Here is a 288,358-nt window from a genome sequence, read left to right on the forward strand (position 1 = left end):
ACTACACTGTAAAATCCGCGTGCACACGTTTATACTTCGCCATCAAGCCAGTTGTTAGCACAGCTAGCTGAGTTTCCCCTCCCTTACTGCCCACCAACCCAAATAACTACTTATCACTTGAAAAAAATAATTTTCCTCTTTGTCAGAGTCGAGAAATCGGTTCCACAATACCAATATCTCTGCCTGAGATACCATGGCACCAGTTTTATGGGTCATGTGCTCCCATGGGATTCTGTTGCTTTTTTTATGAGGCACTTGTCTGGGGTCGATATTTTAAGTGGCAGGATAGTTCCTCTGCATGCAATGCCGCTGACACTGTTTGCTTCTTCGCAAAGCTGATTATTGCCTTCGTATTCACTAGTCTTCTTTTGGGTTTCCCTTGTGCCCACAAACAGTTCGCAAGGTATTTTGTTATACCCATGGCTTTATTGGTTGATTGCGCTGGTCTTTTACATTGAGTTTCTGTATCTGGGTATTGGGCATTAAGTGTTTTTTGTTTGTGTTTTCAATCCTGCTTATTGGGTTTTCAAGTAATTAATCAGTCTTAAGGATTGAATTTCCTGCGAGCAGGATACAGACCTTATATTTTCCAATTCGTTCCTGCACTCGCATGGTTGTTTCAGAGCTTTTGTGGTATGCAGTTACATTGCACTGAGTATCAGTGGTATTGACCCAGAACATGGGTAGTGTCATTGTATTGAGTAATGCTTGAGGCTTTTGAAGATGAAGGCTTAGCCTTCAATCTTGCAGCTTCTGGTTCAACGTATTTAGACCGGAGCCCTTCACAATGGAGCCAAACCTATTTGTTGAATTCATAATGTAGCTTCAACTGGTTCCTCGTGCCTGCTTCAAATGACTTTATTCTTCAAAACTGCATTAATATTTTGGTTTGGGAAGTTGAGAAGACTCAAGACTGAAACTTGAGCTGTGAATTCAAACCAGTTATCTGCAGTCCTTCTGTAATCATGGGCTGTGTTAGAAATTTTCTCTAATGCCTGAAACAGTCCCATGCATTTACTCTTCAATTCAAAACACGCACTTTGGCATGCCGCCTGGTCATATAATTCCGCAAGCATAGAAATTCCTTCTGGTTGGACCTACTGTGGTCCTTTGCTTGCTTCAACACTCATGTTGTGTTTTTGGAATGTTCAAATATTGGTTTGGAGCATGAACTATCTTCATACTGTGCATTTGCACTCCCAAAAACACAGTTAAGGAATGCTTGTGTAATGAATATCCAATTCATAGGAATTTGTAAGAACCCTTGCTTGCTTAAAAGCTTATTTTGTTTTTCATTAGTCTGTTCCAAATTTAAGCCTCAGACATTTCTTCTGCATGGCCATAAAGTGATATACACATTGAATGTAACAGTTCAATTTCAATCCAGAATAGGCAGTCAACCTTATTTGTTTTTATAATGGTAGAAACACAGAATGTGAATCTCACAGGAGCTTCTGATATCCATATTATGGTATACACATTGAATATACACTTAATAGGGCCTTGTTAGGCTATTTTGCTTGCAATTAAAACTGAAGTTACAGTGGTCATTGTGTTCAGGAAAGACCAGAGGCAGAATTCGGTTTCATTCAAAGAAACAACAGTTGGGTATGGAAACTGGTACAGGCAATGGAACATCTCCCTTTGCAACAGATAGAATGAAGTTTGAGGCAGTGACCAAGTTCGAAACAGGTATCGCGGGGGACTTTTTTGACCAATTTGATGACCTGCTGGACTTTTCCAATGAAGAAATTGGAGCACCCATTGGAGAAAGCAGTATCAACTGTCCCAAGGATGGCATTTTAGGAGGCAACTCTGTGACAGAAGCTGTGAGTTCCAATTTCAGAGTAGACGAGAGCGACTCTGGAAAACTGTGTATTCCTGTGAGTGATTCTCCCGCCCCTCTGTTTTGTTTATACATGATGAAATAGTTTGGTTTTTAAGATGTTCTTGAAATTTTTGAGAGGGGTGCTAAGGTTTTTAGGGCTGAACGAATTTTTGAGATGGGGCTTCCTTTTTTTTAACAAAGATGGGGGAAATTCTTGAATGGGTTTATGTATTATCAAACTATACCTTTGCCTATTGTGTCCTTGGTCAAATGGAATTCGGGGTAGCTTTGCTTAGGAATTAGGGTAATTTAGTTGATTGAAATTCTATTTTCTAAAATGGGTTTGTGTTTTTTTGTTTGCCAGAGCGATGATTTGGCAGAGCTAGAATGGCTTTCAAGCTTTGACCCATTCCTAGAACCTGTACCGACATATCCTTATGAGCCTGATTTTGGAGTTGAAGTCAAGGAAAAATATGAAGAAGGGCAGAATTCTGATAAGTTCAGAAGCGCGAGTCCTACATCGGTACTGGGGCAGAATTCTGATAAGTTCAGAAGCCTGAGTCCTACATCGGTTCTAGAAAGCAGCTCTGGGAAAATTTCAACTTTTAGTCCAGAAATCACTGTACCAGGAAAAGCAAGAAGCAAGAGGTCTAGAGCCCCAGTTTGCAAATGGGCTTCTAGGATTATTTCCCCTGCCTCCTCAGATGGGTTATTGGAGAATGGCCCAAACTCTTTCAGCAGTGATTCAGGACACTTCGTTACCAAGCCAGTGGAACCTGAACCCCTGAAGAAAATCATCAAGACAAACCACTGGGATAAGAAGAAGGGGCAGGATTCAATTCAGGTCAGGAAATGCTTGCACTGTGGAGTACAGAAAACCCCGCAGTGGAGGGCTGGGCCCAAGGGTCCTAAGACACTGTGTAATGCCTGCGGTGTAAGATACAAATCTGGTAGGCTTCTGCCCGAATACAGACCTGCTGCAAGTCCTACATTTTCAGTTATGAAACACTCGAACTCCCACAAGAAAGTCCTTGAAATGAGGCGTCAAAGGGAGCTGATGATGCAGGAACAGACCTCCCAAGCAAAACAAGCATATCTGGGATCCGGAGATGATTGCTTGGTGAACATTGGTGAAGATTATAGTGGTTCTGATTTTTTACCATGACAGAAGAGGGGTAAAAGTGCATTTTGTATATTGCAGAGGCTCAAATCCTATTAGAGGCATATCCACAGATTGGTCCCATGTCCTTTAATGAAAAACATTCTGCATTTCGATTTCACAGTCTAGAGTTCATGATTCCAGTGGATGAGTTACAATACATTGCCTCTGTTCTATATACAAAATGCATGGAAGGGTATGGAAGGGACATCATGGTTGTTTATTGTAGACAGCGAGCATGTCATTTTTATTGAGGGGAGGGATTGAGTTCCGAAGTTATATTCATTGAATGAATTCTTTTTGTAGGGTTAGTTTATTTGTTGCATCTGTGAAGTTGGGAGGGGGGTACTTGAGGAAAAGGTCCAATTTCCCAATTGAGAAAACAAGATTACTTCTTATCCCAAAAGGCAAGTTATAATGAGGATGTTCAGGAGTTCTGTTGAGGTGGTTAGGCTCTGGCAAATCTTGCAGGAAGAAATAGCATAGCTACTGTGTAGGAAGAACCATTATTTGGCATTGCTAATTCTACATTTTTTTTTGCTTTTGTTCTAGAAGTCATAGAGCGATGTTTCACACAGTTCTTGTTCTTGTCAGTTCAGATGGTAATTATTTTAGTGTCTTTTTGAGTTTTGAATAGACTGCAGCATTTGGTAGTTGAACTCAAATAGACTGCAGCACTTGGTAATTGAGGAAATAATAAAAATCAGAATGTGGTTGATTGGTTTCTTGCAAGTTTTGCAACATCTCTATGGCATGGCTTTGGCTTCCATTGAATTAGATGGTGACAATGATCATAATGTGGAAGTTATAATGTTCTGGTTGATGGCTATTTAATAATGTGGAAGTTATGATGTTGTGGTTGATGATTATTTAATTAATTTTAAGTGCATGGAATGCTTTGTGCTACATTAGATATGAGCATCTTTTATCCATTATTATCTGTGAATTTCTTGTCATTATGTAACTCTTTGCTTTGTTGCAATTTGCTTTTATCTGTGAATTTCTTATCATTAAATGTGATGTAACCTATTGCTTTGTTACAATTTGCTTATCTGTGAATTTCTTGTCATTAAATGTAATGTAACCTATTGCTTTGTTACAATTTTATTATCTGTGAATTTCTTGTCATTGCTGCTTGCTTTGTTACAATTTGCTTTCAAGTGCGGTATGTTTTGGAATCCAATGACAGTTTTATCCACCATTTTTTAACTTTGGTATCCAATGATAATGATGAAAGGAGGAGAATGCTACATGAACTGAAACCACACAAACTGGAATATTGTTTTTATTTTTGATTTAAAATAAAAACCTAAACTAAAGTTTATAAACAATTTTAACATTATAGTTTTAAAATTAATTTTATCATTATTCTGTGATACTACCAGATATCATATCATTATTAAAAACCCGTGTTTTTTTTCATTATCATTATATAAAATTATTAGATATTTATATTTAAAAATAAATATAACACTTAAAAATAATTAATAATATTTTTTTGTTTTAGCTAAGGGGTTCTACAATCCTAATAGGATAGGATAGCGATGTTAACAGGTATTGTACGATCTTAATAGGATAGAATAGGGATGTTGTAAAATGTTATGTAATTCATTACTTAATGTTATGTTGACTAGGTGAATATTAAAATAAAAAATTTAAAAATCATAATTAAGAATTATATAAGTTTGAAATAGGGCTTGGAGTATGCATTAAAATTGCTTTTGTTTGGCTAAGAGCTTGTCTTTTTGGGTAAGGAAATAAATTAATGGCCAAGATGCAGAGTCATTATTTCTTGGTAAGGATTGTTTGGCTAAGAGCTTGTCTTTTTGGGTAAGGAAATAAATTAATGGCCAAGATGCAGAGTCATTATTTCTTGGTAAGGAAATAAATTAATGGCCCAAGACCCATAGACATTTGGCATGAGTGAAAGTTTGCCCCTTAAGGACCACCAATGTGTAATTCTACATATGGACCACCAATAGGTAATTCCAAGTGGTGTGGTTTCTCCACTAATATAAAAAAAGTGTTACGATCAGTTTTCTCTCTCTCTATATATATTTGAATTAGGCACTTGATGGGTTTAATAATTGCGGTTTACAAGTCCATAATATTTGTCCATAATAAATGTTATGATTATTTAAAGATTTGATCTGGTTAATCCTCTCAATGGTTGGTAGGTCCCAATTTATGATAAATCTAAAAAATTTAATTCCAAAAGATATAATATATACATTTTTATAAATTTTAATAAACGAATCACTTTAGTATCTAATTAAATTCTAATATTAATAAAAAAAAATATTGTTAAGATTATTATTATTTATTTATTTTACAATTGTGTCACATATTTAAATTAATTTATTTTTTATTTTCACTTAATTATCTAATCTAATTCTAATCTTAAAAATAAAGTATTATTATTATTTATAGTTATATATTATATTTAAAGTAATTTATTTTTCTTTCGCACTTAGTAAGTTGCTAAATAAATTTTGCTTTTTACTCTGCAATAATACTAAAAGTTTACTCTGTTACTGATAACTCATTTAAATTAAATGTTATTTTCCAAATATATCAAATGAAAAACATTATTTCCACTTATGTCAAATGAAAAATGTTATTGAATTTCAAACATTTCTTATTTTAATAAAAACTAACATTGGATTTCTATCCCAATAAAATATTTGAAAGTAATATGATTAAATTTCTGCATTTTAATGAATTTTATTTTTTACTATACAATAATACTAAAAGTTTACTCTGCTTTACTGCGAACTTATTTGAATTGAACTTATATATGATTAAATTTCTGCATTTTAATGAATTTTATTTTTTACTATACAATAATACTAAAAGTTTACTATGCTTTACTGCTAACTTATTTGAATTGAACATATGTTATTTTCCAAATATATCAGATGAAAACCATTATTCCAAAGCGTTATTGAATTTCAAACATTTCTTATTTTAATAGAAACAACATTGGATTTCTATTCCAATGGAATATTTGAAAATGGTGTAATTAAATTTCTGCATTTTAAATTGACTGAGGAGATAAATTTTGCTTTACTAATACAACAATATTAGGAAACTAATGAAATATTGTATTTGAAAATATTTCAAACATTTCTTATTTTAATAAAAACAATATTGTATTTCTATCATGAAATATTTGAAAGTGGTGTAATTAAATTTCTGCATTTTAATAAATTTTACTTTTTATCATAGAATAATATTAAAAATTTACTCTTCTAATTAATTTGAATTGAACCTATATTATTTTCCAAATATATCAAATGAAAAACATTATTTCCAAGTATATCAAATCAAAAGCATTATTGAATTTCAAACGTTTTGTATTTTAATAGAAACAACATTGAATTTCTATCCTAATGAAATATTTGAAAGTGGTGTAATTAAATTTCTGCATTTTAAATTGACTTGGAGAAATAAATTTTGCTTTACTAGGACAACAATATTAGGAAACTAAAATTTTAAATTTTGCATGTGTTATGGTTTAAATATATAAAAATTAAACCATTATTAAAGTTTCAATATTTTTTTAATGGAAATAAAGAAAAGATGGTGGCAGATTTTAAAGTGAGGCATTGTCTATATGTAAGATTTTTTGAAAAGTTTATCTGTTTATTTTTAGATGTAATTTGTCTAGAATCTGGTAGGGATTCATTGAAATCACAAGTTTGACAGGTGAATTGTGCACAATCAAAGTGCTTCAATTTCACAGTGTTGAATCCATATATGAAGTCAAAACTAGTTTAGACAACACAAATTAAGATTTGACCACAATTTTTTTTGCCAGATTGCGGCAAATCTATCCAAAACTCCAAAAAGTTTCTCTTAAAGACAACTCCTTAAAATGGCTTAATGAAAGGAAGATATTTCAAAGCATTATTTTAAATTATTATTAATTATATTGATAAGTGTGTTTATCTTGGAATAAAGGTTTATAGTTTTAATTTAGTTATCAATAATTATTAAGTGGATGATATTCTTGGTAGTAGTCAAATGAAAGGTTGAGATTTATCTTAAAAATATGCCCTTTTGTCCTTTTAGTTAAATTGATTAATTAAAAATATTGTTATCTAAACATATGTCATATGACATGAGTTATGGATTTTTTGGACATGTAGTATTAGTAAATCACATATTAGCCCACTAATAATAATAATTGGGTCAAGAGGCACTCTACAACCCAATATGGGTACATGTCAATGGTAAATATTTAACATTCAACATTATATGTGGGCTAAATTAAAAATAAAATAAAACCTTAAAGTAATAAATAAAAAGTTAAAGTAATAAATAAAAAGTTAAAAGTAATATAAAGCACGTCGCATGTAAACATTTAAATGTTGTCTCAAATAATAATAAAAAGTCAAAGTCAAAGTCAATTTGTTATATTTTGATTTTGTTATTAATTTCTGAATAGATTTTATTACCATACAACAGGCCAATACCATGGCTTATCAATACCACATACCCAAAAACCATAACTTATTTCACAATCAAAATATTTTATAACAATAGGACACAATTCTTAACCATGGCCATGGAGATTATTAACATGTAAATAGGCTTTGTTACAATACCATGGGTCAATACCATGGTTTATTAATACCGCATGTCCATAAAACATAACTTATTTCACAATCAAAATATTTTATAAATATATATATTTTTTTTCATTTAATTTTATAACTTTTTTTAATTAAATCTAAAAGGAAAAATGTTATCATTACTTTTGAGATATATCTAAACCCTCTATCCTCACGACTACTAAAAAAATTCTCATATAAATTAAATCAAGGTTTCAATCAAATATATATATATATATATATATATATATATATATATATATATATATATATAACTAAAAACCAACATAGAGCGAACAAATTGAGTAATAATAATAGATGAAAGGTAGTGCATGCTTGCTTTAATTTTTTCATTATTGTATTTTCTTTGACATGATTGAAATATAGTCTTAATATTTTACAACCAATTGAGTTTTCCTAATGTAGATACTTTTTTAAACACAATGTCATGGAATCAAATTTAAGAGTGAGAGGGGGGAGAGAGAGGGAGGAAGAAAATAGGAGGGGAGAGAGAGATGGAGAGATGGGGAGAGATAGATGGAGTTGGATGGGGAGAGAGAGGGAGGAAAGAAAAAATACATAGAGAGATAGAGGTGGAGAAAGAGAGGGAGTGACAAGGGAGAGATGGGGAGAAAGTGAGGGAGAGAGGAGGAAGAGAGGAGGAAGAGAGAGAAGATGAGAGGAGAGAGATAAGGAGAGAAGGGGGAGGGAGAGGGAGACACAAAGATGGAAGGGACAAAGAAAAGGAGAGGGGGAGGGAGATAGTGACAGAGAGAGAGAGAGAGAGAGAGAGAGAAGGAGGGAAGAAGAAAGGCATTGATGGAGAAATGTGGAGAGAGAGAGGGAGTGATAAGGAAGAGATGGAGAGAGAGTGAAGGAGAGAGGAGAGTGGGGGGGAAGAGGGAGAGGAGAAGGAGAGGGAGAGGAGGGCGAGAGAGAGAGAGAGATATGGAGAGAGTGTGTATGTTTGGGGGTGAGATAGAGAGAGTGAATAAGAAAGAGACACATATATACAAATATAGATATTATATAGTATTGTATAACCAGCCTAGATCCATCTTAACCCCGGATCTATCAAGCATCGAGAGCGATAAAATCTCTCTAGGTGTAAACCTTTCCTCAAAATTTGCACCAAAAAAAAAATGTTTTCACTGTGAGATTTGATCCCTCTCGGTGCTTGATAGATTTGGGGTTAAGATGGATATAGGTTGGTAATAATAATAACTGCAAGAAATGTTCCCAATATAGGAGAGATCTGTAGGTATAATGTAAGAAAGTATGTAAAAATAAGACGTAAAAGATTTGTAAACATTTAATTAAATAATAATAAAAGGTTAAAAGTATTTTTTTTCTTCTAAGTAAGGTTAATCTATTGATATGATACAAAAAGTAGTTACAGAGTTTCCTGGCCATAAAGGGACCCGACCTTAATCAGCACACAGCCATGAAAGTTGTCTGAGACTGCCCCAACAAAGGGGAAACCAGTCCAAAAGAAAATATGTCCAAAATACAACCAAATTTAACCCACAGTTTTCCTGACGAGACCAACCGATCAAAACCAACATCAAAAACCACCCAAAAAACAACAGTTTATCCTGACTGGACCAACCAACCAACAGATTACCCTGAGGACACATAAGATTGGACAAAACTAGACCAAGAACTAAAAGAAATGCCACCTGGCAGACGTGACACGCGTCGCAAAGTCTTCCGGAGCAGGTTCCTCCACAATTGGACAAGCCCAGTCATCCGGGTTGTCTGACTCGCCACGTCCCACTGCTTGATGTCCTTCCTCCCTGCTTCCGGCCTCAACCTGCGGGCTCGACGTGTCATCCAGACGACTCTCCACGGCCTGCGTGTCACTTTGAATGCCCAACTCAACATGCAAGCTGCCAACAATGGCTTTACCATGCCTTCTGTTCCAACCTCCATTACCTTCCTGCTCGTCATTGTTGCCCCTGTTCCTGCTTGGGCCAGCTCTGTGCGTCTCCTCCATGGAAATGGTCATGGGAATGTGCTGCTCAGTCTCTTCTGTAATGGAGATGGAGACAGTGGCTACAATAACCAGGCAATTCAAAGAGCTACGGAACCGAAACTGCATCGTGTGAGGAACCTGATGTGGAGGCAGAGGAAAGGTTGCAGTGTGAACAACCGCCTCTTCGCGTCTTGAGCTGTGGAGGCCGGCTCTGCCTCTGCCACTCCTGGTATTCAGATACTGACCTGCAAGACTATACTGGTGGGGATTTTCAGCAGAGGAGTCAGGGGAAGCTGAGTTATGGCTATGCAAAGCAGGGGAGCGAGAACTTCTGCCTCGCGTGCCACTGTGTCAGCTACGCATTCGGTGGTAGACCATGGTGGAAATAGGAGCAGTTAAAGGGTCAGGAGGAGCAGAAGAGGAATTGACAGAAGAGCTTTGCGCGGAGGTTACTGAGTGCTGGAGGACGTGAGCTGAATTGCAGAGGTTTGTATGGGAATGGTGGAAGCCATTACCCAAATCAAGACAACACACAATCCAACATCTGCGCCCAGTGTTGGTTCGTTCAGTCAGCTCTCCTGCTTGCGGAGGGCATGCATAATGAAATAGGGGCAGAATGACAGGAATGTTCTCCGGCTCCATGGTTATGCAGGTAATGGCCTTGCCTCGACTAGAGCAGGCATTAAATGCCACCTGCGAGGTGCCATGAATATCATTCATGGTGGTCTTGGGATGGTTGCGGAGGGCCATGTGGCCACCCCGCCTGTCGTTGCCCCGTCTCATCATCATAATAGCCATAATTAACACTCGCATCCGGGGAGGTTAAAAGTATTATAGAGGGAGATGTTGTAATATTAAAAAGTTAAAAGTAATAAAAATATTGAAATTCAATATGTTATTTTACTATATAAATTAAAATAATGATATTGTAACCATATTTAATTTTTTTTTTTTTTTTTTTTGAGAAAAAAGACCTATACTTCCATTCATATATAGAAATAAAATACATTTTGTATATAAGTGTGCATTCACTGGAACTGCCCATATCTATATGGCGAGCATATGCAAAGCATTCAGGAAAAGAACATATATAGTCGTAAGCAAATAGTCACAAAATAAAATATAGTACATAGTGGAAAATCAAGAGTTATAACACTCATTTGACTTCCCCTTCTTTCCTTTTTTCTTATGAACCTGTTGCCACCCCAGGGCAAACACCAATTGGGACAAGATTCAAGGCATATACTGATGTCTTAGGAGGTTGATCTTTTTCCGAATCTAAGCTTTCAGAAACATGTACATGTTTGGATCTTGCCAAACTGTCCTCCATGAATGTCCCTTTTGTCTGATGATCTAGACCCATAGGGGATTCTGTAGCTACCCTGTTCTGTATTGGAGTGGCAACAGTATCATCCACCCCTACAATGTGTACCTCGTGACCACATTCAATTTTGTAACTAATTATTCTTGTTGTATGTCAATGGTTTCTTCCTCTTCATCATTAGTGGGGATAGGCTCAATAAAATGCCATCCTTTTGGCCTACTAAACTACCCTATTTTATTTTTTGGGGCCTTGTTTGCCAAAGGACATATATTTTGCAAGTGACCTGTTTGAAAACATACTTGACATCAAAATGTCATGTTCTCATAATCTAAAACTTGTGTCCACTGAAAGTCTTCATGTTTCAGCGATATGTTATCTCGTAGTCCCTTACTTAAGCCTATCTCCACACAGATTCTGGCAAAAGTAAAGATGATGTTTTTTGTTCTCTCCATATCCATTTTTTTAAAAATGACCAATGTATTTCCTATGTATTCAAGAACTTTGTGATGCCAAAAAGGAAGTGGAAGGTTTGGTAACCTTACCCACACTAGCATGGTTTTGACCACCATAGTTGAAGCATCAAAATCTGGGAACCATGGAGAGACAAATAACCTGACTCACCCCTAAAACCATGGCCCAATGTTTTGGAAAAAATCCAAATCCTTTTGAGATTGAAATTGTAAAATAAAAAATACTTTAGAACATAAGAATATATCACATTTTGTCATCCATGAGGTGAAGACCCATTGAAATAGTGCCTCACGTTTTGGATAAAATCCATTAAATCTACAAATGATAGCCTTAGATTACAAATCTAAAAATACAAAAGTTACCTCTAGATTTTTTATCTCCATTGTTGGGGTCTGCTCCAATTTATCCACAATGTAGGGGCATGGAGTCAATTGTCTCAGATATGTGGGTATATTAATCTTCCCTTGAGCAGTAGAAATTGGGGCCTTTACTTTTGATGCATCCTTGTAGGAGACTGGTCCATTTTGAGTCTTAGCTCCGAGAGCTCCTCCTTGTAACCTCAAGTGCAAAAAAATGGTAGAGTTCCTAGAAATTGTTGAGTTTTTAGTAGCTTGGGAGGTCCTCTAAGTCTTAGGATTTAGGGTTTGGAGGTTGGAGCACCACAAAGTCATTTGCGGGCTTGGAACCCAAGGTTGGGGTTTTTCACCCATCGATGTTTGAGACAAAACCATGAGACATTTTCTGCATGTGACGAATGGAGATGATAGAGGATGTTGAGGAGAATCCAATGCAACAAGAATCATCGAAATCCAAGTTGTAGAAGATGAGATATGATTTTTTGAAGTTGACAATCATTTTTTGGACAATCAAATCATGTAGGCTTGAGTCAAATTGGTCCAAAAGACATGTATCTTCAAAAATTCATGGAGCCCTATTGTTTGGTATAAATAAGAGGTGATATGAAGTCATTTGATCATCCAATGTGCATCAAATCATAAAGCATAGATCTCTGAGGCAGCCAAGTTAGAGAGGAGGCTAATTGAACTTGGTTGAGGCTAGTTGTGTGGGCATATTTGTCTCTTACAGGGATGAGATTCTACAAGAGGAGGACGTAGGCTTGAGAGAATGTTTTATGATGTGTTAGGGTCTATTTTGGGTGGGTGTCTCTCCTAAAAGGAGGTCACAACTATATCTGTTACTTTTAGGGAGGTTGTATTCCTATTATCTCTTGGGAAGGAGGGTTGTAAGGATGGTAGAGGGTACAAGACGAGCTGCAAACCATAACAGAGACTTGGGAGTAGTGTGGAGGCATTTTTGTAACCCAAAATTGTTCCAAAGAAGTCTTGGAGGGAGGTCTCAAAAAAACAGAGGTCAGATGGATGGAAAGAGGGTTGTAGTAGCATTTTGAACAAGCCCTAACCAGTGACGAGATTGCAGAAAATACATCAGCCTTTAGGGATTGAAGAGGTATGTATATGTTGATATATTTGTGTTGATTTGATGCTAGGGAGGTTTTCCTACTGTTTGGATAGTTTATGTAGCATGTGGGAGCCATGTGTTGGGGTTGTCTTTAGTGAGTAAGAAACCCTACTAGGAGAATATTTCATAGTGGTTTTGTGACAATTGGATTGGGTGTCATTGGTCTGGTGGAGGGAAGCGTGTTAGCAACCCAAAGTATCCCTTAATAAGCAACCACAAAGGGATTTTGACAACTAAAGGTTGGGTGAAGTTGTGGAGCCTAATGTGTAGTACATTGATGGACTAGCGGACTGCTAGAAGGCAAATTGGATAGGTCAGGTATTGGCCAACCTAGAAGAGCAGATTGGATTAGCCCATGTTTATTTTAGCAGGAGCGACTTGTAGCAGTGATAGGTGGAAACCCTCCTAGAGACTCTATGTGTTGTCTCTTTATGGACTAAGGGGCAGCTAGAGAGAAGAATGAGAGTGAAGGACCGACATGACGAGATACGACATAGAGGTTGCAATAAGATTTCCATTGTATCTTGTATTCTTGTACTTGTGGATAATTGAGGGTCATTATCCCTTGTATGGGAAGACCTAGACTGATGTATTATTCAGTTGGTTTAATATAATGAAGATTGGGTTGTTGTACATATTTGTACAATATTTTGTAAAAAGTTGTCTATACTTGTGCATGTTTGATTTATTGCTATTTATATTCCACTATGAAAAGTAGCTTTGCTGAGATTCTTGGTTTGGTAGTGTTAGAGATTTTAAGATTCTATCCTAGACCCAAGGTTGTGGAAATTCAACATGGTATCAGAGCGTGTCTAAGCTACTTTAGAGACAGTGAATCATAGTGTGTACAATTAAGTACAACTTAAAGAGGGAGTTGGTCACATTGTAGGTGAAGGGCTCACTACAATGTTGAAGTTTCATGCTGGTCTCCGGTATGAGGACAGGTTGGAGGGGTTTCCCAACTATAGTCCATGTAAGGAAAGGATCAAGTTGGTATTGCAGGTCAACAGGATCTGGGAGTTTGCCGAGAAAGCCATCAAGAAGCCAACTAACCCAAAGGAGATGGAAATGTATGAGGATTTGGATACGAGTGCGAGATTGATCATTCTTGATAGTGTGAAGGATCCCCTAATACCTCATTTGTTTGGGAAGAACACTACGCATGAGATGTGTGTTAGAGTCCTATATTTCATGGGAGGAGTTGTTTTTACGTGATGATTTCATCGTAGAAAAATGTAAATAATCTTCATGTTTGAAAGTTATTTCCAAAAGATATATATATATATATATATATATATATATATATATATAATAATAAATTGTAGGGGATAGAAAAAATAGAATAAAGAAAGAAATGAAAAGAAAAGACAAAAAATATGCGTGAAAATGTCCCCCTAGGTGAGAAAATGTAAATGCCACCAAGAAAAATCAGTGTTGCATCAATTTAGATTTAAAATTTTTGAATAAAGTTGTGTAGCTTGTTTAAATGCCACTTGGTAAATAGGAAAATTAGAAATAATTTGGGTTGATCACAGTGTTTAATCATGACTAGGCTAGGAATAGATAGGTTAGGTTAGTGAATTAATCACTTGGTTTATTCGTGATTAATCGATAGGAAAAAATCATTAAAAATGTGCTCTGCTAGTTCAATTGTAGCATTCAATTATTGTTTCTAAATATTTTTTAGGAAAAAATTTAGTTTTTGATTAACTTTACCTTAAGTAAATGTTAATCGCACTTTAATGTGGCTGTAATAATGTTTACAATGTTTTATTTTAGCCTAAGTTTTCACTTTAGAATAAAATCGATGGCTTAGATCGCCCCCTGCCCAAATCAACGACGGGGGAATGTTTTTGGGCCCCCCGGAGCTCAACTCCGCTTTTTCCATGGGGGGGGGTCCAAAACTCCTGTTACGTGATGCCCTCTCAGGATTACGTACCCCCCTCTCACTTTCCTCTCATCGCGCACGCCCCCCTCCGAAAAGTCTCCTGCTATTGATTTTTGCCGCTTCCACTTCCACTCATCACCCGTCGCGTAGACCTCTTGTCCCCACCTCCCATCAGCCCTACATACCATGTCATGTCTCTGTCCCCACCATACTTACCACTTCAACACACCTTCCCTCCAGGCACTCTTTTCCACCTCACCCTTGTGGATCCCTCTTGCGCGACTTCTCCTGACTGTTAAAATCATCCCAATGACACCCTTCCCCCTAATCCTATGCTGCCATCTGGCACCCCTCTCACCATGTCAGTAAGCCGTTACTGCATTAACTCCCTTCCGTTCCCTGTGCAATGTACCCACTCCTCATTAATGGTAACAAGTTAACCGTTAATTAGGAAATCATTCTATATAAATGATATGAAACCATAAAATTTATTTCCTTCACTTTGTTGTATGATCAATAGCCTGTTACAGATTATTAAGCCACACAATGACCAGTTAAATTGCCTAGCCATTACTATTTCAAACTATCATGAGGGACCAATGTTGACATTCCTTTTTCGTTTTCCAACTCCAGGTGTTGGCTTGTTGGGGCTTGACCCAACTTCAAAGTTAATTAGCTAAACAAATCCCTGTACTACTGGCCCTTTCGGTAACATTTCGCGGAGCACGGACTAAGGTCTCACTCGAAGTAGTATGGGGGGATGTTGGAACCAGGTTCCAGCACCCTTGAGATGTCTGAAGGGTTGATTTAGTCCAATTGTGAATACTTTCGTGCAGGTTACTTCGCGCACTTGTGTTGGTTGTACGAGCTTGCAACATTTGCTCGGCTATGCCTGTTCCTACTATGAGGTTGGTTGAGAGAGTACCAACTTGAGGAGTGCGTACCTACAACTTCTGAATCTGTGCTCGAAGGGTCTCCAACACAATCTGATTCTCCTTCGCAAAGTTCTAGAGGGCCTCTGTGGTGACGTCGTGCACTGTCACGCCTATATCATGCAGATCCCTCTCGGTAAGGGTGATTGGGTCGATAGACATCTTCGAGGTTTTTACCTTCTTGCGTGACCCCATCTACTCTCTCGGGCGCTGGTGCTTCAATAGTGTCGATGTTGTCTGTGGATTCGCGCCGCCCTTCTCTACCTCTGTTTCCATCCCTTGCTCCTGCTTAGGTGAAGGTGACTTCTGGCCCGTGCATTCTGTTTCTGCTGCCTTCTACTGTTTTGCTACTGTCTGTGTAGTGTCCCATGCTTCTTGTGCCTTTGCTATTGCTGCTTCTTTCCTTCTCTTTTCCGCCAACTGTGCCATGCGTAGTTTTTATTCTTCTTTTTCTGCAAAACCAACTTTTCCACTACGGAGATGTCTGGGGCGCACTATTTCGGAGGCCACGTCTCAAGTATGTCGAAGATCACATCATCTATGGCTCTGTAGGGTAGTTCGTTCCACTTCTTTGCAGGGCCCTTGTGCGCCTTGAGGTAGATGTGATGAAAGTCCGCTTTAAACTTTGTGAAACTTTGCATGCTGTTTTAGATAGTGGGTGATAACCGCGGCTTGCGGTTAATCCCCATTTTGATGTTCATCTCCATGAACACCAAGAATATTTTACTGTCGCGGTTTTGGTTCATGTCTTTAGTGGCCCACAGCGAAGCGTACTTCGCGGCCTTCGGGAGATCCCTTGCAATTGTGGGGAACTAGATGTCCTCAGGAAATTCCCCACCCACCAGCACTATGGATAGCAGAATCCATGCATAGTGGAAGGTTTTCACTTGTTCCTATGCCTCGTGGAAATTCTCTAGGAACTCCTTGCACAAACTGGAACCCCTTTGTGCACTATTCAACAAGTGCGACCACCGGCGCAAGCACCTCATTCGCGCGATACTTCCGCATGAGCTTACCTGCCAGTATCTGAGTCACAACTTTGACTGCCTTGTTGTTGATACTGGAGATTGCGTAGCCCCTCTTTTTCTTCTCCAGCTTGTATTTCTTTTTCATGGCCTCTGTGATGGCCAAATCACTACTTTTACCCTCTGAAATGTCTGCGGGGTCTTCTCCTTTACACGAGAGTTGGGTAATTCGATGGATTAGGTGGTCCGTGATGGGGATGGGCTCCTCCAGCCATAAACACCCACCATGAAACAGACATAGTAGTTTCCTAATGACGAAGATAGTCACTGGGGTGCGATGGTAATGCGACACCTAGAGCAAGTTCTATTAGAAAAATATTATATATGACAGAGAAATGCAAGACATATAATATGTGGAAAAAAACAAACACATAAAACCAGAGAGACACAGATATACGTGGTTCACCCAGTTTGGGCTATGTCCACCCCGAACAGCCAGTCCTTCCTTTCTATTATCCAGCAAAATGAAGAGACACAACCTACAACAGATTTGTTGTAATATCCTCTGTTTTCTCTCACAGTCTCGCCTCTCTATTTCTCGCTTTGAGAATACACATCTATTGCAAAGCCTCAATACAATACCCTCATACAAAGAGAGGGGTTGCCTTCTAGGGAAAAAAACCCTAAACTAAACATAAGTTCTACCGTCAGATCATCCACCTAATGAACGGCCCAGATTGACTAGAAATTACTATACTTTTACAAGGCAATTTTACATCTGTTTTTAGCTTCAGGGGCGCTGCCCTCGAAACCCCCGTGGGGGACCGATGGCCCCCAGACCCCCCAGCCGAGGGGGATGGGCCCCCCCGAACCCCCGCAGGGGCCACAAGTCCCCCCTGCACCCTCCTGCATGGAAGGGTGTACAATCTTGCTGGGGTATACATCCAGCTAAAACAAAGACATCTAAATAATCATGCTCCACACCCAAAAATCTCCCACTTGGAGAATGATTGTAGCAAGTCCACCATTGCTTCATTTGCTGGACAATGAATCCTCTTTGGACCTGGCTGTTTCTCATCTTCATCGTCATCCTTGAAGACCAATTGAAATTGAGAATATTCCTAGTTTCTCCTTGGTTACAACTTTTGTTAGCATATCTGCAAGATTCTGGCTAGTGTGTATCTTTTCCAGCTTCAACTCTCCATCTTCCAACACTGATCGTATGAAATGGTACTTGAGTTGTATGTGTTTAGTCCTGGAATGAAATGCTAAGTTATTTGCAAGATGAATGGAACTTTGGCTATCACTGTATAACATGCCCATATCATGATTCTTATCCAATTCATCCATAAACCTTTGTAACCAAATCATTTCTTTATTAGCCTCTGTAGCAGCAACATACTCTGGTTCTGTTGTTGAAAGTGAAACAACACTTTGGATTTTTGAAACCCAACTGATAGCTATTCCACCTACAGTAAATACATATCCTGTAGTGCTCCTCCTGTTATCTCTGTCACCTGCCATATCTACATCAACATATCCCTGTAGAGAAATGTTTGAACCACCAAAGCATAATGCTTGATTTGTGGTACCTCTCAAATATCTGAGAATCCATTTCACTGCCATCTAATGTTCTTTTCCTGGATTGTTCATGTACTTGCTTACAAATCCCACTGCATGTCAATATCAGGCCTTGTGCAGACCATTGCATACATTAAGCTTCCAACTGCTGATGCATATGGAACTTTAGACATATAATCCATGTCTTCATGGGTCTTTGGGCACATCTCCTTACTAAGTTTGAAATGGTTAGCAAAAGGTGCACTAACTGGTTTTGCATTGTGCATATTAAATCTTTTCAACACCTTTTGTATGTACTCATTCTGAGACAATGTTAATTTGTGATTTTTCCTGTCTCTAGTTATTCTCATACCAAGGATTTGTTTTGCAACTCCCAAATCCTTCATTGCAAATGAATTTGCCAATTTTCTTTTGAGCACATTTATTTCTTGCATGTTAGACCCTGCAACAAGCATTTCATCTACATACAATAACAATATAATATAGCTACCATCATTTTTATTTTTCAGATAAACACAATGATCATAGTGACATCTAGTATAAACTTGTTCAGACATAAACTTGTCAAATTTTAGATACCACTGCCTTGGAGCCTGTTTTAAGCCATACAAGCTCTTCTTCAACCTGCACACTAGTTTCTCCTTCCCTTTTACCTCATATCCTTGTGGCTGCTGCATATATATCTCTTCCTCAAAATCCCCATGGAGAAATGCTATCTTTACATCTACCTGCTCAAGATGCAAATCTTCAACTGCTACTAGACTTAAAATAGTTCTGATCGAAGTCATTTTAAAAACAGGAGAAAATATTTCATCAAATCAATACCTTTCTTTTTTGCAAACCCCTTCACCACAAGTCTAGCTTTGTACCTCTATTTTCCTCCATCTTCTTCCTTCAGCCTGTAAGCCCATTTATTCTGCAATGTAGTTTTACCTGCAGGCAATCTGACTAAGTCCCAATTCTGGTTATGCATTAAGGAGTCCATCTCTTCTTCCATGGCTAGCTCCCACTTCTTCCTGCTTTCAACCTGCATTGCTTCTTCATAACATTCGAGTTCACCAGAATTAGTCAACAATAAATAATATAATGAAGGAGAGTATCATTCAAGGGGTATACTTATCCTGGTAGATCTTCTAACACCACTTTCAAGTGGTTGGGGTGCCTGTTGCTGTTGTGGTGGTTGCTGTTGTTGTGGTTGTTGTTGTTGTGATTGTTGATTATTGTTATTTTCAGGCACCTTTACTTTTTCAGTGATCCCATCAAGAACTGTGTATTCCTTGTTTTCTTTTTCCTGTTTCTTTTCCTGCCACTGATTCTTATACAAGACCTTTTCATTGAATATTACATCTTTTCTCCTAATGATTTTGTGATTTTCATAATCATATAAGCGATAACCAAAATCATTAACACCATATCCAATAAAGGTACATTTCTTTGATTTTGCCTCAAGCTTTGTTCTATTTTCTTTATTAATATGGACAAAGGCCTCACAACTAAAAGGCTTTAAAAAGGAGTAGTTTACCTTTTTACCTGTCCATGCTTCCTCTGGGATACCACCATCCAAGGAACTTGAAGGCCCTCTGTTTATTAGATAAACAATAGTATCTATAGCATCTGCTCAAAATTGTAAAGGCAATCTTGCATGCAATCTCATCCACCTTACATGCTCCATGATTTTTCTGTTCATCCTTTCCGACACACCATTTTCTTGTGGTGTTCTTGGAACTGTCTTCTCTCTGCAAATTCCATGCTCTGAACAATAACTATCAAACTCTTTGCTACAATATTTACTTCCATTGTCTGATCTGAGACACTTCAATTTATTTCCTGTCTCAATCTCAACCAAAGCTTTCCATTCCTTGAAAGTATCAAATACATCAGATTTATTCTGAATACAATAAATCCAAGTTTTTCTAGTTGCATCAACAATAAAAGTAACATAATAACGAGAGTCACCGAGAGACGATACCTGAGCAGGTCCCCATACATCTGTATGCACAAGCTCTAATTTTTTTTCTCTTCTTTTCTTTCTCAACTCTGAGAAATCTGACTCTCTTCTGTTTTCCATAAATGGAATTCTCATAGAAGTCCAAATCAACATCCTTCAAACCCGGCAACAAATTTCTTGAGTGAAGAATCTTCATCCCCTTCTCACTCATGTGTTCGAGCCTATGATGCCATAACGCTGCATCTGCTCCTATCGAAGTTAAAGCATTAACAGAGTTAGAAATACCATTGCATAAATACAATGTACCAACCTTTGCACCTTTTGCTATTACCAGGGCTCCTTTGGTGACCTTCCAAGCTTTATCTGTGAAATTTGTCACACAACCTTCAACGCCTAATTTCCCTATTGAAATCAGATTTTTCTTCAGATCTAGAACATGCCTTACCTTCTTTAGTAGCCATTGGTTTCCATTCTACTATTTTACAAGAACCTTACCCATTCCAACAATTTTACAGGGTTTATCATCACCCAACTGGACTTGTCCAAAATCTCATTGAACATAGTCATGAAAATATTTATTATCAGGTGTGGCATGGAATGAGGCCCCTGAATCTACCACCCAAGAATCAATAATATTTTTGAAAGAAAGAATCAAAGCATCTTGTAACACCTCACCTATCACATTTGCTTCATGATTGTTTTCTTGCTGTGAATCTCCTTCTTTTCCCTTCCGAGATCTATAGTCTTTCTTTAGGTGTCCTTTCTTTCCGCATTTCCAGCACACTATCCCCGATCTGGACTTGGATTTTCCTTTCCTTGATTTACTGCGATATCCTGAGCTCTTTCCTCTTTCCATTTTTCTTCCCCTAGACTTTGCACTTAAATCATTACCTGATGTCTCATCGGAGCTTTTCTGTCGCATTTCCTCACTAAGGATAGCACCGACAACATCATCAAACTTTAAAGTACTAGATCCAGAAACATAGTTACTAATGGCCATTACTAAACCATTCCAACTTTCTGGTAATGAGCACAAGAATAACAGAGCTCTAACTTCATCATCAAAGTTTACCCCTATAGAACTTAACTGACTTGTAACTATATTAAAATCATTTAAATGGTCTGCAACAGATCCACCTTCCGACATCTTCATATTAAATAACCTTTTCATAAAAAAATACCTTGTTTGAAGCCGAGGGTTTTTCATATAGTTTCACCAATGCCTTAATCAAACCCTCTGTCGTTGTTTCCTTCGAAATGTTGAAGGTGACCGACATTGCGAGGCACAACCATATTGTTCCGAGTGCCTTTCTATCGAGAAGGTTCCATGCTTCATCTGTCATACCCGTTAGCATCTTTGATTTTCCGCTCAATGGTAGGTACAAATCTTTCTGATACATATAATCTTCCATCTATATCTTCCACAGATGGAAGTTTTGGCCGTTAAATTTTTCGACCCGAAACTTACCATCTTCCACCATTGCTCCCACTCTAACGAGAAACCCTTCTTTCCTACGAGTTTTTCAACCAAATAGACCTTTGGCTCTAATACCAGTTGTTAGAAAAATATTATATATGACAGAGAAATGCAAGACATATAATATGTGGAAAACACAAACACATAAAACTAGAGAGAGACAGATGTATGTGGTTCACCTAGTTTGGGCTATTTCCACCCCGAACAGCCAGTCCTTCCTTTCTATTATCCAGCAAAATGAAGAGACACATCCTACAACAGATCCGCTGTAATATCCTCTGTTTTCTCTCATAGTCTTGCCTCTCTATTTCTCACTCTGAGAATACACATCTATTGCACAGCCTCAATACAATACCCTCATACAAAGAGAGGGGTTACCTTCTAGGGAAAAAAACCCTAAACTAAACATAAGTTCTACCGTCAGATCATCTGCCTAATGAACGGCCCAGATTGACTAGAAATTACTATACTTTTAAAAGGCAATTTTACATATGTTTTTAGCTTCAGGGGCGTTGCCCCCAAAACCCCTGCCGGGGGATCGCTGGCCCCCGGGCCCCCTAGCCGGGGGGAATGGGCCCCCCCCGAACCCCCACAGGGGGCACAAGTCCCCCCTGCACCCCCCCGCATGGAGGGGTGTACAGTCTGCCTAGGGTATACATCCAGCTGAAACAAAGACCTCTAAATAATCATGCTCCACACCCAACAAGTTCAACAACCCTCCCTTTTTGACTTTGCGTAACCACTTGCGGGACTCCAACTCTATAACTCCCACCGCGGTGTGTTTCTTTGGCTTCATGAGGTGTGCAGTTTACAAGTGAGGGAATTTCTCGTGGTCAGCGAAATCCCAGTCTTCAAATTTTAAGCTTGAAACCCTTCACAAGTGCATTCCTTCAAAGATGATATCATCTCGGAGGAGCGGAGTCTACAAAGAGCTCTTGCTCTCATCGAGGTCATTGGGCACCTTCGCCTTCCCCTTCCGCAGAGGGACATACGCGAGCAACTTGGTTAGAGGGATCACACCCTTGGTTTCTTCCTCCATGCCCTCATCCTCGTCCTCTTCAATTATGATATCCTCAAGGTTTTCTTCCTCCTCATCAGTTTCCAGGTTAATCGCTTTCCCTTTTTCCTCCATCGTTAATATATTTTGCAACAGGTTTCAAGGGGACACACGCACTAGAACCATTGGTTGTTTATCTTTCTTCGGTCTTTGGCATGCGCGGTGATTTAGGGATTTCCGCAACAATCTTGACGCTATCAGGGGAATCTTCTATGGTCATGGCCTGCACGGCTTCTTCGGAAGTCATCTCTGCGATTTCCCTGGCTTCTTCAAACGTTGCCATCTTGTTCGTCCAGAAATATCTCAACCATTCAATCAATTTCTCAACCAATGATCTCTGTAGGACAAATAGGTCTCGGTTCATAATACTCGGGGCACATGATAGAACAATTTGCAAATGACCAAGTGTTGTTTGATGGGCAGCCCTTTGTAATTTATAGAGCCTTTTGAATTTAAATTCGATCGTTCCCCCCAAATCTGGTCCATTAATGCTCCCTTGGAGACAGATTTTCCAAAATCTTGCCCATAAAGCTTGTCTTAGATGCCTGCCACCCGCTCCATTTGGTCTCAAGTCAAGCATCACATCGTGAATAGTGACTACAATGGTCACCTTCCAGCTAACCCGCGCGACAGCACAACCCCCCTTGCGCGGTCACGGACCTTGTGACACTTTGCTCCTGCGTGCAGCTCCGACATCGCGCAACTCTCGGGCAAAGTAATTTATAGTCCTGTGCCTCCTTTCAACTGCCTGGAGCGCTAAGACTGTACTTCCCATAGCTAGTCAGGTGGCCACGCCATCTATATAGGGTTTGAACCGGTCATCCATCACTTTTCCTAGAAAAAACCAGACTTTTATTTTTACTGTCTACGTTGTGCACTTTACCATCTGCATCGCACCACCATGGGTGATATCTTTAGTAATATACGATCCAATCCAAGGAATCAAGCTGATCAACTCTCAATGGTAGTCCTCAAATTCGTCACCGTAGTCGTGTGCACCTTGTTTTATCACCTCGATTTTCTCATCAAGAAAATCCTTCTTTATTTCTTCCTCAAGCTTCTTGACTTCCGCTTCCACTAGAGCGCTTTTCTCCCTTAACCGCACCCTTTCTTTCATGAGTTCTTGGAGCCTAAGATCACCTTGTCAGATTTCTTGCTCAGGTCCCAAGCATTCTTCTTCATTCAGCTGCGCTATTCCTTCTTCCAAGGCTTCACAAACCGTCATATCTACCGGCGCTGCTATGCGCGGACTAGGCATACTGTACTTTATTGGGACTACAGTGTTTTCTCCCTAGGCCAACCTAGAAGACATCTGCCCCATTAGTTTCTTGCACGTTGTCCTATATGCCCATAGAACTGATGGTACGCGCAGGTCCCAATCACTCCACTGCACATTATATACTCTGTTCAGTGCTTCGTACACTTCGTTAAAGGCTTCTGCATGGGTAACCTTTTGCACACTCGTTCTTTCCACACTTTGTCATCCAAACTGGAGGGACCATTCGCTCAATTTCCTTGCGCACCTGCTTATTGACCGTGTTCCCAAACACGAAGTCCATGTGCATCCGCATAGGTTGTTTACCATATGCCTATACCCACATGGAAAGATGCATGTGTGTATCATCTTGTCCATCATTCTTGTCTGTTAGTCACATATGAGGATTCACAAAACTCATGCGCGTCATTCTCCTACATTCACGCCAGTCCTCAAATATTCCTTGGTGTGTACCCCACCACCTCGCAGGCGTAGCCCATAGTACCCATTTCAAAGCCTCAAAACGTTGCTATTCCGACACCTCTCTTTCAAATCTATTCAGGAAAGTATCTACCTCACTTAACCCATCATAAGTAGGCAGATCCCTCACTTTTGTCGATATGCAATGATCTTGTCATCATATTACAATTCAACATGGTCACCTCGTGCAATCAGTTCTACCATCGCTCTATTTCCTCATCAAAATACGATGTATAGGAGCTTTCGTGCTCCCATGAGACTCGTCCATCTGCAGTGGGATTTACCCAATCTTGCTCTTGTGCGATTATCTTGTAGATGTAGTCTAAGTCGTCGACACTTTCATAGTTGCGCAGTGGTTCCATGTAGCACGATCCTTTTTCAGGGTCCAAAGGTATGACTATGTGCAGGAACTTTTTCTCAAAAATCATCTTGCGCTTCTTCAGATTTATCACCCCGTTCATGTCAGTGGCCCAATCTATTCCTAATAGCGTGAGGTTAGGGTTTCTGTCATCAACAATCTCTATAACTTCAAAGTCTGCTAGTGCGCTTTCTCCTTCAATATCCACGGTGATTCCTTGCAATCTCCCCATGGGTATTATCTTTTTCCGGTTCGCCATTCACAGCTGGATAGGAGACCATTGTAGCGTAGGCCTTCGAATGCACTCCCATGTCTGCTTCAGTAGAACGTTCGCGTCTAACACTAGGTCCAGAATCACTTGGTCCATCTCGTATTCTCCAATCTGCATGGTCAACCTCATTTCTATTCCCATCCTCATCGCATGCTTTCCAATCTTCCGGACTACACGCGGTTCTCTTGGCGTGGTCCCAGTGCATCTGTTAATGAGTTCCTGCAATCCCTTTACAACCTTATTGTCGCGCAGTAGCTTCATGCATGTTTCTAGGAATGTCGTGAGCATCGATGGGTCCATTTCTGGCTCTGGTCTGTCTTTGCTTCCTGAAGTGGAGGCATTAACAAAGCTCTTCCTAGCTTCCATGAAGGTTTCCTTAGCGTGCTCCAAATCAAACTCTCCTTCTTTCGTCGGAGCCTTGTGAACCCAAGTACTATCTTTAGGCTGCTTGCCTTTATCATCTCCTGTCGTAATTCTAGTTTGGAGCACAATGTTCACGTTAGGGTCTTCCTCACATGGCTCAAACCTCATCATCTGCAAGTTCTAAGTCGGGGGAGGTTGGAGCAATCACTTGTTGTTAAATTGGCAACTAGGGCCAAACTCCATGTGGGTCGGCTTATTTATGGCAGCTGATATTTTTATTGGATCGCTCTCGTAGAGAGGTGTAGGATTGATCCAAAGATCATCCGATTCTGATAAGTATTTATGGAGATATGAATTTATTTTGTTTATGTAATTATTATCAAGCCGACGAGCTCTTATGTAGGCTCTAGAAGCCCAACCGTCATGTCTATTCAATCATCCACCTTTAGTATAAATAAGAGAGGATTTGGAGTCATTAGCATAACACATTCTTGAGTAGTCTCCTCCTCTCCACGTCTAGGTTTTTGGTGAAGGAGAGAAACATCATGAATGATACACTGGTCACTCAAGTATTGCCCTCGCTGCTGTACGTTGCCCCAACCGTAGATATCTAGCCGCAGTAGAAGGTGCCCTAGCTACAGGTCAAAGAGGAGCCTTAATCCGCTCTTAAGGAAGGCTCTAATCCGTTGAAAGAAGAGCTTTAATCCACACTTAATGGAGGCCCTTATCTGCTGTCCAAGAGGCTCTTATGCACAGTCAAGGAGGAGCCTTAATATGCTAACTGAAGAAGCCTTAGAAGCTGTAATGGAGAAGTCTATACGCAGCAAGAAGAAGGCTCATCATTCGGTCTACAATTGATGCAAAGGAGACTGTGCTTGGGGGCAAAGAAAAGGAGACAAAGGTAGCTGCCGAGAAGTCTGTCCATAACCGCAGTGATGCCTTAGTCACATTGATGCCCTAGCCGCAGTAAGCCACAGGCTTATGGGGATGCAAACAGTAATCTTTTTGGAACGCTGTCTCATATGCACCCACAGTTATATCTAGTAACTATACGCAGCTCATACACACAGTTCAGGAAGCATGATATGTTGTTCATACACACAGTTCAAGAAGCATGATACGCTGTTCAATACGCTGTTCATGCAACCCTATACGCTGTTAATAGAGACACATATACAGTAGCAAACAATGATGATATTACGCTGTCCAGGAAGCAGTTTATACGTAGGTCATGAAGGTCCCTATCCGCTGTAAGTGGAGACACCTTATCCACCGTAAATGAAGACACCATATACACAGACAAATGGAGATGTATGAGGTGCAGTCATCTACGAATTGGGCCAAGGTAACAAAGCCACAGTCATGATAACCTAGCCGCAGTAAGCAGCAGGAAGATGATCTACATACGCTGTAATGGGAGTCAATCATACGCTGTAATAAAGAATCTATACACACAGCGTGGACAGTCTATACGTTGCCATTACTGCAGTGAGAAAGAGGAATCACTGTAAAGGCATGAAGCCGCAGAGAGCCGCAGTCAGGCAAAGTCATAGTCAAATGGAATTACAATCAAGGTCATGGAGCCGTAGTGAGTTCAGTCTCCTTGGATGGATTAAGTAACTAAAGCCTATCCATTCTCGGCATGGAAATCTTGATATGAGAAGGAGCAGTTCTGATTTTGGTGGCAGTCGTATAGCAGACTTATTATAGTCTTCCTATAAGAATTCAATGAGAAGATCCTTGGCATACGTATCTTCACTGCGATCAGATCTAGCTCAACATGTTTCGAAGAAGTGGCAAGGACAACATGATGAGGAATGAGATCATGATGTATGGGCAACATAATCATGGGCAGCATGATGTATAGTGATGCATGAGATCAAGAGCAGCATGATGGTGCATGATGCAGCATGATGCATATGCAGTGGTGCAGCTTGAGAACCTGATGTAGGATGATGATAGGTGAAGGAGTCACCTTGGAGGATCAGTTGAAGCAGAATGTCTTCAACTGATCTCATCGTTATAGGAGATGATCTATGCTCAGATCTAGACAAGTCAAAGTGTTGACTTCTGTTGTAAATGTACTCTCTCTCTCTTTCTCTGCTGAACTTTAAAGATAAAAGAAGAATTGATCAAGGGTTTCCCCACACATTGTGGGGTTTGTCCCTGGCTTGTGCCATATCTTGTGTCCTCTTGTCTTGGCTTGTCTTCTGCATATTATATTTATGTTCTATATGCAGTTTATCGTAATGCTGATGTGATTGCTAACTGTGAAAATTTAAATAAATTGCTCTAGCATAGAACATACCTAAACTTAACATGGTATCAGAGCTAAGGTGAAGACAATGCCCAAGCAAGAGTGAAAGAGCTATCACCGAAGACAGTTGGGACAAGACAGAAAGATCAATGGGTTTCTCATAATTCACCTAAGGGTGAAGTCAAAGCAGAGAATGTTATCAGAATTGTGCAGCGGAAGATTCTGATGGTCCATCTTAAGATCACTTCATTGGGAAGTTCAGATCTAAGGGTGGAAGGAAAGGTGGATGCCTTGTTGAAATAAGTTTGGCCGTTATGCGAAGGAATGTCCGAATGGCAGAGACATTAGGTAATGCAGGTCATCAAGGAAATGGTCGACTCTTCCACGAAACCAAGGAAGCCCAAAATCTCTTTTATGTACCTGATCACAAGAAGAACCTGATGTCCATCTCAGAAATGGAAGTCAAAGGTTACAAGGTGGCACTTATCGATGGAAAGGTACGTGTTTGAAAATAGATCTTTTAAAGATGTTTTTGAGTTCAGGGTTGTATCAAGTTGCAGGAAGTCCACTGGGGACCATGTCCATTGACTCAACACAGAAGGTCTGTGAGACAGATGGTGACTAGGATGCCTGAATTCAAAAAGAAGCATGAAAGTACATGTCTGAAATGTACCGAAGGAAAATATTATAAGGGGACCATTCCCCTCATGCAGCAGGTTCACAGGTTTGGAACAACCCAAGGAGTTTGAGAATCATGATCAAGGAATCTCATGTATATAGGTGGAAGAAAGCCCTCTATGGCTTGAAGAAAAACACCTCGGGCATAGTATGAGAGGATTGATAGCTGTCTAATGCAGCTGAGATTCACTAGGAGTGAAACCAATCCAAACCATTTCTCGAAGGTTGTGGATGATAAACCTCTCGTACCGGCACCTATGTCTGACAGGTGCAGACCCTCTCATTTATAGGAGACAGAGGGAGTTGGATTCTAAATGTGGGAAGATAAGTTGCAAGCTTGTGACTGCCTCGAGGATCTTAACTTTCAGAAGTTATATGGTAATGATGTCGGACCAGATTTGGGAAATGCCTCTGAGTTTCATAAACTCATTCCCGTTGATGTTCTTGGAGAACCTCCGTCCGGACATCTGTGTTGCAGTTAGCATGGTGAGCTCATATTTGGTTGAGCATCACTAGATTGGTGCCAAGAATCTTCTAAGATATCTTCAGGGCACAATCTCTCATGAATTGAGACACACTGCCAGAAATATGAAACCACATGATTATTCGAATGATGAGTGGGCAGGCAGTATGGAGGATCACTAGAGCACTTGTCAGTGCTATTTCTCTTTGGAATCTGCCTCGATAGCCTGGATGAGCAAGAAGCAGAAGTCGGTCACTATAAGCACCGCCAAGACCGAATACATGGCTACGAGTATGATCTCGTATGAAGCTGCATGGTTGCGGAATTTCTTATGTTAGCTGTTTTTCTCTGTGACAACCAGAGGTGTGATTCGATAATTGAGGAATCCTGTATTCGACAATTTCTCCAGCAGACAGACATCAGATACTGCCTTATCTGGGATATGGAAAGTCGATGAGCAAGGAGGCTCCGTCGCACTGAGATGATGTACAGGACAAAGCCCCGGGGGAAAGATCAAATTTGTGATTTTCCCGAATGACTTGGAGTCATCGAGAGACCTTTGTAAAAGGGTCCTGCATGTTGCATACATTGAGCTCTGGGAGCTCTAGGGGGCTTGCAATTCTATTGGAGAAACATACGACCACAGGGTGACTCACCCTCCCCTGGTGGTGCATACTGGAACAAGATGATTCGCTCTCTTGTGGGACAAGATGATACGCTCTCTTGTGTAGCAGGATGATTAGTTCTCCTGTGAGGCCTAGATTGATGTGTTCTCCATGGCGATTGTAGTAGGATTGATGTGTTCTCCTGTGAGGCCTGGATTGATGTGTTATCCATGGCGATTGTAGTAGGATTGATGTGTTCTCCTGTGAGGCCTAGATTGATGTGTTCTCCATGGTGATTGTAGCAGGATTGATGTGTTCTCCTGTGAGGACAGGATTGATTAAGTTCTCCTGTCGAGGCATCCTACCCATGCAGTCTGGGACTCATGGGAAGTACCTCTCATCTGATCAATGAGCAGGGAAATGAAGTTAGGGACCATAGTAGTACCGATGGACGCATCGTTGTATCTACCGTACTCCCTAAGCTAGGATGTCCTCCATTAATCTGGGATCAATGATACTGGTCTGGGACCAGTGGTAGGAGTTGTACATACTATGACGCTGACTTCGGGTCGGTTGAGACTGGTCTGGGAACAATGGTACATACTCCGAGACTGACTTCGTGTCAGTGCAGGACTGGTCTGGGACCAGTGAGAGTCGTACATACTATGACGCTGACTTCGGGTCGGTTGAGACTGGTCTGGGACCAGTAGTACACTCTCTGAGCGTGCGATACTGGTTTGGGACCAGTGGTAGGAGTGGCACCTACTATGACGCTGACTTTGGGTCAGTTGAGACTGGTCTGGGACCAGTGGTACGCACTCTGAGTCTGACTTCGGGTCAGTGGAGAATGGTATGAGACATTCTTGATCAATTCTTCTTCTTCATAGTTCAGCAGAGATGAGCAGAGCAGAGCAGAGCTAGCAGAGCCAGCAGAGCTAAGCAAAGCCAGCAGAGCTGAGCAGAGTAGAGCAGAGCCAGCAGAGCTGAGCAAAGATGGTCAGAGCAGTGCAGGGCACTGATGGCAGAGATAACACTGTTGGACATATGGATCACCGAATGGAGTTCTCCCTAGTTGAGAGGGAGTGTTAAATTGGAAACTAGGGCCAAACTCCATGTGGGTCAGCTTATTTATGGCAGCTGATATTTTTATTGGATCGCTCTCGTCGAGAGGTGTAGGATTGATCCAAAGATCATCCGATTCTGATAAGTATTCATGGATATATGAATTTATTTTGTTTATGTAATTATAATCAAGCCGACCAGCTCTTATGTAGGCTCTAGAAGCCCAACCGTCATGTCTATTCAATCATCCACCTTTAGTATAAATAAGAGAGGATTTGGAGTCATTAGCATAACACATTCTTGAGTAGTCTCCTCCTCTCCACGTCTGGGTTTTTGGTGAAGGAGAGAGACATCATGAATGATACGTTGGTCACTCAAGTATTGCCCTCGCTGCTTTACGTTGCCCCAGCCGTAGATATCTAGCCGCAGTAGAAGGTGCCCTAGCTACAGGTCAAAGAGGAGCCTTAATCCGCTCTTAAGGAAGGCTCTAATCCGTTGAAAGAAGAGCTTTAATCCACACTTAATGGAGGCCCTTATCTGCTGTCCAAGAGGCTCTTATGCGCAGTCAAGGAGGAGCCTTAATACGCTAACTGAAGAAGCCCTAGAAGCTGTAATGGAGAAGTCTATACGCAGCAAGAAGAAGGCTCATCATTCGGTCTACAATTGATGCAAAGGAGACTGTGCTTGGGGGCAAATAAAAGGAGACAAAGGTAGCTGCCGAGAAGTCTGTCCATAACCGCAGTGATGCCATAACCGCAGTGATGCCTTAGTCGCAGTGATGCCCTAGCCGCAGTAAGCCACAGGCTTATGGGGATGCAAACAGTAATCTTTTTGGAACGCTGTCTCATATGCACCCACAGTTATATCTAGTAACTATACGCAGCTCATACACACAGTTCAGGAAGCATGATATGTTGTTCATACACACAGTTCAAGAAGCATGATACGCTGTTCATGCAACCCTATACGCTGTTAATAGAGACACATATACAGTAGCAAACAATGATGATATTACGTTGTCCAGGAAACAGTTTATACGCAGGTCATGAAGGTCCCTATCCGCTGTAAGTGGAGACACCTTATCCACTGTAAATGAAGACACCATATACGCAGACAAATGGAGATGTATGAGGTGCAGTCATATACGAATTGGGCCAAGGTAACAAAGCCACAGTCATGATAACCTAGCCGCAGTAAGCAGCAGGAAGATGATCTACATACGCTGTAATGGGAGTCAATCATACGCTATAATAAAGAATCTATACACACAGCGTGGACAGTCTATATGTTGCCATTACTGCAGTGAGAAAGAGGAATCACTGTAAAGGCATGAAGCCGCAGAGAGCCGCAGTCAGGCAAAGTCATAGTCAAATGGAGTTACAATCAAGGTCATGGAGCCGTAGTGAGTTCAGTCTCCTCGGATGGATTAAGGAACTAAAGCCTATCCATTCTCGGCATGGCAATCTTGATATGAGAAGGAGCAGTTCTGATTTTGGTGTTAGTCGTATAGCAGACTTATTACAATCTTCCTATAAGAATTCAATGAGAAGATCCTTGGCATACGTATCATCACTGCGATCAGATCTAGCTCAACATGTTTCGAAGAAGTGGCAAGGACAACATGATGAGGAATGAGATCATGATGTATGGGCAACATAATCATGGGCAGCATGATGTATAGTGATGCATGAGATCAAGAGCAGCATGATGGTGCATGATGCAGCATGATGCATATGCAGTGGTGCAGCTTGAGAACATGATGTAGGATGATGATAGGTGAAGGAGTCACCTTGGAGGATCAGTTGAAGCAGAATGTCTTCAACTGATCTCATCGTTATAGGAGATGATCTATGCTCAGACCTAGACAAGTCAAAGTGTTGACTTCTGTTGTAAATGTACTCTCTCTCTTTCTCTGCTGAACTTTGAAGATAAAAGAAGAATTGATCAAGGGTTTCCCCACACATTGTGGGGTTTGTCCCTAGCTTGCGCCATATCTTGTGTCCTCTTGTCTTGGCTTGTCTTCTGCATATTATATTTATGTTCTATCTACAGTTTATCGTAATGCTGATGTGATTGCTAAATGTGAAAATTTAAATAAATTGCTCTAGCATAGAACATACCTAAACTTAACACTTGTCGTGCAGCCTCGCTATCAGTGTGGGACAATCCTCCATCTCATGATCAAACAGGGTACAATACAGATATGATGGACTCGTTGGATTCGTACAATCATGGGCATAATGTCTTCGCCCCCCGTAATTGTAACATATCAACTGTCCGTGACCTCTTCCAGGTCCTCCTCCAACTTGGCCTCGTCCGTGCCCCTGAAATTCTGTTCGCGCCACTCCTGCGTTCTGGTCAAGGGGCCACGTTTAAGCTTGAACTCTATAGGTGGGATTCCTATCCATCATCAGCTCATAGCTTCTATAGGTGCGCTCATCATGTCCCACTGATCTACAGAAATTACAGAACAACTATTGCGAATTCTGCGTGTATTTCTGCAACAAATGGCAGTTGCATGTAGCATGCTTTCCTTCTATTCGACAAATCGTGCACCACAAAGCAGGCGCCACACTAGGTCCTACTTGTGATTTTGGTCTTAATGGCATCGGTCCTCCTCCCGTGAGGTAATTCATGAATACTGGGCAGTGGTCCTTGTCATGACCCTGACCCTTACATTTAACACACCATACCTCTTCGCGCACTTCTGGGCGAGTTGTCTTGTCCTGTTTCAGACTCTGCATCTCAAGGCATAAGTTTTTCAACTGCGCGTGGATTTGCTGAACTCCCAGGTTAGGATCCTATATGGGGTCTCATGCAGCCTCATCGCGATCTCCAAGGCCTCTTCCTGAGTTGTTAACCTTTTTTGTGATAGTGCGTTCCTTAAATGCGGCGTTAGCGATGCTACAAACCATTCGCGGTGCTGTCCATCCATCAAAGTCATATTAGCTTCATGAATTGTGCACTTCAGTCTCTGATCCAACTCCCAAGGAGTCTCGCCAGGTAGCATTGTGATCTCCTTGAACCCAATGATCAACTGCACCTCTGACTTTGGCTTGCTAAATTCTCTGTTCAACGCAATTTGGATATCCGTTATCCTCGCATTTGGATTGTCATTAGAATGATTAATATACCAGGTCAGTGCATGATCATGCAGAGCGCTAACCAGTGTCACCTTCTTTATATTGTCATCTGTAACTCCCTGCACTTCCCATACAAATTTTATCATGAACCAAAACTGGTCCGGATCTTCATTTCCTACTCCCTTGAACACCGAAAACTTTATCATGCTTGCCATATTGACTCGCAGTGGTGGCGGAGGTGGTACAGGTGAAGATGGGGGTGAAGGCGGTGAAGCTGGTGGTGGTGGTATGTGTACGATCCTCTGCCTTATCAAATTGATCGCACTTCTTGGAGAGACCTTCACGAGTTCTTCCTCGTCCCCTTGCGGAGGTGAAATCAAGGGGCTAGTTTCTAGTTCTGCACTACCTTCGTTTATGTAAATTCTCCCACTTTGTGTAGCCCCGAATATCAATGTATTCGCATTATCCACTTTTCACACAGTAAAATTTTAATCCAAGTATTCATATACTTATCGTACTTACCTCATGGTCCTTTGAGAAAGCGTCGCTCTGCCTCGCTATAGCTGACTGAAGTATCTACTACGAACTTAGTAATGGATCCTCCTATAATCTGATTGAGCTAGTGATCAACAACACAACGATCTTATCCTTCGATGCTTCCAATCTGTGCACCAACTTTGGGGTCCACACACTAGGACTATCGAGCTTGCACCTTCCTTAGCTATCTTCTAGCTTCGCGATCCACTCATACAACTCAGTAGGGAAATATGCGAAGAAAATTTCGTGGATATCTGTGCACAGGTAGCAGTCTAACCACTCTTCTTTTGATAGTCACAGATTCTTTTTCTCATGTGCCACGAACTCATGAATTCTTCCGTCCAGCCAACCTTCAATATCTTTCTTAGTTGGATTCCAATGATATGACATCAGACATCTCTAGGCAAATTCCGGTCCCAGCAACAGAACCATTTGTTGGCTTGTTGGGGCCTGACCCAGGTTCAAAGTTAATTAGCCAAACAAATCCTTGTACTATTGGCCCTTTTAGCAACATTCTGCAGAGCGTGGACTGAGGTATCACTTGAAGCAGTATGGGGGGATGCTGGAACCAGGTTTCCGCACCCTTGAGATGTCTGAGGGGTTGATTTAGTTAAACTGTGAATACTTTCGTGCAGGTTACTTCGCACACTTCCCTAGCCTGCAAGGCCTTCGCGCCTTGTTATATTCGCCTTTGCACAACCCTAACTAGGGGCTGAGGAGCTTTCGCACTGCTAGAGCAACAATCTGCACTATTTCCTTGAGTCACCCCATTGGATCTTACTTATCTTCTTATAACAGTTAGTTATCTTCGCATAAACAAATACCTTATATTATCTTCACTTATTCAACACATTCATATAAGTTTGCATAGTAAATAAACAGTAAACTTGCAATTCATACCCAATATAATTTAATGCATAAAACATGAAAAGATACACAAAAATATGGTAAAACCTATCTTTATTAATGCTTCCAACGGTTACAGACTCAACCTACCTTGCGCACTCAGCTGCAGGGGTCCGCGCACTCAACTGTAGACTACTAGGCCTTTGCCCACTCAGCTGCAGGGGTCCGTGCACTCAATTGCAGACTACTAGGCCTTTGCGCACTCAACTGCAGGGGTCCGTGCACTCAACTGCAGACTACTAGGCCTCTGCGCACTCAGCTGCAGAGCCTTCTCCTACTCTATGACCCAAAGACACGATTCTACTCTTCGACTCAATGCTTCCTCCTTAGATCTTCTATCTTCAATTCCTTAGATGTCTCTTTATACTTAGAGCCTTGCTTTATTTATACAATCCCATGGTCCGTGGACCATGCATAGATCTCTCAAACCGACATTATATTACAAAAGTAAGGGTGGACAACCCTATGACTCCATTACAACTTTGCGCTCCGTGCCCATAAATCACGGAGTCTTTACATTAGACTTAGTCAAAACTTGGGCTTTAAGCCCCAAAACTTGCCTTGGGGGGATCCCACGCCCAACACCAGTTAATCTGTCACCTTTCCTCATATTAGAAAATTCATCATGCTGCCTAAATTGAAACTCCCCAATGAAAAGGGAAAGAAGCCAGAAGAGAACCCCATGTTGCCCCCACCTGTAGACTTAGATCACGTACCCTTATTAGACCTGCATTATAAAATTGCTGAAACCAATTGTGAATTTGACTTGTTCGAACTTCACAGTTGGTTTGAACAAAAATTCCTTGACCAAAGTTTCTTGGTGCCAATTGAGTTATGTCCCCTCTCAGAGAGCTATCGCAAGTCACAATGGTGAAGTTTCAATAACTATCACAGCTGAAGCCATTGCCCAAATGCCACTGTCAGTAGACTCTCTCATAGGGCTTTACAAGAATTTAACTTTTCCCCAGAGAGCTAAGATATTTGAAGTTTTTCTGCCTGAAGATGCCCAATTACCAAAAACCAATCCTCCATATTCATCTTCCATGTTCCGTGAGGGAACCAAACAGATTATCTCCATCATCTCTTAAATTATTAGCTATCATTCTGACAAGTGGGTTGATGAGGCCATTGTTGGCTTCCTGTCAATTTTCACCACTAGTGAGCAACCAATCATCTTTAATTACAGTGAGTTTATTGTAGAGGCTATGCATGATTAGTTTGTCAAATTTTCTACAGAGGGAGCTTTCAAATACTCCTATATTTTAGTGTACATGTTTATTTATCAACAAGTAGATAGATTCCCTTTCACCTTGCAGAACATGGATGAGCAAGGTAATGCTCATTCAGTCATACAAGGAACATCCTTGGTGAGAAGGAATTCCACAGAATTCTCTTTTACAGACTTTGTGGACCAGTTCTTATACACAGTGGTATGTCTCCTACATAGTGATGTGGAGCCCAGGATAGGTGAAGACATTCAGAAGATTCTACATTTCAGTGATCAAGTAAAGACAGGGGACTGGTATCTTTACCAGACTTACACAAAATTCAGATATATGGGCGTGAAATGCCACCTTAAAAACTTCCCAAATTTGTGCCTATAATACTTTTCTCATTAGAGTACATTCGGAAGATAATTCACATGGATGATCTACATTTCGTGGTAGCTAAGAAGAAGGCCTAGTTCAAGATTAAAGCCAAAGTAGGACCTTTTGTCTGCAATACCAGATCAACTAGTAGGGAAGCTGATTTGCTGCGGAAGAAAATGAAATTTAAATTGAGTTTCACTTGGTCTTATGAACCTTTTGGCTTGATCTCAAAGCTAAGGGTGGAGAAAAATACCACACCTTATTCACATACTCCTCGACCAGAAATTGAGTAGTATATGAATCAAACTCAATGGGTGGAAAACACATTGCAAGAGGTAGAGGAGCATGTTATCTCTACTAAAACCACTCAAAAACCCATAGCTAAAGAGAAACATGAGAAAATATTAAGAGAAGAATAATCTTCCCTAGTGATGGAAATAGGAGCAACGAATTTCCTAGTTTATACAAAGAAGCAAAAAACCAACTCTGCAAATGTTTTTCAACAGGACATAGAAGAACATCAAACTATTGTAAAGATAGGCCCTCATGTGTCTATCAAAGCAGAGGATATCTTCATAGGATCACCGTCTTCATCTACTTCAAGAGATCCTCTAGATACACCAAAGATAATTGATTTGGCTCAAGACACTGTTGAGCCCACCAATTTTTTTTCCAAATATAAAATAATTCAGAAAAGGAATGAAATGCTAAAAGCCTCCACTTATATGAAGTTATGGAAACAAACAACTGTATCTCAAGACATATTACTATCAACATTCAACTCATAGAAGGGCAAAATGTAAATATCATTTCTCGAAGCTAAAGTACCGGCTCCTAGGTCACTTGTAGATTACAAGGAATCTGTTTTCACTTTTGATGCACAACATATTCATCCCATAGACCAAATGGACCTGCAAAAAAAAACAAGTGAGATGATGTATTCCACACTCACTAACACTTCCATGTTTGCCTCTAAATTGCAGGTATCACTAAATAATGTACAGTCCTAGCTCAAGTTAGAAAGGATTTCATCCTTAGCCAAGGATACTAGAATCAAGTCACTAGAGAACTTGGTGATCAAGTTGGGATATAATCCCAAAGACATCAAGGCAGCTGAAGAACTTCTAAAAAGGGATGTTGACATAGCAGCCTTGAGAAAAAAATTAAAGCTGCCTACTACAGAGGATCCATAGGCCAAGGAGCTAGGAGAGAGTGAGAAGCAGAAAGAGGATATGTTCAGGATAATCATCGAACTAAATAGTCAAATGAAAGACATGGAGATAGAGTTAGAGAAACTGCTCAAAGAAAAAGAGTAGGCACAACAGTTGGCCATAGTTCCTCTTACTGCAGTTCCAATTGCAGTGGCCACAGCTACAGGGTCATCTGCATCTACATCAACAACTAAAATAGATTCAACAAGTGAATTGGTCAAAGCTATGGACAATCTAACTGTCCAGGAGCAGGAAATTGCTAAGTTAAAAGCTCAAATTAAGACACTATCAGAACAAAAAGTTAAAAATTCATAATTTTTATGTGGCAGAGTTGCAGAAAACACATCTGTTAAATCTAAAAATTGAGCAGTTGCATAGTGAATCAGTTATGGCTCATAGTTTGGCCCAAGCCAGAGAACATATATGGACAGAAATTGGTGAAGCCATCACAAAAATATGGCCTTCTATACAAATCATTTTTGAACAGCAGGAGTTAGTGCAGAAATCCAAAGATGTGATGAGGCAGACTAAAATAGACTTCGGGCAGAAACTTGGGGAAGCTACAATCATCATAAAATTTCTGAATTCCAAGAACAGACAAGAACTACAAGAGCTAGGAATTCAAGACAGAAAAAAAACCATCCTGGAGGTGAAAAGGATGTAGACCAAAAGGACTCTTATGAATCAGCTGGATAAAAAATGCCAGAACTTAGAAATCAACATAGATAGATTCCATAAGAAGCTGCAGGTGCTAAACAGGAAAAACCTACCAAAGTTGACTAATACAGAGAATGAGCTCATGAGCCTAACAAAGTACCATGATAGATTAATCAAGATTTCCCAAGACAAATCAAAGTTTGCAGGGATCAAAGGGCATATCACAGGGAAGGCATTCATGGAGGCCTTATATTTTGATTTATTTATCAGTCATGAGGTCAGGCACCTATTTTTCATCAAGCCAACCTTTTAGAAATACATAGATGTGGATGAAAGCTATAGGAAATTGATTAAGTTTTCAATCCCAAGTGAAGATAGGTGGGAGAAATTGTGTGAATTACTGGAGTAATTCGTAATGGGACAACAAGGAAAAACAACACAACAATTTTTGAGGCCCAGTCACCAATAGTATACCTAAAAAATAGGGCCAACATTTAGCAGTTTCAAAATTCCTATTATTTTGTTCTAATTTTGTAATCAGTTTAGACATTAATAGGATTCTATCTTGATCTTTTGAATCAATATATTTTGTAAATATTTTTGTATAAATACTTCAAAAATCGAAGTATTAGTGTTGGGATTAGTTTTGAAGAAATGACTTATGTTGTAAAGAAGCTCACAGAGCTATCATTGATCATATTTCAGTAATACATCTCAAGCATTACAAGATTCTTGTATCCATTTCATGGTGAAGTGCATCTTTCTCTGTTAAATGTTTTCATCATTTTTTCATATAAAATTATTCTAAGAAGAGTACAAACATAATTTGTTTAAAAGTACACTCTGTATCTGACTTATGAATAATTTCTATGTTTTTTACTGAAAATTAAAAACAGAATTCTTAATTGCTTTGTTTATTAATTGGATTGCTTAATCTTTTTCTTCTCCTCCACACCATAGATTTTAAAGGATCCAATGAACTTGCCTACCTTGCCCTGTAATTTTAGCCTATAAACTTTGTGTTGGATCAATCAAAACCTATGAATCCATTTCCCAATGGCCTAATTCCACTATCTCAACCCAACAACACAAAAAATCCAAACTTGAACATGATAACTAGCCTAATATCATCAGTAAAACAAAGCTAAATCATAAAGAGAGATCCCTCTTTGAAACTGGAAGGGCTAGATTCCTAGTTTCCAAAGTGGTTCTAATGTTATCTTTGTGATTTACTCTGGAAGCTCAAAAATTACCTAGTGATAACATCCTAGCGACTCCATTGGGGAAGAACATATCTTTGTTTGAAATTTCATTTCCCTGGTTCAAAAACTTTATTTCAGCACATTTAAGATTTATTTTTCAGAAATAAATGTTTTTGCGGTTGTAATTTTTGTACATACTGCAATTATGTGTTAAATGCTATATAGGTTTGGCTCCTAAAAAAATTCATAGCAGTGCTCATCCAGATCCGAATCCTCCCAATATCCTAGATAATCTTGAGAAATTGATAAGGAAGAAAATCTTGACCAAAGGTCAAGGGAGTGACAGTCCTCTGCCAAGAGCCAATTTTTTTCCAGAGAGTTTTGTTACCATAGAATACATTAAATTTGATCTACCCTTTAAACTCGGTCTGTTTAGAACAAAGTCTAAAAGGTTTGCAGTTGAAACTGTGATTGATGAGTTAGTATTAAGACCATACATATCTGAACATCAGTCTGTAGACCAGGTTCTAGACAAACAAGCTCTCCAATAGTTTGAAAAATTAGAAGACCTAGTGAGAGACCTAGATCAAGCTATCCACAAAACCTACATCCCAAAATCAGTTGAAATTTCATCCCTATCATTCTCTGTTTCTTCTCCCATCACACAATCTTTGCATCCTGTTTCCACTACTTCCACCTCCTCAACAATTTCCATACCTCTCCATTAATATCACAAAGTGTAATACAAACTATTTTAATCCCTTCCACATCTACACCTCACACAATTTCACCTGTTGTTCATCCCCATATACTAGTCATGGCAACTGATATGCTCCCCTAATTTTACCTGCCCAATTACATTACATGCCTCAAGACTATCAAAGTAGGATTCCTCAGTTTGATGGCATTGGGGCCCTCATTGCACAACAACATGTAGACAAAATGAATGACTACTTTGACCTTTAGGAGGTTGATGAAGATGATGTGAAGATGAGCTTGTTTTCCCAAAGCCTTAATGGAGAGGTAAGAAAATGGTTTAAATCTTTACCAGTAGCTACCATTAATGATCTTGCTGCCTTTCATCAGTCTTTCCTCAACAGATGGGAAACTAAAAAGAATCCCCTCCAGGTTTTAAATGAATATAAAAATCTAAAAAGAGGGCCTAATGAAATTGTTGAAGAATACTGTGATAGGTTTAATTGAGTTTATAATGCCATTCCAACTGCTATAAATCCCCCACTAGGGTTAGCCCTTATTCATTTCCCTGAAGGATTTGATGTTGACATGGCCTACCAATTAAGAGAAAGAGACCCTACCACACTTGAAGAAATGCAAAGTAATGCTGTCAAAGTAGAGGCTAATTTATTAGCCAAAAAATCCAAGCTTAAAACTGAAAGAAGGGTTACCATCAAGGAGGAACCTTCCTCCTCTTCATCAGACTTAAAAATAGACAATCTAGTCAAAACCATGGAAAGAATGATGGAGAGGATGACAGTGGCTGATAGAACCCCTCCTAGGGATAACCAAATAAATTCTCAAAACAGAAATCAGAATCTCAGAAGAAATCCACCTCTGATAAAACAAAGGGAACAAAGGAGCCCTAATGATTAGCAACTTAGGCCTTCTTTTCAGGAAAACTATGTTAAAGAAGAGGTGGAAATAGAATAAATTTTTAGAGGAAAACCAAATCAATTTGTTTGGGGAGACAAAAATTGATCATATCTTTTTGACTAAAGAAGAGCAAGATCAATTTTTGCTTTCACAACCAGAAACAATTCCTTTAGAATTTGAAGAATACAAACAAGGATATCAAAATGCCATAATGGAAGTGCATAGGCAATATAACCTCAGGAGTAGAAGAACTGTTGATGCTCCTCCTAAGAAAATATTTGAAACTCCTTTCGAAAAGATTGCTAATAATCAACTAAAGAAAAATTTGACTGATATCCCTTCTTCTAGTCAAACCAAAGAAGTTCCTTCCTCTAGTCAATCCAAAGAAGATACTCAAAGATAAAACCTTAAAGAACAAGATCAAAATATCAAGGAAATAGATAAGCCACAAACATATTTCAACATTGAAAATGAATTGGCTAAAGTTCAAATTTCAATCCCCCTCACTGAACTGATGAATAAGAATGCGTATAGGACACAAGTAATGAAAGCCTTAAAAGTAGGAGAAGGAACAGATATTGTAAACCTCACTGATGACAAGCCTAAACTACTATTTGGTCTAGAGGTAGAAGGTAAAACCCAAGATAGAAATGTTCCCCCTTTCTATGTCAGTCTCAATATCCTTGATAAAATTCTTCACAATGCCATGCTCAACTCTGGTGCCTCACACAATTTAATACCCTGAACCATAATGGAGAAATTGAATCTAGACATTACTAGGCCATATAAAGACTTGTATTCTTTTGATTCCAAAAAGGTAAGGTTCCTTGGTCTCATTAAAGACCTCTGTGTCACCCTAGCTCAAATTCTTGCCAAAAGCATAGTCATGGATATTGTAGTGGCATACATACCCCCAAAGCATGAAATGCTACTTTCTAGATCACGTGGGGATGGGGGGAAAATGCAAGGCACCCTACAAATGGATATGAGTTATGCTACCATACATGTTTTTGGTAAGCCTAGGAGACTTTACGGAGAAACCCTAATGAAATACATGGTTAGCAGTCAGGATAGACCAAACAACCATTCATTGTATTCAATCCATTCATACCTAGACTCTTTTATCTTGTATAATGATGGAGGTATAGAAGGAAAACTCCCTAACCTAGAAATTGATTTGTGTGAGATGGAAGAAAACAAAACAGACATTGTAAAACTGGATGAAGAAAATGAGCCTTTATGGAATATGGATTTTGATGGGGCTGTAAAAAGGGAAGGACCAGGAGCAGGTGTGTGGGTTTTCAATTTGGAAACTAGAAAAGCCAAAGGACATTCATATAAACTGAACTTTCAATGTAGAAATAATATAGTTCAGTATGAAGCCTTAATCCTAGGATTTCAACTTTTGAAAAAAATAGGTGCTAAAATAATTTTAGTTCATGGAGATTCTGAACTCATAATTAAACAAATCAAAGGGGAATATTCAGCTAAACATCCAAGGTTAAGGGCGTATAGGAATGTTGTGCTATATTTCCTTGAACGTTTTGTTGTGAATGAGTTATCTGTAGTTCCAAGGGGTTAAAGCATCATAGCTGATGGTCTGGCTACTTAAGCTAGTACTTGCAAAATGCCTTATCGCCAAAGTTGAAGTAAAAAAAAGACCAACTGTCTCGGATAATATCAGGTATTGGCAAGTTTTTGGTAACGATGAACATATTGAAATTTTTTTGTAGTCAAAGGATGAATTCGAGTTTGCCAATATAAACATAGATTGTGATGTAGATAACAATGTTCATAAAGAAGAGTCAGAAATTTTGCAGTTGGAGGATAATGTTTTTCCTAGAGGTTTAGTTCCTTTGGAAGAATTATTTGGTTTTGATGATTTGGATAAAAAACCTAAAATAGAACCTATTGGAGCCGATGTGGAAGAATGTAACATAGGAACCAAAGAAAAGCCTAAAATAGTTAAACTATCAAAATCTTTGCCTTCAGCGGAAAAGCAGAAGTATATAGACATTTTCAAAGTATTCATAGACGTACTTCCCTAGAGTTATGAGGATTTAAAGTCCTATGACACCAAAATTATACAACATAAAATTCCTATAAAGGAGGACCACAAACCTTTTAAATAGAAACTCAAAAGGATCAACCCAATGCATTTTCCGCTAGTTGAGAAAGCAGTTAAGAAACTGTATCATGACAAAATCATTGTACCCCTGCGGTTTTCAAAATGGGTATCAAACTTAGTTCCTACTAGGAAAAATACTAGGGAGATTAGACTATGTGTTGATTTTAGGAATCTCAATAAAGCTTCTCTGAAAGATAACTATCCTTTGCCCAAAATGGATCACATCCCAGTAGAAGGTAGTTGGATCAGCAAGAATTTCTTTATTAGATGTATTTTCTAGTTATAACCAGGTTCTAGTACATCCCGATGACCAAGAAAAAATATATTTACAACACCCTAGGACACTTTCATGTATGTGAAAATGCATTTTGGTCTAATGAATGCTGGCGCTACAATCCAGAGAGCAATGGATTTTGACTTTGCAAATGAATTAGGTAGGTTTATAGTCATTTATTTAGATGATATCATTGTCTTCTCAAAGAAAAATGAGGAACATTTGCTCCATTTAAAGAGAGTTTTTGAAAAATATATAAAATTTGGTATATCTCTTAACACTAAGAAAACATTATTTGGCTTAGAAGAGGGAAAACCGCTAGGAAATCATCTCAAAGGATGGCATAAAAATTGACCCTAGAATATTGAAGAAATATTGAAGATAGATCCCCCTAGGAACAAGAAAGAGGTCCAATCCTTTATTGGAAAAATAAACTTCCTTCGGAAGTTTATACCAAATTTGGCTGAAATCCTAAAAGCAATAACATACATGTTAAAGAAGGATACTAAATTAAATGGCATAATTATGCAAAGGATTCTTTCACTAAGGTCAAGAAAGCTCTAACTACTGCACCCATTTCAATAAGTTCTGATTTTACAAAAGATTTCATGATATTCTCTTTTGCATTTGATCATACAATAACAACTGTGTTGTTGTAGAAGAATATTGAAGGACGTGAAAACCAATTTCCCTTTTCAACAAAGCATTGAGGGATGCATCGCTGAAATACAACATCATGGAAAAACATGCATTTGAAATGGTAAAGGAAATTAAATATTTCAGGGTTTATATTTTGCACTCACATATTATTTCTTTTGTCCCTAGTGTAGTTGTCAAGGACATACTCACTCAAATAGATCTAGATGGCAGAAGGGGCAAAAGGATTTCCACCATTCTGGAATATGATATTGAAATTTGATCAACAAAGCTTATCAAGGGTCAAGGGTTAGCGAAAATTATGGTAGAGTCCAATGGAAGAATTAGAAGAACAGGAAGAGTAGGCGACTCCACCGATCTCAGAAGTGTTCAGCACATCACCATGGTATGCTGACATAATTTGTGTTTTACAAAACTTATATGCTCCCCCTAGTTTAGGTAAAACCAAGGCAAGGTTCCTTAAAATAAAATCTTTGAAATTCTGCATTATTAATGAGAATTTATATTGGAAATATGCTGGAGGAATATTACTAAAGTGTTTGTTGAAAGATGAATCGGAGAGGGTCTTGGAGGAATTTCATCAGGGAGACTGTGGTGGCCATCTATACTAGAAAACTACAACCAATAAAATCCTTAGAGATGGTTTTTATTGGCTAACCCTGTTCTTTGATGTATATAAAAAGGTTACCTCCTGTCATCAATGCCAAATATTTGAAGGTAAAAGAAAGTTGCTACCTTTACCCTTGAAACCAATTTCAGTAGAATTCCCTTTTGAACAATAGCATTTAGATTTCATTGGTGAAATCCACCCCAGTTCTTCAGGCCAACACAAGTGGATTTTGATAGCAACATACTACTTTACTAAATGGATAGAAGCCATTCCCATTGGACAAGCCACTAACGATGTTATCATCCAATTTCTAGAAGGAAATATACTATCTAGGTTTGGCTTCCCTCATAAAATCATAACTAACAATGCTGCAGCTGCTTTCAAGTCCAAAAAGATGATATATTTTTGTAACAAATATCAGATTAAGTTAGGACACTATACTGCTTATTATCCTCAGGGGAATGGGTTAAGTGAGTCCTCAAACAAGAGTTTGGTTAACATTATCAAGAAATTATTGCTGGAGAACAAAATGTCATGGCACAAAAAATTAATCAATGCACTATGGGAGGACAAAGTTACTTCCAAGAAATCCATTAGAACGGGACATATGCTGTTTTCCCAACTTCTTTGGGAATTTCAGTGTTAAAACTTATGCAAGAAGCTTAGGTGGAGACTAATGACATGAAAAGAAGGATAAAACAGAATATTCAGTTACAACAGTAAAGGGAAGAAGTATATCATAAAACCCAAGTCACCCAAGAAAATATCAAAAGGATTTATGATAGAAGGACTAAGGCAGATGATTTTCAACTCAATGATCTTGTTTTGAAATGGGATTCCAGAAATGAGGATAAAGGAAAACATGGAAAATTTGACAACTTATGGAAAGGGCCTTTTAAGATTGAAGCTTTTAGGGGCAACAATGCATTTCTGTTAATCAATTTGAATGGAGAAGAGCTTCTAGGTGGACCAGTGAATGGCATGCATCTTAAGCATTATTTCCCATAAGAGTAAGTCATTTCATTCATCACCATTGTGAAATACCATTTTACTTTTATATTGGAAGAGTGCATGTGACTATCAATAGAAGTTGAAGCCCGCAATGAAGGACCTAAGCTTTTGTTTAATGTGTTACCATAGATATGAATAAGAGACAAGTGAGATAGTTCAGTTGGAATATCTTTGCAGTAGGCCTAATGGATCAAGGCTACTGAATCTACGGTGTTCTTGGTTCCTCACAAGGAGGATTCCATTCCTATTGGAGCCAATGTTAGGGTTTTACCTGATGATTTCATATTTAAAAAATGTAAATAATATTCTATATGTATATAAAGAAAATAAATTGTAGGGCACAAAAAAAATAGAATAAAGAAAGAAATGAAAAGAAAAGAAAAGAAAAATGTGTGAAAATATCCCCCTAGATGAGAAAATCTAAATGTAACCAAGAAACATCAGTATCACATCAGTTTACATTTATAAATTTTGAATAAAGTGTGCAACTTGTTTAAATGCCACTTGGTAAATAGGAAAATTAGAAATAATTTGGGCTGATCACACTATTTAATCGTGATTAGGCTAGGAATACAATAGGTTAGGTTAATGAATAAATTAATAACTTGGTTTAATTGTGATTAATTGATAGGATAAAATAATTAAAAATGTGTTATGCTAGTTCAAATGCAGCATTCAATTGTTTCTAAATAATTTTTAGGATAAAAAAAGAAGTTTTTGATTAAGTTTACCTTAAGTAAAGGTTCATTGCACTTTAATGCGCATGTAATAATGTTTACAATGTTTTATTTTAGTCTACGTTTTCAATTTAGAATAAAATCGATGGCTCAGATCACCCGTCGCCAAAATCAACGACGGGGGAATGTTTTCGGCCCCCCCTGAGCTCAACTCCGCTTTTTCCTTTTGGGGGGGGGGGATTCCGAAACTCTTGCTACATGGCACCCTCTCGACATTTCGCACCCCCACCCCCACTTTTCTCTCATCACACCCCCCCACCCCCCTACTCCTAAAAGTCTCCCACTGTTGACATTTGTCACTTCCACTTCCACTCATCGCCCGCCATGTGGACCTCCTGTCCCCACCTCCCATCAACCCTACATACCATGACATATCTCCGATCCCACCATACTTACCACCTCAGCACACCTTGCCTCCACGCACTCTTTGCCACCTCACCCTCATGGACCACATTCCCACAACTGCTCCCGATCGTTAAACTCATCCTGATGACACACTTTCCCCCAATCCTATACTGCCATCTAGCTCCGCTCTTGCCATGTCAGCAAGCCGTTGTTTCATTAACTCCCTTCTGCTCCTTGTTCAATGAACCCGCTCCCTGTTAATGGTAACATATTAACCGTTAATTGGGAAATCATTCTATATAAACGATATGAAACCATAAAATTTCTTTCCTTCTCTGTGTTATATGATCAACAACCTGTTATAGATTCTTAAGCCACACAGCCATAGTTAAATTACCCATCCATTACTGTTTCAAACTATCATTAGGGACCCAATTCGACATTCCTCTGTCATTTTTTGACTCTAGGTATTCCATCACCTTTCCTCATCTTAGCAAATTCATCATGCTGCCTAAAATGAAACTCTCCAAAGAAAAGGGAAAGAAGCCAGAAGAGAACCCCATACTGATCCCACCTGTAGACTTAGATCATGTACCCTTACTAGAATTGCATTATAAAATTGCTCAAATCAACTGTGAATTCAACTTGTTTGAACTTCATAGTTGGTAAAAACAGAAATTCCTTGACCAAAGTGATGAAATTAATTTGTGGGAGTCTACCCTACCTCAGTTCATGTTCCCACTGAGCCATTTTTTCCCTGAGTTAGTTTCTGTTATGCTCTTAACTTGTGAGAAGATGCAAGAATACAAAATATGCGAAGAAATATACCCAGAACATAGAACAATTAAGAAATAACAAGAAGTATTTTATTATTCAGAAAGTAATGTTCACTTGCCTCTTTGAGGGGGCAACCTCCAATAGAGCTGGGCTTAATTACAAAATAAGACACGATGCTCCTCGAGGGAAGTTTCTATCCTTTATATAGAATCCATACATGCAATACCATGGGTCAATACCATGGTTCTTATTAATACCATCTATCTAATACCATGGTCCATTTACAACTAACTATGGTCCCATCTTTAAATGCAGGTCAACCACTTACAATTATTAATATGGGCTTTATTGACTCTTTACTTAACTATAACTATGACTCGATCCTATTACATAAATAAGGGGGTTAGGGTTGGACCCTAACATGCCCTCCCCCATAAGAATAGCCTTGTCCTCAAGGCTGAAGTTGCGGAAATTGCTGAAGGATAGTGGCTGGTTCCCAGGTTGCATCTTCCGGAGAGGTGTCTTTCCACTTGATGAGGACTTCCTTGATCGTGCGGCCGCGCAGGTGCCATTCTCGTGTGCCAAGAACCTGTTCAGGTTGGAGCCAGATTGACCCTTCTTCATCTAATTCAAGTAGACTAGTTTGAATTCAACAATGGTTCCCAAGCACTTTCTTGAGGCATGAGACATGGAAGATTGGATGGATTTTTGTAGTGGGTGGCAAAGCTAGCTTGTAGGCGACTTCTCCAATGCGTTGAAGTACTTGATACGGTCCGTAGAATTTTGGAGATAATTTCTAACAACCCTTGTCTTTGAGTGATGTTTGCTTGTATGGTTGCAGCCTAAAAAATACCTGATCCCCTTCTTGAAATTGACATTATGAATGATGTTGATTTGCCTGTTGCTTCATGCGGTTTTGGGCTTGATGAAGATTCTCTCTAAGGTGGGCTAGCATGGTTGTGTGGTTCTGTAGGATTTGATCCACTACTTGTACCTTCGAGCATCCCTTGATATAAGGAGTAGGTGAAGGAGGGAGTTGACCATAAATTGCTTCATATGGAGTCATTTTGGTGGTGGCATGATATTTGGTGTTATACCACCATTCTGCTAGAGGTAACCACTCTACCCTTAGATGTTTCTTTTTGAAGTGAAGCACCTAAGGTAGGTCTCCAGACATTTGTTGACTGCTTCAGTTTGACCATCAGTTTGTGGATGATAGGAAGTACTGAGTTGTAGTTGGGTACCTTGTAGCCTGAAGAGTTCCTATCAAAAGTTACTGGTGAATATCGGGTCACGATCAGACACAATGGAAGTGGGCATACCATGCAATTTGAAGATCTGGTCCATGAAAGATTGGGCGACCAAAGTCGGTGTAAAAGGGTGGGGTAGGGTGCAAAAATGAGCATACTTAGAAAGTCTGTCCACAACCACCATGATGACTGACTTGTTTCCTGACTTCGGAAGACCCGTAATGAAATCCATAGAAACCTTCGTCTAGATTGAGGCCGAGATGGGCAATGGCTGTAATGTGCTTGGGGATTTGACTGTTTCTCCTTTGTGGCATTGACATATGTCGCACTCAGCTACAAAAGTAAGAATGTCCTTTTTCATGCCTATCCAAAAGAATGATCATCGAGTGCAAGCATAAGTCTTCTGAAAGCCTAAATGTCCTGCAGTGGGAGATGAGTGCAACTCCGCCAAAATGCGGCTTTTGAGGGTGGATGTTGGTGATATCACAACTTTGTCCTTGTAGCGAAGAATCTCATCTTGCCAAGAGTAGCCCACTGTGGAATTTGGATCCGCCTGCAATTGATTAATGAGTTGGGAGAGCCAGGGATGTGAAAACCATTCCTTGCGAGCCTCTTCAATCCATTCTGGAATGGGAAGGGAGATTGTGAGCAGGGTGCTTTCCTCCTCAAATTGGTGTGCTAACGCATCTGCTACAATATTTTCATGCCCTTTCTTGTAAATGATCTCATAATCATATCCCAGCATTTTGGCAAGCCATTTATTTTGTTGTGGCGAGGATAGGCATTGCTCCAAAAAATATTTAAGGATTTGATGTTTTGTGCGGATTTGGAAACACCGCCCCAATAAGTATGGTCGCCAGGTATCTACTGCATGTAAGATGGCCATCATCTCCTTTTCATAGGTAGATTGTCCTAGATTTTTCCCACTTAGTTGTTGGCTAGTGAAGGCCAAGGGTTGACCTTCCTGCATTAAGACCGCCCTAGTACTCGTACCTAAAGCATCACATTCAATCACAAAATATTTGGTGAAGTCGGGTAGTGCTAATACGGGAGTGGAACACATGCCATGTTTGAGAGCTATAAAGGCCTGTTGTGCTTCATCATTCCAGAGAAATGAATTTTTCTTGAGGAGGTGAGTGAGGGATCTAGCAATGCAACCATAATTGCAGACAAATTTGTGAGAGTAGCCTGTGAGACCCAAAAATCCTCTCAAGCTCTTCAAGGTCTTTGGTTGAGGCCAATCCTGCATTGCCTGGATCTTTCAGGGTCCACCGTGACATCTTCATGCCCCACAATGTAGCCCAAATACTCAACTTCTTCCATGCCAAAAGAGAACTTGGACTTCTTGACAAATAATTTATGCTTCCGGAGCAGTTGCAAGAGTAGATCTACATGCTAAAGATGTGTGGCCCAGGTGCGGCTGTAGATGAGGATGTCATCAAAGAAAACAAGGACAAATTTTATGAGATATGGTTTGAGCAGGTGGTTCATAAGGCTCTGAAAAGTGGATGGGTCATTACAAAGACCAAATGGCCTGACCAGGAACTCATAATGGCCTTCATGAGTTTGGAAAGAAGTCTTTGGAATGTCTACTTCTTTCATGCAAATTTGGTGATAGCCCGAGCAAAGGTCGAGCTTAGTAAAGAATTGAGCCCCATTTAGTTCATCCAACAAATCATCAACAACTAGGATGGGAAATTATCTTTGACCGTCAATGTGTTGAGGGCCCTGAAGTCTGGACACATACACCACTCCCCATATTTCTTGAGCACCATGACCACGGGCGATGAATAAGGACTAATGCTGGGACGAATGACGCCTACTTCCAAGAGTTCCTTGATGATTTTTTCAATTTCATTATTTTGGGCAAACATATATCTATATGGGCGCACATTTGGTGGTTGGGCCCCTAGGACCAAAGTAATGCTATGATCATGTTCCCCCCTCGAGGGTGGAAGCTCATGAGGCTTTTCAATGACTGGCAGATGGTTGTTTAGGATCTATTGCATCTCAGGATGAATATGAAGAGAAGTGGGTTCGAAGGCCTGGATGGCATTAAATTGGGCTATAACTCTATGGTGGCCCTTTTTTAACAATTTTCCCATCCGATGTGAGTTGATGATAGAGGGATCACCTGCCTGGAGTCCGCAAAGGGTATGTGTGTGGTTGTTTTGCTTAAAGCTCATATATAACTCCTGGAAATCCATTGTGATTGGGCCAAGTGTGCAAAGCCATTCAACACCTAGGACAATGTCGCACCCTCCCATGTGTATGGAAAACATGTGGGTCTTTAACTGATAATCCCCCATTTGAAGTTTGACATTTTCATAGCGGCCTTCACATTTCATTGTCCCCCCATCAGCAATTTGGACCTGGAAGTTTGAAACTACTCTGAAAAAACAATGCACTCCTTCCGCGATTCTTTAATGGATAAAGTTATGTGTACTACCACTATCAATCAAGACTACTACTGGGTGATGCTTAATAAAACCTCTAATTTTGAGAGTTTAGGGAGAAGAAATCCTGCCAAAGCATGCAGCAAGATAACTGGTTCTTCAGGTACATTGTCCGGTTGGTTGTCCTCATCTTCCTCCTCTGGTTCCTCAAGTGGTGGGGCTTCCTCCGATGAACTGTGATCAGTAGCATCAATTTGAAAGAATTTGGGCTCCTTGCATTTATGCTTGGGGGAGTATTTTTCATCACACTAGCAACACAATCCTTGCTTTCTTCTTTCCACCATTTTCGCTGGTGACACCTTTTGAACCTTGAGTGTTTGGGTAGTGCTTTAAGCCTGGGTGGGGCGACCCTTGGCTATGAAATTTGGGTGATTGGACTGGGCCACTAACGCACGTTCTACTTCACGAGCTATCCTGCAGGCATGAAGCCATGAGATAGGGTGTTGCAGTTGGACATGGGCTTGTATGGCTTCTTTGAGACCACTGACAAAACATTCCAAGTAGAACTCATCTTGTAGACCTCCTGTGTGGAAAGCTAAGGCTTCAAAGGCTATAATATATTCATTCACTGTTCCTGTCTATCGGAGCTTAGTGAGATGACCCAAAAAGTTAGATTCATGGTCAAAGTGATCCGTAAGAGCTTTTGTGAATGTCTTCCAAGTCACGGGCCTTCCATAGCAATGTTGATGCCACTGCCACCATTGCCATCTTTCATTGTCCAAGTACATGCTACCCACACTAAGTTGAGTCGCATCATCTCTGATGTGATTCAGTGTGAAATATTGCTCCATTTGTGCTATCCATGTGGCCGGATGAGAGCCATCAAATTTATACATGTCCAGCTTGGGTGGTCGTGTCTGGGATTGTTGGTGGTTGCCAAAGAGGTGAAGAGAATGGCTAGACTCGCCCTCAATGTTTTCATTGAAAATATATGCCTCCGCGCGTTCCTCCATCTTTCCCTTTGCGAGTGTGTCAGTTAAGGTCTTCAACGACGACAATACTTCATTCAATTTTGATTCAAGGTTGTCGATCTTCTCATTGGCCATAGCTTGAGCTCTAGTTTGTACCATGCACCGATCCGATGCACTTAAAATTTGGGACTGCCCGAAATTTTTTTGACGCTAACAATTGAATGGTACCACCTTGCTCAGCTCATCAACCTGATTCTTATGGGCTAGGTCTCCTATAAGCATCTCGGGGGTCTCCCATAAAATTCAATGTTGCCCAAAGTACTGTGAGAATCACGCCTAGGTATAGTAACCCACACAAATAGTCAGATCTGTGGGCGAACCCTCAACTGCAGAGTATGAGTAGGAATGTTGCAGTGATCAAACCCCCGCTGCTAGATCTGAATGGCGGATCTGATTGTTGCGACTGCTACAGAACCCAAACTACTATATCTGGATGGCGGATCTGTTAGATCTGATTAGCGGATCTAATGGATCTGAATGGCGGATCTGATAGATCTGAATGGCGGAACTAATTGTTGTGGCTGCGACAGAACCCCACCTGCTAGATCTGATTTTGCAAAGATGATGCATGATCCAAAGAGAGAAACAAGAGCTATGGTCTCAAGGAGTGTCAAGTGCTACAGATCGCAATATACATAAGGGTCTGACAGTAGTACTCGACCCAATCTTTTAGGGCACTAACCAAGGAGGATCAACCGTACCCTTAGTTGTACAACTCGACTACCCTATCGTACGCGCGAGTAATCTCCCTGAGTTCCGTTCTCGGTGTACTGCAGCAGCAAGTCGACCGACAGTTTATCTATGGCAAGGTTTCAAGAGAGCCTGGGGGGCTTCCGATATACCCAGAGGGTACTTGGAAGATAGTCTGTGTGCGGTTCTGTCTAATGTGCTACTTCTCAAAGGGGTACCCACAGGGTTACAAGGGAGTCCACAAGCGTGACCACCTCTTGTATTTCCTACGTGCATGCCTCCCCAAATCCGTAGGTTTATGCGCTCAATGAAAGATTCCATGGTTTAAAGACGCCAGAACATGTATCTAGCCAATTTTTTTTTTGCTAAAAATTGGAGATCCCACCGACCCTGGAAAGTGCTCTGATACCACTTGTTATGCTCTTGACCTGCGAGAAGATGCAAGAATACAAAATATGCAAATAAATATACCCAAAACACAGAACAATTAAGAAATAACAACAATTATTTTATTATTCAGAAAGCAATGTTTACTTGCCTCTTCGAGGGGGAAACCTCCAATAGAGCTGGGCTCAATTACAAAATAAGACATGATGCTCCTCGAGGGGAGTTTCTATCCTTTATATAGGATTCATACATGCAATACCATGGGTCAATACCATGGTTCTTATTAATATCATCTATCTAATACCATGGTCCATTTACAACTAACTTTGGTCCCATCTTTAAATGCAGGTCAACCACTTACAATTATTAATATGGGCTTTATTGACTCTTTACTTAACTATAACTATGAATCGATCCTATTACATAAATAAGGGGGTTAGGGTTGGACCATAACAGTTTCTTGGTGCCAATTGAGTTATGTCCCCTCTTAGAGAGCTATCGTAAATCACAATGGTGAAGTTTTGATAACTTTCACACCTGAAGCCATTGCGCAAATGCTCCTAGTGATAATCCTAGAGTCAGCTAAGCCATTGTCAATAGACTCTCTCACAGAGCTCTACAAGAATTTAACTTTTCCCTAGAGAGCCAAGATCTTTGAAGTTCTTTTTCCTGAAGATGCCCAATTACCAAAAACCAATCCTCCATATTCATCTTCCATGTTCCCTAAGGGAACCAAGCATATTATTTCCATCATCTCTTACATTCTTAGTTATCATTCTGACAAGTGGGTTGATGAGGCCATTGTTGGCTTCCTGTCAATTTTCACCACTGGTGAGCAACTAATCATCTTTAATTATAGTTATTTTATTACAGAGGCTATACATGATCATTTTGTCAAATTTTCTACAGAGAGAGCTTTCAAATACTCCTCTATTTTAGTGTACATACTTATTTATCAACAAGCAAATAGAATCCCTTTCACCTTGTAGAAGATGGATGAGCAGGGAAATGCTCTGTCAATCATACAATGAACATCCTTGGTGAGAAGGAATTCCACATAATTCTCTTTTACAAACTTTGTGGACCAGTTATTATACATAGTGGTATGTATCCTACATAGTGATGTGGAGCCCAGGATAGGTGAAGACATTCAAAAGGTTTTACATTTCAGTGATCAAGTAAAGACAGGGGACTGGTATCTTTATCAGACCTACACAGAAATTTAGAGATGTGGGTGAGTGCTTCCACCCTACAAACTGCACAAATTTGTGCGTATGAGAGTTTTCTCATTAGAGTACATTAAAAAGATGATTCACATGGATGATATACATTTCATGGAAACCAAGAAGAAGGCCCAGTTCAAGATTAAATCCAAAGTAGGGCCTTTTGTCTGCAATACCAGATCAGCTGGTAAGGAAGCCAATTTGTTGTTGAAGAAAATGAACTTTAAATTGAGTTTTACCTAGTCTTGTAACCCTTTCGGCTTAATCTCGAAGCGAAGGGTGGAGAAAAAGACCACACCTTATTCACATACTCCTCGACTAGAAATTGAGCAATATATGAACTAATCTCAATGGGTAGAAAACCACTGTAGGAGGTAGAGGAGCATATTCTCTCTACTACAACCACTCAAACACCCCTACCTAAAGAGAAATAGGAGAAAAAACCAAGAGAAGAAGAATCTTCCCCAGTGATGGAAATAGGAGCAAAGGATTTCCTAGTTTATACAAAGAAGCAAAAAACCAACTCTGCAAATGTTTTTCAGTAAGACACAAAAGAACAACAGACTATTGTAAAGATAGGTCCTCATGTGTCTAGTAGAGAGGAGGATACCTTCATAGGATCATCATCTTCATCTACTTCTAGAGATCCTTTAGAGACACCAAAGGTAATCGATTTGGCTGAAGACACTGCTGAGCCCAACATTTTTGCCAAATAAAAGGCAATTAAGCAAAGGAATGAAATGCTAAAAGCCTCCACTTATATGCAGTTTTGGAAACAAACAACTGTATATCAGGACAAATTACTATCGACATTCAACTCAGAGAAGGGAAAAATACAGATAACATTTCTATAAGCTAAAGTACTAGCTCCCAGGTCACCTGCAGATTACAAGGAATCTGTTTTCACTTTTGAATCACAACATATTCATCCCATAGACCAGATGGACCTACAAAAACAAAAAAATTGAGGTGATGTATTTTACACTCACTAGCATTGGCATGTCTGCCTCTAAATTGCATGTATCACTAAATAATCTATAGTCCCCACTCAGGTTAGAAAGGATTTCATCCTTAGCCAAGGATACTAGAATCAAGACACTGGAGAACTTGGTGATCAAGTTGGGATATACTCCCAAAGACATCAAGGTAGTTGAAGAACTTCTGAAAAAAAGGATGCTGACATAGCAACCTTGAGAAAACAATTAAAGTTGCATACTATAGAGGATCCACGGGCCAAGGAGCTATGAGAGAGTGAGAAGCAAAAAGAGGATATTTTCAAGATAGTCATCAGACTAAATAGCCAAATCAGAGACATGGAGATAGAGTTAGAGAAACTGCTTAAAGAAAAAGAGCAGACACAGTAGTTGGCCATAGTTCCTCTTACTGCAATTCCAATTCCAGTGGCCACAACTACAGGGGCATCTGCATCTACATCAACAACTACAATAGATTCAACAAGTGAATTGGTTAGAGCCATGGGCATTCTAACTATCTAGGAGTAGGAAATTGCTAAGCTAAAATCTCAAATTAAGACACTATTAGAACAAAAGTTAAAAATTGATAATTTTTATGTGGCAGAGTTGCAAAAAACCCATCAATTAAATCTAAACATTGAGCAGTTACACAGTGAATCAGTTATGGGTCATAGTCTGGCCCAAGCGAGAGAACATATATGGAAAAAAATTGGTGAAGCCATCACAGAAATATGGCCTTCTATACAGATCATTTTTGAACAGTAGGAGTTAGTGCAGAAATCCAAAGAGGTGATCAGGCAAACTAAAATAATCTAGGGGAAGAAACTTGGGGAAGATACAACCATCATCAAATTTATGAATTCCAAGAACAAACAAGAACTACAGGAGCTGGGAATTCAGGATAGAACAGAGACCATCCTGGAGGTGAAAAGGATGCAGACCAAAAGGACTCTTATGAATCAGCTGGATAAAAAATGCTACAACTTAGAAATCAACATAGACATATTCCATAAGAAGTTGCAGGTGCTAAACAGGAAAAGTCTGCCAAAGTTGACTAATACAGAGAATGAGCTCATGAGCCTAACAGAGTACCAAGATAGATTAATCAAGATTGCCCAAGACAAATCAAAGTTTGTAGGGATCAAAGGGAATATCACAGGGAAGGCATTCATGGAGGCCTTAGATTTTGATTTATTTATTAGTCATGAGGTCAGACACCTATTTGTCATCAAGCCAACCTTTCAGAAATACACAGATGTGGATGAAAGCTACAAGAAATTGATTAAGTTTTCAATCCCAAGTGAAGATAGGTAGGATAGATTGTGCGAATTATTGGAGTAATCCGTAATGGGACAGCAAGGCAAAACATTGCAACAGTTTTTGAGGTCCTGTTACCAATAGTCTACCTAAAATATAGGGCCAACATTCAACATTTTGAAAATTCCTATTAGTTTGTTCTAATTTTGTAATTAGTTTAGACATTAATAGGATTCCATCTTGATATTTTGAATCAAGATATTTTGTTAATATTTTTGTATAAATACTTCAAAAATTGAAGTATTGGTGTTGGGATTAGTTTTGAAGAAAGGACTTATGTTGTAAAGAAGCTCACAGAGCTATCATTGATCATATTTCAGTAACACAACTCAAGCATTACATGATTCTTGTGTCAATTACATTGGTGAAGTGCATCTTTCTTTGTTAAATGTTTTCATCATTTTTTCATATATATTTCTGAAATCTAAATTATTCTAAGAAGAGTACGAACAAAATTTGTTTAAAAGTACACTATCTGACTTATGAATAATTTCTATGTTTTCTACTGAAAATTAAAAGCATAATTATTAATTGATCTGTTTATTAATTGGATTGCTTAATCTTTTTTTTCTCCTCCACACCATAGACTTTAAAAGATCCAATGAACTTGCCTACCCTGCCCTGTAATTTTAGCCTGTAAAATCTGTGTTTAATCAATCAAAACCTACGAATCCATTGCCCAATGGGCTAATTCCACTATCTCAACCCAAAAACACAAAAAAGCCAAACATGAACATGATAACTAGCCTAAAATCATCAGTAAAACAAAGTTAAATCATGAGGAGAGACTATGAGCCCCTGAGCCAACACCACTCATCTTTTGATATATTTATACCCCCAACCATCAAGATACCGTAGCATTGGGTCAGAATAGACCACGCCCAAAGAAAGCAGACCAATCCATGGGTAAGGGCATCGATTGAAAACCCATAGCCTTTCAGATACCTGAGCCTGAAACTGACCCTACGTCTGCAGACAACTAACTCCATCCCGTCGAACAGGGACCGCAATGCCCCTCCATCGAGACCATCTCGAATGTGTAACACATTGTTCGTGTTGTGCAACCCATCCATGGAGACTAGGACCAAACAAGGCTGAGATATGATGATTGAAGAAGAAATCTATGAAGAAAAAACCCTAACACTTAGTGTGCAGTGCATTTTTTCTCCTCCGACCTAGTTCAAAAAATAAAACCATATTTAGATTTAATTAATAAGCAAATAAAAACTTTAATTCTTATAATAGACTTACAATATAGCAATATTTTTAACCATGGATATTTACGCCACTTTACCTTAAATATTATTAACTTGTAAATAGGTTTTGTTACAATACCATGGGCCAGTACCATGGTTCATAACTAAAACCATATTTAAATTTAATTAATAAGAAAATAAAAACTTTAATACTTATAATAAACTTACAATATAACAATAATTTTAACCATAGATATTTACGCCCACTTTACCTTAATTATTATTAACTTGTAAATATGTTTTACTACAATACCATGGGCCAATACCATGGTTCATCAATAGGACAAGCCACAACCATGGTTCATCAATACCACATGCCCAAAAACCATTTCTCATTTTAAAATCAAAATATTTTATTTGAATTTAATTTTATAACATTTTTATAATAAAATCTAAAAATGAAAAGATTATAATTACTTTTGAGATATATATAAATCCTTTATCACATTAAAATATATAAAATATAAATAGTAGCTATAAATTAATATTCATTTTACCATATAATTTAAAATAATAATTTTGTAACTATATCTTATTTCATTCATAAGCACATAAGAACTTAATACTTACAATACTATATCTTATTTCATTCATAAGCACATAAGAACTTAATACTTACAATATAACAAAATTTTTAACTATGGATATTCACCCCACTTTATCATGGATATTATTTAAAAGGCTTTGTTACAATACCATGCATTAATACTATGGCTCATCAATACCACATGCCCAAAAACCATCTTTCATTTCATAATCATAATATTTTATAAATATTTTTATTTAATTCATTTTTGGGCAGACGAAGTATGGAAGAGTTGTCATGTTATGTTATCTAAATATGTTGAATTGGTCAAATTACATAAAAATAAAATTAATTAATCATTATAATTATTAATTAAAACAATTTTTCACTCACTGAAATTACATAAAAAATAAGTTATAAAATAAAATAAATAAAACTATTAATTATAATTATTAAAAATTAATAAATAATAAATAATTTTGTCAAAGGAACTTACTTAAGTGGAATCACAATTTGTGTCCCAACTAGTGTGGGTTTAAGTCTTAGGAGACATGTTGGCCCTTGTGGCATTAATGAAATATTGGTTCTACCAAGTGGAATAGTGACCGTGGTTTCTACAAAGTAACTGATTTTGATGAAGGATAATTTGATGATCGGTTAATTGAATAAAAAAATCTATTTAACATATTAAAATAATGAATTTTTTTATGATAATGATTTTGAAATTCATTTTACTAGATGACGAAGATGATGATGAACATTCACTAAAAGAAGGTAAGAGATAATTGGAATTCTTTAGCATTTTATTTCTATGCTAAAAAAGAAGTGACAATCTGCCAAATCCTTGGAAATAATGTTAATGTTGATTTTGATAATATGTCATTGCTCCCTTAAATGTGGTGACATGAGAAAGAGTTAAAAGAGGATTTTATCATAAAAACGTGATTCTTTTTCTTTTGTATGCAAACGTATTTACATTATATTAACAGGAAAAAATGTACATAGTTTACATCCACGAGTGCATTCTTCGCCTCTGTACGAGGAAACCTAAGACAAGAACTAGAAATATCTGCCCCAAGAAGGGGAAACTAGAGCTCAAGAAGTTTACAAATGAACTAACAATTATCAAAATGAGGATCCTAAGATCTAACATCTTTGTATTGGGCATTTGTAAACCAAAGATGACTAGGAAGGAAAAATGCATGAGTGAGCCTCGTGGTTTTGTTCTTCTTACTTGTAGACCAAACCAAAATAGATTGTGTGTGGTGGTTACCACTGAGCCAAACTAGACTAAAGATTACCAACCTGAGGGACGTCATGGAGCTAAGAGATAAGAGTTTTCCACATTGGTGCAGGTATCAGGAGCCATAAAGCTTTGTAAACAACATTTTTTCCACATTGAGCTAATACAAAGGCCCAAGCCATGGAAGCTGGACCAAGGAGATGTAGCCTAGGAGGGGTGAGCTCCTTCATCAAAACACTATGTTAATGTGTCCCTTTGATGTTTTGCTACACTGTACATGATTTCAGTTCAATATTTCTTTTTGAAACTATTTTGCTCATGAATGTCTTTTAAACCTTAAGGAAATTTAACTGATTGTATGCACAAATAGCTAATGAAACCTCAGCATAAGGAGCAATAAGGAAGCACATATTTATAAATCTGTAATTGTTATTAGCACAACAAAACTAATCATACAAAAAAAGATCAAGTTGGTATTAGAGCAAAGGTTGAATTGCTTGATTGCTTGAAATTGTGCAATTAAGGTTTTAATGGTTGCAAAATTGTGATGCTTACAAGGTTAAAGTTGCAGAAAGGAAAATGGAAGCTATTGGTTGCAACTCCTATGGTAATGCCCAGAAGAAGAAGAGCCACAAGGCCAAAATATCCACCACCCAAAGTTCCAATTCCAGCTGCACTTAAAACTCTTCAAGTTTTTTCTTCAATTGAGATTGAAGAGGTACAATCAGTACAAATTTTTGAGCCTGAATCCATAACCATTATGTCTAGAGAAAGAGAGCCTGAAGGTCCCTCTTTAGAAGAGGAAGAATTCAAGAAAGCTTTCTATACTTTGACTGAGATGGTTAAAGTCCTCTATGAAGAGAGGAACACTAGAATGGTTGGAGAGAGTTCTAAACCTCCACATGGAGAAGGAAGCTCAGAGGACAAAAAAGATGAGAAGAAGAATTCCAAAGGGAATGGTGAAAAGCCACCTCCATCTCCACCATCCTCATCATCTTCCTCATCATCTCCATCATCTCACACAACATCATCTTCCACTACCACCACTGAAACTGCCCATACTCATTCCAAAACCCCAAAAGGAAAGACTCCATTATTGAAATTGGACATAAAATTCAAACTTCCCATGTACAATGGAGAGGTGAATGCAGAAAAGTTGGAAAATTGGATTTGACAGTTGGAGGTATACTGTAGAATTCAGAACCTTCAAGAAGACGACATAAAGATCTAGTTGGCTTCATTGAGGCTAGAAGGAGTTGCACTAGTTTGGTGGGAAGCAAAGACTCAAGAAGAAATGAAAATCCATGGTAAGATATCCATCACTTGGGTTGAATTTGTTTATGCAATTATAAAATAGTTTTATCCTTTAGCTTATATGCAAAAATCCATCATGAGTTGGCAGAATTTTAGGCAGCTTAAAGGCCAAACAGTCCAAGTGTTATGAATATAATTCATAACAATTAATTAAATAAATAAATATAAATATTAAACAATTAAATATTAATTAGGTGAAATAGTAATGAAGTTAAGTGAAAGGGCATGTCTAAAAGACATGCCCATTCACGAAAGGACACCTGCTTGGGTATATAAATGTGGGTCCTCATTGTAAACAATCATCACTTATACATTTTATATATATTAATAAATTATTATTATTAAATACCTGTGTGTATTTTTACATTCAAGCCTACAAGCTATCAGTTTTCTTGCTTTAGCCATAGTTTTTATGCTTAAGTGGTATCAGAGCCATGGCACACGATATAATCATGCGAGTCTTTGAATGTTGTTCACCGCACAATGTGCCATTATGTTCACGTCTTGATTACATCGAGCAGTCTTGTGTTCAAGAAGCAATTCAGTGATTAGAAAAATCAATTGCAGAAGTAAAAAAATGTCGAAAGGAAATCAATAGTAAGACAGATGATAGCAACGGTGAAACAAAACTAAATGAAGCATTATATGATTATAATGTTGAAAATGAAAATGTTGTAGAAAATTATCAAAATGATGATTCTGATGTAGCTGATATAGATCAAGAAGAAGATGATCAAGTTACCTTGTTGGAAGAAGAGGAGCTTGCTAGATCAGAGGGTAATGATACAACCAGAGAGATTGAGTTTGAATTTGGGATGGACCTAGAATTTCAAGCACTATCTATATCTTCTAACCAAGGCAATACAAAATATAATGGAACAATTCAAAATCTCAGCAACTTAAGTCTGTGATCAATCCCTGCATCAATGGCCACACGCACCAAAACCATCGAAATCATCCATCCTCTGCGAGACAATCGAAATATCGTGGATAATACTGCACAGTTCATTGCTCACAATGGCCCAGAGTTCAAGAAGAGGATAATATTATTTTTGCCACAGAATGTAAATACAGATGGCAATATATATTTAGGGGAGGGATTCAACAAAATGGCAGAAAATGGAGATAATAATTTGGAATGACTGAGGGGACAAGCGTTATTGTTAGATAATGTCTTCAATATCATAGCAGCTAAAGATTTCGAAGAAACAGCTGTGGTTGAGTACACGAAAGGTTACAGAATGTCCATCATGGAGTTTGTGGCGGTGGAACTTTCCAGCGCCCTCTTTGCCAACCTACCATTGCCTTCCAGGACCTTGAACTTCGATAAAATGTCGAACAGGTTGCCATTGTATTTTGAGATTGAACAACGAGTTCCACTTAGGAGTCCTAAGCAGACCACTCTTTTAGAGAACTTTATCAGAGATGTCCCATCGACAATTACGTTCTTTCTAAGTTCGGTCTTCTAAATTATGTTGTTATAGTTTCAGATGGCATGGGCAACGGTATTAATGAATGTAGTTTGTGCTACATGAAAGTTGAAGGTAATGGAATCTACATAGCGAAGGTGGAGTTGAATGAGGGGAGGACCAGAGTCGTGGAAAAGCGGGAATGGGGTGAATTTGTGGCGTATTGGATTAATGAGATGCGTACGCAAGGGGCCTACGAAATGCCCAACAAATGGTATGCCCATTCTCGAGAAAGAAGCGCGATCAAAGTCTTTAAGTGGCCACAACCATGTCTTATAAAACACGAAGTAAAACTTCTAGGTAAAGCAATGGGTGAGGTTGTGGATGAGCACTCCCTCAAGGCGGTGGCTGCGCGGTGCCGGAAACCCATCACGCCGACTGTCCACGCTGCCTTTGACCATGTTGTCATGCACACAATTCTCAACTGACACCCTTTCCTGTGCTTCCGTCTGTTTATTCTTAGCGTTTCCACCACTTCCCGCTGCCTTATTACCCGCCAAATGTCATAACCTTCCGCAATCGTATGGTTTGTATATATATATATATATATATATATATATATATATATATTAAAGTTATACATATAATTTTAATATATTAAATTTAATAAGACTATATATATTTAAAAAAAAAAAAGAAAAAAAATCAATATTCACATTAACGAGGAGAGGAGATCCATCCAACATTTACAATTTAAAGTTCGTGTCTGCTTTGAAGTAGGTATTTTGGCAACAATGTGTCGAAATTTGCATAATTGAGAGAGATACTCGGTCCTTAGCGTTATGAGATTTGTGGAGCGGTGCGTATCACTGCCAACGAATATACACACATCTACGTTAATATATATATAATCATAGAGATTTGCGTTAATATTCAGGGCATAGGTATATCACTATAGAAGTAGCCATCACAGAAACATATTATAAAATAAAATTAAAAAAAGAAAAAGAGTATTTAAAATTAAAATAATAAAAAAATAAAAAGTGTTAAAAAAAGTATTTAAAAAAAAAATTAGAATGTAAAAATAATATATTAGAGTTAAAAAAAAATTAGAGTTAGAAAAAATAAAATAAAATTTGGAGTTACAAAAAAAATAAATACAAAAAAAAATAAAAATCCAAGGGAGTATTATTGATAAGCTACATGACGAAACGATGCCCAGATTACATCGAGACGACAAACACTAAGTGAAGTAAATCCACAACATTAAAGCTTTGAGGATAAAGTTTCTGAAGGAAGGGGCTATGTTATGAATATAAATCATAACAATTAATTAAATAAAATAAATATAAATGTTAAATAATTAAATATTAATTAGATTAAATAGTCATTAAGTTAAGTGAAAAGGCATGTCTAAAAGACATGCCCATTCACGAAAGGACACCTGCTTGGGTATATAAATGCGGGTTCTCATTGTAAACAATCATCACTTATACATTATATATATATATTAATAAATTTTTATTATTAAATACTGTTATGTATTTTTACATTCAAGCCTACAAGCTATCAGTTTTCTTGCTTCAGCCATAGTTTTTATGCTTCACCAAGATTATACACAAGGGTTTAGAAAAAGGGCTTTGTTGTTAGGAGTGAATTTGAATTCCCAAGATACACTACTGAAATATATTGGGGGTTTACATTCCTATCTTAAACACACTATTCTTATGTTCAATCCAATTAATTTGGATGAAGTATGTGTGCAAGCCACGCATCTTGAATCTAGAGGAAAGAACACTTATGAAGAGAGTAATAATAAAAATCCACCTAAGGGTGAGAAGAAATAGAAGGGTGAAAAATAGAAAGGGAAGAAAAATGGAAGTGTGAAGAAAGAAGGGGAGAAAGTTATCTGTAAACATTGTTCAAAAGAGGGACATAATGAGGACCATTGCTGGAAACTCCATCCAGAAATGAGACCAAATAAGTTCAAAAATAAAGGGAAATAGAAAACCACTGCTATCACTCAAGAAGATTTAGGTTCTGAATCAGGTGATGAAAACAAAATCACTGTCATGGGAATCAAAGGAAAACAAGATATTGCAAGCACTAGTTTACAAAACTCTAATACTACTATTAATCCGGATGAAAAGAGACAAATTGAGTTATTTTATGTTAGGGTCATATATAAACACACCAAGATTGACACACTCTTCGATAGTGGGTCACAAGCGAATCTAATCTCTGAAGACTTAGTCAACAGATTGAATCTTGAAACTATACCTCCCCATAAACCATACCCTTTGGGATGGATAACAAGAGACACCAGTTTTCAAGTTACAAAAAAATGTTTGTTTAAGTTTGCAATCACTGCAAATTTTGTTGACAAATTAGAGTTAGATGTGGTACCGCTTGGTATTTCAGGTGTGGTGTTGGGTAGTCCATATTTGTACGTTCGGAAAGCATTCTTTTACTACAATGAAAACTAGTATCACTTGTTCAAGGATGGTGTGGAGTATATAGTGAGAGCCCATGGCAAAATGTTAAACATATCAGTTGTTCATGCAGGGCAGGAAAAAAAACTAGTGAATTCAAGTAAAAATTTAGTACTTCTCATGTTCAAGCCAAATGATGATATTTTTTATGGAAATGTTGTTGCATGTAATGCAAGTTTCAATTCTAATTTGGTTAGTTCAGTTCATCAAAGTGATGAAGTATTTCAAGTTGTGAAAGAATCGTCCTTCAAGGAGAAAGAAACTTCACATGAAATATCTTTGCAGCAAGAGGTTTCGCTTTGTGATGTTAGCATGCAAGGGTTGACAAAATTGCAAAGTGTAGAGACATGAATGCAATTCAAAATTTTGTTGAACAATGGGCTCATTCAATAATTACTTACACCATGTTGTGCATCGATGGTTATGGTGCCAAAAAGGAATGGTAAGTATTTCAAGAAAGAGGACAAAAGGAATAGTTTTCGCCAAAGAAAAGTTGTAAAAAGAGGTCAGTGCAATAATATACATAACACCAAACAAGAATGGTTTGTATGGATTTTAATGCTGTATGTTATTTATAGCACTTCTATTACATACATGTATTTGAATTATGGCAAAAATGAGTACTTTATTGAAGAAATTGTCCAGTTGGGTGACATAAACATGTTTAGAAAGTTTTCTTATACACATGTCATCTATGGAGGAAAATTGTTTGATGTTTTGAATATATCAAAGTACAAGTTGGGTTTCACTTCTTTGATGCATTTGGGCCATGATATTGGAGGAGGTAAGTTGAAGGAAAGCCTCTCCAAGTTGGATACCATTGTTCATTGGTCAACGACCAAGATCGTCATTTTGATAAGAGGTTTGTTGGGAGCAGCCCAATGTTGGAGGAGAGATGTTGTTGACATTTCTTCTTTCAAAGCTCCTTGGCATATTGTCATGTGTGTGCAAAGTCTTCCAGTGGGGAGGCAAACAACAAGAGACATGTGTTGCTTCAAACCAAAAGATCAGTTCAATTCTTTTTTATTCTCTTTCAAACTTGAAAGGTTCATTTGAGTTTCAAATTTTTGCAAGCAACTTCACCATCTTATTTCATTCAAAAGATTTCCATGGTGTAAAGATTAAGTTGCAACGATCCATGCACTTTCATTGGATGGATACTTGTAAAAAATTTCACTTGGTTCGAAGGTACAAAAGAGGTATAAGCAACAAGTTCATTGTTATATCTTTTAGGCATATTGGTTATGTAACTGTTGTATTCAGGCATCATTATGTTTTACATGAAAGTTATGTTCAAAAAATTTCATACTTTCAAGATGTACAATCGAGCTTGAGTCATGTAAACCAAGTAGTGAAATTTGTCATCCATTTGCATTATATTTTGTTATGTCATCTTGGTAAGAAGGATGTTGCTTTTGATGGCGACATGGACAAAACCATGAGTTTCTATGAACGATTGAAAATGGTGCAACAAACAATGCAAGATCAACTTGAAAAGGGTAAAGAAAAGTACATGTATTATGTCAATCGCATGTTTCAAGACAATGGGGCAAGCTGGTGCAGTTTTGCAAAAAGAGGCTTCAAGTTGTTGAATAAGGAGAGAATGTTCAGATTTCACATTCTGAATGCATTCTTACAGAATTTCTGAATCGGTTTCAACAAGAAGCCATCCGTGACAGAAGAATGAGGTCCTCAAAGCAAGTGAATGTTGATTTCCTTAGTGAGGAGCTCAAGGAAACAAATTTGTCAAAAGGCAATTGGATCGAGGTTGGAAAGTTGAGGGGGTTGTACCCTCATCTACTTGTTAGATAATAGTACCTCTTGGGGTCCAAAAGTCTTCTAGTGGGGAGGAATGATTAGGTGCTCAATATTTAGCTCAAAATTCAAAGTTCTCATATTGGCTCGAAAACTATATGAATGCGTCTGTGTCGTCAAGACGACCACAATGCAATTTGTTTCACTGAATACTGAGTCTGGATGAAGGAGAAAAGGCCTGCTGTTCGTTTTCCTAAACAACGAAAAAAATTGCAGAACATGACAAAATGATGACATGGAATTACTGTCAGCGTGATGGGAATCTTCTTTAGTTTTTTCCCAATGAGGATGTAACAAGTGTCACTTTAGGATTCGCGAGTTTGGTTGTGTGAAGGTGAAATTTCGCAATGTCCTCCAAGGTGGAATTATTGGTTCATGATTAATATTATGTGGAAATTGTATTTTAAAATATATATATATATATTATTTTATATGATTTTAAATTCAAATATTATATTATAATTATTATATGTTATATATAAATATTATATAAACATTACATAAATCCAAACTATAATCAAAATCCGCATATATATTTATATAATGGCGCATATATCAAAGGTTCCGAAATATATAAAGGCACAATGTTAGTCCAAAGGCAATGTTTTATATCGGTTGGCAAAAAATATTATGGGATAGGTGGGTCGAACCCGTGACCTCCCCCTCCCAACTCCGTTGTCTTACCACTGAACCAAGTGTGGGTCTTGTAAATGGTGGCCCACGATATCTCATTTAAAGCTACAGTGGAGCCGACGATAGGAGAGGAGGGAGCCAGCCCCCTCTCCATACAACCACGCTTTAAAAACCAAGGGCCAGCGCAAACGATTAAGCGCGATTAGCACCCCTAATCATGCTTAAATTTAATTAATTCATAGTTTATGTTAGTAGTAGTTTTGGAAGCGCATCAAATTTGGTGGGACTGCCAGTTTTGGCAGTGCTAATTGGAGTCTTCTACAGTTTTAGCGGGGTTTCCTAGGGAAAAATTGAATGAAGCATATCTTGAGCAATTTTCGACCAAATTGAGCTCAGAAACAGGTGTTATTGGCTAATTTGGACCTTCTAAACTCATTGGTATAAGTTTCAAAGGAAACAAAAGACTTCTAAATTTGATTTTTCCACAGGGACGTTCCTGGAAGCCTAGGGCCACCAGGGAAGGAGGTCATGCCCAGATTAACCAAAGTTAGTTTTTAGAGATCTAATAGTCATTTTTGCTAATTTGGATATTGTGAACACATTAGTGTAGGTATAAGGAGCCATAGAGCTTTGTAAACAACATTTTTTCCACATTGAGCTAATACATAGACCCAAGCCATGGAAGCTGGACCAAGGAGATGTAGCCCAGGAGGGGTGAACTCCTTCATTAAAACACTGTGTTAATGTGTATCTTTGATGGTTTTCTGCACTATACATGTTTGTTGTTCAATATTTATTTATGAAGCTATTTTTCTCATGAATGTCTTTTAAAACTTAAGTAAATTTAACTGATTGTATGCACAAATAGCTAATGAAACCTCAACACAAGTAAAAATAAGGAAGCACATATTTATAAATATGTAATTTTTATTAGCACAACAAAACTAATCATACAAAAATAGATCATTGGAAATGTATAGTCACCATGCTAGAGCCACATTGAACCTGAGAATTTTCGTAAGTTTGCATGTTGCCAGAGTCTGCAGGGAGTTTCCTCCAAGACGTAACAGTTGTAGGGGCTAAGGTGGGGAGGAGAATGGAGGGGAGCGTCAACTACTGGAGGGGTGGGAGTGTGAGTGGGTGAGGGAAAAGCTACATGAGCACTAGTGACAAGCGGCAATGAGGAGGTAACTGGAGGGGAGAACGATGGAGAGGGAGCAAGGGAGGAGGGGGACATACATTGGGAGGAAATTCAAGTTTGAGATCTTTGGTCAAGTGATTGAGAGAGGAGAAGGAGTGGATTTGTTGGGCAGTGGGCTCAACAATACATCTAGAGGCTTTGATCTTCTCATGAGCTCTCTCCTTGAGCTGGCGAGCGAGGAGGTTCTGGAGAGCCCACAGCGTTGAACAACCTCTACGAGTCTCTTCCTCCTCCAGAGTGAGGACCTCTCTCCTGATGGAATCAAGAATTCCATAGTCAAACAAGGTTGTGACAAAGGATTCATCGAAGGTGGTGTGGGGACATCCACGACCCTTACCTCTACTAGGGCAATGACCCCTTCCTCTGTCATGGTTCATTATTAAGTGGTAGATGGGAAACGTCGTAGAGCCAAAGCTAGGGGAGATGGAGGGAACCTTGTAGAGAATGACCAGGAGAAAAATATGCTTGGAGGCCATTGTGCTTGTATTTTTATTTCCAAAGCGAGTGAGCATGAAATACAAGTATGGGGACTGCAGGTTCTAGCAGGATAATTTATGAACCATAGATGGCACTCGTTGAGAAAGTTTCACCAGGTGGTATCTATCATCGATGAATCTCGGGAGTCGCACCGATCCTCCCACAAGAATCTAAATCCGAGGGCATATAAACATCATTCAAATAAGAAATGAATCACCAATAATTGTAAAATTGTAACCCCTTGTCCCTGAGAAAAATAAAGAATATATTTGCATGACATTACTTAGGAAAAGTTGATTGATCCTTTCCTAAATCTCATGCAAACATGGGAGGAGTGTTAACATGAGATGTTTAAGATGAACCCAATGCCACTTTGGACACCCGAGGCATCAACAACCGCATTAAAATAAGTCCATGGAAAACCTTGATCTATATTTTATGCACAATAATTCGAACTTTGCGCACATCTTTTCCTTGTGGAAAATGATGAAGAATATCCGTGGATTCCATTGCTACAAACAATGGAGCGATTATGGGATATCCAAATCCCCCAATAGATGATTAGAGGCAATGCTTTAAAAGCATGAGAAGAAGGGAAATATAACCATTGTTTCCAGGCATGTTCCACAGGTAACCCAACCCAAGCACTAATATGATCCTTTGGTGGTTCCTATATTGTTTCAATGGCTAAGAGAAATTTGAGAACACATTCATTGAGAATATGAATCCTCCTGCTTTAATTTAAAATAGCTAGCCTCCCTTCACCTCAGGGGGTATTCCCTGTGTCTAATGTTAACTAAATAATTTTTTTTCATAGAAAATGGAAAGGCCATATTATAAATGAAAGAGTGATTTAAATATAAATAAAAAATAAAATAAAGGTGGTTAGGATCATAATAACTAAAACCTATTATAATAAAGATACCATTTATTGAGGTTTAAAATAACTATCATAATCCATACATAACATTAGGGTTAGTGGGCATACTAATCTATAGAAACAATTGTATTCCTGATCAAGTGTATAAAGTGGTTATGCTAATCAATAATCACTTCATTTAGCCTAGTCTAGCAGGAGGTGAGAATTCAAGTGTCAAAGTCTAAGATTTGAAATTGTAGAAATAAAGTGGCAAGAAGTAAAGGAAATAAAGTTGCAGTGATGGAAATGAAATAAAGAAAAAATTTAGGGATTCAAGTTATACTAGTTGTAATCAAATAACTACATTATGTTGAATGATTGAAATAAGTTTATTGGATTTCATGTTGTTGGGCTAGGAGGAAGCGAACGTTTGATCGTATGGCTACCACAGGGGTTAGGATAGTTTTTTTTGAGGTCATGTTTTAATTTCATTTCTTCAAATGGGGAAGAAACTGACGGGTGCATTTTGGTAGACGTGACCGATCTGTTAAACTTGTCTGGAGTTCATGCCAAGGCGTTAGGTGTTAAACTTAAGCGGTGTAGGTGCCTTTTGTTGTCTCGTGGCAGTTTATTGCAATTGTTATCGAGCAAGGTTTGCTAAGATGGATGACGAACTGGTGGATTATTCTTCAGACCCATTAGAATTTGTGCTTATCTGGACTGGATATCTAGCTAAGAAATTAGAAATGGAGCAACCAGCGCTAGATGGATCACCGGAATTGAGGGTTTTATCCCTAATGTCATCCACAATAGAGGTCTTTGGAGATCCCTCCTCTCAAGATTTAGTATCAATTTTTTTTTTTATATATATATATATATATATATATATATCATTTTTTTTTCGTCTGAAGTGCAATCCTCACTAGGGTTTCAAGGGTATGATGGTTTGGAGAATTAGATTTGGGATTTTGTGTTGCCGCTCATGGATGGAAATACGGTGATTTCCCTAGTGACACATATGTTTATTGAACAATGTTTAAACCTTAGCTCTTCTTCTGGTTTGGTTTCTAAGGACCCTAATAGGGCTATAGTGGTTGGGGAAAATGAACAGTTTATCTGTTAGGATTCATCTACAAAACAAATATAGGTAAACAATGAACAAACATCAAGGGGCAGTGCAGAACAAGTCAACAGAGTCTCATCTGGATCTAGTAAAAACAACAGTGGTAAACAGTCCCACCCTCTGGTTATTTTGATAGAAGATTTGCAGGTGATTTTTCGACCTATCGGGAGGACATCAAGGTTAGAAAATTTGAAGTATACTGATCTCCTCCCCTTGAGACCTTGGAAGAATGTGTACAAAGTAAAAAGGGGAAGAAATCAAAGAATACCAAAGTTAAAGAGAGGGGACGCTTTTTGGTACTCAAATAAGGTATTAAATTAGATGAAGTAATGAATATGATAGATCGAGTTCTTGTGGGTAGAGTCCATGGGTGGAATTATACACTGACTCGTCTAAATAAATGGGTTATGGAAGTTTGGGGCTAGGTGTTAGATGTTTTGTTGTTGGTGGTTATGATGACCGGGTTTTTTCACACTTTGTTTCAATAGGGATGAGCACACATCATGGGTTCTCTCCAAATATTGGCACGTAGAATTAGCTCCCATTGTGTTGAAAAGATGGTCTCCCCTTTCCGACCTTGAGTAGGAGAAATTAGGGGTAGGACTGATATGGGTTATATTTCCCCTTCATTTCTATTCGAAAGATGCCTTCAGGAAGATTGGGGATGATTTAGGGATTTTTCTAGACTATGATAAGTCCTACTAGGAGATTGGAAAAATGAATTTTGCTCAAATTTTGGTACATATTGATACCAGGGAAGGTTTGGTGGAAATTTTGATGCTTTAATGGAGGGGTCATTCCAGATTGCAGAAATTGGATTATGAGGGAGTGTCGTTCCAGTGCAGGTCGTGTCATGAAGTGGGTCATATTTTCAAGGAATTCCCTCTGTTATCCAAGGTCAATCCTGGTGGAGACGAGCTGGTCGGAGATTTCGAAGTGTAGGGGGACAAAGCATATATTTGAGCTTCGACGCCCTCTCCTCAACATTGCTCGGCTCGATAGTCAAAATTAGAAGGCAAGGTTGGAGGTCGACGTGCTACTGAGAAAAATCCATCTGCTACAATGATCACTCGTGTAAGGGTGTCCCCATAAATTCCCCTCCTAGGTATCACTCTCTCTTTCTCATCTATTGATCCTATGTATACTTTGAATCCATCTCTTTTCTTTGCATTATTTTTTTTGAATCTCAGTCATGGGGTGATTGTATCATTGTGTAATTTGAATGATATTACTTGCCCTATTTCCTCTATTTATGTATGTTGTTCAACACCTTTCCTTGTCATCCCCTCCGCTCCCCCTGATTTGGGTGCCCTGTCAATGGATGCCTCAACGGAATATCATATGAGTCATAGATATTACCTGAGGTCACTATCCAAGATAAATGTTGTGTTGGGAGGGGGTATAGGTCAATCATCTCCTTCAAAATGTCCTAAAACGCCTAAAGGCAGACAATCCAATATTTCGAAAGCCATTCAAAAAGCCAGTATGGATATCACAGAGGGTAGACAATTATTCTTAGATGGGGTCCTTCTAGAAAGATTCACCCCCGCGTTTGTTTCATGATGAAGTGGATGTGCTTTAAGTGACGTGGGTTGACTAGACCTATTAAAAAGCTAGCTCGTAGGTGACTTTTAGAGTCATAAAAGTTGGATGTAATTTTATTATAGGAAACATTGGGGAATAGTTTGGAAGTGGTTTCATTTTTGGAGTCTGTTATGAAGGGTTGGTCATTTTATGCGTTAGAAGCTAGAGGTAGATCTAGGGGAATTGCTATAGGGATCAACTGCAGAATGATAAAACTAATAAATATGTGGGGAAGAGAAGGACTACTTGCGGCTAATGTGGTCTCTGAAGAGATAGGTTTGGAAATTAGGATGGTAAATGTTTATGGACCCTGTCAAAATTTAGTAGCATTTTAGGAAGATATCACGAGGATTTCTTTCATGCAAGTCGATAACATAATTATGGGTGGAGATCTAAATTTCTCCATGGGTAATGCAGAGTCTTGGGGGTGTCATCCCTAGGTGGACATGCTCACTAGGTTTTTTGAGCATTTGTTGGAAGCCAACAAATTTATTGATATTGAAGTGGTGCACCTTAAGCCCACTTGGAGGAATCAGAGGATAGGCGATGCTATGTTAGCCAAATGACTAAACAGATTTTTGATTAGAGAATCGTTTTTGGACAAAATCTCTTCGATCAGACAATGGGTGGGATCAAGTGGCATATTTGATCACTCTCCAAATTTCATAGAAAGAGTTGGTCATTCCTGGAAACCCCAGGCACCTTTTAAATTTAATGCTACGTGGTTGAAAGATGTGGATTTCCATGGAATTGTAAAGGAAGCTTGGCATCCATGCTCATTCAATGAAGATCGATTGATAGTTGAAAATTTGGCAAATAATATTATAAGGTTGAAGCATAAGACTATAGAGTGGGTTAATAATAAAAGAAAAAAATATGAGGAATCCCTTCAAATAGTTGAGGAAGAGTTGGCTCGATTAGAGGATCCCGACGGTGGTGGATATGACACTCTGGAATAAAAAAATCATATTACTCAATTGGAGGCAAAGAAACACAAGTTGTTGGAGGAAAAGGAGGAAACATGGCGACTAAGGAGTCAGGCTATCTGGTTACAGGAAAGAGATGAAAATACAAAATTATTTTAACAATTTGTGAAGGGCCAGAAATCAATTAATACACTTTGGTCTCTGGAATATGCGACAGGTTTGACAGTTCATACTTTCAGGAATTTGGCAAATTTTGATTCTCAACACTTTAGATCCCTGTTTAGAGCTCCAAGGGAAGCTTCCTTGGCTAAAATCATCAGGGTTTCCAGACTCTTTCCTCGATTTTTAGATGATGAAGTAAATGAAGATTTAAACAGGCTGGTTTTGATGGGAGAGCTTGAGGTAGTTCTGAAGTGGTTTAAAAAGGACAAGAGCCCTGGTTTAGATGGGTGGTCAGTTGAATTTTTTCTAGAATTTTTTGATCTCATTGGTCGGGACATCCTAAAAGTGGTTGAAGAATGTATAGTGACCAGAAGAATGTATGAGGATTTCAATGCTACTTTTATTGCACTAATCCCAAAATCGGATAATCCTAGGAGTTTTAATGATTTCCGACCCATTTCTTTGTGTAATTTCATTTATAAAATCATTGCAAAAATTATCGCAAATCGTATTAAGCCTATATTATCTTAGCATATATCCAAAGAACAATTTTCCTTTCTAGAGAATTATCAAATCCATGATGCCATAAGAATTTATCAGGAAGGCCTCCACTCCTTAAAAGTAAAAAAATTGAAAGGCATGATTCTTAAGATTGATTTATCAAAGGCCTATGACAGGACTAGTTGGTTGTATATTCAGATGTTGCTGACACACCTAGGATTTCAAAATGCTTTCATTAATTGGATTATGTGTTGTATAACATCTGTTTCTTTCAGTATAATCATAAATAGTTCTACAACAAATTTCTTTCATGTTGAACGTGGTCTTTGGAAAGGATGTCTGTTATCCCCACTCTTATTTTTGTTAGTAATGGAAGGTCTAAGCAGACTGATATCTACTGAAAGGAACCAAGGGAGATTAAAAGGAGTAAATATTGTTGATAACATTATACTCATCTACTATTTGTAGATGATGTCATCATTTTTATGAACGAAGCTATCAGTGACTATTCTTCCTTTAATAACATCCTACAAATATTTTGTAAATCCACAAAAAATAAATCAGGAGAAATCAATGTTGTTTGCTATAGGTTGTTCTCATTTTGAATTGATATATGAACATAATAATTTTCCCTCGGCTGCTAGATATTGAGGAAGGATTGGAATATTTGGGATTTAGGCTTAAACCAAATGATTACAAATCTGTTGACTGGATGTGGCTTGTGGAAAAAATTGAGAGTCAGATAAATGCATGGTATCATAGATGGTTGTCAAGAGTGGGATGATTGGTGCTTGTCAAATGGCTGTTAGAGGCCATCCCTATTTATTGGATGTCCTTATCTTGGATCCCTAAGCGCATTCTTCACAAAATTCAACAAATTTTTTGCAGGTTCCTTTGGAGAGGCAAGAAGGAAGGTAAACTCTTTGCATGGGTCAAATGGGATCACATTGCACTCCCCAAAAAATGGGGGGGATGGGGAATGAAAAACCTTTATTGTTTCTCTCTACCGTTGGCAACAAAATTGGGTTGGTAGATGTTTGCATCAGACAGTCTGTGGATTAGTGGTAATTAGGAAGTATATTAGCCCACTCCCAATTAAGGAATGGACTCAATTAAGATCCTTGAACAAATCAATAGTTTCGTCGATATGGAAGGTGGTCCTAAATTCTTTTGGATATATTAGAGGAGATTGGCCTAGAGAGTTGGATATGGAGTGGGGGTTTGTATTAGAACATATGCATGGTCTGGCAGTGGCAACACACATATTCGCCCCCAAGAACTGATTCAATTCCTTGCTAACTCAGGTAAATAGACCCTAGATCAGATTGTTGATAGGGACAACTCTACTATTTTTGGGAAAAATGACTATCCGCACAAGAGCTTTAGATTCCTAATCACTAGCATCAGGTATGGCTACAATTTACCAATGCTCTTTCTGCATCGCACATCAAAATCCAGGATCGTGAAGATGAGGTCATATGGTCCATGTCCCCCCATGGTAAATATTCCCCAAAAGAAGGCTATCCTTTTTTTTTGTAGATCATGAACCTGAGGTTTCTTCTTGGTGGTGGCATCCATTATGGAAGCTTAAAAGTCCGGCAAAAACAAGGCTTTTCATGTGGTGTATATTGAAAAATAAAGTCCCGAAGGGGGACAATTTGAAGTGCATAGATTTCAAGGACCATCATGGTGTGTGATGTGCCAGGATAGTGAAGAATCGGTAAACCACTTATTTCTTCAATGTTCTTTCTTTGCTCAAATTTGGAACCTGTTATATCAATCTTTGGAAATTAATATAAGATGGAATGGAGACTCTTTTAATGTAGCTTGGGAAGCATGGTGGGACTTGGCTCACCCTACAAAGCTCAAGAACCTCCCTCTTTTGGTTTTGCTGGGGAGTATGATTAGAAAGGAACCAAAAACAATTTGGGAAACAAACAAGCCCTGGGCCATTATTGGTTCACAATCAGTGGCTATCTATAATATGATTACTGAGGAGGAACAAAATTAGAGGAATCGTATCATTCATGCTGAATCTGTAGAAAATTATCTTCCCTGGGATTATTTTGATGGGTCAGCACAACAAGATGGCTATGGAGGTGGTGTAGTTTTGTTCTTAAATGAAGAAACCTCCTTCAAAATGAAAATGGGACTAGGTAGGGGCACAAACAATTATGCAGAGTTAAACAGTCTTAGGCTACTTCTCCTCTTTTCCCTTGAGAAAGGTTTTCAACAACTTCAGATCTTTGGTGATTCTAAAATCATCATTAACTGGTTCAATCAACAATATAATTGTCACATGCACACACTTAGGAATCTACTGGAAGAAGTTTTATCATTAAAATCCCAATTTGAATTTGTGGTTTGTTGTCATATTTACAGGGAAAGAAATCAAATTTCCGATGGCTTATCCAAAGAAGTAGCAAAACAAGTATTTGGTTCTTGGATGATCTTTGAACATAGAGGACATGATTTCTATCAATATTATCATCGACCTTTTAACGAGAATCAACCACAGGATGCAGCTTCTACATGATCCATTACATGCATATTCTAGACATTTTTTTTTATTTTGATTATACAAATGTTACTATTATGCGGATAGTTTTATGTATATTTTTGTATGTTTCCATATATGGACTGATACTGGTTCCATCATATCTAATTAGTATGTGTTACAGTGGAGTGATCAATCATGTTCACCCTTTTTGAGATATGCTCCTTTGAAGCATCTACAACATGTAATTTTCAATATTTTATATAATGAAAGTTACGATTTTTCCTTGGGGGAAAAACATTAGGCTTAGTAATAAAATTAAATTTAAAAACAATGAAAAAATGAAAAAGCTAAATTAAAACATGTTGGCTTAGTTGTATCTAATGAGAAGTTCGCTTAAAATAAGTCAATTAGAATATTGACTTAATTATTCTAAATAATATATATTTTAGAAATACTCAATCAATATTTTGTGTGAAATATTAAAAATGTGATCAAGTCATATCATTCTTAATCAATCACATATGCTAGTAAAAGAAAGTACAGTGAAAAACAACACAATAAAATAAATAAAGAAAATAAAATAAAACTAGTATGTATTGATATTCAAATTAAAGGTGCAAGTGAAGCATAGATGACATCTATTGTTATGACTTCAACTTGCAACATATCCTTCAAATCTAATTCAAACCTTTTAAATAACATGTATTTAAAAGCATTAAATCAACTTATGTATGCAAGATTCACTGTATGATCAATTTAAATCAACAATCTTGCATATTTTACGAGTAAATATAAACCCTAATAAACAAGAACAAATAGAAAGAAAAATAAAATGAATTATAATAACATAAATAAATTTTCACATTCACAATGTAAAAAGTCACTGCAACAAGTACATTATGGCTTCAAAATAAGTTCCATATCCCAAACCTAACATCCTCTAATCTCTAAAAATACACCGGGTTCAAATGAGTAATGAGGATTTATATACAAAAATATGCAATAACTAAAAACATAACTTCCCATGTAATTAAAAAGAAAAATACAAATTATTTCTAAAAATAGTTTCGTAATTATTTCCTCCTTAGTATTAATTTTATATATAATCCTTTTATTTAATTGGTTTCACTCAAATATTCCACTTAATAAACATTTAAAAAGTTCTTGCATTATTAAAGAAAAAACAAAAAATAGTTTAAATATAGAACGTATAATAATAGTTTAAGATATAAATAAATAGAAATTTACCCTTTGTAAATCTCTCCCTAGAAAATAAAATTAGGGAAATGAGACCCAAAATAATCTAATGGTTTAAAGTGTTCACGATAGATGGCTTTAGTTATCATCGGGTTAAAACATGGTAGTTGGTTAACCCTCTTGGTGGGCCCGATAACATTTATACGAGGCGTTAACTAAATTCATGGTGAATAGTGACTCATAGTATGCACATTAATATATGTTTCATGCAAACACTATCAAGTTTAGGCAAGCACTCTAACACCTCAAAGTCATATAGGCAATATGTTACGAAAATGGTAGTATAAGTGCGTTGAGAGGCACTCTACAATTTAATATGAGGTAAAAGTAAAGTGTAAATGTTTAACATTTAATATTTATATATTGGATAAATTTAAAAATAAAATTTAAAAGTAATTAAAAAAATTAAAGTAATAAATAAAAAGTTAAAATTAATATAAATTTATATATTGGATAAATTTAAAAATAAAATTTTAAAAGTAATAAAAAAAGGTTAAAGTAATAAATAAAAAGTTAAAATTAATATAAAATTCGATGCATTTAAACATTTAAATGTTGGCTCAAATAATAATTAAAGTTAAAGTTAAAGTTAAATACCATGTCTTATCAATACTACATGCCCAAAAACCATAACTTATTTGATAATCAAAATATTGTATAACAATATGACATGATTCTTAACCATGGATATTTACCCCCACTTTACCATGGATATTAATACTGCATGTCTACAAAACATAACTTATTTCACAATCAATATATATATATATATATATATATAAATTTAATTTTATAACATTTTTTAATTAAATCTAAAAGGAAAAAGGTTATCATCAATTTTGAGATATATCTATACCGTTTATCCTCACGACTACTAAAAAAATTCTCATATAAATTAAATTAAGGTTTCAATCAATTTTAAAATGAGAATATTTGTATATATAAAGATGTGAAATATATATAATATGAATAATATTACTAAGAACCAACATATATCCATCTTAACTAAGGATCCAAGCAATGAGAGCAAACAAATTGACTAACAATAATAGAGGAAAGATAATGCATGATTGTTTGAAGTTTTTCATTATTGTATTTTCTTTGACATGATTGATCCAAAATATAGGCTTAATATTTTACAACCAATTGAGTTTTTATAATTTAGATACTTTATTAAACACAATATAATGGAATCAAATTGAAGAGTGAGAGAGGGGGAGAGGGGGGGGGGAGAGAGAGGGAGGGAGATAATTATAAATCTAGAGAGAGAGAGAGAGAGAGAGAGATGGGGAGAGAGAGGAGAGGAAAGAAAAAAGACACAGAGAGATAGAGGTGGGGAAAGGGGAGTGGCAAGGGAGATATGGGGAGAGAGAGGGAGAGAGGAAGAGAAAGAGAGAAGATGATAGGGGAGAGATAAGGAGAGAAGGGGAAGAGAGAGAGAGAGGGAGACACATAGATGCATGGGACATAGAGAAGGAGATAGGGATGGAGATAGTGACAAATTTAGAGGAGAGAGAGAGAGAGAGAGAGAGAGAGAGAGAGAGAATGATGGGGGGGTAAGATAGAGGGAGGTGGGAGAGAATGGAAGAGAGAGGAAGGAAGAAAGTGAGAGGACTCAATAGAGAGAGGGGGGAGAGAGAGATAGGAAGAGAGATGGTGTTGGAAGGGGGGAGAGAGGTAGGGAAGAAGAAAGACACAGGGGGAGAAACAGGGAGAGGGAGAGGGAGCGATAAGGAAGAGATGGAGAGTGAGTGAGGGAGAGAGGAGAGTGGGGGGGAATAGAGAGAGAGAGAGAGAGAGAGAGAGAGAGAGAGAGAGAGAGAGAGAGAGAGAAAGAGTATGTTTGGGAGGTGATATAGAGAGAGGTAATAAGAAAGAGATTATACAAATATAGATATTATATAACCAACTTAGATCCAACTTAACCATGGATCTATCAAGCGCCAAGAGCGATTAAAACTTATAATTATAACGTTTTTTAAAATTGCTTATTTATGATTAAAACTTGTAGTTCCTTATTTTATATAATAATGATTATAAATTATAATGATTATTATAATAATAATCCTAATGTTGGGCATACATGAATATTTGAGTGTGCAATTTGATCTAGTCAAAGTGTGCATATGGCATCATGAAAGTATGAAAAGAAGTCATATGATGGAAAACATCCATATAGAATAAGGGAATAAGGTAAAGTAAAAGCCACAGAGGTAGCCTAGTTCTAAAGGGGGCGAATTTAGTGACAACATTCGGCTCCTACTGGGGATGGTGCCTCTCTGTGAGGCATCAAGAAGTGCAGACTTGGCGCTTTATCCATTAGGCATGGAGTCAATTCATATTAAGAACAAACCATTCATTTGTTAATAAGAGGAGGAAATGAGACTTTAAATACAAAAATATAAATCCTAATCTATCCTAGGAAAGAGAATGAAAATCTTTGCATCTTAAAGTTTTAACTGATCAACAACAAGAATGAAACCAAGATTAATCATATGAGATCCCAGTCTATAAAGGATTATGAGTTAAGTGGTTATTCACATATAATACATTCGTTCATATTTTTCAATCTATTAGTGTGATTACAATAATGATTCAAGACATAATGACCATCATTTAATATACATCTCAACCTTCATAAAAGAATTTTAAAACCATATAAAAATAATTGCATTCTTAAAGTTATTGATTAAAAGATTGTAGAAGTTATGGTACTAGTTTAATATCACAAAGATGTCATTCATTTCAAACTAAAGTTCAATTGAAACTATGAAACTAGTTATCTAAAATTTATTTCCCTTTTTTTTTCCACATGATGAGTTTCCAAAATCAGATGTTGCTCCACTGCCAGTGAACGCCCATAGCCCCGACAAAGTTATCCACTATCATAACTAAGAGATTTCATCACTTTTTCATTCACATATAAGCATGAAATACAAAAGCTTCAGTGTTATAACATTGATTAACTATGGGATGATCACACACTAGGGTTTGAACCAATACCATTGACCTTGATCTTCTGTCGTCGAGTGTCTACAGCCTCGGTGGAGATGTTAACATTCCCCATTTTAAAGAAATTAATGGGATGATTACACATTGGGTTGACCTAGTACCACAGATATCATTCCGCTTCCAACAAGCGTCCATAGCCCCAAAGGAGTTATTTACTTCTCCCATTCTGAAAAAGGATTAGTTTCAAGTAGTCACAAATAGTACGGTGATTAGGGAAGGTCTCCTGTATGGAGTATGATTATAACTAAATAGTACAACAATATTTTCAGTACCATTTGATATTTTGAAAGACAAACCTTGTGTTTATAAGTTTAATATTCATAATATAATGCAATTCCTCATGATATTTATGTGTAAGCAGTGCAATAAGGATGTGGTCAAAGAAAATGCTTCAACATGAGTTTGAAAGCATTAAAAAGATAAGGTTTTAACCTTTTGAAAAGTAATTATCCTTCAACCTCCTGATATGAATAAAGTTTTTAGAAATATGTCCCAAACTCATCAATATAAAATATACTAAGGAATCATTAATCTATATCATTATGGCTATGATCACTAAAGATTCTTTAAGATGAAAAGGTTTCATGTTTATTTGTTCTAAATCTAACAACTATAAATTATGTGTAATAAAATGTTTTATTTATGTACAACAATTTACATGCATTGTGTTTTCAATAACAAAATGTATCAAATAAATAAAAAATCTAATGTAACCAAGTTAAAATTTTATCAATGACATACTTTCTGACTCGTGGCTTCTCGCTTATCCAGAACAAAAATATTGGAAGTAAATTTAAAAAGGAGTCTACATCCTAGAAGTAAGTATGAGTTTAGGTAACAAGATTTTGATATTCTTTGAAATACCTTATCCATCCAACTTTCCAAGAAGTCATAGTATTATGTATACAAATTAAATTGATTAATCCTTTCAATCATAAAATTTTCTGCAATCATTTCATAGGAGGGCCTTTCATAGATTCCCTTCTTGTTGCTTCTGAAATTTCAATAGGGTTAGTCCCATGGAAATCTGATTTTCTAGGGTATTTTAGATATTTCCTTATTAGAAACCTTAAAAAATATTCCACATTCTGATTTCCATATTTCAAATTAAAACCTACTATATCATAATCCAATTCCTTGATGTGCAATGAAAAAGATGAAAAATTAAGTCTTGGAAGATGAAGAGCATTCTTAACGTTATATAATTCAACAATCTCATAATTTTAAAATATGGAATCATTATTAAATTAAGGGGAAACTAGATTTATTCTCTACAAGATTTATGATCTATAAATTCCAAATCAAAACCATGATCATCTTGTGAACTATTAAATTGATTATAGTTGTGATAACTAAAAAAAAAAAAAAAAAAAAATCATGTTAATTTCATTTTTGTCATCAAATTCACTTTCCTCATAACTATCATAAATAGGTTGTTTTGAAGTATATTGCAAAGATAATTGAATTATGTTGTTATAGTCCTCATTTTGATAAATATTAGAAGTATTTAGAATGTGTTCAAAACAAGAATTAAAATCCAGACACGGTTCATGATTCAATTCTTCTCCATAAACGTCATAAATAGGTGGTTGAGAATAACCAACTTTAAAACTAGATGAAATAGAATCAAAATAGTAAAAATTAAGTTTACATACTAGTTTCACTGTTGCATCACAAAATGGCTGAAAAATTGGATCATTTGATTGAAGAGTATATTTATCGATTAGTTGTTGTTGAGCACCTTCAGGTATATGTAACATAATTTCTAATTGGTGAGTAATAGAATCAAATACTTCAAATGTAACTTCTCTGCTATAAATATTATTATTATTATCTTCTAAACATGGAACAAAAGATGAATTAAAATTAGAAGGAGTTATAGAATCTTGGGATTTCTTAAAACATAAATGCATTCTATGATCTTCTGTTAGAGAAGGAGAAGTGTCATTTTCACGACTTTCTGGATTTGATGGAAACATATGTTCTTTGTCAACATTTAAGTTATAAGATTATCTTTGAAGATTTTCAGAGTTATATTCATAAAAATCACTTTCTACTTCATATTCATAATCTATTTCGGGTTCTTTATTATTATCATCATATTGGCTTTCTAAATTATTATCATTATAATATTCACAGTAATTAAAAAAGCAACCTTGTAGGATACATACATTTATAATACTCAAAAAATGTTATATGGAAATCTTTCAATGAATTGATTCCACCAGACAGAAGCCTTTTGTACCATTTTCAGGCATCACCTACCATTGACATCATGATCAACTTCATGAGTACATCCTCATGCTGAACCCCCATCTTGGTAATGCAATCATGGAATTTGATAATATTTTGTTCCAGACCATAATCTTCACTTTCTTGAAAGCGAGGTAGGTAGGTATCCCATACCTCTATTTTTAGCATTTCACATGGAAAATTTTAATTCCAAAAACTATTAATAGAGCAAAGTGTAAGGAAGTCCATGAAAAATCCATTGAGACTAAAATGAACAGTCAATTTAAGGAGTCTCCAAGTGAATAGATAAATAACAAACATAAACTTGAAACCCTTAAGGTGTGTGTTGTTGTGACCTCGTTCACTAGTAGGTCTTAGACTTTATCATTAATTTAATTATCAGGAAAATGAAATCTTGACACTTCGCTCCCTAGCAACAGTGCCAGAAGAATGTTGGTTCCTAGATTTGTCCAACGACTAAGAGAAATCTGAGAACACATTCACTGAGAATAGGAATCCTCCTGCTTCAATTTAAAAGGGTTGGTCTCCCTTCACCTCATGGGTTATTCCCTGTGTCTAATGTTAACTAGATATTTTTAATTTATTAGTAAATAGAAAGGCCATATTATAAATGAAAGAGTGACTTAAATATAAAAAAAGTTAAAGAAAATTAGGTGGTTAGGCTCATAGTAAACACAACTTATTAAAATAAAGATATCATCTATGACTAAAACCGAGGTTTAAAATATGTATCATTATCCATACACAACATTAGGGTTAGTAATATAATTGAACTTAAAAGCAATGACAAAAGGAAAAAGCTAAATTAAAACATGTTGACTTATTTGTATCTAATGAAAAGTGTGGTTAAAATTATATGATATCAAGTACCTATATAACTTTAACCAGCAACAAGTTAATTAAAATATTGACTTAATTATTTCTAAATAATATATATTCGAGAAATATTAAATAAATATTACTTGTGAAAGATTAAAAATGTGACAAGGTCATATCGTTCTTAATCAATCACATATGTCAGTAAAAGAAAGTACAATGAAAAACAACATGGTAAAATAAATAAAATAAAAAGAATTGGCATGTATTGATATTGAAATTAAATGTGCAAGTGAAGCATAGATAACATATATCATTATGACTTCAACTTGTAATGTATTCTTCAAATTTGATTCAAAGCCTTTAAATAACATGTATTTAAAAGTATTAAATCAACTTATGTATGCAAGATTCACTATATGATCAAGTCAAATCAACAATCTTGCATATTTTACCAGTAAATATAAACTCTAAATAAACAAGAATAGATAATGAGAAAAACAAAATGAATTATGGTAACATAAATAAATTCTCACATTCACAATGTAAAAGGCCATTGCAACAAGTAAGTTATGACTTCAAAATAAGTTTCATCTCCCCAGCCTACCAGCCTCTAATCTCTAAAAAAACTCCCCCCTTAAATCAGTAATGAAAGTTTGTATACAAAAATATCCAATAACTAAAGCATAATTTCTCATATAATTAAAAGAAAAAGAAAATTTATTTTTGAAGATAGTTTCATAACAGTTTCCTCCTAGTATTAACTTTTATGCATAATCCTTTCATATAATTGGGTTTTCCCAAATATTTCACTTAATAAGATTTTAAATTATTCCTATAGTTTTAAGGAAAAAAAAAATAGTTTAAATATAGAACATATAATAACAAATGAAGCTATAAATAAATAGAAACTTGCCCTTTGTAAATCTCTCCCAAGACAATAATTTTCACATACCTATACATAAAATGGGTTTTCGTTTTTATCTTTGTAACTTTGAGTAAAATCTTCTAGCTATACAAAAACCTTTAAATAATAAAATGAATTTGATGCTAGCAGAACTCATTTTCCAGCAACTCAAATGTTGCACTAATTATGAAATTTATTTTTCCCTTTAAATGTTGAATTCATGTTTTCCTAATAAGATTACAACGAAAAAAGTGAACAATTAAATTTTGAATCTGCAAAATTGGTTCATATATAATGTGAGAAGCAAAAATCAAGGTTATTAATGTGTTGGAATTTATTTCAGATCTCAATACCATGTGCATTTTAATCACCCAAGCTTAAATTTCCTTTAGCATTCTTCCCTCTCATAAACAAATTTTCCACTTGAGAAAAAACATGTCAATCCAACCATTGATAATAAAATTCCTCCACTTAAGATTCAGTCAAAGAACTTTCATTATATTATCGGAAGAAAATAATTTACATTTTGATGGCCTACAACTCTCCTCACTTCACTCTGACTAGATTTGTCAGCAAGGAGAGCTAGACAAAAGCATAAGAGATGTGCTCATTCATTGCCTATGACCCATGGAAAAAGTGGCCAATTATTCCAAAATACATACAAAACTAACAAGCAACCCACAATTTTTATATCAAGAAGGGGGATGTAAAAATTGACCACCCGGTACTGCTAGAGGATTGTGACCTTCATGGACATGAAATTATATGCGAGCCAACTGTGTCTCAATTTCATCTACTCTCTCATTTGTGTATCACTAGCTACATCTCACCATAACCAACTGCTCCAAGATTTCATTCTGGATATAGTACAAGTCGTTGATGTAGGCCACGTTTTGGTCTTCATACATGTGTTCACAGAGGATGTCTAGGTTAGCCTCTATATCTCATAGTTTATCAAAAATTGTGCCAAGGGAGGGCGATTGTACTAGGTAGCCCAGAGAGGGGGCTTGCTCATGTGCTACATCTCCTTCAATATCCACACCTCCCATTTCTTCCTCATTCATCATCCCCACCTTATCAACTCGAGCAATCACCACCTTGACGGGCACAACCACACTAGTGAATCATCTCAGTTACTTGCACCTGATGAAGCTTCACTAAAACCTCACCCCAAGGAAATTTCCATGCCCGCTAACCTCCCTTCACAGAGACATGCTAAAATTTCTAGGACTTGGCCAAGACACAAATAAAGACTCAATCCAAGGTCTTAGGCAATCCCATAACTCACTGAATAGGCGAAATTGATAGCAATGGTCGCTCAAAGGAGTAAAAATACCAAGGTTGAAAGTACCTTGAAGCCGGGGCCCAAAACTTACTTTGTTCTTTGCACCCCACTCTTTTCTTAGACAACCACTACACCTATGAAATGTTGTTGAAAATTCAATAGGGAAATGAATGTGTTAATTCTCTTCAACTTGATAACTGTTTGTGTTACCTTTTCCCTTATTAGCTTTGATCCTTATTATTATAATGTGAAATACATCAAACAACTACCAAAACAATAATAACAGTGACATAGTATATAGGCTGCAAGCCAGGGCCAAAGCTCCTCCTCTTGAGGGGAAAACCCTTAAGTCTCTTCTCTTCTTATAGATCCTTCATTTGAAGAATACCATGATCTAGTGACTCAGATAAATACCCTCTAAGATCAAGATCAACTTGGCCTCCTACTGCAAGAACTTCGACCTCCTACTACAGATTTGAAATTTTATCTCTCAATAACTGCTTTTGCGCCTCTTGAAGATTTTTATCTTCTTGGTAGAACATCTTCTTCCCTTTGCTTTCCTTTCTTTGAGACTTAGTGCTAGATATATACCTTAAGTGATGACCTACCAAGATCGAACCAGAGATGACCCTTGTGCAGAAAAACCCTATCTTTGACTTGCTTATGAGAGAGAGAATTATCCCAAGCACTTCGACTTCCTTCGAATTCAAGTTAATCCTTTTTTTTGACCTCTTCTTGTCCTATTCTTTGCATAGAATGAGAGATGAGTGATTGGTGACAATGGAGGAAGAGTTACTCTCTATATATAGTCCTCTTCAAGGGTAGACATGACTCTTCATGTAGTCCGACTTGACAATTTCTAGGCCGACTTGATCTTGGAGGGCATTTTGACACTTTAAAGACAAAAACAATTTTTCTTTACAAGATACAATGTACCCATAGGGTCTTCAATATATGACAATGGCTCTTTGACCTAGGACAAACCCTTGAAGCACTCAATGGATGCTTGATCTATAAAATAAAAAAACTTGAGCATGAAATCCATGCTTCCAATAATAATAATTTCTTTTCATTTTATAATTTACAAGAATACATTTCATACTTATGAAGAACAAACCTAGTTACACATTTTTCAACACTCCCTCTTAACTAGGGAGGTATTCATAAGAGGTACATGGTCATTCTCAATCTGAAGAGATCTCATAAAAAGAGTCTGATTAGTAACCCATCTTTCTAGCATCATATTTAACTAACATTGTCACATAGAAAGGCCTTGACTAACATCTCGATCCACAAGATCAGAGCATAATGCTAGTGAGACCAATGATTTAGAGACACCATAATCATTGTCTCTCAAGGTACATACTCCACCCGGGTGTTCACTGGGTATGACCTTCTTTGGACTATTCTTTATCTTGGATATCTAGTCCTCAAAGAATATTGGTCCATGACTACCCTTGTATTGAATACCCTACCACATTCTCAAAGAGTATTGAATTCCAGATGGTTACCCAATCCTCTATTATTTCTTCCCAAGTGAATACAAGAATGTTGTGTCTATCTCTCCCTCTCAATTAGGAAGGACACATCAAGCAAACCAAGTTTTTCTCTCACGTACACAAGCTTCTTGTTCGTAAGTGACTTTTTCAATATGTCAACTACTTTCTCATCAACGGATATATACTATAGCTATAGCACTCCATTTTGCACTAGCTCTCAAATATAGTGATACTTGTTGTTTATATGCTTTGTATTTCCATGAAACACTGCATCTTCAGACAAATGTATACAACTGGTGTTATCAAAAAGTATCACTGTAGGGTTCATCGGTCCTTCAAACAGGTCAGATAGCAGCTTCCTCAACCATACTGATTCTTTGTTTACTTCATAAGCTACAACATATTCAACCTCGACACTACTCAAAGCATCTGTGTCTTGCTTTCTGCTCATCCATGAGACCATGGAGGATCCCAAACTGAAACATCCTCTTTTAGTGCTTCTTCCATCTTTCTCACTGCCTCCCCAGTCAGAATATATATATCTAATCAGTTGGACATCATTCCTTCTATCATACATTAGACATTAGTGGATGGTTCCTTGCAGATATCTTATAATATGTTTTGCTTCTACCCAATGATTATTCTTCGACTCCACTTAGAATTGACTGAGAACATTTACTGCAAAGCATATTTCTGGTCAAGTATTCACCAAGTACATCAATGCGCCAATAATTTTCCTATACTTGGAAGGATCCATAGGGCTTGATTCCAAACTCCTTAGTATCTTTAAGTTTGTGATCATTATAGTGATCATAGGTTTGCAATACATCACATCAAACCTCTTGAACATCTTGATTATGTATTTTCCTTGACCCAATTAAACTTCATCACGTCCTTACCAGAATTCTAGTCCCAAATAGTAATGCATCAGCCCAAGATCCTTCATGTCAAATTTTTTTGCTAGTTGCTTCTTACATTTTATTTGACCTTATACACCTGTTAAGAGAATATCATCTACATATAGACGAATGATTATAGGTTCTCCATCTACAACCTTAATGTACAAGTTTGAATCAACATATATTCTTGTGAAGCCTTTTATTTTTAGGTATGCATCCATTCTAACATACCATGCCTTTGGTGCTTGCTTGAGGCCATATAATGCTTTCTTCAATTTTCAAAAATATGCCTTCTTATCTTTAACTTTGAATCCCAAGGTTTGTTCTATATAGAATTCTTCATCTATTGTGCCATTCAGAAACACAATCTTGACATCCATTTGGTGGATGTTCCATCCCATCGACGCTGCCAGAGAGACTAATGATCAAATCATTGTATATCTTATTGTTGGAGCAAATGTCTCTTCATTGTCGATGCCTTCAAGTTGGGATAAGATCCTAGCCACAAATCTTGTTTTATATTTATCTATACTTCTGTTTTCGGCATGTTTGATCTTATAGATCCACTTGGAAGTAACCACAGATTTGTCTTCGGGCCTAGGGATGATCCCCCAGACTCCATTCTTCTTATATATTGATATTATTCATTCATGGAATATTTCCATTCTTGATTATTTACAACCTCTTCAAAAGTGGATGTTTCTTCTTCTATTAGTTTTGTCATGTATGCAACATATCCAGAATATCCCTTTAGTTTCTTGCTTTCTTTAAATGATACTTTTGTTGCCTCATGACCTTCTACATCAAGTAGAGTAGATTTCAACCAATTAGGTCTTTTCCTTGTTTCAGGGATGACCATAGGTTGAACAGGCTCACTCATACCTTCTTCTCCATGGTGTGATTCTTCTTCCCCCTTGTCAACTTCCTCCACAAATACCGGAAGTTCTTCATCATCAAAGTCTATGGAAAGTTCCTTTGATTTCTCGAATGCTATGCTTTCATCAAATATGACATCATGACTAACTTATATGTGATGTCCATCTTTCATGTAGATCCTATAAGCTTTTGATGAGTTGTTGTACTCGGCAAATGTTCCCTTCATTCGTGAAGGATCCAATCTCTTTCTTTTGTCCTTTGGTATATGTTGGGACAAGGTCCCCTAGGGTCGATTTTGGGGTTAAAAGCCCAAGTTTTGGGGTAGAAAGCCCAAGTTTTTATATGTAAAGTGTAAAGTCTCTGTAATTTGTGGTCGCGGAGCGTGTAGATGTAAAGTGTCATAAAGGGTTTCTGCCCTTCTTTTATGAAAGTTGTGCCAGCTTTAGAAGATCCACCCATGGTTCGCGACCATGGGATTGTATAAAAAGGAGAGTATTAGGAGAGTCTAAGGCAGGTTTTTAAGAAGTGAAGTCATTGATGGGTCAGTAAGAGCTAAGAGAGAAGCGTCTTAGAATAGAAGAAAGGCCCTGCAGTTGTGTGCGCAGAGGCCTAGGGTAGAAGTCCACAGATGAGTGCACAGGGTAGTTAGAGTCTGTAAGAAGATCTGAAGTACTAATAAAGAAGAGTACTCTGGAAATATCTGTGTTTGATCTATTTACTTCTATTATGAATAAATGCAGTTATGATATATAATGGTTTCATGATTTAATGTTGTATTGATACACGAATCTATATGTTTTACATTCTTATCTGTATGCAAGTAATAATATCTGTTTACATGAAGAACATATTAATGCATGTTAAAGTTATCAGATACTTAAGCCGATCTGGCTAAACATGGAAGTAAGAGTAATTACAGAAGCATGTAAGTGGTTGATTCACCTAGTTAAGGTCCGCGAACGACAGTCGTAGACCTTCGTGAAGGTCTAGAGGTCGATTAAGAGAAGTATATTGATAAGCCTAAAAGGCTTATCGATTTGTGTGAAGGCAGAGTTAGGGCATAAAACAACATCACTACCATCTCTGGGTGCATAAAATTGGTTTCAGCATCCCCCCATACTGCTTTGGCTGAGACTTCAGTCCGCGCTCTGCGGATTGATGCCGAAAGGGCCAGTAGTGTAGGGATTTGTTCGACTAAATTAACGTTGAACCTAGGTTAGGGCCCACTAAGCCAACAAATGGTTCCATTGCCAGGACTAGGATCTGCATAAAGAGATGTGTGATGTCACATCATTGGAATCCAAATAAGAAGGAAATTGAAGACTGGTTGGATAGGAAGATCCACGAATTCGCGGTGCAAGAAAACAAAAATCTATGATTGAGAAAAGAACAGTGGTTGGACAGATATTTTTACACAAAGATACAAAAAGTATTCTTCTGTTCCTTCCTGGTTGAATTATATGAGTGGATCGCTAAATTGGAAGACACCCAAGGAAGGTGGAGGCTTGATGATTTGGTAGTGTGGACCCTGGAGTTAGTGTGGAGATTGGAAGCCTCGAAAGATAAGATCACACACGCTATCAATCATTGGCTCAATCATATCATAGGAGGATTCGTGACAGAGTTCGCGGTCAATACTTCGGTCAGTTACAACGAAGCAGAGCACCGCTTCTTCAAGGGACCGCGATGTAAGTATTTAAGGTCTTTAAATACTTGGATTAAGATTCTCTTGCGTGAAAAGCAGGTTATGCAGTTACATTGATGTTTGGAGCTACACGAAGTGGAAACATCTTCAGGGACAGAGGGAGAACAAACCCTAAATATAGCCTGTTGATCGAACCTCCTCTAAGAGACGATGAGGAAACACCATAGGCTTCACCACAGAGTAATAACATGAGGGTTCCCGTGAATACCCCATCCACCCACCCCACCTCTGCATTCACCTCCATAGCATACACCTTTGCCCACACCACCACCACCTTCGCCACCGTTCAATATGGTGAATGCAGTAAAGTTCCCATTTTCAGGGGTTTAGGAAATGAGGACCCAAACCAGTTTTGGTTCATCGCGAAGGCCGTATAGGAGGCTCAGGGTATAACGGATGACGAGATGAAGAAAGCAACGTTGTTCATTGCTTTACAAGAACGTGTGCTGACATGGTACATTAAGTACTACACTGGTAACCCGATGGCTTAATTAGCAGATATTCAAACCGCGTTGAAAAAGGAGTTCAGTAGGCCTAAGTCTAAATCACAATCGATTGTAGGATTCAAGGAGATCATCATGAACCATGGCGAGACACCCTGGGATAGGGATCAGAGATTGAAGTGCACGATCTATGAATCTAACATGAATCTTACGAATGGGCAGCACCGTGAATGGTTTGTGGCTTTGCTCTTGCCTCATCTGAGGGTTTCTTTATCACAACAAAAGATTGGGACCCAAGTGGAAGCCCTGGAGATTGTGATGAGATTGCATGAGACACCGATGCAAGATGCTAATTTGGGAGTTCAACAGATTCATGCGCAGTTGTAGAAGCTTTTCCTAGAGTTTCAAATTCTAAAGAAGGATAGAGTAGTTCGGCTAGAGGTGCGCGAAGAAGTTTGGTGCCTGAAATGCAAAATTCAGGGGCATGAAAAAGATCACTGCCCAGTCTTCGTGAATTATGTTGCAGCAAGAGGGTCGATGCCTCTGAGGTCGGAAGCTCAAGCAGGGCCAAGTACAGGGTCTGCGCTATGGTGTGCTATCTGTCAGGTAGCTGGAAAACATGTGACAGACAATTGTCACCTGTTGCAAAAAATTTTGCAGACATCGCAACAACTCTTATGCATCTTTTGTCAATCAGTGGGTCATGATGAGTGTAACTACCATAACTATGAGCTAATGATGGATAAGACTCCCACCTATAAAGTGTAGGCAGAAACTCAGCCTCCGAATCAAGGCGCTGGGGGAGCGCAAGGAGGATTTTAGGGGCGCGGGCAAGGCCGAGGTGGAGGAGGACATGGTAGAGGACGAGGACAGGTGATTTGCTACGATTGTGGGGGACCAGGACACTACACATGAGAATGCATGAACCCAACGTGCCTGTTGTGCAGATATTGCACTTAGTTTGACCACACAACAGAACACTGCCCTATATTACTAGCTAAGATACACGAAAAAGAGGCGCAACCTCAGCAGCCTACCCAGAATCTGTAGATGATAAGAGCTAAACCCTGCGAAGAGGATCCTAATGTGAACATCATGCTGCGAAGTGGAATGATGACTATCAAATACAAGGGAAAGTAGCTTGAAGAAGGTGAATGGGTTTGCAAAGCTCTAGAAAAGGAGGTCGGGTTTGATCTGAGCGCGTGAAGTAAACATTTATGGAAGCAAAGAAAAGCTTCACTAAGGCTTCTACCTCAGGAAGCCAGGATAATCAGTCTGAAGAAATGGACCCATCCATTCTTACTACATTTTTGGAGACCTATATGAAGCTGCTTCGAGATAGCAAGGTTGTAATAGGATTACAGGAATTGATAAAAAAATTGTGCTAGTAATACTCCTGACGGACCGTGCGTGGTCAGGAAAATTGGTAAGCATAAGGCAAGAACAAGTCGGGAGATGAGACTCACCGTGCAAATAGGAGAATATGAAATGGACCAAGTTATTCTGGATCTAGGGCCTGACGCAAATGTTTTTCTTAAACAAACATGGGAGAGAATGGGGAGACCTATGCTACAGTGGTCTCCTATTTAATTGAGAGTGGCGAAGTAGCAAAATATTATCCCATGTGAAGAATACAGGGAGTGACAGTCGATATCGAAGCCACGAGCGCATTGGACGATTTTGAAGTGATAGAGATTGTGGATGACAACAATCCCTATCCCGTGCTCCTTGGGATTGACTAGCATATTGACATGAATGGGGTGATCAATTTGAAGAAGTGGACAATGTCATTTGAAAGAAAATCGCTCCATGTAGTATTACCGTTGGACCCTACAGAAGGATTGCGCTACAGTGAACCAGTCTGTGATTACGTAAGTGACGATGGTTTGGACTAGATTTATAAGATAACAGTGCGAGATCAAGATTGGGTGAATCTAACAGCTGATGGATGTCTTGCATGGACTGCGACAACTCTTGCACATCAGATTCAGACAAATAATTGGAACACTGGTAGAATAGATTGCACGAAGTGTCTATAGTACGATGTAACATGATGACTGAATTGATGTGCTGCGTATCATTGGAGGTAAGAAGTCTACCTTACTATTATGGTTTAATTGATGTTGATAAATTTATGGATGCATTTGAAAGGGAAGTGTTGGAGAAGCATTGCTTCCAAGCCTTGGACTTGGCGCTCTGTGCTATGCCTGCAAGATGGTGGGGTATGCATAAGGACAACTTTGATGGATGGCACAAACATAGAAGAGTGATGAGGGTGCAGTTTGGTCGCCCAAAAGTATGATTGACAGAAAAATACAATGGAAGGAGTGACCCGCATGATCACTTATCCAAATGGACCAATGCTTACGGAAGAAAACGACAACTGGAGTGGGTGCATCTGTTCTATCACACCTTGGATGTAATACCTATGAATTGATACTTGGAGATAGAGCTCCACCATGACACGGACAAATGGGATATTTTGAGATAGGGATTCTTGATGAAATTCATCTTTGAAGATGGATTTGAGTGCATTGGTTGAGTGATGCAGGAGGTCAAAGCAACGATCTTCAGAATATCGCAAGATCCCTTGGATTTGATTCAACCGGATTGGACCACCTAGCTACGCCATGTGCTAGAGTGCTACAATGTGACTGGTGAAGAGGAAGACGAGGATCCGAGGAACATTAATATATTAGAAACAGAAGGACACTGCAAAGTTGAGGGGTCGCAGATAGAAAATCTAGATATCACCATGCCACTGAAAACGAGACAGGTGAACATTGGGACAAAGGCAGAGCCAAAGTTTGTGAAGATAGGGGACTATTGGGATGATGCTACGGTGGATAAGGTTTCTGAGTTGCTCCGCGAATACCAGGACTTGTTCCCTACGAATTTCTCAGACTTAAAAGGGACAATAGGGGACCTGAGAGTTATGAAAATTAGGTTGAAACCAGATGCAAAGTCAATCAAACAAAGGCCTTACCGCTTCAATCCAAAGTATAAAGAAAGGGTTCGCTTAGAGTTGGATAAAATGCTTGCAGTAGGTATTATAGAACCAGTGGAAGAATCTGATTGGGTGAGCCCAATAGTAGTTCAGGAAAAGAAGCAAAAGGATGAAATAAGGATATGCGTAGATCTCAAGAAGTTGAATGACACTTGCGTGCATGATCCTTTTTCGACTTTGTTCTCCAATGAAGTGTTGGATAATGTAGGAGGACAGGAAGCATATTCGTTCACTGATGGGTTCTCGAGGTACCATCAAATCAAGATCGCACCGGAGGATACAAGTAGGAGGACCTCCGCAACCGAGTGGGGATGATTTTAGTATACTATAATGTCTTTTGGGTTAAAGAACGTGCCGGCAATATTTTCGTGCATAGTCATCGCGGCGTTCAAGGACTTCATTCGCAAGTTTTTGGAGGTGTATTTTGACGGTTGGATGGTGTTTGAGCTAGTGAAGCGCCATGTAGCTAGCCTGCATTTGATGTTGGATACATGCTGGAGGTATCAGACCACTCTTAATTTGAATAAATGTTTGTTATGTGTTCCTTTCATAATCTTGTTGAGCCATGTGGTGTGATGACAAGGATTAATGGTGGACCCAACTAAGATAGCAATTATAATTAATTTGGATGCACCAAGAAGTGTGAATAGTTGCGCGCAACGTTGGGGCATACAGGATACTATAGAAAGTTCATCAAGAGTTATACTCAGATTACCACGCCGATGGAGAAGCTGCTAAAGAAGGATGCTACATTTTGTTGGAATGAGGAATTTCAGGGGAACCTGGATGGGTTAAAGGAAAAGATGGTCACCGCGCCAATCCTAGTCTTTCTGGATTGGAAGAAGGAATTTCATGTGCATATGGACGCACCATGTATTGTGCTCAGAGCAGTACTGACATAGGTCGGTGAGGGAGAGTTGGATCGCCCTATAGCATTTGCAATTAGGAAGTTGTCTAAAGCTAAGAAGAACTATTCAACGACAAAGCGTGAAGGTTTGGCTATGGTGTACGTGCTCCAAAAGTTTAGAAACTACTTTCTAGGCGGACACTTTAATATTTATACAGACCATTCTTCATTGAAGTATCTGGTTAACAAGCCTGTGTTGGGGGAGATGATATGAATATTGTTGCTGCTGTTTCAGGAATATTATTTCAAAGTCATTATGAAGCTAGGATGATTGAATGTAGGACCAGATCATCTATCGCACATTGAAACAGGAGAGGAGCTTAATAATTTGGAGGAAGGATTGCCTGATGCACATCTCTTTGCGGTGTGCGTAGCTAACAATCACTTTGCAGATATCATACACTTCCTGATGACGGGAATGGATCCAGAAGGGTATACTAGTCAACAAAAGGAGTTGGTGGTGCACGCGATAGACTTTTCTATCATTGCAAGACATTTACATAAAATGGGCTCGAATGAAATTCTGTGACGTTATGTATCTAAGTTTGAATGGAACAACATCCTCGTTGAAGCTCATGGAGGAGTTGCGAGAGGAAATTATGCAGGAAAAGTCACATCGTAGAAGATATTATGCGCTGGGTTATGGTGGCTGACACTGCATAAGGATTCCAAGGCTTATTGTAAGGCATGCGATGCATGTCAAAGGATGAGTAGGCCATCATGAAGGGATGAGTTGCCCCTGAATCCGCAAGTGTCATTACATCCATTCAAGAAATGGGCAATTGATTTTGTAGGCCCAATTCAACCTCTAAGAAAGAAGATGGGTGCGTGGTATATCATCACTGCGACAGAATATTTGACCAGATGGGAAAAGATGCAACCTGTAAAGGATTGTATAGGGGAAACATCAACGAAGTTCCTCTTTGAATATCTACTGACTAGGTTTGGTTGCCTAAATATTTTGATGAGCGATCGCGGTACACATTTCCTTAATGAAACGATTAGCACGCCGATGGAGGAATTCCAAGTTTATCATCAAAAGAGCACGCCATATCACCCATAGGCTAATGGGATGGTTGAAGCATTTAATAAGATATTGGAGAACATGCTGATGAAGGTTTGCAATGCACAAAGGAATGATTGGGATGTGCACGTACCTGCAGTGTTATGGGCTTACCAAACTACTTGTAAGAAGTTGACTGGACAGACACCCTTCCTGCTGGTCTATGGCATAGAAGTTGTGATGCCAATGGAGTATATTGCACCTAGTTTACGCATAGCGGCATTCACATGAATGGTGGATCAGAGAGCCCTGGAAGAGAGGCTCACACAACTGACAAAGCTTGAAGAAGATAGGTTTTTTGCTGGATTCCATCAACAAGTTCAGAAGGAGCACGAAAAGGCATGGCATGATCGGCACATCAAATTGCGCACCTTCAAGGTAAACGATTTGGTTTTATTATATGACAACAAGTTTGATAAATTTCCAGGAAAATTTCAGATGCATTGGCTAGGGCCATATGTCATCAAAGAGATTATCGATGGTGGAGTAGTTCAACTGGTGAAATTGAATGGAGATCCATTTTCCGGAAAGGTAAATGGAAGCCGATTGAAGCCATACACCGAGGATCCAGCCAAATGACTATACGATGGAAGCCTAGTCTTAGCACTCCAGGCAACTGAAAGGAGGCACGAGACTATAAACTACATTGCCTGGGTTGTAGAGTTGTGACTGGGGGACTGCGCAGGATGGAAGAATGTCACACCATCAATAAAAGCACGGTGGGAGCTACGCTATAGAAGGAGAGACCGCATAGGGTAGCCAGAAAGTGATCGTTATGGTCACTATTCATGATTTGACAGTGAGAAAATGGCTAAGAGGAGGGGGGGTGGCATTTAAGGCTGCAATTAAGAGTGAGATCTTTTAAAATCTACCGCCAATCTAGCATTTATGAGTGGATTTTGGGGGGAACGGTCAGATTTGAATTCAAATTTGCCTATAAATTACAGATGGCCACCCAACAAAAAACACTTTGCATGTTGAGAGCTTTTGTGTCGTGCTATCGGTTATGCATGAATACGGTGGTTTTTGCGGATTTAGTGGCTAGTTCAGTGTTTGACAAGTTACCTAAGGAAACCCAAGAGCTCCTAAATAGCCTCATGTCGGTGCCCATGGAAACTGTAATTGTTGGAGGATCTATGGCCTCTCAGGGATCTACCCTGAGGTTGTAAGTGTGGAGGTGCCCGCCGCGATGCTAAAATCATCGAGGTCACCTAGGCCGAAGCCTACGCTAGCATGAGAGGCTTCCAAGACAAGAAGGACAAATAGAAAGTGACACAGCTGATGCGCAAGTCGCCAAGGAAGAACTCAGAGAAAGAGAAGCCCAACACACAAGAGAAAGGTAAGGTGGTAAACCTAAATCCGATGAGGGCACAGAGGAAACTAGTATGAGCACAGAGGACATTGATATCGAGGGAGTAGACCCTATCTCAAAGCTACCAGAATACATCCCTCCACGCCGAGGTAAGGTGAAGGTCCCAAAGGACCCAGACGAGGGAAAGTTTCTGCTTAATACACCCCTGCTGCCAAAGAATATCACGTTTGAAGGACTACGCTTGGCACGCATTCCCCATCTAAAGCTTGAAGATTGGGACTTGGCCGACACAGAGCGGTTCCCCCACCTAGATACTGATAATTTAATGTAGAGGGTATTCTACAAGGATTCAAGTGCCATCACGCTGGAGCCAGTGAAGTGGATTCGTGGGGTGGAGAAGGCATGATTGCTAAACCTGCTATGGGTGCCGCATTACAACTGCGCGCCCATAAATTTGATAGTTATCAAATAGTTTTTGTGCCTGGTGCACGACAGGTGCCTTTTGCTGGAAGAGCTGATCCATATAACCAATATTCTGATCCATAGGATCACCCTACTACCCCATTCAGAGCTGAATCTGGCAAAGGCATTTGGCAGAAAGATGGGCAAGCGCGACCTCGCCAAAAGAATGAAGGACAAGTTTAAGCCTGTCAAGAAGTCATGTGGATACTCAATTTCGAGTATTACGGACCCTGCAGTGAAGGTGCCACCCAAATATTGGCTAGGAAGGTAATGCAGAAGTGTCGCAGATGAGGTATCGACTGTAGTTGTTTCATTAGCAGCCCATTGCATTGATGGCATACAATTCAATCGGGTGTGCTACCTGTGCAGTGAGTTCCTTGCGAACTGTAGGGAGGCACAAGACCACAACAAAAAATTCCACTACTCATGGCTTTGTTGTCGATTGTGTTGGTCACGTGGCAGTTGCTGAAGGACAGTTAGTTTCCTCTGATTGCAACAGATTTGCCATATGCAGCGAATTTTGCTTCGTTATGGGCGACGAAGGACGTTGAACGGGTGCGCAAGAGCAAGGTATTATGGGTATTAATGGAGATGAGTATCAATATGGCCATCAACCAAAAGCCAAGGTTGTCATCAACTGTCTTTGAGTAGTTGTTGGGATACGTGGAGTTCAAAGTAGACTTCCAATTTATCTCCATTCAGGTGCGGAAGGACCTAGAACATAAGTGGTATGATCTCCCATACCTTGCAACTAACGATGCCATAACAGTAGTCCTCAATCGTTAGCCAATCGAGTGGCGCACGAACTTAGATTTTACCTCTGGGTCTAGTAAGTCAACGGGAAAGCAGAATAAGGAAGAGGCCTGGTAGAAAATGAAACAGTTGGCTGAAAATGGAAAAAGGAGGCTACAGAGAAGGCACGCGTAGAAGCAGAATGCACTGCCAAGTAATAGGAGGAAGAACGTGATTCTGACAGAAGTCAGAAATCCCCTTCATCACAGACAGAAGAAAAAGAATGGTCAGAGCAGGGTGGTGCAGATCTGGAGAGCACCCCCTTCTAGGTGAAGCAGAACAGGGAGCAGGAGAAGGAAGGGCCGCGCAAAAATTCCAAGGCCACCAAGTCATCATTAAACCCGATCACTTTGACAAAGGGCGAATTGGATGACATCGAGGATAAAGTAAGGGACAAAAGGTGGAACTGATGTAACAGTTTGAGCAACATCAGAAGAAAGCCTTGGTTGTCATTTAGACAGGTCTGTATGAGTTGTAGATCCAAACTACCCAATAGCAGGCAAGTGTAGGGCAGAGTAGTGTGACGTCGACTAGTTTAGCGTCGGGGACCACTGGAGCAATGGAGATGGTTTGCTCTTTGGATCCTCGGGCCATCGCGCTACCTGATGGAGCCCTAAGCATGGAGATAAATGCTGACAAGGTTGCTTTAAGGAACATTGGTCTCAACTTGGCCATGCTCCCAAGCGAATTCCTTCACACGCTGCAAGCAGGTGTGATCGCGGAGCTTAGGGCTTGAGAGTAACACATGCTGAGTGTGATTAGTGAGAAGAATGTTAATAATGAACAATTTTTCATTGAGAAAACAATAACAATAGACACTTGGAAGAAGTTCTAGGAGAAGAATGAGCACACCGAAGCAGTGGTAGCAAAAGAGTGTAAAATCGTTCCAGAACTGCACATCCCCGAAGAGGCGCATGTGGAGGCCAAGATTCAGAAGTTGGTTGCAGGTGTGTGCGATGCTCGGACCGAGATGGATAAGGTTCAGTTTGAACTGAACCTTAATATTACAGAGCTCGAGTTGCGGGCACAGCCTTCAACTCCACCATAGGTCAGAGAACAACGCGAGGCAGCTATCAAGATGCAGTCACTGCCATAGATGCCACAGTGGAAGATTGAACTGCGCTCTTAAAGCAATCGATGGAGGTCCTCACAATTCTGAAGGAATATCCCACCCTGCAAAGGTTGAATACTGAGGCAAGGGAGTTACAGTAGCAGTATGATGAAGCCAAAGTGACGCCGCGAACCGTCACCATCACACAAATATTGGCGAAGATCCAAGAGGCAAAGGAACTAAAAGAACAGGCGGAAGGAGCGTAGCGAAAAGAGGCAGTCCTCCAGGCCATATTGGCACCTTGGTTGGATGAGGCCTATGCGCTCTTCGCCACCATTGGGAAAATTTTTGTCAGCCTGTAGACGACACAACAGAAGATCCAGGCGGATAGCACAGGACCAACAAAGAAGCAGCTGGTGGAGCAGGTCAAGTAGGCAGCTATGCAGTGTACAACAGAAGTTACAGTGGTACAAGTGGAGTTGGGAGGTATTTGCAGCAAGATATCCATGCCAATAGAGTGACTCGAGGGTGAGTCACCATATTTGTGTAGGAGGCTTGTTGGGACAAGGTCTCCTAGGGTCAATTTTGGGGTTAAAAGCCCAAGTTTTGGGGCAGAAAGACCAAGTTTTTATATGTAAAGTGTAAAGTCTCTGTAATTTGTGGTCGTGGAGCACGTAGATGTAAAGTGTCATAAAGGGTTTCCGCCCTTCTTTTATGAAAGTTGTGTCGGCTTTAGAAGATCCAAAGAGTCTAAGGCATATTTTTAAGAAGTGAAGTCAATGGGTTAGTAAGAGCTAAGAGCAAAGCATCTTAGAATAGAAGAAAGGCTCTGTAGATGTGTGCGTAGAAGCCTAGGGTAGAAGTCCACAACTGAGTGCGTGGACCCCTGCAGCTGAGTGCACAGGGTAGTTAGAGTATGTAAGAAGATCTGAAGTACTAGTAAAGAAGATTACTTTGGAAATATCTGTGTTTGATCTATTTACTTCTATTATGAATAAATGCGGTTATGTTATATAATGGTTTCATGATTTAATGTTGTATTGATGCAAGAATCTATATGTTTCACATTGTTATTTGTACACAAGTAATAATATATGTTTACACGAAGAACATATTAATGCATGTTAAATTTATCAGATACTTAAGTCGATTTGGGTAAACACGAAAGTAAGAGTAATTAGAGAAGCACGTAAGTGGTTGATTCACCCGGTTAAGGTCCACGAATGATAGTCATAGACCTTCGTGAAGGTCTAGAGGCTGATTAAGAGAAGTATATTGATAAGCCCTAAAAGTCTAATCAATCTGCGCAAAGGTGGAGTTAGGGCATAAAACGACATCACTACCACTCTGGGTGTGGAAACTTGGTTCTAGCATCCCCCCATACTGCTTTGGATGAGACTTTAGTCCGTGCTTCGCAATTGATGACAAAAGGGCCAGTAGTGTAGGAATTTGTTTCACTAAATTAATGTTGAACATGGGTCAGGGCCCATTAAGCCAAAAATATACGGATATATACAGGATACCCAAAGATTCGAAGATGATCTAAAGATGGATTCTTTCCACTGAACACTTCTTCCAAATTTTTATGTCTAGAGATCTATGGGGACTTCGATTCTCAATGTAGAGAGCTATCTTCATGGCTTCTCCCCATATAAACTTGGGTAGATCATGATCATGCAACATTTCTTTTACACTTTCTTCAATAGATCTATTCTTTCGTTCTGCAAATCCATTTTTCTTAGGATTATATGGGATTATCAACTCCCTCTTAATCCTAGATTCCTTACAGGATTCTATAATCTCTTTGGATGTATATTCTCCTCCATTGTCTGATCTTAGTATATTGATTCTTCTTTCTATAAGGTTCTCTACTTTAGCTTTGAATTATTGAAAATTTGTAAATACTTCATCCTTGGTTTTCATTAAGTGAACCCAGGTTTTTCTTAAATGATCATCTATAAATGTGACATAATATAGATGACCTCCAAGTGATTTAGGAGTCATAGGGCCACATACATCGGAGTGAATGAGATCCAAGATTTCTTTTGACCGTGAAGCACTGCTTCCAAATGGTCTCTTGGTATTCTTACACAATGCACATCCTTTACATACTCATTCATGATATTACTTCAGATTAGGAATTTCATATACTATTGAACTTAGATTTGAAAGGATTTTGAAATGTAGGTGAGCAAATATTTTATGCTAGAGTCCACACGGACTAATTTCAATGTGAACTAGGGCTTGGGCCACAGGAGATATTAGTATGTAGAGTCTTCCTTCTCGAATTCCAACGACTTTATCTTGATCTATACTTTATTCTTTACTCAATACAACGACATTTCCATCAATGAAGGCTACTCTATCACCCTTATCTTCTAAACTTGAAATAGAAAGTAAGTTCTCGTGCAAACCTAGAAAAAATAGAATGTTGTTGAGGTGAATGTTGCTTCAATCTTCTATCTTTATAGAGGTTGATCTAATACCTTTCAAGGTACAGTTCTTGTTATATCCAAGTTCTACTGAATATGTGGATTTTCCTTTTGATAAGGTATTCAATCATTTGGAGTGGCTAGTCATGTGCCTTGATGCAACAATATAAATTAACTAAATGTCTTCATCTTTGAATGTACCAGAGAGGGATGAGAAGAGACCTTCATCCTTTTCTTTGATTTATACATTTTTTTAGGAAACTAAGAGACTCCATGATTCTTGATACCTTTCTTGAGATGGATTTCAATCTTCTTGATGAACTTCTTCATTGTAGAGGAGATCTTCATGATGCCCTTAGATAACCTTAGCACTGATAACATTTTGAGAATTCAATAGGGAAAATAATGTGTGAATTATATTTAACTTGATAACTGTTTGTGTTACCTTTTTCCTTATTAGCTTTGGTCCTTATTATTATAATGTGAAATACATCAAATAGATACCAAAACAATAATAACAATGACATAGTATATAGGCTGCGAGCTAGGGCCAAAACCCCTCCTCTTGAGGGGAAAACCCTTAAATCTATTCTCTTATTATAGATACTTAAATTAATGAATACCATGACCTAGTGACTTAGATAAATACCCTCCAAGATCAAGATCAAATCGGCCTCCTACTATAGGAAATTCAACCTCCTACTGCAGATTCAAAATTTCGTCTCTCAGCAACTACTGTTGCTTCTCCTACAGACTTCGATGTTCTTCGTATGGCCTCTTCTTCCCTTCAATTTCCTTTCATTGAGACTAGATGCTAGAGATATACCCTAAGTTACCTTTACTTTTCTTCTTTATTCTTCTTTTTCCAAGATCGAACTAGAGATGACCCTTACGCAGAAAAACCCTAGGTTCGACTTGCTATTGAGAGAGAGAACTAGCCCAAGAAATTCGACTTCCTTCGACTTCAACTTCGTCCTTCTTTTTTGAACTCTTCTTGTCCTCTTGTTTGCATAGAATGAGAGATGAGTGATTGATGACAATGGAGAATGAGTTCCTCTTTATATATAGTCCTCTTCAAGAGTAGACGTTGCTCTTCATGTAGGATGACTTGACAAATTCTAGGCTGACATGATCCTGGAGGGAATTTTGACACTTTAAAGACAAAAACAAATTTTTCTTTACAAGATACAATTTACCCATAGGGTTTTCAATATATGAAAATGAATCTTTAACCTAGGACAAATCCTAGAAGCACTCAATGGGTGCTTGACCTATAAAATAAAAGAACTTGAGCATGAAACCCATGCTTCCAATAATAATAATTTCTTTTTATTTTATAATATACAAGAATAAATTTCATACTTATGAAGACCGAACCTAGTTACACATTTTTCAACAAAGAGGGCCTCAGAAATTCGACCATGCTAGGTCGAGAGCTATTACCCCTACAAATCTGGCTTCTTTCCACTATCTAAAGATCGCTCTTACACTCGGACGGCCCACCCGTAGGCCACAATGTCAAAACCCACTATATATTTTGATTTGAGCATAAGACAAGAAGAACAATAACATGAAACCTAAACAGAGCCAAAGAAGACATAATTACCTGCACAATTCTCTTCACATTGCAGAGATGAGGCCACAATATTAAACACTTACTAGCTGAGACAAGTGAAGCTATAGGTCTACCAAACTCACCAATATCCTTGTTTATACCGACCCAAGATCCCAAATAAACACTAGATCAACTCATGGTTGCAATGATTCCCTCTTTTACAAGTCTACACCAACTTCTAAACCCCGCTTGGCTCTCTAAAGGAGCCCTACGAGTGAACCGAGAAGGTGAAACCTTCCAAATTGCAAATTTTCATCTCCCAAATGGTGATTTTTCTCACCACATCCAACATCAAGGGGATAAAAACTAACACGATCTTCATAACCTTCATCAGTAGGCCACCCGAACCGATGTACTTACCATATGTTGTATTCATTGTCGCCATGTGGGAGGGCTTGAATTTCCCCAAGATGGCATGCTAACCAAGTCAGTCACCCCAAAAAGGGAATATTTGCCCTCATCCACCAATCATACAATAATTTCTATATCTTCAAGGTCTAAATCGGAGGAGCTCATGACTGTATGCCTGTAAGAGGCAAATTCTTGGTGGCCTTCAAGGATATCCTAGTTTGCCAGCCAATCCGCAACCTTGTTCCCTGAGCATCTAATATGAGTTGTGATTACGTACAGGAAGAGATGAATGAGATACTTGATCCTTGAAGTCTGGGATTCCAAGCACCATCTTGTGACTAATTCTGAGAGATGAGAGAGATATTGATGATCTTTTTAGCTAGATGTACGATAAGACTCGAATCTCTTGAGAGTTGGCTCTTGGAAATTTCCAACTCTGAGGCCAGCTAAAGCCCTTTTTCAAGAGTTGTTAGTTCTGCAATGTTATTGGTCATGGAGCCAAAAGATCCCGTAAATATGCCCAAAGGATTTCCTCCTGAATCCCTAAGGATTACACCATATCCCCCAGGTCTTGGGTTCCCATTAAAGGCCCCATCAAAACTAATTTTTACAAAGCCCTCTGAAGGAGGGATGAAAATAGTTGGGGAGTCAATATGGGATCTCCTATAAGATTGGGGTTGTTGGAACATCATTGCTAGAGAAAGGTCCAACTTCGAGAGAATCGCAACTTCCTCCCTGTAGGCTTTCCAATCATCATCTGTCCACCTATTTTATAGAATAGTTTCTAGGATATTTTCTTTCGTGGTGTTCTAGATCACCTGAGTTGAAGGTTCTTGATATTTAAAAATTATTCTATTGCGGCCTTTCCAAATGTTCCAAAGGAGGAATCCCAAAACTAACACCCACTTTTTGTTGACAATTGGGTCTTTGAATAGGGATATCCTCCATTGTGCAATGGTGTTGACTTGGTTGTCTCACGAATGATTGAAACATCCAAAGGTGCTTAATTGGTTTATTTTTATGTTTACACCTCTTCTATTGTAGTATTTTGATCCATAGCGATCCATTAATCTTTGTCCACCAATATATCCTCCATTTTGAGCTTACATGGTTAAAAACTCATCCCATTGAATTTCTCAATCTCCATCTTTGAACATTTGCCATTTCCTTTCACCACAAGAATTGATTCCTTAGATATCCCACTGTAACAAGGTCTACCACATACCGTTTAACCAAAAAAGCATCCTTTTGGAGATAAAATTTCTATGATACCAGATGTAGGTTTCAACCCTGTATAATAAATTATGCAAATAGACTCTTAGTAAGATGAAAAGATTCAATTGCGCACACACACACATTGACATTGAGATTTTACACTAGAAAAATATTCCTTGGAGATTTGTTATACTTTTGGAGATATTACTTGTGGAATTTAGTGTTTCTGAATGATACTGAAATTAGTTTTAAACAAGTCATCTTGGAATTTTAAGGGTGGAGCAAAAATGTGATTTGGAGAGTAAACGAGTCATCCTGACATTTTTCACTATAAAATTTCCACTAGGATTTTTCAAGCCGTGAATTTTTGAGGAGATGGAGACAATATCTTTTGTACATGTGGTAAAAATTTAAGGCATCTGTACTTTCTGAGATATTCTCCATGGAATTTTGGGTTTGTGATTGATCCAAAAATCTACTTCAAATGAGTCATGTTGGGATTTTCACTATAACTTAATTTTCGAGAAGTTTTAGACTGTGAACTTTTTAGAGACATATGGAAACATATTGTTGCACCTCAATTAAAGATTCTAAACTTATTTTATCCATACTTTTTTGGATATACCTTATGGAAGTTAGTGTTTAAGAATGATCCCAAAATCAGTTTCAAATAGGTCATCTTGGAATTTATGTTGTAACTTCTTTTCTAAGGTTTTTCATACTTTAAAATTTTAAGAGATCCAAGAAGACATACATAAGTGCCTCAAGTAAAAATTTAATAATCATATTTTTAAAATGGATACATGACATGATGTACAAGTTTTTTCTTGGGAAGATGCCAAAAATATCAAGTTCGGGAGACGTAGACCTAGTGAAGGTATAAGCAACAAGCAAACTCAGTGAAGGGAAAAACAACAAGTAGATGTAGTAAAGAAAAAAATTAGCAAGTAGACTTAGTGAGGTAGGTTAATGCCTATGAATATTTGTAGTAATTGGGATTTGTGTGCCCAATATGTTGGTGCCTAGGAATATTTTCAAAAATGAGAACTGGTGTCTCCAATAGGTTGTTGGCTACAAATATTTCTAATAATAGGTTGGTGCCTACAAAGAATTATAAAAATATTTTTTGTGGTTTTCTTTTGACAATATTTCCATGTAAATATTTTGTTCCATGTTTTCTCGTTGATAGATCTCATATGTGATTTTTTTTTAGAGATCATGAATGTTTAAATAGGTAAAAATGATCTTATATTGATTCACCCCCCTCTCAGTATAAGTGTGTGTTGAACAAATGCTATGAGAGAGTTCCTTCAAACAATTTAACCACTGGAAGGTAGATTCCATGAGCACAAATGACAAGTCATGAAGGTTTATCCACACAAAAAACCCCATTTATTAATGGAATAAATTATGTATTATGGAGTGTAAGGATGCATATGTTTCTAATGGTTCTTGGGTTTGATATTTGGCAATTAGTTGTGACTAGTTATATAACCCCAAAAACTCATACAATAGATATGATTGGGAAGAAGGCTAGTTGGGAATGGGTCCCCTGGGTCAGTTGTGGGGCTAAAGGCCCAAGTTTTGTATAAATAATGTAAAGTCTCCACATTTTGTGGTTGTACAGCGTGAAGATGTAAACTTCCAAAAATGGTTTCATCCCCTAGTTTAGATAGCTTGTGTCGGCTTGATGAGACCCACCCTTGGTCCGCGGGCCATGGGAATGTATGAAAAGGGATTCTTAGAAGAGTCTAAGTTTTTTAGTAGAGTTATAAGTAAGTTTTTGGGTCTATGAGAGCTAAGAGAGAAGAGTCTTAGCGTAGGAAGAGGCTATTCAGTTGAGTGTGCAAAGGCCTAGGGTAGAAGTACGCAACTGAGTGCATGGACCCCTGTAGTTGTGTGCGCAGGGAAGTTAGAGTATGTATTGGAGATTTGAACCATCAATAAAGAGAATTATTCTAGAGATATCTTTGTATGAGTTATTTTACTTCTATTATGAATGTTGCGATTATGTTATGTTGAATATTGGGTTTATGATTTAATGTTATATTGATGTGCGAATATATGTATTTTACTTTGCCATATGAATGCAAGTAAGAATATCTATTTACGCGAAGATAATCATAATGCATGTTGAATTTAACCAATAATTAAGATAATCGTGGTAGACAGAGAAGTAAGGATAATTACAGAGGCGCGTAAGTGTCTGAATTGGCTATTTAGGGTCCGTGAAGGACGATCAGAGACTTTCGTGGAGGCTTCAAGGATGAATAAGGGAAGTACATTGATAAGCCCTAAAGGGCTTATAGGCCTGCATGAATGAATAGTTAGGGTATAAAAACAACATCACAACCATCTCAGGGTGCAGAAACTTGGTTCTTGCATCCCCCCTTACTGCTTCGGGTGAGACTTCAGTCCATGCTCTACGGATTGATGCCGAAAGGGCCAGTAGTGTAGGGATTTGCTCGGCTACTTAATGCTAAACCTCGGTTAGGGCCCATCAAGCCAATAAATTGTTCCATTGCCGGGACCAGGATCTACATAACGAGATGTGTGATGTCGCATCATTGGAACCCAACTAAGAAAGAGATCGAAGACTGGTTCGATAAAAACATCCATGAATTGGCGCAATAGAACGGGAATCTACGATTGACGAAAGAACGATGATTAGATAGATACCTGTACATATAAATACACGAGATCTTCTTTTGTTCCTTCCCTGTCGAATTGTACGAGTGGATCACAAATTGGTAGATGGCCAAGGAAGATGGAGGCTTGATGGTCCAATAGTTTGGACCCTGGAGTTAGTGCAGAGACTAGAAGCCTTTGAAGATAAGATCACGCGCTCTGTTGATCATTGGCTCAATTTTATCATAGGAGGGTTCATGATAGAGTTCGTTGTCAATACCTCAGTCAGTTACAACGAAGCAGGGCACCACTTCTTCAAGGGGTCGCGAGGTAAGTATTTAAAATTGTTAAATACTTGGATTAAGATGCTCTTGTGTGAAAAGCAAGTTATGCAACTACCTTGATGTTTGGGGCTACATGAAGTGGAAGGACAATTAGGAACAAGGGAAGAAAAAGCCCTGAATATAGCCCGCTAATTGAACCCCCTCTGAGTGATGATGAGGAAGTAGTGCAGGCATCTCCGTAGAGCGCTATTCAGTTGATAAAACAAGGGTTCCCGCGAATACCCCATCCACCCACACCACCTCCATCTTCACCTCCTCTACATATGCCTTTGCCTACACCATAGCCACCTCTGCCACCATTCAATATGGCAAACTCAGTAAAGCTACCTGTGTTTAAGGGCATGGGAAATGAAGATCCAGACTAGTTTTGGTTCATCACGAAGGCTGTATGGGAAGCTCAGGGTATCATGGATGATCAAATGAAGAAAGCAACATTGGTCAGTGCTTTGCAGGATCGCATGCTAGCGTGGTACATTAAGTACTGCAATGATAACCTGATGTCCGCGTTGGTAGATATCTAGATTGCATTGAATAAGGAATTTAGTAGACCTAAGTCTGAAGCGTAAACAATTGTGGGATTCAAAGAGATCATGATGAAGCCTGGTGAGATACCTTGGGATCTGGATCAGAGATTGAAGTGTACGATCCGTGAGGCTAACATGAATCTGACTAATGGGCAGCACCACAAATGGTTTGTGGCTTCGCTCCTGCCTCATCTAAGGGTTGCGCTATCACAACAAAATATTGGGACCCAAGCGAAAGTTCTAGAAATCGCGATGAGATTACATGAGACACCGATGCAAGATGCTAATTTGGGGGTTCAACATATTCATGCGCAGTTGCAGAACCTTTGCTAGAAATGAAGATTCTAAAGAAATAATGACTCGACCCGAGACGCACGAGGAAGTTTGGTGCCTGAAGTTTAAGAGCCAGGGGCATGACAAAGATCACTGTCCAGTTTTCAAAAATTATGTTGCAGCAGGGGGACCAATGCCTCTGAGGCCGAAAGTTCTAGTAGGGCCAAGTACAGGGCTCACTCTATGGTGTGTTATCTATCAGGTAGATGGAAAACATTTGACAAACAATTTCCATTTGCTGCAAAAATTCGTACAGACACCGCAACATCTCTTCTACAAATTCTGTCAATCAGTGGGTCATGATGAGCGCAACTTCTGTAGTTACGAATTAATGATGGATAAAATACCTACATACAGGGTGCAGGAAAAAACCCAGCCTCCAGATCAAGGCATTAGAGGAATGCAAGGTGAGTATCAGGGGTGTGGACGAGGCTAAAGTGGAGGAGGACTCGGTAGAGGTCGAGGGTAGGTCATTTGTTACAACTGTGGGGGACTAGAACACTATGCGTGAGACTAATCAGATCTGATGCGTCTGTCATGTTGCTATTATACTCAGTTTGACCATGCGATGGAGGATTGTCCTATATTGTTAGCTAAGATATGTGAGAAGGGGGCGCAACCTCAATAGCTGACTCAAAACCTGCAGATGATGAGGGTTGAGGCTCGCAAGGTAAATATTATGCTGTGGAGTGGAGCGACAACTAGTGAAGATAAGGGGAAGTAGTCCGAAGAAGGTGAGTGGGTCCTGTTAGCGCTTGAAATTTCACCTCAGGCTGAGAAAGGTAAACCTCAAGGCAACATCAAACCATTTAGCCTCGTAGCTAGCCCTACGGGGCAGGAGAAGGCTCTCTCCGGTCTATCTCGGTAAAATCTTCAATAGATGAGATGACCAATAAGGTAACATTGATATTAGGCTAGTAAACTGATCAAAGAGTTTGATTTGGGGTTTTTTGGGTTTTTGGTGGCAAATTGAGGAGAGGGCAATTTTGGGTGCGGGGATTGGACACAGCTTCTGCAGGGGGTTCCTTGGGGCGAGGTAGGAGACAATGTTGATGCCTTTAACTGAGGTGGATGGTCAGGAATGAAAGATGAAGAGCTAAAGAGAGCAAACAATAACTTTGAATTCTCTTTAGACAGTAGAAAACATTGAAATTAAACAAACTTAAAAGCAGAGCATGGCAGGCATGAATTCTTACTTTAACACTTCATTTGTTTAATGTGCAGAAGTAAAAGAAAGGAAATGAATCACATAACAAGCTTACAAGTACATTGAGAAGCACACCATCAACACATGAGTCCACAAGAATCCCAAAGAGGACTGCAAAACCCTGGTCTTCCTTAGCCAAAAATTGCAGAGATACAGTGAATAATACAATGATAGCTTCTCCCTCAAGAGTCCAACCTTCCAACCTCTGAAAATGACTAAGAAAATACATAATATAGGCAAGCTAACACCTTTCCTTTCCTCTAGGGGTCGAGCTCATCCTTCTAGGAGCTGTTTCAACCAATTCTAAACTGAGCACTAAAATCTAGGCAGTCAAAACAACTTGCCTCTATAAGCTAGGAAACCAATTCATTCATTTAATTTTCACCTTTTTCATGAATGAATCTTCTAGAAGAGGTACATAAGTGTAAAAGTGTCATAAAAGTACATTAATTACATCAAAAAGCATAATAATCCACCCCAAAAAGTCAAACAAGGTCAAACTGCGTTTTTCTGAGCTGTACAGTGCATTTCTGGACAAATCTGCCTGACGGGTCGCGCCCCCCTGCCTGACGGGTCGCGCCCCTTTGGAGCTCTGTTTGGGGTACTTGCAGGTGGCCAAATTGAGCAAAAGTGGGCTTGTTGGAAAGGTCTGTGAGTCTACTTTCCAACCCAACTGGAATTTTTGAATTTGGAGTTCATTTTCCTTGTCAAAAACCAATTCTCCCAAGACAGCTTTCTGCAGTTCAAAAAAGTGGCAGAAAGTCAAATTTTGCATGTATTTTGACCTTCTGGAGGCCCAAAACTCCATAAAAACTCAAGTCCATCCATGGGCATATGTAACTTTTCATGACAAATCAGGAAATTCTGAGTTTTTGTGAAAAGGAGTTGCCCTGATGAAGGGTCGCACGGGGGGTGAGACCCGTTAAAGAGCCAAAACCTGTAAATTACCAAAAAATGCCAAAATTACCCAAAATTACCCAAAATTCTCAAAAAAATTTGGGATTTGAGCTTTGGCTAGGCTATTGAGTGCCATGATCTTTGAGTGAAGCCTCAGCCAAGATACGGAGGGGATTTGGCCTCTTTCTCCGTTTTAGAGCCTCGGTCAACCGCCTTTGAAACATCTTCATTTTGGCCTTGCACACATGCATTCTTGCCCAGTAATGATTTTTCATGTTCCTCAGCAATATCTTCTCTTGGTTGGCCTTAGCCAACAGCCTCTCCAAGTGTGCGTTCTCCTGGATGAGCATAGACTCTCGGTCAGCAGGCAATGGGTCACCGGGTCTTCTACGGTTCAAGGTTCGGTCACTACGAATCCTCCATAGCTCATCAAGTGCTTTCTCCTCCTCCAACTATTTGTTGCGCTGCTCCAGGTAGATGATGGTCCATTGGGCACCCTCAAATCTCCTCTGCAAAGCATCATTTTCAGCTCTGAGATGTTGAATGATCTCCTTTGCCTCTCGGCTAGGAGAACTGGCCTCAAGATCAATCACCTCAGTGTCTGGAACTCCTGATGGACCCTCATGAATCATGGGCTGTTTGCCCCTCTGTGCTGCCTGTGCTGGTGAAGGAAGCGAGGCCCCTTCCACCTGATGTGGAGATAACACTCGCTGAGCTGAAGATGAAGGTGAGACCCCTTCCACCTGCTGTGGAGATAGTACTCGCATGGCTGCTGCAAATAAGGCCCTTGGGCCTTTCTGATAGGTGACCAGAGGTGAGGAGCTGACATGTCTAGTGACAGGGATGTGATGCCAGCGTGATGGTCCTCTCTCCTCGTGAACAACCTCAGGATGTGGCTGCGATGGCGCTGTGAAAAACTCACGAGAGATGAACTCCTCCCATGAGATGCCCTGCTGAGTCAACTGATGCAATACTACTAGCTGAATCAAACCATAATGGTGAAGGCTCCTGTACTGCTGTGCCGGGGTCTTCCTCTGCAACATGGGCACCATCCTCTGAATGTTCTGAAAGAAAAAAACCGGGATGTTCATCATCCTCACTCGGGTGAAGTGCATCAAAAGGAGAATGTGATATGAGTACACCTGTGAAAATCTGCCCCCACAGGTAAAATAGTGCATAATAAGCCTCATGATGGGAGCATACTCGCTCCGGAGAAACCTGAATGGAAAAACACCCGCCAAATGTCTCATGAATGGTGGCCGGACATAAGGCTCAAAGTGAACAGTATCTAGCATCTTGCGCTTATTCCACACCTCACCAACATTAGGTATCCCTGTAGCATGTGAGATCACCTCGGGTGTCAATGTAAAGTTCACCCCTGCAAGATTGACATGTCCATCATGGAGGTGTAAAACAAAAAGGCGGGCCAACTCTCTGTGGTGCTGAATCCGAGAAATCCTCTCACAGAACTCATAACAAGACATGTACTGAAAACAAGTGACTGCCATAGGACAGGCCTGTAACTCTGCTAAAGAAGTGGGCTCCTCTCGCTTATGATGTCCACCCTTACCACCCTTACGAGGCCTCCTCTGTACCTCAACCTCTGCAGATGATGAATGGTCATCACTTTGCTCGTAAGTTTCGGTTTCTGACATAGTTTAGGAGCAAAGTGGACAAACTGTACTGCTGTCTCTGCCTGTAAAAAGTGCTGAATTCTATGATGTTTCAAGGGGAAAAAGACATGAGGGAAATGTTAGGGGAGGGACCTTTTTACAAGGATTTGGGAATATATAAATATAACAGGGAATTTTTAAGGAAAATGTTGCAAACCATTATGCATATAGGAGTACATATTTAAAATCAGGGATATTGGGAAATCATTTGCAAAAATCACTGCATATGGGAAAAACATGTATGAAAGTGAACATATGGGGATATGAAAACATGCAACATTAATAGGGGAAGATAGGGAAACATATGCACAAAACTACTGACATATTCACCAACATTTTCTATTGTTTACACATGCATATGGTAGAGGGAGATTAGGGTTTTGAATGCTTTGGGAGAGGGGTAGGTTTTACACTTTTAGTTATTAGGGAGAAGGGAGGGTTTGCATTTGATTTATAAAATAGCATGGGAGAAAAATAGGCATACATACAAGTGTGAGTGGAAAGGGGAAGGAGGGAAACAATTACAAAGGGAAAACACCTTGAAACAACACAAACCCTAGCACATTTTACCCATTAACATTGCAGTCATATGAAGAGGTTTCACTTGCACAATTTCGATCATTAAAACATGTTTCATGATATCCACCAATCATAACCAGCAACCATTTCAAGTTTAGAACACCTACCTCAAACGAATTTATGGCTTGGAGAGCATTTGAGCAAGTTTAAAATCGATTTGCAGGGAGACAGCTCGACGGGTCGCGCACCACGCCCAACGGGTCGCGCACCTCTGACAGGTCGCGCCCGTTGTATTTTTACACTGTGGAAGACCCTCTGACGGGTCGCGCACCTGGCCTGACGGGTCGCGCACCTGGCCTGACGGGTCGCGCACCAGTCCAATGCCCGAACTCGCTCTGTATTCGCTCCTTTCTCTCAATCACTCTCTCAAACCTCTCTTGCAAGCGTCTAGGATGCACAATGAGAGTGATAGGAGGGAATTTGGGGTTTTTATAAGTTTCATTTGAAAAAAATTCATTCACAAACCCACTTTCTAATGTTTTCTCTTTGACACTTTATAACACTGACTTTTTGGTTTCTTTTGTCCTGAATTTGACTCATTGAGTGCTTTGACTTGATTCTTTTTGCAGGTAGATCATCTGAGGGATCTTGGCAAGGGGACCAGGGTTGCATTTTGTTCGCTGAAGACTTTTGAAATTTCATCACTTATTTACAAAAACTTGGAAAATGACCTTGGCTTTAAAAACAAAGTTTTTAAATCCAAGGTGAAGATTAGCTGTACCAGATAAGAAATCTTGAAGAAACACTTTTACAATCATCCCTCTGACTTGCTGAATACTCATTGACTTTTCAGATACATGACCCTGTAAACATATTTGACCAAAACCCTAGACCTAGGAAATTGACCTCAAGACAAGATAAGACAAGCTTGAAAGAGCTTAATGACTGAAATGACCTGAACCAGCAATGCCAAGAGGGGTACAACACACCAGCTCCTCCATCAGGGTTATGGCATGCCTAACGGGATGCAAAAATTGACACTGATGAGACACTTACATATGCAAATGCAAAGAGTTTTGATCGCTGATGGAGGGCTTAAGACCGACTCTAACAGGTCCACAAAGCACTAGAAAAAGAGGTCGGGTTTGATCTGGAACATGCGAAAGAAATATTTATGGAAGCGAAGAAAATCTTCATCGAGGCCTCTACCTCAGGGAGTCAGGAGAAGCCAACTGAAGAAATGGACCCGTCCATGATTACCACGTTCTTGGAGACCTGCATGAAACTGCTGCGCGATAGCAAGGCTATGAAAGGATTGTAGGAGTTGATCAATAGGTGTGTTGGAAAGGAAAACGCTACTGACGGACGCGCATAGTTAGGAATATTGGTAGGCATAAGACGAGAACGGGGCATGAAATGAGGCTTACTACACTGATAGGAGAATATGAGATGGATCAAGTTATTTTAGGTTTGGGGTCAGACGTGAATGTTTTGCTGAAACAGACATGGGAGAGAATTGGGAGACCTATCATACAAAGGTCTCTGATTTAATTAAGGATGGTGAATCAGTAGAAAATCATCCCAATGGGGAGGTTGCAGGGGGTAACGGTTGATATTGAAGGTGCAAGTGCACTAGCTGATTTTGAAGTGATAGAGATTGTGGATGACAACAATCCCTACCTCGCACTCCTTGGGATCAATTGGGCCACTGACATGAATGGGGTAATCAATTTGAAGAATCAAAAGATGATATTTGAGAAGAAATCGCTCTGCATAGTAGTGCCCCTAGACCCTAGAGAAGTACCGCGCTATACTGAATCGGTCCGCGATTATGAAAGTGATGACAATTTGGGCTAGATTTACAAGATAACAGTGTGAGATCAGGATTGGGTGAATCCGACAGTAGATGGACGCATTACATGGGACCACGAAAGTTCTTGCACATTAGATTCAGATGAAGAACTGGAGTACTAGCAGAATTGACTGCATGAAGTATCTACGTTGCAGTGTAATATGATGACCAAAGCATTATGCTGTGTATCATCAGAGGTAAGAAATCTACCTTACTATGATGATTTAATTGATGTTGATCACTTTTTGGATGCATTTGAAAAATAAGTGCCAAAGAAGCATCACTTCTAGGCCCTGGACTAGGCACTACTTACTATGCCTGCGTGATGGTGGGGCACACACAAGGACAATTTTGATGATTGGCGTGTGTACAAAAAAATGATGAGAATGCAGTTTGGTCACCCACAAGTGCGGTTGACAGAAAAGTATGATGGAAGGAATGACCCGCGCAACCACTTGGCCAAATGGACTGAAGCGTATGGAGTGAAGCCTCAGCCAGAGTGGGTACATCTATTTTGTCATACTTTGGAAGTTATACCAATGAATTGGTACTTGGAGATGGAACTCCGCCATGGCACTAAAGAGTGGAATGTTTTGCGCCAAGGATTTTTGATGACGTTCATCTTTGAGGATGGGTTTGAATGTATTGATGAAGCATTGCAGGAGGTTAAGGTAGTGATCTTCAGGATATCACAGGATCCTCTAGATTCGATTCAACCTGATTGGACTACCCAAATGAGCCACGCACTGGAGTGCTACAATGTAACAGTGGAAGAAGAAGATGAAGACCCAAGGAAGATTATATTCCAGACACTGAAAGTCACTGTGAAGTTGAGGGACCACAACTAGAGAACCCATACATAACTGAGCCACTCAAAACTAGACATGTGAACATTGGCACAGAGACAGAGCTGAAGCTTGCAAAGATTGGGGACTACTGGGACAATGCGACCGTAGATAAGGTCACCGAATTACTCCACAAATATCAGGATCTGTTCCCCATGAATTTTCCGGATTTGAAAGGGATAATAGGGGACTTGGGTGTCATGAAGATCACTCTAAAACTAGATGCGAATCTAGTTAAGAAAAACCTTACCGCCTCAATTCGAAGTATAAAGAAAGGGTCCGTTTGGAGTTGGATAAAATATTTACAGCAAGTATCATTAACCCAGTCAAGGAGTCTAATTGAGTAAATGCCAGTGGTAGTTCAGGACAAGAAACAGAAGGATGAGATACTAATATGCATAGATCTCAGGAAGTTGAATGACGCTTGTGTGCATGATCCCTTCCCAACTCCATTCACCGATGAGATGTTGAATAATGTTGGTGGCCAAGAAGCATATTCGTTTACTTATGTTTTCTAAGGGTACCATTAGAGCAAGATCACGCCGAAGGATAGGACTAAGACGACCTTCACAACTAAATGGGCATGCTTCTAGTATATTGTGATGCCTTTTGGGCTAAAGAATGTGCCGGCAATCTTCTCGCACGTTGTCATCGCAACATTCTAAGATTTCATTAACAAATTTCTGGAGGTATACTTTGACGATTGGATAGTGTTTGGACTGGTAAAGTACCAAGTAGCAAGTCTACGCTTGATGCTAGATACATGCTGGAGGTACTAGATCGCACTCAATCTGAAGAAATGTTTGTTCTACGTCCCTTTTGGGATCTTGTTGTGTTACGTGGTATGCAAACAAGGCTTGATGGTAGACCCTGTGAAGATCATGGTTATAATCAATTTGGAGGCACCAAGAAGTGTGAAACAGTTGCGTGCAATGTTGGGGCATACAAGGTACTATATAAAGTTCATCAAAAGATATGCCCAGATCACCGCGTCAATGGAGAAACTGTTAAAAAGGATGCTACATTCTGTTGGAATGAGAAATGTTAGAAGATCTTGGATCTGCTCAATGAGAAAATGGTCATTGGGTCAATCCTAGTCTTCCCAGCATAATCATAGACACTATCGGGGGCTACATAGTCGCAGACAGTACGTTGTGTGTGCAGGATCCCTGAGTCCTCGATTCAGCTCTGAAATTCTTGAAGGGATCCCCAATACACAGAATACCCAAAGGAGTTGTAAGCGAAGGTGGGCTACCTTCACTTACAATCCGATGTTGTCTCGTATTTATCTCCACTTTGACTGGAGTGGTCCCGGTAGTATGAGTGCAGAAGGAATTTTCTCTCTTTTAATGACACTAGTTTTGGTTTTTGATCTTAGGCAGTTTACTCACACTGCCTATCCCAAGATCCTAGCCTAAACTAATGTTTGTTTTCTCTATAAAGAGTTACTTCGTTTTAGGTAGATTTTATGTGTACTTTTTTAGTGTCTTCGGTAGGGGTGTTGACGTATGATATTTGGTGGGACTCTGACTCAAAATCATGCAAAAGACAATGCTTGAAAATATTCAATTCAATGAAATAAGTTGTATTCTACAAGTGAGAGTCTTTCATACATTCATATTTGTTCCATGCATCCTAGTCATTATAACACATGCATAACCAACAGAAATATTTCCAATGCTTTCTAACAACTATTTGAAACCAAAATAAAGCAGATTTTAACCAACTAAGCAAAAGAATGAATAAAAAAATGTTGATTTTTCTTTTATAAAAACTTTTTAAGAAAGAAAAAAAAACTATTTCCTAAAAAAAAATTCTTTTAGGACACAGATCTTGCTAACAAACTACAGCTGTAGATCCTTTTTCAGTCCATGAGTAGGTTTCCCATCCCTTTAAGTTTATAGACACAGCTGCATGTCAAAAGTTGCATGACTAACGTTCTGTAGTAGAGGCCACAAAGAGTTACTGATCTACTAACGCACTGTTTGTGCAGACACGGAGCTTTATAAAGCTCTGTTTGCTCTACTAACCTGCGTTAGTGTGGGAAAAGAGTTCAAAATAGGGCTTTGGGGATTAGATCCAAGGCTGAATGTTTGAGGGAAGAATACAGCAAGGTCTTGATGGGCCAAAAAAGAAATGCAGAAGTATAGGGAGGTCTAGAAGGAGGAGGAAACTGAGAATTGTTTCGGTGAACCGAGAACTAAATGTATAGTCCCCAGCGGAGTCGCCAATTCTACTATAGGATAAAATGCACGGTGAATGGAGAATGGAGATACCCTCAAGGGTCTTCCCGGGACATGCATGTCACAAAGTTACATGCATGTCCATAAACAATAACTAACTATCAAAGTAAGGCAGATTCATTACCTCAAGCCTCTGTGTAGATTTGTTGGAGAGCACAATGCAGCTAGGTGGAAGTCCCATGAGCTGGCTCCAGATCAAGTCCTGCACATAGAAGAGACAAGCATAATCACAGCATACAACCTTGATAACTAATACATGAATATATAAAAGATATCTAGTTACACATAACTAAGGTACTCATGCTAAAAGGTATTGGACAAACAAAAATATGAATGATAGTGCCAAAACCATGGAGTATACAGTACAACTGCAGTTCTATATTAATTTCGGAAGAGTGATTACAACCATCTATTGCATCAGCCTTCCCTTACCCCTCCAGCTCCTCTCTCCCTCTCCCTTCTTACCAACTTCTTATGCTTATATTTGAGACTATACTCAACAATCAAGTAAGATATCCTTTCAAATGATCTGACTTCTATCACCATAGCCCTAGCTTTGCTTATGTAGCAATTGAGTTAGGGTTTCCAAGTTCCTCCATGAGTCTCTTAAGGTAAAAGCAATGATGTTGCCATGATTTTGAGCTCTTTCCCATTTTCCTCCTTCATTAGGATTAGAAATCCCACAAATAGGTTGAAATTTAGATGTTTCCTTGCTTTTCTGAGTAGATTTAGGAGGGAATATAGAGATATTTATGAGTCAATTCACTCCTTTGACCTCTAGATTCTCATTAGGATCCACTAACATTGTCCCTGAACCAACAAGTAGAGTTAGTAGGGTCACTAACGCTCCCTTAGGCTTACAGAGAAGCTTTATAAAGCATGTTGTCAATGTTTAGCCAGCGTTAGTGTGGAAACAAGGCTTGTGATCTTGGTCTTTGCTTCAGCTATCATATCTTTCCCCTCTGAGCTGATGAGGGGGTAATTTTGCTGTATAACAGTGTTCCTTCGATAAGTGTACATGGGGCCCTCATTATCGTTGGACTGTGAGGAGGGAATTTCATCAGCTGTCGTTGGCTGGTTACTAGTTGTATTGGAGCTTTCTCCCATTTCCTTTCTGGCATATCCGAGTCCTGCACGATGCGAAAATTCCTCGACTTCGATGGGATTTATGATGCCTTGGCCTTTGATGCTGAGGCCCTTTCCCTGATACCCCATCTTCTTAAATAGTTTCGATCCAATCCCTATAGTATGTTTTTCAAAAGCAGTGAATTCATCATTATGAAAATCATATGAAATCGGGGAATCACTTTTTACCTCCAGATAACGATGCTGCAACTTTTCCAAGGCCTCATCCTTGGCTTGCAACTGGCATAGTAATCTTTTTTTTTCTTCCCTTGCCTCCTGTATAGTCCTCCTTAGCTTAGCATTCTCTGCTTGGATGCGGTGGTTGATCTCCTCAAGTTCTTGGAGTCCTATTGCGGTGATTTCCCTTTTCGTCATGTCTGTTCAAATCCTTGATTTGCCGGAATCAGACCCCAAATCTATGGGTCCTCCTACCACGATCCCAAGGGCTAAAAACATCATTTCTTTGTCGGAATGGACCCCAAGTCAATGGGCTTACCTCGTGAAAATCCCACAGTTGTGATCTTCTCATCTTCCTCTAACTCGGAATCTTGGTTTTCCTGCACGGTGGTTGTAGTGGCCAATCTAGGGTGCTAGATTAGACTAGATTTATTATCAACCAGGGTAAGTAAACTTCGAGGCATGTGTCTATAGTCTATAGACATAAAGGATTCCTAACTAAGTTTTTGTTGTGATAGGTTACAATACTCCTTTATAGAAGGTTAAGATATGTTTCCTCTCACCTTAACACTCAGATCGCCTAACTTATCTAACTGTCCTAAGGATACAGCGTATTGCTAGACTGAGATTTTAATCCTCTTACAAGGATGCTATGCACAAAATATCTATCTAGTTAACACTTAAGCACTCATGAAAAATCAAAATCACACTAAAGTTTAAATGCATGAAAACAGAGTCTATGGAGATGCTTTAAAATATAACGATGGATCAAATCTCTTACAAGATATGGTTCAATGATCTAAGGATAAAATCTTCAAGCTATCACCATAAATACCATTTGTGAGAATTTATAATCAAATCGACAAAGTCATAAACATGGAAATAACACTAAACACTATGCGTTCTATTCAAATTCAAAAACTGCTAAGGAAATGAAATTAACAGTATACCAATCCACGCAGGGCCCATCCACGTTTCAATGGTACACTGAAGTAAACTCAAGCAACGAGAGTATTAACGCATAAAAACTGCTGGAGTAAAACCGTGACTATATTTAAGTGCTAAAGATTGCAATCACATACAAGAGTTCTGTTCTCAAACGATGTACAGAGATAATAATTGTAACTGTCCTTGAAAACAAAATAATACGTAGTCTTTATCTGCATGTCCCTATCTGAATCGAATGTACATTCATTAAGCAGATGTTTCTGCTATTACAATGGAATGATTTTTAGTCATTTCTAATCTAAACCGATTTCCAAAAAAACAAAACGAAACCGGTTTGGGAAACCATGGCTTTTACTGCCTTTGTAACCAAAAGGTTGGGGTTTGACCAACGTGGACCGCATAACCAGGAGCTTTTGATTTGCTGTAGAATCGATTTTTCACCATGCATGTACATTCCAGGCCTCGTTCCTGCCCATTTCTTTGGCTTGCCTGTCATGCCACGTGTCAGATGATAAACCATTTACAGGATGTTATGACTTCCTGTAATCTTTTTATTGAAAATTCCTAATTTCTAACATAAAATTCATAAATTAACTTTAATACAAACTAACAACTATAATGCTATTAATTAATCAATTTCAAGGGATATAAGGGGTCTATGGAGGAAAAAGGTAGACAAATGATGGTGTTTCTAGAAGAAAAAGATGGTAATGGAATGGTACCAACATCTCCCCCAAGCTCAATGACTTAGCATGTCCTCATGCTAATCCTGATGTGCTGCCTCTATACTCTATTCCTGCCTGTACCTCTGCTGCTTTTAACAATGCATCTATGTTCTTCTTAGCTTGGGCATCTTTCTGAATGTGGAGCTCATGTTTCAAACTCTTGTATTTCTCCTTGAGGGCTTTCTTTTGGGTATACCATTTGGTTGCCCACTTGCAAATGTCGGTTTGTTCAGCCTCGAGTTCTTTGATTTGCTCCTTCAGCTTCTCATTTTTCTGTTGAGTCTCCTTACTCTGAGTTCTCAACATTTCGTTCTCCCTCTTAATGACTTTCTCCAGCATGTTGGCCTCCATCAGTTCTTCTTTTAACTTTTCAATTTGCTTTTCCAGCCTCCTTTGTTTCTTGATTGCAGGTGGTGACTCTTTTCCTTGCCTATTGTTGCTCTCAACCTCCATTTCGGCTTCTGGTCCAGGCTGTGAGTGAGCACTGCTCTCGATGTCCATCGGTGCATGTGCATTTGATTCTAGTTGATATTCTTGTGGCTGGGTCTTTTGTGCTCTCCTGGATCTTCTTGTATATGTAGTGAAAATTTTATCTTGCTCCATTTTCTGGGCAGCCTCTTGTCTCATCTTTCTCGTCCTCACACTACTACTGGGTGGAGGGACATTGCTTGATTTGCGCACAGGGATCTCTTCATCAATGTCAAGCATAAATCCTGAGTGCTCTTGTTGTTCTTGCTCATCCTCTCCATCTTTGATTTGATTGGCAGCCAGAAATTCCTTCCATGTTTTTCCCCTTCTCTGTAATTCAAATTCAATTAGAATTTTAATAAACCCAAAATGACATAAACTTTTATCTTCATTACCGTTTTTCTTTTGGATAGTTTTTGACATCTTGGTCAAGCTCTGCAAGAGGAAATATGGTAAACTAATGGTGCATTGCCCTTTTAAATGTAACAGGAGTTTGATGTGGTATAAAAAGACTATGCTGTAACAACCCTCACACGTAACAAATTTTTGAATGATATACACCATTTCGTCCCATGGATGCATGAGCCAGCTCCTAGGGACACCCTTCTTCTAGTTAACAGATGAAACCCTCGACCTGGACATGAATTGGGTCCATGATTTTTCTTTGAATTGTTTTGTTTTGAAGTATTTTTCTCCTTCTGGGCTGATCCCCAAGGATTGTGCTATGGTGTCTTCTGAGATCCTAAATTAGAAATTGCCTATCAATGCTTTCTCCCCATTAAATGTAAAGGAAAACTATTTAGTTACTTCCTCATTGCTCCCATTAAACTTCTCCAAGAAGGGTAGCCATTGTTTTTCTCTTAAAATTGCAATGCAGTCATCGTGGTACTGAGAACTATCAAATGTGTTTGGCTCTACTCTATTAGTCATTTTGACAGAGAAGCTCCTGCTCTAACCCTCTTCATTTATGCTTACTAATTTAACAAGGTTATTTTGGTTTGTTACCTTCGCTTTTCACTCCACACAACTGACCTAGTGGTGCCCTCTGTTCTTCGAGATCAGCTCCTTCAATGGCTTAAGCAGTGACCGGATGACTGTCCTTGAATTATGGCGGAGGTGGAAACTTGTGAGCCCAATTACTGTGCTTTCCTTTCGTAGCACTTGCTGTTCTCGGCCTTTGTTTTTGAAATCACAGCACTTGAATTGCTAGTATGGAACGCCCTTTTTACAACTGAGAATGAAATGGAATTTTAACAACCGACTTGACCCAATTCACTATAATAATAACAGAGCGTATTCATATTTCAATGACAGAGGAGTAGTTGTACTGGGTTGTATGAGTACCATCATGAGAACGTCGTAAGCATGTATGGAGTACTGGAGTATAATAACGGATAGTTGTTTGCATGAGTCGACTTGGTCGAACGATCATGTTATAACTTAGCCGATTCAAAAACAATGAATGAAACCGTGTAACATTTGGCTTTCCAATAGTTCACCACCTGTCCCTTGCTCATTGGTACTTGGCCGAATAGGGAGATGTTGGACCGATAGTAAAGTTTGATGGCTGATAAGGAGTTAATAACAAGGCTGGGAGGGTGGTATAATAGAGGATTTAAAAATCGTAGGAGGAGTATGGGGATAGGCTAGAGTGTTGGGAAATGATAGGAATTAGGAATATGACAAGGGTGATGGATATGTGGGTGTTTTTGAAATTGATCATAAGCAGTCATAGTCATCACATTTAACACTAAAATAATCTAAGAATTTAAATGTTAAAAATAAGAATTACAACAATACATTACACTTTTATTGGTTGATCAAGAGTTGAGTTGGCATGCATAGGTAGGACTGGTCTTTCTTGTTCAGATATGACTAATCTTTGTTGTCCATAACAGGTCCCTCTGAGATGAATTTGGATACAACAGGTCCCTCTGAGATCTGGAGAATGTTTGTGCAGCTTCTTTGAAATCTGGAAAAGAATTATATGTGTGCAACTTCCTTGATCTTTGGTGTTTGATGGAGCCTCGGTGATAAGCAACCTTTGAATCTCTGTTGAAACTTTGTTGAAGCTTTGCTGAAGTAACTTGAGATAGCAGTCTCTAACAGGTCCCTTTTATGTTTGTTGAACAGGTCCCTCTAATGTTGGTGCTGGTAACATGGTCTTCTGAACAGGTCCCACTGCATAGTGCTTAAACAGGTCCCTCTGATTAGAACAAAGACAAAAACAACTTCTTTATTGAAATACTGAAGTGCTGAAACAAACTCTTTGAGAATTTACAATGAGGAGATGAGATAAAAACAAAAATGCTGATGCTTCTCCCCCACTAAAGCTTTGACTTGTCCTCAAGTCATTATTCAATCGATGAATCAAACAGGAAACAAAAAGAAAAGGAATTCTTACCAGCCAAAGAATTGGCTTCCAAGTAATAATTCTGGGTTAGAGTGTGCCAGAGTATGTAGTGGCCAATCTAGGGTGCTAGATTAGACTAGATTTATTATCAACCAGGGTAAGTAAACTTCGAGGCATGTGTCTACAGTCTATAGACATAAAGGATTCCTAACTAAGTGTTTATTGTGATAGGTTACAATACTCCTTTACAGAAGGTTAAGATATGTTTCCTCTCACCTTAACACTCAGATCGCCTAACTTATCTAACTGTCCTAAGGATACAGCGTATTGCTAGACTGAGATTTTAATCCTCTTACAAGGATGCTATGCACAAAATCTCTGTCTAGTTAACATTTAAGCACTCATGAAAAATCAAAAGCACACTAAAGTTTAAATGCATGAAAACAGAGTCTATGGAGATGCTTTAAAATATAACGATGGATCAAATCTCTTAAAAGATATGGTTCAATGATCTAACGATAAAATCTTCAAGCTATCACCATAAATACCATTTGTGAGAATTTATAATCAAATTGACAAAGTCATAAACATGGAAATAACACTAAACACTATGCGTTATATTCAAATTCAAAAACTGCTAAGGAAATGAAATTAACAGTATACCAATCCACACAGGGCCCGTCCACGTTTCAATGGTACACTGAAGTAAACTCAAGCAACGAGAGTATTAACGCATAAACACTGCTGGAGTAAAACCGTGACTATATTTAAGTGCTGAAGATTGCAATCACATACAAGAGTTTTGTTCTCAAACGATGCACAGAGATAATAATCGTAACTGTCCTTGAAAACAAAATAATACGCAGTCTTTATCTGCCTGTCCCTATCTGAATCGAATGTACATTCATTAAGCAGATGTTTCTGCTTTTACAATGGAATGATTTTTGGTCATTTCTAATCTAAACCGATTTCCAAAAAAACAAAACGAAACCGGTTTGGGAAACCATGGCTTTTACTGCCTTTGTAACCAAAAGGCTGGGGTTTGACCAGCGTGGACCGCATAACCAGGAGCTTTTGATTTGTTGTAGAATCGATTTTTCACCATGCATGTACATTCCAGGTCTCGTTCATGTCCATTGCTTTGGCTTGCTTGTCATGCCACGTGTCAGATGATAAACCATTTACAGGATGTTATGACTTCCTATAATCTTTTTATTGAAAATTCCTAATTTCTAACATAAAAATTCATAAATTAACTTTAATGCAAACTAACAACTATAATGCTATTAATTAATCAATTTCGAGGGATATAAGGGGTCTATGGAGGAAAAGGTAGACAAATGATGGTGTTTCTAGAAGAAAAAGATGGTAATGGAATGGTACCAACAGTGGTGACGACCTTCTGCTTCCCCTTTCTGTCACTTATTTCAGGTCTCAACACAGGGTGCAACTTCCAACAATTTTCTTCATCATGCCCCTCTTTCTCACAATGTGTACAAGAGGGCTTTGCTCCCCTTCTCTTGGTTGTTGCGGTTCTCTTTGGGGGGTCATCTCGTCCATGTGTTCCCCTGTTTTCCAGATGAATGGCCTTTACACTGGCCAAGTCAATTGTAGTAGGTTCAAACAATAATAATGAATGTCTAATGTAACTATGTAATGATCCAATATACTTAGTTACTACTTCAGGTGAGTCAAGTGCAATGCCCAAATTAAGTGCTTGTTTTCTAAACTCCTCGGTAAAGCTCTGAACATCCTGACTTCTGCCTTGCCTTAAGTATTGCCAATCCATTAAGGCTTTTCTCTTATAACCCAAGGGATAAAAATTTTCGTTTAATGCATAAATGAAACTAGGCCATGAGGAAAGAAGATTACCCACACTCTTACTACTTTGCAATTTTCTCTCCCACGAGACGAGAGCAGGGCTACTCAACCGAAGAGAGGCCAACTGAATCTTTTCCTCGTCCTCTTCGATCTTTTGAATCCTGCAGTAGATCTCAATCTGCCTAATCCAGTTACTAAGCTTCTATGCATTACTTTCACCGTTATACATGGGCAGATCAAATTTGACATCTAATTTAAAGAAAAGTTTCTTAGATGCACCCCTTGAATTTCTATGAGGATGGTGATGAGAGGAAGAATATATTTCACTCATGGAAGGAGAAGGAGGGGGTTCTCCACCATTTCAATGCATTGACCCTTGTTCTTCTACCTTTTTCCCTTCTGCTTTCTCCAGCCTTGAAAGAAACTGACTGACATTTTCTGCCATTGTATAGAAGGTTTTGTGGAAATTGAGCTCCTCTTCATAATGAGCCTCTTCATCTGCCATGTTTCTCTTTCGATGTGCACGCCCCACTTCGGGATCGAAAGATTTTAGTTCCCTTCTCCTCTTCAGAGCCTGTTTCTTGTTAGCATACAAACATGCAATTCACATCTACAAAGACTAGCTCTGATACCACTTGATCCCAAAAATCTTTTCCTTGTCATGCATTAAAGAATTACATATTAAGCTTGCATTTATCCATGGAATTACAAGTGCATAAAAGAAGAGGAAGAGAAGAATAACAAGTCATGCATAGAAGACACCAAATTGATATCAGAGTTCGTCTAGGAGGGACTACGTCTCTGAGCCCTACTCGAATTAGTGGGGAGGCCCTGTTTTCATTAAATGGAAAAATAATGAAAATACATCAAAAGTCAAAATGACGACCTTATACCTCCAAAATTGAAGAATCCCGAAAATTGCAGATCTTTTATGGAGAAATGGATAGCATTGTTGAGTTCGTGGCATCGAGAAATGCTGAAACCATATAAAATTTGTCGAAAACTGACAAAGTGAAAATTTGGCCCCCTAGAGAAATTGCTCAGATCATGGTTCCAACCCCCTCTCTGCACTGCTCATGGTTTCGCCAACTGCATTGGATCTTGCTCGAACTTCGTGCACGCTCTTCGCCCCTCTAGCACACTAAGCAAATAGGTTCATTTAATGTTTGGAGGGTGGATCCACCAAGAAGGTGGTTTGGCGCAATGGAAATAGTAAGCAATTCGTTGAGGAGGGATTGGATGGTCAAACCTCGCCCCTCCCATATTTAACACATTATATTTTTTTTGTTTTAAACTAGGCGGCGGGTCCACTATTTTGGTGGCCTGTGCCCCTTTTCCACTGGCAGTTGTGGTACATACGGGAGGTGGAGACGGCGGTAGGGTTGACAGCCCGCGCCCCCACCTATTAATTAGTGTGTTGGGTTGGTGGTTACCGAGGGCAGCGGGGTCATGGCCACCCACCCATACTTCATTAATGCGACAAGATTGGGAAGGGGCCGGCGAGGGTTATGGCCCGTCGACCCAAAATATATATATATATATATATATATATATATATATATATATATATATATATATATATATATATATATACAGGCCGGGTCCAGTGGAGGTGGCAGGGGTCATGGCCCGCCACCTAAATATATATATATATATATATATATATATATATATATATTGTTATATATAAAAGCATTAGCCATTTTGGAAATTTCACAAAATTGACCAAAGGAGACAATTTAAGCAAGCCACAAATTCACCCAGAAACTGGCCCAGGTTGGCTGGAATCCGGTGGCCATATTTTTTCCAAATTGTTGCCTCCTTAAGCCTGCCCAGTCACCCAAGTCAACCCTGAACTTTGATTGCTCCTAACTTTCGCATACAGACTCGGTTTGACGAACCATTCACACCATAGCGATCTTGACGACGAGATCTTAAATATGAACTTGGTTTGAGCACAATCCAAACACTTTGATTTTTGACCCTTCCTAAGTCCTCTTAGACTTCTGCATGTGTCTAGAGCCACCTGGATCAGACATAAACCCCAACTGCTGGATACTGCAAAATGTGTAGGAATTTGACTATCCCAATTGAGCAAGACTACAGTGGCAGAAATCCCAATTGTTGGATACTGCAAAATGTCTAGGAATTTGGATGTCCGGATTGATCAAGATTGTGGCAGCAGAAACCCCAACTTCTAGATACTGCAAAATGTGATGGCCAATCAGCAAGAAAAGAGGGAACTATGGCAATAAGGAGTTTCAAGTGCTACAGATCACAATATATGTCAAGGGTCCAACAATAGTACTTAGCCCAATATTTCAAAGCATTGACTAAGGAGGATCGATTGTGCCCTTATCCGTACTACCCAACTACCATAGGTATGTGTGATTAATCTCCCTGAGTGTTGTTCTTGGTGTATTGTAGCAACAAGATAGTTGACGACTTATCTAAGGTTAATTTCAGGGTAACCTTGGGGGGGCTTCCGATATACCAAAGGTACGTGGAAGTGTAGTCCATGTACATGTTTTTTATGATGTGCTACTACTCAAAGGGGTACCAACAAAGGTTACAAGGGCGTCCAATAGATGTGACCACCTCTTGTAGTTCCTATGTGTATGCTTCCCCAACCACAAGTTGATGCACGTAACGCAGATATCTATAGTTAAAATATGTCAGAACATGTCTCTAGCGTTAAATAAAATTACTAAAATTGATTGTGCAACTAGCCTAGGAAAGTGTTATGATACCACTTGTAGTATGTTTGAATAGCAGCAAATATGGAAAGTGTGAAATATGTCAGAGATACCACAGAAAATAACACAATGAGATAATCACAATGGGAATATATGTCAGAGATACCACAGAAAATAACACAATGAGATAATCAAAATGGGAATATTTAATTAAGATCTGCAACAATATTGTTCACTTGCCTCTTCGAGGGGGAAACCTCTAATAGAGCATAGCTCAATTACATAACACAAGACAAAACTTCCCTTACTATCTTCAACAATATATAGCTTCCTAAGACCCAAAACTCTCACTACTTGTGGTCCCTTACATAATGTAGGTTAACCACTTTATTTATTAGCTATGACCCGTTATAACTAATTGTGGCCCTTTTTTTATAATGTGAGTCAACCACTTACAATACTTATAGACTTTATTTATTAAACTAACTAACCATGACTCTTACAAAACCTCTTAAGCTTTATTACATTAATAAAAAAGTTAAGATTAGACACTAACAAACCAACTCAACTCACTTGTGGAAAAAAAACAAAATAATATCTTAAATAAAACCAAACTCAATTCAAATACCATAAGTAAAAATCCTTAATAAAAAGGTATAGATAATTTCAAAGAATTCATAAATGTATTTGCCTGGAGTTATCAGGATTTAAAGTCCTATGACACCAACATTATACAACATAAAGTTCCTATAAAGGAGGACCACAAACCTTTTAAACAGAAACTCAGAAGGATCAACCCAATGCTTTTGTCCCTAGTTGACAAAGAAGCTAAGAAACTATATGATGCCATAATCATTGTACACCTGCAGTTTTCAAAATGGGTATCAAACTTAGTTCCTACCAGGAAAAATACTGGGGAGATTAGACTATGTGTTGATTTTAGGAATCTCAATAAAGCTTCTCTAAAAGACAAATATCCTTTGCCCAAAATGGACAGCATCCCGCAGAAGGTAGTTGGATCAGCGATAATTTCTTTATTAGATGGATTTTTTGGTTATAACTAGGTTCTAGTACATCCCGATGACCAAGAAAAACAATATTTACAACACCCTGGGGCACTTTCATGTATGTGAAAATACCTTTTTGTCTAATGAAAGTTGGCGCTACATTCCAGAGAGCAATGGATTTTTCCTTTGCAAATGAATTAGGTAGGTTTATAGTCATTTATTTAGATGATATCACTGTCTTCTCAAAGACAGATGAGGAACCATTTCTCCATTTAAAGAGAGTTTTTGAAAAATATAGAAAATTTGGTATATCTCTTAACCCTAAGAAAACGTTATTTGGATTAGAAGAGGGAAAACTACTAGGACATATCATATCAAAATATGGCATAAAAATTGACCCTAGCAGATTGCAGAAATATTGAAGATAGATCTCCCTAGGAACAAGAAAGAGGTCCAATCCTTTATTGGAAAAATAAACTTCCTTCGGAATTTTATACCAAATTTGGTTTAAATCCTAAAAGCAATAGCATACATGTTAAAGAAGGATACTAAAATTAAATGGCATAATGATGCAAAGGATTCTTTCACTAAGGTCAATAAAACTCTAACTACTGCACCCATTTCAATAAGTCCTAATTTTACAAAAGATTTCATGATATTTTCTTTTGCATTTGATCATACAATAACAACTATGTTTGTAGATTTCTGTGGAGTGGTTCTTGATAGCCTGAATTCGGATATTCCACAGTGTTCATCTTTTTGTTTGTCAACGTTTCGAGTCTAGACCAAGACTTGTTAATGATGAGTCTTGGTCTAGACTCAAAACACTGACAAACAAAAAGATGAACATTGTGGAATATCTGAATTTAGGCTATCAACAACTATGTTGTTGTAGAGGAATGTTGAAGGACATGAAAACCTATTTCCTTTTTCAGCAAAGCATTGACGGATGCATCGCTGAAACACAACATCATGGAAAAACATGCATTTGCAATGGTAAAGGCAATTAAATGTTTCATGGTTTATATTTTTCACTCACATATTATTTCTTTTGTCCCTAGTGTAGTTGTCAAGGACTTATTCACTCAAACAGATCTAGATGGCAGAAGGGGCAAATGGATTTCCACCATTATGGAATATGATATTGAAATCTAATCAAAGAAGCTTATCAAGTGTCAAGCGTTAGCAAAAATTAGGGCAGAGTCCAATGGAAGAATTAGAATAACAGGAAGAGTAGGCGACTCCACCGATCTCAGAAGTGTTCAACACATCATCGTGGTATGCTGACATAATTTGTGTTTTACAAAACTTATATGCTCCCCCTAGTTTAACTAAAACCAAGGCAAGGTTCCTTGAAATGAAATCTTTGAAATTCTGCATTATTGATGAGAATTTATATTGGAAAGATTTTGGAGGAATATTACTAAAGTGTTTGTTGAAAGATGAATCAGATAAGGTCTTGGAGGAATTTCATCAGGGAGACTGTGGTGGCCATCGGTATTGGAAATCTACAGCCAATAAAATCCTTAGAGGTGGTTTTTATTGGCCAACACTGTTCTTTGATGTACATGAAAAGGTTACCTCCTGTCATCAATGCCAAATATTTGAAGGTAAAAGAAAGCTGCTACCTCTACCCTTGAAACCAATTTCAGTAGAATTCCCTTTTCAACAATATCGTTTAGATTTCATTGGCGAAATCTACCCTAGTTCTTCAAGCCAACACAAGTGGATTTTGACAACAACATACTACTTTACTAAATGGATAGAAGTCATTCCCACTGGACAAGCCACTGACGTTGTTATCATCCAATTTCTAGAACGAAATATATTGTCTAGGTTTAGCTGCGCTCATAAAATCATAACTAACAATGTTGTTGCTTTCAAGTCCAAAAAGATGATATATTTATGTAACAAATATCATATTAAGTTAGGACACTCTACTGCTTATTACCCTCAGGGGAATGGGTTAAGTGAGTCCTCAAATAAGAGTTTGGTTAACATTATCAAGTAATTATTGCTGGAGAACAAAATGTCATGGCACAAAAAATTAATCAATGCACTATGGGAGGACAAAGTTACTTCCAAGAAATCCATTGGAATGTCACCATTCCAAGTAGTGTATGGGACATATGTTGTTTTCCCAACTTCTTTGGGAATTTCAGTGTTAAAACTTATGCAAGAATCTTCGGTGGAGACAAATGACATGAAAATAAGGATAAAACAGAATATTCAATTACAATAGTCAAGGGAAGAAGTCTATCATAAAACCCAAGTCACCCAAGAAAATATCAAAAGGATTTGTGATAGGAGGACTATGGCAAATGATTTTCAACTCAATGATCTTGTTTTGAAATCGGATTCCAGAAATGAGGATAAATGAAAACATGGAAAATTTTACAACTTATGGAAAGGGCCTTTTAAGGATGAACCTTTTAGGGGAAACAATGAATTTCTGTTAATCAATTTGAATGGAGAAGAGCTTCCAAGTGAACAAGTGAATGTCAGGATCTTAAGAATTATTTCCCATCAGAGTAAGTCATTTCATTCATCACCATTGTGAAATACCATTTTACTTTTATATTTCAAGAGTGCAGGTGACTATCAGTAGAAGTTGAAGCCCGCAATGAAGGACCTGAGCTTCTGTTTGATGTGTTACCATAGATATGAATAAGAGACAAGTGAGATAGTTTAGTTGGAATATCTTTGCAGTAGGCCCAATGGATCAAGGCTACTGAATCTACGGTGCTCTTGGTGCCTCACAAGGAGGATTCCATCCATTCCGTAGGAGGAGTTGCTTTTACCTGATGATTTCATATTTTAAAAATGTAAATAATCTTCCATATATATATATAAAGAAAAAGAAAATAAATTGTAGGGAAAAAAAATAGAATAAAGAAATAAATGAAAAGAAAAGAAAAGAAAAAAATGTGTGAAAATATCCCCCTAGATGAGAAAATCTAAATGCAACCAAGAAAAATCAGTATTGCATCAGTTTACATTTATAAATTTTGAATAAAGTGTGCAACTTGTTTAAATTCCACTTGGTAAATAGGAACATTAAAAATAATTTGGGCTTATCACACTATTTAATCGTGATTAGGCTAGGAATACAATAAGGTAGGTTAGTGAATAAATTAATCACTTGGTTTAATCGTGATTAATTGATAGGAAAAAATCATTAAAAATGTGTTATGCTAGTTCAAATGCAACATTAAATTGTTTCTAAATAATTTTTAGGATAAAAAAAGAAGTTTTTGATTAAGTTTACCTTAAGTAAAGGTTAATCACGCTTTAATGCGCATGTAGTAATGTTTACAATGTTTTATTTTAGCCTACGTTTGAACTTTAGAATAAAATCGATGGTTCAGATCGCCCCCTGCCTGAATCAATGATGGGGGAATGTTTTCGGCCCCCCTTGAGCTCAACTCCACTTTTTCCATGGGGGGGGATTCCGAAACTCCTGCTACATGGCACCCTCTCGACATTTCACACCCCCACCCCCACTTTTCTCTCATCGCACACCCACCCCCCCCCCCCGCTCCGAAAATTCTCCCAATGTTGACTTTCGTCGCTTTCACTTCCACTCATTGCATGTCACGTGGACCTCCTATCCCCACCTCCCATCAACCCTACATACCATGACATATCTCTGACCCCACCATACTTACTACCTCAACACACCTTGCCTCCACATGCTCTTTTCCACCTCACCCTCGTGGACCCCACTCCCACGACTACTCCCGATGAAACACTTTCCCCCAATCCTATGCTGCGATCTAGCACCCCTCTTGCCATGTCAGCAAGTCGTTGCTGCATTAACTCCCTTCCGCTCCCTGTGCAACGGACCCGCTCCCTTTTAATGGTAACATATTAACGATTAATTGGGAAATCATTCTATATAAACGATCTGACACCATAAAATTTATTTCCTTCACCGTGTCATATGATCAGCAGCCTGTTACAAATTCTTAATCCACACAGCCACGAGTTAAATTGCCCAGCCATTACTTTTTCAAACTATCATCAAGGACCCAGTTCGACATTCCTCTGTCGTTTTTCGACTCCAGGTATTCCATCACCTTTCCTCATCTTAGCAAATTCATCATGCCGCCTAAAATGAAACTCCCCAAAGAAAAGGGAAAGAAGCCAAAAGAGAACCCCATACTGCTCCCACTTGTAAACTTAGATCATGTACCCTTACTAGAATTACATTATAAAATTGTTGAAACCAATTGTGAATTCAACTTGTTTGAACTTCACAGTTGGTTAAAACAGAAATTCCTTGACCAAAGTGATGAAATTAATTGATGGGACTCTACCCTACCTCAATTCATGTTCACACCGACCCATTTTTTCCCTGAGTTAGTTTCTTGGTGCCAATTGATTTATGTCCCCTCTCAGAGAGCTATTGTAAATCACAATGGTGAACTTTTGATAGCTTTCACAGCTGAAGCCATTTCCCAAATGCTCCTAGTGATAATCCCAGAGTCAGCTAAGCCACTATCAATAGACTCTCTCACATAGCTCTACAATAATTTAAATTTTCCCTAGAGAGCCAAGATCTTTAAAGTTTTTCTACTTGAAGATGCCCAATTACCAAAAACCAATCCTCCATATTCATCTTCCATGTTCCCTGAGGGAACTAAGCATATTATTTCCATCATCTCTTACATTCTTAGTTATCATTCTGACCAGTGGGTTGATGAGGCCATTGTTGGCTTCCTGTCAATTTTCACCACTGGTGAGAAACCAATCATTTTTAATTACATTCAGTTTATTGCAGAGGCTATGCATGATCATTTTGTCAAATTTTCTACAGAGAGAGCCTTCAAATAATCCCCTGTTTTAGTGTAAATGTTTATTTATCAACAAGCAAATAAAGTCCCTTTCACCTTGCAGAAGATGGATGAGCAAGGTAATGCTCATTCAGTCATACAATGAACATCCTTGGTGAGAAGGAATTCCACAAAATTCTCTTTTACAGACTTTTGGACTAGTTATTATACACAGCGGTATGTTTCCTACATAGTGATATGGAGCCCGGGATAGGTGAAGACATTCAAAAGATTCTACATTTCAGTGATTAAGTAAAGACAGGGGACTAGTATCTTTACCGGACCTACAGAGAAATTCAGATATATGGGTGAGAGCTTCCACCTTACAAACTAACAAAATTTGTGCGTATGAGACTTTTCTCATTAGAGTACATTCAAAAGATGATTCACATGGATGATATACATTTTGTGGCAACCAAGAACAAGGCCCAGTTCAAGATTAAATCCAAAGTAGGGCCTTTTGTCTGCAATACCAGATCAGCTGGTAAGGAAGCCGATTTTTTGTTGAAGGAAATGAACTTTAAATTGAGTTTCACCTGGTCTTATAACCCTTTTGGCTTAGTCTCAAAGTGAAGGGTGGAGCAAAAGACCACACCTTATTCACATACTCCTTGACTAGAAATCGAGCAATATATGAACCAGACTCAATGGGTAGAAAACAACTGCAAAAGGAAGAGGAGCATGTTCTCTCTACTACAACCACTCAAACACCCCTACCTAAAGAGAAATAGAAAAAAAAAAAAAGTAAGAGAAGAAGAATCTTCCCTAGTGATGGAAATAGGAGCAAAGGATTTCATAGTTTATACAAAGAAGCAAAAAACCAACTCTGCAAATGTTTTTCAGTAAGACGCAAAAGAACAACAAACTATTGTAAAGATAGGTCCTTATGTGTCTAGCAGAGAGGAGGATACCTTCATAGGATCATCGTCTTCATCTACTTCCAGAGATCCTCCACAGACACCAAAGGTAGTCAATTTGACTGAAGACACTGCTGAGCCCAACATTTTTTCCAAATAAAATGCAATTAAGCAAAGGAATGAAATGCTAAAAGCCTCCACTTATACGTAATTTTGGAAACAAACAACTGTATATCAGGAAAAATTACTATGGACATTTGACTCAGAGAAGGGAAAAATGCAGATAACATTTCTATAAGCTAAAATACTAGCTCCCAGGTCACCTGCAGATTACAAGGAATCTGTTTTCATTTTTGAATCACAACATATTCATCCCGTAGACCAGATGGACCTGCACAAACAAACAACGTGAGATGATTTATTCCACACTCACTAACATTGGCATGTCTGCCTCTAAATTGTAAGTATCACTAAATAATCTATAGTCCCCGCTCAACTTAGAAAGGATTTCATCCTTAGCCAAGGATACTAGAATCAAGTCACTGGAGGACTTGGTGATCAAGTTGGGACATAATCCTAAACACATCAAGGTAGCTGAAGAAATTTTGAAAAAAAGGATGCTTACATAGCAACCTTGAGAAAACAATTAAAGTTGCATGCTACAGAGGATCCATGGGCCAAGGAGCTAGGAGAGAGTGAGAAGCAAAAAGAGGATATTTGCAGGATAGTCATCATTCTAAATAGCCAAATCAGAGACATGGAGATAGAGTTAGAGAAACTGATCAAAGAAAAATAGCAGGCACAATAGTTGGTCATAGTTCCTATTACTGCAATTCCAATTGTAGTGGCCATAACTATAGGGGCATCTGCATCTACATCAACAACTACAATAGATTCAACAAGTGAATTGGTCAGAGCCATGGACAGTCTAACTATCCAGGAGTAGGAAATTTCTAAGCTAAAATCTTAAATTAAGACACTGTCAGAACAAAAGTTAAAAATTGATAATTTTTATGTGGCAGAGTTGCAGAAAACCCATCAGTTAAATCTAAAAATTGAGCAGTTGCATAGTGAATCAATTATGGGTCATAGTCTGGCCCAAGCTAGAGAACATATGTGGAAAGAAATTGGTGAAGCCATCACAAAAATATGGCCTTCTATACATATCATTTTTGAACAGTAGGAGTTAGTGCATAAATCCAAAGAGGTGATCAGGCAGACTAAAATAGACTTGGGGCAGAAACCTGGGGAAGATACAACCATCATCAAATTTATGAATTCCAAGAACAAACAAGAACTACAAGAGCTAGGAATTGAGGATAGAACAGAGACCATCCTGGAGGTGAAAAGGATGCAGACCAAAAGGACTATTATGAATAAGCTGGATAAAAAATGTCAGAACTTAGAAATCAACATAGATAGATTCCATAAGAAGTTGTAGGTGCTAAACAGGAAAAGTCTGCCAAAGTTGACTAATACAGAGAATGAGCTCATGAGCCTAACAAAGTACCAAGATAGATTAATTAATATTGCCCAAGACAAATCAAAGTTTGCAGGGATTAAAGGGAATATCACAAGGAAGGCATTCATGGAGGCCTTAGATTTTGATTTATTTATCAGTCATGAGGTCAGATAGTTATTTGTCATCAAGCCAACCTTTTAGAAATACACAGATGTGGATGAAAGCTATAGGAAATTAATTAAATTTTAAATCCCAAGTGAAGATAGGTGGGAGAAATTGGGAGAATTATTGGAATAATCCATAATGGGACAGCAAGGCAAAATAATGCAGCAGTTTTTGAGGCCCAGTCACCAACAGTCTACCTAAAAAATAGGGCCAACATTCAACATTTTGAAAATTCCTATTATTTTGTTCTAATTTTTTAATCAATTTAGACATTAATAGGATTCCATCTTGATCTTTTGAATCAAGATATTTTGTTAATATTTTTGTATAAATACTTCAAAAATCAAAGTGTTAGTGTTGGGATTATTTTTTAAGAAACGACTTGTGTTGTAAAGAAGCTCACAGAGATATCATTGATCATATTTCAGTAACACAACTCAAGCATTACATGATTCTTGTGTAAATTTCATTGGTGAAGTGCATCTTTCTCTATTAAATGTTTTTATCGTTTTCTCATATATGTTTCTGAAATATAAATTATTCTAAGAAGAGTACAAACAAAATTTGTTTAAAAGTACAATATCTGACTTATGAATAATTTCTATGTTTTCTACTAAAAATTAAAAGCATAATTCTTAATTGATCTGTTTATTAATTGGATTGATTAATATTTTTTTTCTCCTCCGCACCATAGACTTTAAAGGATCCAATGAACTTTCCTACCCTGGCCCGTAATTTCAGCCTGTAAACTCTGTGTTTAATCAATCAAAACTTGTGACTCCATTCCCCAGTGGCCTAATTCCACTATCTCAACCCAACAACACAAAAAACCCAAACATGAACATGATAGCTAGCCTAAAATCATTAGTAAAACAAAGTTAAATCATAAAGAGAGACTATAAGCCCTTAAAGAGCCAACACCACTCATCTTTTGATACATCTATACCCCCAACCATCAAGATACCGTATCATCGAGTTAGAGTAGACCACACCCAAAGAGAGAAGACCAATCCATGGGGAAGGGCATTGATTGAAAACCCATAGCCTTTCATATAGATGCCCCTGAAACTAACCCTACGTCTGCAGACAACTAACTCCATCCCGTCCAGCAGGGACCACAACGCCCCTCCATCGAGACCATCTTGAATGTGTAACATATTGTTTGTGTTGTGCAACCCATCCATGGAGGCTATGACCAAACCAAGCTGAGATATGATGATTGAAGAAGAAATCTATGAAGAAAAAACCCTAACACTTAGTCTACAATGCATTTTTTTCTTGAGATTTGCAACAAGAAATGCTAAAAATAGAAAATGTTAAAAAAAGCACTGCTATAAATAGTCGAGCTATAAATAGAGGTTCAACCATTGGAGATCTTAGCAACAATGGGTGAAAAGTGAAAGTGCTAAAAATAAATTTTATTAAAATAGAATTTCGGGATCCCTTCTTATTTTAGTCAATCCCTGGACTAAACATAGGAAGTAAAATTCGAATTTGATATCAACAGCAGTTTGGAAATTAATTAATTAATTCATCTTGAGTTAATTAGTTAAGGAAAATCAAACTTGAAGTCTATGTGAGGACATGCAACAATTTCTCCTTTGATTGAGGAATTTAACCTTCAGTTAAAGAGATAAGGATGAGTTGTAATCTTGAGTTGTAAGTAGTTGACTTAGTTTAACTTAGTCAAGTCCAGTTAGATTAATTTAACAGTTTGTTAAATTAATGAGAGTTCAGTTAGTTAATGCTTTCATGCATGTAACTACTGTAATTTAGATAATCGAAGATTCACTCATGGATAACTCATGCATGTCAGTTCAGTCAGAGACCCAGTTGAGATCAGATGGAGGGACAATGTACTATCAGTTGCTAGGATATTCCTTGGTGAATATTCCTTGCATGTAGAAGGAATATTATTCCTTATGGATTGCGCAATTGGACCAGAGGTTATAGTGAGTGTGATGAGGCCAATTCACACATGTGATATCATTGGACCCCAATCAAAACTGCGCAAGGAAATAGGAGGCTTGGAGGGCTTGAGGAAGATATATACTATGTCTATTCATTCTGTGAGGTGTATTGTTTGATTGCAGAGAGATCAGGATAGCTTGAGGGCTAATTCTTTTTTTAACTTGAACAATATTTCCACTTGTATGATAATACAGAGTTGGGGTTTTAGGCTGGTGCTTTCCCCAGTGATATATCTTCTGTGTTATGGTTGATTACTTCTCATTCTCAGTTATATCTATTCAAGCTTGATGATGCTCATATCAATTTAAGCTTCCGCAAAGTTTATGGTAGAAGTAGATCAAGTATTATTCTTTAGGACATTGCATATATCAGGTTGATCTACAAGTGAAAATTCTACATGGTCTCAGAGCAAAGGTGATCAAGACAGAATAGTATACAAGCAGGAGAAGTACAAAGTTTGGTTTCTGAATATTGAATTGAGTTCTTATCACATCTATTTAACCGATGGCATTCAATTGCTTAAGACTCGAATATGCCCTTGATGGCAATTCGAATTATATAGCCTAGAAGGATCGCATGGAGGCCATATTGGAAGATAACGGTTTAAAGGACTTCATTGATCAAGAAGTCCAAAAGTCAACTAATGCTACTCAACTGGCAGAATGGAAAAAGTGTGTGGCTAGAGCAAGGAGAATCCTCCTGGAGAGAGTTCAAGATCACATAGTCTCGAGCCTCCATGGGAAGGAGACTCTGTTTTTGATGTGGAAAACACTGAAAGATCTTTATCAGAATAGCAACGATCAGAGGAAGTTGGCGTTGAAGGACAAACTTTGCAAGATCAAGTGCAAAAAGGGCGACACAATCTCTACGTTCCTGAACAAGCTCACCACCTGCATGGATGAGCTTTCAAGTGTATGGGTCATGACTGCTGATGACGACATTGTGAGTCTAGCACTCCTCAGTCTTCCTAAGAGTTGGCATAGCTACTAGGACTCGGTTAATGGAAGAGAGAAACTACCAGATTGGGAACGACTTTGGTCAGACCTAATGCAGGAGGAGATAAGGCAGAACACCAGGGATGGATCTTCATCAAAACAAGATGATGAAGAAAATCTAGCTTTAGCGAGTAAAGTTAAGAAAGGGAAAGGGAAGGCGTCCCAATCCAAATCTTCTCATGGTGGGAAGAAGGTTGACAAGTCGAAGGTGTGACGCTTTCACTGTCATGAAGTGGGCCATTATGCTATGCATTGCCCACAGAGGAAATCCAAGAAGGGTTCCTAAAAGGGATCTGATGGTGATGCACTAGCTTCACAATTTGAGCTAGATTTCTCACTTATCACAGGCATGGTTTCATCCATGGTGGGATGTGTTTGGTACCAGGACAGTGGAGCCTCTTTCCACATGTCAGGTGACAAGAATTGTTTCAGTACCTTGGAGGAGAAGGATCTCCAGATGCAGATCGAGATGGGCAACGATGGAAAGTACTATGTCTCAGGTGAAGGTACAGTTGTGTTTTAGAGGGAGCATGGTTCTCCTCTCACCCTATCTGCTGTTAAATATGTACCAGGTCTAAAAAATAATCTTGTGTCTATTGCTATGCTAGAAGATAAAGGATATGATGTAGTCTTTAGTAAAGGAAAAGTGTTCTTCAGGCATATCGGCACCGGACAGACCAAGCGAATAGGGATTCGAGTAAAGAATCTCTACAAGCTGGAGATAGATGATTGTGTTGCACTGAGCTCCAAAGCAGAGGTGGTGCAAAGCCAAGATGTTGGTGAGCTATGGCATAGGAGATTGGGCCACTTGCATCACGGGGCCTTAAAGATCATGCAGCAAATTTCTACTGGCTTACCCAAGGGAAAACTGGAGCAAACATACACATGCAAAGGATGCACCCTGGGTAAGTATGTGAAAGCTTCCTTTTAGGATCAGGATAGTAGAGCTGGAGCAATCCTGGAGCGAGTTCACTCAGATGTATGTGGACCATTCTTTACAGCCTCCACCGCTAAACAAAGGTACTATGTTATTTTCAATGATGATTTTTCTCGTAGATGTTGGATATACTTTATGCAGAAGAAGGATCAGAACTTCTTGAGGTTTTGTGAGTTTAAAGCCTCGGCAGCAAAAGAATTTGGGAATAAAGTAAAAGCCTTGCGTAGTGACAATGGTGGACAGTATATCCCCAGTAGTTTAAAGACTTCTTTGCAGCAAAAGGAATTAAACGAGAACTGGCAGCACCTCATAACCCACAACAAAATGGGGTGGCTGAAAGGAAGAATAGATCTATTGTGAGAGTAGCTCGAGCGATGTTGCATGACCAAGGCCTACCACTTCATACATGGGTGGAGGCATGTAGTACAACAGTGTACCTTTAGAACAGAAGTCCTCATCGTGTTTTGGGGATGAAGACACCTATGGGGGCTTTTTGGGGGAAGCAACTAGATGTGAGTCACTTCTGCATCTTTGGATCACCAGTTTTCTGTCATGTGACCAAATATGCTTGGAAGAAGCTAGACACAACAACTGAGTTAGGGATACTTGTGGGGTACACAGATACACCCCACAACTATCGTGTGTTTCTGCTTGCCAATCAGAGGACCATAGTGCGCAGGGATCTGAAGTTCAACGAGCAGAGAGCCATGCGAGTGTCACTTGAGAGGGAGCTCAAGTTGCATGGCAATGAGGAACTTTTAGTTCCAAAGGATGAGGATCCTCCTAATGATGTTGATTAGCCACATGTAGAGGATCTAGTAGTTGAGACCACCACTCTTGGAGAATCTTCCAAAGACGAGTGAAAACACTCGCAGGAAGCTGACAGATTGATGTAGGATGCGAGAGAGAATGTGGGGCAACCATCCTCTCATCACAGACAGAGGAGATCTCCTAAGAGATACACTAGATACATGGCCCTGGTTGGGGAGTATGTAGCAACCAAACCTTCTTCTTTTCAGGAGGCAGTGCAGCAACCAGTCTGGGTTGATGTAATGGTAGAAGAGTATGATTCTATCATGTGGAACAGTGTGTGGGATGTTGTACCTAGACCTGTGGGAAAATCAGTGTTTAGTTCCCGATGGCTTTACAAGGTAAAGCAGGAAGCTGATGGCAGTGTTGAGAAACACAAGGTAAGGTTTGTTTCTCGAGGTTTCTCACAGGTTGAGGGGATCGACTACAATGAGACCTTTGCTCCTGTAGCAAGGTACTCATCTATCAGATTGATGCTAGCTCTATCAGCTTAAATGGGTTGGAAGATCCATCAAATGGATGTGAAGAAGGCGTTCCTCAATGGGAAGATTGAGGAAGAGGTATACATTGAGAAACCCGAAGAATTTGAGACCTTCCATCGTGAGTTGCATGTCTACCGACTCAAGCAAGTACTGTATGGGCTGAAGCAAGCACCTCGTGCTTGGTATACCAAGATCGACAATTATTTCACCGGGTTGGGCTTCACCAAGAATGAAGCAAATGAGAACCTTTACCACATCATGGTAGAAGGTATGCCATTGATTATTGTACTATATGTCGATGATTTGATTTTGACAGTTGATGATTAGTTGATCAAATATTGCAAGGGGGAACTTGCAAGAGAGTTTGAGATGAAGGACATGGGCCTCATGCACTACTTTCTAGGCATGTAAGTGTGGCAAAAAGATGGGGAATTATTTGTGTCTCAAGGCAAGTATGCCAATGAGATACTCAAGCGCTTTCACACGGAGAAGTGCAAACCCATGCAGACTCCTCTAGCTGGGAACTGGAGGAAGGAGGATTCTACTTCAGGTGAGGTAGTAGCTGCTATTGTTTATCAACAGCTGGTGGGTTCACTCATGTATCTGGTGAACACATGACCCGACTTATGCTTTGCAGTGAACCAGCTGATTCAAGCTATAGTTCAGCCTACCAAGATGTTTTGGAAGGCAGTGAAGCATGTGCTAAGATATCTTAGAGGCACTACACAGTACAAATTATGGTACAGATGGACAGAGGGAGTGAAGCTGCAAGGCTTCATGGATGCATATTAGGCTGGTAGTCCATCAGACTGGAAGAGCACTTCTGTAGGAATCTTCAACCTTGGTTCAGTTGCAGTTTCTTGGTATAGCAGGAAACAGAGATCAGTTGCACTTAGCTTAGTAGAGGTTGAATACATGGCTATGAGTCAGGTAGCATGTGAGGCCATTTGGATGCAGAAGATTCTAGTGGGATGGTTTGGTCAAATGATGGATCCTATGGTGATATACTATGATAATTAGAGTTGCATAAAACTCTCTGAGAATCTAGTGTTTCATGACAGGTCCAAGCATATAGATATATGTTACCATCATCTACGGGACTGTGTTGTCAAGAGGATCATGATGTTGCAATATGTTTCAACCGAGGAGCAGGATGCAGATATTTTGACAAAGGCATTGTCAAAATGCAAGTTCGAGTTCCACAGAGACAGGATCGGGGTTGCTAATAATCCCTTTCTTGTTGACAGGGAGTGTTGAGATTTGCAACAAGAAATTCTAAAAATAGAACTACTATAAATAGTTGGGCTATAAATAGCAGTTCAGCCATTGGAGATCTTAGCAACAATGGGTGAAAAGTGAAAGTGCTAAAAAATATCTTTTCTAAAAATAGCATTTCAGGATCCCTTCTTATTTTAGTCAATCCTTGGACTAAACATGGGAAGTAAAATTCGAATTTGATATCAACAGCAGTTTGGAAATTAATTAATGAATTCATCTTGAGTTAATTAGTTAAGGAAAATCAAACTTGAAGTCTATGTGAGGACATGCAACAATTTCTCCTTTGATTGAGGAATTTAACCTTCAGTTAAAGAGATAAGGATGAGTTGTAATTAGTTGACTTAGTTTAACTTAGTCAAGTCCAGTTAGATTAATTTAACAGTTTGTTAAATTAATGAGAGTTCAATTAGTTAATGCTTGCATGCATGTAACTACTGTAATTCAAATAACTGAAGATTCACTCATGGATAACTCATGCATGTCAGTTCAGTCAGAGACCCAGTTGAGATCAGATGGAGGGACAGTGTACTATCAGTTGCTAGGATATTCCTTGGTGAATATTCCTTGCATGTAGAAGGAATATTATTCCTTATGGATTGCGCAGTTGGACCAGAGGTTACAATGAGTGTGATGAGGCCAATTCACACATGTGATATCATTGGACCCCAATCAAAACTGTGCAAGGAAATAGGAGGCTTGGAGGGCTTGAGGAAGATATATACTACGTTTATTCAGTCTATGAGCTGTATTGTTTGATTGCATAGAGATCAAGATAGCTTGAGAGCTAATTCTTTTTGTAACTTGAACAAGATTTCCACTTGTATGATAATACAAAGTTGGGGTTTTAGGCTGGTGCTTTCCCCAGTGATATATCTTCTGTGTTATGGTTGATTACTTCTCATTCTCAGTTATATATGTTCATGCTTGATGATGCTCATATCTGTTTAAGCTTCCGCAAAGTTTATGGTAGAATTAGATCAAGTATTATGCTTTAGGACATTGCATATATCAGGTTTATCTACAGGTGAAAATTCTACATTTTTCTCCTTCAACCTAGTTCAAAAAATAAAACCATATTTAAATCTAATTAATAAGCAAATAAAAACTTTAATTCTTATAATAAACTTACAATATAACAATATTTTTAACCATGGATATTTACGCCCACTTTACTTTAATTATTATTAACTTGTAAAGGACAATACCATGGGCCAATACCATGGTTCATAACTAAAACCATATTTAAATTTAATTAATAAGAAAATAAAAACTTTAATACTTATAAGATTGCGAGGACCCTTAAAAAGCATGATAAGATTGCGAGGATCCTTAAGAAGCATGATATTCCCTCTACCTTTAGACCCCTTAACACCATTCGTAACTCAACCACTGATAATATTGTGAGGATCCTTAAGAAGCATGATATTCCCTCCACCTTTAGACCCCTTAACACCATTCGTAACTCCCTTAGGTCAGTGAAAGACCCTATTGACCCCAAGGACATGAAAGGTGTCTACGTTATTCCTTATTCTTGTGGGACCCCCTACATTGTTGAGACAGGGCACTCCATTAATCAAAGGATTCACAAGCACTTAGCTGAGATAAAACATGGTAGGATCTGTTCTTCCACCTTGGCAGAACATGCAGAAAAGACTAAACATCACTTATGCATTAAGGAGGCCTGTGTTATTGCCAAGATTTCCCCTTTTCATCATCAGAAATTTAGGGAGGCCGTTGAAATTGAAAAGAGGTTGAGCAATCTCAATAGGGATGATGGTTATAAAACTAGCAGCTGTTGGATCCCTGCCCTTTCTTCTTAGCCCGCCCCTTGTGTTGTCCTTTAGTAAGTTAGTCGTGGCTATTTAATTTCTTGGCGGTTTGTTTAGTAAATCCTATTTAATTCCCTTCTGGATTGGTATTAAGAGCAGATTCATTAAATTTTATTATGTATTTCCATTCCTTTTTAATTAACTTAATTATTACTATTTGTTTATAATAACTATTATTATTATTGTTTAGTTAACATTATAACTATTATTTATTAGTGTTATTGCCAAGATTTCCCCTTTTCATCATCAGAAATTTAGGGAGGCCGTTGAAATTGAAAAGAGGTTGAGCAATCTCAATAGGGATGATGGTTATAAAACTAGCAGCTGTTGGATCCCTGCCCTTTCTTCTTAGCCCGCCCCTTGTGTTGTCCTTTAGTAAGTTAGTCGTGGCTATATAATTTCTTGGCGGTTTGTTTAGTAAATCCTATTTAATTCCCTTCTGGATTGGTATTAAGAGCAGATTCATTAAATTTTATTATGTATTTCCATTCCTTTTTAATTAACTTAATTATTACTATTTGTTTATAATAACTATTATTATTATTGTTTAGTTAACATTATAACTATTATTTATTATTATTACTATATAATTATAAATATTTTTCAATAACTATTAATAACTATCAACAATCGTTCTCCTAAGAGTTTTAATTAGAGACATTAGATTTTTTAACTAACTTCATTAGTTAATTTTCTAATAAACCATTTAGTCCAAATACTATTAATATTACAATATTGAATATTTATGCCTATAAATAAAATGAGTTAATTATAAATATTATCTCCTTTCTCCTCTGGGTTATAAGAGAAATGATTAAAAACCAAAATTAGTTTTTCTTTTAATAAACCTTTACTTCTTATATAATATTAAGGGTTATTATTAAATAAATTGGGTTATTTAACTAAATAAGTTAGTTATTCTTTTAACAAATTATTTATTACATATACTTTTGATATTATGATATTAATATTTCAACTTTTAAATAAAATAAAAATAAAAAAATTAATTATAAATATTAACTTAACTAAATAAGTTAGTTATTCTTCTAACAAATTATTAATTGATTTATTCCATATACTTTTAATAATATAATATTAATAATTGAGCCTTTGAATAAAATAAAATAATAAATAGTAATAATATATTCTTTCTCCAGAAAGGTTAGTAGTTGAAATGATTTAAGTTATATTGGTTTTAATAAACTTTTATTATTTAGATTCCATTATAACTTTTTATCTATATACAATTAGTAATTAAATATAATTCATTGATAGTATTAATAAAAAAATAACTAACTTATAAATTATCTAAACTAATTATCCCTATCCCTATCCCTATCCCTTGGGCGACTAAGTCAAATATAGTCATTGTCCCTATCCTTTGGTCCAGTCTAGTCAAATAGTCTATTATAGACGTTTCAAGTCAAATATAGATGTTGGATGATCTTCTCTCTCTCTATTTAACATGCAACTATTCTTCAACTTGTCCTGAGGATGAACCACACTTGTTGGTTGAAACGTGTAGACAATTGCTTGTTATGGATAACATAAGCCTCAATTCTACAATTATAATAAACTCACAATGTAACAATATTTTTAACCATGGATATTTACACCCACTTATAGGTTTTGTTACAATACCATGGGCCAATACCATGGTTCATCAATAGGACGGGCCACGACCATGGTTCATCAATACGCATCCCCAAAAACCATTTCTCATTTTACAATCAAAATATTTTATTTGAATTTAATTTTATAACATTTTTATAATAAAATCTAAAAGATTATAATTACTTCTGAGATTGGTATTTACATTATATTAACAGGAAAAAATGTACATAGTTTACATTCACGAGTGCATTCTTCGACTCTGTACGATGAAACCTAAGACAAGAACTGGAAATATCTGCCCCAAGAAGAGGAAACCAGAGCTCAAGAAGTTTACAAATGAACTAACAATTATCAAAATGAGGATCCTGAGATCTAACATCTTTGTATCAGGCGTTTGTAAACCAAAGATGACTAGGAACGAAAAATGCATGAGTGAGCCTCGTGGTTTTGTGCTTCTTACTTGCAGACCAAACCAAAATAGATTGTGTGTGGTGGTTACCACTGAGCCAAACCAAACTAAAGATTACCAACCTAACGGATGTCATGGAGTTAAGAGATAACAGTTTACCACATTGGTGCACGTATCAGGAGCCATAGAGCTTTGTAAACAACATTTTTTCCACATTGAGCTAATACAGAGACCCAAGCCATGGAAGCTGGACCAAGGAAATGTAGCCCAGGAGGGTTAAAATCCTTCATCAAAACATTATGCTAATGTGTCTCTTTGATGGTTTGTTGCATTATACATGTTTTCAGTTCAGTATTTCTTTCTGAAGCTATTTTGCTCATGAATGTCTTTTAAAACTTAAGGAAATTTAACTGATTGTATGCACAAATAGCTAATGAAACCTCAGCATAAGGAGCAATAAGGAAGCACATATTTATAAATCTACAATTGTTATTATCACAACAAAACTAATCATACAAAAACAGAGCAAGTTGGTATCAGAGCAAAGGTTGAATTGCTTGATTGCTTGAAATTGTGCAATTAGGGTTTTAATGGTTGCAGAATTGTGTTGCTTACAAGGTTAAAGTTGCAGAAAGGAGAAGGGAAGCCATTGGTTGCAACTCCTATGGTAATGCCCAGAAGAAGAAGAGCCACAAGGCCACAATCTCCACCACCCAAAGTTCCAATTCCAGCTGCACTTAAAACTCCTCAAGTTTTTTCTTCAATTGAGATTGAAGAGGTACAATCAGTACAAATTTCTGAGCCTGAATCAATAGCCATTATGTCTGGAGAAAGAGAGCCTGAAGGTCCCTCTTCAGAAGAGGAAGAATTCAAGAAAGCTTTCTATACTTTGACTGAGATGGTTAAAGTTCTTCATGAAGAGAGGAACACTAGAATGGTTGGAGAGAGTTCTAAACCTCCACATGGAGAAGGAAGCTCAGAGGACAAAAAATATGAGAATAAGAATTCCAAAGGGAATGGTGAAAAGCCACCTCCATTTCCACCATCCTCGTCATCTTCCACATCATCTCCATCATCTCACACAACATCATCTTCCACTACCACCACTGAAACTGCCCATACTCATTCCAAAACCCCAAAAGGAAAGACTCCATTATTGAAATTGGACATAAAATTTGAACTTCCCATGTACAATGGAGAGGTGAATGCAGAAAAGTTGGACAATTGGATTCCACAGTTGGAGGTATACTGTAGAATTCAAAACCTTCAAGAAGACAACATAAAGATCCACTTGGCTTCATTGAGGCTAGAAGGAGTTGCACTAGTTTAGTGGGAAGCAAAGACTCAAGAAGAAATGGGAATCCATGGTAAGATATCCATCACTTGGGTTGAATTTGTTTATGCAATTAAAAGATAGTTTTATCCTTTAGCTTATATGCAAAAAACCATCATGAGTTAGCAGAATTTTAGGTAGCTTAAAGGCCAAACAGTCCAAGATTATACACGGGAGTTTATAAAAAGGGGTTTGTTATAGTGAATTTGAATTCCCAAGATACACTGCTGAAATATATTGGGGGTTTACATTCCTATCTTAAACACACTATTCTTGTGTCCAATCCAACTAATTTGGATGAAGTATTTGTGCAAGCCACACATCTTGAATCTAAATGAAAGAACACTTATGAAGAGAGTAGTAATAAAAATCCACCTAAGAGTAAGGAGAAAGAAAAGGGTGGAAGATGGAAAGGGAAGAAAAATGAAAGTGTGAAGAAAGAAGGGGAGAAAGTTATATGTAAATATTGTTCAAAAGAGGGACATAATGAGGATCATTACTGGAAACTTCGTCTAGAAATGAGACCAAATAAGTTCAACAATAAAGGGAAATAGAAAACCACTGCTATCACTTAAGAAGCTTTAGGTTCTGAATGAGATGATGAAAACAAAATCACTATCATGGGTATCAAAGGAAAACAAGATATTGCAAGAACTAGTTTACAAAACTCTCATAATACTATTACTCCAGATGAAAAGAGACGAATTGAGTTATTTCATGTTAGGGTCATATTTAAACACACCAAGATTGACACACTCTTCAATAGTGGGTCACAAGAGAATCTAATCTCTGAAGACTTAGTCAACAGATTGAATCTTGAAACTGTACCTCACCATAAACCATACCCTTTGGGATAGATAACAAGAGACACCAGTTTACAGGTTACAAAAAAATGTTTGTTTAAGTTTGCAATCACTGCAAATTTTGTTGATGAAGTAGAGTTAGATGTGGTACCGCTTGGTATTTCAGGTGTGGTGTTGGGTAGTCCATATTTGTATGTCCGGAAAGCATTCTTTTACTGCAATGGAAAAAAGCATCACTTGTTCAAGGACGGTGTGGAGTATATAGTGAGAGCCCATCGCAAAATGTTAAACATATTAGTTGTTAATGCAGGGTAGGAAAAAAGACTAGTGAATTCAAGTAAAATTTTAGTACTTCTCATGTTCAAGCCAAATGATGATATTGTTTATGGAAAAGTTGTTGCATCTAATGCAAGTTTCAATTCTGATTTGGTTAGTTCAGTTCATCAGAGTGATGAAGCATTTTAGGTTGTGAAATAATCGTCCTTCAAAGAGAAAGAAGCTTCACATGAAATATCTTTGCAGCAAGAGGTTTCGCTTTGTGATGTTAGCATGCAAGGGTTGACAAAATTGCAAAGTGTAGAGACACCAATGCAATTCAAAAGTTTGTTGAACAATGGGCTCTTTCAATCATTACTTACACCACGTTGTGCATCGATGGTTATGGTGCCAAATAGGAATGGTAAGTATTTCAAGAAAGAGGACAAAAGTAATAGTTTTCACCAAAGCAAAGTTATAGAAAGAGGTCAGTGCAAGAATATACATAACACCAAACAAGAATGGTTTGTATGGATTTTAATGTTGTATGTTATTTGTAGCACTTATATTACATACATGTATTTGAATTATGGCAAAAACGAGTCCTTTATTGAATAAATTGTCCACTTGGGTGATATAAACATGTTTAGAAAGTTTTCTTATGCACATGTCATCTATGGAGGAAAATTGTTTGATGTTTTGAAGATATCAAAGTACAAGTTGGGTTTCACTTCTTTGATGCATTTGGGCCATGATATTGGAGTAGGTAAGTTGAAGGAAAGCCTCTCCAAGTTGGATTCCATTGTTGATTGGTCAACGACCAAGATCATCATTTTGATAAGAGGTTTGTTGGGAGCAGCCCAATGTTGGAGGAGAGTTTTTGTTGACATTTCTTCTTTCAAAGCTCCTTGGCATGCATTGTCATGTGTGTGCAAAGTCTTCCAGCGGGGAGGCAAACAACAAGAGGCATGTGTTGCTTCAAACCAAAAGATCAGTTCAATTCTTTTTTATGTTCTTTCAAACTTGAAAGGTTCATTTGAGTTTCAAATTTTTGCAAGCAACTTCACCATCTTATTTCATTCAAAAGATTTCCATGGTGTAAAGATTAAGTTGTAGTGATCCATGCACTTTCATTGGATGGATACTTGTAAAAAATTTCACTTGGTTCAAAGGTACAAAAGAGGTATAAGAAACAAGTCATATTGTTATACCTTTTAGGCCTATTGGTTATGTAACTATTGTATTCAGGCGTCATTATGTTTTACATGAAAGTTAAGTTCAAAAAATTTCATACTTTCAAGATGTACAGTCGAGCTTGAGTCATGTAAACCAAGTAGTGAAATTTGTCATCCATTTGCATTATATTTTGTTATGTCATCTTGGTAAGAAGGATGTTGCTTTTGATAACGACATGGACAAAACCATGAGTTTCTATGAACGACTAAAAATGGTGCAACAAATAGTGCAAAATCAACTTGAAAAGGGTAAAGACAAGTACAAATATTATGTCAATCACAGGTTTCAAGTCGATGGAGCAAGCTAGTGCCAGTTTTGCAAAAAGAGGCTTCAAGTTGTTGAACAAGAAGAGAATGTTCATATTTCACATTCTGAAAGCATTCCTACAGAATTTCTGAATCAGTTTCAACAAGAAGCCATCCGCAACATAAGAACGAGGTTCTCAAGGCAAATGAATGTTGATTTCCTTAGTGAGGAGCTCAAGGAAACAAATTTATCAAAATCCAATTAGATCGAGGTTGGAAAGGTAAGGGGATTGTACCCTCATATACTTGTCAGATAATAGTATCTTTTGGGGTCCAAAAGTCTTCTAGTGTGGAGGAATGATCAGGTGCTCAATATTTAGTTCAAAATTCAAAGTCCTCTGGTTGGCTCGAAAACTATATGACTTTGTTTGTATCATCAAGATGATCGCAACGCAATTTGTTTCACTGAAAATTGAGTCCGTATGAAGGAGAAAAGGCCTTCTGTTCGTTTTCCTAAACAACTAAAAAAATTGCAGAACAGGATAGAATGATGACATGGAAGTACAGTTAGCATGATGGGAATCTTCTTCAGATTTTTCCCAATGAGGATGTAACAATTGTCACTTCAGGATTCGTGAGTTTGGTTGTGTGAAGGTGAATTTCACTTCATCCAGGAGGGACTACGTCTCCGTGCCCTACTCGAATTAGTGGGGAGGCCCTATTTTCATTAGATGGCAAAATAATGAAAATACATCAAAAGTCAAAATGACGACCTTATACCTCCAAAATTGAAGAAGCCTGAAAATTGAAAATCTCTTATGGAGAAACGAATAGCATCGTTGACTTCGTGGCATCGAGAAATGCTGAAACCATATAAAATTTGTCGAAAACTGACAAAGTGAAAATCTCGCCCCTAGAGAAATTGCTCAGATCATGGTTCCGGCCCCCTCTCTGCACTGCTCATGGTTCCGCCACCTGCAATGGATCTGCCTTGAACTGTGTGCACTCTCTTCCCCCCTCTGGCATGCTGAGCAAATAGATTCATTTAATGTTTTGAGGGCGGATCCACCAAGAAGGTGGTTTGGCACAATTGGAAATAGTAAGCAATTTGTTGAGGAGGGATCGGGTGGTCAAACCTCGCCCCTCCCATTTTTAATACATTATATTTTTTTCCTTTAAACTAGGCAACGGGTCCACTATTTTGGTGGCCCACGCCCCTTTTCCGCTGGTGGTTGTGGTACATAGGGAGGTGGAGAGGGCGGCGGGGTTGATAGCCCGCGCCCCCACCTATTAATTAGTGTGTTGGGTTGGTGGTTACTGGGGGCGGCGGGGTCATGGTCGCCCGCCCATACTTCATTAATGCAACAAGGTTAGGGAGGGTCCGGCGAGGGTTATTGCCCGTCGACCAAAAAAAAATTGTTTTTATAATAAACAGGCCGAGTCCGGTGGAGGTGGCGGGGGTCATGGCCCGCCACCTAAATATATATATTTTTTTGTTATATATAAAAGCATTAGCAATTTTTTAAAATTCGCAAAATTTACCGAAGGAGACAATTTAAATAGACCACAAATTCGCCCGGAATCTGGCCAGAATCCGGTGGCTAGATTTTGTTCAAATTGTTGCCTCCTTAAACCTGCCAAGTCACCCAAGTTAACCCTGAGCTTTGACTACTTCTAACTTTTGCATACAGACTCGGTTTGAAGAACAGTTCATACCACCACGATCACGACGACAAGATCTTCAATATGAAGCTAGTTCTAGCATAATCCAAACACTTTGATTTTTGACCCTTCCTGAGTCCTCTTGGACTTCTACATGTGTCTAGATCCACCTGGATCGGACATAAACCCCAACTGCTAGATACTACAAAATGTGTAGGAATTTGGCTATCCCAATTGATCAAGACTACAGTGGCAGAAACCCCAATTGTTGGATATTGCAAAATGTGTAGGAATTTGGATGTCCCAATTGATTAAGATTGTGGCAGCAGAAACCCAACTTCTAGATACTGCAAAATGTGATGGCCAGTCAGCAAGAAATGAGGGAACTATGGCAGTAAGGAGTTTCAAGTGCTACAAATCACGATATATGTCAGGGGTCCAACAATAGTACTCGGCCCAATATTTCAAAGCGTTGACTAAGGAGGATCGACTGTGCCCTTATCCATACTACCCAACTACCATAGGTATGTGCAATTAATCTCCCTGAGTGTTGTTCTTGGTGTATTGTAGCAACAAGACGGTTGACGACTTATCTAAGGTTAATTTCAGGGTAATCTTGGGGGGCTTCTGATATACCAAAGGTACATGGAAGTGTAGTCCATGTACAGGTATTTTATGATGTGCTACTACTCAAAGGGGTATCAAAAAAGGTTACAAGGGAGTCCAATAGACATGACCACCTCTTGTAGTCCCTGTGTGTATGCTTCCCCAACCATAGGTTGATGCACATAACAATAGATATCTATAGTAAAAGACGTCAGAACACGTCTCTAGCATTAAAAAAAAATTACTAAAATTGATTATGCAACTAGCCTAGGAAAGTGCTATGATACCACTTGTAGTATGTTTGACCTGCAGAAAATATAAATAGTGTGAAATATGTTAGAGATGCCACAGAAAATAACACAATGAGATAATCACAATGGGAATATATGTCAGAGATACCACAGAAAATAACGCAATGAGATAATCACAATGGGAATATTTAATTAAGATCTGCAACAATATTGTTCACTTGCCTCTTCGAGGGGGAAACCTCTAATAGAGCATAGCTCAATTACATAACACAAGACAAAACTTCTCTTACTATCTTCAACAATATATAGCTTGCTGAAACCCAAAACTCTCACTACTTGTGGTCCCATACATAATGTAGGTTAACCACTTTATTTATTAGCTATGACCCTTTATAACTAATTGTGGTCCCTTTTTAATAATGTGGGTCAACCACTTACAATACTTATAGACTTTATTTACTAAACTAACTAATCTCTTACAAAATCTCTTAAGATTTATTAGACTAACAAAAAGCATCATGACTCTTACAAATTCTCTTAAGATTTATTACATTAATAAAAAAGTTAGAGTTAGACACTAACAAACCAACTCCCTTGTGGAAAAAAACAAAATAATATCTTAAATGAAACCAAACTCAATTCAAATACCATAAGTAAAAATCCTTAACTCAATAGTTTGAGGTGTGGCCCATCGAGGTCATATATGTGTGAAATGTCAAAAGCATACACCCTCCATGGAATTTATGAAAAAAATATATATATTCTATATTTATATTTAATCCCACAAAAAAAAAATTAACACCCTTAAAGTTTTAGGTAATTTGTTACAATAAAGTAGTTAAAAGATATTATGCTGGCATAGAATCTTAGGTGTTAAATTGCTATCCTATGTTGTATACAGTCAATTCATGGTGGGAGACATGGCAGTGAAGATTATGAGGTAGCAGATGGGTAATCTTTACACTTAGACCTCAGCCACAATTTCAGCGTTGTCAATGATTTTGTCACCGAGGAAAATTTGAGGTGAACTGGATTGGCCCATATGTTATCATCATTGATTTGACTCATAGGGCTTTATTCTCACAACTCTCGAGGTATCAAGTCGCTTTCACTTGTGTTTTTATCAATTTTATGTATGGAATTTTTTTTTAGTTAAATTTGTGGAATTTTTTTAGTTAAATTTGTTAAATGTGTTTTGGAATATTTTTTTATTATAACAGATAAAAAGATATTTTATTAATTTATAATGATTATGTTAGTAAGATCAAATTTCATTTATGGGGATTTTAATAAATTAGGAGAATAATTGGATTTTTGTATGATTTGATTTTATGTTTAAAAAGTTTAATTGAAGTGTTAAGTTTTCTAAGTTAAAAAGTTAAGAAGATAGGTGATATATTTTTGAAATTAAAATTTAATGTAGATATATATTTAACCATTCAAAGAAAATGTATCTTATTTTCAACTATTTTAAAATTACAAAAGTAATAAATTATTTTATTTTTATTTTTATAGTATTTTGAGAATTTATTAATATTTAATTTTTTAATAAAATATATAATAATACAAAATATTTTTGTTATAATGGTATTTATTTTTTCAATTTTACGAGGTAGTTTAATTGGTAACTGAAACGATATAAAATCGTGTAAATTAAGAGATTCAAGGTTTAATCCCCAGAAATAACCATAATCTATAGAGAGGAGGATAAGTCGTAGCTCTCAAAAATATAATGGTAATAGTCAAAATCAACCTTGCGTCATGCAAGTACAAGATTGACCCAATTGTCAATTCTTCTAATTTTATTGTCAATTCTTCTAATTTTACATATATATATATATATATATATATATATATATATATATATATATTCTTTTAAATTAATTAAAAAAAATATTAATAATATATAATATATACACTTAATTTTAATTGCAAAAAATACCACCAAACACTTTAACATAATTAACACACAAACAAAGTTAAACTTTGTTGAGCCAGAGGCTTATTCTACAGCTCAGTGTGATGTGTAACGTTGTCCGTCGGTCATCGAAATTAAATTGAAATTTTGCTCTTGTCCGCCAAAATAAATAATGTATATTAATATATAATGTATACACTTTATTTTAATTGCAAAAAGTACCACCCAACATTTTAACATTATTATCATACAAACGAAGTTAAACTTTGTTGAGCCAAAGGCTTATTCTACAGCTCAGTATGATGTGTAACGTTGTCCGTTATCGCACGCGAGTGCATGGCTCGATGGTCGGGGCAATTAGCTGCCACGCTCCCCACCATCGTTCGATCCCTGATTTGTATCGCCGCGCTGCAGCATATAACAAGTTTCAATGTGGTTGAAATGTGATGTAACGAGATGTGACAGATGTCAGCGTGTTCTGACAAGTATATATGTACAAAAAGAAGGCACATAAATGCTTCTTAAGAAACTAGCCCCTCCCATTTAAAAGAAAACGTTGTCCGTCATCAAAATTAAATTGAAATTTTACTCTTATCCACCAAAATAAAAATTATAAAAAATCTATAAAAAAATATCGACTCATAAAAAATTTAAATGTGAAAAAATTAAACTCTCAATTCATATTAGATATGTATTTAAAATGAATCTACACTGTTATGCAATCCATTCTGGAGCTCAAAACGAAATTATCATTATACTTTACCTTGTCAATACCTTGTCAATAGTTACTTAAAGTATAACGTTATATAATGAATAAAACTAATTCGTTACTTCTTAGTGAACCATTATTCTAACATAGTCGTTATTTATCTCCTCGTTGGGTATAAGTGGAAGTAGATTCTTTCTCGATGCGGGTCGGTGTGAGTCATTAAATCAACACAATTTGAAAGCTTTTGAATTGCATTTCTATTAGGACATGCCACATGGCATATCGAATTGCATTATCCCACTAGGCATACCTAATGGTAATAAATTGTACCAAAGGTATGGGGGCCACCACAAGAAAGGTAATGTCATGGATAGGGTACATTAGATTAAATACTTAACCAAGAAAGCTAGGCATTAATGTCCCTAGATTCTTCATTCATAAATAATCATTTATCCAGTATGTACATATTGGATGGATGTAATGGTGCAAGGAAATCAATCATTCACACAAGTCATGTTGATGTACTTTCCATAATAAGAAGTGAGTGGGCCTTCTTGATTAAGCACTTCATAGCTAAATTATGTGCATAAATTCAATTTGATGTCAATATAACACTAACAAGATACCATTTATCATAGATAGGTCTAAACTGTTTAGTTTAAAAGTGTTAAATTTATTGACAATATATTTTAAACCATATTTAGTTACTATTCAATGTCAACATTATATTGTTTTAATGGGTCCCCCATGTTTACTTCACAAAGAAGTGGCTACTCAAAGTGAACATGAAAATGTTTTAATATGTCTCATTGCTTCATAAAGAGGGGGCAGTTAACAATTTGTTCACACATAGGGAGATTTATTTATCTTTTTTTTGGAATTCACAATAAAAATATTTAAATCGTGATCTTTTTAAGTGATTAGAAATTATTACTTTGAATAATTAACTATTTTTATATAAATTGAAATGGTTTTAGACTAATAACATTAATGTGGGGTTGTTACTAAAGAGATAAATGACTGAAATTTATTTAAAACTTAATACCAATTTTAACATGCATTTCAAAGTAGAAAAATTAATTGAAGCTCACTTCCTTTCGACATCTTTCAAGGCAAGGCATAAATAATAATGAAAGCTACAAAATCGGAAAATAAATACTTATGTGTATCTAAATGACTTATAGAAGTTCCCTTCCTCGTGAAAACCAAGTCTCCTTTAGACAAAAAAAATGGGAATTACATAATTATTAGTGTTTTTCATCTTAATCAATTGAATGATGAGAAATGATGAAAGTGCCCCTCATGTAAGGGCCTTTAGTTCAGTAACTATAAAATGGGTTCATTCACACTAACACCTAAAGCCTAGAACCAAATGGGTGATCAAAATAAGAGAAACTAATAGAATAACAATAACACAATCCAAGACAAAACTTGCACATGGGCATAGCCTTCACACTACGCAAGAGGCCACTAGTAAGAATGTAAAAAACTTTGTTCATAAGCTATGATGTGGTTTGGCACCTCCAACCCTCAAGTTGTGATATTAAAATTTAAGGACTTCAACTCACTTCTACATTATTTATCACCTCTAATACTAATGCTCCCAAATACAACCAAGGACATCGTAAATGCCTTTGTAGCTCAAGTTGGTATTCTCTACCTTTCTACCCGCCAATTAGAAAAAAAATGGGTAGTACAAAAACTATTATAAATTATCACAACAATCCAAAATCTAACCTTACCTTTCTAAGACTTTCCAAATGGGTTATGTTTTGGTTAAGAAGAAAGCATAAGGAAACTTTTATTATTTCACAAAATTCCCTAAAAATAGTTGTTGCAAATTCCCCCATGCAAATAAGTTCAACCATCTATAGGGAATTAATTGTCTATCTAAATAGGTTTAAATTCAAACTCAAGTTCGATCACGCATGGATGTGTTTCATGAGAGGTTCCCTTCCAAGGTCTCATCACTAGGCCCTGAGCTAAAAACTATAAAAGGCATTTACACTAATAAATCATTTAAATTAAAATAAATCCATATTAAATCTTCACAGAGGTACCCTACAGTCATTTTAGGTTTAGGAATACTAGGCTTGACAAAGAGGTCCCTTTTTCAACTATGCATAATCCTTAATAGCTAATAAACTATCATTTAAGTCACTCCCAACATCTAATGTTGGTTTGTCTAGGTCCTAAAGCTAGCTTATGAATACATCATTATTCACCTATTATAAATAACAATGTGTATAATACGTGCAATATCAATTCATTTAGTAGATCTAACTATGTCCAATGAAAACATCACCATGAAATACAATTTTAAGCATTAGTTAATCATGAAATTTAAAGCATACATTCAAGTGTCACAAGCTCTAAGTGTGTCACACATTGCCAATTGTGATGCCTAAGAGAGGGACCACACAATCTCAACTATAGTGCCTAGGAGAGGTGTCATGCAAACTAGCTTAAATTTTCAACCCTTGTAATCCTTTTATTAGCGTTAAAAAGAATGAGTAAGACAGGCATGACATAGTAAGTTCCCAATGAATGTTGTTTGATGGAATGTCTCACATTCAAGTGAACATGGTAGAAAAAATATTGTGTTATATCATGATTTTTATTGGCAAAGTGATCATGTGTTTGTAGCAATTCAAAATTACAAGGTTTTGTTGTGTACAACAATAACTTTTATTTAATTAGGTCCTAAATGATTTTATTTTGGCCAACGTGATAGGAATGGTGGCATTGGTACAGTGGTTTTCCCTTTGCTTGCTTCAATTATTATTGGATGAGGGTTTGACTTGCTCAAAGGTCGGTATGGTAGTTGTTAAATATTAACAATTAACTCTTGGTCTTAACCAACATGTATGCCTCTATTGACATCAATGAAAGAGCAACATTTTGTGGTTAATGGTTGGTGTATCACTAGACACCCCATGGTTAGTCTACAAATTTTTTAATATGTTAGAAAACCAAGAAGATAAAGAATAATATTTAGAAATGAGAACACCACCATGGGAGAAAGAAGCTTCAATAGTCCTCAATTCCTAGTTAGGGCTTTATGACCCCAACAATTTTGAAATAATGACTATAAGGAGTTGCGGTTCACTTGGAATATTTTTTTCAAAGGCTAGATAACTTCATGGTTTTCAAGAAAAACTCCTTCCATTTGAATCCTCTTGTGGAAGGTTCGTGCATATGAATGTCACAACCACTATTTTTAATCCACCAACACATTGGTTTATATATATTAGAGAGTTGAAAAGGTTTATTCATTGGATTGGTTTCATCTTGAAGGTCTCACACTTGTGATTGCCTAGATATGTTGTATGCATCAAAACCATATGGATTTTTTTCCTATGGCCCAACACACGAATGGGTGGATTATTTGGATGGAATGAGCTACTACAAGAACAATAGCATTCCTTCAAGACTATGGTCATCAAATTTTCACTGTTAGGTGCAATCAAAATTAGGTCATCTTGGAAAAATTTGAAACATGTATTAGTTCCTTTACCTCAATTTTTTTTATGAAGAAAAGAAAATGTGTGTTTCTAAGCATTACTTCATGCCTTGTTACACTAACTTAATTTGGGTGCTAATCCTTTTTCCTAAAAAGTGAAAATAATCAACATTGAAAGGAAATCTTGTGGGGAATAAGAAAGAATCTCATCATTGTTGGCATTATGGCTAATGTGTTGTCCTTGATGGCAACTTGCTTGACAAAAGATGTCCTTGATGGAAACTTGGTTATAATATGACTAATGCAGATGACAAGAATATTGGTATAGGTATTTCATAAATTAGGAAGTACGTTGGCACCCCTATTACAAGTTTCACTCGATTGAATATGAAATGTGAAGTTTGAAAAATTGTGTGCAACCCCTGTGAAGAACAGTGGTGTACATATGTAGTTTCTATGAACAAAAATCGCGTACGGAAATCCTACCCATGGAAAATATAAACCAGGAGCTATTACCATGGTAATCACCCATAGTATTGTGATGGCAAAGTCTATTTGATCTTGTCAAATGAATACCAACAACATTACCAAGGGATTTTCCTGTAGTATTGAAAAAGGAAAAAACTATATAAGGAGAAGGAGATCAAGGATCCTAATGTGCAATGTAATGAATGATTCATTTGTGATCTAATTTGGAACAAGTGTGCATCAGGGAGCAAGGAGAAGGTTCAAATCTAAAAGATTTGAAGTTGCATTGAATATATGCTTGATTGATTTCCTTGTTTGAATGACTAACAATGCAAGATATGTGATTACGGTAGAATTATGATCATGAATATATATCTGCTGAGATCTATAGCCTTTGACAATATGTGCACAAAGATTTGGGTTTGACATGTGATTTGTAGTGAAGTCTTGTCTCAGAAATTTAAAAATATGTACACAGTTTTGGTTTTGGATAGTCATGTGCATATGGGTCTAATGTGAAAATTTGATGAAAGGTGGCCTACATGTTTTGATGTGTATCTGAGACATCTTGATCCAATATGAAATATTGTGAAATTTGGTCCACGAAAGGTGTTGAGGGTTGGAACCTTTAGTGAGGGATTCAAAGCTTCCTTCTAGTAGTAGTTGGTAAACTTGTTCAAGGGATAGGTGCACCCTTTCGGTAGGAGCCGGTAAACAAGATCAGGGGGTTGTAGCTCCTTTCTGGTGGGTGTTGGAGAATGAGTGGACGTTGTATCCTCTTGTAGGTAGTAGTGTATTTGTTGGTAAGAGTATGCTCTAGTAAAAGATGTAATGAATATTTTCTTTATAATAAAAGAAGAAGACAGAGATGACAACAACGGTGGTTTTCTCCCACATTGGGTTTCCACCTAAAATCCCAATGTCCATGTGTGTTGATGTGTTTCTTAAGTGTTGATGATTTATCTTTGATCCAGGTGGATATTGGTGGCCACCTGCCAAGTCCACCTGGACCCCCACCATTGTCTTTCTCAGCATTTTCAGTTTCCTTAATTGTAGCACAACTTACTATTTTTAGCAGTTTTTCGGGTCCTGAACTTCCGGAGCCGTTTTGAGGCCCTAAACGACGTCTTTTGGGGAATCCGGGGGCAACATGGGTCCATGGAATGGATCGATGTTGCTCGTTCCAACAATGATAGTGCTCGGATAGATATTTCTAATGAGCTATTGTACGCGTCAAACGGAGATCATATGCCAAAGTTACGACCCCGGGAAGTTGATGTACCAACTTACCCCCAAACGGGGCCCACAGTTTGGCGTTTCATCTCCTAGGGTTAGGTTTTGGAATGTTAAGGGTTTTCCATTGTTTCTCAACAATAAATAGGCCTTCGAGCCTCATTGTAACACAGTTCAGAGGCATGTAGCCATCACATCTCTTCTCAGAGATAAGCTACCATCGCCCTAGCTAGTTTGTTTCCCTTTCTGGTTGTAAGCATATTTCAGTATTTTCCATTAATGAAATGAAGTATTATTTCCGCTGCATCTTTGTGTATATGGTTATCTCTGTAATTTGTTGCGTTCCTGTTTAAATCCGGATCAGTGGTATCAGAGCGGTCTGCTTTTTCTCTGTTTTTCTTTGCATGTCCCCAACAAGGTCGGGATATAAGGAGTTAGGGCTTGAACTGGTTGAACCTTTGCAAGACCAGCCTCACAAATCCTGACGGCCTCCCATGGCGGACGAGAAGAAAGACGAGGGGGCAGGAGATCCCATCAAAATCTTGCTCGAAGAAGCCCTCGAGCGACAACGGAACGTGATGATGGACAGCTTTGCCCAGATCCTTCAGCGGCTACCCAGAAGCAACGCATCGACTTCCAGCAGCTACTCTGGAAACGCCACACCCTTTAAGGTACAATTTAATTTTGAAATCCCCATATTCGAGGGTCAGATAGACGCAGATGCCGTAGATAAATGGTTAAATCTGCTAGAGGGTTATTTTTCTGTTCATGAATTTTCGAGTCGGGAAAAGATTGTTTTTGCTCTCCTCAAAGCAGCCCCCCACGTCAAGGACTAGTGGGAAACCTACTGCGAGCAGAAGGATGAAAGTACTGGCTCACTCTTTTCAGCCGCACCCACCTGAGATTCGTTCCGGGATGCCATCAAGGAGCAGTACTACCCTGTCGGGAGCTATGAGGATGAATACATAAAGTGGACCACGCTGTGGCAGGGAAGGGACCAAGACGTGCCGGAGTTCACCGATCTTTTCCATACCCTTCGCACAAAGTTGGGTATCAAGGATTCGGAGCAACATTTGATACTCAAATACCGTGGCTGCCTGCACAAGTACATCCAGGAAGAAATACAATTCCTAAACATCCCCTCGCTCGGTGCATCATACCGGTATGCCGTCAAGGTCGAGCAGAAGTTTAAACAAAAGAAGCGAGACTTTGGATCTGCGAATCCAAAGCAGGGGAAAGGTGCCCCGAAACCACAGAACAAAGGACAAAGCCAAGGCGGGACATGTAGAAATTTTGAATAATTTAACACATATTCAATGGAGATTATCCTGATCATGTACTAATGCGGAAAACATACACAATACATAAGCTCCTCTACGTTGATCAAGAATATAGCAGCATCAATAACAATAAAACATCAAGAGCATTCACACATTAACACAGTATGTATCACGGGGAAAGCATCTCGCTAAAAACCCCACACTATCTGTATATTAATGATTGAGTCATGTAACATTACACAGCATAATACTTCTCACAAGTATCTCCACCTCTGTTACACACAATACAGCTCAGATCTGATCTCCAAATCTCTTCCACTGCTTGCCTGCCTCCACTGCTCAATACCTGCTCAAGAAATGATGAGAATTGCTTCCCAAACTCGATTTTCACCTGCAAAATAGTCACTCACTCTTTGTGGACGTGATCAAAGGCTAAAATGCGGGCCAAATACGTGAGCAAACTCATTGGCATACTCAATCCTTTGATTGTGCAAGATCTGGTGCACAACTATAGTCACAACTGATAGCAATCTGATTCTCTACCACCTGTCCCTGTTGAACTGAACATGCACTGACATGCAACTGAGTTAACTGATGTATTCTTTAGTTGTATTATGAGTTAATAATTAGTTTAACAACTCATCATTAGTCTATCTGCAGTTAGACTAACTACAACCAGTTTAACTAAGTTAAACTGAACACAACTCCATCAACTGTACCTCCAGTCCACTAAACTCAACTCACTTGAGTTCTAACTGAAGTCATGCATGCAACAACTCAACTGACTCATAAGAAAAACGAATTTCCTTCTGACAGCTGCATGTGCCACTTCCGTAGCTCAAACTGAAGTGCTCCAAGAGAATAAGATTAAGTTTATAGTCCAAATATTATTGTGAGATAATAATATTTGACTTTTCCATTTTTTGACAGCCAGTCTAAAAATAGACTTGATCACTCACACTGTGATCACTCACACTGTGATCACTCACACTTTCATCAAAAATAGAAGTCCATCTATTTTCCCAACTTGATCAATCATCCATAAACATAGACATGATCCATATGTCTAAAAATAGACTTGCGCCAAAAATAGCCTGCGGGCCCACTTAGTGAAGGCGACTCTTTTCACTAAGCTCCATCATCTTGTTGCAATCTCAACACTCCCTCTCGACAAGATATGGATTATCAGCAACCCCTATCCTGCCTCGGTGGTACTCGAATTTGCTCCTGGTGAGAGCCTTCGTCAGAATATCAGCATCCTGATCCTCCGTTGGAATGTATGAAAGTAACATGATCCTCCGCTGCACACAATCTCTGATATGATGGTACCTGATGTCAATATGTTTAGATCTATCATGAAATACAGGATTAGCCGAGAGTTTAATGCAACTCTGGTTATCACAGTAAATCACAGTAGGATCCAAATGAGAACCGAACAAACCAACCAGGATCTTCCTCATCCATATAGCCTCGCATGCAGCCAAACTTGCTGCCATATACTCGGCCTCCGCTGAACTGAGTGCCACAGATCTCCGCTTCCTGCTGTACCAAGAAACTGCTGTCGATCCGATACTGAAGACCCCTCCTGATGTGCTCTTTCTGTCTGTTGGGCTCCCTGCCCAATCTGCATCCGTGAAGCCACATAGCTTCACCTCATCCTCCTGTCTGTACCACAAACCATATCCCGATGTGCCTCTCAAGTAGCGCAATACATGCTTGCCCGCCTTCCAGAAGAGCTTGGTAGGCTTAACCATAGCTTGTGAAAGCTGGTTAACTGCATAGCATATATCAGGTCGTGTATTGACCAAATACATCAGCGACCCCACCAACTGTCGATAAACAGTGGCATCCACTTCTTCTCCCGAAGTGGCATCCTCCTTCCTCCAACCTCCAGGAAGAGGAGTATCAACAGGCTTGCAGCCATGCATGTTGAACTTCTCCAGTATCTCCCGAGCATACTTGCCCTGAGAAACAAACAGTCCACCACTGCGCTGCCATATTTCCAATCCTAGGAAATAGTGAAGGAGGCCCAAATCCTTCATCTCAAACTCTGTAGCAAGATCCTTCTTGCATGACAGTATCAACAGCTCATCACCCGTTAGAATCAAATCATCAACATACAGTACAATGATAAGCAACTTACCCTCCACCACAATCTGGTATAGGTTCGGATCCGCCTCGCTCTTGGAGAATCCAAGTCCTGTGAAATAGCTGTCTATCCGTGTGTACCAAGCACGTGGTGCTTGCTTCAACCCATACAGCGCTCTCTTGAGCCTGCACACATGCGACTCGCTGCTGAAGACTTCAAAGCCTTCAGGTTGCTCAATGTACACCTCCTCCTCAATGACTCCGTTGAGGAACGCAGTCTTCACATCCATCTGATGAATGTGCCATCCCATCTGCGCTGAGAGAGCAAGAATCGTCCGTATGGAAGAATACCTTGCGACAGGTGCAAAGGTCTCCTCATAATCGATCCCCTCAATCTGTGAAAAGCCTCGGGCAACAAATCTTGCCTTGTACTTCTCCACACTCCCGTCAGCTGCCTGCTTAACTTTGTAGATCCATCTCGAACCTACCACTGATTTCCCTTCCGGTCTAGGAACAATCTCCCATGCACTGTTTCTGACAATAGAATCATACTCTTCCACCATGGCGTCTACCCATGCGGGATCCTCCACAGCTTCCTCGAAAGAGGATGGCTCAGTCACAACACACTTGCTCATAAGAGCCATGTATCCAGTGTACCGATCAGGTGACTGTCTCTGCCTGCGTTGGGCTGTAGGTGGTCCTACAACTTTCTCTGCATCTTGAGCCAGTCGCTCAGCTTCTGTCAAGCGCTTTCGCCCTCTGATGGTTGGCGCTGCATGAGTGGTCTCTTCCACTCCATGAACCTCGTCCTGTGGCTGATCCACGTCCTGAAGCTCATTCTTAGGAACTAATAGCTCCTCATCTGCATGCAAGTGTAGCTCCCTCTCAAGCGAACACTTCATGGCTTTCTCCTCCTGAAATTTTATATCCCGTCGCACAACAGTTTTACCACTGTCTGGCAAATACACACGATAGTTGTGGGGCGTATCAGTGTACCCCACAAATATCCCAACCTCTGCAGTCGGCTCCAACTTCTTTCTGACATCCTTCGTCACATGCATGTAAACGTTAGCACCAAAAATCCTCAAATGAGAAAGATCAGGCTTCTTACCAGAATAAGCCTCCTCGGGTGTACTCATGCCAAGTATCCTATGAGGACAACGGTTCTGCACATAAACTGCTGTATTGCATGCTTCCGCCCACAAGTGAAGGGGTAGGCCCTGATCATGCAACATTGCCCGTGCAGCACCCACAATCGTTCTGTTCTTCCGCTCAGCTACCCCGTTCTGCTGTGGGTTATGGGGAGCTATGAGCTCTCTACGAATCCCTTCTGCCTTGCAGAAATCCTTGAACTCGTCCGAGATGTATTCACCACCATTATCGCTCCTAAGAGCCTTCACCTTCTTCCCCGACTCCTTCTCGACCAGTGCTTTGAATTCACAGAACTTTGAATATGTCTCGCTCTTCTTCTGCATGAAGAAGATCCAGCACTTACGAGAGAAATCATCAACAAAAATCACATAATACCTGTGTTTTGCTGTCGAAGCAACTGAGAAAGGTCCACACACGTCTGTGTGAATTCTCTCAAGGATCGTCATGGCGCGACTATCCTTCTCGTGAAAGGTGGCTTTCACAAACTTCCCCAAAGTACACCCCTTGCATTGATCTGACTGCGCAAGTGTGCCTTTAGGAAGCCCTGTAGTGATCTGCTGCAGTATCTTCAAGGCTCCATGGTGAAGGTGACCCAATCTCCTGTGCCACAACTTGCCATCATCCCGGCTCACCAATCCTTCTGCCTTGCCTGCCATTGCTGCGCATCCATCTACATGCAACTGATAAAGGTTCCTCACTCGAACCCCTATCTTCCGGGTCTCACCAGTTGTCTTGTTGCGCAGGAAGGCCTTTCCCTCGCTGAAAACAACATCATACCCCTTGTCTTCTAACATCGCCACTGAGATGAGATTCTTCTTCAATCCTAGAACATGCATGACTTCCTTCAATACAAAGGGTTTACCAGACTCCCTCTCAAAGGAAATGGTACCGATACCAGTCGCACTGTATCTACCATCATCGCCCATCTCGATGTGCACTCCAAGATCTTTGTCCTCCAGATCAGAGAACAAATCTCTATCTCCCGTCATGTGAAAAGACACACCACTGTCCAGAAACCACACTGATCCCATCACACTTGAAACCAAGCATGTGATCAATGAAAAATCAAGCTCAAACTGAGAAGCTAAAGCCTCTCCCCCTGCAGATCCAGCAGCTTGCTTGTTCTTCTTCTTCTGCGGACAATTTGTGGCATAGTGTCCATGCTGGTGACAGTGAAAACACTTCACCTTGGACATATCCTGCTTCTTGCCTTTCGCACCAGACTGAGAAGCTTTCTTGCTCTTCCCTTTCTTTGCTTTGGCAGCCAAAGCACAATTCTCTTCATCAGCTCCCTTTGACGAAGATCTGTCCCTGGTACTCCGCCTGATCTCCTCCTGCACAAGATCTGACCATAGTCTTTCCCATCCTGGCAACTTCTCCCGACCATTGACAGAGTCCTGATAGGAATGCCAACTCTTCGGAAGACCAAGGAGAGCCAAGCTCACCAAGTCCTCATCATCGACAGTAACCCCCACACTTCCCAGCTCATCTCGACACTGAGTGAACTTCGTGAGATACTTGGGAATACTGTCTCCCTTCTCGCATTTGATGTTTCTGAGTTTATCTTTGAGCGCCAGCTTCCTCTGATCGCTCTTGCTTTGGAATAACTCTGTTAATGATTTCCACATCAAATATGGAGTAGCCTTTCCATGGAGGCTGGACACAATGTGATCCTTCACGCCCTCCAACAGAATTCTTCGACATTTTGCGATCTTCTTTTGCCAAGCATCAGCTTGAGTAGCATCAGTAGGCTTTGGGATATCCGTATCTATGAATTCCTTCAGCCCGTTATCATCCAATACTGCCTCCATCCTGTCCTTCCATGCAATATAGTTTGAGCTGCCCTCAAGAGCATACTCCAATCGCAATCCGTTGAAAGACATTGCTGCGTTGTCACCAAGAAAACACTGCTGCAAATTCGAATTCCACCAGCAACCAACTCAACTGCTTCCGATCAACCCTCGCTTGATATCCTGTAAAAATCTCTTCTACAAATCAAGCTGCTCCGATACCATGTATAAACTTTTTCTACAAATCATCTAGCTCTGATACCATGTAGAAATTTTGAATAATTTAACACATATTCAATGGAGATTATCCTGATCATGTACTAATGCGGAAAACATACACAATACATAAGCTCCTCTACGTTGATCAAGAATATAGCAGCATCAATAACAATAAAACATCAAGAGCATTCACACATTAACACAGTATGTATCACGGGGAAAGCATCTCGCTAAAAACCCCACACTATCTGTATATTAATGATTGATTCATGTAACATTACACAGCATAATACTTCTCACAAGTATCTCCACCTTTGTTACACACAATACAGCTCAGATCTGATCTCCAAATCTCTTCCACTGCTTGCCTGCCTCCACTGCTCAATACCTGCTCAAGAACTGATGAGAATTGCTTCCCAAACTCGATTTTCACCTGCAAAATAGTCACTCACTCTTTGTGGACGTGAGCAAAGGCTAAAATGCGGGCCAAATACGTGAGAAAACTCATTGTCATACTCAATCCTTTGATTGTGCAAGATCTGGTGCACAACTATAGTCACAACTGATAGCAATCTGATTCTCTACCACCTGTCCCTGTTGAACTGAACATGCACTGACATGCAACTGAGTTAACTGATGTATTCTTTAGTTGTATTATGAGTTAATAATTAGTTTAACAACTCATCATTAGTCTATCTGCAGTTAGACTAACTACAACCAGTTTAACTAAGTTAAACTGAACACAACTCCATCAACTGTACCTCCAGTCCACTAAACTCAACTCACTTGAGTTCTAACTGAAGTCATGCATGCAACAACTCAACTGACTCATAAGAAAAACGAATTTCCTTCTGACAGCTACATGTGCCACTTCCGTAGCTCAAACTGAAGTGCTCCAAGAGAATAAGATTAAGTTTATAGTCCAAATATTATTGTGAGATAATAATATTTGACTTTTCTATTTTTTGACAGCCAGTCTAAAAATAGACTTGATCACTCACACTGTGATCACTCACACTTTCATCAAAAATAGAAGTCCATCTATTTTCCCAACTTGATCAATCATCCATAAACATAGACATGATCCATATGTCTAAAAATAGACATAGTCTAAAAATAGACTTGCGCCAAAAATAGCCTGCGGGCCCACTTAGTGAAGGCGACTCTTTTCACTAAGCTCCATCATCTTGTTGCAATCTCAACAGGACAACCCAAGACAACCAGCCGAAGCTGCAAGCAAAGAACAGCGCCGCGAAGCCGAGAAAGGACACTGGAAAATGGTGCGAGTTCCATAAGAGCTCCACTCACAACACAAGTGAGTGTCGGGCCAAGCAGTCACTGGTGGCTGAGCTAAAGGTTTCAGAATCAGATGCATGTTCCGACTCTGAGTCGGAACCTGATAAGGGGTATGAAAAATGGGAAGCAGATCATTGATGTGGACCCCAGCGCCACTGTTGCTACCGCAAAGATCCAGAAAAATGAACCCGAAGATCCAGAGGAGGAGGAGCGTCTCTTCCACTCCCAGATGTGGGTAAAGGGCTCCCCGATACAGTTCATTGTTGATAGCGGGAGTCAAAAGAACCTCATTTCGGCAGAGGTCGTGAAGCGGTTGGGCTTACCGACCACAGCACATCCACAACCATACACCATTGGGTGGCTTCACCAAGGACAAGATCTTCGCGTGAGCCAGCAGTGTCGCCTTCCATACAACATCAAGCCCTTCACGGATGAGGTATTGTGTGACATTGCTCCCCTTGAAGTTTGTGATGTATTACTAGGACAACCATACTTGTGGAAGCGACATGCTGTGTATGAATCAAGGCCCCGTGCTGTTATTATTACATTGGGAAATAAGTTGTTCAGGATACCAGAGGTAGCACCACCTGCCGCCCTCTCTTTGATTACTGCAAAACAATGCAGTAAGATCATTTCCAAAACCCGGAAATTTGTTTTCCTGATGATACGCCCTCAAGGAAAGAAGAAGACAGTGGCCGCGGCCTCCAAACGGGGCCCCTCTGCACGACAACTACAGATGGACAAGATTGTGGAGGAGTACGAGGACATCTTCACCTCCCCGGCAGGGGTTCCTCTGCACTGTCAAGTCAAGCACTCCATCGATCTGACCCCAGGTGTGCCGCTACCCAATGGACCAATTTATCGGCGCTCCGTTCTGGAGAACGATGAAATTAAGAGGCAGATTTAGGAGCTCCTGCAGAAAGGTCACATCCGTCCGAGTTCATCGCCCTGTGGGAGCCCGATCGTGTTGGTACAGAAGAAGGATGGGACGTGGAGACTCTGTATTGACTATCGGGCGCTGAACAAGATCATTGTCCGTAATAGGTACCCGATCCCGCGAATTGATGACCTCCTAGACCAACTAAAGGGGGCGAAATATTTCAGCAAGATCGACCTGAAGTCGGGATATCACCAGGTACCAATCGAACCCTCCGATGTGTGGAAGATTGCCTTCAAATCCAAGGAGGGCCTCTTCGAATGGTTGGTCATGCCTTTCGGATTGACGAATGCTCCTACAACCTTTATGAGGCTAATGGATGACATCTTGCGGCCATTCACCAACTCCTTTGTAGTAGTATACTTGGATGACATTCTGATCTTCAGCCAGAGTTGGGAAGAGCACCTCCACCACATCCGACAGGTTCTCCAAACACTGCGGCAACACCAGCTATGTGCCAATTTGGAGAAATGCACTTTTGGCATGACCCAGGTTCAATATCTGGGATACATCATTGATGAACAGGGGGTGCATGTCGATCCAGCCAAGATCCAAGTCATTCGGGATTGGCCCTCTCCAACCACTCTAACAGAGCTCCGCAGCTTTCTAGGTCTTGCCAACTTCTACCGCAGGTTTGTGTTGGGGTTTTCTCATATTTCTTGGCCCTTGAGTCAAGTCACCAAGGGCGGGGCGAAAGCAAAATTCTTTTGGTCTGAATCTCAACAGAAGGCATTCAGGGAGTTGAAGGATCGCCTCTGCACGGCACCAGTACTCGCGTTACCAGATTTACAACAACCATTTGAGGTCGAGACAGATGCCTCTGACTATGCTATTGGGGCAGTCCTTACTCAACATGGACATCCAGTGGCATATCACAGTGAAACACTTTCAGACACAGTCCGGAAGTACCCCACTTATGATAAAGAGATGTATGCCATTGTACAGGCCTGCCGACAATGGAAGCATTACATTTTGGGGAAGGAAACGGTCATCCACACAGACCACCGACCTCTGCAGTTCATACAGACCCAAGGGAAATTGCAGAATGATCGCCATCAGAAGTGGTCTACATACCTGCAACAGTTTCACTTGAATATCAAGTATAAAAAGGGCAGCACCAATAATGTTGCAGATTGCCTCAGTCGACCACCGATCATGGCGCTAACCACCGTGCTCAACTCCTGTGGGCACGAGACTTCTGATTGGCCACTTCTCTACAAAAGCGACCCAGAATTCGGCCACACATACCAGACACTCTTGGAGGGTCGGCAGGTTGCAGATTTTCACCTCCAGGATGCCCTATTATGCCACCTCGGTCACCTTTGTGTTCCTTCAAGCGAGCGTGCCAAGATGATTTGGGAAGCACACTACAGTCGGGCTGCTGGGCATTTCGGGGTCGAGAAAACAGTGGCAGTACTGCAAAATTATTTCTATTGGCCGAATCTTCGACAGGATGTTGGGAAGTACATCCGATCATGTACTGCCTGTGCCATTGCCAAACCGGCCATTAAGAAGCACGGCCTCTATACCCCGTTGCCCACCCCTAGTCGACCTTGGGAATCCATCTCCATAGATTACATGTCAGGCCTTCCTTCCACTAAGCATGGAAATGACTGTGTTTTTGTGGTCGTCGACAGGTTCTCGAAGATGGCCATTATGGTGGCCTGCAAGAATAATATCACAGCAGAAGCCACTGCTAAACTCTTCTTTGAACGAGTGTGGGTGCACTTTGGGATCCCACAGTCTATCATCTCAGATCGGGACAGTCGGTTTCTCAGCACATTTTGGTCCAGTCTCTGGTCAATGCTGGACACCAAACTCACGAAGTCCACAGCCTTCCATCCTCAAACTGATGGCCAGACAGAGGTTGTCAATAGGATGATTGTGCACATTCTGCGCATGTATAACTCAAAGCATCCACGCACATGGGACGAGAGCCTCCCCTATGTTCAGCACAGCTACAACCGAGCTCTTCACAGCTCCACTGGCCATAGCCCTTTTCAGGTGGGTTTGGGATTCCAGCCATTATGCCCCATTGATGTGGCCATGCCACTTGCAGCTACTCACATGAATTCAGCTCATGTCCAGTCCGAAACAGATAAGGCCACCAGCTTCATTGAGCGCATCCAACATATTCGCCAGCAGGTCCATGACATTCTTGAGAAATCAAATGCCAAGTACAAGCAGCGACATGATCAACATCGGGTGCCACACAAGTTTCAGGTGGGCGACAAAGTCTGGTTGCATTTGCAAAAGGAACGCCTTACTGGAGCCTATCGGAAATTGAGACCACTCCGATATGGTCCTTACACCATTACTAAGGCTATGGGAGACAATGCATTTGAGCTCAGCATTCCCCCATTCCTTGGCCTGCACCCATTGTTCAATGTGGACCGCCTTCGGCCATACTTTCCACCATTGCTAGACACATCCGACATTGCAGAACAGCTCAAACCCACATAATTAAATCCAGATTGCATGGAACAAGCTGCAACTGATCGGATCATGGACACACAGATCAAGAACACTCGCCAACAGAATATCCAACTGTATCGAGTTGTCAAAGCAGGCCAACTCCTTCAGCAGGGCAAGTGGCTCACCAGGGAACAAGTTCAGCAGAAGTTTCCTCATCTCATGGAGGAGCTCAACGCAATGGGGAGCATTGCTTCCTAAGGGGGGAGGAATGATCCAGGTGGATATTGGTGGCCACCTGCCAAGTCCACCTGGACCCCCACCATTGTCTTTCTCAGCATTTTCAGTTTCCTTAATTGTAGCACAACTTACTATTTTTAGCAGTTTTTCGGGTCCTGAACTTCCGGAGCCGTTTTGAGGCCCTAAACGACGTCTTTTGGGGAATCCGGGGGCAACATGGGTCCATCCCGTTCCAACAATGATAGTGCTCGGATAGATCTTTCTAATGAGCTATTGTACGCGTCAAACGGAGATCATATGCCAAATTTACGACCCCGGGAAGTTGATGTACCAACTTACCCCCAAACGGGGCCCACAATTTGGCGTTTCATCTCCTAGGGTTAGGTTTTGGAATGTTAAGGGTTTTCCATTGTTTCTCAACAATAAATAGGCCTTCGAGCCTCATTGTAACACAGTTCAGAGGCATGTAGCCATCACATCTCTTCTCATAGATAAGCTACCATCGCCCTAGCTAGTTTGTTTCCCTTTCTGGTTGTAAGCATATTTCAGTATTTTCCATTAATGAAATGAAGTATTATTTCCGCTGCATCTTTGTGTATATGGTTATCTCTGTAATTTGTTGCGTTCCTGTTTAAATCCGGATCAATCTTCTCTTTACTTTACATGAATATCGCATAATGAATGAATAAAGAAATAATGAATGCAATGGTTAAGTTAAATCACTGATGGAAATTATGAAAAAATAGTAATAGATATATATATATATATATATATATATATATATATATGCATGTTTAATTCACCGACGTCACGTACACACAAAGGTTGTATATATAACAGTAGCATACATAATTCTGAATGTGAAATTGAAATTTAAAGTGAAGTAAAAATATTGATTCACCCCCTCCATCTTAGTATTTTTCCCAACAATTGGTATCAAAGCAGGTCACTCCAATAGAAGCTTAATCACTTAAGAGTGGATCAGGGGTAATGGGAAGGAAGAACAAGAAGAAGGAAGCACAAAGGAAGAGGTCAAGTTAGGAAAGCAATGACATTGATGCATCCGATGATGTGGCAATATATGCATTCACAGATCAAGAACAATTTGCAACAGATCAAGACAAGTTAGCAAGTATGGAAAATAAATGTATGATTGTACTTAATGATGCTAATTATCAGGATTGGAAAGAAAAGACGAAGATAATTTTCCTAGAATATGATGTTTTGCATTTAATATGTAATGGTTATACTAAAACTCCACCATCAGGACAAGAAATCTCGAAGAATAGTCAGGCATTAAATGCAATTTTTTGTAATGTATCTGATTAAGTATTAAAGAAGATCATGCACTATGAAATTGCAAAGGAGGTATGGGATAATCTGCAAGTTATTAATGAAGGAAAAAGAGAACATGTAAAGGAAGATTGCTCATCAAGTACACCAACAGGTAATCTTGTTCTAAAAGAAAATTATGGTGTGTCAAAAGATGAAAGTTATGATGAAACAATCCTTGTTATATCATGTGGATTTACTGATTCAGAAGAAGACGGGTTAGAATAAGTACTTATTCTTAGAAGAAAACTTGATTTTGCTTTGAAAGGGATTAATAATCTGTAGAATAAGTTGCAAGCAAATAAAAACAAGGATAATGATATATTGGTAAGTATTGCAAGAGAATCTGAACAACTTAACGAAAGAAAATAATATTATGAAGGAATTGAGGTTGAGACCGTTTTCCCTAAGACCATATCTTGAAAATTCAAAAAAACTACATGTGGAGACACTTCAAGTATTTTAAGAACAAGAAAATGGGCTTAAGGAAGAGATCATCGAATTAAGAATGCAAATAGAAGAAGGAATAAAGGTTGAAGAAGGAATGAGGAAGCATATCTGGAAAAGGAAGAACAGTGTTAAAGACTAGAGGTTGAGGTAAACATTCTAAAAGGTAAATTAGAAGAAAAAGATAAATATTTGAGATTTGAAGATAGTACTAAGATTTTGGATAACATTTTTAGCAAGCAAATATCTCCCACCATCAAATCAGGCCTTGGCTTTCATGAAACTGTTAAAGGAGAATCTAGTTCACAAGCTTGTGCAAGAAATTTTGAGGTTACCAAAGAAAACTCTAATAATCCAAGCAAAGAATTAAAATTTTAACCAAACCAACAATCAAGGAAAGTGAATTTTTAAAAGAACTCATTCTCTCCCAATAATAGAAATAAAAATCAATTATCTCCCTTGGTCAATGACATTGAATGCTTTATATGTCATAGCAATGGACACATTGCAGCCAATTGCAGAAGGATTGTTTCGATCTCAAGCAAGTATCCACTTTATAGGAAGATCATCAGCTCCCAGGTATTCAAATTTCTTTCAGGGTTATTGATTTACATGAAATATATTTGGTCACAAAGCTATTGATTGCAATAAGAGAAATTTGAATCGGAAATATTACGATGCCCCCTTCTCTAGTCATGTAAGGTATTATACATGTAATAAGTTTGGACATGTAGAAAAAGAATGCAGGAACAAGTCAATAAGACAACAAGCAGATTCCCTCCAAAGAAAGCAACATGACAAGAATATTGTTACCAAAAAGACCTAAGAAAGTTGGGTCCACCAACACTCCGCATATTAAGCAAAAAGAAGAAGAACAAGTAAGGTGTGGGCTTGCTCTGTGTTCATTTGAAGAAGAATATCAATGGTACATATATAGTGGATGCTCTCATTACATGTCTAAAAATAAGAGCAAATTTATCTCTTAAGAAAAACAAGAATAGTAAGGTTATTCTTAGAAATGTTAAATCTACAAAGGTATTAGGTAAGGGTAATGTTGATGTTGATATTAAGAACACAGAACAAGTGAATGTATTATTAGTGGATGGACTAAAGGATAACATTCTAAGTGTAGGTCAAATAGTTGATAAAGGGCCTGTAATTGTATTCACGTCAAGTATATGCAAAATTATAATAAAAGAAAAGGACTCTGGGAAAACTATAGCTAAAGGATATAGACATTCAGACAAGCTATATGTGTTAAAGAAGAATCCAAGCAGAAATAATAGGTCTAGATCCTCTTCTTTAGATTCAGAGTAAAGGAAGGTGGTCCCCTCTGCAATCTATTTTACTTAATGCATACTTCTCATAGGGACTGCAGAAGTAAATATGAGGAGCATGGCCTCATAGAAAACATATGATGACTATTATGCCCACATGATCCATGGTATATGTTTAGGGGGAGTTATGCATGTGTACCTTTATGATGGTTCCATGTGTTATTCTGGCGATGTTTATGTTACTAATGTTGCATCTGATGAAGTGACTGTGACCAGGAACAGACATGACAAGTTCAGGGGGATTTGTGCCTAAGAAAAAATAGCATTTCATATTTTGTATGCATTTATTATAAAGGATAAACATGTATGCATGCAGTTTCTGAATTATATAGTATCGTATGGGTTTTTGTAATAATAAAGGAGTAGGAAAAATTCAGGGGGAGATTCTCATATACTTCCAACGGTGCATTAGTGGCATTTTTATTTAACATTGATTTGCTGCAATCTATTGAGGATGTTCATATGCTACTTAAGAATGTGTGAAAGAATAATGATTCATGATAAGTGATGAATTGTTGCAAAATTTTATTATTGTTCTTGACTTTGTTGGATAGTAAGAAGGAGATAATGTCATCATAATTGATAATGAAGAGTTGGCACAAGTTCAAGGGGAGCATCTTCTATGCTTCTAATAGTTAATTCTTAGCATTATGGTTTCTTGAGCACTCCTTGTTGCATGATTTTGTCTATGATGAGTCCATGGATATTACTACTATCATTGGTTCATTGCTCACTACTGAAAATATATGTGTTGGTGCCACTGTGTCATGGGTTATCAATGGTGATTGGACTACATGTAATGAAGTTATGGATAATGCCTTATTACAACTATTGTTATAAAAATCTTGATGTACTTTGATGGGGAGGGTATGTATGTTGTTTATGTTGGTTGATAATGTTGAGGTTCTCTTTGTTTTCACATATGTTGTTGACGCATGAAGAGAGTATGTCGTTGTATATGTGGCTTATGGTGTTGTGGTCCAAGAGATTGATATGTCTTTGTTGCTTGAAGATTGTGGCCCCTTCTATATGTGGATAAAGTATGTTGACCCTAATGGCATGAGGTCAAGGGGATGAGTTGTCTTATTGTAAAAATCTTATGTGATACTAATATTGCTTAGTGATGCTTGGATGCATTGCATATTTGAGCACGTGTTGGTGATATTGAAGGGATGGACGCTATACTATCTTTTCTTCCTAATGATATATTTCTTCTTGATGATGAGGATGCTCATGTTATTGTTGTTATATTAGTTTTGTTGTTGTTTTCAGACGATTATGCTACAGATGCCTATATGGTGCATGATGGTTGCTGCTAATTATCATATTTCTACTACAAATATAATTCATTATTGAAATCCTTATTTATGGATAATGAGTTGCATGGAGAATATATTACTGCCTATGAATGACATGTATATATATTTTTGTATTGATAATGAAAAGACTGTTGTTGTAATCATTATAAAATTCAATCATGTCTGGGCTATTTGGATCAGGTCATGTCATATATTTTACCCCATTATTTGGGGTGATTGATATAATCATGGGAGCATAGAATCATTGGTGATAGTAAAGGTCATATTTATTTATGGATAGTCATGTAGTTGAGTCATAAAGTCTTGCCCAGCATATTCTCAAGGGGAGCATGGTCAGTATGCAGATTTCATCTTTCATATTAACATATTAGAATTACGGTGATGAGCGCTACGAGGGAAAGTACTCCATTCAGCCTAGTTCAACCCTTTTCCCTTGATGTCAAAGGGGGAGAGAAGACTTGGTGTTTGTAGGTGTTTGCAGGTGATTTCCAAACACCAAAGTGGTTGTTGTCAAGTCCAAAGGGGGAGATTGTTGGCATTATGGATAATGTGTTCTCCTTAATGGAAACCTACTTGACAAAACATGTCCTTGATGGAAACATAGTTATAATATGACTAATGCAGATGACAAAAACATTGGTACAAGTGTTACAGAAATGAGGAAGTGTGTTGGCACCCTTGTTACAAGTATCAATTGAGAGAATATGAGAATATGAAGTTTGAAAAATTATACAAGGCCCCTGTGAAGAACAATCATGTACATACATGGGTTCTATGAAAAAAGTCGCATACAGAAATCTTACCTATGGAAAATGAAAAATAGGAGCTATTACCATTGTAATCACCCATAGTATTGTGACGGCAACATCTATTTGATCCTGACAAATGAATACCAGCAACATTACCAAGGGATTTGCATGTGGTATTGGTAAACGAAAAAGTTATATAAGGAAAAGGAGATCAAGGAGCTTAATGTGCAATGTAATGAATTATTCATGTGTGATTTGATTTGGAACAAGTGTGCACCAAGGAGTAAGGAAAAGGTTCAGATCTGAAATATTCGAAGTTGTAATGAATATATCATTAGAGGAAATTTTAGCCTAAAAGTTCCCATGAAATTTTCAATTAATTTCCATGTCATAATATGTAAACCAATCAAAATCATTTAAATTTAAAAAGAGGTACATGTAAATATTTTGGAGGGAAAAGAAAAAAAACTACTTTTTTTAATTGTATTTTTGGCTTATCTCCTTATAGGTTTATTCAAATTTCAAGTGTATACACTCGTTGGATGGGGAATTAAATTCTGCATCCAACAAGTTTCCATTATCCTTTTGAGAAGAACCACATTATAAAATTGCAGATGCATTAAAACAACATGTTGAACATGCCTTTTTAATGTATCTGTAATTTTTATTAATGTGGGTCTTCTCAAAAATATGCATAATGGGTACTCATTGGATGTAGAATTTAATTCTGCATCCATCGAGTGTCTACACTTGAAATTTGAGTAAACCTATAAGGAGATAACCCGAAAATACTATTCAATATTACTTTTATTATTTTCCCTCCAAAAATCATAACTCTTATTTTATTATTTTAACTATTATTTTATTATTTTTCCTTAGGAGGCCACTTTTAGGCTGGGATTTCCTCTAATGTGCTTGATTGATTTGCTTGTTTGAATGATTAACAATGCAAGATCTATTATTATGGTAGAATTATGATCATGAATATATATCTGCTAAGATATATAGCCTTTGACAATATGTGTGCAAAGATCTGGGATTGACATGTGATTTGGTGAAGTTTTGTTTCAGTAATTTAAAGATCCATATGCATTTTTGGCTCTGGATAGTTGCGTACATATGTGGATATGTCTTGTAGTAGTTGTGTATATATTCTGAAATAATTTGTTTTATATTGTTGCCTGATTTGGGTTTTGGTATTCAATACGTTGAAAGATATATGTCATTTTTATGCATGACAAGCGTGTATATATGCAAATCTGGTTAACTGAAATCATGTATATATTCTAGGGTTTGAATTGTTGCTTGGTGATGACAGTTAATCAATTTTATATTATTTGTTGTTGTTCGTCAATGATGTCTTGATCAGAATGGCTGGTAATTAACAGTGTGGATTGGTTTGATTTTGTTGTGGCTTGGTATATCGATCAGCGATGATGCTGCGAAATTGTGATTGAGTATTTGGTGATTCAGTATTAGTATATTTGTGATTAGTTGTTGTTGTGTCTCCGTAATTCAGTAATTCATTGGTTGATATAGTGATTCAACTTGACAGTGTTGGAGTATTTAGTGATTTGATATCTGTACACAGGTTTTATGCAGATGAAGTATGTATATATGCAAACATGCTTTAGAATAACCGTGTATATATTCTGAAGTCAATTTGACTAGGGTTTTCAATTACTGCACATTGGTTATGTGATGAATGTATGGTATCTAACAATGTGATTAATCAGTGAATGGTTGAGTATTATCTCGATTAGTTGATTGGTCTTGATTTGATCATTTAATGGTTGATTGGTAACTTGGGTTGGTTCAGTATTCAGTGATTCAGTTTATTTGTGACTCGTATTCAGTGGTGTTTCAGTGATTGTATTTCAGATTTTGTGATCCAGTATTCAGTTAGGTATATTGTTAAAGGGCTTATTACTTGTGTGGGTCCAGTGTGAAAATTTGATGAAAGGTGGCCTACATGTTTTGATGTGTATCTGAGATAGGTCGATCTAGTATGAAATATAGTGAACATGGTCCATGAAGGGTGTTGAGGGTTGGAGCCTTCAGTGAGGGAGTCGGAACTTCCTTCCAGTAGTAGCTAGTAAACTTGTTCAAGGGGTAGGTGTTCCCTTATGGTAGGAGCTGGTAAACGAGATCAGGGGGTTGTAGCTCCTTTCTAATAGGTGCTACTGAACAAGTGGAGGTTGTAGTCTCCTGCAGGTAGTAGCATGCATGTTGGTAAGAGTCTACACCAGTATAAGATGTAATGAATATTTTCTTTATAATAAAAGAAGAAGACAAAGACAACATCAATGGTGGTTTTCTCCCACATTGGGTTTCCACCTAAAATCTTGGTGTCCATATGTGTTAATGTGTTTCTTATGTGTTGATGATTTATCTACTCTTTATTGCACATTAATATTGTATAATGAATGACTAAAGAAATAGTGAATGTAATGGCTAAGTTAAATCACTTATGGAAATTATGAAAAATTAATATTCTAGATATATGCGGGTTTAATTCACTAAAGTTGTGTACACATGCAGGTTGTATGAATTACATTAGCGTACAGAATTCTGAATGTGAAACTAAAAGTTAAAGTGAAGTAAAAATATTGATTCACCCCCCCTCCCCCACCCCAGTATTTTTCCCAACAATCATTTTTATAGAGGTGGTGCCCTTCTCTTGATAGATTGAATATTCTTCTATTTATCCTCAAATTAATGTAGTGGGTGAGTGCTAAAGAGAAAACACCAACAAATCTTCCAATGAAGCACTCATATAGAAGATTTACTTTTAAAACACATCATCTCATTCATGGAAAGAAAAGGGAATAAATATCATAGCAAAACATTTCATCTATGAGGTTTGCATGTGAAAACTAAAAAGACTTTTCTCATGGAAATTATATTAACAATGATATTTACATCATAATAATTTAATGAGTAAAGAAAAGCTTGTGAGAATATTGGCTTCTAGCAAGTAGTAAGTAAAACACACCATGTCATCACGCAAGATGAAAAGAAACATACCATATTTACAAAGAACTTAACATAATATATCCATTTAAATTGATAGGATGAAAGTAGTTATACACTTGCAATCTTAAGCTTATAAATCAAAGTCAAAATATCACGCTAGCTAGGAACTCCTTCAATTTCTCTTTGGAACCTTCAATTCAATTATTTAAAAAAAGTTCATAATGGTAAAAAACATTAAAATGCACTTGTCCAAATGGAGTGAGTTGGGCTCCCATGGACCAAGTAAATGAAAAGACCTGGAAGAGAAAAAAGGAATGTAGTCAGAAAATGACTCTTGACATTCAAAATGACTTTGAAATGAAATCCTAAATGATTTCTAAATGAGAAGTATATATTATAAGACTCAACTAGGAAGTTTTTTTTAGTTACTATGCTAGAAGGGGTTGTCTCTCTCTTTTCTAAATGTTTTTTACATATTTTTTATAATCCTCTCTTAATCTTGGAACTACTTAAGAGTTAGTTTTTTTTACCCTTTTGCTAAGTGAATTATGTCCCTGTGGTAAATATAAATTTTAATGTGTTCCCCAAAGAAGTGTCCACTTTAAACATTCAAAAATCTCTTTAAATCAATCATTTTTTAAAAGTAATTTATTACCATAAAAAATGATCAATTTTTAAAAGTAATTTATTACCATAAAAATGATCATTTTTTAAAAGTAATTTATTACCATAAAAAATGGTCATGATGGTAATCTAATTTTTTAGCATGATATATGTCATTTCAGTCATGTAAACCACTTCCAAGTTTTTCTCACTTCTTTATCTTTCTAACAAGCTCTTGTTTGCTCAAATTATGCATTGACCATAACCTCTAAGACAACAGATCCACATATGACCTATATATGAAAATTAAGGAATAACCTTTTTCTAAACACTTAGTTAAATGTTTATTATCTTGTATCTATGTCTTATTCAAAATTCCTTTAAAGGAATCTATGGGTATATTTTCTTTGATTGTTTATTTAGAATGACATAGTATTCACAAGGATTGGCACTAGTTTTATTGTTCAAGACACTTGAATAACACATTTTTTTTCATAAGATTGGAAGGACTATATCTTCATCATGTCCAATATATTACCATGTTTAGAGTAGGAAGTTGAACCAATGACTTTACATCAAGGAGTGTCTTAACATAGCACCTAATCACCGTCTATCCAATACCTCATGGACATGAAGAACACATTTTTTATTAAAACTTATCATAAACTATTATATATACATATATTCTTAGATAAATTTATTTCATCCATCAATTACGATTTACAATAAATTTAAAAGTAGCATTCATTAAATTCCAATAATAATTTAGGTTTCTCCACAATTATTCTTTTGTTAAAAAAAGCATACATATCTTGTTAATGTCCATAAAAAAAACTGATTATCTTCTTAAACGAATACTTAAAAAAAAAAATATATATATATATATATATATATAAATTCCAAACCTTATTTAAAATTTTATATTCAATATAATTATCTTTTAAAATATACTTACTTGCATTAAATAAATAAATAATATATATATATATATATATATATATATATATATATATATATATATATATATATATATATATATATATATATATATATATATATATATATATATATATATATATATATATATATAATTTGATTATACTTTTAAAAACACTATCACAAGTCCCGGATGCGGGTGAATAGTCGGCTCAAGGGTACGAAGGTGGCGTGGAGGGTGGGCGCGTGGCCGCTCACAAGCGCCAGATGTAATTGCAGCAGGCTGGAGACATGGTCTCGCACAAACTTATTAATTGCAGCATTAACGCTGCCCTCCCTGGAGTTCGTTTTATGTGCGATGGCGCCTGGTTTGGTCCTCACTCCGGTCTTTCCTCCGCGCGCTTTCAGATTCAACAAGGTAGCAGCTCCTTGCTACTCCTCAAGCGCCAACTCCATCCACTGCTTCCCTTCGGCTCTGATTCATGGTGCTGACAGTGATCAGCGTGCTCAGTCTCCATTATATTCGGTGTGCTTTCTCCTCAGGCGCTTCCCTGCCATTCCCTCTCCGTTTGTCAGTCCTGCTCTTCACAAAATGCCAAGAGAACGACCCAGAATGGGGTGCAGACGGGGCAGTTCTCGTGGCCAAGTCTCCCGCCAGCCATCCTCTACCACTTCGGACCCCTCGTCGAATGCTTCGGAGTTCTGCTGCAACAGATATCCTGCTACAAGAAGTGGCAGGGCCAGGGGAAGAGGGCAAGCAATAGCTGAAGTTTGCTCACATCATTCTCACTCGCATACAGCCCGATTCAACATTCCATGTTCTTAGGGAAACTCATCATTAATTGTTTCAGTGAAAATCGAAATGTGTAAGGGCACTGTGGGTTCGGGGGAGGTTAATCATGGGGCTCCTCTGGACCATAAGATGGCAGACCAGAACGTCTCCCAGCGCCAAGACTCAGGAGGCTTGCAAACCATGAATACAAACACCAATGCTGGCCCAAGCGCGCCAGCGGGAGGTGACCCTTCAAGTTCTGCGGCCCATCCTTCTGAATCCAAAGACTCAAATCAATTTGGGTGTTGAATTGTAGAAGAACAGCCATCAACCTCGGATGAAGATTGAACTAGTCTGCGCCTTTGGTTTTTTGGTCAGTTGCCGAAGAAAGAAGTTCAACTCCCTCTGGATACATAGTTTTCATGCTTGTAAGCTCGCTGAATTAGGTCTCTATCAATTCTATATGTCGGTCTCCACTATGAGGGCAGCTTTTTCTTATATGTTGGTGTCTGTTTACGTTTATGTTTATGGTGGAATCTATCCAAGAGCTAGTTGTGCACAAGTCAGTCCTGGTTACTGTATGGGTCAGTTTTTAGTCACTGTATGGGTTAATTTTGGTATGGTCACTATCAAGATTTGGAATCTTATGTTTTCAGATACTACAAATCTTGATGTAAGTCAATACGCAGGTTCTCTGGTTAGTACGTCAAGAGCTTTTTGTAAGAATTCCAACTCCATGGCTAGAACTCTCGAGGCATCTGCCTCTCTGTAATATCATTTTTGTATCAATATAGGAGTAGACCAATTAATAAAAAAAAAACACTATCACAAGGATAACCTTAATAACATGACTCATTCTTATTACTACCCTCGTAATCTCTTAAGGGTTTATATCACTTGCCTATCTGGTAAATACATTACGATTCAATTCTTTTATTACCTAATCAAGCAAGGTCTGTGAAATATATCATGGCTTGGAAAGGTTTTTACTGTAGATCTAAAGTAACTGGGTTACTCTAGATGCCCTTTCAAGGAATAGATGTTTGATGATGTTACAACAAACATATCGATTGATTTATTAATCACACATATGTGTAAGTATATGTTACTACATACATAAAGTATTCCACAAAAGAGAAAATTCAATATCTGTTATATTCATTTAATATATTCCTTATATAATATATGTATTTAATATAGAAGATTTGGAATGCAAGTCACAACATGTCGATATTTCAACAAGTGTTTTAAATAGAAATGTTATTTTATGATTAACAGTAACATAAAATTTGTTTTTTATTAATTCACATAAGATTTAGTTTATTTGTTTTATGTTTTGGAAAGTCTTCTTGGTCTAATTTTTCGAGAATCTAGTACGGATATTTTGGAATCACAAGTTTGAGTTGTAAACTCTTCATAATCTGAGTGCCCTAGGGTTTTTTAGGGTGTTGAATCCATATATCTATGGGCCAAAAAAAAATCCGTCGGATTCCAACAAAAAACTCCAAAACATAGCATGTTAAGACAACACCCAATAAAATGCATGTAAACAATAATAAAACTTCTTATCATATGCGTTCAACCTTTAAGTCAATAATTTAAGAACTAATATATAACTATTGAACCTATTTTATTTTTAATTAAATTTTATCCCTAAATTGACCATTGACTCAGTGATTGTCCTGTAATAGCTACTTTGTGTCTTTATCTATTTAAGGCTTCTCAACACTTGTTTGATCATCATCAAGCTTTCTAGTCCTTGATCATGAGTGGAGTTTCCACCCGAAATGTTGGACAAACTAAACTTCATACACAATTTTTTTCTGAAAGTTTTCAACAATTGTTGCAAGATTACAAATTTTCATAAATCAATAATTACAGTTCCCTTCAATATCAATTCTTCATATAACTAGTTAAGGAAATTTAATCAATTTTTGAATAGTCAATACAAATTAAATGCTTCAGTGGTACTAAACACTGAAAGATGACAATTCCAATATCTTGTTGATGTATTCCAACAACTTCATCTCCTTGCAACTTGAGCTCCCTTGCTTAACCAAACATTGTCGACTCACCAATGAACCTACATGTCTACTCCTTGGGTACTCTCCTTCTCCACAGACCCCTAAACTACAATGGGGTTGTAGAAGGAATGGATAACTCTAGAAATGTGGATAAGAGCTTCACCAAGATCAAGAGGTTCCCACTATACAAAATATTTACTCACCAAACTCAAAACAAAACTCAAGCTAGTCACTCAATAAAAATTTGTGCATTAGGACAATTGTTCAACATTAGGGTGCATAAGGTAATTTCCTCTTAATTTAGTCTTATATTTATAGAAGTTTTCATTATTGTTACTTCTCTTCCAATGCAAAACTAACATTTTCATAACCCCCAAATTTTCTTATTATTCACTTACCCATGTGTCAAGTTCTTATCGAAGCTCTTGTGAAACTCATTTTCTTATTTTATTTAAAAAGACAAATTTCCCTCACCCATGACAAGTTTCTTAATTTTTTTCTTAATTGTCCCTTTATTCTTTTCCATATTTCCTATTTTGGTGCACATTTATTTCTTTAAATTTAGTTAGCTATATAAGTGTCATTTTGCTTTTCTAGCTTTCCTTCTTTTCCTCATAAGTCAAATTTTGAATGAGATTCTAGTTCTATTTTTTTTCCACATGGAATGTTCCCATGAATAATAATATTTCCATTTATTAATTAGGTTATCTTTATTTTATGCACACGTATCCTTAATTGTTAATATCATTTTTTCTTTTTCTTTCTTTCTTTCTTTATTTTTCTTTTCTTTTTCTTTTTCTTTTTTCCCAGTGGTTCACAGGTACCCTTGGTCATTGGGTAGCCACTACGTCCACAGTGAATCTGGGCAGATCGACCCCGAAGGGGGATCACATCCCCTCGGCCTATGTACTAACCTGACCCCAAGGGCTTTCAGGGAGAATCGACCCTGTGACCTCCCGTATGGCAAGGCACTAATTTGACCAGTTGAGCTAACCCTTGGGGCTCCTTAATTGTTAATATCTATTTCATGTGTTATATTATTTTCTACTTAATATGATATATATATATATATATATATATATATATATATATACATATACAGATATATAATTCAATTTCTCATCATTTAAATATTACTCTACTATTCTTATCCATTTTCCCTAAGAATTTTAGATTTATTAAATTAATAACCTCACTAACCAAGTTTAATATTCATCCATTTGTATGAGATTTAGTTATATAATCATCTATTTTGAGCTCTAATTACCTTTTTATTTTTCTGATATGAAGGGTTCCAAGTTGTTTGTGCCCTTCAAAAATTTCTTCATGTAATTCCAAGGGGGGCAAAACATTTTCCCTTCAAGTATACGTGACTAGTTAAAGGTAAAAGGAGTGTAATGATGGAGATAGTCATTAACTCTGGGGTTTTTCTTATTGTAAGACTAATGGTCACTAAGAATTAAGGTGCTCACCTTAATGTGTGCCCCTTAGTTATATCTCATGAGTGATTGAGCCCATTGTCCAACCCTCACAACATTGTACAACTTCAAGGTGAAATTTCCTTACATTTTCCAACCTAAGCTACGATTGGAGTGCTCATGGGTGTAATTATAGAAATTGCTTCACCCTCCAAAGAAGATCCAATTTTCTTTGTACATCCACATTAACCATGTAAGTAATTTGGTAAGAACGTACCTTGTGCCTACATCATTATACATGGCATCAATATTTTGTATGCATATTAATCATTGATAATTTAATTTAATATCAAAAATAATTCAATGATCAAACTAGAATCACTACTTAATAATGCACCTATGTGCCATCGTGGTCACCCGCCACACTAAGAAAACCATTAGTAATATCTAATCATGAATAGTTAAACATCATAAAATATATGTATCATAAGTTTTGGAAAATCCAGCAGTATCAACATCTAATATAAATCTATCAACATAATTGATCATGATACTTGTTGTGATTGAAATCACACAACCACAAGGAGCTATTGCTCCAAAAGCCTTTCCCTAGACTCATTAGAAAAATGTGTGTGCAAAGACTGATTCAAATAATCCTCTAATCACGTTGACAAGAGTTAAATCACAAGAGGATAAGGGAATTCATACCTTTCATGTGAAGACACAATAGTTATTTGGTGCAACCAACTTCAGGGACACCAAATCTCCTAGTCTCCAATCTCCAAGCCAAGATCCTACGCATACATAACCAACAATCAAAACCCAAATATCTTCCCATAAGGTTATGTTAGCACAATAATCGTCATTGATAATTCATACATAAACAACATGTAAAGAACATGAATATCAATAACATAAATGAAGGGAATCAATTCTTTATTATAATCAAAATAACATATGAAAATAGTATACCTCAATGGCACACGATGAACCTCCCCTTCATCCTAGCAACATGGTTTCCTCTTCCTAGAAGGATAGCCTTTCAAAAGAACATAGCTCTTGTGTTATAGTATAGACACTAGATATAGATTTTCCACTGATATAATAGTAGAAATTACTCAAAATTTGCAACTTCTAATGAATTCAGACTGAAATCAACAGATACAAATTTCTTCTACTCAATCTATGGAAGGGAAAATATACAATAGAAACATATGAAATCATTCAATCACAATGAACGCAATATTTTAACTAGGAAACCCAACTGGGAAAACCCCTCCTTTGTTTGTATTATATCAAATGAGAATAATGATCTATTACAATGACAACTTCAATTCTTGAAGCTCAACCTACACTGCAATATTAGTCTCCTCCTCTTGAGACTACTCTGGAAAATATTGAGCCTACACTCACTCTGCATGCACTCGTGTTCCTACACTCGCTCTACGTGCACTTGCATTCTTGCACTCGCTCTTATTTCCTTGCGCAATTCTGAGGATATCATATCATCTTCTACATACCCACTTTGTACACTCATTAGTATAAAATTATAAATACAATTATGCATTCCCCCTCTACTCAACTAGGCAATTCGAATTGTATGCACGACTAGGGATATTTTTAGTAAATTGAATAGTTAACTAAGAGATCAATCAGTTAAAAATAGTTACAACTACTCAACTGAACTCATATTGACTCTATTCATTACTAGAGCTCATATAATTGAGGTTCACTAACTATAACTCCACTAGATTGCTAGCTCTTAAAAATCAACTCATTCACAACTCTACTTCTTGACCACAAACTCAAATTTATACTTAACTAAGTGACTTGGCCATGTCGCTCCTGCTAAGTGCAATTCAAGTCATCTTGTTGATGTGGAAATCCAAATTTCCTCATTTTACTAAGGCATAAGTCAAATGAAGCCTTTTCTTGCTACAATTTAACACTCCCTCTTCGCAAGAAAAGGGTTTTGAATAACCCCAATCTTGCTCCTCTATAGGAAAGAAATGTAACACAATTAACATTCCCTCTCATTGTTGTTGTTACTACTGCAACAACTCCAATTGAGAAGCATAAAAAATACTAAATCAATTATGTCTCCGAGTCGCAACTGTCTCCTAAGTCTCTGACTACTACTAGCCTGCAATTGTCGCCTAAGATCTAACTGCATCAACTGACATTGATCCTTCTGCTATTGAATAATGTGGGCCCATGTAGCAGGGGTGATGATCCATGAGAAGAGTATAATGCAAATTTTGTTGCTCTCCTATGTTCCCTACCCAAATATTTTCAACTCTCGGACTAAGGCTCTTTTTCACCCCACCTCACTCCTAGAGGTATAGCTGCATATAAAGCGAACTTTAATCTACTCATATTGTTGTTGCTACTACTATGCTGCCACTTCCGCATTGTTGCTGCAATAATGATTTTGATTTTCCCAAATCCTTAAGTACTAGCTTCCATAGGGTTGCTCCCTATGAAACTAGACTCCCTTTGAGTCTCGATCTCCCTATGGAAAATATCTTTGCTCCCTCCTAGAAACTTGCACTATCCTCCTGCACTGGAGAAATTCATGCACGACAAATTTGTTATTCAAAATTTCTCGGAGAGAAGATCAAGAACCTAGTTTCTATTTAGTTTCAAATAGCTTTGATACAATGTATAAATTACTCAAAATTTTCAATTGCTGATGAATTCAAACTGAAATCAATAGAAACAAATTTCTTCTACTCAATATGTGAAAGGGAAAACATACAATAGAAACACATGCAATCATTCAATCACAATGAACACAATATTTTTACTAGGGAACCTAGCTAGTAAAAACCCCTCCTTTGATTGTATTATATCATATGAGAATAATGATATATTACAATGACAACTTCAATCCTTGAAGCTCAACTTCCACTGCAATATTGATCTCCTCCTCCTAAGACTGCTCCGGATAATATTGAGTCTACACTTGCATTTCTTGCACTCACGTTCTCGCACTCGCTCTGCCTGCACTCGCTTTTTGTGCACTCGCATTCTTGCACTCATTCCTATTTCCTTGCGCAATTATGAGGAAATTAGTTCATCTTCTACATACCCACTCTATACAGTCAATACTATAAAATTATGTCTTTTCCCTCCACTCAACTAGGAAATTCGAATTGCATGCATGACTATGGCTATTTTTGGTAAATTGACTAGTTAACTAAGAGATCAATGAGTTAACAATAGTTACAACTACTCAACTGAACTCATATTAGCTCTATTAATTATTAGATATCACATCATTGAGTTTCACTAACTATAACTCCACAAGATTGCTAGATCTTAGCAATCAACTCATTCACAACTCTAATTCTTGCCCACAAACTCAAATTGACTAACTTAACTAAGTGACTTGGCCATGTCACTCCTTATAACTGCAACTCAAGTCATCTTGCTGATGCGGAAATTCATATTTCCTCTTTTGACTAAGCACAAGTCAAATGAAGCCTTTTCTTTCTACAATTTAACAATAAAAAGTATATATAGGCCTTTAGACCTCCTTGGGAGAATGAATTTGGATGCACAGGGGGAAGAGAAGATAGGAAACATCTATAATAATTCACCCCTAATCAAGTCATAAAGTTAACCCTTTCATTTGATCTCCTCATGAATGAGTAGTTCTAGAAAGTGAAACTCAGACATTGGTTGCATAGGGAGAATCAACATCTCAAACCTTGAATGTAGACTAGTAATCAAGGGATGGATGTTGAACAGAAATGGCTAACTAGTGTCCCTTCTCTAAAAGGCTCACAAAAAATGGTAAAAATTATGCAACTTGGTAAAAACTATAAACTCCAAAGCAACTAACTCAGATGAGGGTAAAATAGGTTATAACAATACTCCATAATGTGCATAACAAAATTGATCATCACATGAAATAATTGTTTGGATCATTATTATTATATGTCCTCAAACAATCATATGTATCAATGATAGTATTAGTCTCAAAGTCAAAATAAAACTAAAAAATTATATCTCAAGTTCAAGATAGAACAAGGTAGTACAATTTGTACATCGAGAATTTAAGTTGTGACCTCCAAAAGATAGTAGCTTAGCGACCTTTGATTTGCTCCACATGAATATTGGCCTTGATTTATAAATATACCCTATTTATCCCACATGTATAGTGGGAGAGCATTTATAATAGTTTATAAGGAAAAAGACTTCCCATATTATTTGTGTATGAAGTAGGAAGAGTCATGGAACGCCACATAGCTTATGTGTAGTGTAAACATTTAGTCACTACCTCAATGCCAAGTTACCATGCCAAGTCACTATCTAATCATCTATGCCCAACCAATACCTTTCAAGTGTCACCCAAAGACACTGCCACATGTTATTGGGAAGTGTAACAAAGAAAAAGGGGGAAAAACTTAGGATATGAGAATGCATGAAAATAATTTAAGTCTTGAGAATAATGAGGATCAGAAAAATGATTAATTATGAATGTAGTGTTGCAGAGAAGTAAATGCCTAAGTAAATAAAAGTATGCATTGGAGTAATGTGGGAGAATAAAGAAAATAATAATGATAAATGGAAAATAGATGAAAAATGAAAGAAAAGGATAAAATGGATAAATAGGGAAGATAGAATGAAGAATATGTGGGTAAATTAAATCTGCAAGTTCTTAAACCAAATTGGAAATATATTAGGCATGTGAATTACATTTGTTATTAGGTAAAGTGTTCGACAAAGTCGAAACATAAGGTTATCCAATGAGATGATGATTACAACAAGGTTTTTTATTTTTAGTATCCTTTGAAAAGGAGAAACCATCTCCATTGACCTAGTGTGAAGAAACATTGCAACATTGAAATTGACTTTGAATTATTAAGTACTTGCTAGGTCTTCATGATCAATAAATGAAGGTCATCTAACACTTTGAAGTTTTCAAATTTGATATACATTTAGAGAGATATATGTTCAAGTATGAATCAAATTCACTCTAGTTAATGTATGACATGAAAACACATCAACATTTAGCTCTAGTTATGGGAAAGTGACCCCTTGTGGGTTGCTAAGAACACCAAAACCAAACCAACTACTTCCCCATTGGGATATGGAGTCATCTCAAACCATTATATCAATCTAGCAAATGTTTATTGGGAAAATCTTTCCAAATTTATATAGATGAGAAAACAAAATTATACTTGTCCTTGCATGTTGCATATGTTGTCATTGATTTCAATTGCAATGTCATTGATGTCAAAATCTAGTAGGATGGAAGAATGACGTCAATTTTAGGAGGAGATTGTTGAATATTCATTATTGAAGTAAATGTAGTCAATTGAAAAACCTAGATTTTCTGGAATTTTGTCTACATGTAACATGTTCAAAATCACATGAAAAGTGATTGGTTGGATATCCCTCTTGGAGAGATTTCCAATTATATATGGCACTTATTCTGATTCCATAGGATTGAAGAAAATTTCCAGGTTGAAGTGATGCAGTAAAGGCATGATTTTGATGGGTCATGGTTCCAAATGGCCACTAGTTATTTGGCCATACAAGGTAACATGTTCAAAATCACATGAAAAGTGCTTGGTTAGATAGCCCTCTCAGAGATATTTCCAATGATATATGGCACTTATTCTAATTCCCTAGGAGTGAAGAAAATTTTCAGGTTGAAGTGATGCAGTATAGGCATGATTTTGATGGGTCATGGTTCCAAATGGCCACTAGTTATTCGATCAGCTAAGGGTCGAGCTAGGTAGATGTTGTTTGAAAAGTAGAATGGATGGATAACCATATTGATCTAGGCTCTCAATTTTTATCCAGTGCACTGGAAAAAAACAGGCAGATGTTGAATTCATCCAAACATCTAAGGAATCTAGAATCATATGGGGTGCACCAAGGCATCCATACATCTGAGCCTCTGGGGATGTGTTCATCAATCACACAATTGGAATAGGCAGATGCCGAAGAAACCAAATTTATTTAGGCCTTGATTCCATTCAGGAATATGTGCATCTACGAGGTATAATAGGTAAGACATAGTGAAAACGAATAAATCATGGATTACCCAACACCAGTTAGACCCCATATGACATGGAAAGGTGACGTGGAGACAGCTAGCAGGTAGAAGTGGTAGCATTGATGACATGCCACCCTGAGTTGAGGACATGTGGTAGGTGTATTTTGGATTATTTAGTGGCCAAGTGGCCCTTTTCTAAGTGACATGTGGCAGCGACATGGCATGATAGGTGGCAAGGAACTAATGTGAAAATGAGTTGGAAATGACCTAGCAAGTGAGTTAGAAGAGCTTTAGGACTCGTGCCAAGGAGCGATTTTTTAAGGCTCCATAGTGTTAAGCAATTTGGTTGATACATGGATAATTTAAATTTCAAGTTTCATGTGTGTCAAGAAAAAAAACTTCGAACCCCCCCCCCCCCCCCCCCCTCATTTTGTTAAAGTTCAAAAAGTCATGGGGGGGCCAAAGTGATATCTCTATTGTCAGATTTGATCAATGCACGAGATCACCTAGAGAACTTTAAAAGGGTAGTGGATATTTAATTTCATATACTACAAATCCCCCCTGCACCCCTTGTTAAATTTCAGATAATCATGGGGGCATTGAAGTGGCTTCTCTATTTTTTATGTTAATTGAATCAATTAGCACACTTTAGAAGATAGTAGTTGTTTAAAATGGGTGCCTAAGTGCCCTTAGGGCTTAAGCGCTCAGTCTGTGCCTTAGGTCAGGAAGTGTGAGGTGTCAAATGAAAATGAAAATATATTTGGGCATCTAGGGGTTGGACCATATAATAGCATTGTAAAGGTGGTCACACTATGTGGTTTCATGAATATAAAATTAAGCCCCTAAACATTCAAGGAGTCAACAATTTAAATCCTATTAGGGTCATCTAGACTGGATCTCTAGTAGAGGACATTTTAGTAATACTTTAGGGTTTATGGATGGTCCTCCATGAATTTATTGATCTAGTTCAGTAGAAATAAGCTAGAGAAGTTTGGAATTTTAGGGTGAAGATGGTTGATTGACATAGCAGTGGTTTTTCCTGTGCATAATTGTTGTTGTGGTTCTATGGTACAAAAAGCGTGACATAAGTTTGAGGCATGAAGTCTTTGGAGGACGTATGATCGCCGAAGAGTTCAGAAGATAAAGTTAAGGAATACATGTGAAAATGTCCAATCTGTGTGCAATTGAATATTGTGAAATATGGGAGCAACATACAAGGACTGTAGATGAATCCAAGCTAAAGATACAAAATAGGGAGTGGTGTGTAGAGCATAGGAGTAGCACAAAATAGAGCTAAAGACATAAATAAAGCATTCAATTAAGAACTTATGGTTGGTGCCATTAAAACATTTCAGTGGGTTGGTTCCTCCTCCTATTTGGTGTCAGTAAAACATTTCAAGGGGTTGTACCTCCTTCTTGATGGTACCAGTAAAACATTTCAGGAGGTTGGTGCCACAAAATCAACGTAATAGTAGGTTGTTGCCTACAAGATCATTCATAATAAAAGAAAATATCATATGTGCATTAAATTGGTTAATGTGGTTAATATCATATGTGCATTAAAGTGTTTTAATTGGTTAAAATTGGCCATTATATTGATTCACCCTCCTCTCAACATATTCATATTTCCAATAATTGGTATTAGAGCAAGTTCCTTTAGCAGTAATCTAACAACTGGAAGGTAGATCTAGAACTGTAACATGGCCAACCACAATGGAAATTTCTCTAACAAAGCTCCTTTGTTCATTAGAATGAATTATGCATTTTGGCAGGTAGAAATGAGGACTTACCTAATGTTCCTTGGTGCAGATGTCTAGGTTGCAGTATTGAATGGTTGTGCAAATAAAGATGTATTGGTTGACAGAGAAGACAAGCTCGAGTTTTCTTACAATGCGAAAGCAATGAATGCAATCCTAAATGGATTTTCTTAATATAATTTTTTTTTAATTCATGCATTGCAGCACAGCCAAAGAAATGTGGGACAAGTTGAAGAACAACTATGAAGGCAACAACAAGGTAAGAAAGCAAAACTCCAAGCCTATAGAATATAATTTGAATCATTAGAGGTGAACGAGGATGAAGATAAGCCAAATTTTTCCTTTGTGTAGATGAATTAGTGAACATCATGAGAGGTCTTGATGAAACTATGAAGGAATCTGTAGTAGTTCAAAAGGTGTCGATATCTATAACAACGAGATTCAATATCAAAGTGTCAACCATTGAGGAGATGCAAGGCCTCAACACATTAACGGGGAATCAATTACATGGAACATTAACTTCCTATGAAATGAGAATACAAAAGGCAAATCTACATCAAGGGAATCAGCCTTCAAAGTTGATAAGAATACCAAAGAATATCAAGAAGACTTGAGCTATGAATCTGATGAAGAAGAAGCCAAATTTGTCAGAAGGTTGGAGAGAGGGTATGATAAATAAAAGTTTTAATTGTGGAAAAATAGGTCACTATGCATCTAAATGCCATACAAAAAGGAAGCTAATGAACATGGAAATAAGGTAAATGTCAAGTATAGGAGAGTCAAGAAGGAGAAGAACCTTGATAAGGAAAGCTTTATACCCAAGAGGCTAACATCTCCTCAAAGGATGATGATAAACAATCTTCTGATAAAGAAGGGATTAATGACTTCATGCTCATGGCTATAATGTTTTGTTTGAATTTATGTAAGATTTTTATGTAAAAAAATTGGTTTCTCTTAACCTTGAATCTTTTTAGAATAGTATGCCTCCCTTTCCTTAGTGCCTTGGTGTGTTGTTAGGTGTAAATTTGGGTGTGTCTTTAGGTTCTGGTTTGTGAATTGGTTGTGTTGATATTTAACTCTATCTTATTGTTGAGGGCTCTATCTCTCTTGTGGATTTTATAAGTTCACAATAATTTTCTCATCCCTCCTATTAGTGTCAAGATACCCTTTCATGACGTTTGTTTCATTTCCCTATTAGAATCATGGGATATAGAGAAAAACAAAAAATGCAAAGAGTTTTGTAAGTCCTTCAAGAGATGATTAAGAAGAACGAGTCCACAGTTTGTATTATATTAGGCAAGGTACAAGATAACGAGCATCAATTTGTGTCACATGTTGCTTCTATTGCAAGTGAAGTGACAAGTAATCAACTTGGAAATAGAAAGTGCACACTTATGGAATATGACTGTCCAATCGAGCAAATGCTAACTCAAGGGTTTCAAACCAAATGATACCAAAGAATTTAGAGCAAGGAAATCTCAGAGAGTGAGATACCCTCATGCAGCCTTTTAAAGTCGTGGAAACTAGTGTACAAACATGAGACCTCCTTCACAAGCAACCAAATAAAGCTAATGACAATATATTTTACCCATATTTTGGGTTGTTTCTAAAAAAATTATAGAAAAAATATATTCAAGGAATTTTCACTATTAAAGATTTGTTGGTTTTATAATTTGGTTTATATTAGTCATACTTTTCAATCTTTTGAGAATTCAAATCTACTCTGAGTGTTAAGCTATTTTATAAAAGAAAAATATCAATGCAATTGTTTCTTAGTTTTGGCTTTATATATGTATATTTTTATATTAAAATGATATTATTAATATTTTTAAATGAAAATTAATCTTTAAAAAGATTATAAATTTTAAATTTCGATGTATATATTAAAATTAAAATATATGCATAAATACAAAAATATAGATCTTGCATCATATACTAATATTTTTTATTTCTATTTTAATTGAATCATTAAAAACATCAATGTAATCTTAATAAATAAATAAACATCTTTTATGGTCAATTTTGCCCAAAATTTAACGGAATTTCATGAAATTGTAAGCTTCAATTCTTTAATATGCAAAATTTAAGTGCTCCAACAGTTCTTCAAAAGACTAAATCTATTTATACATTTAAATATTCTTCAAAAAACTAAATATATTTATACATTTAAATATACATTATTAATGATTAAAATTCACAATATTACCAAAAATTTTACCATTAAATTTCAATTAAAAGAAAAAAAAAAAAAAAAAAACAAAAGCATATCATAATAATAAATATAAAATTTTCACACGTTATCAATCTATTATGTAAATTTCTAAAATTATTTATATGATAAATAAATTCTATCAAACACTTATCTAAATCAATGACAAATTCAATAGTTAGCTACTTTGCAACCTCTAAACCAATGACAAATTCAATAGTTAACTACTTTGCAACCTCTAGCCAATATCATATATATATACTCCTTTTCATGATATAAATTTGAAAATTTAACCAAATATTATGTAACTTGTGAACCTTTGATTGCTCACATATTTGAAATTTTATTTATTAAAATATTTTAATTATTTATATATACATTCTAAAGGGAGTTGTCTATAATGCGAGTTTTTGAGATTCCGGTGACGGAATCCGGCGGAAGAAATTGGGATGAAATCATGATTTGTTGCAGTTAAAATGGTTTTTTAACTGCATATTCGGATTCAGCGCCCTAAAAAACCCCTGGGACGCTTTCATTGTGCAGAAATTAGCTATCAAACTTGGATTCCAATAAATTACTGCCGGATTTTCACCGGAAACAATCGCCAGAAAAGCTTTCAAAAAGTCGCGTTAAAGACTACTACATTCTAAAGAAACATCCACCTATACGAAATGATATATATATATATATATATATATATATATATATAATTTCGTATAGGTGGATGTTTCTTTATGCATATATATCATTTCGTATAGGTGGATGTTTCTTTATGATGTATGTGGATGTGTTATTACGACAAACACATTGGGAAAAAGACGAAGACAAAAACAGACCCACTAATATCAAATTGCAACCTTACATACAGGGCATTGAGGGTGCACCGCCTTAAATGCCTCCCTAACAAGTTTGTCATTAATGTGTTCATTGAAGGCACTAGTAAGTATACGTTTTCACATTCAATGAAGCGACCATGACACTTCACTTTATGGTATCATTTTTTATGTGGAGAAGTAATTAATATTATATAATGAATGAATAAATGATATTTTAATATTTATGAGATTAAAAGTAGTTTATGGGATTATTATTTTTTTTGTTTTTTTGTAATTTAATTATTTTCTTATTTAAATTGATGATAAGTTGATCTAACTTTCTAAGAGTCCCTTTACTGAAAAGATAATGTCAAGGATTTGAGGCTAACAAACTGTCATAATTGTTTCTGATGTCTCTGAAAGCATCACATTCCAAAATGAAATGCTTTTCCGATTCCACTGTCCCAGAAGTGCAAAAAGTACACACCTGTTCTTCCCAAGCTTCTTTAGGTTTCTTCTATTGTCTCGTTTCACACCAAAGTTGATGTGAGTTAGTTCTTAATTGAGCAATCAGAGTCTTTGCTCTCCACGGAAGGTTGACTCCAATGTACTATTTTTGTTGGAGATCACAAGCAAGGTTGAATTCCTGAACATAGTACTTCTTCTTTCTACCTAACTCTTTTCCCCATATACGCTTACCGTACTTCTCCATAACAAAATTCTTTAACTCCTTGCTATTTGTGGGACATGCATTGAGGTAAATATTTCATTTTTGCATCCATTTGTTTTTTTGCTTCATCCATGATTTCTTTCTTTCACGCATGCCTTCATTTAAGATAATTTCCAGCCATCTACCTACTCTCATTTGCTCAATACTTTTTAGATACCTTATAAGACGCACCATAGCAATTGCTTTGATGGGAGTTGCTTCTGTTTCACTCAACATTATCTCATAAGGAACCGAACTTTTTATTTTGAACTTGCTCATGATCAAATGTTTTTTGATTTTCCAAATTTGTTTCCATTTTGAAACAGGGATGTTGCTAGCCCACAATTCTCACCCATATAATATCACTAGACAAACTAGGAGTCCAAAAAGCACTTTAATTGTTTTCCAAACCCATAACTCTACCTCTCTATATCTGCTTTGAAGTGCATATAATGCTTTACACCCTCCTAAAATTCTCCTCTTTCTGCAATCCTCCTAATTAAGCTTGATGTTGAAATCGATCACGAGGTACTTGTATTCATTTACTTCTTCAAGAATGTTGCCTTCAAAGAAGAACATGTGTTGGATTTTCTTCCTTTTATTAGATAAAATCATTATATTGATCTTACTGGTATTAACTTGCATCCCCACTACTTTATAAAAATGCTCAAGGGCATATAAGTGAATCTGCAATCCATGGATCGATTTAGCAATCAATACAAGATCATCAGCATATAAAAGAAGTTTTATCACAAACTCCCCCAACCGAATGCCATCCCCACCTTGCAAATTTAGCCACTCTTCCAATTTGTCAATATATAAACCAAAAAAGGGTGGGGGATAAAGGACAACCTTACTTGACTCCGATGTCACTCCTAAAAATTTCTTAAATGTATGTTGAAGTTCTAATTTAGACTTTCACCTCTTCATAAATCATATGGACATCGGCTCTATATTGCAAAGGAATTTCAAGTTCTTCCATTCTACGTCACAACTTATATCTAGGGACTGTGTCAAATGCCTTTTTGAATTCAACAAAGCAGCAAAATATTTATTCTTTGTCCCCCCAAACTTTTTCAATAATGTGTCTTAGCATGATACCATGATCTACTGTAGAATGCTTCAGCCTAAAACTCACTTGCCCTTTTGCCCACTTTTCTTTTATTTCTGCCCATTTACTGATTCTATTTTCTACCATGTCGCTGAAAAGATTTGAAAACAAAGGATTGATCATGATGGTTCTATAGTTGGAAGGATTATTAATGTCTCCACTTTTAAAAAGGGGTTTTGCTAGACTAGTTGTCCAATCTCTTTGGAATCCTTTCCGGATGACATTGTTGACTATTTCCATGATGTGCGGTGCCAGAATCATCATTCCCCACTTTTGATATTCTGCTTGAAATTCAATCATGTCCTTTTCCTTCCCTGTTTTCAACTTTTAAATTCCCGCCTCCACCTCTTTTAATGTGAAAAGATTTTTAGGTGTGTTGGTCCTAGGAGTAGGCTCAACCTCTAATTATTTTTCATAGAGTTGTCTTGCATAGTCAAACCTGTTATCACCTGGATTGAACCTCAGATGAAGGAAGGCAATGCCAGGGTAACCACAAACCACGCTTCGCCGAGTAGCTAGCCCTACTAGGCCAAGAGAAGGCTCTCTCCGTAAGGATCTCAGCCAAGATGACTGGATCAGGAAAAGGATTTTAAGCTAGGTATAGTAGCACAAAGTTTGATTGGATTTAAAGGGGTTTTGTTAGATCATGAGGAGCTGGACAGTTTAGGGCTAGGGAATTAGGTCAAAATTGCAGGTTGTTCAATGGGGCAAGGTAGGCATAAGTTTTAGCACTCTAGGGCTTGATGGGTGAGGTGTTTAAGACTGGTGATAGGCTAGGAAGAGCATGTGATTATCATAGATCCTTCCCAAATTGTATAAAACATATAATGGTGAATATTTTCCCAAAGCAGAGCAGTGATGTAATGAATTCTACCTATCAACTTGAAAACATTCACTTAGAAGCAATGAAATGATTAAGAAATACACAAAACATACTAACATATGATCATAAGAGAAGAAACTGTACTAAAACTACATACCACATGGATCCCAGAAAAATAGCTGCAATTCTTATTAATCTCCTGCTAAACTGCTACAAAATGATGTACAATCAAGGTATGAGCATCCAACTCAGTCCAACCCTTTACAATGAGAAAGAAGAAGAATGTATAGGCTTTGTTTCAACCTCCTCCCATCCTCAGGGGTCGAATCCCTAAGATGAGGAGCTAATCTAACCAACACTGAACAAGAAACGGGGATATAGGCATCTTAACAACTTGCCTCTAAAGTGAAAAACTGATTCATTTGAGCTCAAATTGACTTTTAATGCAATGAATCTACCCTCCACTACTAATTATCCATCATATTTACAAGCCAAGTCATCATTTACCATAGTAAAACATCCTCCATGAGAGAAAATCCATGAACACAGTCAAAACATAGAAAAATAGCCATCCTGTGCAAAATTTGCCCTACATGCAGCGCCACTTTCAGATCCCTTTTGGAGGCCTTCCTAACATCCAAATTGATCTCATGATAGCTCATTAGAAATATCTTCAAGTCTAATTTATAAAACACCTAAAATTTCCTCATTTGAAGCTCATTTGACCCCTCAAACGTTGATTCTCCCAAGACTTCTTCTGTGTGTCCAAAAAGTGGCAGAAAGGTCATTTTTAGGGTGTTTTTTGACCTTTTGGTGGACTAGTTCTACCCCAAAAACTTAGCAAATCCATAGGGTGCATGTATTCATCGCTCTAAATCCAAAAATGCAAACCATTTATGCATTGGGTGCCCCTAGGAAAAGTGCAGTGCCTCTGAGCCAGATTTTCTGTGTGTGCAATTTCCAAAATTTTCAAAATCAAAATCTTCTCCAAACCTAACCAAAATTGGTGAGAAGCACCACCATCAAGAATCTTGATGAGCCAAGGAAGCTTCAGCAAGCAACCTAAGCCTATCCTCCTCTTTTTTTCCCTTTAGAGCCCACCTTAGCCTAGCTTTCATCTTTTTGACCCTCATGTTGCAAATTTTGTTTCGGGTCCTGTAATGGTAGGCCATGTGCCTGATCATCTGATTATCCCTATTGGCCTTCTGCAATAGCTTGTCTAGGTGCAAATTGACCCTCTCAAGCCAAGTCTCTCTATCATCCTCAATTTCCTTCTCAATAGGATACAAAGTGACCGGTGCCTCCTTATCACCTTGTCGTTTTACCTTGAGAAGTTCCAGCTCCATGAGGACCTACTTGTCACTCAACTGCTTGTTCTCTTGTTCTAAATATGTGATGACATACTTGGCCCTCTCCAAATTGTCCATCAACACTTGAACTTGAGCCTCCTTTTCCTGTATGATGATTTCCTTTATTGTTTCTTCATCCTGAGCCTCTAAGTCAATTATTTCCATGCCATGATGAGTATAACGTTGCTTCAGCTCATCATGCTCTATCAAATCAGCGCCTTTCTATTTCTCCTCATTATCAAAACTTTCCTCCGACATCCTTTCTTTCCCTTTGTGAAGTTGCTGCACATGTACCTGATGTGTTAATGAAGAAGGCAAAGCCCCTTCCACATCCTGTGGAGCAAACATTTGCCTATGGGTTGATGAAGAAGGAAAGGTCCCTTCCACATCCCGTGGAGCAGACACTTGCCTATCAGCTACGAACAATCTCCTTGTGCCCCTCTGATATGTCATGTAAGTCCCAGGCACCTCTGTAGTTCTAGTCTCTTTGGCCTCCTCATCTGTTTTCACTTGAGCACTGCTAGAAGGTCCCCCTGATTCTTGAGACACTAGTGGAGGATTTTGAGGACCCCTGAAGATATCATGAGCAATAAATGTCTTCCAAGAGATGTTGAGGAGGCTAAGATGATGAAGCAAAATCATCTTGATCAGGGAATAATGATAGAGACTGCTCATCTGCTGAGGGTATGGCTTTCTCTGCATAAAAAGGGCCATCTTCTGAATATTCCTGAACAAGAAATAAGGGAGGTTTAATATCCTCACCCTGGTAAAATGCATGAGAAGCCTGATGTGATAGGTGTACAGCCTGGAAAATCTGCCCTCACAAGTGAAATATTTCATGATGATTTTCATCATGGGGGCATACTTGTCCTCAAGGAATCTGAAAGGAAAAAGTATTTTCGCCTCATTTCTGTACCTGGGTTTGATATAAGGCTCATAATAATGTTCATCCAGGTATTTTTCCTTATACCACTTCTCCCCTACATTCAGAATCATGGTTGCATCCGCAATAATGGAGGGTGATACTGTGAATGTCACCCCAACAAGAGTCACCCTGTTGTCCTGAAGATGGGCTACAAAAATTCTAGTGAGCTCAGGGTGGTGTTGAACTCTCTCTACCTGTTCACAGAACTCATAGCACCCTAGATGTCTGAAACAAGTGACAGTTAATTGAGAGGCCTGCAATTCTCTGAGGTTTGATGGCTCCTCCCTAATAGTTCTGCCTCCCTTCTGTGGTTTTCTCTGATGCTGAGGTCTATCTATCGAACTGTCACTGCCTGTGTTTTCCTCCTCCTCATAGTCTCGGTCTTCTTTGTCCATGTTTGCAAGGTTTAAGGTTGTACACTCCAAGAAAAGGGATAAAGGGAATGAGTAAGAGTGATTTAGGAGTGAGGGGATGGGAGATGACCTTATGAGGTATTTTGGCAGACTAGAAAATGAAGGGAAGGATATGAGTTATGAAAGTGAGGGAGAGGGGTTTGGGGCCTTTTTGAAATATAACTTGTGGAATAAAGGATGAGGGGGTATAGATATTATGGAGTGATGTATGGAAGGGGTTTAGGGTTTAGTGATAAGTGGTGGGAAAAATAGATGGGATTAGGGTTTATAGAATGTCATGGAGGGAGAAACTAGGGTTTCATATTTGGCATGGTAAATTCCTTCAAACCCTGCAATTGCAACTTTAATGATGAGGTAGAGGGATTGCAGTCACTTGTTTGACAGATGAGAGGGTTGTTTGGAAGTTTTGATGACGTTTGGAGGCTTTCTGGTCTTTCTGCTCAATGCGCAACGCCACCTCTCAACACGCAGCGCAGTGTAAATTTGCACTGAAACCTCCAGACGCGCAGCACCAAGCCCAAACGTGCAGTGCCAACTCTCCTGCCTGAAATGCACGGTGCCAGACTATAGAAGCGCAACGCCACTTCACCTCCAAACGCGCAGCACCAACCTCTAGAAGTGCAATGCCACTTCTCCTTTGCCCAAAACTCACTCAACCTTTCCTCTTTTCCTCAATTTTTGACGCCTTCTTTGCCAAATGAGAATGATGAACTTGAAAATGAAATGTGAGACCTTATATAGGAGTAGATTTTGATTTTTCACTTGAAAAACCCACTTTCTAATGTTTCTTGACCTTTTTCAAAACTCTGTTTTTAATTCCTTTCCTTCTTTGTTTCTTTTCAGGTGGATAATGCTCAACTTGAACTGATTTTTGTAGTGTTTCTTTGTCTTGCAGCAAGGAGAGATGCTTTGGTGCAGTCAGGATCATTTATTACATAAAGTGACTAAAAATTACATAAGAAATACAAATTAACTCAAAATACTATGTTTTCACCTCAAAAACATGTTTTTTGAGATGAAAATTACATTAGTTTAAAGGATAATTATATAGTGGCTATGACTTACTAGCCATCATACTTGACTTATTTATCATCCTCTTCCCCTTGCTTCCCTTTATTTACACTTTTAAATCATGCTCTTGACGTTGGGAATGAAACCCTAAGACCTAATGAAACATGCCCTATCACCTAATGAAAGCATGATTGCAAATTGACCATGAAACCATAACTGAAGACAACCTGGAAAGGGGTTAGCAAGTATACTCTATGAGGGGGAAATTAGATTTTCTGAAGAGAAGACAACCATCGGTGGATCAGTTTGACATGACCTAATGAAATGATGTAAGAATTTTTAGTATAAGCCCCCTAAAATGAAAATACGAAGAGAAAATTTGATCCTTGATGGAAGTATGCAGATACTTACACTAACATTGGCCTTATTGGGGATGGAATCTCCTTGGAGGTGTCAAGAACACCGTAGACCAAGTGCCTCATCCATTGGGCAATACGGTCAAACAAAAAGAATACTAAAACAAGGGAAACCCCATTTTTTTTTAACAATTTTTTAAAGGAAATTGACTCAATACATACTGAAAACTAACTCACAACCGACTCTAAACTTGACTATAAACCAAATCAACCAAACTTGACACAAATCATTCAAACTTTATAGCCTTCACTTCGAGCCCCAAGCTCAAATGACAGTGTACTTGAAACCTTGCAAGGAAAAGCAAACTAGTATATACAATGAAGGTGAAGTAACTTCAAGGAACAACCTCAAAAGTAGTAGTGTTTCAAGAGCCTACCATTCACTGGCCCTCCTGAACATTCCTGACCATCCATTTCCTTTAACAAAAAAGCAGTTTGTCCTCGATAAGTTGAGATTTTATACGGTCCTTTCCATAAATTGTCAAACTTACCATGCTTTCCCTTTTCCTCAATCAGTGCATCCCACCACAGCACTACATCTTCCAGCTAAAACTTTTCTTCTTTGGTTTTGCGGTCATAAATTTTCTTTATCTTCTCTTGCAACCGGAAAGTGTTTTTGGAAACCTCTTCCCTTGTTTGTTGAAGGTGAATCATTTGATTATTTCTGCGTTGAATATCATCCTCTTCACTGCCATCTTCCTATAATAATCTCATGACTGGGACTGGAAGTGATGTAGAAAATACTGTATCAGTACCATAAACTAACTCAAAAGGTGACATACCTATTGATTTCTTACTGCTCACTTTGTCGGCCCACAAGGCATTAACAAGCTTTCGATGCCAATTCTTCTTGTTTGCCTCCAACATTTTCTTGATAATGTTCACCAAGGATTTATTTGATGACTCAGCCAATCCATTGCCCTGTGGGTAGTATGTCGTGGAATGACCAAATGTAATAGTGTACTTGTTGCAAAACACAACCATCCTCTTAGACTTAAATGCTGCTACATTATCTATTATAATCTTACGAGGGCAACCAAAATGAGACAAGATATTAGATTCTAAAAATTGGATAATTACCGTGTCCATGGCTTGCCTTGTCGGAATGGCCTCAATCCACTTGGTGAAGTAATCAGTAGCTGTCAAAATCCATATGTGTTGTGTTGATGATGTGGGATGGATTTCTCCTATGAAATCAATTCCCCACTGCTGGAAAGGTGCATTTATTTCAATTGGCTTCAAAGGAAGAGGAAGCAACTTCTGTTTTCCTTGAAAAACTTGGCATTCATGGTATCCCATAACTGTCTTATATAAATCTGAAAACAGATTTGGCCAATAATATCTTGCTCTCAACACTTTTTTAGCTATTGTTTTCCAAAAAAAATGATTGCCACAATCACCTCTATGAAAATCATTCATTATCTGTTGAGCTTCATCTTCAACCAAATAATTAAGAATAATTCCTCCCGGATCTTTCCAATAGAGAGCACTATTTAAAATGCAAAATTTTGCAGACTTTAGTTTTAGTGATCTACCTTTACTTCTTGACATTCCAGGAGGTGGCAAAAGATGCTAAAGAACATAAACTATATCAGAATACCAAGGTGATTTGAGAAACATTTCTGATACTTGAATGAGTGAGCCACCATCTTCGTCATCTGACATTGTTGCAATGAGATTTATGTCTAGAGCATGAAAATTTGATTCAGCCATCAGTTTTGCCAAGCCTTGTCCTTTGATTAGTTTGGTAGGCTTAATCTCAAGATCATACTCCAACATTACTGCTATCCACTTACCTCATCTTCCCTCCGGATCATTTTGCATGAGAAAATCCTTGACGGCTGCATTAGGAACATATGCTACTGTATGTGAATGCAGAACGTATACTCTGAAATCCTTCAATGCTCCAACTCTTGTTTTTCAATGATATTGTAATGCAAGGCATCATCTTGAATAGTCCTACTAAAAAAAGCAATGGGTTGCTCCATCTGATCCCTCTTTTGCATCAACACCGCAGCCATGGTGTGTTCAGACGCAAATGAAAATATAATAAAATCATGAGTATAATCAGGACTGATCAAGACTGGGGCTATGGTCAAAGAAAACTTTACCAAGTTGAACGATTTCATGGCATCCTCAGTCCATTTCACAGTTCTGTCCTTTTTCAACATATTAGTTATTTCACGTAAATGCTCAGCCAAATTTGGTATAAATCTGCATAAGAAATTCATCTCACCATTAAAAGCCTGAATCTCCTTTTTGTTGCGAGGAAAGCCTATATGTTGGATTGCCTCCACCCTTGAAGGATCAATGCAAATACCATCTTTAGAAATTATATGACCAAGGAGTTTACCCTCATCCATGGCAAAAAGACTCTTTTTCGAGTTTAGAGAAATCCTGAACTTCCTACATTTGTGAAAGACAATCCTTAAGTGGTGCAAATGCTCATCATCAGAACCAGAAAATACTGTCAGATCATCTAAATAAACTACCAAGAAAACATCCTTCTCATTAGCAAAAGCTATGTCCATCACCCGCTGAAAAGTGGCTCTGGCATTCTTCAACCCAAATGGCATTTTGGCATACTGAAAAGTTCCCCATGGTGTTGTGAAGGCAGTTTTGTCTTGGTCTCTTTCATGCACCAAGATCTGATTATAGACTGAGTAGCCATCTAGTAGTGACATCCGTGATGCTCCAACTACTCTTTGCATAATATGGTCCATCTTAGGAAGAGGGTAATTATCCTTTAAGGACACTTTGTTGAGGTTCCAGAAATCTATGCACAACCTTATTTCTCCGGTCTTCTTTCATACCGGGACCAAATTTGAAATCCAATCAGAAAATCTAATTGGAACAATGATGCCAGCTTTAAACAATCTATTTACCTCTTTCTCGATGGATGGCAGCAACTTTGGATTGATTCTTCTCAACTTTTGTCTAAAAGGTTTTTGATCCGACTTGATAGGAATAGTATGTTGAATGATATTCTTGTCATACACTTTCAAATATGAATAATCCCATGCAAAACCATCAGAAAATTCATAAAGTAATATAACATACTTAGCCTTTTCTTCGGGAGACAATGTTTTTGATAACTTTACAAGCTTGGGTTGGTCAGTTATTCCAAGATTTACATCTTCAACTCCTTTGTCCATAGGAACCAAGGTCAGTTTTCTAGCCACATCATCCTGATCAATAAGCTCCTCTAAAGGTATGAGACCTCTAGGAATAATATTATCCTTCAGCTGTAAAACCTCCATATGATTTACCTCAATATCTTGTTCATCGGAATCACAAACATCATCAATGAAAGCATTCTTAAACTTTCCTTCATTCTGCAAAAAGGCATTAATTTCATTGTCATCCCAAAAAACTTGCCAATACCTCAAATTATCAGGAACAGCAGGCCTATGTTTGACATGAATTTCAAATTTGTTGCTAGAATTCATTGGAATCTTCAAATTGTTGGCCGCAGTGGCGAGTGAATCTGCAATGATGTTTTGAGTCTGGGGTACTGTTGTCAAGGTATATTCCGGAAACATCCTCAAAATATCCAGAACTGCATTTTTGTAGGCTCTCATCCATGGATGTTTTGCTTGATATTCTCCTTTTACTTGTTTAATCACTAGCTCTGAATCACCATAAACAGAAATCCTTTTCGCATCCAGTTTCTTCAAAATTTTAAGACCTGTAATCAAAGCCTCATACTCCGCTTCATTATTAGAGAAATCAAAAGCTAACTTGTAGGAACATACTCTAACATTACTTGGGACTTTGGCAGGCTGGAAAGCAGGGCTTCAAATCCAAATTCCAATACCAGCACCGTCTTTACCCACAGCACCATTGAAGTCCATGCTCCAAAGGCCGGCTTCATCTTCTAGATGCTGGAATTTTGTTTCTTTCTCAACCTTACCTTTGTTGATTACTTCATTTTTATGCTCTTTACTGACCTTTTGTTGTTGTGTAGGCTGCTCAGAAGAAACTGCTATTTTTTCTTTTTCTTGATTAAGAACTGCTCTAAAATTCTTGGAAATTTTTGGTACATCATCTGCTTCTACAAGCTGAATATCTACATCATTCAATCCACTATTAGAGTACAAAACAAAGGACTCTAAATCAGTATGTACAGCATTTATCAGATGATTCACAAGCTTCTCTTTACTAGTGATCATATACTTCATTTTCTTTTCCTGATACAACTTCCTCAATTGACCGAAAACATGGATGGTAGCATAAGAGAAGTCAAGTTGTAAAGTGACTTTGAGTTTATCACCCCACGATCTAGATAAGAGTATACCAAATCAATGCGGTATATCAGCAAGTACCACATCCATCAAGACATTTTTGGCTGGGATTTGATATAAAGAAACCACCAAATCTTTGATGAGACCAATGCAACAAACTCTACTAGAGTCAAAGGAGTACAAATCATGATATTTCCAGGGGATATCCAGGCCCAACTTTTCCATCATGGATTTGGGCATCAAATTGTGGGAAGCTCTAGAATCTAACATAGCATTATGGAGAATATACTCATGCAGTCTAAGACTCAGATAAAAGGGAGGGACGTCGCTATCTTCAAGCTGACCTTCTATGGCTAGACCAAAAATGAGTTCAAGATGATCATCCTCGACATTCACCATGTCTGACAAAGGATCTATTTGCAATATTCTAGATACATGGTGTTTATAATTGCTATTCTTAACAAGCTTAGTCAAAGGAATGGACACTTTTAATTTAGAAATTTCACTTTCTAAATTAAACGATGAAACTTTTTCTACCTCTTTGACACCAATGTCCTTCTTATATGTTTTCTCTTTCGTTTCACTATCTTTTTGCTAATTGTTCTTCTCGTTTGCAGTGATACTTGTTGATGATACCTTGCTGGGATTTGGATTAGCAAGCTCTTCCCTTTCTTCTGAGTGTTTGAGGAATCATTCTTTGATTACACATCCTTTCTTTTCTGAATGGGATTGACCAGTACATCTCTGCTCCTTAAAGAGTATTGCCTCTGCTGTGCAGTCAAATCATTCATATAACCATGTTGATAATCATCAGATTCAGCCTCAAAAACCACGTCATTTGCTAAGATGTAATCCTCATCCCTTTGAATTTCTAGACTTCTGTGTATTCTTCATCTTTGGTTAGAAATATAAGCATACCATCAGCAGTGAAAAAGTGATTTGTTTCAATTACCGGATCTTCCTCATCTTCTTCTTCCATTCCTTGAACATAATTCTACTATAAGGGATTTCTGATCTACTGTTGTTGTGCTAGTGATTGTGGTGCTTTTTGTTCTCTCTGCTTGATTCGGAATTGGGGCTACTGTTGTCCTCTAAAATTTGGATTCAGGATTGGTGGTTCAGGTCTATCTATGATGGATAACTGGTCAACCATCCTCTCCACTATTCGAATCAATGTATCCATCTTTACATCTGAAGTAGATTCTTCTTCTTTCATGGTCACTCTTTTCTCAGATCTCATTCTTGCTCTTTTGGCCAGCAAGTTTGCTTCTACACTCACAGCATTCTTTTGCATGTCTTCTAGTGTGGTAGGATCACGTTCCTGCAACTGATATGCCATATCAGCATCGAAACCGTCCGGAAACTTGAGAAAATCCAATCCCTCCGGTGGTTTAATGTTGGCAGGAATAGCGTTGTATACTGCATTAAACCTCACACAATAGTCTTGCACACTCTCGCCAACATTTATTTTGATGTTCTCATACTCGGACAAAATCTGAAGTGGATTCTTCTTCACCTCCCATCGATCTAGGAACTGCCTATGGAGGATTGGTAAAGTGGTGATAGAAGTTGCGGGTAAAGCTCTAAACCATTTTTGAACTTCACCTCCAAAGCTTTGTACAAACAATCTCATCGTCACATCTTCAATCTCTACTTCATGGAGGTCAAAGAAATCATTCATTTTATCTACATGTTGTTGAGTTGTAATGGTTTGAGTGGCATCAAAGAAAGGTATTTTGGTTTGATAATCAGCGGGAATGGCACAAAGATTCTGAGGTAAAACAAGGGTTGCATACCGGGCAGCCATAACTCGAGGTGGTGGAGGTGGATTTAAAGCAAGGATTGGGGTACTAGGAGATGATGTAGTAGTTGATGGAGAATTGGGAGTAATAGGTGATTGATGGGGAATGGTAGGTTGATAGGGAAGTGAAGGTATAAATGAAGGTAGGGAATGAACTTCAGAGGTTGAAGGGAATAATTGTGAACTAAGGGTAGTGGACATTGGTTCAGAGAGCTCAGGGATATTAGCAGTAATAAGGGATGATTGGGGGGAATTTAGAATATACTCATCAATTGACTGGTTTTCCTTTTGGACTTTGAGATCTGCAATAAACTCTGGATCTATAACTATGTCATCAAGTGCACTTTCAAACCTAGTTCTAAATAGGGAAAGGTCAAATGGCAGATCAAAGGGAGGGTCTTCTAAAAACAACCACTCATGAGGGCAAGAATCTGCTTTTATTGAAGGTGTTGGACTGACTAAACTTTCTTGTCTTTTGAGTCTTCTCGAAATCAGGTTGGGATTATCCATTACTGGGGTAGGGTTTGGATCTATATTGGCCCTAGTGTACTTTCTCGAAGCCAGTGTGCTCAAATTTTGAAGTTTTATATATTGCTTTACAACTTTCTAATTCAGCCTAGTAAATTCTAAAACACATCATCTATAAGCTTAAGAATTCAAATGAAAGATACTATCGGGGTGATTAGTCTTTCGTTCCCCAGTATGGTCACCACTATGTTATCAACTGGATTGAACCTCAGGCTGAAGGAAGGCAACGCCAGGGTAACCACAAACCATGCTTAGCCAAGTAACTAGCCCTACTAGGCCGGGAAAGGGATCTCTCCATAAGGATCTCAGCCAAGATGACTAGATTAGGAAAAGGATTTTAGGCTAGGTATAGTAGCACAAAGTTTTGATTGGATTTGAAGGGGTTTTGTTGGATCAGAGGAGCTGGACAGTTTAGGGCTAGGGAATTAGGTCAAAATTGCAAGGTGTTCAATGGGGCAAGGTAGGCATAAGTTTTAGCACTCTAGGGCTTGATGGGTGAGATGTTTAAGACTGATGAGAGGATAGGAAGAGCATGTGATTATCATGGATCCTTACCAAACTGTAGAAAACATATAATGGTGAATATTTTCCCAAAGCAAAGCAGTGATGTAATGAATTTGCCTATCAACTTGAAAACATTCACTTAAAAGCAATGAAATGATTAAAGAAATACACAAAACATACTAACTTATGATCAAAGAGAAGAAACTGTACTAAAACTCCATACCACATGGATGCCATAAAATAGCTGCAATTCTTATTAATCTCCTGCTAAACTGCTACAAAATGATGTACAATCAAGGTATGAGCATCCAGCTGAGTCCAACCCTTTACAATGAGAAAGAAGAAGAAGATATAGGATTTGTTTCAACCTCCTCCCATCCTCAGGGGTCGAATCCCTAATATGAGGAGCTAATCTAACCAACACTGAACAAGAAACAGGAATATAGGCATCTTAACAACTTGCCTCTAAAAGTGAAAAATTGATTCATTTGAGCTCAAATTGACTTTGAATGTAATGAATCTACCCTCTACTACTAATTATCCATCATATTTACAAGCCAAGTCATCATTTACCATAGCAAAACATCCTCCATGACAGAAAATCCATGAACACAGTCAAAGCATAGAAAAATAGCCATCCTATGCAAAATTTGCCCTACGCGCAACGCCACTGGCCCAACGCGCAACGCCACTTTCAGGTCCCTTTTGGAGTCCTTCCCAGCATCCAAATTGCGCTCATGATAGCTCATTGGAAATATATTCACGTCGACTTTATAAAACACCTAGAATTTCTTCATTTGAAGCTCATTTGACCCCTCAAAAGTTGATTATCCCAAGACTACTTTTGTGTGTCCAAAAAGTGGCAGAAAGGTCATTTTTAGGGTGTTTTTTGACCTTTTGGTGGACCAATTTTGCCCCAAAAACTTAGAAAATCCATAGGGTGCATGTACTCATCGCTTTGAATCCAAAAATGCAAACCATTTGTGCATTGGGTGCCCCTAGGAAAAGCGCAGCGCCAGTGGCGCTACGCGTTGAGCCAGATTTTCTGTGTGTGCAATTTCCAAAATTTGCAAAAAAAAAAAAATTCTCCAAACCTAACAAAAATTGGTGATTAGCACCACCATCAATCATCTTAATGAGCCAAGGAAGCTTCAGCAAGCAACCTAAGCCTATCTTCCTCTTTTTTTCCCTTTAGAACCCGCCTTAGCCTAGCCTTCATCTTTTTGACCCTCATGTTGCAAGTTTTGTTTCGGGTCCTGTAATGATAGGCCATGTGCCAAGTCTCTCTATCATCCTCAGTTTCCTTCTCAATAGGAGACAAAGTGACTGGTGCCTCCTTGTCACCTTGTCGTTTTACCTTGAGAAGTTCCAACTCCATGAGGACCTGCTTGTCACTCAACTGCTTGTTCTCTTGTTCCAAATATGTGATGACATACTTGGCCCTCTCCAAATTGTCCATCAACGCTTGAACTTGAGCCTCCTTTTCCTGTATTATGATGTCCTTTATTGTTTCTTCATCCTGGGCCTCTAAGTCAATTATTTCCACACCATGATGAGTATAACGCTACTCCGGCTCATCATGCTCTGTCAAATCAATGTCTCTCTCTTACTCCTCATCATCAAAACTTTCCTCTGGAATCTTTTCCTTCCCTTTGTGCAGTTGCTACACTTATACTTGATGTGTTGATGAAGAAGGCAAAGCCCCTTCCACATCCTATGGAGCAAGAATTTGCCTATGGGTTGATGAAGATGGCAAGGTCCCTTCCACATCCCGTGGAGCAAACACTTGCCTATCAGTTGCAAACAATCTCCTTGTGCCCCTCTGATATGTCATGTAAGTCCCAGGCACCTCCGTGGTTCTAGTCTCTTTGGCCTCCTCATTTGTTTTCACCTGAGCACTGCTAGAAGGTCCCCTTGATTCTTAAGACATTGGTGGAGGAATTTGAGGCCCCCTGAAGATGTCATGAGCAATAAATGTCTCCCAAGAGATGTTTAGGAGGCTAAGATGATGAAGCACAATCATCTTGATCAAGGAATAATGATATAGACTACTAATCTGCTGAAGGTATGGATTTTTCTACACAAAATGGGCCATCTTCTCAATATTTTTGAACAAGAAATAAGATAGGTTTAACATCCTCACCCAAGTAAAATGCATGAGAAGCCTGATGTGATAGGCGTACAGCCTGGAAAATCTACCCTCACAAGTGAAATATTTCATGATGGTTTTCATCATGGGGGCATACTTGTCCTCAAGGAATCTGAAAGGAAAAAGTCTTTTCGCCTCATTTCTGTACGTGGGTTTGATATAAGGCTCATAATAATGTTCATCCAGGTACTATGCCTTGTACCACTTCTCCCCTACATTCGGAGTCCTGGTTGCATCCGCAATAATGGAGGGTGAGACTGTGAATGTCACCACAGCAAGAATCATCGTGTTGTCCTGAAGATGGGCTACAAAAAGTCTGGTGAGCTCAGGGTGGTGTTGAACTCTCTGTACATGTTCATAGAACTCATAGCACCCTAGATATTTGAAACAACTGACAGCTAACTGAGAGGCCTACAATTCTCTGAGGTTTGATGGATCCTCCCTAATAATTATGCCTCCCTTCTATGGTTTTCTCTGATGTCGAGGTCTATCTGTCGAACTGTCACTGCCTGTGTTTTCCTCCTCCTCATAGTCTCGGTCTTCTTTGTCCATGTTTGCAAGGTTTGAGGCTGTAAACTCCAAGAAAATGGATAAAGGGAATGAGTAAGAGTGATTTATGAGTGAGGGGATGGGAGATGACCTTATGAGGTATTTTGGTAGACTAGAAAATGAAGGGAAGGATATGAATTATGAAAGTGAGGGAGAGGGGTTTGGGGCCTTTTTGAAATATAAATTGTGGAATAAAGGATGAGGGGGTATAGATGTTATGGAGTGATGTGTGGAAGGGGTTTAGGGTTTAGTGATAAGTGGTGGGAAAAATAGAGGGGATTAGGGTTTCTAGAATGTCATGGAGGGAGAAACTAGGGTTTCATATTTTGCATGGAAAATTCCTTCAAACCCTTCAATTGCAACTTTAATGATGAGGTAGAGGGAGTGCAGTCACTTGTTTGAGAGATGAGAGGGTTGTTTGGAAGTTTTGATTATGTTTGGAGGCTTTCTGGTCTTTTTTCTCAACACACAGTGCCACCTCTCAACGCGTAGCGCAGTGTAAATTTGCACTACGAAAACCTCCAGACGCGCAGCGCCAACCTCTCAACGTGTAGCGCAAACTCTCCTGCCTGAAACACGTAGCACCAGACTGTAGAAGCGCAGTGCCACTTCACCACTGCTCCAAACTCACAGCGCCAACCTCTAGAAGCGTAGCACCACTTCTCCTTTGCCCAAAACTCACTCAACCTTTCCTATTTTCCTCACTTTTTGACTCCTTCTTTGCCAAATGAGAATGATGAACTTGAAAATGAAATGTGAGACCTTATATAGGAGTAGATTTTGATTTTTCACTTGAAAAACCCACTTTCTAATGTTTCTTGACCTTTTTCAAAACTTTGTTTTTAATGCCTTTCCTTCTTTGTTTCTTTTCAGGTGGATAATGCTCAACTTGAACTGATTTTTACAATGTTTCTTTATCTTGCAGCAAGGAGAGATGCTTTGGTGCAGCCGGGACCATTTATTACATAAACTGACTAGAAATTACATAAGAAATACGAATTAACTCAAAATACTCTGTTTTCACCTCAAAAACATGTTTTTTGAGATGAAAATTACATTAGTTTAAAAGATAATTATATAGTGGCTATGACTTACTAGCCATCATACTTGACTTATTTATCATCCTCTTCCCCTTGCTGCCCTTTATTTACACTTTTAAATCATGCTCTTGACCTTGGAAATGAAACCCTAAGACCTAATGAAAAATGCCCTATGACCTAATGAAAGCATGATTACAAATTGACCATGAAACCATAACTGAAGGCAACCTGAAGAAGGCTCAGCAAGTATACTCTATGAGGGAGAAATTAGATTTTCTGAAGAGAAGACAACCATCAGTGGATCAGTTTGACATGACCTAATGAAATGATGTAAGAATTTTCAGTATGAGCCCCCTAAAATGAAAATGCAAAGAGAAAATTTGATCCCTGATGGAAGTATGCAGATACTTACACTAACAAAACCACTAATAGGCGGTAATATTATTTTCAATTTTCTTCTTCCTTGGTTGAAGTTCCTGCCAAAAAAAAATTGGTTTATTCTTGTGTAGATATATTAACTCTTCTCTCCTTGTTTGCATGAACTCGTCTTTTTTCCTTTTTAAAATTTGCTTATATAACTTTACATTCATCTTCTCCTCGCCTGCATTTTTCAAGGTTTTCCTTTCCATTTTGCATTCCTCATCGAACCAAACATTCATGGGAAAACAATTTGATTCTAATTTTCTTTATTTTGCTCTTTTGCACTTCTCAAGTGCACCTTGAATTATGTTTGTTAACTCATGACTGTTGAGGCTTTGGGGACCAATTTTTTCCTTCTGAATTGATCTCTCCAACATTGTTTTGAAGATAGTGCAATTTTTTTGTGTTAGAAGAATTTTATCCGTTGATGTTGATTGTCGAGAACATTGGATTTTCCTCCTATGTTGTCTTTCTTCTAACCAAGATAGCTTCATATAAATTCGGTTATGATCTGATTTTAAGTCCCAAATATGCTCTCCAATCTTAACTTCATCTATCCTTTCTATTAAGCTTTGTGAACAAATAACATAGTCAACGACTCTTGCCCCATTTTATGTGTTGCAAGTGAAGTTCCCAGACTTTTTCCATCTATCTAGACCATTGCAGATAATTAAGTTGAAAGTGCCACACAACGTAAGCAACTCCTCTCCAAAATGATTACTAACTTTTTCATCTTCTGAACATCTCAACCATTGAGGATTCTCCACTTCAATGAGCCGGATAGGATTATGATCCTCTTTGCGACAAAGAATACTATCTTGTTGATTTGTTATTCTAGCATTGAAATCTCCCACTAAAAGAACTTCTCCCTGCTGAGAATATGCGGAAATATCTTTCTTTAAAGTTGCATACAGATCTTTGATGTCCAACCCCTTATTTTTGTAAGTTTTTGATACTTGAGGCGCAAAATAGCATGTTGCAATTCTTATGTGGTTCTCATTCTCTATTATTTTGAACCATAAATATTGTTTATTTGTATCTTCTTTCACTAACTAAATGTGACGACCTTCTTTTTCTTTCACTAAAACTAGTATTCCTCTGTACCCTTTTCCATTTTTTGTTGCCTCGTTCCAAACTGCTAACTTCAAATAACCGTCAAACATAGGAGTTTTGCAACCATCATGTTCATGAGTTTCTGTGAGACAAATTATGTCTCTACCTTCTGCAATAGGCCCTATCCCAGGTCCCCTCCTCCAAGGGTAACCTCTACAATTCCAAAAAACTAGACTTAGGTAGACTTGGGTAGGATTTGACTGCTACGTGTGTGCCACACTCAAATTTGAGTCTTCACCCCTTTTCATCCATGTTGATCCTATTGTTTTCCTCCCTATTATAGAATTACCTATTTTTTCTTTACTACTAGCTTGCTGCCCTGTTTTTCCATGAGGCCCAAACACTGCAATAACCACTTTACCATTGTACAACCATGCTCTTTTCCCTTCGTTTCTTGTTGCTCTAACTTTCTCCACTTCTTCTCTTCTCTCTTCTTGTTGTTTTCTAGTTAAATCTTCATCTAGGAAGAAGTGTGAGTCTTTCAAGAGTTTATTTTTGCTTAAGAGATGGTGTTTTTCTTGCACACTTTCCATGATGACTTTTATGGGTCGAGGCATCTCTTCTTATACCTTTCCCACCCTCCTTGCATGGCAAATTTTCCCTCTGAACTGTAATTTCTCTTTCAAAAAGTCTCTTGTCAAATTGAAAGTGCTTTCATTCTTTCCATGGTCTCTTATTCCCCTGATATTAAAGTTTTTTTCCCTATATTTCTTTCTTTGTGTTCTCTTTCCTGTGCTCTACAAGAACTTACATCTTCTTTTTCCTCTATCTTGTAACCACCAGTGTCCTCAACTCTAGTTTTGATTTCTTTTGGAATGTATGTCCTCTTGTTCTCGTTTGCCTTCTTTTCAGAAAGGACTGTTTGTTGAACTATTTGTGTATCTACTTGAGTTGTTTTAGAGATTATCACATCCTTGTTTGTTGCCATTGATTCATTCTTGGTTTTCCATGTTGCCTTCATGTTTTCCCATTCTTGTTTTCCTACCTCTAAAGCATCTTGTAACATTGTTACCTGCTCTTTTAAAATTCTATTACCTTCCATTAAACATCGATTTGCAAGTGTGATTTTTGAAAGTTTGTGGTCTCTTTCTTATTCATTGGCTTCCAAAATTTCCAGCCTTTCCCTAGCCTATATATAATTAATTGAGTTGAGTTTAGATTGGAATGGATAATGAAATAATGATTCACCTAATTTATCAATCTTCATAAATGGTTCTAATCACAACTTCTTATAAGATTTGAATTAGTAATTTGATAGAGATTAAATTTCACACAAAATAATTATTTTACATCTACTATATTATTATAAAAATATGGTATAAAAATATATAAATAGCTATTATTATTATTATTATTATTATTATTATAGAATGTAAATGTGGTGTAGTTTGAGTAGTTAAAGATGAAAAATGTGATAAATTGTTCCTTCAGTTTAAATGTCATTTTATGAGTTATTTGATTTTTCAGACAATCAATTGTTAACTGTTGAACTAGATTTGAGCTTAAAAGAGTTTGGTTTATCATATATACCATCTTTAAAATGAAGGAAAGTATCTAGAAAATTTCCCCCAAATTTGCATTAAGTAGGAAAAAAATATAACTATAAGACATAGTAATAAATCAAAAACTTGGATCATACCAATATTAATGCATCAGATTTCATGAGAACTATGTAGTTAAACGCGTTGGGCCAGAGTAGTACTAGAATGGGTGACTTGTTGGGAATTTGTTAATTGAGTGTATCTCGTGTGATTAGGAGGGTTAATTGATAACCTCCCCTCCCATGTTCAAGTCTCATTGTGACATGATGCTCCATTGGGAGTTGCCTTTGTATTGTATTTTAATTAACATTCCCCTTGTTAATTCATTTCAATTTTGTAGTAGAAATGGGGAGCAGAGCGCTGCAGAGTCCTGGTGCGGCGGGGACTAGGATTCGACCCTAACCAGATTTTTTTGTTTTAGATTTCGATGCTTAGGTTTTGTATCAAGCCCCCCTCTCTCTTCCCTTGGTTTCCCTTGGTTCAAAATGACAAAGAATATCCTAGCAGCTTTGTTGAAATTACTCTTGTTGAGGTCATTCCTTGTACCCTTTCCACAGTTCCTGCAAACAAAGGGCTGAGCATTCCCACCTCTATGGTTTCTGAATCACTGGTCATCTTGAAGGATTTATGCCCTTTTGGTGTTTCCCCTTCTTCTTCAGTCCTAAGGTCTCAGCAAGCTCTTTAAAATTATTTTCTTGATGTAGTCAAAGCAGCAGACAACAGTGTCCCTTCAATCTTCAAAATGATCCCTATCAGCAAGGCACCTATGGTGGAAGGTTACGGGTGAGGAAGTTATCAGTGAAGTTGAGTTTTTCTTTGAGGCGAGTTTAATCTATAGGTTCATTGGGCTCTAGCCAAAGCTTGTGGACCTCCACTCCTAGATCGATGAGCATTAGAATCCCCTCATCTCGGTTGAGTTAAGCATTTACCCCTTAGATAGAGGCTTCTTTATCATAGTTTTCAATAAAGTTGAGGGTTGGGGACAGATTCTGGAATCTGACGCTTGTTTTTTGGATTGGATTGGGCTTTCTTTGAAACCTTAATTCCCCTCATTCGACCCCCTATCAGCTTCCATTTCAACTTCTCCAGTTTGGGTAGGCTCCCTAACCTCCCTTTGCATTTGTGGAACCTTGTTTCCTTAACCTCTATTGGTAATTCCATTGGCGGTTTTCATTGTCGGAGTGAAGGCACTAGAATCTATCTCAAACCCGCACATGCTCGCATATTTGTGGATATGGATTTTAGTAAAGGATTACCTGTTGCGGTTAATCTTATTGATCCTGATTTCTCCTGGGTTCAACCCCTCGACTATGAAAATGTTTCTTTTCACTACAGGGGCTGCTATGCGACTAGACATTCCTCAAGTCCTATCCAAATGTCAATAAATCAAAAGAAAAATCCTCTAAGAAGTAAAAATGGTGGTTTGTGCCACCTTTGACCATTACTCAATCTCCTTGGAGGTCCCTTCCTCTGTTTCTCGCAATCTGGGAAACACTCAATCTGATTTAAAAATATTTGAATCTTTGGATGGAGTATTTCAAGTTTCTCATGGCTCATCTAAAACCCCAGTGAAGGCTCATATACCCAAAGCAGTATCCGATAATGTGAAAACTCCAGTTGTTTTTATAGGGTCACCCTCAAAGAATCTATCTCTGGTGCGTGATTCCATCTAATTGGGCAAAAATAAAAACGAGGTAGAGCTCGTGCCCTCTTCTGTCAAAAAGGGAAAGTGTTATCGTGGGCAGACCAAACAAAGGTCGTTCCTCCTTCTAAATGCAAGGTGGATCCCAATAGTCAGGTTTCGCCAAGCATGGGTACCAATGTTGAATCAGTAGAAATAGGGGATTGGACCCAAGTTAAGAAAAAGATGAAGAATTCACCAAGAAAGATGAAAATGCAGCCAAAGAAAAACTTAAAATAAAAATGTTTTGTAAATTTATATGGATTCTTGGTGTTTTCTGGAAAATCTTCAAGCAAATCAATTTTTTCATCAAGCAAATTGTAAAAGTTTTTCAAGATTTTGGGTTGTTCCTACATGTTTTTGCTTGAATCTTAAAAGTTTCTAGGAATATTTCCTATTATAGATTTTTATTTTTTAATACAAAATTTCTAGTCGTTTCCTTAAAAGAAATCAAACATTTTGGAAAAAGAGACGTTGCACAAATATTACAACATAAATATAAAATATAATTACAGTAATTACTATAGAAATATTTGTTTATAATATTATGAAAATTATTATAATATAATTTAGTTGTATTAGAAATCTTCCTGTTTAAAATATGATGTTCAGGAAGTATAAGCATAGAAGGCTTCTTTAGATAGAATGATATATTTTCTTGTAACAATATTCTACCTGAGAAGGTTGAGAACATAAGGAAAGAAGATCTCTAAATCTTTGAATGTTAATTTTGTTGAGAAACCAAGTGTAGTAGAGATTAACACCTAATTTATCTTCTTGATAATCACGTGTGAACATTAGATGTGTTATTATTTATTCTTATCACTTCTTCATCAAGCAATTATATAAATGTTCAATCTTATAAAGATCACAAAATACAAGAGACACCAATATCAGGTTGCTAGCCAGGGAAAAAACCTGCAAGGGAGAAATGCCAACTATCCTTCTCTTATAGAAGCAAATCAAAAGAGATATCCAAGACCAATACCAAGACCAAAAATTCCACCAAGTCCAAGACCTCCTCCAAGTCATCTCCAAAGTGAAAGTGAACACTAGTCAAACCTATCCCAAACTAGTCAAACTTTAGAGATTTTGGACTTGTGACTAGGGCCAAATTTTGGCCTATAACTACCTCAAAAGAAATTGACCTCTTTCACAAAAATTACAGTCCACATGTGTGAGTTGCTCCAAGGTCGAAATTCGGTCAACGTGGAATATTCTTCTTGTCTTTTGACTTTGTTCTTCTCTCTTCTTTGACTCGCCCTTTTCTTCTTCTTTGCTAGGTTCATATGTATTTCTTGTTGCGATGTGTGTATGATCTCCCAAGTAAGTTGAATTGTCCTCTTATAACTAGCTATCCAGGAGGTCAAATAGGTGTCTCTAGGAGGCCTAGGCCGACTTGGTCAACTTGTGGACTTATGACTCAACATAAAATTCAAATTTCATTTTCTTACAAATGTCCAAATGCAACATTAATCAAATACATTTTCTTTTGGCTCAAAATAAATTCTTTTTGACTATTTTTCACTCTATAAGTATGAAAATCATGCATTGACAAAAATATAATAAATATATCAATGATCAATTTACATTATGAAGACTGACTCTAACTACAACTTCAACAGAGTCTTTTGTAAGAGATCTCAATCCATCTTACTTGTATTCTTTCTAAACTTTTTGTTGATAAGGTTTTTTATTTGAGCTTCTTTGTTTTTAACTTATAGTTGTATTGACTCTTTGGATGCTTCAATATGTAATTAAAACAATGACTTTGGTTGAGTAACATCGGACATTAGTACATTGATTTTACATGCTACAATTTTTTGTAATTTAGATGATGATAAGGTACTTTGATAATTTGATCTTCTTAACCTCAGATTTTTTGTGATTTACTTGTGTTTTCGTGTTCATATTTGGTACTTGTATGTTCATTCGTGTGTCAACATCCTTTTCATAAGATACAACTTCATTAATGACAATTGAAGGACCTTTAACCACAACTAAATCCATAAATGTGGCCTGGTCATTAAATTGCTTATTGATCTTAATTTCTAAATGTTCTTTTTATAGTAAGACTTCCTTAGTAGCAATATTAACCTTTTCCATATTAAATGAGTCTCTAATGATTTCCAAGTTATTCACAAACTAAATTTGTAACTCAAAAAAAAAATGTAAATCCAAGTAGATCAATTATAGTTTTTTTTGCAATGAATTGTTTCTTATCTTTTCATATGTTCTCTCATTCTTCAACTTTTGCAAGAAGAAATTTATCATGATTTCTCAAGAAAGAAATTTCTTCATTTTTATTAAGTAGATATTTTATTACTTTTCATTCTCTTCCTTGAAAACATTTTTTATATCATTAAAGCTCTTTGGATTTATGTATCTTGTCAATCCAATTTCCATTGGGTTTGAACCATTTCTTTATTTTTGCCAATGAAAACATATTGCACATTATCTATATCTTTTAACGGGGGACTTTTTGTTAAGTCTTGTAATGTTACCTTTTTTAATATGGAAAAATGTTAAATAATTTCATTTTAAATTTAAAGTGAAAGCACGGAGTGTTTTTGTTCTTATTCAAACTAAAATAATATTGATGTTTTCAAACATAGATATATTTCAAACTAAGAATTTGAACATATAATCACTAATTACACTTGTGAACTTAAGAATATACTAATTACATTATTATTTAAATAAAATACAATAAAATAATTATAAACCATATAAATCATTAATTATCACCGTAGCGCAAACATAATTTCATAATATAGCATCATAAGGTAATATTTCTTTGAAAGTCCTATATATCATAGGATTCATACCTTGAATGAAATATACAATTTTAGAAAAGATCCTAAAAACACGGATACCTTATAGTTCAATCAAATAAGATTATAATCCAAGAAACAATTCTCGAGGATATTTTCACACTAAAATTTGTTGCAAACTATCAACTTACAATTTCTATGTCCAGAAACAATTGCCAAAATTATTCTTATTTCAAACAGATGTCTGAATTTGGTCTGTGACTTGATGGCTCTTATCGCGGATATATATATATATATATATGAAAATTATATGTACAAATAATAATGAGTTTAAATACAATTATATTATATTTCCGGTAACTTAATGCTTGGTTTGACGAGGAATGAAAAAAGGCAAGGAGGATGTGGAAAGAGTCAAACAAGGATAACATAAAGCTCAAAGCTTACAAGTAGTTATTAAGCAAAAAAAAGGCAGATTTCATGGTTTCAAGGAGGGAAGAAATAATCTTCCTTGGGAAAAATAATCCCAAATTATTTTGGAAGGAGCTCTAACCGAAAAAGATACAAATTGGAAATAATATTACATCTTATAAATGGTTTGACTATGCAAGACAACTCTATGAGCATGTTCCCAAGGTTTACCCTCCCCCTTGGTCAACACTGATACTGAACTCTTCACAGTACAAGAGGTAGAGATGGGTATCAAGAAGTTGGGTGTTGGAAAATCAAAAGACTTGGCTGAACTCCAAGCAGAATATCTAAAATGGAGCTCAAAGATTCTTGCACCTCACATTACAAAAATATTCAACAACATCATACAGCAAGGGCTCCCCACAGATTGGACAACTAGTCTTGCAATACCTCTTTTCAAGAGCGGTGACGTCAATAATCCCTCCAATTATAGGACCATCATGATAAACCCTTTGTTTGCAAAGCTATTTGGAAGCATGCTAGAAAAAAAAATTAGCAAGTGGGCAGAAGAAAGAGATAAGCATGATAAAGGCAAGCAAGTTTCAGACCTAAACATTCCACAGTTGGTCATTGTATAACTTTAAGGCACATCTTTGAAAAGTTTGGGAGAAAAAGGAAGAAGACTTTTGTTGCTTTGTTGATTTCAGAAAAGCATTTGACTCGGTTCCTAGGGATAAGCTTTGGCACAGAATGGAGGAACTTGGGGTTCCTAAACATTTGAGAGCTTTTGTGCATAGGCTATATGAAGAAGTGAAAGTCAAAATTAGAACTTCAGCAGGCATTTCTGAAAGTTTTAGAAGAGATATCGGGGTCAAGCAAGATTGTCCAATGTCTCCTACCCTTTTTGGTTTATATATCGATAAGTTTGGGGAGTAGCTAAATTCGCAAGGGGTGATGGTATCTATTTGGGCAAGTTTGTTATAATTTTGTATGCAAATGACCTTATTTTGATTGCTAAATCGGCTCCTAGTTTGCAAGAGCACTTACTATCCTTTGATCATTTTTGTAGAAGTGTGGGGATGCAAGTCAATATCAGCAAAACGAAAGTAGTGGTCTTCTCTAAGAAAAGAAATCATAACCAGCGTAAGTTCTACTTTGATGGCAACATTCTGGAAGAATTTGCAGATTACAAATGCCTCAGAATTGGCTTCAACAAAAACCTGAGTTGGAATGGTTGTAGAAAGAAAAGAACTTTGGGGGGTTGGAAAGAATTTTATGCTTTTCAAAATAGGTATAGAGATGCATATTTATGGGACTGGAAAACCACTCAAACTCTTTTTGGGCTTCTAGTGATTCTGATGATTCTCTATGGTAGTGAAGTATGGGTCAGCAGTACATCCGACATGCAGTGGAGACAAATTTAGAAAATTCAGAAGCGTTTGATTACAAACAAATTTAAGATTAAAGGTGTAGTTCCTTATGATATCTTGTTAATTGAAATACGGACTGCTCCTATTGAAGCAATTGCAATGGTGTGAGTCATAAGGTATTTAAAAAAAATTGAGCAAATGGAAGAGGGTAGATGGCCTAAGGTTGTCTTTAATGATAGATTCTGCAAGATCAAAAAAACTTGGATGCAGCAAAATAACAAATGGTTTAGTAAATGGGGTATTTGATTGAATGTGCGTTCCCATAAACAACAAAGAGATAAAAACTTTTGTTATGGAAAAGTTCCACAAGCGTAATTGGGATAAGGAGCTAGAAAGAAAGAAAAATTACCATATTGAAGTGTTTAATCCCACTCATAGTCATGAACCAAAAGCATACATAGAGACCAATATCTCTTGGAGAGCCAAAATTCTTATTGCTCAGTTAAGGACTAATTATCATCAACTCCGTTGTGAAACAGGGCACTGGAAAAGGCCAAAGGAAGTGTGGGAGGAAAGAGTATGCATTTTTTGTTCTTCCAGAAAAGTGGAAACAGAAAAACATTTCATTTTAGAATGTGAGGCCTTCAAAGACAACGGGGAAAGTTATGCAGATATGCTAGTAGCTAGCTCTTGGGATAATCTATTTAGCGAGGGGTTTGTCGAGAAGCTGGGAGAATTTATTTTGAAGCTTCACAGAAAAAGGGACGAATACAACAAGCAAATTAAGAAAACAATATGTCCCATAGGCTATCTTTAGCCTCGTGGACGTTAAAATTTCTTTATTTTTTAATGTTATCTTTAAAATGAACACCTTAATATATCAAATCTTATTATGGGGAGTTTTTTTATTATTTTATGTATAATTTAATTTTGTTGGGTATGTTTTATATTCTTCAAAGCCCCTTATGAGGTTTGGGGGTAGTAATCCACAAACAAACAAAAATTGGTGTTTTATTTGCATTCATTTTTTGTAGTTTTTGACAAATAGTTTTCTCATTTAGCAATTTTGTGGCACATGGCGTTTGATCCCATGGTTTTGTAGTTTTGGTTAAGGGATTACAATTATATTATAATTCAAGGTAAATGGATTCGCAATTTATGAATATTGTGGGATATATGTGTTAATTTGTGTGTTTTCTATTGCATCTTTTTTATTTTATTAAAAATATATTTGCAACAATTAATTATATATGTTTAAAAATTACAAATCTACCTTCTTCGCATCGACATGAAAGGTTTACAAATCAATATAATGAAAATATACTTTGAACAATTACACTTATAAACATGCATCTCATTTATTTTCACTTTCTTAACAATGTGATAACTAAATGCATTCTTCAACCCCCTAGATATTGTAAAGGAATAATGTTAATTATTTATCTACATTATGAATAAATTTATTTTACACAACCAAAATGTAAGGATACAACCACTCAAAAGAAGTTAAGAAGGTGGGTTGTAATAAGTTTATAACAATGTCTAAACATGATTCATCATTCAATTTCCTACTAGAATAAAAACCTTGAAAACCCAACATTTTATCCAAAACACACAAAAATTTACACAACTAAAGTGGATAAGTTGCTAGAAGAAGTTGTGCAAGTGTCTTAAGGTAACCTACACATAGCATATGACACCCTTTTTATAAAGTGCATGAAACTCTATAAACTTTAAGAAAATTTATAAAAACTTTGTCGAGTAGTTATGCATCCACCTATAAAGGTTGAGGTTTTCTATAGGAAATTTGATTAACTCTATAAGCTTGGTAGAAGCCTCTAATTATAAGGAATTAAAATAATCCATGTGAACAGATTTAACTCTTTAATTCGAGAGATTTTAAATTCAAATGAAAAATTTTGAACATGCAAATAACTAAAAGGTAACTTTTATGAATTCCAAAAGTGCATACCCCTTATTCAACACATTGTATATGCTCCTCTATTCTAAATTATTGTTCCAAGAAATTGCTTCAAATTTGTTCTAGAAAAATGCTTCCAACTTTCTCCTTTCCAATCAAGTTGAACTTGTTAGTTGATCAATCTATTATATCTTGAAAGTACTCCTATTCCCTATAACCCTCAATTTGCAAAGGTTGTATAAAGAAGCATACAAGTAGCAAACGTGAAGAGGTTTTTATCCTTTTCACCAATGGATTGTGTGGCCCTTCAAATGAGCAAAGAAGAACCTCCACCACGATAAGAACCAAATCTAATTAGGATTTTACACAATCAAACCACACATCCATCCATCATTAGGGTTCTTAAAGGTGCCTCCTATGGCCACCTTTCCTCTTATTTTATAGTACTTGTGCAAGATTCCACATGCCTCTTAATTCACAATTAAGATTCCACATGCCTCTTAATTCACAATTCGATTAACCAATACACTTTTTATTCACCTATTGATGTGTTTTCTTGCCACCCATCAACTAGAGTGATTCCCATTCATACTTAATCGAATGGAGACAACAATTTAAAATTTTCTCAATGCTAGATAACTCTCACATATTGATTATGAACACACAACAAATATTTAAGAATTCATAAGTATTTTAGTATGTTGTAATTCTTCTTCAATGAGGCTATCAGGGATGATTTCTCTTTTCAAAAATAAAACAAATACCAAAAAGAAGGAAATGTGTTGTGATCATCCTCTTATTGGATAGCCATGTGTTATCTACATCCTACATTTTATATCTGACATTTGAGGCACCCTAAAAATAGCGAGTAAATATCAATGAATGAAAATGGTTTTTTGTAGTCAAAGTACAAAGTGAATAGTAAAATGTTGAAATTAGTTTTTTTTTTTCAATTTTATAAGCTTTTACCACACTTTTTGTTGTAGGAACTATTTTTGAACTTCATTATCTTTCTAATTTATAGCCTTGACTTGCCATTTTGTCCACACTAACCCTTGGAATGTAAGCATGAGTTTTGTAGGATTAAAGTAACTTTGATTGGGATTTTTTTATGGTGCCAAACTTTGAGGTAAATAATCCTCAACTATCATATAGTGTTTGGTCTCTTACCATGCATTTTGCATTATTAGTCTTATTTTGTATTGTTATTTCTTAGTGTCAAAATCATCAAATTTTGACATTAACTTGTCCAAATATCTGCTTGCCACAACTAGTGCACTAGTGTTTGTCTATCATAGAATTCCCTAGTGAGCACCTCCCTTTCCATTTTGGCACCCATATTGTGTACTTCTTGTAGGCCAAGGGTCCTATTAACCCTACCATGACATTGAGAATAAGACGCATGCTTCTTTCTTCTTTATTTTTGGCCATTTCCCTTATGGACACCCATTTTACTTTTTTATTTGTATTTGCTCTGCATATTGTTGCATGCACTTTCTAGCCTATGGTTCACAACAATTTCCTTCATTATGCTCATTACTATTTCATTCTTAAATTGTTTCTAATCATTGCAACTTATGCTTTTGCATTTGAAACTCACTTCACCTAGAGGAGAAATGTTGATGAGTGTCCAGATCCTCCACATTTCTTTTAGCTTTCTTTTCCATAAGTTTGTTCCATGTGGTCAACACCTGGTTTCTTGCTTTCTGACACTCATCTCCTCTATTGTATTGTGGCATTATTTTATTATTTTCCAGCCTTATAATATGAAAAAGGAAAAAAATCAAATTTTATAATAATGGAAGAGGGGAGGGGTGAATTGAGCTCTTGGTGATTCATTTATAAATTTTGACAACAATCGATCAATGTTTCTTTTAAACATTATAGCATATTTTCCAATCTTGTATCTCTATAGTTGGGTTTTGGTATTGTACCGTAGTTTTGAGTTCATGTTAGAACTCCTCTAGATTAATTACTCCAATATTTATGGAGATGCACCTCAATGCCTCCTACCTTGATGGTTTATATCATTTGCCTCTTTTGGTGTCAATTGGTGACCAAGTCATTACCATCACGTGTTATTTTTCAAGGGAATTTTTTAGTTAATAACCATGTGTCCACCATTCCTCAATTGTCTTGTTCATCCATCTCGACCAATCCCAAACTATCTTAGCCATCCATATCATCAAGTTATCTTCAATGTATATCCAACACTTCTTTTTTTGTGCCAATATGGATGCATTCATGATTGCCTTCTCATTGATAAGTTCTCTATTATCCACTACAACACATTCTTATAGGATTTAGACATAGAGGTTAATAGCACCCTGAAACTTACTTTCATCATTAGCAAGCTGCCTTGCACTAAACATATGGCATTCATCAAGGATCGTTGGCTAACTAGTTTCACTTTTCGTCAATGGAGAGACATGTATTCACATAGTTGGAATCATGTTGTCCCTTGGAATCCATTTGTCTCATAGGTGGAATATTTCACCTCTAAAATTGAATTTCATCATTGACTATTTATTAGAGGATCCTCCTTAGTAGCATTTTAATCTAGTGCATTCCTCAAAAGTATCAAATGGTAGTTTTTCTCAAGTTACTATCAAAGAAATCAAATCAAACCATACATTTTTTCTATCCCATGTCGGTTGATGTCGAATGCCTCAATTCCTTCCTTCAAATGAATCTCTTTCTATCGAATATATTTTCTCTACGAATGAAATTTAGAGACCAATACCTTTCATACTGCAACGATCACTAGTAGGTTCCCTCACACTTAACAACAGGTAAATTATAGGTATTTTTCAATGAACCTGGTCAATTGATTTTATGAGTGTTCTACAATAACACATATGTTCATACATGACATAAAGTATTATGTACCTTTGTACAAATTATTAACATCAGTAAGTTACCTCATATTTGACAACGATATACATGAATAACTAATGTCTAGATGGTTTTTCCCATGTTCAACTTTTGTACATTTATTCATGCAGATGTTGTAGCTACTAGAACAACTCCTCCAAAATTTCTAACCCTTCAAAATTTCAAAGCCCCTATACCATTCCCGTATTTATCATCGGTTCCATGGATCTGTTCGGAAGCTTTGAACCCTCTTCATCCCGCGAATATAACTCCCAAAATTCTTCAAAAGATTGATCTTTTTTCCTAGTCACGTGTCGCATCAAAACAACCCTCCTAAACCGAAGAAAACGCGACCCTACGACCTAACCAAATCTGTGATCAAGTCAAGTCGCTAAGTCACGGTGAAAACTTGTGACTTATCTTCCCTCATGCGACGTTTGCGACTGTGCAAGATTCTAAGTCATGAGGTCACAGGGATGCAAGTTCCATATCCCATGCATTATGTGACCTATGCGACCTTGCGACACCCACGACCCTTAAGGTCGCTAAGTCGCAAGGTCACAAAGATCTCAAAGTCAAACAAGTGTGACTTATGTGAACCTGCGACTTACCTACCCCTTGAGGTCGCGAGGCTCACAAATGCTTGAAATCACGCAAGAGCGACCCCCGCACGTGTGACTAAACCTATAAATATCAGTCCTCACCGATCATTTGGGAAATTTGCTTTTTTCGCACGAAGGACAGAAATGCTCAATGACTAGAAGAGGTGCACAACCTGCCATATAGGTGACTCTTACCCTCCCTTGCTAATCATTTATTTCCACCATTTGTCTCCCTCTTTCGCCCTGACCCTTTGCATTCCAGACCAAGGGAGTTTTCATCCTTGTTTCAGGCTCATTTTAACCAGAAATCTTTGGCAAGTTTATTTTGTTCTTCATGAGCCCCTTTGAGCATCTTATGTAACCAATCTCGTCCCAAATTGGCATGCATTCCCCAAGGACCAAGCCACCTGGTCCTGAGAGGCCCCAAGAACACATCCTGAGCCTCATTTCACTCGTCAAATCACCCAAGGAAACAAGTCGCACAGCGAAAGGTCGCGATAGGCTGACAGGCGTAACCTAGTGACCCTTGTGACCTCATGACCCCTGCAACCCATCCTCCTCGAGACCATTGCAACCCACTCCCATCCACAACCTGATGCGGGAGCATAGGACTCAGAGGGGAAAAATCTCCCAAATTATTCCAAAAAATCCAAAAAAATCTACAGGCAAGGGAGTGGGGTCCTTTAGCCTGCAATTTCCATGTTTTTTTAGTTAAAATTAGGATAAAGTAGGGAAATAAAACATGTTATTTATGCTAAGCTGTAGTAAAGCTTTTCAAGCTTTAAATCAATATGTAAAGCATGCTTTTCTTTGTATCGGATAGGGACCGAAAAGGCTTATCCTTAATTATAAATAAAATGGCAGCAAAGCTCTCATCAGACGGAGGAGAGGGGCGAGCGCCATAGTATTATTTGGAAAATTTGTTCTCTCAGTGTCTCTCATTAATGACTCTGCCGCATGCATGAATAGGTTATTGGATAGTGCGATGGTGTTGAATGGTTCCATTTCCATACGCTGCAAATGATGTTTATTAATCATTGAAATCGTTTCTCTTTCGGTTTATGTTTATACGGTTTTGAATTTCGATTACACATATGTCTTTGTTATCCTAAGGACCCTTGCAATTTCCCATTTAATGGCTGTAGCGATCGAAAACCTATAGCTGTAAGTTCTCACTGTCTCGGTCCAAGACCATATTAGCATTGGGAGACCATTTGAAACCGCTGGTCGTGTGTTCCATTTACAAAGTTTTCTGTTGAAAATGAGCGATAGCATAACAGGGGCGAGTTCCAATCGGGAGCGAAACAATATAAATTGCGATTTATGCTTATCGCTGAGTCCATCAGTTCGGAGATAGCAAAGTTGTGATTTGCAACGACCAGCGAAAAGCGGAACCGGCAAAGTATAAACCATTACTTATAGTTGTATCGGGTCCGGAGGGAGAAGACATTGTTGAGCGACCGACGATTTGGTGATACATCGGCCAAACCCAACTGCAGGGCGGAGGTATATATAGCCGACTGATATATATATATCGAACCTAATCGTATAAAGAGAGGAGATATATGTAACTGTCGGTCATAATATAATAGCCTTGCCATGACAAAAGCCAGCGCATGACCATCGTCGTTGCAAGAGGAGGTAAAGGAATTCCGTGGAAATTCCGTGGGTATATATAACGAAGGCATATGTATGTTGCGTGGGCAATTATAACGTGGAGGTATATATATATATATAAATAGAAGTCCACGATATGCGAGTCTTTGCCTATCGTAAATTCCATATTATGTTGCGTGGGCATATAAATAAGTGGATACATATAGTGTATATGTAAATCTACCAAAAGGAATATCGCTTTTAAGCGTCACCGAGAGCCACGGTTAATTAGTAAAGCTTGATATTGGAATTTTTGAAATGAACCATCATTTTAATGACTGATGCGCTCAGTCCAGAAGAAAAGGAAATCAACCAAGGCGTAGAAGAACTTGCTGACAGATTGGGGAAATCGACTCTAACGCCTGCAACCCCGCCATCATTTGTGGTATCAGAGCTATCCACTGACATTGAATTGAATCTCAGGAGCAGAAGAAGGATGGCTTTTAGAGTTGGAAGAGGACGAGGACGTGGTGGAAGAAGACGACCTGCTGCAAATGCTGAACTAATGGCAACCGTAGAAGAGCTGCGAGCCAGAGTGGATGCTTTAACTTCAGATAGAAATATAGATGATGGAGATGTCAGTGAGCCTGAAATTGAAGCTGCTGAAGAAGAGGAAGCTGTACAGGTTACTCCTGAGATGAGATTCTTTCAGTCAGTGTTAAAATCCACAGCCAGGCCATGGAACCAATTAGTACTAGTATATCAAGGAGGACTGAATCCAGAAGAATTGATCGACTGGATTAACAGCATGGAGAAATTCTTCGATTATGAAGAAACAGAAGATGAGAAGAAAGTAAAGTTTGCGGTCACCAAGTTAAAAGGCCATGCAGCACTCTGGTGGGATGGTGTGCAGGCGGAAAGGAAGAGACTTGGTAAACAGCCAATCAAGAACTGGAGCCGAATGGTAGCAAAGTTAAGAGGTAAGTTCTTGCCAAGTAATTATCAGCAAACATTATTTAGACAAATGAAATATCTTAGACAGAGAGCTTTAACAGTAAAAGAGTATACATAAGAGTTTTATAAAGTGAGCATAAGAGCTGGAGAAGCCCAAGACACAGATGAGAAGGTGGCTAGATATATGAATGGCCTTAGGATGGACATTCAGGATGAGATAAGTCTGTTGTCTCCTAAAACAGTAGAAGAAGCTTATCAGATAGCGTTGAAAGCTGAGGAAAAACTCACAAGGAAGCAGTCTGCCAGAGGGAGAGAGACTTTCAGAGGAAAAGGAAGTCAAGGTGGTAGAGGAGGATCTACAGCACCTAAAGAAGGAGCTAGCAGTAGCTCAACCCAGCATGCACCCACAGGAGGTGATGCAAGAGGCAGAGGGAGTTTTTCCAGAGGAAGAGGAGGCAGAGAAATAAGATGTTACAGATGTAACAAGCTGGGACACAGAGCTTTTGAGTGTCCAGAGAATGCAGACATAAAGCAGAGGAATGCAATTGTTGCTCCAGCTGAGGGAGAGATGCCAGTGGCAGCGGTAGTAGAAGAAGAAAATTCACCAGAAAGAGGGGAATCTCTGGTGATTAATAAAGTCTTACTTAAGCCGGTGAAGGAGGTGGCTGCTGAACCGCCACAGAGGAAAACTTTATTCAGGACAGTGTGCAAAGTCCAAGGGAAATGTTGCCAGATGATCATTGATAGTGGCAGCACTGATAATTTGGTCTCTACAGAGGTAGTGGAGAAATTGAAGCTGAAGACAATGAAGCATCCAACACCTTATAAGGTGTCGTGGTTACAAAAGGGACATCAACTGTTGGTAAGTGAACAGTGTGAAGTGGAATTTCAAGTGGGAAAGTACAAGGATAAAATTGTTTGTGATGTGATGCCTATGGACGTGTGTCACATATTGCTTGGGAGGCCTTGGCAATACGAAAAAGGAGCCATGCATGATGGGAAAAGAAACACCTACAAGTTTGGAAAGGATGGTATCAATCATACATTGTTGCCTCTGCAAGAAGAAGATGAGTCGGGACAGAAGACTAATTCAAAAACTTTGTTACTTGGGAAAAAGGAATACCTGGAGCAAATGATAAGTATACCGTTGAGTCGTGAAGAGGAGATCATTGATGATTTCTTGAGCTATTGGATAGATCCAGACCAGCTGGATAATGTAGCTGATACTTTTGATGTGGTTACAGGGGCTGAGGAGGATGTGCAATCTTGTGAAGCTGCTACAGCACAAGAGGAAGTTCTTATGGATGCAGAAGAAGTAGATCAGTCTGTAGCACGGATAAATGAAGCAACAATTGAGGCTGTTGAACTCTGTGATTTTCAAACTGACAGTTTGTGTGTGAATGCAGGGACTATAAGTGATGATGAAATGCTGCAACAATGCCATAGAGAAATTGCATTGTTGGAATACTTGTTGGAGAATCCAAAGTATGACAGGGAGATTGCAAATGAAAGAGTTCAGTACAGTGGACAAGAGCAAGAAGGCATCATTAGAGCAGATGGTGTGGAAGAAAGACTAATGGACAGTCTTATGAATGTTGCTAAGAATTCGAATCAGCATGTTGATATGCTGACAGAGGAGAAGGAGAAAACAGAGCAGCAAATTGAATTATTGCCAAAAGAAGATAAGGCACAGCAGCCTTATGTTTTTAATTTTAACAAATGTTTTGTGAGTGCAGGTGATGAAGAAGACAATCCATCACTTGGAATTGTCTCGAGGGAAGAAGAACTGTTGCAAAAAGAAAATAAGACAGTCATGTCTCATATGCAGAAACTTGTTTCCATGGGTGACAATAAAGAGTTGGCTTGCTTAAATAGCCAAGAGAGAACTGGGGGACAGAATATTGGAGCTGCTACAATGTTAGAAGATGAGGCTACAATGTTTGAAGAACTTGATTTGATTGGAAAAATCGATCAAGATGATGTTGGACAATTACTAAAGATTGTCAAAGAAGGTGATGAGCCAAAGAATGTTGCAGAGGGTCAGGAAGTTTGGGTGGCAGCAACATCTATGGCAGCAGCGGCAGCAACATCTATGGCAGCAGCGATAGCAACATCAATGGCAGCAACATCTATAGTGACAGCTAGAGCAGTTATGGTGACAGTTGAGACAACAACGGAAGAGGCACTAAAGCCTTATGGTTTTTATTTTAAAAATTGTTCTATGAATGCAGGTATTGTTGCCGGTGCTGAGGAACATTTGACTGAGTTGAACAAAAAATAAATTCTCTGTTCCAGAAGACAAGAGGGTGTGGATGATCGGGTGGCTGTCAGAACAGAGACCAGCATAGAGGCAAGAAGTCAGCAGGCAGCAAGAAATCAACAGCTGGGAGATTTATTGGATCAAGAGATTGAAAGCATCAGAAAACTAATGATGACAATATCCCAGAAGAGGTCAACAGCAGTAAAACAAAGGAGAAGCAGCAAAAGAAAGATAGCAGAAGATTATGAAGGCTTAGTCAGTGCGGCGATGCAGCATAAAGTGTGGAGACCTAGAGAAGAACAACAAACAGAAGCAGTGACAAGTGGAAAATCACAGCACAAGATATGGGATCCAGGGAAACATAGATCTGAACACATGATCAGGAGATCATGAAATTTTTCTACCTTGGGAGTCTGATGCGGGAGCATAGGACTTAGAGGGGAAAAATCTCCCAAATTATTCCAAAAAATCCAAAAAAATCTACAGGCAAGGGAGTGGGGTCCTTTAGCCTGCAATTTCCATGTTTTTTTAGTTAAAATTAGGATAAAGTAGGGAAATAAAACATGCTATTTATGCTAAGCTGTAGTAAAGCTTTTCAAGCTTTAAATCAATCTGTAAAGCATGCTTTTCTTTGTATCGGATAGGGACCGAAAAGGCTTATCCTTAATTATAAATAAAATGGCAGCAAAGCTCTCATCAGACGGAGGAGAGGGGCGAGCGCCATAGTATTATTTGGAAAATTTGTTCTCTCAGTGTCTCTCATTAATGACTCTGCCGCATGCATGAATAGGTTATTGGATAGTGCGATGGTGTTGAATGGTTCCATTTCCATACGCTGCAAATGATGTTTATTAATCATTGAAATCGTTTCTCTTTCGGTTTATGTTTATACGGTTTTGAATTTCGATTACACATATGTCTTTGTTATCCTAAGGACCCTTGCAATTTCCCATTTAATGGCTGTAGCGATCGAAAACCTATAGCTGTAAGTTCTCACTGTCTCGGTCCAAGACCATATTAGCGTTGGGAGACCATTTGAAACCGCTGGTCGTGTGTTCCATTTACAAAGTTTTCTGTTGAAAATGAGCGATAGCGTAACAGGGGTGAGTTCCAATCGGGAGCGAAACAATATAAATTGCGATTTATGCTTATCGCTGAGTCCATCAGTTCGGAGATAGCAAAGTTGTGATTTGCAACGACCAGCGAAAAGCGGAACCGGCGAAGTATAAACCATTGCTTATAGTTGTATCGGGTCCGGAGGGAGAAGACATTGTTGAGCGATCGCCGATTTGGTGATACATCGGCCAAACCCAACTGCAGGGCGGAGGTATATATAGCCGACTGATATATATATATATCGAACCTAATCGTATAAAGAGAGGAGATATATGTAACTGTCGGTCATAATATAATAGCCTTGCCATGACAAAAGCCAGCACATGACCATCGCCGTTGCAAGAGGAGGTAAAGGAATTCCGTGGAAATTCCGTGGGTATATATAACGAAGGCATATGTATGTTGCGTGGGCAATTATAACGTGGAGGTATATATATATAAATAGAAGTCCATGATATGCGAGTTTTTGCCTATCGTAAATTCCATATTATGTTGCGTGGGCATATAAATAAGTGGATACATATAGTGTATATGTAAATCTACCAAAAGGAATATCGCTTTTAAGCGTCACCGAGAGCCACGGTTAATTAGTAAAGCTTGATATTGGAATTTTTGAAATGAAACATCATTTTAATGACTGATGCGCTCAGTCCAGAAGAAAAGGAAATCAACCAAGGCGTAGAAGAACTTGCTGACAGATTGGGGGAATTGACTCTAACGCCTGCAACCCCGCCATCACAACCATTGCGACCCACTCCCATCCGTGACCTATGCAATCTACGACCTATGTGACCTAACTGTGTTTACAGTCAACAAGTCCCGCGCTCACACTTGCGACCTCCACAACCTATGCGACCTAGTTTTCTATACTAACCTTCCAGTGGCCAAGTCATGCACTCACACTTGTGACCTCCGCGACCCCTTAATCCCTACAACCTTGCGACCTGCCAAGGAAATCTCTTCTCAGGATCTGGGAAATATAATTTGTGCTTGCTACTAGCAATTATTATTCATGTCATCTCTCTCATCATGGATTTGCTTGTTTGACATGCTAGGTGACGTTGATCTCCTCCTTTGACGACAAGATGGCACCCCCAGTAGCGAAATCTACCCACAGGAGTTCCGAAAGAAATGCGCGGGAGATTCAACAAGACCCACTACCCCCCATCTATGTGGATACCACATGCAATATCAACGAAAGCGCCAAATTATCCTGGTTTGACATTTACGCAAAATTCGCTAAATAGGAGATCCCAGAGGAACAAGAGGATTTCCCAGTATACATAAATGTCAAGAGGTCAAGACTCCACAAGGTGGCGTCACATCCCCCAGTTTTTCCATGCACCGAGACCATTGAGTGGATCATACGGAATATAGACATGGATCAATGGATGGTAAGGGATCACTCAGGTGCACCATTCACAGCTATCTCCTCTACAGACATCGCTGCATATTACAGGTTATCCGAAAAGGAGGAGGCATTTAACACTCGGTGGCTATCAAGTTTTTTAATTCCAACCAAGGACATCTTAAGGGAATGGTGGCAAGACCTGTCCAAGTTTCGTTTCAGAAGCGATCAAGTATACAGAACGGACGGACTAAAGAAGGATTACCACTTGATCATCGTTATGATGAATCGGTTGTACAACAAGCCTGACGTTGATGTTTTCCTTAGGACTTGATCCCTATCATGTACGTCGTACCCACCAGGGGCACGATTTTCAAGTGATCCAGCGTCCTAACTTCAGCACTAAAAACAAACATAGTTGCAGCTAAACATCCTAAACCAAACCCACTGTCATAGTTCTACATGGCCTCATACCTCCTAGATTCAGTTTGTGCAAGGTGCCAATTTTATCACTAGAGATACAACTAGACCACAACCACAGCTAAGCCAGTGTATCAGCATTACAAGATCTTCTGGAACCATGGCTACAAGTGTATGCTCGACACCATCTCTGAATCATTTATTTCCCCATTATATAAGGTGCTTTTCAAGGAAGAACCCACTTTCATGTCAAAGAGGGCCATGGAGACCATCATCAAAGTAGTGCATTGGTTCCCAATCCAAGAGGGGACATTCATCAGAGTTTTTGGTTCTTACAAGACCCCGCACACACCCCCTCAATTTTCCACAGATAGAATACTCATACAAGAAGTTTGCTATCAAATGACCCTGGGATTTTCAAAGATGTTGAGCAAGGGGAAGAAGAATCCTTGGCCCCCATTCCCTCTTGTTATTATGGCTTACACAGTGGAAAACTTCAAGGAAGTGGAAGCAGAGGAAGAGAAACTAAAGGGATGTCATTTTGTGACTCTGAACCACCGTACATATGATCCAAAGAGGGTATTAGCAGCTCACTATAAAAGGGTCAATTTCAACTGGTCATACGCAAATTCCAAGCATGATCATGAAGACAGGATTATGAAATGGTACAACGCCACCAAGGAACTCAACCCCAGTGAGCAGCAAGCAAAAGATAATGAGCAACCTAAATTTTCCATGAAAATGTGAGCCTTCAAGGGAGATCAACTTATCTAAAGAGGAAGAAAGAGCAACAAAAGGTAACTGGGAAACTCAAGAAACACAAGGAGAAATAGGTAGAAGCTTCCCCAACTGACCAAGAGGTAGGCGGGGATGACGAAACATTAAGCATAGTAATGAAACCCTATCAAGGAAAAAGAAAGATATTAATAAGAGGAAAAGAGAATAAGAGCTCAAACAGTCACAATATTCAGGTGGCCAACACTCTGAGCACCATCTTGAGAAAAGAAAGTGTCTAGAAGAAGAAGAGAGGAAGAAGCAGCTAGAAGAGAAGTGATTAAAGGAAGAGGAAGAGCAAAAGGCCAAAGAAGAAGAAGAGTGGAAGAGACTAGAGCAAGAACAAAAAGAACAAGAAGAGATGCACAGGCAAGCTGAGGAGCTCAGGAGGAAACAAGAGCAGGAAGAGCAAGAAAATGAGCGGCTAAAGGAGGAGAAAAGGAAGAGAGAAGAGGAGTAAAAGAGCAAAGAAGAGGAGGAGAGAAGAAACAAGAAACAAGAAGAGGCTAATAAGGAAGCACAACAAGAATCTAACCAAGTTGATTTGACTCAGTTGGATGCTCCCCCATCCACTCCCCTCACTGGAGGACATCTCCCTCTCAAAGAGTTGGGAATCCCCGAGGAAGCAGAAGACGAAGTGTTGGATCTAACCAAGCTCACTTTTGATCAGGTTAATTTCAACATCATGCAGGAGAGAAGGAAGTGTTATGCTAGGAACCCTGCAAGACCTCTATCAGTGAACACGGAGAAATAATTGTTCTCGACACTACAGTTAACCCTGAGATGATCGCCTCAGCTGGAACTGCTTTTGTGACCACGACTGAACTGAATGTTGCTAGGATGAGCAAAAAAATCATGGAACTCCAGAACAAGAATTATGCATCCGAGAAGAAATCCTCTAAAGCAGAAGAAGATAGAAAAAAGGAAGAAGAAGAAAATGCAGTCCTATGCTTGATGCACTCTAGTACGAAAGAACTACAGGCTGCAATCAAGGATGAGGTCGAAACTCTTAGTGGATCCATGGCAATGGTCTATGAAGAAATGTTGAAACTGCATCATATGGTAGCTCAAATATTAGCCATACAAACAAACACAAATGAAAGGTATGCTATGATAAAGGAAGTCGTTGCATATTTGGATAGCATGCATGAGTGGTCCACCAAGTACCCAGGTGCACTGGCAGTAATCCAAAAAAAGGACTAGATCACTACACAAAACGCCAAATTCCAACTCCGCACGAAGATCCAATCACGAGATAAACTATCCAAGGATGTGGACAAAGTGTTGGCTTCTTACAGGCACATTTTAAGTGGTTTGGAGTCGATGAAAGAGAACCATGGGGTTCCATCTATCGGGGAAATCAGGCAAGTAAAGAAGCAAGAAGACATCTCACAGGAAGTTTAGGCATTTGTCGACACTTTCAGGCAGGCTACCGACTCAGACAACCTACAGGTTGCAAAGAAGAATATCACATGGTACGTGGTGGAACCGGTGAGAATGTACACAAAGTTGGTGACCCTAGCCAATTAGGTGAATGCTAAAAGAAACACTCTTATCCCAAACTCCCTCGAGTGCCTACGCAAACATGGCGAGGAACAAATGCAGATATCCCCCATAGATGTTGAGTACAAGCTTTGGAACACTTACCTTGTGGAGCAGCTACACCTAGATTTCCTAGAACTGTCCATTGTCAAGTTGATAGGATAGAATTTTATTATTTTAGGAAATTAGTAAACTAGTATAAAGTAGGACAATAATAAGATTTGAAGAGTCATAAGGAATTCTAAAGGTCAGGAGGTAGTTGAAAGGTCATGAGGAAATCCAACGGTCAAGGGTAGACCAAAGGTCACTCTCTTTTTTATAAATACACTCTCATGGCATATTGTAAAAGGACTTTTAACTTGGGACTATTTTTGGTACATATTGTTTTGAGAGAAATTGTGCTCTTCTAGTAAATACAAGGAGTAATAGTTGTTTTCCACTACTGGATTGTATGGATACTTTATGTTGCAATGCCATGGATATTATTAGCTCGATGAATCGAAGGTTCCTATGAGTTTTGATGTGCACTCTCCTAATGTATCTTCATGTGTTATGAATCTTGTTTTGCAACACATGGATGGTATATGATATGCTAACTCTATGCTTATATTGATGAATTGTTTTATTGGTATTGTCATAATCTTGTTGTAGGTTGTGCATTCACTTGCGCTTGTTGACTCTTAGCTACTTTGAACTTGTTTATAGTTGTTAAGCGTATTCTTTAAATATCGTAGTTGAATTTTTGCTAACAATGCTTTACTTAAGGTTCATGTTGTAAAGTTCTAATATTTCTATTTATGGTATTTGTGTTATGAACATTCATCGGCTATTTCCCTTGTGTTTATTGAGTTTCATGTGTTCTACCTAGTCGGTATAGCACCTCAGTCCGAAGCGAATTCAAATCACACATATGGCAGTCGGGCCTACATACTGTATAGGATCCCTAAAACAAATGGTGTAGAGTCTAGTTGGGGTTCTGCTCCGGGAGATATCTTTGCTACTGACGGAGAATTCCAACCTGTCAATAGATTTGGTGCTAGAAGGAGGGCCAGATAGTCAGAACCAATACACACCCTCACATAGAAAATTCACATCAAGCTAGTAATCAACCCCGTCTTGTTACCCCTGAAATGCTTTATCACCCCTCTTTTGGCCCACCTTTTGGGAATCTCCAGCTTGGGAATTCCCAACCTCCTCCACTTGAAGACGCCCCGTTAGGAGAGGATCATCCTATCTTTGAAGTTACGTATGATCAGTTGAGGGCCTTATGCCTTATTACTCGTGATTTCACCAGGTTTCTGAACTGCATTCCCGCCACCAGCTCCCTACCTAACTCGCGGACCTCCAGGCCTCACCGCACGCGTCAAGGTATCCTGGTTAATTATGTACTGCATTTAATTGGGATGATTTTGGATGATTATGCGGATGTTGTTGAAAGGCTCTCGATTGATGGTTTGGAAATTCCCCAGCATTTTAAAGAGAAGGCCCAAGGAGCACAGTCACAATGGGAAACTATCAACTGCAACAAGAGGAGACACAGGGAAATAATCAACTATCGTTGGAAGATAACCCTACCAACAACCAACCTTTGAGAGGGAACATTGAAGTACCCCTAGGGCAGGGGAATGAAGACAATATTAGAGATCACATTAACTTTTACAATAATGAGCGTTTTTTCAGGTTCCCTAAGAACTTGGGAAATTTCAGAAATACGAGAAACTTTTGAGACATAGGGCATTTGAGAGTTCCCCAGGGTAATGGAAGACAACCTACCCACACCAGTGCAGGGTCAAGCACGGGAAGTGGTTCTGAGGGGAATACCAGTCATGCCCTATTACCTCCCCCACCAAGAGGCAACCAACGACAACCCTTTCCTTGGATGGCTCAGTCCCCTTTGGGCATCTGAGGCCCCCTCCATGATATGCCTCACCACCCCGAAAATCACCTCCTAAAGTTTGACCCTGAAAAGGAAACCTCGGTTGATGATCATATCAACAATTTTTACCTAGCCTTATAAATGATGAGAGTGAAATACAATGATATGTCTTTCTGACTGTTCCCTCACACTTTCGAAAATAAAGTCACAACCTGGTATCGCTCGCTTCCTGTGGCATCATTTTGAACTTGGGAAGAATCCCAAAATACATTCCTCGATAAGTTTTCGGAAGAAAAAATGCATTCCATGCTCCTGACTAAGCTGAGTAAATTGAAGTGTCGTAAGAAGGAAAAGGTGAAGGATTTCAACTAGCTATTCTCCACCATCTTGAATAAATTTCCAATCGATGTGGCTCTAGACGATTCTATTATAGTCGACTATTATACTAGGGACCTCACAGGACATCGCTGTGTTTGTCAAATGTGAAGCCAAATCCACCTTAGTTGAGAATTTCGCAATAGTTCTTGCAGTAGAGAAACATCTTCTATCCATATGCGCCCTTGAGCATGATTCTCGAGAGGAAACTAAGCCATCATGCAAGAAAACTCAAGCCTCGACTAGCAAGTCTAGTGATAAGGAAAAGGATTCCTTCGATTTTGAGGGGTTAGCCAAATCCTTGAAACAATTGACGAATGATGTTTCTGAGTTGAAAATAAAGACTAGTGAGTTATCCTCGCGAAGTAAATCAACCAAACCTTTCATCCGAAAGACCAATAATCCACCCACAAAGTCGTCTCAAGGTTCCAAAACAAATTTCAATGTGGAAGAGCTATGAAAAGACAACTTTTGCACTTTCCACCAAGCCTCTCACTCTGATAAGACCTGCTCGCAATGGCTCCACAACATGACTGTTGTGGTGACCCAACTCTTGGAAGATTAAGCCATAGGGGAAGATGAAGAAGATTCCAATGGCCCAGAAGAATAAGCCACGCCTCATGATGAAAATGTTGCTTTCATTGTTCTAACATTTCAAGTCATCCACGGGGAAGAGTTCCAATCCCTTCAAGAAGCTAATGTAGGAGACGCTCCTCCCCCTAAACCTCCAAAGACTTACAATCCAGTATCAAATTCTACCCTGGAAGAAAAGAAAATGGCTTTATCAAGAAGAATCCTTCCCCCCAACAACACAGGCCATCCATGTGACCCCCCTCCTAAGGTTTCATCTGGCCAAAGCCCAAAGGATGCCTCAGCGAGTGGTAAAGGAAATGCATCCACATCTGGAATCTTAACCAAAACCACCCTCTCCCTATAGGTATCCCCGGAAGGCACCGTGCTTGCGGACTTGGGTTATAATAGCATTAAAGATATGAAGAAGACGCAAACCAACATTTAATTTTATGAGCTTACCAAGCTAGCTAGCCAATGTGAGCTAATTGTCAAAACCTTTGCCACCTCGTCAGAAACCAGCAAGGTTGCCTCTTTTTCCAAGGCTAACTCTCCCAGTCGATATCGAGCCTTAATCGACCTCCAAGCTATTTTTAATTCCGCAAATGAAAACTCGAGAGGTTCAACTCCCCCGTTCCTTTTAACTTTCGAAGTCTTCAACTACAATGTGCATAATTGCCTTGTCGACTCCAACGAATCGACCAATTTCATGCCCTGGTCAGTGTGAAAAAAATTAAACATTCAACCCAAAAATACATATTCCAAGATCATTCAACTGGATAGGTTTCAAGTCCCCATTGTTGGCGAACTAAATAACGTGATAAATAGGATGTATTCTGATTCTAGGGTACACCAGTGCATCGACATAATTGTGGTCGACATCCCGGAAGCATATGGACTATTGCTCAGCAAGGACTAGTCGAGTAAACTCCAGGGGTATTTTTCCACAGATTGGTCCCACTTGTGGCTGCCCTACAAAGGAAAGAAAAATTAGATCATAGTTAACAGTGAACCTTTCATGAAACATATTGTCACGGATCTTTAAGGCCCGAATGAGCCGATTGGTTTTTCTCGGGAAGAATTGGGAAAGTGTTTTCTAGAAGAAATGATGGGTTTTTACCAAGCCGATCCGTCACCCATCCCACCTGACACCCGGCTGGAACTATTGTCACGCCCCCAACTGATGCAAATGAAATTTGTACTCTAGATGTAAATACCCCAGATGAACACATGCTTAGCAATGAAATATGGACACTCTATTATGACGGGTCAAAGACTCACAATGGGGCCAGAGTAGGATGCATCTTCATGGACCCCAAAAGAAACAATTTTTTTATTTCTTGTAGGTTACAATTCCAATGCACTAATAACACCACAGAATATTGAAGCGTTGATTCTGAGTCTCAAGAAATCTATTGAACTCAAAGCACAATCTTTGAAGGTGATTGGCGACTCTAAAATCATTACAAGATAGGTAAGAGACAAAATTCATTGCTTGTCACCACACCTAAAGAATTATCAGCAAGAGGTATGGCGTTTGATCCGTTGTTTTAAAACTTTCAATATTAATTATGTTCCTAGATTCAATAAGGCAACTATTGATACTATGGAAAATTCCACATCCAGGTTTACACCTCTTACGGATGGATTTTCAATTGAAATTGTTTATAAACCTGATGTCCTCGATAATGTAACTAATTTAAGTGTTTTCAATGATGACCAGCAGATACTGGATTTCATGGCGAACGTGGAGGTGTTTAAAGACACAATGATTGAAGAGGAAGAACATGAAAGGTCCTTGCAAGAGGAGTCGAATGAGTGTAACGGAAACCCTATTCCTAAAGGAGTGGTCACACTATAAATATTATTGGATCTGCAGAACCGTTTCTGAGGCCCACCGAACACCAAAACACAAAGTTCCAAGATTTCGCACGAGAAAATTAACCTCGGGACTGAACCCAACCCCAAATTCATCAACCTGGGTGTGGGTTGTTCCCCTGAGGAAAGGCAATCCCTCATCAACTTATTCAAGAAGTATCATGACATCTTCTCCTGGACATACGATGATTTAAAGACTTACAACACCTCGATCATTCAACATATTATTCCCACAAAAGGAGGGGTCAAACCATTTCAATAGAAGTTGAGGAAGGTGCATCCCACATTGGAGCCCCTCATTCAAAAGGAGCTCAAGAAATTGTTGGATGCACGTATTATCTTTATATTCAAGCATTCTGCGTGCCTTTCAAACCTTTTTCCGATACGGAAAAAATCCAGTGAAATCCGACTGTGCATCAATTTCTGAAAGCTCAATCGAGCATCAGACAAAGACAACTATGTAGTTCACTCCATGGAACATATTCTCCAAACAGTTTCCCGGTCGGAAATATTTTCTTTACTTGATGGTTTCTCTGGCTACAACCAGGTGTTGGTGGTCAAACCAGACCGACTAAAGACAACCCTCAAAACGAAGTGGGGAATGTTCATGTTCTGACATATGCCTTTTGGGCTTATCAATGTCAGAGCAACATTTCAAAGAGAAATGGACATCGCTTTCAAAGGGTTGATGGGTCAGAGCATGGTCATTTATTTAGATGATTTCACGGTATTTTCAAAGAAGAGATCTGACCACCTTCACCATCTCAAACAAAACTTTGAGCGATGTTGAAAGTATGGGATTTCACTTAACCCTGAGAAGAGCATATTCGCGGTTTCAAAAGGCAATCTTCTTGGGCATATCATCACTAAGGACGGAATCACCGTCGATCTTGACCATGTGAAAGCTATAACGCAAATTCCTCTTCACAGTGGAAAAAAAGGTATGCAAATTTTCCTTAGTAAAATCAATTTCCTTCACAAGTTTATTTCAGATTTTGCCCAGATTGTTAAGCCCTTGCAGAACATGATAAAGAAGGACTCAGTGTTTAAATGGAACTGAGAAGAAAAGGAAGCGTTCAATCATATCAAGAAAGCTATTGTTGAAGCTCCTTCCCTCTATAGCCCCAATTTCAGCAAGGACTTCATCCTATACACTTTTGCCTTAGATTCGTCCTTAGACGTCGTTCTTACGCAGAAAGATAGAAACAACGATGAGCAGCCCATATCCTTTATGAGCACGGGGCTGCAAGGCGCAGAACTCGACTACTCCGACATAGATAAGCAGGCGTATGCAATTTACAAAATGGTGAAATATTTTAGACCATACATTCTAAATAACCGTGTCATAGTGTTTGTGCCTCACCCTGCTACCAGGTCACTTTTCATTCAACGGGAGTTGGAAGAGAGAAGAGCTAACTGGATGACTTACCTCCAAGAATATTCCTTGGAACTCAAGCATGCACATACAGTTAAAGGGCACAAGCTATGCAAGTTGACGATCGAAGCCGCAAACCAACAAAACGAAGAGTCAGAAGGTTGGGATCAAGCGATTGAAATGTATCAAAATGAACTCCCAAACACTCATGGCTCCTCGCCATGGTACTCCGACCTAAAGAAGTATCTAGGGAAAGGAATTTACCTCCTACCTTGTCCGCGAATCAGAAAAGGGCAGTGAGGCTCAAAGTCACGTCCTACCAACTGCTACAAGGCAATATGTTTTGTAAGCACCACCACAGCGTGCTACTCAGTGGTATGGAATATCACAAAGCCCAGTGGGTGCTAAAGGAGTTACATGATGGGCTGGAGAGGGGCCACTATGTTGGAGACACCACTGCCCATAAGATCATGAGGGCAGGATTCTACTAGCCCACTCTTTTCAAATATGCACATGCTTATGCTCGGAAATGCCTCATCCGTCAAAAGCATATTGGAAGGCAAACTCGTTCAACCGCTTCCCTCCAGTCTATAGCAGTGGAAGAACCTTTTCAACAACGGGGAATGGATGTTATGGGGAAAATTGTGCCAAAATCATTTCCTTACGTTAGTTTTTCTTTCGCCTTTAATTTTTGTTTTGAAGTTTGTTTTTCCCTAAATAAAGCATCTGGGATGTCACTCTGAAGTTGAGGCAACCCCAAAAAATTTGGCTGAGATATGTGTTTTCTCGGTGTGCCCTTAACTGGACCTTAAGTCATGACCAAAATGGGGTGTTGAACCTTGCTACAGTGGGGAACTCGATGTCATCTGCAATGCCCTATATTTCAACAGTTAATCCTAGTTGTTGACTTGGCTAGAGTTTTGAATGAATTGGTTTATCCGGCTGGCTTGCAAGTGGAAGGGAAGAAAACTTTAATGTGCATACATATTTTGGGAAAATAATAAGGTCTCTGAAAAACCAGAAACAACCTCTCTTGCAAGTAAAATAAGTCGGGATCCCTCATCCGCCTGGGCTAAATACTTCTATACGAATAAGTGAAAATAAGCACATCTGAATAAGTGTCAATGAGCACAGGAATTAAACTAATAAGGGTAAAAGGAATGAGAAAGGCTTCCTGTGCAGAGAGGCGACGCATCGACTCCGCCAGGGTATTGTCCAATCTCGCTAGCAGTGGAGCAATGTGTGTGATTTCTAGGCAGTGACTTCGTCGGGGAACTGTTCAGGCTCGTTGGCAATGGAGCAACACCAAATATCTATAACCACTATACCGAAAATCCTTAAGGCTCATATCATTATTCAACTCCTCCACGTCAAGAAAGAAAGGATGGTCCCATATTGTGTGTATAATAAGACGAGTCTTAGCAACTTAAGATTGTTGATCAATGTCAAGGAGAAACCCGAAGCATCAGCAGGACCCACAACTTTAAGGCACAGCACTCATTGAGATCCACCTTACCCAAGGTCATGGGCATTCAGATATTTTGGAGTCCTACCAATGAATCACCAATTGTTGTAGTTGTTGCAACAACCCCTCCAAAATTTCTAACCCTTCAAAATTTCAAAGCCCCTATACCATTCTCGTAGTTGTCGTTGGTTCTCGGGATATGTTTGGAAGCCTTGAACCCTCTTCATCCCGCAAACCTAACTCCCGAAAGACTTCAAAAGCTTGAGGTTTTTTCCTAGTCAGAGGTCGCATCAAAAGAACCCTCCTAAAGCCGAAGAATATGTGACCCTGCGACCTAATCAAATTTGTGATCAATTCAAGTCGTTAAGTCGAGGTGAAAACTTGTGACTTATCTTCCCTTATGCAACCTTTGTGATTGTGAGATCTTTCTAAGTCGTGAGGTTCCAAGGTCTCAAGTTACATATCTCGTGCATAATGCACCAATGCGACTTTGAGACCCACGCGACCCTTAAGGTCGCAAGTTCGCAAGGTTGCAAAAGTCTCAAAGTCAACCAAGTATGACCTATGGGACCTCGCAACTTAGCGACCCCTTAAGGTCGTACCGTCGCGAGGTCACAAGGGTCGCAAATGCTTGAAATCGTGCAAGTTTGACCCCTATGAACCTCGCACGTGTGACTAAACCTATAAATAACAGCCTCCCCGGTCATTTGGGAAATTAGCTTTGGTCGCATGAAGGATAGAAACTCTCAGCAACTAGAAGAGGCGCACGACCCTACCAGGTAGGTTACTCTTCCCCTCCCCTACTAATCATTTATTTCTGCCATTTGTCTCCCTCTTCCGCCCTGAACCTACGCATTCTAGGCCAGGGGGTTTTATCCATGTTCTAGGTTCATTTTAACGATAAACCCTTGGCAAGTTTATTTTGTTCTTCATGAGCCCATTTGAGCATCTTATGTAACCATTCTCGTCCCAAATTGGCCTGCATTCCCAGACGACTAAGCCACCTGATCCTGAGAAGCCCCAAGAACCCATCCTGAGCCTCATTTCACTCGTCAAAACACCCAAGGAAACAGGTCGCACAGCCAAAGGACGTGATAGGCTTACGGGCACAACCTAGCGACCCTTGCAACCCATCCTCCTTGCAACCCACTCCCATCTGCGACCACGCGACCTATGCGACCTGCGACTTTTGTGACCTTGATTTGTTCACTGACCTGCTAGTGGCCAAGTTGTGCACTCACCCTTGCGACCTCTACAACCTCTTGATCCTTGAGACCTTGCGACATGCCAAGGAAATCTCTTCTCAGGATTTGGAAATATAATTTGTGCTTGCTACTAGTAGTTATTATTCATGTCATCTCTCTCATCGTGGGATTGCTTGTTTGACATGCCAGGTGACGTTGATCTCGAGTGCATCTCGATGTCCTCCTTCAACGACGAGATGGCACCCACATTAGAGAAATCTACCTGCAAGAGCTCTGAAATCAGTGCAAGACCCGCTACACCCCATCTATGGGGATACCACATGTAATATCAACAAAACTATCAAGTTCTACTGGTTTGACATTTACGCATAATTCGCTAAACAGGAGATCCTAGAGGACCAGAAGGATTTCCTAGTATACATCAATGTCAAGAGGTCAACACTCCACAAGGTGGTCTCACATCCCCCAATTTTTCCATGCGCCGAGACCATTGAGTGGATCATACGGAATACAAATGCATACCAATGGGTGGTAAGGTATCACTCAGGTGCACCATTCATTGCTATCTCCTCTACAGATATTGTTGCATCTTATAGGTTACTCGAAAAGGAGGAGGAATTTAACACCCGGTGGGTATCAAGTTTTGTAATTCCGACCAAGGAAATCTTGAGGGAATGGTGGCAAGACCCATCCAAGTTTTGGGTCACTGTTATGATGAACAGGTTGTACGATAGGCCCAATGTTGGTGTTTTCCTTAGGATTTGGGTCCCTATCATGTACGTCATCGCCACCAAGGGCACAATTTTCAACTAGGACAGCACCCTAGCTTCAGCGTTGAAAACAAACGTAGATGCGTCTAAACATCCTGAGCCAGAGCAACTGTCATAATTCTACATTGCCTCATACCTCATAGATGTGATAAGTGCGAGGTGCCAGTTTGATCACTGGATCTACAACTGGACCATAGCTGTAGCGGAGCCAGTGCATCAACATTACAAGATCTCTTGGAACTCCAGCTACAAGGTTATGCTCCACACCATCTCTGAATCATTTATTACCCCATTATATCAGGTGCTTTTCGGGAAAGAACCCACTTGCATGTCAAAGAGGGCCATGGAGACCATCATCAAAGTAGTGCACTATTTCCCAATCCAAGAGGAGACATTCCTTAGAGTTTTGGGTTCTTACAAGTCCTCGCACGCAGTCCCTCGACTTTCCACAAATAGAGTACTCATGCAGGAAGTGTGCTATCATATGACCTAGGGATTTTCAAATATGTTGAGAAAGGGGAAGAAGAAGCCTTGGCCCGCATTCCCTCTTGTTATTGGGGCTTACAGAGTGGAAAACTTCAAGGAAGTGGAAGCAGAGGTAGAGCAACTAAAGGGATGTCATTTGGTGACTCTGAACCACTGTACATATGATCTAGAGGGTATTAGTAGCTCACTGCAAAAAGGCCAATTTCAACTAGTCATACCCACATTCCAAGAAGGATCATGAAGATGGGATTAGGAACTGGTACAGTGTCACCAAGGAACTCAACCCCAGTGAGCAGCAAGCAAAATATAATGAGTAACCTGAACATTCCCAGGAAAACGTGAGCCTTCAAGAGAGATCAACTTACCTAAAGAGGAAGAAAGAGCAGCAAAAGGCAACTGGGAAACTCGAGAAACAAAAGGAGAAAGAGGTAGAAGATTACCCAATTGACCAAGAGGCAGGCGGGGATAACGAAACATTAGAGCAGAGAAATGCAACCCTAGAAAGGAAAAAGCAAGAGATCAAGAAGAAAAGAGAAGAAGAGCTCAAACGGTCACAAGATTCAGGTGGCCAACACTTTAAGCACCATTTTGAGAAAAGAAAGCGGCTAGAAGAAGAAGAGAGGAAGAAGCAACTAGAAGAGAAGTGATTAAAGGAAGAGGAAGTGAAAAAGGCCAAAGAAGAAGAAGAGAGGAAGAGACTGGAGCAGGAACAAAAATAACAACAAGAGATATGCAGGCATGCCAAGGAGCTCAGGAGGAGACAAGAGTAGGAAGAGCAAGAAATGAAGTGGATAGCGAGAGGAGCAAAGGAAGAGAGAAGAGTAGGAAAAGAGCATAGAAGAGGAGGAGAGAAGAAAGAAGCAACAAAAAGAAGCTGATAAGGAAGCTCTACAAGAATATGAGCAAGTTGAGCTGCCTCCATTGGATTTTCCCCCATCCACTCCCCTCACCGGAGGACATCTCCCTCTCAAAGAGTTGGGCATCCCCGAGGAAGCAGAAGACGAAGTGTTGGAGCTAACCAAGCTCACTTTTGATCAGGTTAATTTGAAGATCATGCAGGAGAGAAGGAAGTGTTATGCCAGGAACCCTGCAGAACCTCTATCAATGACCATGGAGAAAGAAATTGTTCTTGACACTATGATTAACCTTGAGATGATCGCCTCAGTCGGGACTTCTTTTGTAACCGCGACTGAACTAAATGTTGCTAGGATGAGAAAACAAATTGCGGAACTCCAGAACAAGCTTTACACATCAGATTAGAAGACCACTAAAGCAGAAGAAGATAAAAAGAAGGCAGAAGAAGAAAATGCGGCCCTCTGATTGATGCACTCTAGTATGAAAGAACTATAGGCTGCAATCAAGGATGAGGTTGAAACTCCTAGTGGAGCCATGGTGATGGTCTATGAAGAAATGTCGAAACTGCATCATACGGTAGCTCCAATCTTGGCCATACAAACAGCCGCAATGGAAAGGTTTGTTATGCTAAAGGAAGCCATTGCAGCTTTGGATAGCATGCATGAGTGGTCCACCAAGTACCCAGGTGCACCGGAAGTAATCCCAAAAAAGGATTGGATCACTACACAAAACGCCAAAGTCCAACTCCGCATCAAGATCCAATCACAAGATAAACTAGCCAAGGATGTGGACAAAGTGTTGGCTTCTTACAGGCACCTTTTGAGTGGTTTGGAGTCGATGATTGAGAACCATGGGGTTCCATCTATCGGGTAAATCGGGCAAGTAAAGAAGCAGGAAGATATCTCACAGGAAGATATCTCACAGGAAGATATCGACACTTTCAAGCAGGAAGATATCTCACAGGAAGATATCTCACAGGAAGATATCGACACTTTCAAGCAGGAAGATATCTCACAGGAAGATATCGACACTTTCAAGCAGGCTGCCGACTCAGACAACCTACAAGTTACAAAGGAGAATAAAGGAGAATATCGCAGGGTGTGTGATGGAACCGGTGAGAATGTACACAAAGCTAATGACCCTAGCCAATCCGTTGAACGCCAAAAGAAACACTCTCATCCCAAATGCCCTCGAGTGCCTACACATATAGCCCCCATAGTTGTTGAGTACAAGCTTCGACATACTTACCTAGTTGAGCAACTACACCTAGAGGTCCCAGAACTGTCTATTGTCAAGTGGATAGGATAGAATTTGCTTATTTTATGAAATTAGAAAACTATAATAGAGTAGGACAATAATTAGATCTGAAGAGTCATAAGGAAGTCTAAATTTCATGTGGTATTTGAAAGTCATGAGGAAGTCCAAGGGTCAAGGGTAGACCAAAGATCACTCTCTTTTTTATAAATACACCCTCATTGCATATTGTAAAATGATTTTTAGCTTGGGACTTTGTTTGGTACATATTGTTTTGAGAGAACTTGTGCTCTTCTAATAGATACGAGTAATAGTTGTTTTCCACTATTGGGTTGGATAGATACTTTATGTTGCGATGCCATGGATATTATTAGCTCGATGAATCGAAGGTTCCTATGAGTTTTGATGTGCAGTCTCCTCATGTACCTTCCTGTGCTATGAATCTTGTTTTGTAACATGTGGATGGTATATGATATGCTAACTCTATGTTTATATTGATGAATTGTTTTATTTTTATTGGCATAATCTTATTGTAGGTTGTGCATTCACTTGCACTTGTTGACACTTAGCTACTTTGAACTTGTTTATAGTTTTAGAAAGTCTAGGGAATTAACATTAGGTGGTTTCTCTTCTATTAGTGACTGCTTGTGAATGCTTTTTACTTGTTTATATTAGGATCTTCTTCATGTTAGATTATTAGTATTCTTCTTCATCAAACAATAAACAATGTACGAACATAAATAGACAAGAGACACAGCATGTAGGCTATCATCCAAGGCCAAAACCTCTCACTCTTTGAGAGGAAAACTCGCACAAATTCTTCTTATAGAGATTCCATCTGATGAATACCAAGACCAAGACCCTTGAGCTATTAGCCACTTCAAGATCAGGACACTAGTTCTCTTGACTATCTTCTACTTCTTTCTTCTTATTTGTGACTCCTCTTCCTTCTTGTCTTTACTTCATCGAGAGCCTCCTCACTAAATGAACTATGATGGCACTGAAGCGAAGAGGTAGCAAACCCTTCTCATTGTGGAAGCATCAAAATGTAAAGAAACCGAACGGTGAGCCCTTCAAACTCTTCTTCACTTGTGGCAGCTTCAAACTAAAGTGACATCAAATTTGTTACTTTCATTATCATTCGAATCTCAGAGATTGAACTGATATTATTTCTGCAAAGTTGTCTTCTTATCTGAACTCATGTCTTCTTACAATATACCCAACTTTGTCTCTTCTTTTGACACACGAATTTGATAAATATCTTAACCTTCTTTCACTGTGATCGGCCCTAAGCAGAGCTTCGGTTCCCCTTCATTACAGAGCTTCGCTATCCCTTTATTGCAGAGCTTCGTTGTCCCTTATATCTGAATTTGTCTCTGTACTAGAGATCTGAATTTGTCTATGTTTTTACCCATCCAAAAAACTCAGAGAAGTAGTAACCGAAAATCTGCTTTGTGAAATAGGTCGAGTGCCTATTTATAGTGGTATGTCCATCATATTTAGCCGACATGAATATGTGAACCAATGTGTCTCTTAAATAGGTAATCGAACTAGATCTTCACTTCGTTTGGAGGTCAACTTCAAGAGAGAGACGAGTTCTTGTTGTTGGAGGGCTATCCAGACATTTTATAGACTCATATACATTGTTATATCCCCAAGAAGGATTCTTCATACATGACATAGACCCTTTGACTTTTAATGACCAATCCTGAGGCTCTTAATGGGAGCCATCTAAAATAAAATCACATGCTCATGAAAACCATGAAGCAAGGCTTACAATAATAATTTTATTTTCTTCATTACATCATTTATAAAAGTCGCAATTACATGTCATTATAAAGACCGAACCTAGTTACACTTTTCAACACTCCCTCTTAACGAGGGAGGTATTCATAATGGTACTTGGTCATTCTCAATTTGAAGAATTTCTAATAAGAAGAATCGGGATTGGTAACCCATCTATCTAGCATCATATCAACCAGCATTTTCATATAGCAAGGCCTTGACTAACAACTCCATCCACACGATCAAATCACAATGCTGGCGAGACCAATGATTCATAGACACCATAATCATTGTCTCTCAAGGTACATACTCCACCCGGGTGTTCACATAGTATGACATTATTTGGACTATTCTTATCTTGGATAGCCAATCCTCAAAGAATATCGGTCCACGACTACTCTTATCTTAGATTCCCTATCTCATCCTCAAAGAGCATTGGATGCCAAATGATTACCCAATCCTCCATTTATCTTCCTAGGTGAAGACCAGAATGATGTGTCTATCTCTCCCTCTCAATTAGGGAGGACATATCAAATTTCAATCACAGAATGTACTCATTCATATGGAAGGAATGTACCTAAGCTCCCTCTTGGCTTAGGAATTTCCAAGTTTCTTCCAAGTAAGAAACTTGCTTCCAGGCTCCCTCTTAATTAGGGACCTACAGCAGCTCCTCGACCAACTACTTTAAGAAGCTCCTTCCTTCGATATCATGAATTATTTGTCTAGGAGTCTTCATCTGTTCTTACTTCATGTCATGTTGCCTTCTTCATGCCATATTTTCCAGAAGGATCTTACATCCTTCTATATGATCCTCTTGGAAGTCATCCACACTTCTTCCATTTGGCATCCCTGCATAAGCCCATCCAGATATTTGTTCAAAAATAAGAAATTGACACTTAAATCAAAATTAACTTTGTCATGGTCTTTCATCATGACATCTTCCTATACATATCAGCATCCTACATACATGTTCACAAATCTCCCAAAGATATCCATTGTCAAGGGTCTCCATCTTTTTCAAACTTCCATCAGAGTCTTCATATCTTTCCGGGAGATTTCCTAGTCAAATCTTCTTGGTCTTTTGGATGTTGATTGCCTTTATCATGGTTGCATATCTCATGATCTCTTCCTTCCTTTCTTCACACATTCCATTCCCAGGAGCTTCCAATCAGAGTTCCTTAATTGTAGTCAACCACCTCATACTTCATATGAGGACATATTATGTTGATTTCATCTAGTGTGACTTATGCCTTCCTGCATCCTTTCAGAGGAGGAGATCATTTTCCCTTGATCATGCTTCTCAAGATAGAAGTAGTGATCCATGTTATTTGCAACCATATGACATGACATTATAATATTAAATACAAGCATACATACCTCATTTACCTTTAGGTCATCTAGGCTTCTTTCAGCAGCTTCCTTGATTGAAAAGATCTTCAACCCCTTAACATGCTTCATCTCTTATGTTATCATACCATCATCCCATGAACTCCATAAGTTGGAGTTCCTAATGAAACACTTGTTTCCTCTCTAGATTGATGAGGATTCCATCAGAAAACCTTAAGGATATTGCATATCCCTATCCGGCAAATGTTTCCTTTTTTACTGGATGTATGATGAGCCATGTCCTGGATGACTTATTCTTTTCCTTAAGTTTGCAATGAGGTTCCCAAGAGCTATATTCTTCATATTTGACTGCCAAGGATTTTATTCTAGACATCCTTCATGTTTCCTATGGTGATGTCACTAACTCTTGTTGCTAATGCTTCCATGATGCCATGATGCATCTTATTATTTATTATAGCCATATCCTATAACATAAGATTTAGAAGCTATGTCAAGACCTTTTGTGAGGGAGACTATCTCAGCATAGTAGAGATCTCTTACTTCCTCTTTCCTTGAACTTCTTCTCTTCGGCTTCCTTCACTTTTTCGGTGACATGGGATTCTTCTCTTTCTTTTGATATTGTCCCTTTTGGTCAATATTTCCTGTAATGTTCATACTTTTTACATCCATAACATTGAATCTCAATTATGCTCTTCTTTCTTTTCTAAGGACCAAATTTTCCAAATTTCCCTTTCCTTCCTGCAAATGTTTGAGTCCTTTCACCCTTCAACACTTTTTCCCTTAACTTGCCTTCTTCTATATTGCATAGAAACCACAAGTTGTCGAATGAGGTAACTTTCTTATCCCATGGACATTTGTTACCTTGTTCATCAGTTAGTGCATTTAGAACAATGATGATTATCTTCTTATCATCTCTCCTAGATCTCATAGTTGAGATCTTATGAAGATATCCCTTCATTCTTTGATACCTTCAATTTTGTGTAGATCAGATCTAAGTCATGTGACCTTCTTTATCGCATCTTCAGAGAATATTCTTACAAGCTTATCATATACATCTCTTTGATGTCTCCAATATTGCTATATGAGGGGATCTTTCATAAGAATCCCTTTCCATGAATTCAGAGGAGACCTTTTTCATTGATGTGTTCAATGACTTCACTTTCTTTGAGGACTATGTCTATCCTCCTTTTTCATGCAAGGAATTTCGATGACCCAACCAGTTTATAGATCTCCTTGCAAACACGAAGTCATTTTACCAAATTTGATTAAAGAATGAAAGATACTTACTTGACAAGTGAAGATGAAATCTTCAACTTGATCATTTTGATGATGGTTGAAGAACATGTATTAGTGCTCCCCCTTGGATGATCTTCTTCTAAATGAAAAAGCCTTTCTTCAATAAAGGAGATTTCTCCTTTTACGGTGACAATGCCTTTTGATCTAGCTCCTTCTGATGATGGTGATTGATGAGGATGTCCTTATTGCTTCCTTGGATGATCTTCTTCAAGGTCAAGGAGAGGATCCTTGCTTCAATGAGAGGGAACTTTCCTCGTATCTTTGAAGATGATCATAATGCCTTCTTGCTTTCAAGATACTTCAAATACTGAATGAGTGCAGATCAAAATTGCTTCTAGGGTTTCGACCTTCTCCAAGATGATGTGATCTTCGTCTTTAAAGTCCTCCGAGCTACCTTGCTTTGCAGATAAATTGATGAGGGTTTTTGTGGTGTTTTGATGGTGACTAGAGGATCCAAAACTTTTGTTGTTGTAGACTGCATCTTCAATCTAGGGTTTTATTCTTCAATGTAGATCTTGATCTTTTGCTTTTATAACCTTCGACTTGCTTAGATGCCTTACCTGAAACTTGATCCTTGAATGTCTCTTTGATTAGATGCCCTTCCTTTGACTTTAGTACCTTAGCTCTGATACCATGTTGAGAAATCTAGGGCATTAACATTAGGTTTTTTATCTTCTATTAGTGACTACTTGTGAATGTTTTTTACTTGTTTAGATTAGGATCTTCTTCATGTTAGATTATTTGTATTCTTCTTCATCAAACACTAACCAATGCATGAACACAAATAGACAAGAGACGCGGCATGTAGGCTATCAGCCAGGGCCAAAACCTCTCACTCTTTGAGAGGAAAACCCGCACAAATTCTTCTTATAGAGATTCCAATTGATGAATACCAAGACCAAGACCCTTGACCTATTAGCCACTCCAAGACGAAGACACTAGTTCTCTTCACTTTCTTCTGCTTCTTTCTTCTTTGTGACTCCTCTTCTTTTTTGTCACTACTTCATCAAGAGCCTCCTCACTACATGAACCATGATGGCGCTGAAGCGAAGAGGCAACAAACCCTTCTCATTGTGGAATCATCAAATTGTAAAGAAATTGAACTGTGAACCCTTCAAATTCTTCTTCACTTGTGGTGGCTTCCACTGAAGTGACAACGAATTTGTTATTGTCGTTATCATTTGAATCTCAAAGATAGCATTGATATTATCTCTACAAAGTTGTCTTCTTATCTAAGCTCATGTCTTCTTACAATATACCTGACTTTGTCTCTTCTTTTGACACCCGAGTTTGATAGATATCTTAACCTTATTTTACTGTGATCAGCCCTAAGCATAGCTTCGTTGCCCCTTCATTACAAAGCTTCGCTATCCCTTTATTACAGAGCTTCATTGTCCATTCTATCTGAATTTGTCTTTGTACTAGAGATCTAAATTATCTCTGTTTTTACCCATCCATAAAACTCAGAGAAATAGTGACCGAAACTCTGCTTTTGTGAAATAGGCTGAGGTGCCTATTTATAGTGGTATGTCCATCATATTTATCTGACATGAATATGTGAACCGATGTGTCTCTTAAATAGGTAAGCCGACTAGATCTTCACTTCGTTTGGAGACCGACTTCAAGAGAGAGACTAGTGCTTGTCATTGGAGGGCTATCTAGACATTTTATAGACTTGTATACATGGTTATGTCCCCAAGAAGGGTTCTTCATACATGACATAGACTCTTTGACTTTTAATGACCAATCCTAAGGCTCTCAATGGGAGCCATCTAAAATAAAATCACTTGCTCATGAAACCCATGAAGTGAGGCTTACAATAATAATTGTAGTTGCTTCATTACATCATTTACAAAAGTCACAATTACATGTCATTATGAAGACCGAACCTAGTTACACTTTTCAACATATAGTTGTTAAGCGTATCCTTTAAATATGTGTGATCTTAGTTGAAGTTTTGCTAACAACGTATTACTTAAGGTTCATGCTGTAAAGTTCTAATATTGCTATTTATGGTATTCGTGTTATGAACATTCATCGATGATTTCCCTTGTGTTTGTTGAAGTTCATGTGTTCTGCCTAGTCGGTATACCACCTCCGTCCGAAGCGAATTCAAATCACCCATACGACATTCGGGCCCACATACTGGACACGACCCCTAAAATAAACGGTGTAGAGTCTAGTTGGGATTTTGCACCAGGGAGGTCCCTTTCCTATTGGCAGAGAATTCCAACCCATCAACAACAGTGTAGATTCATACATTGTGATCGATTTTGATTAAAGTTCTTAGGCTCTAGTGGCATTCGTCTTTGATGTTGCCACCTTAGTCTATTTTACAACACTATCACACTATAGAATAATGGTGTTTTAGAGGACTAGTTTGACAATTTCATAGCTCCAATTTTCATGTGATGTACACTAGGACATAGATCCTTTTCGTATATGTCCATGAAAAGGATCATGATTTTACATGGATCCACTCTGTATTTTCAATGGCCATGTTTTTTACATTATATTTCATGAATCCACAACATATTTGATTTGGAAACCATGCTTATTTTCCACTTGAATATGGATATACTCACATTGGGGGAGAAAGTCATATGATGCATTATTTTTGTTTGTAGGTGACTTCCTAATCCTTAATATATTGGATTTGTCCTTAATGTTCTTTAAAATTATCCATGAATTTATAATGCATTTAAATCGTTAGTTTCCCCTTTACCCTCACACATTATGGGGCATCTATTATAAGCTAAATTTAGTCACACTTTGGCCATAGAGTTGAACTATGTCATATTATCATCAATTTACAGTTACCATAAACCATTTATGTAGCCTCTTTTCTTGTACATGCACCATTTAGTAGTGCAACTTATGTGCAACGTGAAAGTTATTACTTAGCAACATGCATGTACATTCAAAATAGCCCAAAAATAATAAATAAAGTACAAAATATATGGACCTCAAGCCAAGATCATGGAGCTCATACACCTATGCAACCCAAATCTCATGCCCCAACTATTAAAACTACTTTTTGGGCATATAAACAAGAAGTCCATGGTTGGCAAAAAAACAAGCTCACCCATTAAGTTGAATAAGCAAATTCCTTAATGTTACTCAACTTCTTGTGTGACACCTTCCTTACTCTCCAAGTCTAGCTTGTTCTCTTTACATTTTGATGAGCCACCAATTAGCTCCCCTTTAGATTTGAGATTTAAGACCTTATTATAAGATAAAGAATTTGATTAATGATTAAGGCTTGAAGAACCTATACTCAAGTGAAGGAGATGAAGCAACAATTTAATTTATATTATAATCATCAACTTTAAATCATATTAATATCGATATTTTTTGTCCCACCTTCTAATTCTTATTATCATTTAATGTTATGCTTTATTTCAATTGACTTTAGAACTCTTTATTGAGTTAACTTCCCTAAGGCTACTCAAAGAAAGTTGTTTGCATAAATGGATAAATGAAATAGTTCAATTCATTTTTTTACTATTTTGATATTGTAAATAACAATTGTGATTATAATAATATATATAAACTATTTTACCCAAAACAATGGTGGATTTGACAAAAAAAAATTGTCACCAAATATACAAATATTGACATATATAAATTATATTAGTGTCAACAAATGCAAAAGCCCACTCTGAAATGTAAAATTGGTAGGCAATTAACACTCTTAATACTTTTTTTTTATTCCCTAATAAATATAAATGTAACAAATACAAACAATATAGAAAACCTTCCTCATTCTTATTACCATTCAATATTTTGATTATTTTAATTTGAATTTAAAACAAGATATTTAAAGAAACCTTCCTCATTCTTATTATCATTCAATAATATGATTTATTTTATTTGAATTTAAAGCTAGATATTAAATTAGCTTATCCAAAGTTACTCAAAAAAAACTACTTTTGATATTTATAAAAGTTTAAACTACTTATGATATTTATAGAAGTTTATGCATAAACATATAAATAAAATAGTTGAATCTATTTTTTTATTTGATTTTAAATTTTACATCTAAAAATATAAAATAATATATTTAATTTTAAATATTTTCATATAATAAGTACCTATTTTTCATATAAATAACAATCTAACTTATTTTCTTAATAACATATAAATGTAACAAATCCAAACAATACAGAAAACTTTCCTAATTATTATTTTCATTTAATATTATGATAAACAATACAGAAAACTTTCCTAATTATTATTTTCATTTAATATTATTTTCATTTAATATTATGATTTACTTTACTGGAATTTAAAACTAGATATTAAATTAACTTATGGAAGTTACTCCAAAAAACTATTTATGATATTTACAAAACCTTATGGATAAATGTATAGATAAAATAGTTGAATCTATTTTTTTATTTAATCTTAAATTTTACATTTAAAAATATAAATTAGCATATTTAAATTTTAGATATTTTCATATAATAACTATTTTCATATAAATAACAATAATATAGGTAAACTATTTTACCAAAAAAATACTACTTATTATATTTACAAAACCTCATTTTTATAAAAATTTTGTTTTATTTAAATTTTGAATTTTCCATCTAAAAATATAAATTAATATCTTTAAATTTGGAATATTTTCATATAATAAATAATTATTATTATAAAAATATACTTATACCATTTTACCATTGAGCATCTGACAAGGAACTACTACCAAATCTAAAAATAATAATATATATCAATTATATTACTATTGACAAATGCAAAAACTCATCCTTCAGCATGACAAGGAACTACTACCAAATCTAAAAATAATAATATATATAAATTATATTTCTAGTGACAAGTGCAAAAACTCATCCTTCAGCATCTGACAAGGAACTACTACCAAATCTAACAATAATAATATATATAAATTATGTTATTATTGAAAAATGCAAAAACTCGTCCTTCAATACAAAGTCTATAAAATCGTTAGGCAATTAATATGCTCGAATACAAGGGACCTGTCGTAGTGCGAGGTTGGGGTGTTGTTGCCGGTGTTCTGGGTCTGCAAAGTGGGGTAAATGGTGTACTAATATCTAGAGGTTAACAGCTGGTCGTCTTTGCGGCCACAGGAATTCTGGAATTTGGATGCCTTTGGGTGTGTACAATATATATAAATTATGTTATTACTGAAAAATGCAAAAACTCATCTTTCAATACAAAATCTATAAAATCGTTAGGTAATTAATATGCTCGAATACAAGGGATCTGTCGTAGTGCGAGGTTGGGGTGTTGTTGCCGGTGTTCTAGGTCTGCAAAGTGGGGTAAATGGTGTAGTAATATCTAGAGGTTAACTGGTGGTCGGTCTTTGCTGCAACAGGATTTCTGGAATTTGGGTGCCTTTGGGTGTGTGGGCAGTTCATCCCTCCTAGCAATTGAGGTCCTGGTGGGCTGCGTGTATTGACTCGCTGGAGCACCATGCAGCGCCAGCATGGTCAGGCCCAGAGAGATGTTGGTCCTCATGGCCGAGGAGCAGCTCACCGAGTGGAACTGCATGATGAGAGAGAAGGGGTAGAACAACAGCCAACCACCTCACTAAGTCGAGTGGACCTATCTCCGCCCTTCGATTCTTTAGAGGCGTAGATACGTTAGGTTTCGACAATGCAGTTGGCTGGCCATGACCGACCTGAAGACCTGAAGAACGTCATGGCCTTTATAAATGACCTTCAACACAACCAGTAGCATATGATATGATGGACCCGTTGATCTCTCTTCGTCAAGGACGGATAGCTCATATGGAGGCCCATGAAGCTTTATGAAGCTTTTCGTCTACCACATGGCAATGGTCATTCGTCCACCACGTGGCAATGGTCCAAGGCTTCTACCACGTGGCAATGGTCATTCGTGCACCACGTGGCAATGGTCCGAGGCTTCGGGTAGTTTAGGTAATTTAGCAGATTAAGGATGACTGTGGGGCACATTTTGATCCTTAGGCGGTTATCAATTTTATTTATTTTTATTTATTTTTTTGTCTTTACCATCTGTCCAGCCAGTCCAATTCCAATAGGAAATAGGAACCAGGCAGAAAATAGAATGAGGCAGATGGTGTATTGAACTCAAGCTCCTCGCGATGTAACTGTTTTTTGAATTAATACAATACGTAGACCTACAAAATATATGTATATATATATATATATATATACAACACTCTGTGTAAAGATAAGGATATGTGTGTGTTTTTAATTAATATATGTTGTATAGTTTTAAGTGAGTATAATAGTTAAGGATATGTATATTTTTCTAAAAAGTCACAGGAGAAGGTAAAGTATGTAGGCATCTCTAAACTTTAATAACTATATTTCTAGTTATGTGAAGGGAATCCCTTATTTCACAAATAAAGAAGCCTCATACACCAATTTAAATTATCATTTTATAATTACATCAATTTACTGAAACTGAGAGCAACCATGACTTGTGGCAATAAATTTCTCATATTATATCCTTCAATCATTAAACACACGCAAAAACTTCCTTAATAGCTAATATGTAAACACAGTGATCTCAAATTCTGTAGAACTCAAACATTGTGGCCTCAAATCCTATAACTCGATGTATACAAAACAACTCCCACTAAACTTTTCTTGTATCCTCCTGCGGGGCATATAACATGCAAACATGTGTGTGAAAAATCCTGGCAAGAGGAATTACATAGTGAAAAATGCCTTCAGATTAACATGAATGAAGACAAAGATTGTCCTAGAAATATAAGGACGAGTAGACGAGAGTCGACGACCGCATCAGAAGGTGGATATGAGTAAAGACAAACAAACACCCAAACAACTCTCTCCCGGTATCTCACCCTACTTTAGCGTTCATTCAGAGCATGATCAATTGAAAAGGAAATTCTGATGGAAAAAACAGAAAATATCATCCAATTATTAATAACAGCAACTTTTTAGTTTCAGAATACCATGTTGAGAAAACACTACGTGATCGAAGTAATGTTTATAGTCCATACAAAAAATTAAGAAAACCAAAGACTTCGGCAAATAACTGCTACATAATTTGTCTGAATCTAAATGTGCTTTACCAAGGACACCTTGCGAATTGAGGAAGCTTATAAAAGTGGTTTGCTTACAGTTTTGCTTGCAGGCTTGTATTCTATAGTATTCCGCTTGTGAACAATCTGTGTATACCTCTTCCATGCATGATGTGTTTGGAATCTTGGTTGACCTTACACTAGCACAACAATGATAAATATAGCCTTTATCCTCATTTTTACTCAAATGTGGCAAACCGAATCTTGTCTCCTAGGGCAGAGTCAAAATTAATGACATCCAAGTTTTGACTCATCAATTTTGGAAAGAATATGTAGACCGGAGAAGGGGATTCAGAGCAGAGATGGGCTTATTTAATTATAGACATTATTTCTCTTAATTCAAAACAATTTGACTCAATCTTGTCATTGCCCATAAGTTGCGTTATGGATGAAACAAAGCACCATGTGACACAGACCCCAATTGTTAGGGTCCAACCCTAACCCCCTTATTTATGTAATAGGGTTGAGTCATAGTTATAGTTAGTTAAAGAGTCAATAAAGCCCATATTAATAATTGTAAGTGGTTGATCCGTATTTAAAGAAAAGGCCACAGTTAGTTACAAATGGGTCATGGTATTAGATAGAGGTTATTAATAAGAACCATGATACTGACCCATGGTATTGCATGTATGAATCATATATAAAGGATAGAGACTCCCCTTGAGAAGCATCGTGTCTTATTTTGTAATTGAACCCAGCTCTATTGGAGGTTGCCCCCTCGAAGAGGCAAGTGAACATTGCTTTCTTTTCTGAATAATAAAATACATGCTATTATTTCTTATTGTTCTGTGTTTTGGGTATATTTCTTCGCATATTTGGTATTCTGATATCTTCTCACAGGTCAAGAGCATAACAAGTGGTATCAGAGCACTTTCCAGAGCTAGTGGGATCTCCATTTTTAGCAGAAATTTTTTTTTGGCTAGAGACATGTTCCAGCGTCTTTAAACCACGGGATCCGTTGTTGAGTGCATAAACCTGCGGATTTGAGGAGGCATGCACACAGGAAATACAAGAGGTGGTCACACTTGTTGGACTCCCTTGTAAGTCTTATAGGTACCCCTTTGAGTAGTAGCGCATTAGACAGAACCGCGCACGGACTGTCTTCCAAGTCTCCTCTAGGTATATCGGAAGCCCACTAGGTTCTCTTGAAACCTCGCCATAGATAAATCGTTGGCCATCTTGCTACTACAGTACACCGAGAACAGCACTCAGGGAGATTACTCGCGCGTATGATATAGTCGAATTGTACGGCTAAGGGTACGATTGATCCTCCTTGGTTAGTGCCCTAAAAGATTGAGCCGAGTACTACTGTCGGACCCTTATGTATATTGTGATCTGTAGCACCTGACACTCCTTGAGACCATAGTTCCCTTGTCTCTCTCTAGATCACGCATCATCTTTGCCAAATCAGATCTAGCAGGTTGGGTTTTGTCGCAGCCACAACAATCAGTTCTGCCATTCAAATCTATTAGATCTGCCATTCAGATCTATCAGATCCGCCAATCAGATCTATCAGATCCGCCATTCAGATCCAGCAATTTGGGTTCTGTAGCAGTCGCAACAATCAGATCCGCCATTCAGATCTAGCAGTAGGGGTTCAATCACTGCCACATTCCTACTCATACTCTGCAGTTGAGGGTTTCGCCAACAGATCTGACTATTTGTGTGGCTACTATACCTGGGCGTGATTCTTGCAGGACATTGGGTAGAATTAACATTTCGGGGAATCGGCCATTGCAGTATTCCTAAGCAAGGAGTAAAACTCCTTTCTGAGACCCTCTCGGGACGCTTATAGGAGACTTAGCCCATAAGAATCAGGGCGACGGGCTAAGCAAGGTGGAACCATTCACTTGTCAGCGTCAAAATTTCGGGTGGTCTCAAATTTTTTTCAGAGTAACAACAAGTGCACCAGATCTGTGCATGGTACAAACCAGAGCTCAAGCTATGGCCAATGAGAAGATAAATACCCTTGAATAGAAGTTGTGGAGGCATTAACGAAGCAGATCCAAACCTTAAATGACACAATCACAAAGGGCAGGTCGAGGGAACAACTGGAGGCATATGATTTTAATGAAAACCTTGAGGGCGAGTCTAGCCATTCTCTTCACTTCTATGGAAACCACCAACAGTCCCAGCCTCGACCACCCAAGCTGGACATGTATAAATTTGATGGCTCTCATCCGGCCATATGGCTAGCACAAATGGAGCAATATTTCACATTGAATCACATCAGAGATGATGCGACTAAGCTAAGTGTGGGAAGCCTGTACTTGGACCAAGAAAGATGGCAATGGTGGCAGTGGCATCAACGCTGCTATGCAAGGCCAATGACTTGGCAGATATTCTCAAAAGCCCTTTCTGATCGCTTTGACCATGAATCTAACTTTTTGGGTCGTCTTACTAAGCTCCGACAAACAAGCACAATGCAAGAATATATTAAAGCCTTTGAAGCATTAGCCTTCCGCACAGGAGGTCTAGCAGATGAATTCTACTTGGAATGTTTTATCAGTGGTCTCAAAGACGCCATACAAGCCCACGTCCGAATGCAACACCCAGTCTCATGGTTGGCAGCTTGCAAGACAGCTCGTGAAGTAGAACGTGCGTTAGCGGCCTAGTCGACTCGTCCAAATTTCATAGCCAAGGGACGCCCCACCCAGGCTCCGAGCACTACCCAAACACTTAAGATTCAAAAGGTGTCACCACCAGAAATGGCAGAAAGAAGAAAGCAAGGATTGTGTTACTACTGTGATGAGAAATACTCCCCGGGGCATAAATGCAAGGAACCCAAATTCTTTCAAATTGATGCTACTGATCACAGTTCATTTGAGGAAGCCCCACCATTTGACGGACCAGAGGAGGAAGATGAGGACAACCAGCTGGACAATAAGCTCCCAGCTACACCTGAAGAACCAGTTATCTCGCTTCATGCTTTGGCAGGAATTTCTTCTCCCCAACTCTCAAAATCAGAGGTTTTATTAAGCATCGCCCTGTAGTAGTCTTGATTGATAGTGGCAGTATGCATAACTTTATCCATCAAAGAGTCGCTGAAGCAGTGCATTGTTTTGTTAGAGCAGTCTCTAATTTCCAGGTCCAGATTGCTGATGGGGGGACAATGAAATGTGAAGGCCACTGTGAAAATGTCAAACTTCAAATGGGGGATTATCACCTAAAGACCCACATGTTTGCCATCAACATGGGTGGGTGTGACATTGTCTTGGGTGCTGAATGGCTCCGCACACTCGGCCCAATCACAATGGATTTCCAGGAGTTATATATGAGCTTTAAGCAGAATAACCACACAGATACCCTCTGCGAACTCCAGGCAGGTGCTCCTTCTATCATCAGCTCGCATAGGATGGAAAAATTGTTAAAAAAAGGGCCACCATGGAACTATAGCCCAATTTAATGCCATCCAGGCCTTCGAACCCACTTCTCTTCATATTCATCCTGAGATGCAACAGGTCTTAAACAACCATCTGCAGGTCTTTGACAAGCCTCATGAGCTTCCACCCTCGAGAAGGGAACATGATCATAGCATTACTTTGGTCCCAGGGGCAAAACCACCAAATGTGCGCCCATATAGATATCCTTTCGCCCAAAAGAATCAAATTGAAAAAATCATCAAGGAACTCCTGGAAGCCGGTGTCATTCGTCCTAGCATTAGACCTTATTCATCGCCTATGGTCATGGTGCTCAAAAAAGATGGAGAATGGCATATGTGTCCAGACTTCGAGGCCCTCAACAAGCTGACAGTCAAAGATAAATTTCTCATCCCAGTTGTTGATGATTTGCTGGATGAACTAAATGGGGCTCAATTCTTTACTAAGCTCAACCTTCACTCGGGCTATCACCAAATTTGCATAAAAGAAGTAGACATTCCAAACACTGTTTTCCGAACTCATGAAGGCCATTATGAATTCTTGGTCATGCCATTTGGTCTCTGTAATGCCCCATCCACTTTTCAGAGCCTCATGAATCACCTGCTCAAACCATATCTCAGAAAATTTGTCCTTGTTTTCTTTGATGACATCTTCATCTACAGCCTCACCTGGGAAAAACATCTTCAGCATGTAGATCTGCTCTTGCAACTGCTCTGGAAGCATAAATTATTTGTCAAATTGTCCAAGTGCTCTTTTGGCATGGAAGAAGTTGAGTATTTGGGCCACATTGTGGGGCGTGAAGGTGTCAGGGTGGATCCCAAAAAGATCCAGGCAATGCAGGATTGGCCTCAACCAAAGACCTTGAAGAGCTTGAGAGGATTTTTGGGTCTCACCGGCTACTATTGCAAATTTTTCCGCAATTATGGTCACATTGCTAGACCCCTCACTCACCTTCTCAAGAAAAATTCATTCCTCTAGAATGATGAAGCGCAACAGGCATTTATAGCTCTCAAACATGCCATGTGTTCCACTCCCGTATTGGCACTACCCGACTTCACCAAATCTTTTGTGATTGAATGTGATGCTTCAGGTACGGGTATTGGGGTTGTCTTAATGCAGGAAGGTCGACCCTTGGCCTTCACTAGCCAACAACTAAGTGGGACAAATATGGGACAATCTACCTATGAGAAGGAAATGATGGCCATCTTACATGCAGTGGATACCTAGCGACCATACTTATTGGGGCGGCGTTTCCAAATCTGCACAGACCATCAAAGCCTTAAATATTTTTTGGAGCAACGCCTATCCTCGCCACAACAAAATAAATGGCTAGCCAAAATGTTGGGATATGATTATGAGATAATTTACAAGAAAGGGCGCAAAAATGTCGTAGCGGATGCTTTATCACGCCAATTTGAGGAGGAAAGCACCCTGCTAGCAATCTCTCTTCCCATTCCAGAGTGGATTGAAGAGGCTCGCAAGGAATGGTTTTCACATCCTTTGCTCTCCCAACTCATTAATAAATTGCAGGCGGATCCAAATTCCACAGCGGGCTACTCTTGGCAGGATGAGATTCTTCGCTACAAGGACAAAGTAGTGATATCACCAACATCCACCCTCAAAAGTCGCATTTTGGCAGAGTTGCACTCATCTCCCACTGTAAGCCATTCAGGCTTTCAGAAGACTTATGCTCACACTCGACGTTCATTCTTTTGGACAGGCATGAAAAAGGACATTCTTACTTTTGTAGCTGAGTGTGATGTGTGTCAGCACCACAAAGGAGAAACAGTCAAATCCCCAGGCACATTACAGCCATTGCCCATCCCTACCTCAATCTGGACAGAGGTTTCTATGGATTTCATTACGGGTCTTCCGAAGTCAGGCAACAAGTCAGTCATCATGGTGGTTGTGGACAGACTTTCTAAGTATGCTCATTTTTGCGCCCTACCCCACCCTTTTACACCAACTTTGGTGGCTCAATCTTTCATGGACCAGATCTTCAAATTGCATGGCATGCCCACTTCCATTGTGTCTGATCGTGACCCGATCTTCACCAGTAACTTTTGGCAGGAACTCTTCAGGCTACAAGGTACCCAACTACAACTCAGTACTTCCTATCATCCCCAAACTGATAATCAAACTGAAATAGTGAACAAATGTCTGGAGACCTACCTCAGGTGTTTCACTTCAAAAAAGCAACATCTATGGGTACAGTGGTTACCTCTAGCCAAATGGTGGTATAATACTAACTATCATGCCACTACCAAAATGACTCCATATGAAGCAGTTTATGGTCAACTCCCTCCTTCACCTACTTCTTATATCCATGGATGCTCAAAGATACAAGCAGTGGATCAACTCCTACAAAACCATGCAACCATGCTGGCCCACCTCAAAGAGAATCTCCATCAAGCTCAAAATCACATGAAGCAACAGGGAAACCAACATCGTTCAGAGCACAAATTTCAAGAAGGGGATCAGGTATTCTTGAGGCTACAACCATATAAGCAAACATCACTCAAAGACAAAGGTTGTTAGAAATTATCTCCAAAATTCTACGAACCATATCAAATACTTCAGCGCATCAGAGAAGTAGCCTACAAGTTAGCCTTGCCACCCACTGCAAAAATCCATCCCGTCTTCCTTGTCTCATGCCTCAAGAAAGTGGTTGGGAGCCATTGCAGAATCAAACTAGTATATCGGAATTGGATGAAGAAGGTTCAATCTGGCTCCAACCTGAACAGCTTCTTGACACGCGAGAACGGCACCTGCACGGCCGCACAATCAAGGAAGTCCTCGTCAAGTGGAAAGACACCTATCCAAAAGATGCGACCTAGGAATCAACCATTGTTCTTCAACAATTTCCACAACTTCAGCCTTGAGGACAAGGCTATTTTTATGGGGGAGGGCATGTTAGGGTCCAACCCTAACCCCCTTATTTATGTAACAAGGTCGAGTCATAGTTATAGTTAGCTAAAGAGTCAATAACGCCCATATTAATAATTGTAAATGGTTGACCCACATTTAAAGAAGGGACCACAGTTAGTTGCAAATGGGCCATGGTATTAGATAGATGGTATTAATAAGAACCATGGTACTGACCCATGGTATTGCATGTATGAATCATATATAAAGGATAGAGACTCCCCTTGAAGAGCGTCGTGTCTTATTTTGTAATTGAGCCCAACTCTATTAGAAGTTGCCCCCTCGAAGAGGCAAGTGAACATTCTGAATAATAAAATACATGCTGTTATTTCTTATTGTTCTTTGTTCTAGGTATATTTCTTCGCATATTTGGTATTCTGGTATCTTCTCGCAGGTCAAGAGCATAACACCAATATTTGTCATACCAAGGCTTTCACAGTGGCCTCATAAACAGCTAAATATTTCTAATTTGAACAAACTAAACAAACATTTGAGAAAATTGGAACTCAACATAGCAGGATGAAAAGATTCCAGGGAATGCCAAATTTGTTGGTGACTCCAAACGACCAGAAAAATCCGGTATCTGCTATGACACATAAGGGAGCCTCTATCTTGTGGAGATTGTGAAGAAGCTGTTCCAACTCTCCTCCCATGTTATCCATACAGCACATAAATTCACAAAATATCATGTACACAGACCCCAATATTTGTAATACCAAGGCTTTTGCAGTGGCCTACTAAACAACTAAAGACTTTTACATTTGAACAAACTAATCAAGAATTTTTTAAAACTGGAACTCGACATTGCAGGATGGAAAGAATCAAGGGAATGCCAAATTTGTTGATGATTTCAAATGACCAGATAAGTCCAGTATCTGTTATGACACACAATAAGGGAGGCCTTATCTTGTGGAGAATGTGAAAAAGCTGTTACAACTCTCCTCCTGTGTTATCGACAGAGCAAAAAAATTAATTGAATCTGTTGGACCTTTTGTAATCGAGAGGCAATCTATCGTAGATTAGAGCATTGTCTTGTTCAGAAATGTGAGAGTGGGCTTTACTGATTTGGGACTGTAATACCTTGTGAAGCAAGTTCCTTTTACGAACTGTATCATGGAGGTTATGTGGCCCTGTGTCAGGTATGGAATCACATAAGCATGGAACAGGACGGAACAGGGCATCAAAATGCAAAAGTGCGGGCCTGGAGCTTTTGAAAAAATGAAAAGGCCATGGGAGAACAAGTTGCAGCAACATTGAATGGTTTAGTACAGAATGTACGCCCCTTACATCAATCAACAAGCAGACAACTTGGTGGGGCTGACTGCAGCCAGTAACTGAACTTTGGGGCAGATAATGGTGTGAGTTGTTGGGAATTCAGTTGCCTGAATTGGAGAATGCTATCAGATAGGCGTTATCCAGTAGGCATTTCATGCCATTCCATGGCATATGGGAGCCATGGCCATGTAAGAATACAAGGAAGCTAGGCACACTGACAGCAGGCAGGCAGGCCCTGATACCAGTGTTAAAGGGACTACTGCAGGGTGCTTATTCATCACCACAAAGAAGCATATAGAGGCCATTGCCAAGAGCATGTGACAGCAACACGTAGAATAGTATCCTGATACATGCAAGCAAAAAGAGAGAAACCATGGGACAAAAAGCTACAAGGCAATGACCATTCTGTTGAAATCGTCCTCACATGCTTGGGAGGGAATCGTTGAGAAGGAAAAAAAGCTGCAAAGCCATCGAATGTTTGCTGAAATAGTCCTCACATTCTTGGCATGGCACTGTTGAGCATTAGAGATGTTGCAGAACATGGTGAGAAGAGTTGGCAAATATAACTGCCATAAAATATCACCAAGAAAGTTGAAGAAATCCACAGAGAGCCAACACTGTCAGGAAGATGGATGTCATTTTTTGTCAGGTAGAGAGATGTTAAAAGTGACCTTTGTAAGCATGGTCCTCAGATGCCACACCCAGAACAGGGCCTGGATCAAATCCACTTCACTGTATGCACAAGTTCAAGGCAGATAGTCTATGTGGCAGCAAAGACAGTTTTCCCTTAGTAAAGACACCAGCAGAAAAATGTCATTCTCTAAAAGAGGTGAAGCACATACCCTAATATACAAGAAATCCCTAAATTCATATTCTACATGGCATTAATCAACCCTACAACAATCATAAAGAAAACATGCACAATACACACATGGAATGAGTACAACAACCGAGCAATACAAATTGAGGAGAACATAGAGACGAGTCAAAGACAATGCTATTCCATTCAATACAGGTCTTATTTTTTAATTTATTTATGATTGCCTGAGTGAATATAAATAATGATGACAAAATTGCGTTCTTAAAAGAAGAGTGTGTTATCTCGATCTTGCTCTGTATGGAGAAACCAGGGAACCATTGTGATGATGGTATCGTTTCTAAAGCATATAATGTCTTCAAAGCTTCACTGCTTGAACCAGTGCATCAATCTCTCATCATACACTCAGTAGTTCAGCATTGTGACTGAAAATGTCTTAAAGTAGCATGTGAGAAGACTTCGGTGTTGCATCTATACTGTACCCATGGCATATCCAGACTCCAAAGGCATCCCCACCTTGATCTCAAAGGCTTGTCAAATGTCATGTAAAGCAATAATTCAAGCAGTCACAACTCAGTGTTTGATCTCTTTAAATGCTTCATGTTGCATTGCACCCCAGCTAACTGATTTGGTAATGATTTGATGTGTTATGAGGGTGTGTCAGATGGGAAATGTGTGCAATGCATTTCCTATATAATTTTAAATTTGTCATTCTCGTGAAGCTTAGCAGGTCGTGGATGTTAGCAAATTGACAAATATAAAAATCTTTGTCAAATCAATGTTGAATCTACCTTGGTTCACGGAAAATCCAAAATAAACAAGATATGTCTATGAAGATGTGCACTTAATCATATTCACAAGAATCTTTTCTCTTTGCAATGCTACATATGCTTGGTTCAAGTGCTTCATGTGATCCTGCTAGGTTTTATTGAAAACCAATATGTCATCCATGTACATAATCACAAACGAATCAACAGATGGTTTGAGAACTGCATTCATCATGCTCATGAACGTTGTAGGGGTACTACTAAGATCCAACAACATCAACAAGCATTTAAATAATTCTTGGTGCTTTGTAAAGATTGTATTCCTGATACCACGCTGATGATAACCAAACTTTGTCAATCTTTACTAAAGTACTTTGCTCCCTAAAATTGATATATTAGGTTGCACATGCACAACAATGGATATCCATTCTTAATGGTAATTATGTTCGGGAGTCAATAATTGTTAGATTATGGTATGTTTTATGCTTAGAGCAATTTACTTCAATTCTTCTTATTAGCCCAATGTCAATTCTTAGTATAGCAATCACATTAACATATAAGTGTTGATAGAACATAAATAAAATCGATAGAAGACAAGCCAAGACAAGAGACAACTCCACTGAGAGCTCCAAAATAACTCCAACTCCAACTCCAAGCCTCCAAGATGACTATTCCAGCAAAAACTCAACACTCTCCAAGCTCCCAAGCAAACTCACAAATGTTCCAAATGAGATGTGTGAGACAAATAAGAGGGAGAAGGGCCTTTTAAAGGCTTGGAGAGGGTGTTTTTGGAGGGAAAGGACCCTTACTTTCCCTCCAAAACACCCTAAGCACCTTGGAAAAATCGTTGCATGGGTCCTCTGTGGTCGTGGCAGCTAACAGGCCGGTTCCATCCTAAACTGGGCTGGTTAGACCGGTTAGGGCAAAAAAATGGCAAAATGATATGGGCCAAACCAAGTTTTTCAACTGGATTGACCCAGTGGGCTTGCTAACCGGCCTGTTTTTAAAACACTGGTTGAGATTAGCAACTTCAACTTTGAGGAACCCAACGCAACTTTGCAAATTGTCCCTGATTTCTTTCTTCATCTAAAGACTAAGAGCAGGTCTTTAGTATAAATTGTATAGGAACTCAACAAAAATGTGCATATAAAACAATGCTCTGATATCAACTTGATCCTGTACATTATCACTACATTATGGCAAAACAATATTTAAGCTGCCACACAATATCAAAAATGAATTCACAAAACATCCATAAAAAATTGGTAAGATTATGTGGGGCAAAGTATCAACTTTGAGATTTCATTAAATAGAAAACTCCTTACAACGACAATATGCATAGCATGAAGCTAAATACCAACTAACAACTATGATCCAACAACACCACCACAAATATGTTGGAAAACTTAACTAGTGTCGGTTTTCATAACGAGAGATATTTATTAAAAATATATATATATATATATATATTATCAAGCACGTTCTTCATGCTTTAGAAGTCAAAAATAGAAAACAATATGTATTTGAAACATGTCATTTGACATTTGAAAAGATAGAAAAATATTTATTTATTTTTTGGTCAATTAAAGACAGTCAAAAGGTTCAGGTCAGCCCTCTCTCAATCAAAGTTGGCCTGTGTGGCTATTTGATATCTCATGGACAGCTATATATATAGGAGAAACTTCGATCTATTGGTATCCATGAAGTTCTGGAGAAACAAGTCGAATTCTGTGACTGAAAGGAGAAACAAGCTGAAGTTCAGAAAAGACAAAAGGAAAGTCTTCAAAGAATAAGAAGACCGAACCCTACTTCTGATCCATTACAGTCAGACATGCAAGTTTCCCGAAATTCTGTGACAGGGCCGAGAAAATCTGAAGTATCCTGCAGTTTTTGACAAGGCCGAAAATCTGAGTTTTCCTGAAGGTGGTAACAGGGCCGAGACCTTTGTAGCTGGAGTGAAGTTTGAAGAAGGCTGACTATATCTTGAGCAGAAAGAAGGAGGTTGACTACATTTGACTTTGACTTGAGAGGAGGGCTGACTTGGAACCTTTAAGGGAGTCTTTGGTCTTGGGTTGAATATCTCATTTTGACTTGATTCAATAAGAAGAGGATTGTTGGGTTTTCCCCCTTGTGGGGTTTTTCCCTGGCTTGAAAGCCTAAATTTTGCGTCTCTTGCTTCTTGTGATCTTGGAAAAATAATTTGTGTAATTGCTTGATGAAAAAGGAACAATAAATAACAAATAGAAGATTTACTCTCACAAGTAATTGCTAAGAAAATCCACATTATCTTTGATGTTCTAACATGGTATCAGATCTAAGGTGAAAAGGAGACACTATTACTAGACAGAAGATAGAAGGTCATCTTTGGAGCAGCTATATTTGAAGACATCTCTAATAGAACAGTTCAGTAGCAGCTTTATTCCAATCCTACATGTCTAATTCAATGGCTTTTGTATGCAAGGAGAGCAATAAGCTAGAAGAAGCATCCAACTTCAAGGCATGGAAAAAGAGAATTGACTTAGTCCTTAGAGAGAATGATGCTATGAAAGTCATTCAAGGAAAAGCTCCAACTCCAAATGAAAATAATGCCAAGGAAATGCAAAAATATGAAAAAGGGGAAATTAAAGCTCACAAAGAATTCTCTTTGAGTCTATCAAAGACCACCTTATCACTTTTGTATCAGAATTATCTACATCTAAAGATGTTTATGATACCTTGGTGAAATTATACTCCACCGGTATAACAGGTCGCATGATAACCCTGAGAACTCAACAATAGCAATCAAAAATGACAAAAGAAGACACTATAGCTTTCTATTTCATGAAGCTATCAAAAATCAAAGGTCAACTTCAAGAAGCTGGTGAAAAAATATCTCATTCAGAATTAATTATAGTGGCAATCAATGCCTCACCTAAAGTGTGGGATGGTTTTGCAAGTAGTATTTGTGCAAGAAAAAAAGCTCCATCATTTGAAGAATTATGGGCTCAATGTTCAATAGAAGAATCCAGAATAAAAGCTAGAAGTAACACTCAACTTGTCAATGAAGCCTCTCAAGCCTATGCAGCTAAATGAAAACAGAATTTTGATAATAAGAAGAAATACAAACATAGAGACATGTCCAAAGTTCAGTGTTTTGGTTGTTATGAATATGGATACTACAAAGCAGATTTTCCTCAGAACCCTAAGAACAATGAGAAAGGAAAGGTCTGAAGCATTAACAGCTGAAGATGAAGAAGCTTCAAATAAGCAGAAGGAAGATTTTTGCTATTGAGAAATCATGAAGATGATGATTGGTGTATCATGCACCAGGTTTGTAGCATAAAGCTTAGAAGATAGTCAAGCATATGTGGATAGAAATTTAAAGGCATGTTTAGAAGGTCAGTTAACTACAGAATCATTGAAAAAAAGGAGTAGACAAACATCACAAGTGCACTCATCAAAGAAGAGAACAATCTGAGATAGCCACAGGCGTCTAAAGGAGTCAATCTAGGAAGTGAAGAAGGACAAGCTGAAGTCTCTTTTATATGTCCTGGGCTGGCCGAGTTAGGGAGTCTTTTGGACGAATGTTTGAGCATGATTTTTGTGCACATGTTAAGTTTAGGTATGTTCTATGCTAGAGCAATTTATTTAAATTTTCAGAGTTAGCAATCACATCAGCGTTAAGATAAACTGCAGATAGAACATAAATATAAATCGCAGAAGACAAGCCAAGACAAGAGGACACAATATTTGGAGCAAGCCAGGGACAAACCCCACAATGTGTGGGGAAACCCTTGATCAATTCTTCTTTTATGTTCTTCAAAGTTCAGCAGAGAAAGCGAGAGAGATAGTACATTTACAATAGAGGTCAACACTTTGACTTTTGATATTTGCAGAGATCAGTTGAAGACATATTGCTTCAACTGATTCTCTAAGGTGACTCCTTCACCTATCATAGTACTGCATCTCATCCATTTGCCGCACCTTACCGTGTAGTATCATGCTGCCCCATCACCATGCTAGACCTATGTGACTAAGCTGCTCTCACCTTCATGTTGCTCATCTTGCTGCATCTTCCATGGTCTCATTCATCATCAAGCTACCCATGCTTATGATTACATTCACCATGATGTTGTCCATGCTCCATGTATCATTGTGCTGCCCATGCACATGATCTCATACATCATGCTGCCCATATATATCAAGTTGTCCATATATATATCATGCTACTCATGATCTCCTCTCTATGCTGCATTATGCTTGATCTACATCATGATGCTGCCCATGCCATATATGTTGTCTGCCATATTATACATAGTGTGTCTTCCATGCCATGTCATGCCATGACATGTCAATGAATATGCTGACACAATTCCACTGAAGATTGTTACAGTCATACCATTGACTGCTATATCAGCATTATTGCCCATCAAGTCTGCACTGTGATAGATGCCAGCGTATAGTCATAGCTGTGCATATATAGTTCATTGTTGTGCGTATAGAGCATTGCCAACGGATTAGATGTTTCCATACCTGACTAGGTTTCCCGTATAGACTGTGTTATATCATGACAGAGTGTTGTGCGTATATGGTCATGACATTCTTCATGACACATATATACAACGGATTAGGGTTCATGTAGATGTGCATTTGCTATCACACGTAGCTATGCGTTTGCTCCATGACTGCATGTGGAGTTCCTTTAACTGTGTATCAATATCTATTTGCGCAGAAAGGTCTTTATGACTGCGTATTTATGCCTTGTGTATTAAAGTCTACAAGACAGTGATTGAGTGCGTATATACTGCGGGTTCCTTCATATCACAGCGGCTCCTCTTCCAATCTCAGAACCATCCGAATATGAGTTCTGTGCTTTTATGGTTGCTTCTGGACAACGTTCCCTTGACTGCGTTAATAACTTCATTGACTGCGTTGAAAACCAGCATATAACATCCACAACCTATCCATTATGAACAGCGTAACCATGAACAGATCATGACTATGTTGGATGAGTCTTCATTGACTGTGTTGAATATCTCCCATGACTGCGTATAAGGTCTTCCATTCCAGCGTACGAGATATCTCCATTTGACAACGTATAGGCGTCTCTATTTGCTGGCTAGGGCATCACCATAAGGCCAGCATATTACTCTTGGTGTCTCACTCCTCCTCCAAAAACCCAAGATGTGGAGAGGAGGAGATCACTCAAGAATGTGTGTCCAAATGACATCAAATCCTCATCTATTTATACTAACATGTAGATGATGAATAGACACAACGTTTGGGCTTCTTGAGCCTACGTAAGAGCTAGTCGGCTTGATAATAATCACGTAACCAAAATAAATTCATATATCCATAAATACTTATCGAAATCGGATGATCTTTAGATCAATCCTACACCTCTCGACGAGAGGGATACAATAAAAATATCAGCTGCCATAAATAAGCTGACCCACATGGAGTTGGGCCTTAGTTGCCAATTTAACACTCCCTCTCAACTAGGGAGAACTCCATCCGGTGATGCATATGTCTGACTGTACTATCTCTGCCATTAGTGCCTTGCACTGCTCTGCTCAGCTCTGCTCTGCTGGCTCTGCTTAGCTCTGTTGGCTCTGCTCTGCTCTGTTAGCTCTGCTCAGCTCTGCTGGCTCTACTCTGCTCAACTTAGCTCTGCTGAACTATGAAGAAAAAGAATTGATCGAGAATGAGTCATATCATTCTCCACTAACCCGAAGTCAGTCTCAGAGTGTGTACCACTAGTCCCAGACCAGTCTCAACCGACCCGAAGTCAGCTTCATAGTAAGTACCACTCCTACCTCTGGTCCCAGGCCAGTATCGCAGTCTCAGAGAGTAAACCACTGGTCTCAGACCAGTCTCAACAAACGCGAAGTCAGCGTCATAGTGTGTACCACTCTCACTGGTCCCAGACCAGTACTGCACTGACACGAAGTCAACCTCGGAGTATGTACCACTGGTCCCAGACCAGTCTCAATCGACCCGAAGTCAGTGTCATAGTAGGTACAACTCCTACCACTGGTCCCAGACCAATATTGCAGGCTCAGAGAGTGTACTACTGGTCCTAGACCAGTCTCAACCAACCCAAAGTCAGCGTCATAGTGTGTACGACTCTCACTAGTCCCAGACCAATCCTGCACTGACACGAAGTCAGTCTCGGAGTATGTACCACTGATCCCAGACTAGTCTCAGCCGACCCGAAGTCAGCGTCATAGTATGTACAACTCCTACCACTGGTCCCAGACCAGTATCATTGATCCCAGATCAATTGAGGTCATCCTAGCGTAGGGAGTACAGTAGATACAAAGATGCGTCCATCGGTACTACTATGGTCCCTAACTTCATTTCCCTATTCATTGATCAGATGAGAGGTACTTCCCATAAGTCCCAGACTGCATGGGTAGGATGCCTCGACAGGAGAACTTAACCAATCCTGTCCTCACAGGAGAACACATCAATCCTGCTACAATCGCCATGGAGAACACATCAAACCAGGCCGCCATGGAGAACACATCAATCCTGCTACACAGGAGAGCGAATCATCCTGTTCCACAAGAGAGCAAATCATCTTGTTCCAGTGCACACCACCAGGGGAGGGTGAGTCACCCTGTGGTCGTATGTTGTTCCAGTAAGAATCGCAAGCCCCCAGAGCTCAATGTATGCAACATGCAGGACCCTTTTACAAGGGTCTCTCGATGACTCCAAGTCGTACGGGAAAATCATAGATTTGATCTTTCCCCGGGGCTTTGTCAAAATGTCAACAACCTGTACATCAGTCTCAATGCGATGGAGCCTCCTTGCTCATCGACTTACCATATCCCAGATAAGGCAATATCTGATGTCTATTTGCTAGAGCAATCATCGAATACGGGATTCCTCAATAATCGAATCCCACCTCTGGTTGTCATAGAGAATCACAGTGGTATTCATCATGTGTACAAACAGCTCACTGAAGAGCTTCAGCAACCAGACTGCCTCACAGAAGGCCATGCTAGCAGCAATGTATTCTGCGTTGGTGGTGCTCAGAGTCACCGACTTCTGCTTCCTGCTCATCCAGGATATCAAGGCAGATTCCAAAGAGAAACAACACTGAGAAGTGCTCTAGTGATCCTCCACACTGCCTGCCCACTCATCATTCGAATAATCATGTGGTTTCATATTTCCGACAATGTATCTCAATCCATGAGAGATTGTGCCCTGAAGATATCTCAGAAGATTCTTGGCACCAATCCAGTGAGGCTCAACCAAATATGAGCTCACCATGCTAACTACAACACATATGTCCAGACAGAGGTTCTCCAAGAACATCAACGCGAATGAGTTTATGAAACTCAGAGGCATTTCCCAAATCAGGTCCAACATCACTACCATATAACTTCTTGAAAGTTAAGATCCTCGAGGTAGTCACAGGCTTGCAGCTTATCTTTCCACATTCAGAATCCAACTCCCTCTGTCTCCTATAAATGAGAGGGTCTGCACCTGTCAGACATAGGTGCCGGTACGAGAGGTTTATCATCCACAACCTTCGAGTAATGGTTTGGATCGGTTTCACTCCTCGTGAATCTTAGCTGCATTAGATAGCTATCAATCCTCTCATACTACGCCCGAAGTGTTTTGCTTCAAGCCATAGAGGGCTTTCTTCCACCTGTATACATGAGATTCCCAATCATGAGTCTCAAACTCCTCGTGTTGTTCCAAGCCTGTGGACCTGCTGCATGAGGGGAATGGTCCCCTTATAATATTTTCCTTCAGTACATTTCAGACATGTACCTTCATGCTCCTTTTTGAATTCAGGCATCCTAGTCACCATCTGACTCATAGACCTCCGGTGCTGAGTCAATGGACATGGTCCCTAGTGGACTTCCTGCAACTTGATACAATCCTGAACTCAAAAACATCTTTGAAAGATCTATTTTCAAACACGTACCTTTCCATCAATAAGTGCCACCCTATAACCTTTGACTTCCATTTCCGAGATGGACACCAGGTTCTTCTTGCGATCAGGTACATAAAAGAGATTCTGGGGTTCCTTGCTTTCGTGGAAGAGTCGACCATTTCCTTGATGACCTGCATTACCAGTCATTCCTTTGATCATTGAAGATGTCCCAGGAATGATTGTTATCTTCATCAAGAGATGTGTCTCTGCCATTCGGACACTCCTTCGCATAACGGCCGAACTTATTTCAACAAGGCATCCGCCTTTCCTTCCACCCTTAGATCCGAACTTCCCAATGAAGTGATCTTTAGATGGGCCATCAGAAACTTCCGCTGCGCCATTCTGATAACATTCTCTGCTTCGACTTCTCCCTTAGTGAATGAGAAGCGGGATAATGATCCCATTGATCCTTTTGTCTTGTCTCAACTGACTTTGGTGATTGCTCTTTCACTCTTGCTTGGGCATTGTCTTCACCTCAGCTCTGATACCATGTTAAGTTTAGGTATGTTCTATGCTAGAGCAATTTATTTAAATTTTCACAGTTAGCAATCACATCAGTGTTAAGATAAACTGCAGATAGAACATAAATATAAATCGCAGAAGACAAACCAAGACAAGAGGACACAAGATTTGGCGCAAGCTGTTGAAATTTGGTACCAGAGGACAAGTGGTTCCCTAAGGCTTTGATCTTTGGCCTAGGTAAAAGTGTCCAAAAGAATTTAATTTTTCTCCTAAAGTGACTTTGTAATTTTTTTTTATAAAGTTAAATCTAATTTAAAAGTGACTTTAAGTGATAAAGTTACTAAGTCTAATTTTAAAATGACTTTTATAAAGTCAATGAAAAATTAGAAAGGAAAAGTGACTTTGGAAATAAATGACTAAGTGGATCTTTATTAAAGTGGGGTGAATTAAAAAATAAAAAGTGAGATTTAAATGAGCATTTAATCTCAGCCTTAGATCTCAATCTATTTCAGCCATTGGATTTAGGGATCACCCAAAAGTCACTTGGGGTTAGATTAAAGGAGGAAAAGGTCATTCATTCTTTCATGAGCAGATTGGGAGAAGGAGAGCAAGAGAGCAAGAGAGATTTCTGAGCAGGGAGGAGAAGGAGACAGCAGCTTGGCACACATTCCAAGGCAGCAGTTGAGCAGATTTGTACAGCTGATTCAGCACACAGTGAAAGACAGATTTTGGCACGATTTTCGAGGAGTGGTTTGCACAAAAATCGAGGAGCAGTTTGCTGATTTTTTCTGTACGCAAAACGAAAGCCATACAACGCATTTATTGCAGTCCGTACAGTGCATTTAATGCTGGACGTACAACAGCATTTAATGCTGAAAGTGGGCACGAAAATCGAGGAGGCCATACAGCATTTATTGCTGTCCTGTTTGCTGTAATTTCCAGTTTGTTGTGAGGCATGGGAAAAGAGATAAGTTGTAAATTTGCTTGTTGATTTTTTTGCTGAATATTTCTCACTGTGAAAAAGGCATTTTCAGAAATAAAAAAGAGCTCTCGAACTGGTTTTCCCCAAGAGTTGTAGGGGGTTTTTCCAGGGTCACATTGACCAAAAATCTCAATGTTTAAATATGTTTTAATAGCTGTTTATTACTGCTGATTTTTATTTCTGCAATTTCCAGCATTCTATAAAATTTCCAGAATTTGTGTTTTCAGCAAATTTATTTTTTCCAGCGTGTTAAATGTATGGTTATGGGAAAGGGCATTTAACTATATGGGAGAAATAAGGAGAAACTGAAAACCGGGGTGGGAAATGAGAAATTTCTACATGGTATGAGAGCTTGAGTGCTGAAGGGCAATTTGGGACAGCAAAAGGAAAAATTACAGCTGCTGATTTTTCACTCAGAAAATTCTAGCAAGCTGATTTTTTTCATAAACAGCAGTTTTATCTTTACTACAGCAGTGCTATTTTTCAGTTTTAGGACAGCAGGATGTCATTGGGATTGAGGGTGGAGAATAGGCTGGATGGGCATACAAATTACAGCGTTTGGAAGGAGAAAATGCAGAGTATCTTTGAGGAGGCAGAAGTCTGGGATATCATGGTGCATACCACACAGAACCCTGTTGTTGTGCCTACTGATGCTACTCAGTTGACAACTTATAATAAAAAGAACAACAAGGGTAAGAGGCTGATTCTAGATGGAATCAAAGACCATTGCATTCCTCATGTGAAAGAAAAAAGCAATGCCCATGAGATGTGGACAGCATTGTCCAATCTCTACCAGAGTACCAATGAGAACCGGAAGATGGTCCTGAAGGAGAAGTTGAAGAACATTAAGATGGGTAATGATAGTGAAGTTGGATATCTCACAAAGATTACTAATGTGAGAGATGAGTTGGCAGCGATTGGAGAGGCCATTCCACCCACTGAGTTGGTGCAGATTGCAGTGAATGGCCTCCCTCGTTCATGGTTGAACTTTGCTGATGGGGTTTGTGCACGTGAGACCCTTCCCACATGGGAGAGATTTTGGGATGATTGCATTCAGACAGAGATCACGAAAGGTCAGCTTGGAGCTTGGGGCAGCCAAGCCAGTTGAGCAGGATGAGGATGTAGCATTGGTGGCAGGAGGCAAGAAAGGCAAAGGGATGAAGCAGGCTTCCACAAGCAGTGGTGGGGGCAAAGGCAAAGGTAAAGGTAAACAGGGGAACACACAGAAGGACTATTCCAAGGTGAAGTGTTGGAATTGTCAAAATATGGGACACAATGCAGTTGTGTGTCCGGAGAAGAAGAAGAAGAAGGGGAAGAACTAGGACGTGGCAGCTTCAGCAGAGATTGAGGACTTTGCAGGTCGTTTTGACCGAGAGTTTGCATTCACTACGTGTGAGTCCTCTAGTGCAGGATCACCTGCCACACAGGTTCAGAGGAAGCATGCTTTTCCCTCGATTAGCGGAGCATCTTCAGGTATTTGGTATGTGGACAGTGGGGCTTCACGTCACATGACAGGAGTCCGTGAGTACTTCTCAGAGCTTTCAGAGAGTGGCACTGATATAGAGGTAGTACTCGGTGATAACAGAGTTGTTAGAGCAGTCGGGGTGGGGACACTGACATTTCAGAGGGAGTCCAAACCTCCCTTGAAAGTGTCAGATGTTCTTTATGTGCCAGGGATGAGGAAGAACCTCATATCCGTCTCAGCTTTGGAGGACAGAAGATATGAGGTACTGTTCAGGGGAGGACAGGTGTTGATGTATCCCAGGGGCACTCCAGTTGATTCAGCTAGAGTGATAGGTGTACGCCATGCAAAGGTGTACAAGTTTGCATTCCAGCCCCGTTTGGCATTGAGCAGTAGTACCGACAGCAGAGCTAGCAGTTCTGAGCTGTGTGAGATTTGGCACCGCAGGATGGGACATATGTATCATGGAGCCTTGAGGACATTGCAGGAGATCACTACATGTGTGCCAGATTTCAGTACTGATCACTTTGATACTTGCAGAGGTTGTGCGATGCGCAAGTTTGCCAAATCCCCTTTTCCCAGCAGTGACAGCAGAGCGACTGGGATACTTGATTTGATTCATTCTGATGTGAGCGGTCGGATGTCTCATGTTTCCTTGAGTGGATATGAGTACTATGTTTTATTCATTGATGATCACTCCAGAAGGACCTGGATTTATTTCTTGAAGACCAAGAGTGAGGTCTTCAAGCGGTTTCAGGAGTTCAGAGCTCTTGTGGAGACACAGACAGGTCGAAAGATCAAGTCCCTGAGGTCGGACAATGGAGGAGAGTACACCCTTGGAGAGTTTGTTGACTATTGTGTGGAGGCAGGCATTAGGAGGGAGTTCACTGTTCCTTACAACCCCCAGCAGAACGGGGTTGCAGAGAGGAAGAACAGATCCATCATAGGGGCTGCCAAAGCCATGTTACATGATCAGGGGTTGCCATTGTTCTTGTGGGCAGAGGCCTGCAACACAGCTGTTTACTTGCAGAACAGGAGTCTGCATCGTGCCTTGGGGCACACGACTCCGGAGGAGGCTTTCTCTGGGAAGAAGCCTAATATTGGTCATCTTCATATCTTTGGATGCATTACATACTCCTATATACCCAAGGAGAAGAGGACCAAACTAGAGCCCACCGCAGATAAGGGTATCTTTGTGGGCTACAGTGAGACCTCAAAGGCCTTTCGGATTTACATTCCCGCACAGAGGAGAGTTGTTGTCAGACGGGATGTGAAGTTCAAAGAGAACAAGGCCTTTAGGAGGTCACGGGAGTTAGAGTATCTGGATCAGCTAGACCCTCAGCAGCAGTTGAGTCAGTCGCAGGGATCCAGTGGGCAGGGATCAGGAGGTACATCTATGAGGATGTCAGGTCCGTCAGTGAGCAATGGCTCACCGAGCCAGAGGGGTGGTGCTCTGGGCAGCATGCAGAACAGTTCACAGAGCAATTCACTAGGGAGTCCACTGATGGACAGTTCACACGGTACCTCAGCTTCTACAAGTTCAGGTGCAGGCAGGAGGACAGCAGGCAGACAGTCAGGATTTCAGGCTCCTGATGATGATGAGGAGGAGGAGTTTCATTCTCCGGTGGGAGAAGTGCGCTCAGGGAAGAGGAAGCCCAAGTGGCTTCAGGACACCTTGAGAGATGCCACATCTGTTGCTGAGCCGAAGAGGCCGGTCAGAGAGAGTAGACCACCTGAGAGGTTTTGTAGCTATATGGCGATGGTTACCAGCATCCTTGACTCTGAGCCTTCTAGCTATGAGGAGGCAGCTAGCCAGCAAGTCTGGAGAGAGGCCATGCACGAGGAGTATTCTTCTATCATGAAGAATGATGTTTGGGAGGTGGTGCCGAGGCCTGAGGGCAAATCCGTGGTTACTTCCAGATGGCTTTACAAGGTAAAGCATGCTGCAGATGGCAGCATTGAGAAATTCAAAGCAAGGTTTGTGGCTAGAGGGTTCTCCCAGGTAGAGGGAGTTGATTATGAGGAGACCTTCGCTCCCGTGGCTCGATATACTTCGATCCGCTCCATTATATCAATAGCAGCAGAGATGGGTTGGAAGATCCACCAGATGGATGTGAAAACCGCATTTCTCAATGGCTTCATACAAGAGGAGGTGTACATTGAGCAGCCACAGGGCTTTGAGGTGCATGGGAAGGAGTCCCATGTGTGCAAACTGAAGAAGGCCCTTTATGGCCTGAAGCAAGCTCCCAGAGCTTGGTACTCCAGGATAGATACATATTTGAAGGGATGGGTTTCACAAAGAGTGAGGCAGATCCGAACCTTTACTTTATTGTGATTGGTGAGGAGCCTCTCATTCTGGTGTTGTATGTGGATGACTTGGTCATTACAGGTGCAGAGAGACTCATAGAGCGCTGCAAGAGAGATCTTGCGACGGAGTTTGAGATGAAGGACATCGGCTTGATGCATTACTTTTTGGGCTTGGAGGTGTGGCAGGAGGAGGGGCATTTCTTCCTGGGGCAGGGGAAGTATATTGTGGACATCCTTAGCAGATTCCACATGGAGGATTGTAGACCCATGTCAACACCGATGATCACCAACTGGAAGAAGCTTCATGCTTCGGATTCCGAGTTGGTGGATCCCACATTGTACAGGCAGCTGATTGGTTCCTTGATGTATTTGGTCAACACTAGACCAGATATCTGTTTTGCAGTCAACACGATGAGTCAGTTTATGTGTGAGCCTAGGAAGGTTCACTGGGTGGCTGCAAAACACATTTTGCGGTACTTGCAGGGGACAGTGGATTATGGTCCGGACTACAGGCAGGGAGATGGAGTGAGATTGGCAGGATACACCGATTCTGATTAGGCAGGTTGTGCTTCTGATAGGAAGAGCACTTCAGGGTGTTGTTTTGGGTTGGGTTCAGCAGTAGTGTCATGGTTCAGCCGGAAGCAGCAGTCAGTAGCACTGAGTTCAGCGGAAGCAGAGTATATGGCAGCCAGTCTAGCTAGTTGTGAGGCCATCTGGCTTCGCAAGATGTTGTTTGTCTTATTTGGTCAGCCGTTGAGACCTTCAGTGATTTACTGTGATAATCAGAGTTGCATTAAACTCACGAAGAATCCAGTATTTCATGACAGGTCAAAGCATATCGGGATCAGATATCATTTCATCAGAGACTATGTTCAGAAGGGAGCTGTGAAGCTTGAGTATATTTCCACTGATGAGCAGGTTGCAGATATTCTTACCAAAGCCTTACCACGGGGCAAGCCTGTCTACTTCAGAGACAAGATGGGTGTGGTGAGGAACACCTTCCTCGATAAGAGGGAGTGTTGAAATTTGGTACCAGAGGACAAGTGGTTCCCTAAGGCTTTGATCTTTGGCCTAGGGAAAAGTGTCCAAAAGAATTTAATTTTTCTCCTAAAGTGACTTTGTAATTTTTTTTTATAAAGTTAAATCTAATTTAAAAGTGACTTTAAGTGATAAAGTTACTAAGTCTAATTTTAAAATGACTTTTATAAAGTCAATGAAAAATTAGAAAGGAAAAGTGACTTTGGAAATAAATGACTAAGTGGGTCTTTATTAAAGTGGGGTGAATTAAAAAAATAAAAAGTGAGATTTAAATGAGCATTTAATCTCAGGCTTAGATCTCAATCTATTTCAGCCATTGGATTTAGGGATCACCCAAAAGTCACTTGGGGTTAGATTAAACGAGGAAAAGGTCATTCATTCTTTCATGAGCAAATTGGGAGAAGGAGAGCAAGAGAGCAAGAGAGATTTCTGAGCAGGGAGGAGAAGGAGACAGCAGCTTGGCACACATTCCAAAGCAGCAGTTGAGTAGATTTGTACAGCT

General features: G+C 38.5%; 1 protein-coding gene across 1 annotated transcript; it reads left to right on the forward strand.

Annotated features, from left to right (window-relative positions):
* Positions 1–18: 18 nt before the first annotated feature.
* LOC149225167 (GATA transcription factor 9-like) lies at positions 19–3,714 on the forward strand. The gene is made up of 3 exons (XM_089375045.1): positions 19–403; positions 1,561–1,883; positions 2,193–3,714. The coding sequence occupies exons 2-3, from the start codon at positions 1,611–1,613 to the stop codon at positions 2,991–2,993; spliced, it is 1,074 nt and encodes a 357-aa protein (XP_089231171.1). The 5' UTR covers positions 19–403; positions 1,561–1,610; the 3' UTR covers positions 2,994–3,714.
* Positions 3,715–288,358: the final 284,644 nt, after the last annotated feature.

Source organism: Pinus tabuliformis, chromosome J (assembly GCF_031772625.1).
Source record: "Pinus tabuliformis cultivar Carrire ecotype Pingquan chromosome J, CPIR1, whole genome shotgun sequence".
Taxonomy (NCBI): Eukaryota; Viridiplantae; Streptophyta; class Pinopsida; order Pinales; family Pinaceae; genus Pinus; species Pinus tabuliformis.

Bases quoted from the DNA above. Each gene is read 5' to 3' on its own strand.
- LOC149225167 (XM_089375045.1), top strand. From the start codon at position 1,611: ATGGAAACTGGTACAGGCAATGGAACATCTCCCTTTGCAACAGATAGA. The intron at 1,884-2,192 runs GTGAGTGATTCT...TTTGTTTGCCAG, and splicing joins CTGGAAAACTGTGTATTCCT to AGCGATGATTTGGCAGAGCT.